The sequence below is a fragment of the Gallinula chloropus genome (assembly GCF_964237585.1).
Source record: "Gallinula chloropus genome assembly, chromosome: 2".
Classification (NCBI taxonomy): Eukaryota; Metazoa; Chordata; class Aves; order Gruiformes; family Rallidae; genus Gallinula; species Gallinula chloropus.
The window spans coordinates 138,833,782-139,122,139 of NC_140086.1; the positions used below are offsets into that span (position 1 = coordinate 138,833,782).

At 38.9% G+C, this 288,358-nt stretch overlaps 2 protein-coding genes across 2 annotated transcripts; one reads left to right on the forward strand and one right to left on the reverse strand.

Moving 5' to 3' along the window:
* The first annotated feature begins 5,594 nt into the window (after positions 1-5,594).
* Positions 5,595-17,530, forward strand: CYP51A1 (cytochrome P450 family 51 subfamily A member 1). The gene is made up of 10 exons (XM_084279903.1): positions 5,595-5,711; positions 6,446-6,544; positions 7,346-7,522; positions 11,944-12,070; positions 13,017-13,191; positions 13,365-13,484; positions 13,906-14,101; positions 14,690-14,785; positions 15,672-15,840; positions 16,454-17,530. The coding sequence occupies exons 3-10, from the start codon at positions 7,370-7,372 to the stop codon at positions 16,630-16,632; spliced, it is 1,215 nt and encodes a 404-aa protein (XP_084136029.1). The 5' UTR covers positions 5,595-5,711; positions 6,446-6,544; positions 7,346-7,369; the 3' UTR covers positions 16,633-17,530.
* Positions 17,531-17,925: 395 nt separating this feature from the next.
* Positions 17,926-127,036, reverse strand: AKAP9 (A-kinase anchoring protein 9). The gene is made up of 51 exons (XM_084260680.1): positions 126,889-127,036; positions 104,290-104,544; positions 95,894-95,938; positions 88,720-88,773; positions 88,138-88,308; positions 85,385-85,540; positions 84,262-84,459; positions 81,012-83,459; positions 79,261-79,474; positions 78,425-78,504; positions 76,687-76,816; positions 76,275-76,396; positions 75,494-75,599; positions 74,875-75,073; positions 73,470-73,563; positions 72,710-72,802; positions 70,813-71,184; positions 70,125-70,349; positions 68,379-68,519; positions 67,727-67,830; positions 66,791-66,996; positions 60,089-60,300; positions 54,833-54,995; positions 49,969-50,181; positions 48,731-48,769; positions 47,253-47,485; positions 45,815-45,934; positions 42,773-42,949; positions 42,543-42,647; positions 41,962-42,114; positions 40,561-40,740; positions 36,154-37,242; positions 34,968-35,102; positions 34,079-34,582; positions 33,596-33,653; positions 32,766-32,884; positions 31,816-32,007; positions 30,747-30,935; positions 29,939-30,083; positions 28,858-29,077; positions 27,985-28,135; positions 26,399-27,067; positions 24,502-24,707; positions 23,796-23,904; positions 22,748-22,933; positions 21,970-22,170; positions 21,463-21,695; positions 20,376-20,461; positions 19,520-19,631; positions 19,036-19,172; positions 17,926-18,464 (listed from the first exon to the last, which is right to left on the reverse strand). Exons 1-51 carry the CDS (start codon positions 126,934-126,936, stop codon positions 18,421-18,423), a joined length of 11,841 nt encoding a protein of 3,946 aa, XP_084116806.1. The 5' UTR covers positions 126,937-127,036; the 3' UTR covers positions 17,926-18,420.
* Between the last annotated feature and the right edge of the window lie 161,322 nt (positions 127,037-288,358).

Genomic DNA, 288,358 nt, shown 5'->3' on the forward strand with positions numbered 1-288,358 from the left:
ATTTGGTTTCTGACAGATGTTACAGCTGGCTTTATTTTTACTCCTGAATTTCTCATTTGTATTCATATTTATTCTAAAATACTGCATGAGGATATCAAAGGGAAATATTTTAAATCATTCAGAAGCCATATTAAATGTTTAGCATGCCTTTTTTTAAATGGATTTGTACTTTTGCTGTGCAATATAAAATGTGCATATGGAAGAGGGGGAGAGGCAGATTTACAAACCAGTCTTACTCAGAGGACTTCAAAAAGTTTAATAATTTTAGCCTGGATTGCAACACATCTGCAGTAACAAAAACTCTGGTATGTAGGAGGTACTATATACCTCCTATATGTACACGCTGTATATAGGAGGTGCTAAGTTATTTCTGTTAAATTAGTTTTTCTCCTCATTGCTTCTGTCAGTTTCTTGAAGCTACAAGCAGTGTGGGATGCAGGAGTGAAGTTTTATAATGCAGATACTGTTTGTAAGCATTCAGCCTGCTCTTTGCAGAATCAGGGATGGGTCACAACAAGTTGGGTCCCAATTGTAAGGTGCAACCCTAGGCAGTCCAAAACATGGCCTTGTATGTTAAAATAGTATCCATAACACAAAACTTTAAAATTTCGGGTTGTATTTCAGGGTTTTAAGTGCACTTGACTATATCTTCCATGTAAACTGCATGCTAAAACAGTGTGCAATATTTTGTAAAAAAGTTTTTTTTTAAAAAAATTTAAATTAGCTCTTGCCTCTCAGTTTTCAAATAAAAGTTAAAATGAATGTTAGGCACTGTGCTGTTGTGTAGTAACTTCACTCATACCTCCCTACTACAAAGTGCAGTTTAAGGAATTGTAGTATGCAGTTAAAGTGAACAGTAGACTCTTGTATTTTGTAATCTTAACAAGCTATACTTTTCTACTTAAACTTCACTCACATAAAAGCATCTCTTCATGGATTTGTATATTTTATTTAAGGTAAATAATGCAAGTCAGGTGTTTCACAGTGCATCCTTGCTATCTCTCGGCACTGGTATCAGATAGACACTTCTTTACATAGCACTTTGTCAGAAAACTAGAGAAAAAATTTAAAATGTGTCAGTTGCATATTTAAGACTAGTATTATTTTACCTTATTGCTTTGTGGTTCTTTCTGCTAAATCCATATTTATTACTACCTAATAAATTGTTTGCAACAAATCATGTTTCATGTTTTCATTACTGCAGTGAGCAGGAAAGTGCCATCAGATGTCTTACCGAGCAGGTGCTCTTTCCAAAGAGCAGGATTTTGTAACAGGCTCATCTCTGCATTGTATGTAGGAATATCATCAAAGAGGATCAGAGGGAGGGTGCCATGGTGACTACAAAATAAAGGTAGTGTACCTTAGAAACCACTCGGGAATTCATCAGGAAAACTGGGAACTGTTAGTCATGACAAACCAGAAGCTGCCAGTGGAGTTTGGTAATGAGAGCCTGGTTTTGCAGTCCTAGCAGGCTTCTGGAACCTGGGTATGTAGAGGTTTCCACTGTGGTGCTGTGACAAGGAAGGAGAGTACAATCCCTTCATCTCCAAGTAGGGAGATGAAAAACTGGAACACAAGAGAAATCCAACACTGTAGAGAGAGACCGCGAGTGGCAACCCTTCTATCTGTGCCAAACAAAAGAACAAAAAAGCAAATGAGCTGTATGAATGGTAAGCCTGAAAACTACACCTTTGTAAGCAAGAGATACTCAGCTTAACTCTAGTAGCTTACTCATGTAGTTTATCTAACAAGCACTTTTTTTAAAAAAGTGAGTAACTGGTACAGCTGATGAAGCATTTGAGCTTAAAGGCAGCAAGGTGAACACTTTACCAGATACTGTAGTTGACGTGAAAAATTTTAAGTTACTCACCATTAATTCTAGTTAAATCTCAATATTGTCAAGGGCTCTCTGCTACCTTCCTCATCTAGTAAAACTCAGCATATGACCGAACTTGATTCAGAGCTTACCAAAGGATATCAGAGTTTAAGAAACTACAAGAATTTTCATTTCTCAACAATAAGATATCTTTGCCTGTGCAGCTTTTCTGTTTGGCAAAAATAAAAGACCTAAGTTGATGATAACAAATTAAGAGTTTCTTTCAACTGTACCATGTTGAAACACCTCACTATATATGATAATCAACCCATCTTCCTGATAATATTCAGACTTAAACATTAAAGGAGTTTTCTTCAAGTAGAAACTGACTGGACTCACTGGATGAACAAATACCATGTTTAGAAGAGCTCTCCAACATACAGTTTTCTGGAACTGCATTTACATACATTCCTGTTGAATTGACAGATAACCAGACCTGGCCTCAGCAATAAGAAGCTCTCAGTTTCCAAATGCATTGTGTGCACTGTTTGATCTCAGACACTTAAATCTTAGTGGCAACTCTTATTTCAGAAATAATACCCAAAATTTCTGACATTAAAGATTTGGGTCGTCTAAAGTTAAACAAACTGCCCTCATTTTCTGCCTGCTTGTGTAGCCTTACGATACCGCTTTACTTGGATGTGAGAATGAAATGAATAGTGTGCCAGCAGTGGTGTCTGAGGTGAAGGCTCTCCAGGTACTGCTTTTACACCACAGTAAGTTTGACTCATTTCCTGAAGAACTGTGTCCTGTAAAGTGTTTAAAAACATTGGAAATGTCAAATAATCAGGTAAAGAGTATTCCTTTACAGATTAGAAATCTGAAAGTGACCTAAATGTATCAAACAACCAGTTTGCATCTTTTCCTTCTGAAATACGTCATCTTTCTTCACTGGAGAGACACTGTGCCAAATGAATGGGTTGAAGGTGTGAGAGCATTTCCTTTAGGTAAGAAAAATTTGTGTTGCAATACTGTTGTGTTGCAAAATTGTAACTAATGGACTTCCTCCTAACAGATGCAAAAGTTCCTGTGTTTGAATACACCTAGAGTAAACGAAGAGCATAAAGACAGTTTCTGAAGAGTCAAATACATGGTTTTTTTAGTATCTAAACGACAAAGATCTACTAGGATGCGCTAGTTACCGAGGTATATCTTGGGCTGGTATGTTGACGCTCTGATTGATCTTAAATAGACCATCTATTTTTTATTTTGCTAGTACTTTTTGGAATGTAGGTATTTTCCATCCCAATGGATAAGACACAAAATGAGTAGCTGGAATTTGGTGGATAGGCCTGCCTCCAAGATCCTTCTTTCTGACATCCTTCCACTCTGTGTCATACTTCTTAAAATTACGTGGTCATTAAACTTTAGTTCAAACATGAAAGCCTATATTGGGCCCTTGATTTCTTATAGCAGAGAAAATGGCTTCACATTTCTAAAAACAGAGGTTTTTTTTAATACTAAGGAACGGGCAAAACAATACCCTGATGAGCCAGGCATTGAAATCTCTCTTAACCACAATTTGCAAAATCAGTATTTCATAGCTGATTTCAGAAAAGGCTCATATTTCCTCATACGGTTTCGAATGTGGGGTTATGATCCTTTCTGAGGGGCTGGCTTTCTTCAGACCCAGGAGCAAAAAGTATGTGATCCTTTCCACAATAATTGGAGAACAGCTGAAATTTGAAGCCAGAAACTTTAGAAAAGACCAAAGTAAGAACAGAACCAAGAAGAATAACAGTATGTTTCATTTCCTTTTGGCTGAAGGAAACAGAAAATTAGAGTGTTCTGAGAGGGTAAAATTTTCATTAATGATAATAACAACCTAAAGAACTTCTCCCAAAGCTCAAGCTACAGAGGTATTATGCTACTGCATGTTTTTTATTGCCTATTATCATGTCTAAGAAGTTTTCTTGCTCAATTTCTGTGCTCAGCATCCGTATTTTTATTGGAAAATACCAAATCAGCTTCCACTGGAATCAAAGGTTAGGAGCTTTTATTGTTGTAATTAAATTACGGAATGTTACTTTGCCTGCGGGAACGTTACCTTTTAAACTTTCTGCAGCAGGAATTGTGTAACAATCAATTAGTAAATTAATTGGCTTATTTCGCTGTAGTTCACTAAAATTCCACAGAAGCTCTCTGAACTGGTGTGCCTCAGGGAACTGGGCATATCTCACAATGTGTTAAAGGAAATTCCAGACAGCACAGGGGAGCTGGAGTATTTGGTCTGTCTCATTGTAAATAATGATATCAGCCAGCTCCCCTGATCTATTACATCACTAAGAAACTTTCAACAACTTGTCCTGAGCCATATCAGGCATTAAATCCATTAGTAAAATGTTAAGTATTGAACTATGCCACTGAAGAGTATAAATACATCGCAGAGTAAGAAAGAGCTTTCCAGTTCTGTTTATTTTACTGCTGTGATCTGCCACAGCTTCTAGCCAGGCATCCTCTCTCAAATTTACTGGTTTGCATACAGGTGTTGTAGGGGCCCGTTCTGTGAAATCCTTTTAGGTGGCATGATTCTTGCAAGTGTGATCATCTGGCAAATAAAGGCCTGACACGTACAAAGCCTCAATGACTACAGCCTGTGCTGGGCACCGGCCTGTTGCTTGCAAGACCGACCTCTTTCTGCTGCAAACAGAATGTCCGAGTGCTCAGTCATCTGAGAAATGTTGCTGGTATAACAGAGCTTGTTGGTTTTGATCCAGCATGGATTGACACAGGTGGGTTGTGCTGGGTGGATTGTCTGGTGTAGGCGTTATTCAGGATGGTTTAGCTCACATGGGTTATCCAGGGTGGGTCATTATGGGATAGGTTGTCTCAGGGGGGTTACCTGGTGTGCATGTTACCCAGCATGGGTCATCCCAGGTGAGTTATCAGGCATTATTATCTGGTGTGGACTATCCTGGGTTGATTCCCTGAGGTGGGTTACCCCAGGCAGGTCCCCCGGTGCACGTCACTCTCGCACGAGCTCCCCTCGTGTTTCTCCATGTACGTGTTCACACCCATGGCTGCCAGTTCACACAAGTTTTTCCCCCAGGAGCTTCTGACCTCAGTCAAGCTCAGGCCCGTGCCAGTTACACCAGCTTCTCCGGTGGCAGCTCACCCCACACATTCCTGCCCATGTGCGCGGTGTTCCGCCCACATGGAGCCCCGTGGGTACATCCCCACACTGCGTCTGCCTATGCGGGCGAACGCCACGCGGGTTTCGTTGCCACGCGTGCTGCTGCTACCCGAGGGCTGCGGCACTGGGAAGCTACTGCTGCCCTGCGGGGCTCAGGAAGGAGGGCGGAGGCCCTCGAGCCTCGGAAAGGCCCCGGGGCAGACGGCAGCCGCGGGAGGCCAGCAGGGTTCCGCTCTCCCCTCAGAGGCGGCGCTGGGCGCACCCGCCGGCAGCACTAGCACAGCCCCGCGGCCGCCGCCCCAGCCTACCGCCAGCCGCCTCCCGGAGCCCCGCCCTCCGCCCGCCCAATGGGGCCTCTCGCAGCCCGGCAGATGCCGTCACCCCGTGGTTCGCAGTCGCCGGTTGGCTTAGACAGCAGGAATCGTCACATGGGCAGAGATCAGCCCAGCGCGCAGGGGCGTGGCGGCTGCAGGCACCGCCCCGCAGCGTGCGGAGAGGGCCGGGGCGCAGGTACCCGCAGCCCGGCGGGTAGCAGCGGGTGTTGGGGTGATGCTGAGCCTGATGGAGGTCGGCGGGTCTCTGCTGGAGCGGGTGGCTGTTGGCAACCCCCTCTCACTGGTGCTGGCCGCCTCCGCCTTCGCGCTGAGCCTCGGCTACCTGCTCCAGCTGGGTTACCGGCGCCACGTCGGGTCCGACGAGAAGGTAAGTGCTGGGGGGACGGGCGGCGCCGCAGGCCGCCTGAGGCGGGGCCGTGGAGCCGGGGCTGTGGAGCCGGAGGTCTCCGCCGCCCTCCCGGCGAGGGGCGATCACTGTGAGGCGAGCGTGGGGGAGAGGGGAAGGGAGGGGAGCGGAGGGGAGTGGCGGGGTGAGCAGCTGGGCAGCCTCCCTTCTGGCGGGGGAGCAGCCCCTGGGGAGCGCGAAGCACTGGGCGGTAAAGTCCCGGCGAGGGAGGAGCCACCCCTGCAGCCTTCCCCGCGACAGCTTCTAACGGCTTTGCCCCTTCGCCCACCTGGCCGGTGCCTCAGGAAGGCTGGCGCTGAGGGCTTGTGGCGGAAAGTGCCGTGCTCGGTGCTGCTTCGTCAGAGCCGTTTCCAAGCGGGCTCCCCGCTGCGCGGAGGCTGGTGCGCTCAGGGGACCGCCTCATAAGCCACCTGCGCTCCCGAACGCCGCCTTGCCAGCTGCCGCGCCGCTTTGCCGTGCCTTGGGAGCCAGGGTAGCAGGGATCGCCATCCTGGCAGGTTTCTTTTAACCGCCGTCGCTTTGAAGTGCGGCTCAGCCCGGCGCTATCGAAGATTGCCCAGATTGTTGGCCTGTTCCCAAAATAGTTTAAACAAAGCTAAAGCCCCCCCCCCCCCCTTTAGTTTCTGTGTGAAAGGGCGTGATTTTATTACTCTCTGAAGAAAGTTCCATTATTTGTTTTTCTCTTTATTCCTCAGAAGTACCCACCTTACATTTCGTCGAGCATCCCTTTCCTGGGGCATGCCGTCGCGTTTGGAAAAAGCCCCATTGAATTTCTGGAAAATGCCTACGACAAGGTACGTTTCCTCCCAGGGCTGACCGAGCACACGTTAAAGTACTTTTGTGTGTCTGTGAAGTTCCCTGTGTGGAGCCTGTTTGAAATCAGTTCGTTCTCATTTACCACCTCTAAAATGGAGTTGAGTGTGCAGGGTAGGCTCTGGTTTCTTCAGATCTCTTGATGTGTGTTGTTTATAGGCACATTAATGAATTTTCTAAGGCCCTCTTGGGCCTTTTTGTGTACACACACTGTAACAGTCTCCCAAAAATGGACTAAGGCAGTAGAGCCTTAATTCCAGTGAAATAAGATTTAGTGATTTGTTTCATGTTGTCTAAAACGTAAGTTTAACTCTTAGCTTGGTTCTCTTGGGGAAAGGCAAATACAGCATGTGAGGGTCTGGTGGAGATGACCTTTAAACTCTTTAAAATCTTATTTGCTTTTAATTCCCTATGCATAACTCCAAATTTAGAATTTGATTTGAGACAGTTTTTGTAGATCACTGGAGGCTGTACTTGCTGTAATCTCCCTGCTAGTTTTTGTATTGTGATTGATCTTTTAGTTACATATTTTAATCTAAGTGGTTTTAAAATGTGCAAGATGATGTGTGTTTGTTACGACATTAGGTATCACTGGTAACTATATAGTGAACAGAATTTACATGTGGCTTAAAATACTCATATCTTTATTAAATTTCTAGACACTCCCTTAGGAGAGTAAATGAGTTGTTGTGGAAGCCTCTACATAAAAAGATACTGATGTAATCATTTGATTTGTTCTTATTTAAAATAAAAGTTGGTTTGTTTTTTTTTTTCTCTCTTAGTATGGACCTGTGTTCAGTTTCACTATGGTTGGCAAGACATTCACATACTTACTGGGTAGTGATGCTGCTGCTCTACTCTTCAATAGTAAAAATGAAGATCTGAATGCAGAGGACGTGTACTCTCGGTTAACTACACCGGTTTTTGGCAAGGGGGTTGCCTATGATGTCCCTAATGCGGTATGTGTTTTAAATACCAGATGAGTAGAACAGTAGTGTGATTTAAATTCTGAGCAGGCAGCCCTGAGCAGGCTCTGTATGATGAGGTTGTGCGTTCAGAAGCCGTTCTGGCATATTGCAGTTGATAAATTGCCTCAGTTGGATAATGAAGACTGAACAGGTTTAGGTTTTAGGCTGTATTTACCACCCAGCTCTTTGTCATTTCGGATGCTGATTTTGTTCTTGGAATCATCTAATCCCACCACAGAGGAAAAACTAGTGAGTCTGTCTCTTCTTGCTTCCATTACAGCGTGTCACTGACTGCAGTTTACATTTCCCTTGCAAGCAACTTTAGGTCTGTCTTCTGAGAGAGCTTTGAGAGTGCTAATTTTGCATTAATATACATAGAGGAGTATTATTTTAACAATTTGCCTCTCAAGGTTTGTCTTTCTCAGACAAAAGTCCATCTGTGTTTTTGCAGAATGCAGCCTGCATGGGTCTGGAAGGGCAGTGTCATGTGGTTTGGTATCTGAGATAAGCACTTGCTGTTCTCTTGGTTGTGGTGTTGTCTGGCATGACAGACTCTTACACTGCAGAAGCCAGCTTTTCTGTGGCCAAACGTGGGCTTCACTGGGACCTTGTATTCAGCATATGATGAACCCAACAGCCTGTTGTACTATAGTGGTCTGGTGGCAGGAACAGCTTTGGGATACGCTTTCTTTTTGGATTCTCAGTTTTGGCTTCATTTTATTTGTATCAATGCCCGTTGTTTAACTGGTGACAGTTTCTGCAGCCATCAAGACTTCTTACCATGCCTCTTAGTTGTTCCCCAAGGTACCCAGAGTGATTGTTGCCCTCTTAATTATGTGGCTGTGGGGGAGTAATCACTAGTCTCCTCCACTAACATTTTGCAGCAATCCACAAAGTATAAGTGTTGTTCTTACCCCAGTCTTTTGGATCTCATACACAACTGACTGCCAACAACTTGCAAAGGAGAACTTAGCTGTTTCCTGCATTGCCAGGAAGTGTTAAATTGTGGGTAGACAGTGTCAGAAGGTTTGCAAGGAGGATCATTTTGTTGGTCTTTTTTTGTACTTGATGGATTTGTGCAGCTCCTCCCATCCCTTTGTGAATGAAACCAGCAGGACTGCAGCCTGGATAACAGAGAGATTGTTTCTCCTGTCTTAGGAGACCTCTTCTACAACTGGGGCTGTTCTAACAGGCTTGTTGGTACTGGTTCTGACAGTCAGAGGTCGTCCTCAAAAAGTCAGAGGTGGAGTCAGGAATCCCTTTTGGAGCTGCTAGAGAGTAGAGGGTACCCGATTCTCTGTAATACATCTTTCACATTCTTCTCCAACACATACTAGTTTCAGAAAGGTGTCTGTGAAGCAGACATAGACTGCTAAGATGGCCAGACTTCCACTGTGTTGTGCTTGTTCTTTAGATTCTGACTTTTGAGGGGGCTCTGCTTGAAACTGAAAGGTGATGGTTTGTCTCTGAATTCCGTGAAAGTTCATCCACTTGTTTCAAATTGTCTTGACTTCTACTTCTATACTCTACAGTTTACAGATGGATTCACTCAAGAGCTGGTTCTTCAACGGGATCTGATCTCATCCTTGAGGAGTTTTATAGAACTTTCTCTAAGCTCCTTGGAAGTGGGCATTTCTACACCTGTGTTCTTCAGGCACATATTCAAGGACAGTCATTGGTCCATGATATACTGTTTTGTGGGGGTTTCCCCTGAAATAAGCTCTTTTTCTAGACTTAGCCTAGGTTTTTCCCTAGAGTGTGTCTGGGTTCTGCTTTATTTTAGAGATTAATCTTCTCCTATTACTCATTAAGCCTTGGGTATCTGCGGATAAGTCTACTTCATTTGTACCCTTGATGCTAGAAGGACTTCTTCCTTTTTATCTCTTGTGGATCCAGGTTCCTTGGAAAATCACCTAGGCTACTTTTTTCCAGAGCCTAGGAGACGCAGGGACTTGGCTGTTGACACACACTGATTATCTCTAGTTGTGTGTTCCCGTGTGTGCAGTTAGGGAGGTAGCGTGTCCGGTCCTGGCCAGAACACATCCTGCTAGAGGTGAGCTGTTTCCTTGTGAGCACTGCCACTGTGATCTCATTTCAGACATAGAATCCTAGAGTAGTTTGTCTCAGAAGAGACCTTTAAAGGAGGACTAGTTAAACCCCTTGCAGTAAGCAGGAAGATCTTCAACTAAATCAGGGTGCTCAGACTCCTGTCCAACCTGACCTTACTACCAGGAATGGGGCATCTGTCACCTCTCTGGGCAACCTGTTCCAGTGTTTCACCACTCTCATCATAAAAAATTTCTCCCTTTACATTGAGGCTAAATCTACCCTCTTTTGGGTTAAAGCCATTACTCCTTGTCTTATCACTATTCATCCTTGTAAACAGGCCCTGCCCAGCTTTCCTGTAGGTACCTTCAGGTACTGGAAGGCTGCTCTAAGGTCTCCCTGGAGCCTTCTCTTCTCCAGGCTGAACAAGCCCAAGTTTGTCAGCTGGCTTTCATAGGAGAGTCCCTCCAGCCCTCTGATCATCTTGTCGCCCTCTGGACCCACTCCAACAGCTCTCTCTCTGTCTTGCTGGATGCAGTAGGCATCAGAGCAGAGTAGAGGGGAAGAATCACCTCTTCAACCTGCTCATCATGCTGGCTTTCTGTTCCACCCAGGACATGGCTGGCTTTCAGGGCTGCCAGTGCATGTCGTCCAGCTTTTCTTCCACTAGTACCCCAAGTCCTTCTCTGCAGGGCTACTCTCAATCCCTTAACCCCCAGCCTGTATTGATACGAGGGGTTGTCCTGATTCAGATGCAGGACCTTGCACTTGGCCTTGTTGAGCCTCATGAGGTTTGCATGGACCCACTTCTTGAGCTTGTCCAGGTCCCTCTGGATGGCATCCCGTTCCCTCAGGCAGGTTAACTGCACCACTCAGCTTGGTCTCATCTGCAGACTTGCTAAGGGTGCAGTTGATATCACTGTCATTGCTGACAGTATTTAACAGTACTGGTCCCAGTACAGACCCTGAGGCAAAACAGTTACCATCGATCTCCATCTGGACGTTGAGCCATTGACCAGTACCCTCTGGATGCGCCCATCCAATGAATTTCTTATCCATTGAAGAGTCCGCCCATCAAATCCATAGCTCTCCAGTTTGGAGATAAAGGTATTGCAGGGGACCATGTCAAAGGCCTTACAGAAGTCTGGATAGATGACATCTCTAGCATCTGCTGGAAAGGCTTTCAGCCAGCCATTCAAACTTTCATTGGTGTACTACTGTTGATGTCATATGTTTTGAAGAACCACCCTTTAGACTTTAAAGGATGAAATTACTTCCTTATCAGTAATTCTGGTAATTGTTAATATGTGTGGTATGTGTATCAACTCATATTCACTCTCTGTCTCCTCCCTCCATGGCTCTTGCAGATAGTTTTGCACTGAGCTGAAATGGGAGAGGATGTGTTTGCCCCTGTGTGCCATTCTTGTCTCCATCAAGCTGGACTAACATGTTGGAAGGGACAATGCGCTTGTCTCTGCTCTGGGGTTTGTACCCTCTGAGGGACTGCTGGAGTTCCCACTGCATTCTGAAAACAGACGTTTCTAGGAAGTCACCTTTAGGCTTGTGCCTTCTGGTCTGTGAATAACTGTGGCGTGTGCAGAGCCCTTGGTGGCAAGACAGTTTTTGGAGTGTTGCTCATGATACACTGCAGATCTGTAGGGCAGATGCTCTAACTCATAGTTACAGCTTAAAATTCATTGAATAGTTCTCTAGTAGATGTCCTGTCAGTCCATTCAGTAGCTCTCATCCAATAACAGGCTTTTTACCAGCAGGTTTGTTAGCTATGAGTAAGAAAAAGAGGTGAGAAGGACATGAAGCTCACCATTTTCCTAGGAAGTAGGTTGCTTCCTGGGCAGGGAACAGAGGGCCTTGTGAAAGAAAGGTGCACCTCTAGTCAGAGGTAAGGTATTACTGCATGAGAGATGACAGATGCTCCAAGAGAATGCAAGGAAGTCATGTAACTAGGAACACTGACTGAATCCAGACTTTGCAAGGACAGGTCTAATGATGTTTGTGATTACCTATCTCAGGTGTGTTCTGTATTTCAGTCTTGAATGCTTCTTGTATCGTCAGGGATAAACTTTAACAGACTTACTAAAATTATTTCCTGTTTTGGTACTGTAAGAGAGAGAATGGCAGCTCCCTTGATCTGGTGTGGTACTTGGATGTTAGTAAGCCCTTGCTCCAAAAACAAGGCAGGTGAAAAATGGAATATTATCTATTTAATTTGAGTATCTGTTGTACCCTTCAATCCTAATCATATTTCCTTTTTACTTCTGTATTTATAGTAGAAATGATTATAAGTCTCAATTACAGTAGCATGTTGAACCTTGTACTGATTGCTTTTTCTGTCTTGGTTGCTCTAGATATTTTTGGAGCAAAAGAAGATGCTCAAAACCGGGCTAAATATTGCCCAGTTCAAACAGCACGTATCTGTGATTGAAGAAGAAACAAAGGAGTATTTCAAAGCCTGGGGAGAGAGTGGACAAAAAAGTAAGCAAGATCAGAGGTAGTTTTTGTCAGGCTGCCTGAGAAGGAATGAAGGCCAATGCAGTATGCTTCTGTACCTGCTGTGCTGCAGCTTTAGAGGAAGGAGAAACAGCACGGGTCAGACTGTATGGAAGGAGCATCAGAAGGAGTGTGCAGAATGCAGATTTTGTTTAATCAAATTTAAGGCCACTGGGGACTTAAGTTTCTCTGAAAGTCACTGACAGAAGCACAGGACTGTTTTACTTTCGCTTTCTTAGTCAGCTCAGAGAGAGCATTTCTGTTGCCTGGCTGAGTCGCTCTCATCCTGTGTGGGCTGAGTGAGTCAGTGTAACCACCTCTTAGACCTCAGGACAAGATACTGCTCTGGCTTCCCAGGGCCCGCCTCAGAGGTCTGAGCTCAGGGATCTTCTCTGAAGAACTGCATCCTTCAGGCTGATAGGGTTAGGTTAGTGATTTGGGTAGAATCCTTCCATCAATTTATGTATTATTATATAGTTTAAGATAAAATGATATATTGTCATCTTAAATATAGAAATATTATTCTTTAAAACTAATTCATTGAGCTGCAAAGCTAATTCCTCCCAGGGACTTGGATGTCAAGGTGAAGTTTTTTTATGACTCCCTAGTAAGGACTGAGCTTGTGCTGTGTGGCTGACTTTGGAAGGATTGCTAGCTCTCCTAGAAAAACTTCTAGAAAAAATACCCTAGAAAAACATTGCTGAAATTGGCAATGTAATTAAAAAGTTGTTTGACAGACCTGATGGACACACAGAGATTTAAAATTAGATGCTTCATTCTAGTAAAGCAATCTAAAACTCTAATTAAAATCACTAATCTATGTCCAGTTCCTTATTTTCCTTTTCTGTGAAATTAAAATAAAGGATAACCTGTAAAGGGTAACATCTCACCTGACAGCATCTTCTGTAACTCTTTTCCAATCTTTCCTCAGACCTGTTTGAGGCCCTTTCAGAACTTATCATTTTGACAGCAAGTCATTGCTTACATGGGAAGGAGATAAGAAGCTTGCTGAACGAGAAGGTGGCTCAGCTCTACGCCGATTTGGATGGGGGTTTCACTCACGCTGCCTGGCTTCTGCCGGGATGGCTCCCTCTGCCTAGCTTCAGGTACCAGAAATAACAGATGAACCAACTTCAGTATTTTGTCTAAATGCCTTCAATGTGGGTTTTCCCCCCCTTTTTCTACTTTGTAAGCTATTCCCTGTGTCTCAGTAAATCCTCATAAGCATTTTGTGTGTTGCTGTGTATGAAGCTCCCAACAGAAGTGCTTTGCGTTGCAGGCGTCGAGATCGAGCGCACAGAGAGATCAAGAATATTTTCTACAAGGTTATCCAGAAACGTCGGCAGTCTGAGGAGAAGGAGGACGACATGCTCCAAACTCTACTTGATGCTTCATACAAGTAAGCCAAGGGTTTGAGGACTTGTTGTGTATAGATGCTTCGCTTTTACCTTTGAGCTCTTCAGTTAAAACTGTCTACCAAAAAGTAAGAAATGCTCTTTCATGTTCTGAGTTGGGTTTGTTGCTAGCAGTCGGTCTCAGCTGTATTATTAAAAAAGACCTTAAAAACTTGTAAATGCTTATTTAGAGTCCTGAGACTTGCCAGTCATCACGAGGTTGCTTCCTTTCTCTCTGCTGGCCGTTTGGTAATGATTTTGCTTTAAGGGTCCCAGAGAGTCTCTCTCCCTCTGCTCTCCCTTTACCTGCTCCATGTAGAATAGGCAGCAAAAGCGAAGGAGGAGAAAGAAGTACCTCAGAAGAGTTTTTAACTACTAGTGTAACCTGCTTGCAAGGAAGTTCTAATGTAACACCCTCCACCCTAGGGACGGCCGTCCGCTGACTGATGATGAAATTGCCGGGATGCTTATCGGGTTGCTGCTGGCAGGGCAGCACACATCCTCCACCACCAGTGCCTGGCTCGGCTTCTTCATAGCCAGAGACAAAGCCATACAGGACCAGTGCTATGCAGAACAGAAAGCAGTTTGTGGGGATGACTTGCCACCATTAACTTATGACCAGGTTTGTATGCTCCTCCCAGATATTTTTATAATTTTAGATGCTTAAGAAAACCCAAAAGCAAAACCAAACCACAAATGTGAAATGTTGTCATGTTCTTCATGCTAAAATCATAATCGGGCACAATTGATCATAATCATAACAGGTCACTTGGCAACACTTTTTGCCAATTTATCATCTCCAACATCTCTTCAAGTAAATTTTCAGCTCGATGCTGCTTTTTAATCAGTGTTGATTATAGTTCCTACAAGTTCTATTTAAGAAATTATAGTTCTGTCGAGGAGGAGGATCCTCACATTCCCACTGAAGGAAAGGGTGCAATGCGACCTTGTTCTTTAAGCATCAGAAGAACACTCGTGAGACAGATTAGGAAGAAGCTAGTCATATTTAATTGCACTGACCAGAGATTTTTTCTTCTTAATGGAATAAAATGGAAAAAAAAATTTAGGGAAGCTAATGAAGTAATGTAAATATCCGCTGCTTACTCCTTATTTTTTTAATTAATTGCTTCAAGATGTTCTGAAACAGCTTTTTGTTTGTGTCGAATAAACTTGGTGGCATTTTCATTTACCAGTTTCTCTCTGTTTTCAGCTCAAAGATCTCAGTTTGCTGGATCGCTGTCTAAAAGAAACTTTAAGGCTTAGACCTCCAATAATGACCATGATGAGAATGGCCAGAACCCCACAGGTGAGCACGCTGCTTGGAGCTAACTTCCCGTCAGTAGACCGGGCCTGGGAAAGGCTGGGTGGGAGGTGTCAGCAGGAAAAACAGGAGTGAGCGCTGTTTGCTGGCAGGGATGAAAGCTGAGGGCAGCCTGGGCTGTACCAGTGGCAACACAGCCTGTGTGGGTTGGGGAAGGCAATTAATAAACCTTGAGCTTGGTAGTTATTATCTTAACTGGGAATGATGTGTGTGTTTTGGACCCTCTGCCCCCAGCCATTGAGATGTTGATGAACTGAAGCAAGCAGAGGGCCACAAAGGTGGTAAGGGGACTTCTCCCATGAGGAGAGACTGGGGGAACAGAGATTGTTCAGGGTGGAGAAGGGAAGGCTCTGAGGGGACACAGCAAGTGGGTACCTGCTGTCTTAGTCAGCAAAACTGTCCTTTGTAGCTGTCACTCTCACATAGCTTAGTTTGGTGCTACCATTTAAAGGCATTTGTATTTGCTGGGGTGGTTAAGAGCTTCCTTGGCAAAAACTGGCATGCATTTAATGCAGTACAACCTAGTGAATTGGAAACTTGGGTCTTTGTAAAAATAAGATATGGAGTCAAAGCAGTCAAAGTGAATATCCCTCCCATGACAAAAGCTTTCAATAACTTTTAAGTTAGTTTATTTACACCCCTTTCCCCCCAACTTCCTGTAGAACTGTCAGCTGCCTTACAGCAGCTGAAAAGTTCCATCAACTACTTGAATGTTGTGTCCTGTACAAGTAACACAATAAAGTATTGGGCTGCATTATTTTTTAAATGAGTTTAACCAAAATCTCTTGAAATTCAACCCTTACAATAGAGCACTTTTGAGTAACACAAATTCTGTGATGTGTGTGGGGGGGTCTTGTCTCTTCTCTTGTAGACTGTTGCTGGATATAACATCCCCCCCGGCCATCAGGTCTGCGTATCTCCCACCGTTAACCACAGGCTCAGGGACTGCTGGAAGGACGCTCTAGACTTCAAGCCTGACCGGTATCTCCGAGATAACCCAGCAGCTGGAGAGAAATTTGCGTACGTCCCATTTGGCGCTGGTGAGTGATAAAGCCCAGCGCCTGCCTGCCTGGTGGCGCACTGGAGTGGCTCACACTGTTCAGCTCGTACAGCACCTCCTGTGCCATAGTGTCTTTTTTCTTTCTGTTGCTGCCTGAAAGTTTTCTTACTGTGAAGGTGCTTTTAAAACAATGAAGTCGCTGGTTTTGCATTAGGAGTAGCTGTGTATCGACTGGAGTAGGAATTGACCCAGATCTTCAGGTTAGCACGTGTGGTGTGAGAGTTGGGTCTTTTCAAGGCAAGGGAGAGCAGAGATCAGCACAGAGCTGTAACCCCCAACACAGAGCGCCACTATCACCACACCAGGGTTCCTTTGGGTGTCTTTGCTCGGTGAGGTGAACGCTGCTTTGGTGAGACAGAAATCGGCGCAGCTGGTGAGGACAGAACAGCACATTCTCACAGTTCTCAGTCTGTTCTATGCAGGGACAGTTTATAAAACAGGACTTTGATGGAGTTACGTAATGGTGTGTGCGCAGCATCAGAGCTACTCCTTCTGAAAGAAGCAGTCACCACCTGCAGCACTTGGTTTGACATCAGCCTAGCTTTAAGGGACTTACGAGCTCTTCTGACTGTGTTTTATGCCTTTCCTTCTAGGTCGTCATCGCTGCATTGGAGAGAACTTTGCTTATGTTCAGATTAAGACTATTTGGTCCACTTTGCTTCGTCTGTATGAGTTCGACCTCGTCAATGACTATTTCCCAACCATAAATTACACTACAATGATACACACCCCTAACAACCCCATTATCAGCTATAAAAGGAGGTCACTGTAAGTTCTGTGGCTAAAACCCTACTTATTTAAATTGTGTAAACTAACAGACTTTTAAATAAAATTGTGACAAAATGAGTGGCAAGTGGAACCTGTTGCATCTCCTGTTAAGAGGAAGGCAACAATAATCTACCACCTGCAAGGTCTTTGAATCCATTTTGTTTGTTTTCCCCCCACCAGTTAATGCTGATGTCTATAATTCCTTGTTCTATGAATTCCTCATTACATTTTTAAAAGAAAAAGTGGGTTATTTTTTTTTTCTATCGGTGTAACACTCTTTAAGATGAAGAAATGAGCAATTTCTATAAACGGAACTCTGCTTCTGAAAAATAACTGAAGATCACTTTTCCCTGGTCCCCAGAGCGATGCCTGCGTGACTTCCCGCTGTACCGGGTGCAGGGAGGAGGCAGGGAGGGGCAGCGTGTGTGCTACTGCCCTACTTTGGGTGCTTGGCGCCCTGTTCTGAGCGAACGAGCTCCGGCCTTGGCCGCTTCTCGGAAGCGCCCACGTACTTAACCGGAATGGAACTGTACAGCAGAGGAGCAGGCAGCCTACAGCAGTCACTGCAAAGGCTTTTCTGAGAATAAACGCCTTCCGTGTCTAACTCGAAGCAGCTCCAGAAGGCTTAGGTTCAGAAAGCAACAAATCACTTCCTAAGAATTTCTGGAAGCGGTGATGTCTGAAAGTTTGCTGTAAGTGTGGAATTAACAACATGCTGCAAACAACATTAATTCTGTAAATAACGTGTTTGTGTGTAAAATGGTCTCAAATGAAGTGAAATAGCTCAACGTTGTCCCTGTTTGTACTGACTCCTGCAGGACTTCAATGGTGTTTAAGAGTGGTGCTGAGAAATGGTGACAAGCTCTGGCTTACAGGAGCTTTGAATTAAATTTATAAACAAACCTCTTGTGGAAGTTTTCTGTGCTCAACTCCCTCAAGGCTGAAAAGCTTTGATAGGAAATTTGTTTAATAAACTTTCTTGCAAGTATGACGGCAGGAGAAGAGCCCCTCCCTTCACCAGTACTCACTGTAGCAAGGGCTTTACCCTGGCCCTGCCTGTTCTCAAACTTAGATATAACATACACCAGGTTTAAATTGGTCTCAGCAACTGAGGGAGCAGTACAGCTTCCCAGCCACCCCAGAAGATGCAGCCAGGGTCTTCAGAAACCCAGCTTGGACCTGTCCTCTCTCCTCACCCGTAGCAGTGGTTTGGGATCTGTAGAATGCAAAGCTGCTGCAGGGGAAGCAGGAGGAGTGTGGCATGAATAAGGGAGCAGTTCCCAAACGCAGCTAAAAGCATGAAGTCATCTTTATTTCAGAGCTTTGACAAAATACCCATAAAATTCAAAACTTCTACCATTACAAAAATAGGTCTCTACAAGGGATATTCTGTCTGCGCTGCCAGTAGCAAATATTACGAGAGTTGTGTAACTTCAGTAGCCTTGCCAGAAAAAGTGCAAGTAAACGGCGCTGGATGTAGTTCGAATTCATGAATACACAAGTTTCATCTTTGCACCCTTTTGATAAATACACACGTCATAAGTTAATCATTTAAATTAGCATTCCACAAATATACATGTAATTTAATGGCAGGGCATTGGTTGGGGTTGGGATCGGTCTCTTTATGTACATAAATCCCAGTCAGGATGTGCTGGGATGGAACCATATGCGATCGCCCAGCTGTGTTCATGTTGGTCCCACGATCTACATGTTATACAACAGCAGAGAAAGAGCAGAGACTGCAGAAGGCCATCCTTACATCATTGCCATCGACAGCGGTGTTGGAAACACATTATCTTCTCATACCAGCATGCAGCTGTGTGTATGAAGTCGAACCTGAAAGAGAAAGACTGTCATCAGGAATACCTGGGACAAGCAGATGAGGATTCACCCATGACATATTACTCGGATGAGTAGGTGTGAAAGTTGTTCCAGGGGAAGCCTTTTAAGAATGAAACTTCATCAATTTACGGGTTTTACGCTGAAGTAAAAGTTTAACACAGTAACTGCAAAGATCAGGTTTGATAAATTACATCTCATTGGTCTGACACTGTTCTCGTCTTCCTTTTACAGCCCAAAAGTGGCCATCATCTATGGGAGAAAAGGGCTGGAACTTCTGTAATCAAAGTGGGAGGAGAAGAAATTCCCTTTGTACTCCCACTCCTCAATCTTTTGGGTACAATTTTCCCCATCTAGCTTAAAATGTCAGTAAGGTGCCAGTGGGATCCTTCCTGCACATTCAGTACAGATCAGGGAAAGGCAAAGTGCTACTGATAAACTCGTATCTCTCATTAAAGCCCCTTGTATGTCTGCCTTCAAAGAATTAAACAGTTTCCTTTTTACTGAGCTTTTTGCTACAGCCCAGGGTGCTACCCAGGAGCCATGGGGAGGAGTGCCTGCGCCCCACCTGACTGCACGCTGCCAAGCCGCCGCTGTAGTGCCTCCAGCCGATGGATGTAATCGGTCAAAGCTCTTTCGGGATCATAGTTCTGCAGCTGAGAACAGGCGAAGGAGACGGGGTTCAAATCATGCGTACCGTGGAACCTGGGGGCACAACACCACGGGGGGCTGTGAAAACCAAAATCTCAAACCAAACAGAAGTATCAGCAAACAGAAAATGCTGTAAGTGGGGACACCTCGCTGACCACATGTCCATCATGCCACCTCCCTCAGAGAAACCACCTTCCCCAGGTGCCTCTTTCTTCTGCTGCACCTGATCTGTTGCTGCATGAGGGAACACATGCTGAAAGTCAGGTGTAATTTGCTATCTATCCTTACACAAGTAAAGATCTTACGGCATTAAAGACAACAAACCTGAGCAATAAGCACTGAAGCATTCATTTAGTTAAACAGTGTCCTGACAGAGGCTAACAATCTAAAATAAAACGTACTTATGTTGAAGGTTTATAGGAGATCCCATGTCTGACCTGGATCTATAGGAATGCCTTTGTTCTCCATAAAGATCCATGCCGCCAGAGAATGAATCAGACCGTAACTCGTTACCTAGGAATAGAAAAAGCAATGTCTTGAGAACTAAAAAAGTACCACCTTTTGCCCTTTACTGGGCCTCTCAAATCCAAGCCCTCTGTCTGTGTATCACAAAACTGGTGTTGAACAAATGTAGCCCACTTTAGGACTGCTCCAGAGAGAGCCAGAGGCAAAATCCTGGCCTTGCAGGAGTGAATGAGAAAACTCTCACAGACTGAGCAGGACAGGGCTTAGTGCAGACTCAGCCAGCCAGGAATTAATACAAAAGCTTCCAACTCTCTGCAGGCTCCAACCAAAAAGCAAACAGAACACCAGATCTCCCAACAAAAGAATGACAGGCTTTTGTTCTGAGGAAAAGGCACGGGAGTGCTGTCAATAGGCTCTGTCACCACTGTGCTCCAATTGCTCTGCCCATCCATGCCCTCAGCACCCTCCCTCAGAGCTGGGGCTGCAGACCTCCTAAGAGACACCCAATGATGCAGCTAAAATTGATTTTACAGACACAATCCATGGGGAAAGTTGCCTCATGTTGTTAAATCCCAGCCATGACGGACCACATGGAGAGAAAGCTAATAGACCAGTGTCTGTGCCAGGCACAGAAACTCCCAGAAACCTGAGAAATGGGTCAATCCAAGGAATTATAGCAAAAGGAAGGGGGAACAGCACTCCATTTTTTCCACATGAAGAAAATGCAAATAAATTAAAGCCCATCTCCACTAAGCAGCTGTGTGACCTGCGAATATCCTTTTCAGTCCTTACCTGTGTTCTGGCTAAAGACATCCCTACTGATACTCAGTATCCCAGAACCTGTAACTCTGTGCCAGCGACGGACCAGGAACTTCATTCTGCATTTCAAATTAAAAAAAGAAATAGTTCAGTATAAACGAGAGAGTCTGCCACAAGTAACCTGCTGCTTGTATTCTACAAGGCTTAAGAATTTCTTGAACATCAAACAAAAGTAATAGATGGGGGTCTAAAACGTGAAGGACAAGTAGAAAACATCCTTATACACATCCCTAAGAGATATCTTTAGCCCAAATCTCTTTTCAGCTTCACCTCTGCAACTCCCATGATTCCAGATGTGTGGCATGAGTCCAAGCAGGCACCAAATGGCTCAAGCACCCATGCAACAGGGCACCAGCATCTTAAAATTTTAATAAATACACTTTTTGCCCTGTCGCATCCCCAAATGTGTAGCTGCAGAGTGCTATGAGGAAGAGACTCACTTACAACTGGGATATGAATAGTTCCTTGATTTTGTACTACACACATGGCTCAGATCAATAGAAAGCAGAAGTGCTTGGGGGTTCAAACCTTTGTGAAGAAGTTTTGCTAGCAACATGATAGTGCTACGCAGTAAAAATCTTCCCTTGGTCTTCTTCATCTACTCCTATTCATCCTCAGGCTGAGACCTAAAGACTTGTGGATTCAAAGAACTACCCAGATGGATACAATTCGCTCCTAAATCTGTACTATACTTACATGCAAGAATTTAAAGGCAATTAAGCTGCAGAAAATGCCTTTGTAAATAAGTGCATGCCCTAGAGCTGGTAGTAATTGTTTTCTTAATATTGTGACTTTATCCAATAGACTCCCTCTTTGCTTGATTATCAAATACAGACCCATCTTCAGCTACCATCAGGCTGCTTATTCCTCCTACAGATTTTACGTATGCTTTGCTCACCTTGTCACCACCCTGCGTAGTATCTGTGGTTTTCACAAGGACCAGAAATGTGTAATTTAAACAGGATGAAACATGAGAAGCTGTGGGTTCCAGGAGAGAGCTAGAACAGTGTATATTAAACTGCACACTCCTATCTGATGGATCCAACTTCCCCCAGTTTACCTTGAAATCGCGATGGACACTCTGACGGCAGAGCGAAATCTCGTAAAGCCCTTTGAGTGATGCATGATGACTTCAAGGTCTGTGTAGGAGGGCTGTCCCCCCATTCGTGCAATGAGGGCCAGTGTGGCTTCTTCACACTCCTGGAATCCACCTAACAGCAGCAGCAAGTATTTCTTTTGATATATGAGAGCTTTCCGAAAGCTCTCTGCTCGTAGGTATTTGCCATAAATTCTCTACAATAAGAAGAAGAAAAATAAAGAAGTCAGTAAGTGCCAAGAAGGATTCCTGTTGTAAGACTCCTGACATCATTATTCCACAGCATTTTTGTGATTTCTTGCTATCATGATGCAGACTGCACTACTGCTCACGTGAGTGCAATGCAGCCTCGTAACCTGAGGATCACCTGAGTGGCAAGAAATACAGCAGGACAGCACAGATGCTTGTATATCATTCTTGAGGAGAAAAACTAAGTTGTGTATCTGAAGACAGGCAACACAGTCTTCCTACCCTTAAAAGAGCATTTTCAGAATCTGATCCCAGTTCTCGAAGGAAAGCTTCACTCCTGAGCTCTGCTCTCAGCTTGGAGACCTCCAACTCAGCTTGCTTCAAAGATTTCTGCAGCGACAACTTTTCTCTGTTCCACATCTCCTTCTCAGAGACAACGACAGTATCAATATTAACTCCAATATCCAATGGGCGTCTAGAAGACTAGAGAGGAAAGAAACTGAATTTATATCACAGAGCATGGAAAAGCCTGAGGTGTGCCATTTTAGTCACTGGTTTGATGGAGAGCTCATAAAATTACTGAGAGGAAACTACCCAACAAATGGATTTGAGGCCACCCTTGAATTCTAACCCCTCAGCAGCAGTGAGCTGAGAAGCCTCACCAATGCCCTAGAAAAACACAGCTTCTCAAAAAAATCAAAACAAAGAAAAAATCCCCACCACTGGATCATAGTAGTTTCATGACCTTGAAGGTATCTGATCTACTTGCTACTCATCAATCAGCCAGGAGATTATCAATCAAAGAGAGCAGCACATGGAATTTAAAGGAAAAGAGTAGTTTACAAAAGGAGGCTGGGAAAAAAAAATCACAAGGTTTACAGGAAACAGAGTCAGTCGAGACATACTGACTGCAGGACAAGAATAACTCACACCCGTCTGCTCTGCAGGGGAAAGCCAAGCCAGACAGACGGCTCGATCGCTCCCACCGAGGTGACTAGGGCAAAGAATGACGCTTTATGCCTAGATACACATCACTGCATCACCAGCACTAAGGACATACGTAGTCTCCAGAAGGTTTTCTGTGGTGATATCTTCTCAGTTCTTCCTCCAGTTTCACAACAGCATTCCTCAAATTGTTCTTTTCTTCACTCAGTCTGCTGACAAAGCCGGTCAGCTCAGCATTTTGTCTCAGCAGCCTCTCTGTCAGTGAGCTGGACGGAGCTCCTGGTGGTAGCACTAGCTTCAGCTGGAAGGAAGAAAGAAAAGCAAATACAACCCATATTAGATCAAAGTTGCCACCTTGAAAATAGTTGGTTTCCAGGGAAAATCTTCTGTGGATTGTGACAATAACTTTGTAATAACTTATATAAAGAAAACAGGAGTGCACATGGGAACTATAGATTAATGTGACTTCATCTTCAATGCTTATCCTGTGCATCACAGCAGAACACTTTCACACAAGCTCAATTGTACTAGCTATAATGATCTGTAAAGCTTTTCTACCATGTATAGATTTATTTAACTCAGAGGAAAAGAAAAGCCTCAAAGAGATTCTCAAGTCACATTGAAAACACTTGCCTAAAATGCAAGTAAGGACTTGGCCAAGCTCAGTTAAAATCATACCTTGCTGAATTCTTTGTAACAGATGACCTCATTTAATTTTTTACTCGGGTGCATATGACTTAATTTTCAGCTGCCTTTCCTTTACAGTTACTTTCCTAAACAAGGCAATTTAAATAAATGTGTTTTATCAACACAATATCATAAATACAAAATGCTGATTTTAATATCATGAAGTACTGAGCGAAGTTTCCTCAGCTACAGAAAAGCTGCTGAAAGGAAAAGATCTTTCTTAAAGAAAAAGCCATGAGATCCAAAAATTTATAATTAAACTGGAAAAGTGTTAATGTGAAAGTTGAAAATTCTCTTTTAAGGTAATTAAAGTTGAAAAAATAAAAGGAAAGGGAGTTTTATACTCCTTCAACTCCAAAGCAGGACTTTCCTCCGTAAAGTACAGACCTGGAGAAGTACAGACTGAACCTTGCTGGTTTCCACTTACATCTCATCATCCAAACTCTCCCCAAAAAGCTACAACATCACACACTCACCTCTTCCAGATAGGACAATCCAGGCAGTTTTTGCAACTCCAAAATAACTTCTTCAATAGCATTCTGTACTGCGATGAAGGCTTGATCATCTGCTGCTTCAAACTGCAATCTGAAATGAGAGAGATGGTTTCAGCACCAGGTACAGTCTGACACTCTGAACCGCGCTGATGGGACCTTCCATTGGTCCATACACACTGGGACTTGAGTAAATCACTTCAGCAGAGTTACTGGAGACACAGCAAAGTTTTCATGACTGCTCAGTGACTCTAAATTAAACTGGCTCCATTTAGAAAGAATTTGCATAGAACAGCTGGCCGAGATTTTGAGAAAAGGATGTTTTATGTGAAGCACTTTTAGAAATGTGGCTCTGGCTCCCAAAAACCTGGTAAATCCATGTGAGCAAAATCTCAGGGCATTTTGAAGATGTCATCCATTGTTTTGCCCACATGTTTCAGCATAAATGCTTAATTTTAAGTCACCATCACAGCAAAACAGACTCAAACCTCCCAGGAACCTGGTACCATGCTGGGGTATATCAGCATATCTCAAGTAATGGCCCTCAAAACTAGAAGAACCCCAAAATCAATTAGACCCACAGTCTGTGATTTATGATTTAAACCCAATGATTTTAAACCCAGATTAAAGACTAAAAACCTAGCTTGCTGGTTGCTATTAACAAAACCAAGGAGCTGAAGCCTGGCCTAACCTGCTAGCAGCTTTCTGAGCCAACTGCTTCAGCTTCGGAGAGGTGTTTTGCAGCTTTTGTCTGACAACTTCCAGAATTTCAGTAGCAGCAGAGAAATCTCCTCCTCCAGTCAGTGTGGGGTAGGTTGATTCATTCACCTCAGCTCCTTCCATTTTTTGCTGGAGAACCCAATTTCTTGTTCTCTCATTGGGTGTATCCCAGGTAGTCTGTAAATAAATAAGTTATTTTAGGGGTTTTTTTAGATATATATAAATATGTATGTATACATATATGTGTGTGTCTGCAGATACATATAAAAATGCACATGGCACGGTGCTTTAAAACAGAAATCTGACTTTGAAACACACTGAGAAACCGAGAACATAACTCTGACAGAGAAAGCAGCATAGTGTGACCAGGCTGTGGCCGCCGCGTACCACTGAGCTGTTATTTGCCAATGGCAGAGCGTGGTGCCTCTCCTGACCAAGGCCCAGCAATCATACAGCTGCACCATGAATCCTTTGAACAAAGTCAGCCAAGAAGCAGCCACCCAGTTTTTCTGTTTCTTCCACCAGCAGCTCCTTTACCAGTTGCACATCGAATTCGGGCAACTGCCCAAGTGTTTTGGTGACCAATTCACAGCCAAAGGAACAGGACTGGAATAGCCCACCACAGCCACAGAGTCAGCCACAGGCATCCCCATACCACTGATGCTGTCATGAGTTAAGCAGTCCCCTCAGCATGGACTCCTTGCCCTCGCTAACAGCCCCCGGCACCGGCCATGGAAGAACCTTCAGGTATCTGACCATAGTGTAATACCCATGAGAAAAAAAAGCAGAGCACTGCAAATGTCACAGGAAGCCCCAGGAGATTCATGATCAGAAACTCCAGGCAGATCCTGGAGAACAGATCATAGTCTCTGCTGCCAAGGAAGGGAAAATGCCCAACAGCCACCGCCAACAAGATCCAAGGGAAGGCTCTTCGTTGACCACAGTGCCAGCAGTTGCCTCTGAGCAGAGATGCACTGACTGAGCGTGGCAGGAAGGCTGACACTATCATGGTTATCAGTACGACCAACATCACGCCTCCAGCTACAGGCAGCTTCCAATGCTGCAGAAGATTTGAAGCAGTAACCAAATTTGGTGAAGAGAAAAATTTCCTTCCTGGCTCCAGAGACAGCTGCCAGAACACATGGACTAATGACAGGATGGGCAAAAACATGATCAGCAAAGAGGTAAGTCTCCTGTCAACCTTCTCTGACACTATTCACAGACCACCCACTCAGCAACACTTATTTCTTAGAGGGAAGTTTCTACAGAGTTTAAAAAATAGTTTAACAATTATTTTAAAACTTTCCAAACCTTTTACGAAGGGAGAAATAATTACAGGGAATGGTGGTTCCAACTTCCAGCTGAAAATTGGACTAAATTCTGAAATAAATTTTTTACCTTTACATCTTCCTTGTATTTTGTTTGCAACAGATACATATTAATGGATGTGCTTGTTTGATTACTGACTCATTTAATTATTGAGGTTGTGGAAGATCACTTTGAAATATTTCAAAACCTACTTGTGGTTTATGAACTGTAAGAGCAGCAGAGCATTCCTGAGTAGGAATAGATCACTCCTGTGCTTGGGTGCAGGGAATATTATATACTGAGACACAAAGTGTGCATATCCATTCAGAAGAATTTCTCCTGCTCATGCTCCTCCCTATACTGCTTTACAGCTTCATTCTCAGAGGAGGTGAGAGCGCAGTTTTAGGTAGGAAAACTGGAATGCTTTCCCTTTCCCTAGTGCCTGTGTTTTGTAATCTGCAGGCTATTTTATAGATTGAGTAAAGGCACAGTGACACACAATGCTAATTAAACAGAAGAATTAAAAAACAAATTGCACATTGCTTTCAGTCCTACTGTACCTCATCTGGGTTGTAGCCTGGTGTCTTCTGGGCTTCCTTTCTTCCTTCATTCTCCTGCTCTTTTTTCTGTAGTTCTTGGATTATTTCCTGCAACTTCTTTGTTTCATTCCCTAATTTATTAACTTCTTGCTTCTTTTCCCCAAGTTGCCACTGAAGGTCTTCTACTTTGGACTCCAGTTCGTGGAGTTTCTTCTGTGCTATTATGTTAGCATCTTGCTCTGCTTGCAGTGCTTTCCTCTGGATCTGCCTTTCTTTTTCCATTTGCTGCCTCACTTGCACAGATTCCAGTTTATACTTCTCCATCTCACTTACTAACTCCACCACACGGTCATGCTTTTCATCCATTTGTTTCTGTAGCTCTTTAAGTAATTCCTCAGATGGATTAGCTGTTCCAGCTTGCCCCTTATCTTCAGCACTTTGAAGCTGAGCACATAGCTCTCTTTCCCTTTCTAGGGCACTGCTTATTTCAAGAGCTCGAACCTTCTCTGATTCAAGAAGCACCTGCAGCTCAGAATTACGCCCTTGTTCATGTGACAGCTGGGCAGCACTGAGTGCTTCTTGGGATTCAATTTTCTGTTGCAGATTAGTTGACAGCTGTTTCTCTTGCTCCAAAAGTTCAGTTAACTGTAAGTTCTTCTGTTTTTCATTTTCGAGTGAAAATTTTAAATCCTTCCATAAGACAACAGAAGAAAAGAATTGATTAAATCCATTTGCATAAACTTCCAATTATCTCCTACAAATTGCCTATATGCTACCTGTACCTTTAACATGCTTTACTGGTCACAATTAACGTGACAATACTCTGAATGCTGTGGTCACATCTGATACAACAATATAGTACAGGTGTCTGTATTCTAAAATCAGGTCATCTCATAAAAGAAGAATATTTGCAACACCCTTTTGCATGGGATTCAAACATCTGTAGTTCTCAAGTTGAAGATAAAGCAGCTCTTAACTTGTAAATCACTATCACAGTTTTAGAAGTTAAGATTTCAAGACGTAAACAAATCTATGCTGTTAAAGTGATTTTATATTTATGGTCTCAGTACTTGCAGCAGGATAGCCACTCTCTGCCTCACTATATCAGGGACTGCAGAGGTACTAAAGATGATGGTTATGCATTTTTCTCCTAAACTAAACTCCCCAGTTTGGCAAAACTGCTGACTTTCACAGTGGAGACAAACAGTAGAACTCCATAAAGAATATTCTTAAATACTATCTCTAATGAGTTTGGATGTGGTGGGCACTAGGTGTCAGTGACCATAACACTGCCATGTCAGCGGTGTCCTGTCCCCTTGAGCATCTGAGGGCTATTATACAAAACAGAATCTTTCCCTCTCAGATCTGACAAGTGCAGTTTTAGAATTCTTATTGATTTAAATGGAATTTGCATCAGGCCTTTTTCTTTTTTTCCCTTTGCCACAGAGCTTCTATACATCTTTCTTTACCTCTATATGATGTCATACTGCAGTTGAATGCAGAACATGGAGCATAAATTGGACAAAAATGTAGGCTGAGATGAAAACTTAACCAAAAGACTGTTTGCATGCTCCCTGATATTCCAGGGCACTGAGATTAAGGAATACCTCAAGCTCTTCTCTTCCTCTTTCCTCACTGCGTTCCATTTTAGCTTTTTCCTTTTCCAAAGCCCACTGTAGATCTCTTGACTTTTTCTGTTCGCTGGCCATTGTATCCTTGAGAATGTCTAGCTCTGCTGCTTTTTCTTTAACTTCATTCCTAAAAAGAGAAACGGGCAACCTTCAGATTAGACAACAGGTCTAATCATATCACAGTAACATCAGTTATTTGGTATTTATTCCCCCCTGTGCACTGAAAACACTGTTCATGCAGGAGTAACAGTGAAAAGCCTATTTAGAAAAACTAGCCTAACTCAAAAATAAATTTTAAAATATCTGCATAGCTCAAAAATGACACAGAGTCCATCCTGATAACCTTGTAGCTGCCATTTTTCATTCATTGGTGGCTCAGAGGCAGCTTGTGTTCAACTTAATACAGTCACTGGCTAAAATCTGAAAGACAATAGCAAGCAGGTAGCTTGCTGCCATATCCATCAAAGGAAAAAACACATCTATCTTGGGGGGGAATAATAATAACTTATAATAATAATAATAAAAAAAATCTATGCCCTGAATTGTCTTTATTTTTTACAAATAATTTTTCCATCAATTTTCAAAAGAATCTTACTCCTGATGGTCTATAAAGGCTATAAGGTAATCTACAAAGTTCTGCCAAGTCATTAAACGATGAATCAGATTTTCTAAATCTGCAGCATTAAATTTTTTGTCAAATAGAACATAAGTTTAGTTCTTCTCAGATATGTTTTATGGAAAAAACTAAGAAGCATTTACTTCCTTATCAAAATTAACATTACGATTTGAGACAACACAGAGAAATCATCTTCACTATCAACACAGAAAGGTTGTCCCTGAAAGCCGCACCTGATGGCTTCTAGGTCCCTGAAGTGCTTGTGCTGTGCTTTAAGAGTTGTTTCAAGCTCTAGTTTGGCTTGTGCAAGTTCATTCTTCAGCTCAGCACCCATCATTCTCTCTGAATTCAGCTGTTCCTGAAGCTCAGCTGCTCTGTCCTTCACACTTCGGAGCTCCACTTGCATCTCCAGTATCTGTGACTGCTTCTGCTGCATATTATATTCCAGCATTTCTGATGAGAGTACCATTAATACAGAGATTACTTGGCAAACAACCAACACTGTCTCCTGGGATAAAGCTTCCCCTAGCACAGAGAATGACCACAAGGCTATCACTAGGGGTGGCACTGTAAAACAATATATTCTTTCAACAATGGCGTGAGAGCAAAACGGTGCCATTTATCCCAGGATACCTCCCAAACCACCACTTCCACTCTTACACTTTAAAGGCTACGTGCGAAACCACATTTAATATGTATCATTTGGATTACAACCAACATAACTGAAGTTAGGTATGAATGTGTATTTATGATCAAATTTTTGGGACAAAACACTGACAATGAGCACTTCCTTAATTTTTAAAGTATACCTGATCTCCAAGCTTTCTGTTGCTCGTTCTAATTGCTTCTTACTTTACTCATTATGACTGACTATCCAACTTAAAGCTGCTACACCTAAACACCGAATCACATAAATAGAAAAAAAGCCTTAAAATACAAGCCCAATTTTTACAGCAACTGAAATAACTTTGTATCACTTTCAGTTTAATACAAGTCACAAGAATCATAGAATCACAGAGGCACCTGGGTTGGAAGAGACGCTTAAGATCATTGCATCCAACCACAGCCTAACCCTGGCTAGTTCACCTCTAGATCATGTCCTTAAGCACTTCACCTACACACCTTTTAAATACAGGGATGGTGACTCCACCACCTCTCAATTTTTTAAAACTTAGTCCAGTAAGATTGAAAAAGAACTCAGAATGTGAGCATTGGAATCAGAGAGCTATGAACGTCAATATTCTTTCACCTACAACATTATGAGCACTGCCATGAAAGCATTCGGAAATAGATGTGTGTTACCACAGAAGTCACCTTGGCTTTTTGAATCAACCTCTTGTTCTCTCTTTGGATTATTCTTCTTACTGTTCATCTGAGCATGTAATACTTGAACCTCCATCAACAAACTTCTTCTGTCTGCATTCTGAAGCCAGTCTATTGCTGCTCTCTGGTTAGTAGCCTATTAACATCCAAAACATATTTAAAAGGATTTTAATTTATATTAAAATATCGATTTTATTAAAATACCTGTGGCATGGATATTACATTTATTTATATATTCATAGTGCATAAAAACATTTTCAATTAAGTAATAACTAAGTTAATATTATAATACTGGGAAGAACTGCTTGTTATTTTTTTCATTTCTGTACTAGGCATCAAAATTACAGATTCAGAAGAGCTCTGTTTTATGGCAAATTGTTATTTTCCTCACTAATCCTCCTAGGTTCCAGAGGAGATACCTGATCTCTCTCTGTCCGACAGCAGCCTTATCACTTCCTCTTCTTACAACTTGTTTCATATATATAAAGCTACCTTTTCTCTTAGACAGTGTAACGTAATTCTAATTAACTTAATGAATTCAAGCTCCGAAAAACTGTGTTTAAATCAAATTGATCTCTAAAGGCTGTGGGGTTTTATAGTTTGTGCACCCCAAAAAAAATCTCTTTCCTGCAACACATCAGTTTTTCTTTTCAAAGGCACCTCTTCTTCCTAGGGGTTCTTCTGTTTTCACCCTCAGACTGTCAAACCTACTATTAATACACATATTTTTAAATGGATTTATACATTCACAATTAAAACCTAATGTAGACAAAACATACTGAAGTATGTTTCACATTACCTGTTCTTGTAGTCTGTGCTCTAACTGACTCATCAATGTCACCGCATCCCTTGTGCCCAGTTCTGCAAGTTCGGTTCGAAACGCAGCAAGAAGAACGTTCTGTTCTCTCACAAAAAGCTGCTGAACCGCACGCAGAAGTTCTCCTCGCCAGTCTGAGACGCCTTCAGCAGATTCAGCACTTGCATAAATCTACAGTGGTAAAAAACAATTTAAACAGCAGAATTCAAGGATTACACCAAGAACGGTGATTATAATGTTATGTAAAGTGTGGGGTTTCAGTGGAATATTGAGCTTTTCTCATTCGGTAGCTACATAACATTCATTCCTACAAATGGGCATATTTATTGTACACGTGATTTCTTCTGCATGTACAAGTGCTAAACTTTTATCTGTGTTTCAGATAGAAGCAGTTTAGCTTTTTGTAACTGAAAACTTAGCCCCATGTAGTTATTATTCACGTTACTGGTTGAATTTTTATGCTATTACATATATATTCCAAGACTCACAGAGCTCTGTGGTAGCGTACAGGTATCCTGTATGAAGAATTTTCTAATGCTTGGAAGTTCAGCCCCACACTTTGCACGCTGAAGGTAACACAGAGGTATCAGAAACTACCTACTTATATCCAAAAGCCTAACTGGGGACTGTTAGACAGGCAAGTCCTAGTAAGTTTTAACAGACCACTGATTAATATTGTGTTATATTTTAAACAATCTTTCTCCCTCTTTTCTCACACTACAGTATCTTTTTGATAGCATTCAAGTTCTATCAGACCAGTAAATAACAACATGTAAAAGAATCTACTTTAATCACTACTGGAAACATGCTTTCAAAATAGAATTATTTCTAAAAGGTGGATCTATACAATCAAACGCTACCAACACACAGAACAGCAAATGCAAGCTGTAATTTAACAAAAAGAAAGTGTGACATGCATTTTTCTTGCATATTTTCAAAGTCTTTGTCTTGCAGCAGTGTATTTAGAGCATTTAAACCCAAATTGCAAATATATCTTATGATATCATGATTTTTTTTAAATTTAGATAGAATCTTCTGGTATTATTTATACCTCAGCTTCTCTGTGAAGTTGCATTTTTGCAATTAGGTCTTTCAGAGATGAAACGGTGTTTAAAAAAGCTTTCCTTTCCTCAAGCCAGGATTCTGGTCCTTGCTTAAGGGGTGGCATCTCTTTTTCACCATATGGAAATTCAGTGAGTGACAGCACCTGTATGCCTTCATGATGGACGGCTCTCAGCAAACCCTAAAATGAATACAAAAAGAAATCCATTATGACAGTGCTGATTCTTCTTATTATTATTGTCATGATAACATTTATAACCTCATTTTATACATATTAGAATACGGGTACTTCTAAATTGATCAGCATAAGAAAACCAGAAGTGTCACCCAGTTCTTTAGAACTCATTACACAGGTGTATTTTTCCTCACTTTCCAATGAAAATTCCCAAAGTTTATCTGTCCAATCAATACTAACATTTTAAAATGATTGCTGGTGGAAGTTGACATTTTAAGTCCTGGGAAGTTTCTGGTGAGGTTTGCCATTCACTTTTTAAACTTACTGTTAAGCTAGGGCTTTGCTGCAAAAGCTTTGCCCTTTCTTTTTTTTTTTTTTTTTTAATGTAATTAAAAGCACAATACTCTTTGTGTTTCTAATAAACACATTTGTTCACTTTCATAATATAGGTATTATTCTACACCTACAGTAAGAAAAGTTGTAGAAGTGTGTAATATGTGATCATTACATCGATGCATGATTACAATAAATTATAATTTGTTTTATTTCTCATATTTATAATTGAGAACAAGCCTACAGTTAGAACACTAATAATTACCCTAATTTAATATGCAAAAAAGCACATAATTTATCAGATATATTTTAAAATGTATTAAAATGCCTGACAATAAAACGGATCTAAATCTCTCTTCATGCAGCAGCTAATCTAAGATTTTGGCAGCATCACTCCTGTTCCATAACAAAAATTATTAGTTCTGTTTTACCTTAATTTTTTTTGGAAGTAAATCTGTTGAAGTTTCACCTTCATCTACTCCTTCAGATATGGTGTCAGATCCCTGGGTTTGAGCAAGATACATTCCTTGACTCCAGTCTGAACTGGAGTCTATAAAATAAAAGGAGAGAAAACATGAAAGCTGGATTACTGTGAAACTTTGAAGAACAGGCATCAAAAAAGTATTTTTGTCTGTTGTTGTAACAGGTGGTTGCAAGTCACCAGAGCTTATTCTAAGCCTGGAGACTACCCGTTTTATAGTTTTGCTCTTTCAGTTTCAAAGCAGTGACAGCAAAACAACACTAAAAACATGTCCAAAATCTCAAACTTAAAAATCTTAGTTCAGTTCTAAAAGAGAAACGACTTTCATGGTTTTGCCAATTGACAGCCCCACTCTTAATGTACTTAGCCTTTGCCTAAGAAAATGATCATATTAATAGTTTTTATTGCTCTTGAAGAAGTCAGTACCAGTCATGATCTCCCCTGCTAGGGAGCTGTATCTTTAATTCTATCAAGAGATGATGAAGCTATGCCCAACGGATAATGTAACATGTAAGAAGAATATTGTGATTCCACTGGGAAAAAAAAAGATAATATCTGATGCCTCGACTCAACTCCTCTCCACTCCAGTAATTTTCCTTCGTAGCAAATTAATAGACATGGCACACTCAGCACCTTTTCTTAATGCAACAGGCTTCTGCTTTGATCTGGGGAGTAGCTGTTCCTGCTTCTTAGCAAACAGACTCTTTAATGGCAATCTTAATATTAAAAAAGCAGATTTAATTTATAAATGTTTGAAATCCATAAAAACGTGTTTCTTACCACTAGAACCTCCATCTCTAGCTTGATACAGTGGAGAACGTGCAGAAACTGGAATTCCCTACATTTAGAAAACAGAACAATCAAATCTTTAATCACCCCGCACCCACTCATAATGAGGGAGCTAATTATAAGGAGCAGGAAACAATATGAGCCTCTGTGTTCAGTTTCCCTTGCAATCAAAGCAATCAAAACAGAGACAACAAAGACTCTGTTGAACAGGCAATCTACGTTTGTCCCCACTTCACAGAGCAGGACAGGTCCAAGGCAGTGGTACAAGGAAGCATCTCTTAGTTGACCATGCTCCCAAACTTTAATTCCCAAACAATGGGGTTCCAAATCTCTCTGGGGAAACAGCAGAACACTTAAAAACTTTACACAGAACACGTGGTGATTGACACTTAACACCCTTTAAATGGGAATTTCTGTAGCAAGAGCAAAAGCTCTTACTGAGGTATCTCAATTAATATAAAATAGGATACACACCTCTTTAGCTCGTAGAGTTTCTATGACTTCCTTTAAAGAATTACATTCTTCAGTCAATACTTGCACTTCCACAAACTTTTCTCTCTTTAATGCTTCAGATTCAGCAATGTGCCTTGTCTCCATGTCCATGATCTCAGCAGCGTGGAGTTCTTGCATTTGGTCGATTTTTTCAGTAAATTCTCTCACAATCTCTGCAATCTCTTCTGAAGAACACCCATTTTGCAAATCAATTTGGATTTCTGCATTTTTAACAAGGACTGGTGAAGTTTGGATACAGCTGTTGATTTCCACAGTCTTCTCTGTTTGCGATGATGAGCTTTTTCTAATTAGAGTAGACCCACTGGTTGATGAATCACACAATATTCCTGTGTCCTTTTTGCTCTCTGGTTTTGTCATTTCCTTGTCCTTTCTCACGTAACTTGCAAGCCTCTCTTCTGCTTGAGCTAGGTTCTCTTTGACTTTGCACAGGTCTTCCTGAAGATGTAACAAACTTGCTTCTTTCACCTGTAAACATGGAGAATCTGAATTGCAGTCCTTCTAAATGCTTAAAAAATAAATAAATGAAACAACCAAAAAACCCAACAAACCCAAACAGCCCCCTATGCCATTAGAGCTCAGTCAATCCTACTTTAAAGCAGTTACGACACATGGTAACAAATATTATCTCCTAAGAAAGACATCTCTGGATCCACAGTAACAACGCTACAGTGGGCTGTAAAATTGATGATTTGGTCTACAGCATGAGCTTTATTCCACCAACAGTAGAAGTGACCATTTTATTAGTGGCATTCTCAGTACAAGATTAAAAAGCTATAGCATGCATAACTGCACAATAAATCCTGTACAATCATTTGTTTTAAATATATTATGGAGCAATTATAGTTCTTACTGCTAGTTCTTGCTGAAGTTTTTCTGCCTTTTCTCTGTAACTGCTTAGCTCTTCCTTAGCTGCAGCTGCCTCTTCTTTAACTTTCTCTAGTTCGAGTTCATTTTCTTTTTGACTTTCTGTAAGTTGTGCTCCTACCTACATTGCAACACAAGATATAGAAAAATCATGAAGAATCTTCTAAAGAATCATGTATTAGCAATACTGATGCCTTTCACAACAATTTATTAAAGCCACAAATGAAAAGAGAATAGGGGAAAACAAACAGATGTTATTTGGATTAACATAGCCTCCAAAAGTTAAGAGTGAAAGACCATTTTCCTAGATTAACTCCCACAAGCTGGATAAGCACAGGAGGAAAGACTGACTTCTTACAATTTACTGAACTGCAAGCAGAAATTTGCTACACCATGTAGAAAGCACAGTGAGAGAGGTCACGACAGAGTAGGAAATTAAGTCTGATACTAATATTGAATTTATAAGACATTTATGACATTAATTCAATGTGCATTTGGGCAAAAAGTCTTCCAGTCCAGCACTGGGTTCCAACACGTCTCTGAACTTCATGGTCTCAGCAATCAAGCCCATTTTGGGGCTACGAAGCACATAGACTGAAGATTTCAAATTCAGATTCAACATAACCAGCGGTGTATGGAAGTGAGGACAGATGTATAATAGTAAAAACTACTGATGGGAAGTATGTTTAGAATTAAAGTGGGAAAGCCAGTTAAAGTAAACCAAAATTGGAGTAGACATAAACAAATATCAACAAAAAAATCCCCCAAACTGCACAGAAAAATTGCTATTGCTCCCTTATTATTCTGAACCCTTTCATAGATAACTTTTATAATTTCAGTTTTTACCCCTCTACCTCCATGCCACACAGAATTTACTCCCTTCTGTATTGGTTCAAAGTAAGAATAAAAAAGTGCATGTTCAAAATTTAAAGTGGCCCTTCATTCATTAAAAGGCAAGATGTTTTAATGCAAAATGAAAACTGATAGTGGAGTTCACCTAAAATAACATCCTTCTCTTCTAGTAACTGCATGGATAATGCAGAAACAAAGATCTACCACACAGCAGAACAGTCCTATCTCTAGTCTCATTAAGAAATGCTTCATTCACTATCGTTTATATATAATAACAGATTTTAATGAAATGAAGCCAAAAGAAATTGGCATGTAATTACCTGATATGCCTGCAGTTCTTGTTGCTTAACGTATTTCTGAATCTCTCCTTTGTGTTTTTCTTGAACCTCTTCTAGTAGCTGCTGGAGTTCCAGGAGTCTCTCTTCTTTCACATTAGCTTCCTTTTGTGCAATTTTTACTTTTTCTTTTTCCAGCTCCAAGTTACGACTCACTGTTGCCAGCTGGTCCTCCAGCACAGTAAGCCTCTGTGTTAAGACTGACAATTCTGATTCCATCTCATTTGCAGTTGTATTACTCAAACGCTCTGACTGGGCATCCTTGCTTGCTTCCTCCACACATTTTGAAGCTTCTTGACTTCCCTGCATGAATTTCTTTTGCTCTTGAACTGCATTTAGCTGAACCTGACTCACAAGAGCAGCAGCAACTTTTTCCACTAGTGTCTTTTCCAGTTCTGCTATCTTATTTTTCAGTGTTTCTCTTTCAGCTTTGCCTTGCTCCTTTAGGTCTTTTATTTCATTGTAGGCCTGGCAGAGTTCTGAATCTTTTTCCTTAATGGACGTCTGGAGTTGCTGCAGTTGTATCTCCATCTTGCTAATGGTGACTCTCGCATTTCCGTCTGAAGACGGAAGCAGGGTTTGATCTGGCAACCCTATCTTCTCACGTGAGTCTTCTTCCACTTTTCCAGTTTTCCCATTGCTCTTCTCTTCTGTTTGTTCCCTATCACCTTCCATCAGTGCACACTTATACTTCTTGGTTATTCTTTCATGCTCTTTTTTTAACGTACTTATTTCTTGCTTTAGTTGTTTCATTTTTGAGTTCATCTCCTCAAGCTCATTCTTTCTTTGAGATGCCTCTACATTCATGTTTTCTACTTGCTTCTCCAAAGCCTCCTTTTCTGCCAGAACTATTTCAAGTGTGTGTTTCAGACTGTCAGTATCTTCTTGAAAAGCAGGGATGTCCGTAGGTACTTTTTGTTCAATATTTGCCAGGTCCTGCTGAAGCTTATCAATTACATCATTCAACTGTTCTACTTCCTCATAATTTTTTTTCTTCATATGTTCTTGATCACTTTTCAGATATTCTACCTGGGCTTCAAGCTCCCGTATGTGCTCATTTTGCTCTTCAATAACCTGGGAAAATAAAACCACAAGAGAACTTCAAAATGGGCAACTATTAAACCCTCGGATAATTTCTCTCTTGGACTTCCCAGGAACAGTTCAGTCACAGAATGAAACATCTTCTAAAAGAAAGTACTTAAATTTCTTTTTGGGATGGGTCTTGGGAAGTTTTGAGAATCAGGGTATCTTCATTCTGACAAAATAGGTGTGAAGTATCAAATGAAGTGAAATTTGTAATATGCAGAGAGACACAAAACACCGAAGTTTAAGTGTTTATAATGCTTTATCCCAGTAGTTCGGTCTAAAGCTCTGTTGTCTTACTAAAAATTAAACTGAAAACAAGTGGAGCTGTCATGTTGTCTGTACTGCTCAATCTTCTTATGCAATCAAGGTTTAATATGTTGTTTTTACTCTATGGAATTCCAAGAAACCAGGATTTTTGAAGCTTAAAACATGCACATAAATTATCCTGCATTACACACAGAAATTCCTTTAAAAAAAAAGGCACTGGATCCTCAAGCTTAGCATACTGCAGGCCAGGTATCTTCAGTTAGATTAGATAAACGCTGTGCTCTTCATGCAAAAGCACCATTCATTCATGTGGTCAAGCAGATTTATACAGGGGACAGCCAATTAAGTTGGACATGCATTTTGAATGCACATAAAACTTCAGTTAAATGTGTTGAAAAAATGCCACTATGACATGTCTTTTAGTCTGACACTACAGAACAGGAATCAGTGACACTTTCTATCACAAACCTAAATATCTGTTTGCCTCTGTGTGTGTGTGTGCAGATGCATATGCAGATGTACCCAAAACCACACAGGGCAAACAGCATCCACAGCACAATTATTCGTTCGTTCTATAGTTTAAATGAAAGTAGAGAGAGACAAAGCTATTGAATTATTGATTTTTTAAATGCATATGACTATCCAAACAAACTTCAAAGAGAGACTGGTGAAGCAGAACATTACTAGAGTGATAGTAAATCATTCTTTGATTTGTTCCAAAGACATTTAAGACAGGCCAAGTGGCTCAAAATTGCAAGAAATTAATAAGATTAATAATGAATCCTTTAACTATTAAGAAATTAATAAAAGTGTTTGTAACTAAGCAAATATGAGCGTGATGACTTTATGACACAGAAAAAATAAAAGCCTTCTATCAACTTCTAATGAGGAATAAAAGAGTAGATACGGAATGACTAGTGTTCATGAACACTAATTTTAAAAGGCTTATCAAAAGTAATAACAATACAACTTATCAAGTTTTATAAAATTAATTTTAAAAAATCTGCTTGCTAAATTGCAGTGGGAGCAGGGTGTCATTTGAGTGGAGCAGAATGCCAAAATATCCTTTACAAAGTCAAAATAAGAGACCAAACTGTAAGCAGTAAGTCTAAGACACAAAAAATAGATACATTTTCTTAAATGGATGTCTGTAGATCTGAAATGAACAGTGCAAATCAAGGAGGCAGAATGAAATCTGTCAAGAGTATCTGCAAAGGGATATTAAAAAATTAAATCAGTTATGGCATCTAAAATAGGTAAGAACTCTAGTAGGACCTTTCAGAATTACGAAGTAGAAGGAAAAAAAAAAAGGAATCATAGGAAGATGGCTAAATTTATTACTAAATTAGCTGTGCTTTTTCCCTTTACTTCTCAACAGTTTGTTAGGTTTAGTTAGTTAAATAGAATAATAAGATGACTTTGTAATAATTATAGTATATGCAACAATAAATGAAAGATGTGACTAACAAAGGGCTAATCACTCAACCAAGAAATTATTTTTAAAAATCCACAGAGGCTAGAGGAAGTTCAAAAACACTAAATAAAATGGGAACAAGTCATTGGTCTCCAGAAGAACAGAACAGTGGTTCTGGCAATGGCTACCACATCAGCAGAACAGATTCTATTCTTCATAACATAATGAAGTAAAGGACCGTGAAAGCAAATATGGCAATTAACAGAAAAGCACTTAGTGAGATGAAGATGTTGATGGGATTAGGAAAGGGATTAATCTAAGAACAACCTATTCATATTTAATACTGATCTTATAATCAAGCAGAGTAATTATTTAATGTGCAGGCAAACACAACTGAGTAAGAGGATAAAATTAAGAAAATGAAACTTCATATGACAGGAGAAGAACCAGTCACTAAAATTAATTATACTTGAATCCAGGGTATTTTTCTCACCAGTAAATAATGTAACCCTATTACTGTGGTTGCTCTATAAAGCACAGCTGTTCTGGATTCTTGAAGGAACCTAAATCCAATTTCCTAAAACCAATTCAAAGTTTGTTCTTATTCACTGAGATTCATTATAACTAAATGTTGCACTTAAAAACTCAGTGAAATTATCCAGTTTGGTCAGACTTCTGTTAGTGTAGATTTAATATGTCCTAGTAGGATGATCCCTTAATGTTCAATCAGTTGCTGATGGGTAATAGAACTTCTAGTCTTATACTAATTAATATCTCTTATGGGGACAAAACTTATGACTAATAAATTCTCATGTTTAAAATATTCAGAATGCAAACTTCATCTACTGAAGAGTTTAAACTTTCTTTCTATAAAAAATGTGATCAGTGGCCTGTTTATTCTACCACTTACATCAATGAAAAATAAGTAGTATTTCTGTTGAAATAGAATGCATTATAAAATGGAACTAAGCCAAAAGAAGATGAAGCTCATTATCATAAATACACGTAATTGAAAAATAACAGAAAGCTAGCGGGGTTAAATCTCAGTAAGAGAAAGAAAAGTCTGCTTCCTTCTTTCTTGCTGTACATTTCAAATACAGCACAGACTTTTGCTTTCACTTTTACCATGCTTCAAACTGGATTAGAGATGCTGCCAACATTGGTATGATGACAAAGTACTTACACAAGCTCATGGAGCACAAAAGTTCAACTGCTAAAAAATCCTATAAAACCCACCATGATCCAGCAGGTGTCACTGAAACTTAATGCTGAAAATAAGTAGGGAAGCAGCAGAACAATTACTGCGATTGAATTCAGCTACTAACGTACAGTGTATTGCTAAAATGTTTTAGACAAATAAGGAATGAAGAATTTAAGACAATAACTCAAGCAGAAGCAAGGCAGAAAAACATAGCATGCAAGAAAAAATATCCTTGTAAAAACAGAGACAGAAGAGCAAAAACAGACTAGGGCTAAACTGTAGCTTGAAACTGAACAGCTGAATTTTGAAATTAAGGCAGCAATAGAAGACAATGTAATCAGTGGGGGAAGAGAGGGTTTTTGGGAGTTTTGTAACAGCTAGTAACACAAAGTGGGACTCTGAAAAAGGTTTCAAAAGTATGTACCTTGTTGTCAGTTGAGACTTCAAGTTGCTGTTGCAGTTTTGCAATTTGTTCATGAAGTTGATCGATTTCCTGCTCCTTTTCTTGCATGATGTGAGCGAGTCTCCCAGCCACTAAATGATGATCCTTTATGGTGGCATCTTCAGATTTCTGGATAGCTAGTCCCAGTATTTCCAATTCATCCTACCAAAAAAAAAAACCCAACCCCAAACCATGTTACGGGGGTCAGTCACGGGACCGGTGCTCTTTAACATCTTTATCAATGACATGGATGATGGAATTGAGTGCACCCTCAGCAAGTCTGCGGATGACACCAAGCTGAGTGGTGTGGTCAACACCCCAGAAGGAAAGGAAGCCATCCAGAGGGATCTTGACAGGCTGGAAAGATGGGCCCGGGGGAACCTAATGAGGTTCAACACTGTGAAGTGTAAGGTATTGCACTTGGGCTGGAAGAATCCCAGACACAGATACAGACTGGGAGAAGAGCTCCTTGAGAGTTGCCCTGCTGAGAAGGACTTGGAGATTCTGGTGGATGAGAAACTTAACATGAGCCAGCAGTGTGCTCTTGCAGCTCGCAAGGCCAATGGTATCCTGGGCTCCATTAGAAGAGGGGTGGCCAGCAGGGACAGGGAGGTGATTGTCCCTCTCTACTCTGCCCTCGTGAGGTCCCATCTGGAGTAGTGTGTCCAGATCTGGGGCCCCCAATACAAGAAAGATGTGGAACTGTTGGAGAGGGTTCAGAGGAGGGCCATGAAGATGATTAGAGGGCTGGAGCACCTGCCCTACAAAGAAATGCTGAGGGAGCTGGGCTTGTTCAGCCTGGAGAAGAGAAGGCTTCAGGGGGACCTCATTGCAGCCTTCCAGTACCTGAAGGGAGCTTATAAGCAGGAGGGGATTCAACTCTTTAAAAGGATAGACAATGGCAGGACAAGGGGGAATGGATTAAAACTAAAGGAAGGAAGATTTAGATTAGATATTAGTGGTAAGTTTTTTACAGAAAGAGTGGTGAGGTGCTGGAACAGGCTGCCCAGAGAAGGAGTGGATGCCCCATCCCTGGAAGTATTCAAGGACAGGTTGGATGGGGCCCTGGGCAATCTTGTGTAGATCCAGGCCTGAGGTTGGTGGCCCTGCCTGTGGCAAGGGGGTTGGAGCTCTATGATCCTTGGGGTCCCTTCCAACCCATGCCATTCTATGATTCTATGATAACGTTTTATGCATGTCTTGAATTGATATTTAAGGCATAGGAATTAAAATAAAGTGATTGCATGGAATGAGAAGTCATTATATGAGCTTTTTAGTTGGCAAGTTGAACCATGCAATGATTGAGAAGGGAAAATGATTTGGTATCTTGGCTTTTTCCAAGACACTATTTCTGAGAATGAGGGATTTCTGTTACACAGTTACCTTAAATAGCTTGTTCTCTTGTTCAAGTTCTTGCAAATGTGTAGTTGACTCTTTTCGTTGAATTTCCAGTTGCATATGCAATTGCTGAACTTCTTCATTTTTATTTTCTAGCTCCTCTCGAAACTGCTCCAGTTGTTCCTCAAGATTTGTGACCTTTATTTCCAAAACAAACGATAGAAAAGGAGTAGACAGCCATACCAAAAATTAAATGTTATAATTTTCAAGTGCAGCGTCTACAGTAAACTGGTTTGGTATGCACGAACAAACAAGTGTGCAATCAGAGACACTCTAAATCCTGAAACTGAATAGAATTTTAAACCCCACTAAAGATCAGCTGAAATCACTATGAGGGGTTTTTGTTTTAATTGGGCTGAATTTTTATTCTGGAAATGCTCTTGTAAGTCATAAGCATAAATACAGACAATAACAGTAATTATCACGGCTCATAATAGAATTTCAAAGGGATTTGGACTGATGAGTTAAAACATTTCACTGGTATAGTTCACAAAACTCAACAGAAAGCAAAAATAAAAAACCTCAGAATTTCAGGGGAAACACAAAACATTTCACAGGTATTTTACCTCCTTTTCCTTTCTGTCCACAGCTTCCCGCTCAGCTTGCAGCTGTACTTCAAGAGGTAACTCCCCCTTTACTATGATGGTGCCAAACTGCTTCCTTTCCTCCACCTTTAAATATACATTATAAATTAGTTATTTTAATTGCTTGATAAGAAGCAAATAAAAAGAATTAGTTTTGTTCTCAAGAAAATAAGGAAGTAATAAATATATGGTAATTTTAGACAAAGCAATACCTTTTGCAAGTTGTCTGCGCTGATGATTAAGGCTTGTTCCAGTTCTCTTATCCTGCATTCTAGTTTCTCAATTTCTTCATTTCGTTCTTGTATATCTCTCTGAAGTTGTTCTTTGGAGAGCAAAAGCTCACTGCATTTGTCAGTTTTTTCTTTTAAATGATTTGTTAACTGTTCAACCTGGTGACAATATTGCAAGAAGAGGAATATATTGTACTAGTTTGGAAGGCTCTGATAGCAATAGCAACAGCACTCGTTTTTGACAGAGAAAAGATATCCCTCTCCTTTTCCCTCTCACAATGAAACTCCTACTCTTTAGGCGAGACACAATGTAAAGTTAGAATATTGTAATGCTACATCCAACAAATACAACCAGCATTTTTTAATGAAGTGGTATTTCCTGTGCTCTGTCACTGACTTTCTGGAACTGAGCTTGCCCTTCTGAAACCTTCAGACTATCTAGTCAGCTCATTAAAAAGATACCTGTAACACCTACAGATGGAATGTCTTGACCCGAAGGTCAAGGTGCTATTTTAATCTTTGAGGAATCTCATAGTTCTAAAAATCTGTGACAAAATTATTCAAAATAAGGAGTTGATAAGTGACATACAGACATAACTTAAAGCTCCCTGGGTCTTTTAACACTGACGAGAGTTGCTATACTTCCATCTCGAGAAACAAGAAGTTTTGCTTTCTTGCTGGGACCAAACAGATGTGATGGATGATACAATTTCATTTTCTACAGGGAAAAAAAGCATCTAAATAAAGCATTCTGAATCTCTGTAGTTCAGCTGTTTGTGGCTCAGAAACAAAATACTAAAAGAGTAACCGAAGCAGCAGAGATAGGAATGATCCCAGTTCTAGTGGTAGCTCAGAAATGATTAATCAAAATTACAGATAAGAAAGATGTGTAACAAATCCATGGTATTAGACCTGATGCACAGAGAGAAGACTTGAGATAAACTAAGCAACTGAGCAAGAGACATGTAGAGTACTGTTTGTCCCACTCAAGAAACTGATTTCAGTATTTACAATTAGGAAGTTACGATGTAGCCAAAAGGTAGAAGACTCAAAGCATTTCAATAGATAGGAGAGAAGAGGACCAGAACATAAAGCTGACAGGATGGTATTATTGACGTTATCCATCCATGAGTAACATCAAAGTCTGAAGTGACCACAGTAAAGTCCTGAGAGAGAAATGGAAAAAGAAAAATCAAGTCTAGAGCAGCCTCTTTATGACAACCCTCCCTGGAATAAGTTGACAGAGTAAGCTGAAACAGCAGTAAAAAAGAAACTAAGTTATTGATAAAAATGCTCAGGGCATTCACACAAAGCAGAAGAGCATTTCAAAACCCATGCAACTATGATAAAATAAAGCAGCTATCTCAGAAAAGCATGAGAAATAATGATAAAATGCATATTTATAAAATATTCCAAGTATATACTTGGAAATACAACATATAGTAAGGCTTTGTGCCTCATTTCATAAATATTAAATGTAATACAATTGAAAATAAATTGAAAATTCGGTCTAAAATAGCTTGCAGACATTATCTTATTTTCTATCTACCTAGATTTAAAAGCATCTAATACAAATCCCAAAGTGTTAATCACCGTTACCGCTGGTTTTCATTTAAAAGCATGCTTTAAATTATCATTGCAGCATATCTGCAAACTTTGAGTACACACATATCTGCATATAAATCAGGACTATTTTTGCATATATATCTATACAGAAAAATAGAGCAACTTTTATTATGCCATCAAAATTGAAATAGTTTTCTGCAGGAGATTTTTAAAAATTATATTATCAACAGACACATAACAAAATTAACTCAAATTGAACATCCTGGATTCAGGAAAACTAATTATCCTTAAAAAGTCCCCCTCATCTGCAGAACGTGTCAACAGAAGAGGAGGGTGCACACACTTTGCAGTAAAAGGAATGAGATGCAGAATTGCTCTGTGTTGGTTAACATACACCCAGTTAATTCCAGAAGATTAATTGTTAAGAGAGGCTGATGACAACCATACTGCATAGTACTAACTGAATACACTTTGACTTTAAGATTTCTTACAAACCTTTGTATTAAAAGATATCTTAAAACCCCATGAAATACACTTCTAAACCTGAGGATTCTATGTAAATAAATCTTTCAATAATTTATATCTCGTAGATCTCAATTTATATCCTATTACTGCCTGTGGCCCTAAACGATATAATATAGAATATTAAACATTACTATTATTTAAGAACTGAATTACAACTGAACTACCTCGTTTGATTTGAAAAATCAGAGTGCAACTTATTGAAAGGCATTTTAATACTGAAAATCAGGCAAGAAAATCATGCAAAATTTCAGCTTTGCTCAAAAAGCAGGACGTAAGAAAACCCGTAGAAGAGGAAAGTGATTTAATTGACTAACATCAAACAAAACATGCAAAAGCTTCATAATATATAGCATTTGCATTGCTGCCACATTTGTGATTTTGCTGGGTCTAACAGTTTCCTATTACTCCCTTGAGCTGCTGTTCCACAGACACTGTATTTGTTTCAGAGGAGACAGACTTTCACTGGGGAAGTTCAAGTGTACAGACAGCGTAACTACATCTCAGGTGCTAAACCTTGGTGACTCAACACTTTCAGTTGCGTACTTCTGCTATAAACAGGATGTCACAAAACAACAGAAGAACATGTGAAATTGCTTAAGTACTCCTGAAGGTTTCCACAGGCTTTTGAAAACAGTGGATTTTCTAAATTAAGTTATATGAAAAAGCCTTTTTGAAAATTATGAAATATCTGGATGTCTGCTACTAAAAAAACAAATGAACAACCAGCCTAAGAGACCTGCAGAATACAGTTTGTTTAACCACTTCCACCCCTGCACTCCCCCCAACACCTTACCCTTCCTCTAAGGGAGTTTATTTTCCTGGCTTAGAAATGGATGCAGGTTAGGTAGATCATACAATATCTTCATTACAATATCTTAAAAACTGTCAAATTGTCATTTATACTCATTTCACACAAGTAATACAATGTGTTACCTCTCTGGTTTGATGTTCATTGACAGGCTGACTCCTTTGTGGAATCTTAAGCTGTTGCTCCAACTTCTGTATCTCTTGCTGGAATACATCTCTCTCATGTTCTCTGTCAATTGCTTGCTCCTGAAAGTTGGGAAATTATGTGGGTAGACCATTTGATTTAAAAGCTATCTAAATTAAGCATATTACTACTTCTTATTTCTGTTAACCTGAGGCTGGTGACAGTATGTCAGTATTTTTAAGGTAGTAGAGCCTCTTGCAACTGCCATTAAAAACTTTTCATCATTTGGGGCAGCAAATTTTACATTTGTTTTATTAAACAATTAGGTCATCATAGATACATCCAGTATTATTAAACAAAAATTACAGTTCTATTTCTGCTACCCCGAGTACACCAGAGAAATGGTAGTAAGTGAATATTTTATGAGTTTTTTCCTAACGTTTGCCTTTGAAATGTGTAGCATAAATAGAAATCAATAATATAAACTGTACATTAATATTGATGAAGAGAAAAAAATTGTTTGCATTCTGCATTTCATGGTGCATTTATAATGATGGGACCTGTGATAGGAATTTTTACCTCTGAACCTTTTTATGAAAGGCTAGTTTCAGTGAGAAAAATAATCTTGTAACTGTAGAAAATGAAATAAAGCAAGTCTGTTTGTGCTAGGAAGTATCTGGAGAGATGTATCCTTTAATACTGCTAAGTAACAGATTATGCAGAGAAGGTGACACAGGGTGATATATTTATTATTATTGTGTACAAAATTGTTCCACCCTACTGCTTTCAGCTAGGGAGTTAACCCATGTTCTCCCAACAGCAGTATAGTACATTTAATAGGAATAGAATGGGAAAAGGAGGAGGTAGGGAATGTGTTCGGTGAAAACAGGGTAGAGTATAAAACAAAACTGCAGAGACAGCCTGAGGTGGGAAGAAGTTGTGTACAATAGAGGCAGCTGCCATTGTGAATGGGGATAAATACACACAACGTTGTAACTGGCTGGAATGTGTAGCTTAATATCTGAAAGCAGATATGGGATACTATGAAGAAAGTCTATAAAAAAAGTTTACTGAGAAATTATGTTTTCAATTTCAAAGTGCAACTAAAGCTGACTACTTAATTCCAGCAGTTTTTATTGAAAAACGTGGACATTTCACAAACTAGTAAAAATGAAGCTTACAAAAAATTTTGATTCCTTATTAACTTTAGAACTTTCCCATTATTTTAAACATTTAAGAAGCCTACTAAGTTGTACTTAGAAATACAAGGAAGTCCTAGCAAGCATCTCAAACAACATTACATTCTTGGGCTGGAACTTACAAAACTGTTAATAGCATGTGTTGCTTTATGTTTGCTCAAAACCTGGAAACAGTAGTATTCCCAAACCTCAGTACAGGTACCCACTCATCTTCATGAAACTAGCCTTTTACCATACTTACATCTAGAAATTTTCTTGTTTTCTCAAGTTGCTTCTCCAAAGCCTGGTTTTGCTGCCTTAAGTCCATTAGTTCTGCATTTTTTTCTTGCTCTAGCTCTATGAAACGATTGACCTGTTCTTCCAAGTCTATTTCCAAGACTTTCACTTGCTTCTGAAGGTCATCATGTTCTTTTTCAGCTTGACGCTGTACTTCAATTTTTTCTTTCATTAGCTTTTCTGTTTCCTCCAGCAATTCTGGTTATAATAAAAGCATCACACACTACTTTTAGATAGGAATAGTTAGTCATGTTATGAAGCAAAACCACTCCCCGAGGTATCCATGCTGTATTCTGCAGAAGGATGCGAACTGGTTTGGGTTTTTACTATTTTTGTTCTGTTTGCTTAGGGTTTTTTTGGGTTTTTTGTTTGTTTGTTTGTTTGTTTTTTAAATATATGTTCTTCTGAGAAATACAAAGGTTACCACTACAGCAAACACATATTACAATTACTGTCCTTCAGTTAGCCTTAGGAGGTCTGTTAGTGAAGTTGTATCAGATCACTTCCCTGTTTAAACGTCATATAAATTATCAGGTCTTTGTATAATTGAAAAGAGAAGAAATGGATTCAAACTACATCTAGAGTCAGCACAGAGGTTAACAACGAAGTAGAGAAAACCCAACCCTCTTCTCATCCCCAGGATCAGCAAAATCAATCCACTCCCAGTCTTCATCATTTAATGGGATACACGAAAATAATTTGAAGGAAATATTGAAAGACTCAGAGAAGTTGTCGGGCAGGTAGAGAGGGAAATTACTGACCTGTAACTGGAGCTTTGTAAAATCAGTGACTGCATGGATGCCCAATTTTGGGTCCTCATGAAAAGGTTGGCAAGCATATATAGTAAAGCCCCAAACCGCTCTATTAAGACTCTTAAGCCACAGCCCACTGAAGTACATATTAATTAACCATACAAATCCCTTGAGGTAAAATCCAAACCGTAAAGTGCAATTGCATCTGGAGAATCTTTAAAACATGATTGATATTTAGACAGAAACAATACAATTTACTTTCACTACAGAAGAAAGATCCTTTAGGCACCATCATCTTACATCGTATTTAACCAATTCTCATTTCTAGGTGACCATGGTATCTCAGCACAATACAGTGTTCAGTTATCACAATGAATGACTCAATGGTATTTGGAAATAAAAAGAAAAAAAAGGCTACAAAAATATCCTTCCAATACCATCTAAATATCTGTAATTCATAGGTGAATAAGATGATGGTTATTCATGAATATGCTCATTATGCTTAGAAATTATTAGAAATGTTGTTAATGAAATGTAAAACTGAGTATGAAATGCAACATCAAAGCTGCAGGCCAGTAAGAATTACAAGTAATGTCAGTAAGCCAAAAGCCCAATAATCCTGATTAACAATGTCAGTACATGTTAAGTCTTCCACCCAGTTACAGATTGGCCATGCAACATACAAACACACCTGCTTGGGAAGCTGCATCGACTGCAGCATCTACTAGGCCTAGGAGAATAGAGAGAGAAAACAAAAAAAGAAGCAAAGTAATTCACATGCCAGCTATAGTTTCTTATGGTGAAACAATGTAAGAGAAAATAAAGCCAAAGATAGATGTGGCATTTAATGACAAAGTTGTTGAGATAACTTAGGGAATGTGGTAAGTTATTTTGGTATGCATGAGGTAAGTACTTACACGTATCTATAGTACTGTTTATCTTTACAGATGTCATATATGAAATAAAATATTTAGAAACCTGAAACATATAACAACTAAACTGAAGTCATAGACAAGGATCATCTTTACTATACAGTAGGAAGCAGCAGGTACTTCTTGAATTTTCATTGCTACACAAAGTGCATGCAGGAAATTGCAAATACACTCTAAGATGTGTAATATATAAAACAGCAACATTATAACTTGCCCTAAACTTTCAGAAACTAAATAAAATGCTAATTTCATCCTACTATTTACAAGGTAAGCACTGCCATCCTTGAAAGATCAGTACTTCTTAAACACAACTGCTCTAATTTTCTTCTCTCAAACATAAAATATTAAGTTATTAGTTTACGGAGAAATTAAAAGACACATTGGCTTCATGAAGGTAATCTCTTTTTTTTTGAGTAAGCAGTTAGTTAGATTACATTGACCTGGTACTTATCTGGAATTTTCACTATCAGTGCTGAAAGCTTCCACTACTGGTAGATAACAAGCTCTCCTTATCATGCAACTTTTGTGCCATTCTTCCCCAAAAGAGCAATTTGTCAAAAAAGTGTATCTCCTGTGTCTAAAATAAGCATAGCCATCATGTGTAGTTCAATTACATTCTGGTAGGTATGCTTGCTAGTCCCTCTAAAATACTGTATATAAAGTCTTTAGAACAGTATTTTTATCCATAGGTTCTAAATTCAAGATGTTCCATCTCTAGTGACAATACAAATAAAAGCAGATTTTCAGAGGTATCAAGGTTTTTCCAGCTTAAGGAGCAGCTGTGACTGGTCAATGCTTCTCAAAATTCAGTCATTTTTTTGTTTAAATATCAGAAAAGCTACCATGCTAACATTAGGCATTGGGTATGAAAACACATTCTGCCCTATCACTTTTTTGTTAACAATTACAAAGAAGGGAAAAAACCCAAACAAACTATCAACAAGATTACATATTATGTACAAGAAAATCTCATAGAAAGGTTGTGAGGAATACATACGCTGCTCTACTGGCCCCGCATCTGCTCTCATGGCGTCCTTCTGCCTGGAGAGTAGCTCCTTTTCTTCCTGGATCTGCTGCTGTTCAGCCTCTAACTCCTGCAATTTGTTACCTGTACACAGTAGTTCTTGCTCAAGATGGTCAATTACATCTATTTTTTCCTGGAGTTGTTTTTCCAGAAATGCTTTTTCATCTGCATAACCATCAATGAGGCCTGTAGAACATTAATCAGGGACAGATTTAATAGACAATAACAAACATGATGGATTTTTTGCATGGTGAAGTCATTGGAGTATTCCCACATGAATGCCCATGCAAGTCACTCAGATACTCAGTACTTCTCCTGTCCTTGATATTCTTACATTATGAAAAAATCATGAGAAGGATACCAAAAGACCAAATATAGCTCTTATTTTTTTCTCAGTGCAAGACCTCTGGAGCAAAGACAAAGAAAAGGAAGTATATAATAAACACAGGAGAAAGAAGAATTTTCAAATAAATTCAGGTCCCAAAGTGTCATTTTAGGTGCCTCAAGATGTTTGTCTGACCTCAAACCACAGTTTCTCTAAGATCACGTGTGTCCTTTAGGTCAGGTATCATATGGATGCCTCCAACATCATAAGGCAGCAAAACTGGACGTAGGTGCCCATGTTTAGGACCTGAATCACTCACAAAAGCCCTGCATCAGCTGACATCTATGAATCAGTTTAATTTCTTTACTCTTTATGTGCAATTTCTGAAGTAATGCTGAACAATCAATGATCTTTTTAAAAGAGAATTTGGGACGCTACCTTGAGAGTATGTCTTGTATGCTTTTAAAAATAGGTTCATAGTGAAGTAGCTTGTCTAGGAATTGGGGGGAACTCTGATTAACTTTTATGAATATTCTGGCTGTAAGAAATGACACCATCTTGAAACGATGCAGAAGTGAACACAAAGTTGGAGACTTGGGAAAAAAACAGTGAATTTACTTGAGGGCTGTACAAACTAAATAAACTGAGATCCCCTAACAATAATGGCTTTGGAAGATTCACATCAGTCCGTTCAGAAACATCTAACCACAGAACACAAAAGACATTTTTCTTGAGTGACAGAAGGTACTAAATAAGTATCCCAGATTTCCACGGTGAGCTGTGTTCTTTCACGACTAATACCGACAGTTCCAAATGACAAATAAGACATCAGTTGTACAATGTCTAAGTTTTCTCAGTTGGACACACAAATTTCTCTCACAATTTTTTTCTCCCTAAACCCATAGAATTCAAGTAGCAATTTTCAACACGGAAGCACTTTATCTGTAAAAATCTAAAGTCTTGAGTTAGTATTAATGTGGATTTTACCCTGGCTTGAGAATAGAAGAAAGCTGAGGATGTTTCCATTTGTTACCAAAGTACATAAAGTAAACGCTCTGTGAACTCTTGGTTCCCTATGAGAGGAAAGCTATCAAGAAAGAAATTAAAGTAATGGTGATCTTTGCACATACAGCCTGAGAAACACAGGTCTGGTCCTCATGCACTGCTGACCAATCTATTTTTGTCTTCCACCAGACTTGAATTCACAGAGAACACAGACACATAGAGGAATTAGCCATTGAAACAAAAAAATACTTAACTAGAAACATTATTAACAGCAGTTAAAAAATTTGAGGCAATATACATTCTAGTAGTTATCCCTACTGGACTAGATGATGTTCACGAGTACTTAATCTGGAAGCTAAAAGCCTATTCTCAGGTTAAATGGAGTGCACACACCCACCAAGAGGTATGAACAATGAAGAAAAAATCTGCTAAGATCACATACTGTGGTGTTTACTCCAGACTTGTCCCTTTTCTTTTTTTTTTTAAGAGACATAATGGAAGTTGTCAGAGTTCAGTGAACAAATTGACATTAGCCTTTCTATCACATTAGATAAGTCGTATCTGACACTGCTAGAACACTAGAGGTTTGAAAATTTCTCAGCCCCAGCAGTTTTTGTGATAAGAAAGAAGTGATCAAAAATGACACATTTTATCTCAAGAGGAGACAGAGTACCTTGAGATGTATAATGAACTACGACATTATTCTGCATACCTACCTAAGGAATTTGATAAGAGAATGTAGTTCGGCTTTGTCAGACTAAGCTCACAGCTCAGTTCAATGAGCAGAAGAAATTAAAGAGTTTTACGGCATTTTTGGTTTGTTGTATCAACACCAAATAAAAGGTGCCCATCATTTATAAGTGCCTTAATTTCAGAAGCTCACAGAAAAAAAAGGATGAAAAAAAAATTAATTAATTCAGGAGTTATACAGCATTAAAGTAATGAGGGCCAAATTAGCTGAATTCCCACAAAAGACTCATGTAAATCTCTACATCCAACATGAATCTGCACCTAACTTAACAGCTCAACTGTGCATTATGTCCATCAGGGGCTAAAACTGTAACTTTTGTCTCTCGTATTGCAGAATGGTTCATGAAGCAAATCAACATAGTCAGTCTGTCAATTCTTATGAAATACTATTGCTTGGATTAAATTCCAGTTAAATTTTTATCTTTCCATGGTTTTTTCTCCCAAATAAAGTATTATCAGATAAAATCATGAGAGTAAAAAACACAGCTTCATAGATCTCACTAGATTTTTGTGTCTGACATACTTTACTGGCAAAAAGTACATACTTGACATCTGCTGTATGTCCAAACCAGATTCTGATATAATATTTTAAGTATTTTAAAAAATTTTACATGTAAATTTTGCCCTCATTTACAGGTGAGCAATCCTTTGATTTAGAAACTGACATCTAGTAAGAGTCTGAAGTTTCATTGCTGCTATTTGTTTGCACTAGCAAACTTTTTAACAGAAATGCACTGCTCAAGAGAAGAATCTAGTTAATTTAGCTTTTTTGCTTCTCTGGTGGCAATAGGGTAAAAATAATACTAAAAATACAAAAATAAAATAAGCAGGTTTTATTCTGTGAGATGTCATCTTCAAATTCAATTATGCATCTACTCTCTGCAATGAAGTCCTGCTCAGATGGAAATGTATTTATTGTAAATGAAAGGGCAAGCTCATGAATCTAAGTGGAGAATCTGACCAAGCAAAAAAATACAGACCCAGAAGGCAAAGCAACAGAGATAAATTAATAATAATAAGTTTTTTAAATAATAAAATTAATAAATGAAATTAGTCTGTAGTATTATTTTAAAATGCTAATAGTAGGAGTAAAGTTATTAAGACAACTCTGATATGACATTCCTACCTTTGAATAAAGCTTAACACTAATTTCTCTGTTTTGACCTAATGTATTCATCTATTTTACTTTATTATTGAAGATTTGTGAATAAAAATTCTATTAAGAAAAAATATTATCCTCCAAGGAAAGCATCAACAGACACATTCTGAAAAAGCCACCTACATTCTGAAATTCATCAATACAAAACAGCTTTGTAACTCCACCTGTGCAAGACTTCTTAGGTCATCTGTTTTTTTGCTGAAAGATTTCATCTTTTTTGTGTGTTAAGATGTATTCCATCCCTAATTTAATATTAAAAGAAAAGGGGGGGGGGGGGGGGAGGAATAATGGCTCTTTCAGATTTGAATCTATTAACTCTGAAATAATTTTTCCTCCTTTTCAGTTTTGCTAAAGCTATTTAAAAGCTGCAGCCGGTACTGGTGCTGATGACACAATGTTTATGCTGTGTGGGATACTAATGTCCCTTGGACCACATTTTAGACACATGGCTTCGACACCTGCACTTCTTTTCAGGCTATGTGTGTCTCAGCTATACATAGCATGTGAACTCATGTTGGATTATCTGTCTACGTAAAAAGAAGAGGAAGGCTGGCAGAGGGGCCTTCTCCAGGAATAATATTTGGCTCTGAAACTAATTCTATATTCCCACTTTGAAAGAGAAGCCTGCTGAGCTTCAGAACTAACCAAAATATCTCTGTGTACTATTACAGAGATCCTACCTACAGAACAGGTAGTTTTCCTATCTTTTCCAGATGCTAATCACAAAGCGATAATGACAGAAATGCTGGGTGGAAACAAAACATTCAGCTATTTAAACAATAAAGCTACTTCTAAAGAGCACATTAAGTGTCTGTCAGATCTAAACACATTTTCCTGATGTCAAAAAAGATTGTTAGATTTCTCCTGCTTTAACACCCTACAATTTTAAACTGCTTCCTTAATGTAGTTGAAAATACACTGAAAAAGGTCACTTCAAACAGAATGCAAATTGAAACATATCACCACCACATCACCAAATTCAGAGTGAAGGTTTTATGTTTCATCCACATTTGTGTGGAACTAAGTCATGGTCAAGAGGTAGGAGGCACAAACTGAAATATGGGAAACTACATTTCAACATCTAAAAAAATTGTTGCTTTTTAAACTTATTTTTATTTCCCCTCCTTGATGGTGGTCAAATCCTGAAACAGGTTGTGGATATTCAAAACTCAACTGGATACAGTCCTGGGCAACTTGTTCTACCTGACCATGTTTTGAGCGGAGGGTTGGAATAGGGGATCATCAGAGGTGCCTTCCAGCCTCAGCCATTCATGATTCCATGGTTCTAAGTTGTTATTTAAGCTTGCCTGCACAGACAGACATGTTGTGATGAAATAAATAGATTTTGAGGATAAAAACACATACCCAATGTATTATTTTTAATAAATCAGATAACAATAAATGAGACAAAGATGGGCAACAAATCACAGAGTAGTTGATGTTGGAAGAGCATAATCTCCCCATAGGTCATCTAGTCCACAACTATCTAAAAGGCTAGTGACTTTCTAAAATTTGTGAAATTTATCTAAATTGACAGTTTTTTATCCAATTAATAGGCAAGCGAGGGCAAAGGCCAACAATTCAAAGAAGCTACTCACCTTCAGCCTTACTAAGCTCCAAAGCCAACTGTTCTCTGGCTTTGATTTCTTCATTAAGACGTTCTTGTAGTTCTTCCTGATACTTGATAAACTCTGTGGCCTCTTGCTCCTTTTTGAAGGACTCTCGCATGAGTTCTGTCTGAGCAATTTTAGCATGTTCAAGCTACCACAAGGAAAAGATTACAGAAATTAGATAAACCCAAGGTTTTCTGTTAAATAACTATTCTATCATTCCTATTTAATTAACAGTTGATTTGCAGCATGATAAAAAGTCTTACATAACTTCACTGGACATGTGATAAGATCTTTACTGAACACACATTTGCAGACTACAATAGGAAGACTGACTCAGTACAAAAGTCTAAGCAAACAGGCTTTGTCAGTATGGTGAAGTCAGTGAGCCACCTGGTTAAATCCGTCTCTTTGTTCCGGTAATTCCTGGTTTATGAGTTTACATTTGATTCACCTTTATTTACATAAGTCTTGCACTAAACATGAAAAAGCTGTCACCCACCATATACTTAGAATGGCCAAAAAAAGTTGCATGAAGTTGGTAGAAATTTTTATATAAATTGACACAAGTAGTTTTTATTCTCATTTTTGACTTAAGAAGATAAATGAGACCACCTGAAAAATGTGATTTTTTGAACACACTGCACTTTTCAACCAATAAGAAAGTAAAGCAATACTTGTTCCAACTGTGTCCACATAAAAGGATTAAGGATTTTTTATTCTCCTCTGCTTGTCTGGTGAGTTAATATTTAATGGCTACAACCACAGATGTAGCACAATCTCAATACATCACTAACCTACACTACTGGAGGAGACTAGTGGAGACCAATGAAGGGTGGCATTCTTCAGGGGTTGGTATCAGGTCAGCACTGTCTAACATTTTTGTCAGTGACATGGACAGTGGGACAACAAGCTTGTCAGCAACACCAAGCAGACGGGCTTGAGAGGTGGGCCTGTGCGAACCTCGTGAAGTTCAACTAGGCCAAGTGCAAGGTCCTGCGCATGGGCTGGGGCAATCCCAAGCACAACAGCAGGCTGGGCAGAGAATGGATGGAGAGCAGTCCTGAGGAGGAGGACTTAGGGGTGTTGTTGGACAAGGAACTTAACATTTTTCAACTGTTAACATATACAGCCTACATTCGCCTCCTGGAGGGACACAATACAAATTATCAGAGCTGAATCTGCCATGAATTGTTAGTGTGGCTTACATTCAAAACAAGGCAACTAACTTTTAATAGCTGCTGAAAATGAAGTAACACATATTTCCCCCTCCTCTGTTTTTTTGTTTAGTTTTGGGGTTTTTTTCATTTTCCTCTTTAATATTTTGGATATTGGTACTATTTGTAAGATAGTAAAACCTCTGGCTTTGGTACAGTTACTATACGCATTCTTTCCCCAAAAACAAAAGCTTTCTCACCATCACCAGCTACATTTTTGAGTTTGAATTAGTTTGTCTTAAAACCTCAGAAAAATGGGTTAGGAACATTTCATAGTACGTTGCACAAAAAATTATCCTCTTATAAATAAAACTGCATTTTGAAAAGAATGAATAATCAATACATTCTCTTCTATAATACACTGAATTGAAATACTTCATTTACTTTCTAGAACACTCCTGTTTAGACGGACATCACTACAGTGAACTATTTATTCTGACAGGACTTAAAGGAAGGTATAAACACCGCTGCCGAATATCTGCACTGGTGTGAGATATTTTTAAAAATCAGAGTATTCTTGCTTTAGTCTTACATTTTGAAGTTTTTAACAAAAGACCCATTTAAGATAAAAGGAAAACATGATAGGTTTAACATACATAGACAACCATAAAAAACACTTACTAAAATGCATCAAAATACACCAAAACTCAGAATAAAAATTGTTCTCCAGCTCTTTTCAGCAGTAACATCTTCAGGTATTATTTGAAAATATCAGAGGGCAAAACCAAAAAGAAGCAGAAACATGAACATGATTTTTCAAGAACAACATTTTTTTCATGGGATCACTGGAATCCATTAGCAAGCTTGTGCTAGTTAATGTTACTAGTCAGTGCATGAAAGCTATAAAGGAACAATTTTAACTGACTGCAGTCCCCCCTCCCCCAACATAAACTATTCACAGAGAGAAAAATGTGATGCAATAAATTACTCTGAAGTGGTTTAAAAAGAGATCACAAATCTCCACAATTCAACGTATCTCTGTGTTTGCTACATTGCTTTTGTTAAAAATAAGAGAACTGTATAATTAAAGCTTTTTCAGTGCCCACGAAAAAAGACTGTCTAGGGAAAAAAGTCTGCCAGCAGTACATAACACCACCAGCCATAGAGGCAAGTTTGTATCATTGCTCACCGCATTTTCTTCTACTAAAGCTGGTTTGAAATACAATTTCTTTTAAAAACTTTTATACTTACTGAATAGGGAGGTGTAGGCAAGGAGATTTTAGAGACAACTTTTAAAATGTGCCCGCTCTTTTTGTGGCTGAAGTGAAAAATTGAAGTATTTACAACTACAGAATTATTCTCATCCAAGTGTTCAGTGAAAGGAAAAGGATATGGTAAAGGCACACGAGATTCAACCTCGTATGTATCTTCTTCTTGGCCTTCAGTCCACAAACCACTAAACAGATTAGATGCCCAGTAGGTGCGGTAAGAATCCATGCCAAAAATATCGCTGTTGCTCTCTTCTCAATCGGCACGTGGGTATCTTGCGCTAGCTAGGCTAGTTTTCAAAATTTCTAACAGGCATTTGTAACAGCACACACACATCTCACAGTCTGAAGACATGCATCGGCTTTGCAGCTGACAAACCCACTCAGTCAGAATCAGCAGGAAGCCTCAGACAACATTCTCAAGCTGAGAAATTCAGGAGTGCATTGATCCAAACCAGAAAGAGATGCAAGAAAACTTCATATGGTCACTCCTAAAAATCCTTCTTAGAGAAGCTGCAGATGAAAAAGCAACAGAAATCTTCTGGCAGCAGCTAGCAGGTAATTTCCAAGGCAAGGAATCACAGTTTTGTTTAACTCACACAGGTCTGCTGCAGCAGCCAAGCTGCCAAACCGAAACTAAAAATTATTTTCTAACTCCACTATGACAAATGAAAGAGAAATACAGGTATGTCATTATTTGCCTTCGTCCCTGTTCTTGGAGTTAACTCAACAGGAAGAACTTTCTCATACTCCGCTCGTTTAAAGGCTTCCTGTTAGTATCTCCCAACCGAAAGAGTTCAGGGGAGTGGCTTGATTTATTTACCTGTACATAACACCAGCAGGTGGAATTTGAATTAATACACCCACTATACGCCTGACCTAAAAAGACTGAAACTGCATTTCAGGGTCTGAAAGTGTGTGTTCAGACAGGTCTCACATAGTTACTTTGAAGATTTTGCCAGGTTTCTCTCACTTTTAAGTTTGTTTTAAGAGATGGGTCCATGTCTGTATGCACAAAACAACTGATTAAGAGGAAAGGTTAAAATCTCTTCTGCTCGTAATTAGGTTAAGATTATAAAATATATACTGCAGAGAAGAAAAAACAAAGTTTGCCATTTCTGAATATTTGAAAATAATTGTCAAGTCACCTACAAGCCCCTGGGACTGTATATAATCCAGTAAGCACACCACAGGCATTGCAAAGCAGCTAAGCTTTAACACATGGATAGTACCTCTACGGAACAGCCAGAAAAGGCGTCAAATTTTCAGCAAAGCCACTTTGTAACTGGGAATACTTTTATAATCACAGCATGAATGATTAATTATTGTAAAATGTTGAAGTTGGTTTTGTCTGACCCATATAATCTGCTCTTTAAATGCAAGATTTCCTATGAATGGCTAACTGTATTTCCTTTAACAACTCCCTATATTGGAGTATCTCTGTATCCTTTTTCATTACTATGTAATGCTAGGCCTTAAGCTGAAAAAAAGCCTCAAAAAACCAAACATCTCATTTCAACTGAACTCATATTTAAGCAGAGGAGAGCTGCTGCAGAATGAGTTTGCAGACAAATGCACCACAGAAACTGATTTACAAGATCCAGCAGATTACTTGCTTCAGTAAGCCAGGGTTGGGGGTGGGTTTCACTGAGCTTGTATTAAAAATAATTTAAACTTTACTAAAGTCAGAAATCTTTCTTTATCTTTTTCTTTTTTGAAAAAGAGGAAGAGATTATTAACTTCATTTCTGAACTATTTTTCAAAAGCAACACTTAAATGCTTAAAACATTAGCTCAATTTTCACATTACTTTCATCATTTTTTTCTCCTTCATTTACAGCCATTACGATTTACACATTTTACACCTAGACAGAAAGCGATGACTTTTTAAGTAATATCATTGGTAGGTTAACTAATAGCTGGGTCTGTAACATAAAACACACTGTATCCTTTGAATTCTAGCCTCAAATGGATTGAAGAGCTAACTCTAAAGACTGAGTTCTTCAAGACAGCTTTAAAAGTTACGGGGAGATACAGAATATTTACTTTGATACCTTCAAACTGAGATGCAGATAATCTAAAATTAAAGCCCCCAATACCAGAAATGAGATTTGAACTGACTGAGCTATGTATATAGCTCCCATTTCAATTAACCAGCAAGTACTCTAGAAAACAACTAACATCCCACCCCACAAAGTACCCTGATAGCAAACCGAAAGGAGTACCCATAGAGAGCCTCTTTTTTGGAGGCTACTCATGAATTACATACCTCACATAAATACTGGAGAGCTGGAGGGCAGACTCCTTTCCTTAGAGCAAGGTGGGTATGTGCTTTACTGGCCACATTTAAATCATAGTTGGAAGAGACAGTAGGAGAGCTCTGCCTTTTTGGCCAGTCAGTTGACTAAAGTGTTTGTCAAGAGAACTGGGGACAGTTCCCCTTAATCCTCCCTCTCATCACAGGGAGCAGCTCAATGTGCCCTGACACCTCCTGTCCCATCTCCTGCATTGCAGAAGAATGCAGATGACCCATATGAGCAATGAAAGGGTGCCCTAGATTGATAAACATGCCCAAATTCAGGCTGCTTCTGCATGCCAAAGCAGATTTCTAAAATGAATCAAAATTCATCAGTAAAGTCATACTGGAACCCGCTTTTTTGGGTATAGGCGCCTTAAGTATTGTTTCAGCTTTCAAAATGAGCCTACAGATTTCAAGCATATGCAAGCACATTCATGTGAAAAAGAAACATTAGGAGAGCAAAAGAAAAACAAAAAATCAAGACACAAAATTCAAAATGCTTCACCGTTAGATCACTGTACCTGATTAGAAGTTTCATTGATAGCTTCCAGAAGCTTTTCAACAGCCGCTTGTAGTCGAGAACTAATATTCAGAATAAGTTCTTCGTTTTCAGGATCTATTTCTACTCCACTTTCTGCAAGATGGTGGCTCAGTAGTCCTTCATCTGCTGCTCCAGACCACAAGTTAATATCGTCATCTCTCATACTATTGCCATGGTATGAGGAACAGGACTCTGGAAAAACAATAGTTACATTTTCACACAGAGTCTTAGCACTCCAAAGCATGAAAAAACTGTACATCTGAGTTACAATTAGAAAGACATATCATAAGGCTATTAAAATAGCTGTATTGGTCACAAAGACAGAAAGGGAAATAGTGCATATAAAACTTACACAAATAAGATACACAATGTGTTAATTAAAAACAAGCAGAAGGGAAAAGGAAAGGAGATACTAACAGAGAATACTTTAAATGTAGTTTCAGTATGCTTTTGGGATCTGAGGCTCATATTCAAACATTTGTTACTATCAGTAACCATTACTACTTTGAATAATTTCAAAGGGGACTTGCAAAATTGTCTTTAAAATACAACCAGTTAACAAAACCAAAACCCCGACTGTCAGCCCCTGTTTCATGGATGCCCAGCTACGTCAGTGTGCACTAACATAAATCCATTCGTTAACAATTCAAAAGTGAGTAAAGGGGAAGCAACACGTGTAATTCAGACAACTTCTTGGGACAAACAGACTACAAAACAGAACATCAAAATTCAGCTTTACTATTAGTGAACTGAAAACTGATTAAAACGGGTAACTGAACAAATCAAGTACAGTGAAGAGGGACTGTAACTGTCCCTGCTGATGGGCCACTTGGCACCCCTCCTACTTCTGAATCTTACTCATGTCCCCTCAGTTTAAGGGCATTATTGATTCTGTCTGAAAAGCAGAAGACACAAAGTATTAAACCGATAGCAATTCACCTACAAAACAGTATGTCTGCCATATTTAGAATTCAGGGCTGTATTTAAGCAAGACAAGTGAAAGCCAGCTCCTGATGTGTTGTAAAATCTCAGTTTCAGTATGAAAGGACAATACAGGAGTACATCACAATGTCAGGTAACTACCACTGATACCATTTTAAAAATGAAAAAGTGTTATGTCATTAGGCTGTTAGATTTGAAAGGTCAGACTTAAATGCTATCATGGAAAGTACATTTCTGAAATGTCTTGAAAATAAAATAAACATTTTGGTGTGTTCTCTTTTTCTTTTTTAAACAATTAGATGCTGGTTTTGCTTAAGGTTTTCTCAAGACCTTATTTTCGGGATGCAGCAGTATTACTTAAGAACAGTCAATGCCTATTTAGCAATAAAGTTACAATACTGGGTTATCTTTGCATTTAAGTTCCTGGTTACTCCATGAATTGTGACTGCTGAACTGGCACAGTTTGTTTAGTTACAGAGAATGAAATGAAATTATAATAGGTCAGTTTTACAAACTGCCTTTGAAAATGTGGTTAGTACTCTCGCTGCATACAATTTCCTTACACTTGCTCTTGCCTTCTAACGAGTCTTGCAAACAACGTTGGAAATGCAACTCTTGTGGATGTTGTTTGAACCCAAAAAGATAATCGGCTTCTAGCTTTCAGGTTTGGTTTGGTTTGGTTTTTGTTGGTTTTGGGCTTTTTTTTTTTAACAAGTTGCATCATGATTAACCACCTCATTTACTTACTGGGCTTTTATACCTGCAAACATTCTAAGAAGATCTACGTATTTATTAGATTGTGGACACAGCTGTATACGTGACCCATATGCAACAAACTAACCTACAACAATTTTCATTTAGAAATAGCTTTTCTTTTGTTTATTTTGCTCTTATTATAACTTTTTTTTTAAACGCAGATGTATTTAGTAAATATTTTTTCCTTCTAGTTATATTGTTACTGTTTCATATCTCCTTTTAGGTACGTGGGAGATAATGTTACAAACTCTCCTCACACCCCAAAGGGAAAAAACAGAGGCATACTATATGCATGAAGGAACGAATAACCAGATGAATAGAATATGCATTCATCTGGCGCTTTTCACCCACACAGGACTTCAAGGCACTTTCTAGTACTGCACTTTGGAACTTCAGTCGCAAACTACCATAGCGCAGTCACCCCAGCAGAGGCAGGCAGTCATCTGCCAGCACACCAAATATTTGCAATGGGTTTGTATAGCATAAAGCTTTTCTCATAATATTCTGATATTCCACCTCCTTGCAGTACAAGGAAGGCTGCAAAATGAACAATTCAACATTTTTTATTGAATAGCATTCTGATCTTTCACCACTCATATTTGGGTTGGCTACATGTCTCGAAACAGCAACAGTGATGCAGAAGCTTTAATATCCTCAGAATAGAATGGACCATCATTTAAGATGGACATGCAGCAGTGTAAGTATTTCCAAATGCTGTGGCAAGTACTGATTCAAGATTGAGTTGAAGGAAAACGTATTCCCTCCTGAACCACTGACACACTTACAGCAGCACCCGATGCTCTTTGGAGGCCAACCAACTGAAGTACAGACCAAAAAAAACCCTGCTTAGCTTCAGAGATCTCACAAAAGAAAAGCCCACAGTACAGCAGCACAACTACAAACAAGACAGAACAACGATAGTTATTGTGTAATCTAATTCTTCCTTGATGCAGTACAAACTATCTGTGCCTTGTTCCTGTTTTCCTTCTCAGGCTAAACCCATTATTCCTATCCCATAACTCTTATAGTTTAGTAAATTATTTGCTGGAGAGGTACATCCGAATTGTGCAATGATGAGTCTGTGTCAAATACAAAAATAAACACTATAAAAAACCCAAACAACTGCAGAAATGTGTGGTTTGTTGCAAAATCATCTGAACTTCTGGCTGTCTGGAAACTTCTGAAGAAAAGCTTAACAACATTAATGCCCTGTTCAGAATGTAATCTTTCAAAAGGAAGGTTTGGAATATGTCTCTTACACTAATTATATCACTAATATTATTCTTTTTGCAGGTGACCAGAACAGTGATTTGACCTCCAAGAACTAATAACAAGATTTTAAACTCCTGCTTTTCTTATGTCAGCTCTTCTGTAATTTACTTCCATCACTTCTGGATAAATACAAAATAAATGAATCTTAAAATGTAATTTTATTATATGAAAAATCTCAGAACAAAACATTATCATTTACCTGCAATATAACTAAAAAAAAGGAGGAAAGAGCAAGCAAGCTGTCACCTGAAACAGAATTTGGCACATGGAAACTTCACTAGTCTCAAATATAGAAAAGGAAAAACAAAGTTTCCAATCCGCACAAGCCCTGTAATGATTCTGTTTATACTGTAGGGTGGGCAACTCAAATAGAAAAATCAATGGAAAGAATAAATGTAATAGCCATATAATAATTTCTAGGAAGCAGCACTTAAAATCAGGAGTTCACCTTAAATGTCTTCCTAACGGCAAAGTGAGAATGTCTGCATTTTTCTCTCCTGAAAACAGCCTTAGTACACAGCAGCTCAGCACTGCATCTTTCTAGAAGATTTTCAGTGGTGGAAGCAAGAAATAGTAATGTTGTCAAGTCTTATCAACCCTGGCAGTTGAATGTCTAACCCTCATTTTACTAATCCTTATTATGCTGTTCAATCTCCAACCCCAACAGAACAGAAATAAAATTCTCTTTCTCCCAATTTTTTTTCCCAGTAAACACAAAATAAAATAGAAAATAAGCAGTCCATGTAAAAATATTCCTTGGGTAAATCCTCTCCTTGTAACAAAAAACCCACAACCAATCCAACCTAAAACCAGTAAGAAAGGTTCATATTGTTTCCTTGCCATGAAGCTTGAAGTTCAGCACGTCAGCTGTCATGGCTCACTAAATCTCAAGAAATGTGCTTTAATTACACAATGCTTACTCAGATGTTTCAGATACAGAAGTTACTTATGAGCTGCCAACCAACAATCATGAAGCAATACAAACTGTTCTGGATTGTGTAGTAGTATCTCAGTTTACTCCTGGGATTCCACTGAGGAATTCAGCTTAGGGGCCACATGTTGAAAACAAATCAGTCTTATGCTGGTTCAGCGTATAGAGCTATTTACTACCTTGTTCCTGGTGTTTGGAAACATGGAGCTCTAAAGTATATAAGAGGGTTTAATGTTCAAGGAATACCACCACCACACATGCCTCTCTAGAGCAACGTGCATTACTGCAGTACCTCCACCAAGGTGCAACACTGAAGGAGAACAGCAAAGCCTGATGGCTCCGACACAATGATTCCTGGTCCAAATTTCTGGATGTAATTAACTCACCAGAGTACTTTGCACAAATGCTGTTCATTTCCAATGACATGTTTCATGACTGAAATTTGAACTTTACTCACTCCATGAGAAATAAAATCCAGTGATAGCTAATAACTTAGCAAGGTCCCAGATAAACCTCTATAAGCTCTATAAATCAGGCTGTGGTTGTAAGTAAGTGACCTTAATGATTCAGCTGTTTAAAACGCTGAAACTCAGCAAAAACAGTAAGCCAAGTCTGGCTTGTCAATAAATATGGATTATGTTCAGGGGAGAGAGAATTCACTTTATTAAACACATTACTTTTTCTATTTTATTGTAGACTACTTGTTTTTATTGGTATAAATTTATTTCTACAAATTTCCTGAGTAATTAAAAAGGAAGATCTGTTTGGCTACATATTGGAAAACACAATAACATGCATAAGTTAAAATAAAAAAGTAGTGTCTAGCTACTTCTTCCAGAAAACAACGTGTGTGTGTATGTGTGTGTGTGTAATTTTTAGAAGCTTTTTTTCTCTCAGGCCATTCAGCAGAAGAATGGGAAATTAGCAACAACAGTCCTGTTGCTGAAAACACTAATAGAATTTGACATCTAGTTGCATTTGAAGATGGATGGATCAAATACTTCAGCTGATGAAACAGTACAACTGCTATTAATGGCTGTCTGACCCCAGCAGCAGGATGTACACAGCAAGGATGCTCTTGTATTATTTTAAAAGAAAAAAAAAAAAAAATAAAAGAAGATAACTGTGAACGCTCCCTCAGAGATATATTACAAAGTATATACATCTACCCACTATCTTTAATACCCTTCTTTAATCCTAACTCTTTTCTTTTGTTTCTCCTCTCATAAGTACTTCTGAATGTAAGGAAACATGCCCAAAAAGAAAAAAAAAAAATCACACCTGTGATCACTGCCCTCAGAACTAGAGCACACTTTTGTTTCTTTGGTCAATGGACATTGTGAAAACCTAAATGCTCTTTACATACCTCTGATTACACAATGAGAACACAAACAATATTAATAAAATTCAAATAAAAATAAATTTAAAATAAAAGTAATTTGTAAATTTCTGGTTTTAATATAGAAAACTGATTTAAAGTGCAGTTTACATAAACTTTAAAGCTACTTCAGGATACTGAAAGAGATGCACTGCTTACCATCTGGCTAAGAATGTGTAGAAACTAGTTGCCAGTGGTTGAAGATACTCTGAACTGCTTCAACATAAGCAAATTCTATTCATTTCTCACCCCAAAGTAAAGTGCAAGAACTCCTTGGGGAGAAAAGGCAAAGCTTCAAAACTTGTACTGTAGCAAAAAATATTTTTCCTCACAATTAAATACAGTGAAATGTGGAGAAAACAAAATGTCGTGAGTTTCTTTATGAAATAGCAGCACTATACAGGCATAAAAGAGAAAAAATCAAGAATCCTTGGGCTGCAGTTGAACACATTTCACCAGAGATAACCTGCTTTGTAGTAGACTCTTAATAACGCAATGTAGTATTTGACTTCCAGTTTTTATTCTCATTCATAGTAGTTAAAATTTCAGCCAAAACCAGATGTATAATGTGTTTTAGGCTGAACTGATCTGTTGCACATTGCTTCCCCATAACACCCAGGATGAACGCACACATCCTTACGCTAGCTTCTGCACCATGGGCACCTAAATGGCAGTATGACAGAGCACCTATTCTTGCCTAAAAGAGAAATGGATGGACATTATCCTAGTACAACCACAGAAAATTAAACAGAGCTTGGAAGAGTTCTTAAGATACTGGTAAGCAACTACCTACAATGTTAAAATGCTTCTTAGGCTTGTGCCAACTAGCACTCCTCCAAACAGCTGATGGGCACAGCTTGGCAGAAAATTCCTGGAACGGTTTTCAAAAGGCTGTTTGCATGCAACCCTCCTCTTTAGGAGCCTGAGAACATCCACAAACATACATACAACCTGTCCTACTCCAGCTGTCCAGAGTGACCAGCCACGTCCCTCCATACAGTTAAGTACAGCCATTTGAGTATGGCCTTTGAATCAGTTCCCATTCCCTATATGTATACAGCCAGGTGTAAAGCTGGTGCAAGATGCCATGGAGCTAGGTTTCATTCTCTTTGCCTCCTTCAACAGGAACATATTTATTTTTGCATTTCTCAATCACTTTCTCACTCTGCTGCAGACTTTACAACAGGACCCCAGGTATGAGTCCCAACTGGTTTGAGGCATGACCCAGACAGACAAATCCTGACATGCTGCTTCTGTCATCTCAAAGATGTCATATACATCCGTATGAAAAATAGTTTTCTTTTCAATGTTTAGTTTTAATTGAAAATTTCAAAACTAAGTTTATTTAAATATAGAAGTATGAAGATGCTACGTTATGAATTAGAAAACCACAGTACCAGTACCTTTTTCATATCCCACACGGATACAGGATTTTACTGACTCCTCTGCCTCTGTGTCCCATCCACCTGGTTTGGAAGGCTGGACTTTACCAGCACGATCCAGTAACCCGAGAACATGGTGACCAATCGTCTCCTCCATGGCCACAGTTGTCTTCACAACTTCTAAAAGAATCTTCATGAGTTTCTCATTAGCCTTCTGAAAAACGTGCCTGCAGGACAGAAACTAATCAGTCCTTTGATTTTCCCCTGCTTTCAAAGTTGTGTACTATCCCTTAAACACCCTTGCAATCAGAAAAGATTTGAAGTTTAAAAAGAAATCTTAATTTCACTGTTTCAAGACTAAAACCCACATAATACAAGCAAACAGGAAAAGCACATTTGTGGTATAAGTCAGTCCTTGTTACAAAATATGTCAAAAGTCAAAGTATTTATCAATATTTGTAATTTTATCCTGGTATTTTATCTAGTGACTTTTAAAACAAGAGTTCTATAGTTGTTTGCCATGTGCTATAAACGTTATAAAATTTTCTCGAAATGACAAAGATTGCTCATCTACCACCAGATTAAAAAAGTTACAGTTACAGAATAGTTAAAAGGTATTTCTCAAATGTAATTACGTTACTATAACTTATTTTATATATGTACATGCAATGGGTATACAAATACACATCTGTATAAATGATGCAGATGACTTTATATGAGTGTAATAGGAATGATACAGTCAAATAGGTTAAGGTTTCTCTCATTCTTTATGCCATTACATTGTTAGGCTTTATGGAAAAAGTAGGATGTTCAATCTAAAGTATGCAAACTTAGAAATATGGTTATTTAGAATACAAAATATTGTTATAAGTAAGAATAAAGCTTATAAATATTACTAATTTAACAAGAACACGATTTTCAACATTTTTAAACAGTTTTCTTAACATTTCTAAGCACCTTTCTTTAGAAAGAAGAGCTGAAGATGTTTCATCAGGCTTTGTTCCTCCATCTTCATCCTCAAAGATCTGCTGTCTCGCATCGTTTTGGTTTTCATTTTCATTCTGAGTAAGTTTTTGCAGAGGGAGGGAAGACAAAAAGAACAGAAATCCTGTCATGCCAGAATCCACATATTACTATACACTGTAGAATATGAAATTTAAAACCTAAATTAGTTGTCCTTTGTCAATAAAACTTCTGCAGCAGATTACAAATCAAGAAATACTCTTCCTACGTGGAAAAACTAACTAAACCATAATAAACACAAAACAGGAAATCCAGGGCAGGGCCTATTAGAAAGAACTTTGTTACGCTGATTAAACAGTCCTTGTATTTTCTGCTGGTGTTGCTATAGTAATAAGAAAATGTGAGTTTACCTGACTAAACAGCTACAGTAATAATCCCCACCTTCAAGCTATTTAACTAGCTTCTGCTTACCTGAACTGAAAAACTATGTCTACCAGTAACACTTCTTGATTCTTCAACCTGCTCTGTTCAAGAAATACCCAACATCTTTTAAGAAAATACGTTACACAACAAGAGTTAGCAGTGAAAAGGAATCTTACTGGTTTTACATGCCACAGCTGCCAAGAAAGTCAAAGTCCATATTTACCTCTGTTTGTGTGCTGTTGTTTCGTAGCTCACGGAACACCCTCTCATTTCCGGGTACAGAACTTTGTTTTAATGATTCCAGTTCTTCTAAAAGCATTCTCTCTCTCTCTGCAACCAGGGTGTCATTCTCCATTGAGACGTGCTAAGAAAGAAGTGTTATAGAGGCACACAGTTTCTAAGCTTCTGAGTATTAGCAAGTCCTGTCACTTCTAATTTTTTATGTATTTTGCACAATGAAATTTCTGTCCATATCTCTAAATGGTTACCAAGACACTGAAAGCTTTCTAGAATAGAATACAGCTAACAAATGCTTTTGGTAACTTACACCTTCTTTAAGATTTTCAGACTTATGTTTTTCATGAAACACAGTGGTCACAATGCAAACTGGAAGGTTAATTTCTAAATATTATAAACTATAGTAGATGTTTTCCATAAGAAAAAAGATGAAAATAAGTTAATTTTATAAAAAGCTCACACATATTTTCTTTTAAAAGAGCTAGAAGTGCTCATAGCTTAAATGCAATGCATTAATTCCTACACAGTTCTTATGGATTAAACATCCTTGGCATTAAAAACTGCAGAAAGGCAGGCAGCATAAGTTCTACTTAATATTTTTCATCAGTTTCAAGAATTTGCAACCCCTGATGAAAGATGCAGTTGCAAACTGATGAAGAGTGAAAAGGAGAAAGAATGTATATATTGAAAAGAAAGATTATCAGGATAAAAGGCACGTACAAAGCTGCTAAAAGAAACAGACAACTGACATTGCTGGAAAAGACATGTAGGATACAAGTAACTGGCTCTCTAGATTCCCCACCTCCTTGAGCCCAAACTTAGACAGAACAGGACCAGGACTGGGCAAGTCTGAAGGAACCTAAAACTCCACAGCGAAATCAAAGAATTTTAGAATTCACAAATTCCTATTTCTGTATTTCTGTAATGTTACATTGTTGAAATTAAATCAGAGCAAGACAAATTCTTCTCGATTCTCTTTTCTTTGTCTTTCAAGGGAAAGACTCCTTGAAGACAAGTCTATAAATTACATGATTTTTGAAGACTTAATTATTAGGATAAACTAATGAGTTTCATTAGCATACCTACGATAGGCATTGAATAGATTAAGAATGTCAGCAGGTTAACTTTAAAAAGGCAAAGAAATGGTGGCGTTTCCCACCAAATCCCACCAATTTTGTTTCGGTCCAACAGTCAGTAATGACTTCATCATCCATGATTTAAAAAAAAAAAAAAACAAAGGCAAAACCCAAAACACACTGTTGTGGGAAGCCACTGACACTGTTCAAGTTTGGATCTCAGGTCGGGATGAGGAAAAATGAAAAATGCTACAGTATTTCAACCCATGGATGTCAACGGATGCTAGCCCACATCCTGCACAGGGCCACATATCTGGAATGTGGCATGGTTTACGCTGCATCTGCACTCACTCACTGTCTCTTCTGGCTGCTGCGCAGCACTGCAGGCTTTCTCCAGGTTTACTGAAGTCTAAATTGATCCATCACTGACTGAGCTTTGATTAAAGAAATATGCCTTTTCTATGTCCCTGCATTTATGTGTTTGTACATATACACAAATATACATACACAAATAGATGTGTGTGCTCACTCATGCATGTAGTAAATACCTGCATGTCACTCAATATACAGATATACAAGTAAAAATAAATACAAATCTAACTGGTGATGTCCCTCTGTAAACCCATGGGAACTCACTGAGTCAAACTCCGTATTACCTCAGCTAACTGCACTTTAAGACTCTCAAGCTCTGCTAAGAGTTGCTCTTGATTTTCTTTTTGACGCTCCATTTGCTGCATGTGCCCTTGTCTCAGTAATTCTGTTGCCTGCTGATGTTCCTGATATTGCCGTACGAGCTCCTGTCGCATGTCTTCCAAACGCTCCTCATATAACATCAGTTGACTTGATGTTTCTTTGTCTGATGCTGTCAACTCGCTGTAGTGCTGGAATATTGGAACTGTTTTAGCATTTTATGTTCAACAACAGTTTCTAGTAACTATTTAAATAAATTTCAGAAAACTCACAAATTTAAGTAGCTATTACAAAAGTCCTATCTTATTGCCAGCTTCTTGGAAGATCCAGGCTTAGAATTATTCTCTGTTAGAGGATTATTATTTTTAACATAACTGTGAACAGCGTTAACTCTTACACTTTTTTAATCCAGTTTCATGTAAGCATACTCCCTTTCCTCCCAGCCTATCACATGCTATGGCAGTCAGGTAGAATACAGGAAATAAAAGGTAGATAATTTAAGTCTTAAGTTGTCACTCCTTTGACAGGGAAATATTTGAATGGCATTTTCATCTTTATTTCTCCATTTGCAGATTTTTCATTGAAATGAACTGTAAATCCATTGGAAAGATTATTCAGATACGGTGTTACACCTTGCCTGGTTTTTACGCTTACCGGTGTTTCTTCCAACGTAAGGCCTTTGACGTGGGAAAAAAGTTCTTCAGAAATCTCCGATTCATGTGTGGTCTGCCCTAATATGCAACCAGGCTTGCTACTAGAATGCAACTGTTCCCCAAGTGAGCTGATCTCACCAGACTCTTCAGTGAGCTCCTTGCAAAGTGATTTCAATTCATCTTCAGGCTTACTGCCTCTGTCTGCTGCTTTTCTAAGAGGGCCGTCAACCTCTTCTTCAGTACATTGCTTTTTAATTTCAAAAAGCATTCCCTGTTGATGTACAGTCTGTGATTGTGCTGCTTCTTCCTCCTGCCTAGAAATTCTTGATAATTCAGTCTGTCTGGCAAATGCTACACTCATTGACACAATTACCTGAATAAATAAGAGAAAAAAAATCTGTATTAGTTTATGCTTCATAGCATCTCCTGTTGCTGTAGAAATCTTATTTGTTATTGATGGTCAGCAATGAAAGTACTAAAATCTCCGAACTATGATTCTATTTTACTTTTTTACAGAAGAAAACAGAAAGGTAAAAGAACATAGACATCCAGTCAATCTAATCAACAGTCAATTCTTAAAATACAGACGTGCTGTATTTAAGGTAGTTTACTAAATTATGATGCCATTTGCAATTAAAATATTTAGCACAGAATTATCTAGTTCTTTTAAAAAAGATTCTATAAGGTGACTTTTAAAAGCCCTGGTATATAGACTAATGTGCAGCTGTGCTACACTTCCTCTGTCTAACCAAGTGTCCTTTGTAAACATTTCGATGACATGGAATTTTGGGCTGTATAAAGACAGGAGTGCTGTGTCCTCAATATTCAGCACAGGAATTTTACTTGACCAGAAAGAAATCTCTACTAGTATTAAATAGCTGCAGTTTCATTTACAGCAGGCTGGCAACTTTTCTATTGCTAACTCTCTCCTAATAAAAACAAACACCTTTTCCAATCATATGAACAGTTCTTTTCTGGAGTTAGAATACAGCCATATATAGACTAAGCTACAAAGAGAGTGAACACAGAAGTGATACACTTGAAAAGAAAACACTTAACTCTTCCATTCCAGAAAATGTGAGTTTGTCTTTTGAATCTGAACAGCCCTTAACACAATGCTAGCCAGACATAAACTCTGTTTCCTCATAAAAGGTTTTCTTGACAACAGATGAGAAATGAAACATTAACTTCAGAAACATGGATTACTTAAACTAATGTCATCATCTTCTTCCTATTGCAAAAAGTTGTAAGAAATATTCCTTTATTCTTCCACTTCTTAATCCATAGCAACTTTTTTTGACTTATGCCATGTAATCACGAAAACAGAGAGAATTTTTAATTCTGCAGAGTGAAAGATTTTTTGGAAGTCAAAAAGTAAGAAAATCCAGAAACAATTTAATATGGTCTACCTATAAAATCTTAATTTTACTTCTCATGTTTCAGAGAAAGTCACCAGATCCAAATGAAAACCATGCATTTCACACAATATATTAAAATGCATAATAAAATATTATCAGAAAAATAGTGTGAAACTGTTCAGTACAAACTCTTTTGAATTGACGAGCTGTTAGGCTTCAAGGAACAAGAAATCCACTCTCTAAGTCTCTGGATTTTCTAAAACAATTCTAGTGTCAAGGATGTTGCATGTGGTCTATTTTCTTTCAGGTACTGAAGCAAAACACCACCACCATCCTCATGTGAGCAGACGTAGGAATAGCAGAGAAAGCAAATAATAAAACCCAAACCCACCTCAAAATGTTTCAGAATTTTTAAAAGACTTTCCCCTTCCAGAATCAGAATGAAACAATTCTTGAAATAAATCAAACCAAGTTAGCAAATACTACCGCATAAATGGGAAATGGAAGTGGCTGCATTTTTTAAAGTAACAAAAATAATACCTTCGCTATTTCTTCTTCTAATCTTTCTTGGTATTGTTTTTCTAGCAATTGAACAGCATCCACATCATTCTGCATTTCAATTTCACTAGCAAGCTGTAAGAAAACCATGAAACCTCAGATCAAGTATTTTTGCTTTTATTTCATTAATTTAAAAAATTTCAACCTGACAGATTTTTTTTTCCCCTCAATGAGGTTATCTTCATTTCATGAAAATCACATAATTTTGTGCCACAACACAAAAGAGCTGGGGAAATGACTGTCTTGTTTCTGCTTCAAAATTAATTTTAAAAGTTGAGTTTGTAACAACTGTTTTTCCTAGCACTATTTGACTTGTCAGATGAAGAGAATACAGGTGAGAAAGGACAGGATCACACTACAAAAGAGTATCACCATGCTTTTCCACAATGTGGAATTGTTGAGCCAGGTTTCCAGCAGTACTAGGGGAGAAGTGTATTGTGGCTTTTCCACTGTCATTTGCTTTCTAAGATCTTTGGGATTACTTTTTCAAAATTTTTTTCTAAACTGCAGTCCATACTTAAAAAGTACTAGGATTTCACTTGAATCACTCTTTGTCTAAGAGCATTACCGCTTATACTTTTCAAAAAATGTTTTTCAGCAAACTTTCCTCTCACAGTCTAATAGTATAGCATAGTACTCACAAGATATTTACATTATTACTACCAAGTATGAGTCCATATTTCATCTTAGAACCCAAAGCATTTAAATTATATTGACCATATGTAAATTAGCTGTATGATACCTCCAGTGCTTTATCTGTTCTTTGTTGATGATGATTTTCAGTGCACTTCACTTCCCTGAAGAATTTTGGCTTCATTTGTGCATCTCTGGATGCACTAAAAAGGTAAAAAAAAAAGCAGAGGGAGGAAATTAAAAAAAAAAACCACAACCAACCAGTATTTCAATATAGCTTATTTTTCCTCTATTCAAATATACATTATAGGAATATGGATATACTTTAGATACATTTAAAGACCAATAACTGCAAATATTTTATTCAGAACATACCTTTTCCCATGCCATTAATTTCATATATTTGAATTTATAATTCACCTGCCTTCCAAGCACTGGCTTTTCCTCCAGTGTAACTTTTCTTAGTATGATTTTTGTCGAGGACCTCACAAACAACTTACTTTTAACCCTACCTGAGAATATTTGTGGTCTATAACTATACACAGTTTTGATTAAGACAATCATAAAGATATGAGAGAAACCAGAGAGGCTATGCGTATGAAGCCATAAAAACACCTAGAAAATGGCTGTATTTATTTTGATTCTCTTATTCTGAAGCTTATCAACAGATGCATTGCTTGCTTTCTTGTGTTACATCGATGATGCATACACACAAAACCAGTAAATCCAACATGACTCATTTCATATTTAAATAACAACATGCTAAAATATATTCAGAGACTGACTTTTGCAACACAACTCCTCTATATTCAGAGTGCCATACATCAGTGAAAACCAAAATCCCTCTCACAGAAGGGAGATTCAAATAAAATAAAAATGCAAAGAAAGTGAGTGGATTTGTAGTATAGTAAATGAAAAAAAATGGAAGTAACACAAGGGTCAAAAAGGAAGAACAAGAAACCAGGGATGACACTGAACAGGACTCTCTTAGATTGGAATGGCCACAATGGTCGAGGCCAGGAGGAGGCTGACGATAGCCCATGAGTTGGTGAAAGCCAGAATGTGGACCTCAATCTGCCCCAAACATTAGTGCTACATATCATTCTAGAAAATCATCAATTTCATGCAACTATGCTACATGAGGTGTTGTCAGAAGTAAAGCACATTGCCTGGAGTTCTGAGGGTTAGAAGTGGTCTGTTCAGCTGGGAGTTTTGAAATTATTGTTAAAAAGCTCATATATGCATATACTACATTTATGCATTATTCCAGTTATCAAATCTTCTTCTATTGACTACAAAATATAATACATTCTAAATGTTGCACTACTTAATTTTCAACTTTTATGTAATTTCTTCATAACTCAACTCTTGAAAGAGCAAAATACAGGCTAATGTGCTCATAAAGAATTCCTCCAATTTTGATGTAAAACTCATAGCTTTACATGACTAATTATATGAAACACTTCTTTTTGTGTGCAGTGCAAAGTGACAAGCATTGAAGACCTGATTACTACCTTGTGTGGTCAGAGGACACCCCAGCACTCTGAAGCTTATCCTGCAGATGGACAATCTCTGCAGTGTACCTCTCTTCACTTTCTTTCAGCTGCTGTTGGAAATAGGACCGAAGGTGTTCCAATTCTTGAGCATGTTGTTCTTCAAGTTGTGTTTTAAGTTTCCTTATCTCCTTTGAACAGTACTCTTGAATCGTAGGATCTGTATGTAGGTTATTTGACAGGGAAGGCGGAGGGAGGGGAATGATATAAATTACATTAGATTAACTCTCTCCCAAGTTATTGATGGACAGAATAATTACTGTAGTTAAATTCTCCTGATATGATATCAATTAGTTTTCCAAAACAATTAATAATTTAATCTGTCATTTTGCAAAACTATATTTATATGGGTAAGAGAACTTTAATCAGAAAACCGAGTAAGACTAAACTGTTTCACAACATGTAATTCTGAAATATTTCAGAGATTTAACAACATCAGAGTATCATACTGCAAAATCTGAAAAAAAATCTCTTCTGCTTCAATTCAAAGTAAGCTATGAATCAGTTAAAATTTAAGGCCATTATCGTCTATCTCTCTCTGAATATACATACAGTAAAAACAGCATATACATCTTTTTACCCATTAGACCTTGTGAAGGGGTCTGCAGGCATTCCTTTCTTGTTTCTAGAAGGCTAAGCTCTTCCTCCTTTCTTTTTTCTGAAGAAGACAGCCATGGTTCTTTGACCTAATAAATAATCAAGTAAATACAAATTACAACAAATCATCTGGAAATTATGAAAAATATCAATGGTAATTATAAACATATAGGAAAGGCTGGCAACCAATGTGTAGGAGAGCGTAACCAGTGTAACAATGTGTTTCATTTCACAGCACAAATGACCCAGTCTACAGGAACTAGCAATGGAACATTTATGGCAGACACATCTGGAGTGCTGGATCCAGTGCTGCACTCCCAGTGTAAGAGAGAAATGGATATACTGGCATGAATCCAGCAGAGGGTCACAAAGAGGATAGGTGCTTGTAGCATTTGTATTACAAGAGAAACAGAGAACTAGGAACGTATAGCCTGAGGAAGATAAGGCTGCCCACTGGGCTTGTGGAGTCTCCATCCTTTGGACATTTTGTTGGACACAGTCCTCAGCAACCTCCTCTATGTGCCTCTGTTTTGTGCAAGTGGTTGGAGTAAAATAACTCCAGAGGTGCCTTCTAACCTCAGCCATTCCACATTTCTGTGACATGGGTAGCAGCTTTCTCCCTTTTGTTAAATCATTTCCTTGCTCTGCTGCTCAACCAAGATACATAAACAGAATTTTGAATACATTCTTTGCTCATCCAGAGCGAATTCATGTAACAGAGAAAATTCAATTATTCAAATGCTTATACACTATGAAAAGTTTACCTGTTTACAATCCTTCACCAGCTTTGTCTGAAGTGCTTTCAGCCTACTGTATTCTTCCATTGTCTTGTGTAGAAGTGCATCCATACGTTCTTGCACAGTTAAATTACACAGATAACCAGGGACTTTAAAACAAAAATGAAATCAAACATTTTACTATAAATTTTAATACAGTGAATTGCTCACAAACTCTCCACTGCAGACTTATCTGATTTTCACTGATTTTGCTATGAAGAAAACAGCACAAGAAAATATGCATAATAAATAACAGTGGTTCAGAATAGTGAAAAAAATCTCTAAAGAAGCTATTTAGCCACATTAACCAGCACCTGAACAACTAATGGCATAATTGTCAGTTTGAAATACTTGAAATCAGTAATTTTTTTTAACCAGCATGAGAGTGCAATACCATTACCGTGAGCTTGACCTCTGTGTGTTGGTGATTCCATGCTCAGTTTTTCTCTCACAGCAGTGGGTCTACGGAAAATATCCGGTTCCCTATCATCAGCATCCAGAGAATGTTCATTCTGATTGTCACACAAAATCTGCACAACAAATGAAACAAAGAAAAAAAATGAAGACAAAGTGAAGAATTGTTTATTAATTTTATCAATCACAATTCACAAAAAAGTAAGAAAAACGGTGGCAGTCAAGTAAAATGATGGCATAGATGTTCTGTTGAGTCATAAGAACATAAGCAATCTTTAATATTCCTGATAAAGAGGTATGGAAAGACTTTTCAGTCAAAATATAAATACACATATTTTGGCACGGGTATTTTATTTGAAACTGCCCAGTATTAAAATCTTGCATAAGAAGGCCTCATTTATTAATGCTGAAGACATATTTATATTTTAAATGCCTCATTCTTGTAAACTGCAATTTTATTTGGAAGAAGGATTCCTTTGGCAAAAATTCATATCCTTTTAGAGATCATAAGTCATCTTGTTCTTAGGGTATTGAACAATAGGATAAAAGAGGATGGCAGAAGAAAACTCACGTAAATCAAAAGGGAATGTCTCATGTTTGCCAGTGGTTTACAGCAGAAAATATGACATATTTACAATATTAGTAGGCAAACAGAAGATTTATCCATGTGATTTCAGAACATAAATGATACCTGAAAAGAATTTGGCCTGCCTAGGGTACAGAGTGAGATTCTCTCTTTAAAGTTTATGGAGTCAACAGATAGCAAATTCAACTTGCAAAAATAAAATCATGATTTTTCCAAAAGCTGAACATAGAATCCTATGGATTGGCAGTGTTCTTCCTAACTCAGAAACAACTAATACCACAGCTGCTACTTTCCACAAGCTTCCATGGAGTCCTGCTTAATCTCTCCTGTGTTGGCTCTCAAGTAAAAAAATTCTGCTATCCACTTCCCCAATAACGTGTTGAAAAAAGTGCATCAAAGAAAGGAAAAAACCCAACTACTCACACACAAAAAAAACCCCAATCATTGGAAGTATTTAAGATCAGAAAACCATGGATTCTTATGAATGATTAAAAAAACCTTAATTTATCCAGAAAGAACTTACTTGATTTCTGGTCACAAGAACCTGTAAGGGCCATTGATTACTAGTAGTCTACAGAATAGATATGGTAAAATAATATTATTGGTGGCTGATACTAGAATACAGGCTAAAAATAAACTTCAATTTTTTTCTACAATATTTAGTTACTGAAAATATAGACAACAATTTTGGTAGATTCTTAGACTCTTTTAAGTCTTTGAAAGATACACTGCAGCTAAGAAAGAACTTGCTATCTTATTGCAGATATGAGACTGATGTCACATGTGACTATATATACATGACATCAAGCTGCTGATAAATCAACCACCTGTAGCCAGAGACATACAGAAAGGAAAAAAAGACTTCTAAACTAGTAGATATAAGCCAAACATTACATAGACGATCAAGATTAGGTAAAAGACAGAAAAATTGTCAGGAGAAGAACATAAAAGGGTTTAGGAAAAAAATATAACACCCCTTGCAATGTTATTTTGGAAGATCAGGTTGGGCAGTCTATTTTGAGATCAATGCAAAGAAAAACTATTAAAAATTATGTAGAAAAATATGATGACTCACTGTATGCATAATTTTCTGTTTTCAAAATTTCCATTTCAAAAAAGGCTTTTTGTTAAGTCTTACCTGAGCAAGCCTAGAACATTCCTCAGTTACAGCTTCATTCAGCTTTTCTATTAGTCTCTGTGTAGATTTGACCTCATCATCTATGAATACAAATATTTCATATTACTTTTAAAAAACACATGCACAACAACTTTTCAAAGGCATAATTTTCTGCCCCAGTGAGGCTGCCTCTACAGCTCTCAGAAAGGCAAAATTTTTTGGTCTCCTCTTTCTTGTTCCACAACACAGACCAATTTGATTATTATGGTAGAACCGCACATTGAAGAGGACTATGTGTTAAGAAATGGCTTTGTGCGTTAGTAAGATCTAGAAAGATCAAACTTTACAGAAACATAGTGGAGGGAAAAGATCTTATGTCAGAAGATTACACAAGGGCAAGCCATAGTATGGCAAAAAAAGCAGGTGTAGAAAAACAGCAAAAAGTAGTAGCAAAGAAGCTTGCTTAACATGGGCAGAGAGCCAGTGAAGGAATTCAAAGAACAGAGAGTGGAAAAAGTCCAAAAACGTTGCTGATACGTTTGCTTATTATTTCAATAAGGAATAAAACCTTGGAAGTCCATCAATAATACATCTCTTTACAACTAATTGACCTAACACACATAGCAAAACATGAGTTGTAATACTTCCTTTTTCTTGTTATTTTTCAATTTTTACTTTAAGTACCCTGAATAATTGGCTATTTATAATGGATCAATAATTTTGCTCAAAAGCACTTAAAAATGTTCTACAACTAATTTATCAGACAGCCACATGAACAAACTCTTGTGCTTGTTTTTTGTTTGAGGGCACTGTTTTTCATATCAAGAGCTTCTTTCCTGTAATTCTGGTCAAGTTACCTGTTTGTTGGATTTTCAAGGTCTGAAGCTCCAGCTGATGTGTTTTTTTAAGATCATCCATCTCTTGAAGATGGCTATGTACAAGCTCCTCTTTAAGCCTGCAAAGTGCACTCTCTTTTTCTGCTTTCAGGTATTCACGAACCTGGTCTACATGAGCTGAATAAACCAGGGACAGGCAAATGCGCTGTGCTTCCATCTGGAGCTGTAAATCAGTCTTTGAATAAAAACACACATTTTATTGGGTGAGAAACAAGAAAACAAAAAACTCCTGTCTTTGTGAAGTCTGAAACTAATAACCTGTAGAATGAAATATTGCATATATGGTATGCATTACATAAGTATAAGTATATAGTTTGAAAAAATGAATTGTAACAAAATAGTATGGAACTTCAACTTTAAGTAAAAATTAAACTAAAATCAACAAAACTCAATATGCTTCAATTCCTACTTTGTAGCAATAAACCCCCAACAAATTCTACCTCAATGAAGTGAGAGCAGTATCTGTAGCAACAGAGTAAGTTAAGAAAATTCACTCCAAATAAGGCAAAACAGTTGTATTAGCAGAACTTAAAAACAGTGATTTCCAAAGCCTGTAGCTTTAGTCAGCTCTTTTAGACATCTCTGGACCATAATAGGTTTTTAGACCTATGGCAGAAAATTGCAAGACCCTTATCATGTCCTCATTATAAATAAATAAATTCATTTAAAAAAATTAAATAAATATTCTATAGCTGTAACTCTTTTCTATAATCTAACAAATCTTTCCAATTGTGGCTTTGCTTGTGATTTTATTTCTTAGGAAATGAATGAACTAAAACACAATGTAAAATTAAGCAGTGGTGGTGTTAGTTCACTGCTAGCTTGACTTTTAGAGCATAAAAAACCAAGCCAATCTAAAAATATGTTAACCAGAAGACTGGTTAGCATCTATTTCTAAAGAAAACTTAGTTGTACATTTATTGCAGCATGCTATTAAACTTCATCACTGTATATAAATTTAAAGTGTGATTTATGATTCCAGCACCTAATTAAATAGCGGTAATTCAATGCTTAGCTATTTTTACTGGCAAATAACAGTCCATTCCATATTACCTGCAATTAATTTACAATACCAAAAAAGTACAAGCAACATGTCTCAAGCAAAACACAGAGGTTGGCTAGAATCACATGAGGTAGAGAACTTCTCTGTCTTCACAGTTTATCTTCTTGTGCTCACATCCAGACACATTTCTTAAGAAGTGATAACCACATATACACAAAAATGTCAATAATGGAAGATTAGTATTCCACTAATTTGATATTAGATAAGTTAGAGGAAAAAATGACTGAAGAAGTCAAGAGTTTTATTATCTGTTTATATTGTTCAAATATGCACCAAGATAAATGAAAAGCTAATCACACATCAAAAAATTATGTCCTGAATAAGTTTCTACCTCAAGTAAGCAAGCTAAATGCTGTATCAAATTGTGAAGTGCTCTAGGCATCTTGTCCTTACCTTCTGTTGTTATTGATTTAATTAAATGCAAGGGGAGAGTATTTATTTCACTGAAAAACAGCATCCTCATACACACTGACTGTGGTTATCACTCTGGTCATTGATGTAACGACTTTCAACCACTGGCCACACACATGGCCACACACCTGTACACTTCAAAGCAGCTAATAGGAAAAATATGATGCAAATTTCCAAGTGCAAGCTCCTACAAATTTTCACAGGGAAACTTTTTTTTGTACTGCTTTACGCAACGTACCTGTTCTGATTTTAAAGCATCCACTTGCTGTTGAAGATTATTATTTTCACTCTGTGTAATGGCTATTAATGATGTTTCATCTGACAGCCTGTCTGTCATGCCATGCAAATGTTCCACAAGAGACTGCTGTTTTGGTTTCGATGTTTGCTGAACCTCCTTCCTTTTTGTTACTTCATGACTGGTATCTTTACCTGAACCCAGATTTCCTCGTACGTTTATTCCTTCATCAACTTTATTCCGTGGACCAGGGTTTTTATTTCTACTTTCAGATGCTGGAGCAGAAGTCCTTAGTGCTTTTCCTTTAGAGCATTTTGTCTTAGGCTTATTGATACTGCCATTTCCTCTCTGAGGATGGCTAATTATGCCTTCTAGTTCTTTACATTTTGCTAGAACTTGTTCTTTTTCATCTTTTAAGGATTTAACTTTTTCATTTAAATGACAAATTTCAGTGTGCTTTGACTTCAACTGTTCAGAGAGATCAGAAAGTCTCAGGGATAATTCCAGTTTCTCACGTTGGGTAACTTCAAGCTTTTCCATAAGTTCTGTTGCATCTTTCTCAACAACTTCTCCAGTCTCAAATGTGCCTGCACTTGACACCTTGATTTCTTTGCTCCTTTCAAAATCAGAAGTTTTAGTTTTAAGTAAAGCTGGTCTATTGCTTTCTAAATGGTGAAGTTTTTCATTCAAAGCTTTGAGCTTGCTTTTATATTCAGCTTCCTGCTTACTCTTGTTCTCTTCTAGCTCGGTTTTTGCCTTCAGAAGACTTGCACATTCTTTCTGCAACTCTTTATAATTAGCTTCTAGTTTTTTCTCAGTAAATGAAAAGGCACTCCTCTGCCTTTCGGTATCATCTTGGAGCTGACTGTTTTGGTTTTTAAGTTGCTCATTTTCAGCAATCAGCTTTTCTATTCTTTTTTGCAAGTCCAAAATTTCTGACTTAGAGCTAACACTGTTGTTCAGAACCACATTTTCTTCAGAGCTTACCAACATGCTTTTCAATTTCTCTTCCAGAGTTTCATTTTCCCCTTTTAGATGGCTATTTTGTGTTTCAAGTTCTGAACATTTTTTCTGTAGGCTCTCTTCTCTCTCTCTCATTTGTTCCTGCATCAACTCAGTTTTGAGCTGCAGCTCTTGAATTTCTTGTTCAAGGGTACCTTTTTCTTTTTCCTCTTGCCTAAGTAATTCTATCTCCTTCTGCAGCTCATGGATTTGAAGTGTCATTTCTTCATATTTAGAACTCACAGTAGACTGCTGTAAATCTTTTAGGTTTGAAATCTCTAGTATCAATTGATTTTGCTTTGTAATTAAGTTGTCCTTTTCATATTGCATGGCTTCTATCTTTTGACTCATTTCATTCTGTACCTCATCTAACTGCTGTTTATGGTGTATATTCAAGTTATCTTTAAGGCTTTCCATGTTCCCCATGTGCTCTTTTTGTAAGTCTTCTTTAAGCCTAGAAAGTTCCTCTTCATGACTAAACAGAAGCTTTGTTCTCAGTCTCTCTAATTCTGCTTCTTGAGATTCTGCCATCCTGTCCAAAACTGCATCCTTCTCCCTTTCTAGCATTTCAAGTTTTATTTTATAATTTGTGACTTCTGCCTCATGTTTTAACTCCAATTCCTTCCTAAATTCAGAGGCAGAAGCCAGCTGAGTTTTTAAATCTTCAATCACAAACTGGTATTTTTCAGCTTCATTTAATCTACATTCCATATCAACTATAGTTTGTTTGGCTCTCTGAACCTGCTCTCTTGAAAAATTCAGTTCTTGGAGAAGATCTTCAATTTTAGTTTGCTGAAGAGACTTCTCTGCTGAAATGACTTCCATCTGCTGTGACAATTCATGCTTTATTTTTTCCCTTTCATTATCAGCATCCTGCAATTTCACATTCAGTTCATTAATTTTAATATTCATTAAATGCATTTGATCTTTATTAACATTCTCATTCAAACTCAGACTTGAAGTTTTCTCCAATTCTACTTTTTGTTGTGAAAGACGCTGTTCTATTTCGATTGCATGTTGCTTCATTAATTCTTGCTTCATTTGTACAATCTGCTGGCCATGCATTTCATCTAATTCAGCCTGAAGTTGTGCCAGTCTCCTTTGTGTTTCTAATTCCATTCTTTGCACAATGTCAGCTTCAGACTGACTGTCTTTATAACATCTTTTCTGCAATTCTTCCACAGTTCCCATTAATTGTTTTATTTCATCAGAACACTGTCTTTCTTTCTGTTTGTAGGTGGTAAGTTCAACTCTCATATTAGTTATCTCCTGGTTCTTCACTGAAATCTGTTCTTTTGATTCTTCAAGTAATTTGCTGACATCTGATAATTTTTCCTTAAGCTGAAATGATTTTTTTTCTTCTTCTCCAAGTTTTACTTCCAGCTTTTCAACTAATGCTTCTTTTTCTTGTAGTTTACTCAAATCTTCTCCTTCATTTTTCTGTTTTTCCTGTAAAAAATGAGCAAAACCATGTGTTTTTTTTTAGTTCAGTCTCTTAGCATAAAAGCATTTCAAGACTTAGCTATTTAAACACAATGGCTTTCTTTAGAAGGCTCATATTCTTTATGAAAACTAAATATAAATTATTTGTTGACCTCATAGGAAGGTTTTTGGGATGCCTGGAATAAGTGACAACCCTTACCCCCCTCATTACACCCACCTCTCCCCACCCAACCCACCTCGCCCAAAAACGAGAGGGGTGGGAATTTCAATTTTTTCCAGTTGTGCTCTCATACTTACAAAAAAAAAAAAAAAAAAAAAAAAAATAATTGGTCCTATCTGCTGAAAGCTTTGCCTTTTATCACTTTTAATTACATGTAAATTTTTAAAGTACTTTGAAGAGGTTTTCCATGAAAAGTAACAATATAATATACACGAAGAAAATAATTTGCTTCTTAAAACAGAATATATTGTTCAAACAAGTTGGGATTTTCTTAATTTAAAAATAATGTAATTTAATGAAGACATTCTAATATACAGTATAGCTTCACTACAGAATACTCATATAGTGAGTATTTCTGCAACTTTTTAAAAGTGATATGGAATACTGATATAAAAAGTTAAGTTTTAAATTATACAAATATTATGTATCAGTTAAGAGAAGCAGTCTTAAAAACTTAAAGTCTTTGCTTGTGTTATATGCAGCACACTCGTAACCTCTGCTTTGTCCCTTAAATTTCAAAGGAACTACAAAATTCTGAAAAGAAAAGAAATTGGGTAGAAGATAGCATCTTTCTAGTAAGAAACATACCATCTCATATGTTGCAATTTTGTCTTGAAGATGTGCAATCTGCACTTCAAATTCTTCATTCTTCTTTTGATAATTTTTCAGCAGACATTCTTGTTCTTCTAGCTGTTGCTGATGTGAAAGTATCTGTTGCTTGGCTTGCAGTAAATCAGCAGCTGTGCAGCTATGGCTGGTGTTCCTCAGGGCTTCACTTGCCTGCAACTTGAACATTAAAAAAAATAAAACCTACAATGTATCGAGTTTTTCAGAAACAGATTGCAATACAGAAAGAGCAATCTTCCACAGCACAAGCCCAAAGACTCTGGCAGAATTTTAGGAGGAACTGATACATCCTTATTCTTTTGGGATGGCCAACCAATAAAAAAAAAAGTATTTAATATTAAATTGTTTTCCGGTAAGCTAGCACAGGACAGCAGTGTCTCAGACATATTTCTAAGCAGTAAAAGGAATTACTTATAATAACTGTCCCTTAAACCCAGATTTTTAATAATAAAAACTCAGGCTTCAGAATATAATGCACCTGAAGCTCAAAAAAGCTATAGATGGTACATAAAAAGCACAAAATACTCCAATAGTCAACTGCAACACCGTAAGCCCTGAAGATTAACAGTATCCATGGCGCCTCAATCACATTTCAGAACAAATGTTTCTCTGAAACTTAGCTGTGTTATTTAAATTACCCGCTAGTAATACCACAAGAGGCAGGTTTTACCAAAAATAAGGAGGACTGGAGCATGAAATGGTGGCCCAACAAAGTTGATGGTTTGATTTCAAAGGGAACAAGCTGTATTTCAGCCCAGCTGAGAAACAATTACACAAGTGTTTTTCCCTAAGGTAACTGCTATCATGCAGCACTTATCAGAAGCTATCAACACATACTAGGAAAGAAAACAGACTAATCTTTATTATTTTATAATGAAGTAGTATAATAAAGAAGGTACTGTAAGGGTAACTGTAGGACTGGTAAAGTGCTGATCTATACTAAGAGACCATTTCTGTTTTAAAAAACATAATAACAAGATTTGATTTTCTGCAGTAAAAATGTCTTTTCTGTAGCCATTTATGGATCCTCCAAAGTGACACCAATATTCAACTTCAAATAAGCATTGGTATCACTGCAACTTACATGCTGAAACTGAATTTGCAATTTTTGACTTTGTTCAGTAAGCTCTAAGAACTCCCTCATAGTTTCATCCTTCTCTTTCCGTGCCTGCTGCAGGTTTGTAGTGAGCTGAGTGATGATGTCATCTCTTTTTTTGATAGCAGCTTCAAATTCTTGCAGCTACAAAAGATAAAATTTAAACTATCAGTGCACATCAAAGCAACAGGCAATAAAACCCATTAAAACTAGCTTATTCTAGTTTAGTAGGAATACACTATCCCTAAAATCTCCATTTAAAACATGCCACACAGAGCATTTGTTTTCACAATCTCTATTTGTAAATATTCCAGAAACTGATTTTTCCCCCTTATTTACCAATATTTGATCTCACCATATAATACATTTATCAAAGAACAAAATCTGAGCCTTTAAGAAAGTTAATTAAGGACATAACTTGTTTTTAAACTAAGAAGAGTAACTACATAAATAAAACATCATAAAGGAAGTCAGAGTATCTACCACTTCAGTAATTTTGTACAACTAATTCACGTCCACACACCTTTCCCACAATAAATGCAAGTTATATCATTCCTCACTGAAATAGCAAGAAATCACATCCATCATACTAAAAGCATATAAGATACCATGCAGTATCCTACATTGTGAACTCACAGGAATTATTATAACTACAGGAGAAAAATCAGCTCAAGCTGATTCAAAACTGATACAGCGTATTTAATAGATGAATCTTTGGAAATGTTTAATGAAGTGATAAATGTACAGAAAAAATCCTTTGCAAATGTTTTGTTTTGGGTTTCTTTTGGCAGGATTACACTCAGTCTGAGAGAAATTCTACATTATTTGGGCCTATTTTCATGTGCAATTATATAAATAGATATGTGATTCACTTCCACGTAATTTTCTCAATTTGAACTCATTCAAGCCTAGTGGAAGCTTCATCTCTATGTACTGCACATTTCTTAAAACAGTTACAGAAGGTGATCAATGGTTTGGTTACAATGGTCCCAAAAGGAAGCTTCTCCAGGTTATATGCTGATTCTTGAAGAAGAATTATAATGCTTCCAGATAAAGTTTACTGATTTAGAGGCTGGGGACATTATTCAGTGGGAGACAAAAAACCAGAAGTCCCTTAAATATGGCAAACTACACAAAGAATTTGAGAAAATACTTGTAAATTTCTTTTCAGAACAGTGACCTCCTCCTTTAAAAGCATAGATCTAACAGAAATATGAGATGTTTATTATAAGAGAGAAAATTAGGAACAGATCAGACACTTAAATGTGTCCTACCTTTCCTTTTGCACCTGTTCAATAAAACTGAAAAACTAAATTTAACTGTTCTAATCCACACTTTGAAGAATGGTCAATGTTTGGTTAGTTAACCATTATTTGGTTAATGGTTGGACTTGACGATCTTAAAGGTCTTTTCCAACCAAAATGATCCTATGATAGTTTTCAACTTTTTTTCATTCCTTTTCTTTAACAGGAATGTTAAATAGGCAGAAGTAAAGCATGCCCCTTCTACACTCCCCTTCTACAATTTTGTTTCTTCTGAAAAATAAACCATATGCATTTCTCAACTGCCAAGTTATGCACTGTATGACTATTGTAAAAATATACTGCAACTATGAAAATATTATTGTGCCACAGCTTGGTCGTCTTCTAATATATTTTTCATTTATTTTAAAATTAGTAATCATAGCCATTTAAAAATGCAATCACTTTAGCTTTAATTTTTTTCCAGAAAAACTAACAGCAGTCACAATTATAAGAAATTAAAACTATGTTTATGTTCTTTACTCTGCTATAAGTATGACTATGTTTAGCACAACAGATACAAGACTAATTTGAAGCTAAGTTTGATTTAAAATGCAACACCAGAGGTTCACCAACAGAAAAAGAATGATAAACCACCTCTAGAGCAACCACTTAAAGGTCAATCTAGTATGGTAGAACATGACATCCATTTTCACAGATAAAATACAAATGAAAGCAGAACAAATAACAACTGTGCAATAATAATGAAGGTGAAAATGACTGAATATTAGTACAATTTTCGTATTTTACAGAATTTGAAAAAACCCTAGTAAAACAGGACAACATGACCTGAATCCAAAAGAGAGGTAATATGTGAAGCATGACAAAGCACTGGCTTCAGTGCATTGCACCACTTGCTTAAACTTCAATAACAAGTTTTTAATATTCCTGAAAACCTAATTTTAAATTCCAATGGTATCTGTAAAGTACGAAATACTTTCCTGTAATCCCAAATTATGATGTGTTTATTAAAATATTCTGACACAGTTGTCTTGTATTTCAAACCGTGAAGTCTGACATACAAGTAGCTTTTTGGTTCAAGGATCAACTTGCACCAATTTTTGGGAGGTAAAGACTGAGGGTCTTTTTGATCTTGGAGAATCAGGATTGTGTTAAGAGAAATGCATCATTGCACAACTAGAGGATTAAGGTGTTTCGTGAAGAAAACCATCTTTCCATTCCTGATTTGAAGAAGGTTACTACAAAAACTACTGAAATTTTAGTCACAAAATACAGAAGGTTCTTTTTTACACACAATGGAAATGTCATTCAAAGAAATAGAGCCAATGGTATGTGATTGAAAGAAATTACATGTAATTATGTATCACACACTGACTGCATTCAGAACAGCTGCCATTAAGTGCGAAATCTTTCAGGTGATGCTCTGCATTTTTGCATGTAACCAAGTAGTAAGTAGAAAGCAACATAAGGTAATTATACCTGTTGCAATCCTTCTGTACCATATGCTGCCCTCATTTCTTCTAGCTCTCTGTTTAGCTCTTCAATCTCTTGTTGTTTTCCAGCCAATTCATTGTCCATCACCTCCAGCTGTGTGTCAGAGTGCTGCATTCCATGCTCAGAAGAAATCTCTCCAGCTCCAAATTCTTCTTCCTAAATTAATCCAAGTTCCTTAACATGCTGGTTTTTATGCTTTATCACACTAAGTAAACTCAAATATAAAATTCTGTACCAAATGCCACCTCAGAACATTAACATACAATACAGCATTGAAGATCTTATTGCCATGGTAACCTCCTTTGTTAGTATAATTCACAACTCAAAAGCACTGACATAAAGTGTTTTTTGAAGTTCTCCTTTATAATCTTAGCCCTAATTGAAGTAGTAAATTGTTTTGCATTTCAAGCTTAATGACACACAATATTAATATAAAGCAAACAATCCAGATGCAGAGCACAGCATGCAAAATAAACTATTAGTCAGCAACAGTTTTTGTTCAAAACAAACTATTTGAGGTTTTTAGTATTCACCATTAGTATTACAATTCAAGTTGCAATACTGTACCCTGATTAAGTCTGCGGGTATAGCTGTTCTTGTCACAAAACTGCAACCATTTACCTGTATAAAAACAATTTCTAAATACATTATTATTTGAAATAAAGCTTGATTTCCATTCATTTGAATCTTATATGATGATTCCTGAAGACCAATGGTAATTTTAATGCTAGAAAAATTTATTTCATGTGAAATACAGGATAGCTTTATACACAGTGAATTGCAAAGTAAGCATAGGTAACAGTTAAAATACCCAAAACTGCAAAAATAGAAATTAAAACCAGAAAACATACTGTGAATCTAAACATCCAGAGAAAACAAAGGGATTCAGATTTAAAGGTAAATGCAAAGCTTTATACTATAAATGACTGAAAGGCACTGCTATTGCATTTTGAATTATATGCTTAATATTGCTCTATGTTACTAAACATAGTTATGTGTTCCAAAACATATTTATTCATACTAAGATTTACTATTTCTGAAAGTCACAGATCTATCAACAGGATCATACACTCTAATCCTTAATTTAAAGAAATTTATTTGGATTGAAAAGGAACAGAAAACATGCATTTCACACAAGACATATTTTAAAAATCCTCTTTCACTCACCTAACACTGCAACCCCTTTCAGCTTCTAAGAGAATTTTGGTTCTACAGACAGTGCTACCCAACAATGACGATCTCCAAAAGGGAAGCACAAGCCAAGTTGCAGTTGTAGGTAAAAAATAATAATCCAAATGAAAAAAATATGTTGTGTACTTGTGAGTAATCATAAAACACACGGCAAGCTTTTAAAACAGCAGATCAATGTTTTACAATGAGAAACCAGGAACAGCTGGATTTCCCCTCAGAGCTGTATTTTACATCAGTGCCTGAAACAAAAATAACGGTACTAGAGATGGAAAGGCACCGCAGCATTTCAGACCCAAATACTGCTCTGTATACTGCCCTGACACCTGTCAGCCTATGAGAGAGCTTGTTTACAAAAGACTATCATGCCCAAGCAAATCAATAAGTTAGCCAACACAGAAATACACTGTTATAAATGGGATCAATATAGTCATCGAGTTTGTATTTAGAGAATGAACTGCATTGGACAAGAATTTGCAGAGCTGACACAGTGCCCTTTCAATTCCTGACTTTCTTAGTAAAAAGAGACACCACAGAGAGATTACTACCTCATATTAGAAAGAATAAAGCAAATTGCTGCAAACAGCACTCCAGACAACTCATAGTGGCACTGCACATCATTTCTGTATTGCTACATGTTTGCTCTACATTCAGACATAAAAGTGTCTACACGGTGCCTGGCACCAATGTCTTTATTCAGATTTTAACTTTTGTCCCAGATTAATAACTAGAAGTTAAACAGAAACTCTATTATTAAATATTTTCCCCTTTTTAACTCCCATTTCATTTAGGCTTAATAAGCACACAGTGTATGATTCTTGTAATCTGCAGCAGTGGACACACTTTTCCTGTGAATCATTTCTGTGTGCAACAAAGACTCTTAGATGCTTTATAAGAAGAGCTACCAGGAAAGACACAAAAGACTCGTCTCATTGGATGTTCCAGACTCGTTAGCAGCTGAAATTTCTACAAAAGACCTTTTACTTACATAAGGAGTTTTGCTATACACATTCAAAACAACTGTCTAGAACTTGAAACTCTACCTCATTTCACAGGAGCCTAGCTCTCAGACATCACAGAAGTGAACCACAGTAACACAGCAGTCCACGCTGTTACTCATCTGATACCTTCTCCTTTCAAATGCCTTCTGACTTCTGGCAAAGTGCAAGCTGAAACCCAGTAAAACAACAAACTACACTGTAATCTAACAAAAAAAGCAGCTAGACCGCCATTGCAGAGTGCTGCATTGATGGGAGCCTTGCAAGCAGTCTGGCAACTTCTGGCATGACAGAATCATATATCATATACAATTTTTTCATGTATCTACACTATATATTTCATATGTCTACAATATATATATTTCCATATATCTAGAATATATGAAAACTGTAGTCCAGATACCAACTTCAGTTAACAGATGTCTCTAGATAAGGCCTAGTGGACTTGCACAAACACTGTGCTTTGCCTGGTAGCCCCACTGGTTTACCACTAGAGAGATCTTCTGCAAGTCCACAAATACTATTGATGGAGAGTCTTAAAATTTCTTCTTTCAAAGCTTTGCAGTTGACCTTTAACACTGAAATCTCCTTAAGTCCATATGTCTTATGATGCACTTCGTTATACACCCCAGCAAACGAACATTTAAAGAAACAATCAAACACATAGCATTTTAAGATAATAACAGAAACAAGGTGTAGCAAGAGCTCTGGATAAAACTACATAAACAAATAACCAGAAAGTAAGAAAAAATTAAATTTTACAGGACATTAGCTACCCAGCAGTAACTGTTTTGGTGTACAACAGACATAAAATCGGTGAATTTTATGTAAGTGCCTCAAAGGACATTCTGTCTGATTTTCATTCCTTGCATTTTCAAACAGTATTTATAAGTAAGATATAATCTGTAGGCTATTGGCTAAAAAGAAAGGTATAATTTATATTGCATCAGTAAATACATATATATTTTAATACATACTTAAGACAAATGAATGGAAACTTCTTCCAGAAAAACACCAGGCAAAGCAACCTCCACCACTGAATTAAAATAGCAATTCATGACAATTGCCACCAGAGGTCAGGATTAAATATATGAAATCATTGTACCCCTTTGATGCTACATACACCTTGGAAGACCTCAGAAGTAGCAGTAATAAGATATAATGTGTACTTAGTTTTAACAATAATGCCACCAGTACAGATATTTCCCTTTACAAATAGGAAATTCATGCTCAGCATAAATCAATACATACTGTTCAGTCACTGAGAAACATAGAAAATATGTTAATGCATGAAAATAACGTAACTTATTACAGACTGACAAGAAGACTTTGATTAAAACTGTGCTTTGATTTGGTAGTAGAAACATACAGAAATATCTGAATTGGATTAGCAATTTTATCTCGTGTTTGCCTATTTTTGCCCTTTTCTTTTAAATTTTGGGCATCTGATTCCTTCACAAAAATTAGTATTTACATCTCCAACACTGCTTGTCAATATTCCTAGCCTCTCTTCAATTTTCTAGTTATATCACAACCAACTATATGAAACAGCTAAAACTAGCAATTAGGGCAACTAGCGAAAAGGAATTTCAGGTGGTGCTTTTTTTATACTCCATAAACCAAAACACATTTTCAGTTTGTGATTATAATAATTACAATCATAATATAAGATTAATAACTTCTGAAGGTTAACAATTAATGGCTTTTTAAAATATCATAACAATTAATGGCTTTTTAAAATATCATATATTTTTCTACATTTTAACGGCACGAAACAGAAGATTTCTTTATGTAGTGGTTAAAGTTGAGGTATAGAATTTCATTAACATTTCAAAAAAAAAAAAAAAAGCCCCAAACAAACCCAGCTTTGTACACTTCACCTTTTCAGAGGTACACTTTGCAAATTAGAGAGTCAATGAGTGGGGAAAAGAAACCAACCAGGCAGAACAGTGTTTCAGTTATACTGTAAAAGTGAGGTATATGGAAAATATATGGGGTACACTCAAAATTTAAAACTGTTGGAAAAAAAGTAGCTTCCCTTAGTTCTGAGTTTAGACTATAACCTAGCTAGTCATAGGTCTCGTTTTTGATCAAAAAGAATAATTCGTTGCAAAAGGCAAAGCTGGTTTTATGAAGGATTTATCAATCTTCAGTTTGGCTATGACCTTGGATAACAGGTATCTAGAGGTGGCAGAACAGAACTGAATAAGAGACTGTATTTACAGTAAAATTCCTTTTTGAAAAGAATACTTATATAAACATTCACTGGTTCCTACAAATTTGCTTGGACATCTATGTTGGCTTGTAATTGTGTGTCTGACAAGTCTCTTGAAGAGGGAAATACTCATCACTGAATTTTATCCAATTCCTCAAGAGAAGGGCTTGAAGAGTTAAAAACATACTACTTATTTTACCAACTTTAATAAAACAAATGCTTTAGGACATATTGCTCTTTAAAGCAGAAAATCCTCAATTTAAATATAATTTCTGACAAAAACCACTGAAAAGAATACATGTTCTAAACAATGGGAGAAAAGATGGATCAACAGGTCAATGTTTCCACACGTGCAGTTTCTAGCATTCTGAAAAGGTGGCCGTGTAATCTGAAAAGAAAGGTAAGCTTGAGAGTCCATACACCTTCCTAATTAAGCTGTGACAGATAAAGTTGAGTTTATTCCCATCTTCTTCAACTGGAAAGACTTCAATTGCTTTATTTACAGGGTGGCCATGAATGTAATAGAACTTTTAATAATAAAAGTACCATAACAACTGACACATTTGTGGGAAGGAAACAAAAGTGCCTAGAAACACATTTCTTGTTGCATTTTTTTAGGAAACCTGCAATTTTGAATAAAACTTCATTTATTTGAAAGGTACATTCAGATGGAAGTCTGACTGTAATGCTGCTAACTTTAGTATCTGAAAAATTGTTTCCTAATATGTTCTGTAGGCACCTAAAAATCTTTGAAGAACGAAGTGGAATAAAGTTAATTGTTTAGATGTGAAAATCCATTTTAAAAAAAGAGCTTTGAATTCAACTGATTCTAACAACAAAACGCTAAAAATGAAAACACATCCACATTACCATGAGGCATTAGGCCTTCTGTTTCTTCGTGCAAAGATGTTTTTTCTTGAGGTCTTGCAATCAGTTTTCAATACTGCTACCTACCTCATTATATATGTAATACCTCACTTTTAAAAATACATGAATATCAATGCCATTGTCAACTGTTTTCAAGGGTTCATTCTTCACATACTGCAGTTCCATTTAATAGTAATCACATACCACGGTGATGAATATTCTAAAAAGGTACAGTAAGGTCACAGCAGTTGTTCAGCAGTGTATTTGCTACACTCTCAATGGCAAACTACGTGCAAATACTGCCCTATCATCTTACCATACATAAAGCAAACTCAGATTCTTTTTGTTCTTTGCTACTTTAATTCCTTGGACAAGACAATTATTTTATCCATGAAAAAGACTAAGTCTTTAGACTCATTATTTCTCCCAGGAAGATTCTGCTTCAACCTCTTCCAAGTATCCCTTCACAAAAATCTTTGTTTCTTTCACTTATGGCACTCCCCAGCAGCTGGACTGGAATCTCCAATTCCAAATGTGCCAGTCTCAGATTTTTTTTTTTAATATGCATCACAAAAAACTTGCTGTAAGAACAATCACAGTTGACCAGACCATATGGTTCAGTATATGAAAGTAGCTAATAATGGAAGTGAGGGAACATTTTTCCTGTACTCCCAAGTGCCTTCTCCCAACCCAGCAGAAGAAAGTGAGGGTGCTTATACACAAAGAGAGCAGGAAGAAGCTAAAGAGAGAGAGTCAAACTGGGGAAGAAAACAGGTATAGAATTAAACTAAAAAGGCTGAGACTATAGGAAACTATAACTAGGATTTTATAGAGACTGGCAAGACAGGCAACTGCTTTTATCTAGGATAACTTGAATTGAATGTTAGAAGTACTCCAACATAAGAAGAGGGAATAAAGGAGATGAGGTTACACTAGGAGAGTAAGAAAAAAAACAAAATAAGAAAGAAGGAAAAACAATGCTGGGGTGAAGTTGGAAAGGCTGGCAAAGAAACTGGCCTTTGGAATGACTGAAAGGAAAAGGAAAAATATAAACAGGCTGCAGAGCCTTTAAGACTGAGCTAGGAAACCAATCAAGGGGAAAAAGAGTATGGACCAGGGAAGATGAAGAAATTGACAGGAGCTATTGTACAGCAGGGGCAAATTTGCAAAAACTAGGTCACAGAAAACAGACACAGAGTTGGTCAAGAGAACAGGCTGGGAGAAGGAGCAAGTGAAGACAGAGAATTTAAGCTGGGAAAGAAAAGTCCTAGTTTTCAGGGCATGTCTAGACTGCCCACTGTGGTAACAACTTCTCTTCTGCACCATGCAGTGACAGACCAGTGACACATTGTCTAGAGTGTATACTGCCTTAGGCTTCACAATGAGCAGCTATAAAACTATTAGGGAACAAACAGTTACTCTAAGGCACAGTCACCTTCTCTTAAAAGGCTAAATCAAGAGAGGAACAAAGTATTCTATGCCAAAATTACTTCAGCAATCCAGTCATCTGATGATTTCAGCCCCTCTTACTTGTTGCCAAGCTTAGGATTCTCGGGTGTATTTTGCAGAAGTGTTTAGTGCAGAGAACTGCAAACCAAACCCCAGATTGTTCCTACAGAAAGCAATGGTTTGAGACATGAAAAAAAAATTTTTTTTCCTTAACTAGAAACAGCATTTATTGTGGCAAGTAGTCTATGGCTATTTCTTGCAAGCACCTTCTTGACCCACAACTTCCAGGAAGTTGTTTACTCATTACAAACATAACAAATAGCTTTATCTGGCAAGACCAAAGTTCCATATAAACTACTACCCTTCAATATGACAGAGGTGAGCAGCAGATGCCAATGTGTGTGTTGAGTTCACCCCACACAGCAACTTAAGCTCCCCCCCAGTCACTCATTCACTCCCCCACCACTGGGATGGAGTTAAAAATCAGATGGGCAAAAGCAAGCAAAACTCACGGGTTGAGCTTAATAAGCAAAACAGAACACACATACATACCTCCCCCCAAAACAACAAGCAATACAAAGACAACCACTCACCACCTCCCACCAGCAGACTGACGCTCAGCCAGTCGCTGAGCAACAGCTACTTTGGAACTCATTAAAACGTAAGCAGCTTGTTAAATAGTTTCCCACAGAAAATGAGTAGAAATTATAGACAGACACAACAATAATGACAACATGAAGCATTAATAGAACCGTAACGATGACATTGTTACAACAGTTCTTGTATCTACTGCATTATTGATTATAGTAGCCAACCCATTACATAGTTGACATAATGCCAGTTTTAACGGTACTTTAAATCATATCAGTAATGACATGCATCAGCTTTGTCTATTATATCACATCTGCTCTTTCCTTCCTTCTCTTTTTGGAAAACAATGCACAGCATTGCAGTAAACATGTTAAAAAAAAAAAAAGATGAAAGAAAGAAAAGTCAGGAAAAGCAAGCATTACTTCAGTCTTACCTCAGAACTGTAATCTTCTACAGTGGTGGAAATTTCACTTTCTGGCTAAAATAAAATATTAAAATATTTATAATGGCAGCACTCGTATATTAAACAAGACATTTTCCATCTGTTTCTGAGAAGGTAGACAGAATTTGAAAATACTAAAATATAATGTAAAAGTATATTCTGAAGACTGTCTTTATTTCCTTGAAATCCCAGCTTCAAAAATAAGTAAAAGTTACTTTGCTGTTCAATTATGAGCACGGAAACATAATTACATGACAAAGTCCTCTAATGAAAATACAACCTACAGGTACAAAAAAATATTTTTGTAATGTAGCTTAGATTTTTTTTTGTTTTTAAATAAATAAGAGGAGACTTCTTTTGATACATAGAATGTGACTCCCATGCAAGACTTTTGATGTTGCCTAGAATTTGAAAACAAACACTCATTTTGCCACCCTTTATCTTCCATGGAAGCCAAGGAAAGGTAAAAGTGATCAGAAAAAACAAGGAGGAAGACAACTTCTGATCTAATGACTTATATCAATTAAAGGAACAAAGCCTTAGCAAACTGAACATAAACAGGCCACAGAAGATGTCTGAGTGTTTTTGTGACAGAGTGTTTTGATGAACCACATACATTATATCAGGTTTCAGAATCAAGATGTTAGTAAGAAATTATGCAAAATATTCAAATTATCTATATATGGTGCACCATTGAGGAATAAGCAATTACCCTTTTGAACTCAAAAAGCTTCATTTTGAGTTATAACTATGGCAGCAAAAAGTATACTCAACAAAGCATTTTTCAAAATTCACTTAAGTCTTTAACCAGCCTTTCAGTAAAATACTCTCAATTTCATATGAAATTCTGTCCAGCTCACTTTTAAAGGAACACAGTTAGTTCTGCATCATAAGTAAAATCTAGAATTGTCACCTATGTTTTAAGAATCTGCCACTCAGACCTCTTGGAGATCTGCAGTTTTCACAATCTCAACATCATGAATTCTACACACTTTAAATTTAATATGTAGATTCATGATGTAATTAACATAAAAAGGGTATTGTTTTATGTACAGAGTGCACAAAACTAAAATAAACTAAACTATGAATGTGGAAGCTAAAAATTCATGTAGTGCATGTGATCTCAAAAATAAGCCACTGACTGAAAGAGAAATCAGAACTATAGGGTGACAAAAGTGTTTCTGCTGTGGAATACACATTTAGTCCTTAAGAATATTAAATTTTAATATAAATATATATTGATATTATATATACATATATTTTTTTCTGTGTGTATCTATATATGCATATATACACACAGAGATTCTCTATACTGTTTTTAATCCATGTCCCTGGTCTAGGACAAAGTCCTCTGGAAGAAATAAAATCAGGGACAAACATATTCTTATTTATTTTCATAAAATGGATAACAAATATATGGCTGTATTTTTCTACAAATGTTCATGGTTTGTTTCAATTCAGAAGACTATACAAAGAAAGATTAGAAATAATCTTATAAATCTACATATGTAATTATCTAACAATTCTTGAAGTTCTTTATACAGGGCATGAAATACAGACACTTGCTTCAATGTGCAAAAAACAAGGACATGTAGTCTGGCCTTTCACATACCTATTTTTTTGTAATGCTTTTGCATGTGTGATTTTGGGCCCCTGACTACAAGACACTGAGGTGCTGGAGCGTGTCCAGAGAAGGGGAACAAAGCTGGTGAAAGGTCTAGAGCACAAATCTTAGAAGGAGTGGCTGAGCCATCAGGTTGGTTAGCCTGGCGCAAAGGAGGCTGAGGTGAGATGTTATGGCTCTCTACAACTCCTTGAAAGGGGGATGTAGCCAGGTGGGTGTCAGTCTCTTCTCTCAAGAAGTGATAGGATGAGTAGGACCAGCCTCAAGTTGTGCCAGGGGAGGTTTAGATTGGATGTTTGGAAAAATTTCTTCACCAAAAGGGTTGTCAAGCATGGGAACAGGCTGCCCAGGGAAGTGGTTGAGTCACCATCCCTGGAGGTATTTTAAAAGACATGTAGATGTGGTGCTTAGGGATATGGTTTAGTTATGGACTTGGCAGTGCTGGGTTTAGTTGGACTCGATCTTAAAGGTATTTTCCAACCTAAATGATTCTATGATTTATATAAACAGACCCTTGTGCATAAGATGATAAATGAATGTTCAGATCCTGGACTAAGCTCAAACCTAGTTGATAAGCATAGTAAAAGGCAAAGAATTTGTAAACTGAAACTTAGGTTAGAGTGAGAGAATAATTCCTTTCTCAAAAGAAATGGATTACTGAAAATAATTTTTCAATTTTTTAATGGTAAGTTGTCCAGATACATTTTAAAAACATTTAAAAAAAAATATATTGCTGATCCTTTCTGAATACTAACTTTGCTAAAAAAAAAAAATCATATAGTGTTCCATCAGTTTAAGCGTGCAATATGCTAGAAGCATAAAGAATCTTTCTAAAATATCTCATCTGATTTTGCATTTAGATAGCTTTTTGACTGTTAAGACCAAATGTTTTTTTTCCACGAGATTTACTGAAGATAAGCACAGAAAAATTACCAAATAAAAGTTACATGGATCTATCTTTTGTGCAGGAGTTCATCCAAACCTTGTTAAAAAGGTCAGTTAAAAAGACTTAAATCCTGTGAGTTCACATATCAGACTAACACTGTAAAACTTAATGTTATTCTTTTGTTGTCAGAGTCAGTAACATTACAAGTAGTCAACATTTCATGGGCGCTCATCTTGCCCTCCACGCAGCTATGCTCTACTCCTAAAACCTGACCAACCTTATTTGAAAATCCAGCTCCTTCCCTTATTAAGCTATCAATTCCACATCCTGAGGTGTTTTTTTGGTCAAAAGAAGTCATTAGGTTTTACACAGCTCATCTGCCTGAACCACAGGGGTCCAGTTTAAAAAGAGATACTTAAAAAAATGCATACACACACACACACAGACACAGAGTGAGTAACACATCTTTTGATAGGGTAATGCCAACAAAGCTATTCATCACTTCTCTCAATACTTCATGGAATTTGAAATAGGTTTCAGTTCTACTCTGACTTCAGGTTGTTGTATTGTACCCCCTTTGCCCCACAGCTTTTTCTTGCTATGGTCATTCTATTCTTGCAAGATGTTAATTCTTTATTTAGTATTTTCTTCACTGACAACATGGCAGATAGTTAAAAGACACTGAACAGACATCTCAAAGACTCTCTATAGGCAACTAACTCCACCTACTCTGCAGGCAGTACCTTTAATGATAACACTTAAGTATTCAGAAAACTAAAAACTAAAACTAAACTCACTTTCATCTGTATACATTCTTCAGAGGAAATACTGTAAGATGATATAAAAAGGAGAGTAAGCCTGTGAAACACAGGAGTTCCACTTCAGCGTAACTTCTTTCTGTGCAGTTGAGCACTGCTCAGAAGTCCCACTCCTGGCTGCTGGACACCCATCATCACAAGATTCAAAAAAGAACTCATATAGAAAATTGAACAGGAGAACTGAAAAGTGATTTCTTTTTCTTTAGAAAACTTCCACAGGTGACAAGAAAACGTTCTGCACGAACAGACATCCAGAAGAAACTACTCCAATTACAGTGGATGAGAGCGTTAAGGGGAGAGAACCAAGACTGATTAATAGAACATATTTCTACATGAAGCAAATCACTGACTTTATGATCTCAGTGTAAACTGTTACAAATATGTAACTACAAAATTCTGTATTCGTTCTTGAAGTGTATCAGACTGCAGCAGAAGTGAAAACTAGTTTATTCTAGCTTGGCCAGTTTAACATGGGTCTAATTAAGAGAACTGCAACTAGGAAGCGAGGCAAAGAGAATGTAAAGTGACAATCCTAATCACGAAACTCTCTCTTTAGGTCATTCTGAACTTTTTGGGGCTTGAATTAATTTGTAGAATATTCTAAATAAGAAATGCTATACTTATATATTGCCTCATCATGCTCTTGGTTCCTAATTTGAAAGCCATTCGATTCATAGCAATGCATTCCCTGGCAATTTACGACCCAAACCAATTGACTACAATCAAATTTAAGTACAACTTAGTGGTAATAAAACACGGTCAAATTGGAATACAATCTGCTCCTTGGTGTATAAATTTGTTGCATCAGAAAACATCAGCAGCAGATAACCTAGGCATTTAATTAGGTTTCTATTCTTTGCTAATGCCGCCTTATACATGTTTAATCAAAAGTGAAATACCTTGTAAATCTGCAAAGACCATTCTTCAATGCAGGTAATCTCTCTGTCAGTAAATCTATTATATATCAGTATTTATAGAGAGAAAGGAAGGCATTATACCAGAGGTTCTCTTACATACCAAAGAAAATCAGCAAGATATGCTGACAATGCCAGATGCTGAATGAAAAGATGATCGGTTTCAGTCAGAACCATATGCTGCGGAGAACCTATTTTCCTCTCTCGTGGCACTTACTTTACTATTGAGCAGACCATTTCCAAACATTTGCTTATCTTCATTCTTCAATTTAAAACATTTTTCACTGGATGTGGGATTATGTGAAGCGACTGGGCTAATTTTTACTACATTGTATTTCTCCATCCTTTTTTTTTTTTTTTCCCAAATCCCTCATCTTATTGTACATCACAGAATATCTCTTCTCTAGTCAAAGCCTTTGGTTGCCCTCTGTTTTCATGCTTCTAGCTTAGGAACACCTTACCCATATTTAGCACCTTCACCTTTTCTCACTGAGTCATCGTCTCTGTTTCTCTATACTGCTTTTGTTTCCACGCTTCTGTCACTTTTCTTCCTTAGATCTTCTCAAGAATCATACCCAGTGTCTCCTTACTCTGCTTCTGTTCCTTGCCTGTCAAATCTCAGGCACTAACGACTGGAGTAAACTATAGAAATGAAGCAAGGACGGTGGAGCTATAAACTTTATCATCTACTGGAGTAAATAGTTAAGCTATACTAAAACTATTATCAAAAAGATTCATCCTGTGAAAAACAAAAGACGAGCTACTAATCCAACCTTAGTCAATTAGCAGGTTTTCTTCATTGCAGAACTTTGAACTTTTCTTTTCTAAGCAGCTTTGTATAATAGCTTTTACTACCCAGGTGACTCAAGGACAATTTTACTGTGCCACAGGTTAACTTCTTTTGCTTTTCTGGCATTAGCATGTTATTGCAAAGCAGTCTGCTCTGATGCATCACGATTTCTCACAAAAGGTCACCTCAAGAATTATTTACCCTGGAAGTGGCTTTTGCTTTATTCCATTTTTAATTGCAGCAAGTAACCTAGAAAGCAATCCTAAACCCGAGAGTTTCATTGACCCAAGGTGTTTCCTGAGGTGCCTCTTCTAGATTATTTTTACTTCTAAATGGAAAAGAGCACTATGGATGTCAAGACTTAAAGATATCGGAATCCACAGAATAAAGACAAAAAACAAAGGCAACTAGAAATTCAACATATTCTTTTTGTGAGACCAAGACAAAAAGCATTTAACATTAAACAAGTTAAGCCCCAGAAACTTTAAGCAAGAAATAACAACTGGTGTTTCTCTAATAAATTTGTAAATTGTTCCTCCTCTGACAGAGGTTGGAAAACTTCACAGAAATTATAAACCCCTCAGACAGAAGGGGAAGTGGAATGAAATACAAAACAATGATTGCTCTTCCATAATTATTCCAATTAGTTTCTGTAACTTGTGGACTTAGAGGGGGATGGCAGAACTCACCCTTAGGAGGAAGCAAGAAAAATACAAGGGGTGACTGCAGAAAATAACTGAACTTTCGAAATAGAATTTTGCTGTCTCTGTAAAGGAACTCCTCTAACTTCTGATGGTGAATAAGCTCCCAGAGAGTACCTGTATTTCATTTTCTGTTATTCATATTATGAAAATTCTTTGTTATTTGTACTTGGACATACTAATTTGACCGGCGACTTTAAATAAAACCACAAAACCAACAAACTAGAAAAAATGTAGAGAACTAAATGCCTGTCCAGCAAACTACTACAAAAGAGCCCAGTCAGGTAATCAGGCAGCATAATCAGGTGTTCTAAATCTGAAAGACAGATTCTAAATATGAATTCCAGCAAAAGATAAAATAAGTGGAATAAAAATTTAGCTAGAAAATCATCCTGCATAATGCCTCCAGTAATCTTGCCTTACTCTCCTGACACAGCAGCCTGTAAAGACTTAAGGTTGGGTGAGAAAGCAAACAGCCCAAAGAAGCTGCCTGTATTTCTGCATTGCAGAGATTAGCCTGAAACTGCCTATCACATTGGCTACCATTTCAACTAAGTAAGGTCTAATCCGATTACTGTAACACAGGCTCTCTGTCCAAATCATTGCACTTCTGAGACTAAAACCAGTGTTATGAGACACACTGAAACTATTTGAGATTTTTTGTCCTTCTTCTACTAATACTGCACAGACAGAGACTTTTGCAATCATCTGCCAATTTCAAAATACCAATTAGTTATTTAATGTGACTAAGCAGACCTTAGACAACATGTAACAAAAAAAATGTCCTCCCAATTGGGAACAGCTTTTTTTTTGGTGGAAGTGAATACTGTTTCAGAAGTCACTAAGACCTGAGTAATTAAGGAGAGACAAATTACGAGTAAACACTAATCACTATGCTTACTATTTTCAAGCTACATTTGAAAAAACCCTACCAAACACAAAACCTCTCAAACAAAAAAATCCTATGCATCTCTATATTTTCCATTTTTAAAATAATCTAAGTCTTGTACAGTTAGCATTCAGAGGCCAACATCAGCTACTAGGACCAACCTTACCTAACTAGACCCACACAGGATTGGACTAGAGGGCCTTGGAAGTCCCTTCCAACCTGAATTATTCTACGATTCTGTACTTTACTCTGTTTCTCCAAGTGTAGTAGAGATATTTATCCTGACTGAGAGCAGGTGCATCAGCAGAGTTAATATGTAATATGCAATAATGATGTACTTTAAAATAAAGTTGGTTAAGGAAGTTTCTTCATACAGTTGTCATATTTATGTAGACTATAACATTGTTAGAACAAGAGTTTAAGTGATTTTATCTAAACAGCTCTCAGCCCTAGCAGTCTTTTCAGCGGCAGGTAACCTGTTCTCTATGAAGTACACCCTTCTCTTTTCTTGGAAGGCTAAAAAAGTCTTTTTCATTTAAGAAAACAGTCATTCTGGTATTAAATCTTTAAAGAAATTTATTCCGTCTTCCAGGAAAAGCTCTTAAGATGAACAAACAGTTTTAGTGACTTCAAACAGTTTTGAACCCCTAACATGAGCTTTCTAAGTATGAAAACCTACATATTAAAGGCAGCTATGTATAAAGTTGAAAACATACAGTGTACTGATATACTGTAGGCTTAAAATTGTGAAATAAATGGATCAATTACTTTACAAATTTTTATTCACATGTATGATTTAGTCATATAGTTAGTCTGCCTCTCCACCAGGGTAACCTCTTTTTTTTCTTTTTTAACAGAAATGCAAAAAAATTTTCAAAAATTGTAATTTCTCTTATTACTTATCAGCTGCTGGAAATGACATCATGGAGCTAAAATAGTTACAAAATGATCTATTCTAGCACAGGACCAACAAGTCAAAACGCAGAGCATTCATCTGCGCAGCAACTCTCAGAAAAGACTACATTAACACGCACAGAGCTGGGAATCTGTGCTGAGCTGTTCGTTCAGAATGTCACTCATCCTTCTGAGCCACTGCTTTTAAGAATGGAATAAGCTACTCTGTAAATAACATCAGCATCTCTTGCCCCTATACACATATCTGGAACGACACATTACGTGACTTCATGTCCACTCAGAACTGAACTGTACTGCCAGTGTACATCACTTGGGACACCTTCCCACACCATGTGCTTTCATCCACTACCAATCAGGATTATATTCCATTAGGTTGTAAAAGTAGCATAGCTTGTTTATCAGTCTCTTAAGCCATCCATTTCTAAGTAGTGTTTTCTAAATTCATTCCTCCTCATTAACCAGAAAGACTGAAATTACATTATGGATACAAGAAAGACACTCAGTTTTACATTTTGCTGTAGCCATAGCTGCAGTGATCAAAAATCCAATGCAATCTGTAAACTTATAATAAAAAAAATTCATAAAATAAAGCAATAAACCAAAACCATTTTTTGGCCATTTAGGGAGTACAGCAGTACCAAGTTTCCATAATATACAGTACATATACTACCCTAGAAAACACGAGCCAGCAGGCAGGGAGAAAGTGCTTTGTCTGGACATGTTAAATACAGACAGAGGAAGCAAGGGAATAATACCCACAATCTCATATAATTCCTTTATTCCCACTCTCAGAATTAATGGGCTACCTTTCCCCCAAAATGTACAATGTTACAGCCTGAGACAAACTTACCTCAATGGTGTAAATCTGATTGTGTTTGATAATTTCTCCACCATGCAATGTCCTGATAATAGCAAAGTCAGCAGCAGCAGCTGCTCCCCTTCGGCTGCTGCCCGTAGATGTTTCATCACCTCGAGAGCGATCACTATCAAGTCCATCTTGTATTGATTCTTCATCTTTGATGTTTGCTGTTCTCTTTTTCTTTTTCTGCTTCTTTGATCCATTCTGACCATCAATTTGTGCCTTCCGCTGCCTAAACTGGGCAAGCTGTATAGAAGACAAAATCTTGTTAAAGGTGAAAGTTTTGTTCATCATTACTAATGACATCCACTATAAAGGCTTCTCAGCTGTTCTACATAAAGCTTCTACTACTGAAAACAAGTTGGAATTTCACGCTTCATATCTGAGACCTACTCATATTATTCTTCCATTTACATAGTACATAGTTTGCTTTAAAATAATTCTTAACTGTAAAATAAAAATCTATTAATTAATTCCTTTTTGGTTTTGTACTAGCATGTTACTGTTCCACAGATCAATGCCTAGAAATCATGACATTCAAAGGTAAAGGTACAAATGTCATTACAAAGGACTAATGCAATGAGATGACCCTCAATCTCACTTTTTCAATTTTGTAGTAATAAATACCTAAAAAATAATTGACAAAAGTACTTTTAATTTTTATACAAGAAACTGATAAAAGCAAAGTATTCTTCCACCATCTATCATATAAAGTCTTATTAAAAAAATGTTAGAACTCAAAGCAGATGAAGTCACATTATAAAAGAAACATGTAAAACATCATAAAAGAAATAACAAAGCACATACTGAGGGAATACTCTAAAAACAAGCAGTGAGCAAAGTACAAGATACACTACCTTGTAGCAAAACATGCTGATGAACAAAAAGTCACAGGTGAGCCAGGCACACAGTTGAAAAACCAATTAGTACGTAAGCTATTCAAATACTGTAAGACATTGCCTTTTGAAGAGCTTACCACTTTTAATCACTTTATAGTGGTTTACACAAGAAAATCCATTTAAAATATTTTTTCTTAATAAGACCAGAATTTCTGTTCGAATAAGGAAAACAAGCACAACAGATTTTGGCAATTTAAATTTAAAATTGAACAGGGATCTTACCAGTAAGATCAAGAAACAAAAATAATCATTTTGTAATTGAAGAGTCCAACATTAAGTGCTACAATATGTTTTCTAAACATTGTAATTATAAAGCATGCAAATAAAGGCCCTGAAGGTTTAAATACTATTTGTATCAGCTAATACCCAAATATCATATTTTTTTTATAAATCTGCTGCAAATTTACTAAAGAGCTACAGAAAAGACAGCATGTTTGCTCATGATATTCACCAGTCGAGAAAGCCAGGATTCCATCCAACCTCTTCAGCAACACCCAGATCAGTCAGGACACACAGATCCCCTTCCTGGCCACTGCTGGGTTACAGTGAGAGCTGTCACTTGAAGTGCTCTCTAGTTCTCATCTGGCCCCAATTTAGCTGAGAATCCCCAATCTAAATAAATGCATCACTGACAGATCAGTTCTGACTTCGGAATAGTTTATGCTTATGCCCTTCTATTTGGATTTCTTTGTGGGTTTCTTCATCCTACAAATGGAGAGAGGAGGCTGACCAACAGCTTGGCATACGGCTCCTGCTCTGTTTACAGGAGGAGGATCTGAAGATTTGCTCAGCCAAATATGTTCACCTACATATTTAATACTTAATTCCTTCCCACTACATCCCTAATTAGTTCAATATAATGAATTTTTTTCTTCTATTTATTAAAAAAGTAAGTTCCATTCTTTCACACACACACACAAAAATCTATTAAACCTTATAAATCACAAAAAGTTTCTTCCTGACATCAATGTTCAAGAAAAAAAGAAAACCCACATAGATTTTGCTTGTCAAAAATAGGAAGGGTGAAAGTTCCAGTTGTTTTCTTTCTGATGTTACTACCTCCTCCTAAAACTATAAATTTATCTCAAAAAATAGTTTTCATTTTATCCCAAAGACAAGCAGAATTTGTCAAAATTCCACAATGACACCAAGCTGATAATCTGAGAGTAATTACTGAGGGATGTCACTTTTTCTTAACTTTTAAAATAATGAACAACATATAGTGCCACTGGCCAAGAGGTTTCTTCCCCAACTTGATTGAAACCTTCTGTAATGGAAAGTTAAGTTGGCTTTTTTAAAGCAGCTTTACAGTCTTTATTTGTCTACAAAATTAGATGTGCAGCTCAAGGACAAGTGAATTACTCCGTGTCTCTTCTCAAGTATTTTGCATATTTAGTTGAGGCATCTGGGTACGCCAGATTTTTCTCCTTTCAAAATTGTCAGCTTCTACTTCTTAAGAATTAACAGATTAAACTCTATCATGGCACTTACAAACAGACCTTACTTTTTGTTTAAGCACTGATGAAGATGGGCACATAAAAATGATAAATACATGTGCAAATTAAACTTATATTTTTGTATTACACGTATTTTCAACTGATAATTTATGATGAACATCCAGTATTTTGGAAATAACTACACTATTAGTGACAGATGCACGCACAAATCATAGGAGGTTTTACTCTGCACATCCATGTATACACAAAACTGTCCAGCTACTAATGCAACACAGCTTCAAATTCACATTTTTATCAAATTTTTAAAAACTAGATATGAGAGAAGCAGAATAATGAAAAAGCTACTGCTGAACAAATCCATTCTGGGATGCTCATATCAGTACTGCAGAGTCTCAGACACCAAATTCCTTCACAAAATGGGTCTCAGGAATTAGTTGAGGATCTATCTAATTTCAATGACAAGCAGGAAAAAAATCCAGCAGCAGTCAGGTAGAAAACAAATTCTTTAGAATTAAAAAACTTTACTTAAAACAGAAAAATATTTCCACATTTTGTATTTTTGGAAGAACTATTTTTCCAGTGTGAACAAAATGTGAAATTAGTTCATGCTGATGCAACTACACATTCCTTTACTCTGTCTTCCAGGCACATCAGCTTGGTAATGCCAAAACTAAGTCTGTGGAGAACTTCACACTGCTTCTAGAAGTTCTGAACCTGCAAGTTTGAACACAATTCAATGTGAAGTCTCCATTGAGTTAAAAAACTTGCAAGCAAGAGCAAAAGATGTAAACACAGCAGTTACTCATAGAGGAAGAAGGATCCAAAAAGAGAACAGTCTCTCTGCATTGATGTCCCTCCAAGGAGCAGTAGACAGTAAGTGCACTACCCAGGGAAGGCATCAGGAACAGAGTGAGCCGTGATGCAACTTCACCATCGGTTTTCAGCTGTGCTAAAACCTATCTAGGGAAAGTCTTCTTTCACTCTTTTTTCTGTCTGCCAGCACATTGCCTCCAGCTTTCCCCATCATGTTGGTAAGACCTTGGATTCTCCAAGCAGTATTAAATCCCGTTAAAAATTTCACCAGTATCTTTCAGCTGATTTTGCTCCTTGTCTTTGACTCTCAGCTTTTGCATCTAAAATAACTAACTAAATGCAATTTCCAGCTCATAGATTTTTCAAGTCTTCCCTCTAGACAAAAAATCAGTTTTCTTGGAAACAGACACATCCACTTCAGAGCAATTAAAAACATTATATAATGTAGTTCATATTTATTGTCCAAATTATTTCTGTAAAATATCCAGTGTACAATTAAATTCTTAATTTTAATGAATAAATAGAAGTTTTATGATAAACTCTGCCAATTAAACTATGTTTCTTTCATTTTAATGCATAAAAACCTCAATTAAAATATTGAGAAAGAAGTGCAAGTTTATTTCCAGAAGTGCTATTTACAAGAGCTGCTCAACTTTCTGTAGTTCGAAAATGGGAAGTGACTGGATGTTAGTACTTTGCATCCAAGTGATAAGAGATAGGATGGGAAAATGGCACGAAGCTGCGCCAGGGCAGGTCCAGATTAGATGTTAGGAAAAAAATTTTCACTGACAGAGTTGTCAGGACATGGAACAGGCTGCCCATGGAGGTGGTTGAGTCACCATCCCTGGATGTGTTTAAAAGACAAGTAGATGAGGTACTGAGGGATATGGTTTAGCATAGGACAGGAACGGTTGGACTTGATTATCTTAAAGGTCTTTTCCAACCTTGTGATTCTGCGATCTGTGGATGCACAAGACATGTTGCCTCTTAGAAAAACGGGTATACTTTTCAAAATAATTTCCAATGGTAAAAGAACAATTGAATAGAACTTAGGTATTTAAAGGATATATTTGTTTAGTTAGTTCTAATTATAACTTCATGCTACTTATGAATCACAAGACAATGCACTAGTATCCATCCCACATCCCAGTCTGCAGCAAAATTACTAGCACCCAACACATCACCTTAGATTTAAAAGCTAATACCCTCCAACTGGCACAAACCAGAAAAGCAAGGAGAATCAACTGCTATTGGGAACTAAATATTCTTGAGACAGAAAGGAACTGCCTTGCAGGCTGGTGAGGATTACCAGTATCAGCTATGTTAGTTAACATACCACTATAATTACAACAGTGGCATTATTTATTTGTTCAGCTATCTTCAGCATATTCAGATCCATGGCAATTACACCAGCAATTTAGATTGCTGGGATACACTGGCCACTGATTAATTTCAAAGCTGGTCTGACTGAACTATTACTAGAGTAGAAGTGTGTTTTAAAATCAAATGTCTCCAGCAGAATACAAAACTTAATCTCCTCTTAAGCATTTAAAACAATACAAAACAGGTGAACAAAAGCCACGACATTTAACCACTGCCCATATACCAGCACAAGAAAATACTACATAAATCCATGAAAATTAAAGCATAGATCGCTCTATTTTTGTTTCCTATGCACAAAATACTTTTTAAAACAGAAACACATTAAGCTTCACTTAAAACTGGATGCTGACTTAGAATTGTTTATTATTCCTTGCATTCTAAGACAATGAATTAGGCCTGATATGTTGCACATGGCAGCAGAAAGCACAGTTTAAGCTTTCATTATCACACTGAAATCCTGCCCAGGAGCAGTCTAAGCACATGGAGGGTAGTGAAATAGTGGAAAAAAAAAAAAAAAGAAATAGCTTTCTTTCTCAGAAACAGCCTCAAACTTGCCTGAAAAGGGGCATTTATAGAGTGAATGCTAACAAGTCTGCTCTAAGCTGCATGTGAATGTGTAACACACATTGCAGCAAACTGCATCGTACAAGTGGTAACTATGATATGCCCTACAATCAGACACTACCTGCAAGTGCAAGATGACACTCAAGTGTACCATGAGACTCATGGAAGATTATAAACAGTCCTGTGACAGGAAGGCTCACGCCTTTCCAGTTATGATGCTCTGAATTCTGATCACCAAATGAAAATAAGGTATATTTTCTGAATGTTTACAGAGAGTGAAAGCAAAACCAAAATATTTAGAGTAAGACTGACTGATGCCTTGTCTTAAAATGTGAAGGATTCATTTCAGATTCACCTGCCCTAGTAATCAGAGGTCACCACTCCCTTTCACCACAGATAAGCAATTATTGCTGCAAAGGCTTTCAGTGAGACAGAAAGCAAAGCCTTGGTGTGACTGGTTTTGATCACCTATAAAGCCCAGCTACATCCTGGTCAGTCTAAAATTAGGTGCCTTGCAAGCCAATAAAGGAAAAACCAAACAGGCCAAACTGAATTTAAATTTTGGACATAATTAAGAAGCTGGAGATCTGCTCTGGTTTAAATCTCAAGTTATCTATTGCACCTTCCCCTGGATAACTGGGAAAAAACCCTGACTCTACTGTAATCTCTCTCACCTGTGAACTGATTTTTATGATTCCGATATAGAGTAACATTTTTATGTCCCATGGCAGCAGATAAGAGGCCTTCAAAAGGGATAAGGAAGAAAGTCTGGGAGACAACACCATTGAGATTAAGGTCACAGAGCCTCACCAAGGCTGTTAAAAACTCATTTGCTGTTATTCCACCAAGCTCTGTGAAAGCTTGACGGTTTGCCCCTTAAGATGGTGTTGAGCTGTATTTAGAGAAGAAAGTGGCACTTTGCCTACCCTTCAGGAGTTAGTGCTTAGGCTATTGAGAATATGACAAAAAGTGACAAAGTGCTGCCTGCATCTTCCAGGTTCCTGATACCTATACCAAGAAAAGTCTAACAGAGCAAGATTAATAGAAAATTATCAAATACAGAGAATAAACTTCTTTCTAGTGAAGGCTATTGACTCCACTCTATTATTCTATTCTGCTAATCAACAAATAGGAAAGTATCATGTATCATCTCTTTCCGAATCCTGAGATTAAAACCTCAGAAATTCAATAACTGAGCAAGCAACCCACAACAAGCAACGTGTGATGTATTATGTCACATAGCTGAAAACCCGAACTGTAAATAAAGAAATTATGTTCTTTGCAAGTTTCAATCTGCTCATCTGCTGAGGCAAACCAGCTTTAGTTTATTTGTTCCATTCAACAGATTTATGCTGAAATGAACAAGAAAATAAGCACCTAGGACAGAGGTTATTTCCAGTCTACTCATTTGTAGGTTGCGCTCATACTCAAATCTTCCCAAATAATACAAGCATGACCTCAGAACGTCTCCTCTCACAGAGGCCTCAGTGGTTGATGAGTATCAGAGGATGCCAAGGGTATGAAAATTTCTGAAGACCAAGTTCTATATTCTCTACCAACAGACAAACTTGTGAGTCTTTCAGCTTCAGAGAAAGCCATTCCTCTGCACTCTGAAGAAAACCAATGGGATCACCACAATTTACAGCTGAAGCACCACAGAGGACAACTCAGGACAGCTAGAGGAACAGCATGCAGGACAATTGTCTTCATCTTTTTAGCAAGAGTACTGTTGTCAGTGCTAATAACCAAGGGCACTGAACTTGAATGAACCCCTCCAGATGGCACTGTGAGCTGGAAAGCCTCAGAATTAGTGTGGTTCTGATCTGGTGTGCTCTTCCATGTCCCAGGAATTTAAATAGGAACAGACCTATGAACAGCTAAGTTCATTACAGCTAGGTTATTTTCTGGACAAGGAATGGAAGTTAAGTGTATGAAAATAATCTCAAATCAGGTTACAATGACAGACACAAGTACATAAACGTATTTCAATGTCGATCTGCTATGACAAAAAGCTAAGTACTAAAAAGAGTGTCTGAAAGGTCTAGCCTACTAACTAGCCTACTTCTACAAACATGATTGATATATTGCTCCTATCTACTTTTTGACTTTATCCTTCTATACTGAATGCTGTATAACTGTCTCTGCTGACAGAGAGTGAAAAAAGCATCTGATCTACACTGGCACCATATATCCCCAAAGTGGAGAGGAAATAAATTGGTTGGGCCAAACTGTCAGTGACAAGAATGAGAGGGCAACAGAAAGCTTGGTTCATGCTGCTCTGTAAGAAATACAGCTTGTAACATTAGTAAGTCTTTCTCACATCAAGGCCAAGGGAGCTGACATAGAACTTCTTTTACTCTGCATTAAGGGAGGGAGATCACCACTTGGGCGCTGTCTCAAATGGCACAGTCTATCCTTTATTTTGCCTTGAGTTCCCAAGGCTCAGTAATAATGGGAAGGCAAAAGCATTACACATTGTCAGCAATGCACTCCTGTCCCTCTAGGTTAACGTGTAACACCAATAATTACAAACTGGATCCTGAAGCTTCCTTCAGCTAGGCTGAAAAAAACATGATGGCACTGAGACAAAAAGCAGTCTTCAATGTCCTACAGCAATTTGAAACAACTTCTGGTGGGGAAACGGAGAAGGAATTATCACAATGTTACTGAATGGATTAACAAATACGTTTAAGAAAATATTTCAGTCCCCAGCACAGAAAGATGTCATCCAGCTTGACAAGTCAGGAAGCTCCAGGTCAGAGCTAAAATTTGGTCAAATAGATTTTAACAAAGGAGACACAAATAATGTGAAAAAATTAAGGGGGGAAATGTTACTACTTACTTTGCTAAACTGGTATTTTTAATGAGTTACACAATTTTCTTCACAAACTTTCTGATCTAGAAGACTTCAGTGCTTTGCCATGCTATCCCTCCCATCTCATGAAAGTGCTTTGATGATCTGCATCCAGCAGACAAATTTGTATATTCATTCATTCTTGAAAATTAATCCTATGATTACAAAGATTTAGATACTCTGAAAGCATTAATTACTTTCCATACAGTTACACTACTGCTCATTAGATTGCACAAACTTGTTATCTCACAGCCTGTTAGAAACAAAAATACTATTATTTATCCTCAGGCACAAACCAACCTTCAGTGTTGTCATAATCTTCGAAAGAATCATAAAATTAAGTCACTAGGCTATAACACTGCAAAGATTTCCTACCTGCCACCATGTTTATGTCTACACACAAATCCCCTAGATTTCAGCAATTTAATAATATGTACTAACTGCTAGTAAGTTACTCCCCCAGTACACCCAGTTCTCTGGGCTGTTTTGGTATCCACATAAAGAACTGGGTAACTTCAGCTCTGATGTCCACGTAAGGGCAGTAAGCTCACTAAAGCTTAGGACCCTAAGCAAAATATAAATGTAGGCAAGATTCTATAACAGCTGCTGTTTTAAAAGTGTACGGGACAGCCTACAATACGATTTAAGTATCACTTTCCTACTGAATGGAAACACGGGATGTGATATGTTTTGCTGACACAACAAAAAGAGACTCTAGGAAGTGAATACACAATTTGATCTTTGGTGATTTAAATCAAGACATAAAATTATTATATCTTAGTAGCACCTAGCAGCTGAACAGTAAGTGGTGGAGTCTATCACAGACAAAAGAAAAAACAAAATTTGTGAGCTCCGAAACATGACACCATCTTTCCTATAATTGCTTTGGATGTATAACAAAACAATACCCCTCATCTTAAAGAAAAGTTGTCACAATTTTTAAGTTGACAGACATTGTCAACTGTTATTACAAATAACTAGTAAAACCCAGCCACTGGTGGCATGTACTAGTCCAAATCAGGTAGGCTACATATGACAAAAACTGATTGGAAATTTGATGGCTGATCCTCTACTGGCCTAAGCAGATACATGCTAATCAAGACAAAGCTTGTGTTCAGTAAATTCAGTCACATGAAGATAAAGGTAAAAAAACCAAACAAGAAAGACCTGGGACTTGCAAAGGGTACCACACCTTAAAGCCACTGGGACAGACTACAGTAATGCCTACAAAATCCATCAGGCAGAAAAATCATTAGACACAAAGCCACTATTAGTGCAGTAGTTCATACAGATGAACTCTTTGGCAAGCTTTGGCACTGACATTTTTGGTAAGGTTGCATAATTACAAAGTTCATTAAGATTTTAAGTATTTTTTCCCCACTCAACTTTTGATTAAATCAGCCTTGTGAAACAAGTTATCTTCTGGAAGTAAAAGACAGGTACAGCCCTCCTGAGAAGGCACAAAAAGAAATATTCCTCATGCAATTTAAGTATTAAAATTATGTACTAGCTTCCAATTTAAATCTGCTCTTTCTTTCAATATTGTGTTTGATTCAACAAAATTATTAAGTCAGGCTTTACAGTCCCTGCAGTTGACTTCTATAAACGCGGTGCAGTCAAGTAAATTACAATGACCAATTTCACTCATTCTCCCCTACAGAACCATACTTCATACAGGTGAATACCACACACCACTAGAAATAAAGACGTAATGGACGTTCACAGATATTAAGCTTCATCTGGGCTTCAAAAGAAAACCTATTTCACAGCACAGTTGCAACTCAGTGGTCAAATATAGGCATTAAATCATTCATCTATTCAGAACCTGAATTTTTGGAAAGCAGCAGTCATCAGACACATGTCATTAAGCATGCTGCCTCCTGTATCACTAAAAAGAATTTCAGCATTGCTTATGTAGTGACTTCACTTTATTTCCTCTTAAAGCAACTGGTTTAACACGTGTTCTTTAACTGGCATATAGTCATATCAGCTATTTAACTATATATAGTTAAATCAACAGCTGGAGACTCAATTAATCCCTTGGAGTTCTTTCAGAATAACAATTTATTTTCAGAAAACAACTGCAGTACAGTAACAGGGTTAAGCATTAAGTATGTTTGTTCCACTATATATAGGTCTTTTAAAGTATTCATGTCAAAAGAAACGTCTTCCAAAATAGTAGTCTAAGCACCAATGAAACCAAGTAATAAAACATTACATATACCCAAAAGTTAATGATTCCCTGTCTTGTTCATTCATTTTCCTCACATGCTGTTGTTCTTCCCCAAAAGATAACCTTAGGAAAATATTCCTAAAACCATGAAGCAGAGAAAAAGTGAGTCTGCCTCTTCCCTGAGACCAAGGTAAAGCTAAACTCTGATCTAAATAACAGATGTAATAAAAGATAAATAATAAAAGAGTAAAGTTTCCTTATGGAAAAAGGAAAAATATTTTAATGTCCAGTATTAAGTATTTTTTCTCCTCAATTACAATTATCTCTCCTCAATAATTGCAATGAGGAGAAATAACACATCATTTCAATTTATTCCCCAGAGAGCTGGTTTCATTTAGCAAAGCAGGAGCTGTATATTTTATGAGACCCTTAAAGTCAAAATATGTTATATACTTAACATTACAGAGAAACAGCACACTGATTTTATATAAATTAGCTAAATAGACCTACACACACAAAAAAATCCTAGAGAGTATCTTCAAGTTCTTATTGTCATTCAATTCTTGTAGCCCCTCTATAAGCTTCTAGTAGACTACTAAGAATAGAAAAGCTATGAATTAACATATGAATTCCTCAAAAACTGAGTTTAGTCCTCACTTTTGCTAGGATTCTCAGGAAAAAAAAAAGTCATACAGTACACTGAACTTTCTCAAATGGACAAAACAAGTCTGATCCTTCAAACGGAAGTTCATAGAGTATAGGGTTTATCTAAAATCCTTTTAAACTACAGGTTAGAGCAATCCCAAATCCTTTCTGAAGTACCAACTTACACAGCCAACTCTGACTTTGTAGTAGAACATTCTTCATTACCAAAACATTCTTCATTATCAGAAATATTTGACACTATTTGATAGAGTCAAATCTGAATAATTTTTTCAGGAATTCTTTTTAAAAGTTGCTACTACCACAAAATAACATTGATTATTTAACAGGAAGTTACTTGAGAACAAAACTTGCAATTATTCACAGCCTAGGCACAAAACCCTTTCATTATTAACAAAATATTAAAACACTTGGTTCCAAAAGTCCTATACTGTAAGTTAACAACTAAAATCAAAACCTGTAGAGAATAGTTAATGTGATACTTGGACAATGCAATTTAAAACATCATCTAAATGTTTCCTCTAATTCAGAAACACAAAAATCATAATCCACGGCCATCTGTGATTGCCAGTTAGGAGCCAACTATAAAAATACGAAAGTATGCAAAAGCAGCAGTTGCCAGTATCTCCACATAGTGCTTGTCGATCAAATTACTGGCAATGTCCAAGTTTATATTTGTAACACAGACACTTTCTTCCGCTTCTTAATTGTCTTATGTGTTTAAAAGTTAAGGTTGACCTTTTGCATTTTGATATTGATCTTTTAACATTAATATTTACTATAAAAGCAGAAAATATAAGGCTTTGAGAAGGAAAGATTCTTATGTTTCTAATAATAAGATACTGAATACAAATTATTTGCACTAGATTTGAGTATTACCAGACTGACTTACATTCTGTTTTAGATGCATTTCTGTGTGAAATAACTATAAACAGAACACTACTATGTTTATGTTTTCCACTGGGGAAAAAAAATACCAGAATAAATTTACTTTCATCAGTTTTTGTGGCATTACGTATGTAAATTTGAGTGGGTTTGTAATAAAATACTTGAAAGCAATTTTCCCCACACAAATAGATGTGTCCACACATGGATGTTATAGCCCAAATCAAGAGTGTTCTTCCACACCTTGATAGATGAAGACAATACCCCGAAATACACTTATTTTAGAGAGTATGGAAAGGTTTGACCACATCAGTCATTATCATCTGGAATAACAGCCATTATGCTACCAAATAATAAAGTTCTGTACTTCAAGTTATTCTTACCTTGCTTCACGTAAAATCCAAGAATATTTCCTACCCAAGCTGACTGCGCTAGAGAAGGACAATCCAGCTAAATTTAAAGAATGCAAGAAAAGCAAAAATATTCCAAAATTGAAATTGCAGGCAGAAGTCAATTTTGCCATGAGGTAGAGCACATGTGTATTATGGCACAGTCTTAATGCCTTTTTTTTCCCCATTGGATTGGCCCTAATCAGTCCCCAGACTGTTCAGAGGTACTTGTCATCCGCACATTACCTTCCCATTCACCGTAAATTGTAAAGTATAGAAAACAAGACAGGGTGCTGCAGGAATATAAACAATGACCTTATATTGAAGAAAGGAGAACACTACATAGAAAAACTGTGATCTTGCCCTATTAATCTTCCTGCCAGTCATCAAAGAGATCATCTAAACTAAAATTCCTATGATGTAACTACAAATTGAAGAACAGACAGCTGAGGAACAAAACCTGGAAGAGGTGGAAGACCCCCAAACAACAGTGCTGACCCCTACTGTGAAACACAGGATCACCTCCTCGCTTCAAGTTAGATCACACAACATCATTATGGGGGTTTTTTGTTGGGTTTTTTTCTTTTTAAATCACTGGAGAAACCTGTAGACCACTGTTTCCATTTCATTACTGGGAGGTAACTCCTTTCTTGCACTGGGAAAGCATGGAAACTTTCCTGTACCATCTTCTTTCATGCTCCTACAGCTTCAGGAATGTTTTGTCAGCTCGATTCTCCGGACTGGCAAGGTCTCTATGAAAAGAAGCCCTATGCTTCAATTCATTAACCACTCTTCCTAACTTGGTACCAACCATGAACACGCTGAAGGCACAGTCCCTCCAATTCTCCAGGTCTTTAATATAAACATGAACCAGTTGCAGCCACAGTTTCAACATCTGACAAACACTTCTGGCCACCAGCTGGACTTTGTATCAACACTCTGAGCATAGCAGTCCAGATAATTTTCTACCCACCTTGTAACCAAGCTGGCCATAGGTGAACTGCAAATAGCCTGTAATAGATCACATCAAATGCTTTCCTAAAATCAAGGTAAACAAGATCCACCCTTCTCTCGCCAATTACTGAGCTGCTCAGCTCATCACAGAGGACAAATAATTTGCCCTTGCTAATTTCCAGTCATGTTCTTGCCCTTCATACACCTCAACAGCAGCAAGATCTGCTCCATAATCTTCCTAGAGACCACAGCCAAGCTGACCTTCCATATAGATCTTCAGATCCTCTTGAAGATGGGTCTGATCTTTAGTTTCCTCTCTGGTCGTTTAAAATCTCCTAATAACAATGACCTTTCTAAGATGAGTGAGGGAATAGACTCTTAATGACAGCAGCTAGTGGATAAATCACACTCAGTCCCATAAATCTGTGTGCATCAAATTTGCTTAAGTGATCCCCAGCTTGACCTTTTGTACTGTGGATAATACTTCGCTCCCTCCAATTCTGACATTAGACTGGGGGACCTGAGAAGCCCAAGGACAGTTCTTACTATTAAAGAGGCAAAGAAAGCCTTGAGTATTGCTTCCATGTCCTTTTGTACCAGATCATTTGTCAAAATAATTTTGAATTCTAAGCCTCTTCATTGTGTTTTCCACCCACTTTAGTTTAGTGCTACCTACATATAACCAACCACTCATTCTTTCCACTGCTAATAATGAAGATATTGAGCAACACAGGTCTCTGAAAGACAACCTACTTTAAGACTAATATATTAAAACAAAAACAATGCTAGGAACAATTTTTTATTCAGCTGTAACCACCAAATGATGACTCTTCCCAGGCAAGGTCTTTAATTTGCTTGTAAGACCACGTCAAACAGTGTCAAAATTCTTAACACCACACTGACTTTTAGTAAGAAGTTTTGTCATTTTGTCTGAGTCAGCCCTGGTTACCTAAAGCAATCTATATTTAAAGTTGTGCCCAAGGAACTCAGCGTTGACAATTCATTTAGACAAGTCCATTTCCTTTAAAGAGCAATCTTTGCCAGTCCTTTGAGACTCCCTAATGAGTGACTGCAGCCTTACTTATGGTGCATTATAAAGCATCAATGTAGCTTCCAGGGGGCAAGAATTGGTCATAATCATCTGTTTCTCAGAAATCCTGAATACTGATTAGAACCCTACAAGAAAAATCCTAACTGCAGTCAGGCAATTGCTGCTTCCTCTGGGATCCTAATCAATACTCCATTCCAGCTCCTATAGACCATTCTTCCACAACTCATTTCAAATATGCAACTGCAGTTTCTCACTAATTAACTTAAGAGACTACCATTTCCAGAGTATAGGGCTTTAAAGATGCTGCAATACTGAGACACATAACGAAACGCATGAAGAGAATTGGTACCTGAGGATGCTTTGTCCAGACTTCTCTATGCAGCTAATGCAAGAAAACTTAAATCACAGAAGCAGTTGCCATTTCTGGTTTGTGTTGATGCTGCAAGAAAGGGGCTGCAAGAAAGAGGCCGAAACCCACTGTATGTTTTTCCTGATCAGCAGGACTCCCACACTACACAACAATGCATATTTTTCTTTCCTCCTGCACTCTAACATTTAGTCTATTCACTAAATGAGGAAGTTTATTACAAGTTGGCTGAAAAGAGCTGAAGAGAACATTTTATGGATGTTAGAAAAAATATCAACTATCAATGTACTGTGTCTGTGTACTGCTTATGTTACTCTGATTCATGTAAATTTAACTTTTTCCTCCTAAGTGAAAAAAAGATAGAATTAATAACAGAAAAAAAACCATTTTATTTGTATCTATATCCGACACTTGGAGATTAAAAAAAAAAAAACAGAAAACCCCCCACACATTAAAAATTAGAAAGACTATATAAAGGAATGGAATAAAGTTCAGTAAGATCTGAATAGTTTTGCTCGTATTTGATTCCTCATTAACTATGAAGTCTGAAAGAAAAAGACAACTTAGAACGAACAGACTATATCAAAATAAGACTTTATTAAGAACCCACACGAGACTAGCAGTTTTTTCAAGTTGATGAATGCTGTTGAATTGGCACAGAATCATGGAATATACTGAATTGGAAGGGACCATAAGGATCAAGTCCAGAATGCTAGAGGTTGTATCTCCGGCAACAAGACAATAAGCTTTGCAGGTACAGATCAAAAAGGTTAAATTGCATGTCCAAAATTGCCAACACCAGCTGTCTCCAAGATGGACCCACCACTGGCCAAGGTCAGGCCCATCAGCCACGGTGGTTGCACCTCCGGCATAACATAGTTAATAAGTGGAAAAAACCTGCAGTGCAAGAGCAGCTGAAGAGAGGAGCGAGAAGATAGGAGGACCAACTCTTCAGGCACCAAGATCAGTGAAGAAAGATGGGGAAGAGGTGCTCCAGGCAGTGGAGCAGTTTCTCCTGCAGCCCATGGAGCACATCATGGGCTGTCCCCCTGCAAGCACATGGAGGATATCAGTGGAGCAGATATCCACTTGCAGCCCATGGTGGACTCGACACTGGAGCAGGTGGATGCCTGAAAGAGGCTGTGACAGGAAGCCTGCACTGCAGCAAGCTCCTGGCAGGACCTGTGGCCCCATGGAGAGAGAAGGAGCAAGATTGCTGGCAGGATTTGCAACCCTGTGGGGGACCCATGCTGGAGCAGTTCATGAAGAACTGCAGCCTGTGGGAAGGACTTTTGTCAGATGACTTCCACCCAGTTGATAAAGGTGTTTTCACAAACGTTGCTGCTGAGATTTTCAAAGCAGCCTAAAGAATTGAGATACCTTTTTAGGATTTTACTTCCGGCCACCTCTGGGCAGAACTGATTAAAACTAAATTTTCAATGCAAAAAATGTGGGTATGTTTTTTGTTAGGTTTTCTTCTTAGTAAGTTGTAAAATATTTTAAACCAAGTCAAACTTGGTTGTACTTCATCATTTTCCCCATCTTGTTTAAATTATTTTTACATGAATTCATACCATGTGGCATGTCTGGCACTGAATGGACAGAGTGAGAATAATGCCCCCAACTCAGCAGGTTTCTGAGAGACAGCTCTGTGAGGAGCTGGGCAGACATAAGGAGAGAACCAACTGCATGAATTTCATGCTCAGTGTGCAAGACTTGACAGGCTTGTATTATTTTGACAGGCTTCTATTATTTTTTACACACTGCTGAATCATGATAGAAAAGTGAGCTCACACAGACATATTGCTCCAAAATTCCAGATATGTCTGTTAATGAGGGGTGAGGTGGGGGGGAAGCAGTAGCAAACAACCCAAAATTTAGTTCCTGGAATATTATCCCAATAACGAAAGAAATCTGGAAAGCACACCACCTTTTGAGTAGTCTTGTATCTGTAAACACAGCGATCCGTGCCAGCTAGTGCAACGTACTACTGAACATACCAAGACAGGGTTCTCTCATCATTGTTACAGAGCATTACCTGTAATAGCAAGCTATGTCTTCTAGATACTTTCTTAACTGAAAGTACGTATTCTCTGTGTGTGGTGCTAATGTTAAATTAGCTACTTCACTTAGACAATATAAAGGTATTTAGGAACACTGAAATATTTTTCCCTTGTTCTGTGGTTGGGCACTGGGGGTTTCTTCACAGAGAAATGAGTTTAAGGACAAGAAAAAGCTTCGGAGAACAAGACCAGTATTAAAGGATAACTACATTGTTAAATCACAGCTTAGCAATGATGGCAGATTTGAGTAAACTCTTATGCAACTTGTTCTGTTTATTCTCTACACCACCTATTTTATCAATATTTGCACAGAAACCTACTCAGTCCCAGAATCTTATCTACTCTGCCTCTTCAACTCCACTAGTCTTTTTTACTCTTCAGCAGGATAGTTTTTATCAAATCTACGCTTTCCCATGGGAATGCCACCAAAACAGTATATATTCTCTATAAAATTACTACCTTGAATTGCAGAGTCTTAAAATTTCTACATGTTTTGAGATTTAGAAGCATGGTCAAAGAGACAGCCTCTTCTTTGCTTGGTGATGATGCTACAACTTAGGGTTGTTACAGCTGTGACTTGATCACTCCCCCACCTTCCTAAGCTTAGTCTTTGGTTTCCAGAGTCTCATGTCCTTTTGCCCAACTGAGTTTACGTATCACCCCTGTAGCAATCGATTATATAGATAAAATAGTTTTATCTCTCAAATGCATATAATTTTTTTTCTAAAATAAAATGCAGATATTTACTGTTTTGAACAAAAAGAAAAGCATGCATAATGAGGTGAACACCTCAGGATTTGGGGGGTTTTAACCTCTATTCAATTTCTGCCCTATCTGCTTTTACTCAAAGAGTTTAATCCCACACATTCTCTCTCCAGGGTAAAATTCAGTCCTTGTATCTGTGATTTTCTCTTCAGACATCTTAAATTTACTCATATTCATAATCAAATAAACATAGGCAATTCAACATACCTCCTACTATTTGCATTTAAAATTGACAGAGATGCAAAGGAGAGTAGATTGAAGCCAGTAAAAGAGGAGGAGGATCCAAAGAACACAAATTCAGAAGGACCTGAGAGAAGATATAGCTCAGCAATACATGGTGAATGCCTACGAATCAGGTACAGGCTTGTAAGGATCTTCATGTGCAAGAAAAAGGGTTCTCAAACTGTCTGAAAGCAGAGCTCCTCGTTGTAGCTTTTTTTCATAGTTCCACTGCACACTCCTGTTGCCCTCTCACTTCCTCTGTTTTCCATCAATACACGCACAGCACCTCCAGAGAGAGATGGAGCCCAGCACCACCCTCATTCTGTTAACTTTTAGCCTATAAAGCTGCTCTCCTCCAGACTTTATGAAGAGTGACAGCAATGACTACAGCTTATGATGAAATTAGCACTTTGTGATATGGCCAAATACAACTTATTTTTAGAGAAAAGCAGAGTAAGAAAATGCAGACTGAAGAGGAAATTCTTGCTTCCAAGATTCTGTTTACTTTTGTTTGAGTTATTTGAGGCAGACAGGGGATAAACAAAATAAACAGTCTACACCTGAAAGCAAAAGATGTGTTAGCAGATCAGCTCTTTTAATGTATTTAATTTGTCTTCTGTGATGAAAACCCCTCAATAACCACTGAAATACTGCTTTTTCTTCCTCTTCAGGTAAATTACAGGGATTTTAAAAGGACTGTTCTTTACAAACACAATTGTTATGTTAAATTTTTCTCGGGGGTTTACATTAGAGCTTTAATCACTGTGGCAGAAAACTAATCCATGCTTCCCTTGAGTCTTCTATTTTTTTAAAAAAATTATCAACAGCTTTCCTTAAAGAAATCCAGAATTGCTCAGTCTGAAGTGGCCAGAGACGAGGAAGGGAAATCTTTTCTCCTCTCAAAGGAGTAAGACATGTGAACACAAAAAGCAAACAAACATTCTCAGACTCTTAGACAAAGTTATTTTAATAATACACATCACTTACATCTCCAGCCACATGGGATATTTGCATGCATCACCAGAAAGCAAAATAAACAATTATTTCTTTTTACTATTCAATTTGTGAAGATAACTTGTCAAATTAGTCATATAACCTGTAATACTTGTCCACTGAGTGCCACTAGAGCTTCCCAAAGCAACTTCAGTGTCCATCTGCTCAACAATTCTCTGGTACAGGTCAAAAGCTGTAACACTACTTATACTGTGCTCAGCTGCTTAACTAAGCCAGGCAGTTCACTAATTACTTAAGGTTCTTCAACAATTCCATGGTTTCTTCAAAAACCACTAAAAGCATACTTTTGAAAAGTGGGGCGTTAAATTATGTGTTTCTGATGTTAGACCCGAAATCCTAAATCAGCCTGTGATAATTTACAAAGTAAATTAGTCTCTTTCCCTTGCCCACTACTCCCACCCTCCCAGAATAGCTTACATTCACAGAGCGTGCCCTTTCTTCAATAGAAAGTTGAACACTTCTCAAATAAAGAAAAGGCAGCTACTGAACTGCTAAATAAATACATAAAAATAAAATAGCCAACTACCATAAATAGTACTTCAGTGTTAGATGAGATTTCCAAGCAAACTGATGCATACATAGTATGCATACACAGAAATGCCACACAGAGATCTTCAACCATCATCCTCTGTAGACTTTTGTAAGACCAGGTGTATCTACCTAGCACAGGCCATCAACAATATTCTAGAATTTTTTAAGCAAGGCACAAAACACATCTGATTGATTTCAAAGTTCACAATGTCTTGGGTCATTGATCAACTTAACAGCATGTTTCTGTTGCTGGCACACATCATCTCCCTCCCACTTTCTATCACAGCCAACCCTGTTCCCCTTAACTAGCTTTTCGGACAAACACTTTTCTTGCTCCACCATAATCAGATCAGAATCTCAGAAGAAACTGGTCATCTGGGGAGAAGAGAGTTCTATAAAGGCTCAGAGAAACCATTCAAATGGGTAAGGGAGACAGACATTTATAGAGGCTGGGTTAATATATAGCACATTTACCTTCTGGCAAAGGAAAATTAGTAACTGTAGGGCCGGAAAAAGGAGCACATAATTTACTGGGTTTAACTTTGTGCCTCCCTTGCCTATGTGGGTTTGTAACAGACACAACAGCAACATATGGTGCAACCACTTCATAATAAGGACTTGGCACAGTCTCCAAAAGTCAGCAGGTACACATGAATGTTAGTGAGCCTCTGTCAAGAGCTTTTTATTCCATTTTTCAAATGAGATACTGGTAAAGGCTGTGTGGTCGCACAGAGACCCCTTCTGCCCAGCTTGAGGACATTGAATGAAAGATGCCAAGTGTAAAATTCGCAATGCAGCTTCTCATTTACAGTAATGATAAGGGGGGACTCAAAAGAAATACGCTTCTCCATAAGAGATCTATGTGGAGAGACAGAGTATTAAGAAGGCAACAAGAATTAAAAAACATGAAGGTTACATTGCAGATAAATTCAGACAAAACCAACTCCACAGCTTGCCTAATCAACATTATGATCAGAAACCACCAAATGATTGCTTTACAACAAGTTCACATTGTTTAAAATTCACCTACTGAGCTTGGCAGTAGTTAGCTACCTACTTTTCAAGAAAACCAGAAACCACACCCAAACAAGAATCCAAGTCCCAGTTTCAAATAACAACTCCACTGTTAGCAATGTACCAGCCATCTCCATGGCACCAACTACACTCTTTTACTGGTCTCCCAACTACCTGCATTCACCCTGCAGTTTACCTAACATTTTTCTTATATTAAAAATTTATGATTTCAGGTGGATGAATCAAGGTACCTGTGGTATTGCGATACCTGTGCTTTCAGCACAGTAACAACACGTACTTTAATATATTTTTCCAACAATTTTATTTAAACAACATTCAGTACTTAGGCTGAAAAGTTTTTTGTATGCTTGGTGCTGTGGTTTAAGGAAAATATTGACTACAGCCACGCAATTTTAGGAGACATACTAGTCATGCTACTATGACTGAGTTTCTATCCTTGCAAATGAGAGAAACAGCTGTGGGAGAAACTCCTGCTTCCATTCTCTGGTAACAAAATTTCTGCTTCTCCACCTTTATCAGTGACACTTGTTACTGGAAGACCATGACCTAATCTCCCCAGTACAACACATTTCATTACAACATGTAAAAAAAAAGGGGGGGGGAGTGGCGCCCAAAAAAGATAACACAGAACACCACTGGAACATCTGAAAAACCTAACACTGCTTTTACAGTCCCTTCCCATGTAAATCACACATAGCTTTAAAGAGTTATAAAGACTTAAGCCACAAGGGATGGTCAAAAGCATAGAATATGAAAGTCTTCAGATGAATACTTACAACAACATCATTAGGTTTTTAGTCAGGAAAGACTAGGAGAAGGGTGGGAGTTATGACAGTGCTAAAATGCAAAATAAATTAGTAAAGTGTGTAAATGTCTTTTCTCAAAGTAAGAAGGAAGCCATTGAGGTCCTGCTGGAGTCCTGGCTTTTGGCTCCCTTTTCAGTAATTGTAATTAACTTACTACATTAATCCTAGGACAACGTGGACAGAAGAACATAAATTCTCTTTATAAATTCATTATGGGTTACAATTCTGGCAATTTAACTTCAACCATTTTCTTTACAAAATGCTTTCCTAATTTTCTGCTAAGGAATTAACCAACCTGGGTATGACAGAATGTGCTGCCAGTACTTAATCCATCCCAGTGCCTTTTAATATGTTGTGTAAACACTATTCTTGCTCTAAGCATTTAAGAACAGGTTTTCCTATATAAACATACAGCTCCATGTAAGAGTTTCCCAGTGTACGTTTTGAATGCTTTCAAAAGAAACAGAAATTCTTCAAGTTACAAAGTTTTTGCCTAATGCAGCCAAATACCTATCCAATACTCAGCTGAGTATTCAATAGATCACATAAACAAGACAATGATGATGCTTCATGGTTTCATCTTCAGCTTGTCTTCACGCTGTCCATACTCTTAGTTCCTGCCAAGTTACATGCCAACCTTTAGCATGCACTTACAAACTTCTAAACTCTTAGCATTTAGCAATGACTGCTGGAAGGAAGCACAGGATACCTAATGCAAAACACTAATTTTACCTTAGTTTCTTACAAATATCATTAATTATCTCGATGAGCACACCAAGGTTTTCTTTGAAGGAAAAAAAACCCACAAAAGAATCTCCCAGAGTGTGGTAACTCCGGTCTGCTGCCCAGAAGGCGAAGTGCTTTACAGCCGGTGCGCGCTGAGCCATGCTTAAAGAGTAGAATGATAAGCTCCCCGATTAACACTTGGGTAAGCGCTCAGGGCACCGTCTGAGCCTCCTGACAGCCCACGAGGCGGTGACGGCTGAACGCGGGTGTGCGGGCGCCGAGGGCTGCCAGCGGCCAAGGCGCAGAGCCAGGTCCTACAGGTAACTCACGCACTACCGGCGCGCTCGGATAATCGGCTGAAACGCCCCTCACCGCATCACTGCGGGCATCTCCAACGCTCGGCCTCCTAAGGCTCTCTCGCCGTATTAGTGCGGCACTGAGGAACAGCTGTCGGCTTTGTAAACTTCCTTAAAGGTTTACAGGGAGTTTCCCAGGCTTAAGAGGCACACGGAATTCGCGCCCCGGGTGCGAAGCGGTAAGGAGGTTAACTCTCCTCCTCGGCTCTTCCTCCACTCAGCGCCGCCAGCCGAGCGGGCCCCGGGGTGGGGGGGGCTGAGAGGGGGTGTGACGGGGCTAGGGGCGGCCCGGGCTGTCACCGCCCGGCCCTGCGACAGGCACCTGTGGCGCTCGCCACGCCGGGCGCCCCTCGGGTCTCGCTGTCACCGGCCCCTCGGACCCACACCCGGCCGAAGAACGGCCCGCGCCTCCCCGAGGCCAGCGGGGGGAGCCCGGGGCGGGCAGGGAGAGAAGCACAAAGCGCCTCCCTCTCTGCCCGCGGCTTTGTTCGCGGCGGGGCCCCGAACCGAGCCCCCTGGTGCAGCCGCGCTCCGCCGCCGCCCGGGCCGGCCCCGCTGACTATCGTACCCCTGCTCCGCCGCGCTCCCCTTAGCCTCCCCGCCACGCCGCCGCCTCTCACCTTGGCTTTCCCAGCCTCCAGCTTCTTCAGCCGCTCCTCGTCCTCCATGGCGTCAGTGCGGGAGAGCAGAGCGTTACCGGCGGAGGGAGGCGGTCCCCACTCCGTCCCCTCCCCGCAGCCGGAGCGCGCACGACCGCTGCCCGCCGCGTTCCGTCCCCCCTCACAGCAACGACAGCTGCCGCGGCTGTGCAACCGGCGCCGCCATCTTCATCTCCACGTAAACACGCGGCCGGGGAAAGTGACGTCGGGGCCGCCCGCTCCTCCTGCTGCCGGCAGCTCCACCTCCCCACCGAGCGCCGGGCGCTTCTGGCCACCGCCCGCCCGACTAGCGACCGGTCCCGCCACACCGGCCCTGGAGGAGCGGGTGTGCACCCCTCCAGGCTGAGAGGAGGAACCGAGGGGCAGCCAGCTCCCGGCACAGCCGCCGCGGAGGAAGGGGGACGGTGTCACCGGCGGGCACACCTCCCTCCACACCCCTCCCCGCTCCTGCAGGCGGCTGGGCGGGGGGCTTTCTCTTCCCACAAAAGAGCTGCTGCGCAAAAAGACGCCTGGAATCTGTTGTTGCTTTGATACAAAGGTCTGAGCAGACAATGGCTGAGTTTTTGCAAGACCGCCGCCTTCCTCTGTCTGGCAAATCCAGCCTCTCTGGCTACGATGCTAATTTTGACAGCTTTCAGTTCCTCGGTGTTCGCTTGCTCCTACGTCCGGCTCACAAATTGCAGGCGTCCTGTCGCTTGGATCCTAAAGCTTGGAAATACACGACCAAGCTTTTGAGCCTGTGCCGCAGGCTATGTAGGGATGACAACAAAGGATGTGTAGCCTCCCTCCCCCCCGTTTAAATTACTTAATAAGCACTCGTCGGAGGAGTTGAAATGGGTGTGTGAACATCACAATGGGGAATATGGCAAGTGGCAATTAAATGCTAATGCAATTTCTATACCTCGGCATTCGATACAAAGCAATATTCGTGAATTACTCAATACTGTCTGGTAAGCATGAGCCTTGCGAATTTCAATTGCGTGCTCATGATGTGCTTTTTCTTTTAGTTACCCCTGAAGTCGGGTCCGTTTCTGGCGGTGCGACGGATGGCACATTCCTGGCAAGGCTTTTCTTACTCGTCTGCAACAGCTGCGTGTGAACAAACGGGTTCCTTATTCTGCATTTGGAATCATTCTGCTTAATTAAATGCAAAATATACCTGAATAAACTTAGATCTCAGCCTTGCTGATCTTTTAAACGCAATTCACTTAGTATTCATTCTTTCCTTGCTTGAGTTTACCAGGAAAGGCCAGATATGCCCCAAACAAAAAAAAAGGACAAAATATTATTTGCACAGTGTTACTGACCAAGACCAAGACAAAAAATTCCAAGCATCCTAGCAGCAGACTTCCACACCCATGTTACTGCCAAAGTAAACTAAACCTACAGTCTGAAATGTTTTAAGAATTTCTACTCCTCCTAAAAGATAGAACACTTCTCAGAAAAGTCTGAACTCGTTTGTTGATCAATAATGTGCATCCCTGTATTTACAAAAGTCATCTACCTTCAGTCAAAAAAGAAAATTTTGTCAAAAGAAGAAAATACCATCCATCTAGGGTAGGGAATGACAAGTGTCTGCATGATACTTTGTTCCCTATTTGAAGCGAGCATGTGTTTCAGTTAAAGTTCTCAGACTTTGCTATTGCACTAGAGGAAAAACAAGTTATGGAGAAAAACAGCAAATGAAAACAAAATTAAGAATTAAGGAGGAAATATTTTATATGACTATTTATGTATTTTATACAAATTTGAATCTATTCCTTAAAAATTCCTTCTCAAATTCATAAATGAAAGGGGTTTACACAAAGTCTAAGACATTTGAAGTTTTTACCGGTAAACACTAAGTCCTGGAGGCCCCTCAGGGAAAAATAAATCACCTTTTCTGTGCCCATGATGTTTCTCTTGGCCTATGGAAGTCACTGTCACACAACCAGCTGTTAGGTGTCAGTAAAATTTCACACACACATGACACCATGATAGTAATTTCTTATTCAGTAACTATCCCATTTAAAAGATAATTACAAACTTCCCAAATCCCATAATTAAATGAGTTCTTGAGTTAATGCTACAAATTAATGGGCCTAAACACCCTCTCAGTTACAGACTTATATCCATGTAATTCTAATGGATTTTAGTTAAACACCTAATTTGTGACAATGAAAATCATGAAAATCAGACTGACAAACTGTAACAGAGTACTGTGGAAATCGCTACAAGATAAAATATCCCAGGGAATAATATTTCCATATTCTTTCAACATTAGAAGAACTGAACTTTCTCTCCTAGGAAAAAAACTAAAACCCCATAGAGTATGATTTCCTACTTAAGCTATTGAAATCCTTATTTTACCATTTATGCAGGGCAATCTGACTGGAATTTGCAACTTGGTTAGTCAATTAAACTTTCAGTTACAGAAAGGCATTAATGCTTTCTTAATTCTCAGAACTAAGCAATAATGGTCGCTTGCCTAAGAATGCAGGAATGCCCAAGAGTCAGGCTAACAACTGCTTAAAAAAATTAACTTTGTAACACACTGAATTCACATTAAGTGAAGCATGTGTAAACTGCTTTCAACAGTAGCATCTGTGAAGTGAAACAGATTAACACAGTAAAAAATACAGATCAGACATTCTCCAAAATAGCAAATGTTTTGTCCCAGGCTTATTTTCATATGCAAATGTATTGGTTACTGGAAATGCTCATAAAGACCTGCACTGAACCGTATTCAATTATCAGACCTAATTTTTAGTTGTATTTGTCTATAAACAAGTACAAAGGCCTCTTCACTTACAGCATTTTCTCTAACACTGAAACTCCACCTTCCTCCTACACTTTCTGTTCCCTTCATTCACTGTTTGGGGAAGATATGCCTGAGGACTCCCATTGTGGTGCTTTAGTGGACTGTGAAGCTAATAGGCAAAGTCGAAGGACCACTTTGTGATAAGGTCACAAAGTTCTAGTTAGGAAATTCAAATTCTGTCATAGTCCACTGAAGCCAGAATCAGTGGGCTGTCAGATCATAACATGCTGCTGGTAAATCATGTGTGTAAATAAGATGCAAAATGACAAAATATCACAGGCCTAAAGAGACGATGCAACCTCTTCCAACAGCCGAGGGGCTCAGATATTGCATGTTCTCTGGTGTCGTGGTTATCAGCAATACCACTTAATAATGAGACTATCAACCCTAATTTCCTTCAACAAAAGAATGCTTATTGGAATGGAAGACTCCTACATGAACCGCAGAGGATTCCCTGAATAAGCTTGTAAAAACAGTGTTACCTGACTGATGTCTTCCTAGCACCAATACAATGACCATGCTACTTTGTATTTCTCAAGGAAGTGACAAATGTGTTTAACTGTAAATGTCTATATTTGGTCAAAGTTATGTGGAAAAGGAGTAGTCCTGCAAATGGATATGCAACCTCTGATATGTATGTCCAACAGATCTCCTGGACAAACCCCACCTCGCAGGATAACGCATTCAATTATAATGAACATTAAATGGATCTAGTTTGAAAATAAGAAGCACTTCCATCTGAAAGATGGCCAAGCCAAAGGTTTTATTTGATCAGGATGTGGACCTGCTTTCATTGAACCTAGTGGAAGTTTTGTGACTGATTCTAAGGCAGGGCCCTAGTGTTTCCCTGTCATAGTCTTATAAACCAGAATGATTTGCCTCCACCTCAGTGTGAGGTTGCACAAAGAGTATGATGTTAACTTAATGGCTAGCTTACCTGTGCCTTTGCCACAGTATGCTGTGCCAGCTCTGTTCCCTGCCATCTGCTCTGAGCTGCACTGAGCATTGGTTAGACACAGTGCTGCTCTGTTGGCATGGTTGCAGTGGGCAGGTGATTTGGGTAAAATGTGTAAAGTTCATAATTTTAGAGACCTGTTGTACCTATTGCTGAGGGAGGATTACAAAATCACACTAATTTGCTCTTAGCAAATGCAAGTCAACTCAGATTTCAGGTGGAACATGGTCTACTGTATTTAAGTAGTCTCACCACATGTTAAAAAAACATTTTTTAAGACCTCAGTCACTTTCACCTCAGAGATTTCTGGGGTCTGTTATCTATGTTAGAACTACTTTGAACTGTGTTTTAGAAACAGCCAAGTGTTCTCTCCTTTGAAGTTGGGAACAACAAATACCATTACAGAAAAAATAGTGTGGCTTGGTGGTTAATAAGCAGGTGAGGTAGAGATGTAAGGAAAACATGATTTACAGCATTTGGGTTTTGGTTTGGTTTTGTTTGGGTTTTTGTTGTTGTTGTTTTTTCTTCTGAGAATCACTGGAGAAGCATGTTTGTATGAAAATTATTAAATGCAGTGACTGGCAAGTTTATATAAATCAAGGTTCCATCTAAGAGCTCAAATTTGTAGTCTCTTGTATGTATTTTTTTTTTTTTTTTAGTGAAAAAAGATATCAAATCCTGTGAAACAGCATGGGCACTGAGAAAGAACATAAAATGTTCCAAGAAGAAACAGTTACAAAAAAAAAAAAAAAAAAAAAAAAGCACAGCAGCTGCTGTGAAGTTATACAAATTTATATTAACCACTGCAACCCATGTCCTACCAAAGGTCTGTTTCCTGTCACCACTTAGTATGAAATTTTTTTTTCCCTAGGTTAAAGTAAGTTTTATTGAGTTTTGTTACAAGAAGTGACAAAAGAAATCAGATGCTAATACCTTCTATACACATATGTGATCCAGGCATTCACTTAATGCATACATAAAAGTGGGCTTGCTAACATGCTTCAGTCACACATAGTCATCTCCAACACAAAAAAATTGTTTTCTTGGTTCCAAACATGAACAATTTTCTTCTGTGAAGAGAGTGAAATAACTGATACAAAAACTTGTGAAGTACTGAGCCCTTGAGATATTACAGTAACACTACCTCCTGGAGATGTGTGCCTTTGTTTTCTGAATCCCGGAGTTCTACAATTTATAGTCTGACAAATTGTAAGCTCCACATATCTATTTTTAGGCATATTTGAGTCTATTCTTTATAATTTAATTTAATTAAGACAAATACTATGATACTTGATTGCTGCTTTGGTGTAAATACTGTAGCTAGGAAGAGACAAGGCTCTGCAGCTACAAAGTTTTATGAGATGAATAATTTATTCTGCAGGCATAATATATCAAGGTAGGTAATTTAAGTAAGCTTGCAATGTATACAACTAACTAATTAAATGTCTCAGAAGCATCAAATTGGCATCTGAAATTTGAGGTCTGCATAGGAGATTAATTTCTACTGATCATATATAGAGAGCTATTATAGTATACATTTCTTTGTATTTGTAATTGGTCACAGTTGTCCAGGTTTAGATAAAGGTTCAGAATATGATTCTTTTATGTGCATTCCATATAAAGGTATAAAAATTATTTTCCTACTGTTATGGTATTTTATATGGTCAAGTGTTATTCATGAAACTCCATTTGGAACCTGGAAGAATTTACAAATTTAACAGGATGTCCACAAGTTTCAGCATTCCCAGTGGGATGGGTTTTTTTTAGAAATTCCAGAATTTCCAGTGCTATCTGAGATGAAGTGCTCAAGGCACCAGACCTGGCAGCACAATTGCAAAGTCTGAATAAACTCTGGCTTCCTAAAATTCTATTTTAATATATTTGGGTGCTAAAGTAGAGAGGACTCATTTTATTCATATTTTAGCAAGGCTCAAAATACATTAAAAATTTAATTACTTTCATATCCTAAATCATTGTATCATGCTGGGGGCCATGCCTTTTTAAGCATTATTTATGGGGGGAAAAAAGAGCTGGCATGCTGGGTAATCCCATAAGAATGGGCAAGTACAACGAATTTCCTGAGGCTTAGCTTCAATACTTATAGGGAAATCTTGTTCTGCCAGCTCAAATACGGAGTGCCTCAGGCACAGCAGAGCTGTGAGAAGTGTGGACTTCCAAAAATGGGGTATCTCACTAACACCCTTGCAAAAGGGTTTATTACTAGACAGCTACAAAACATGCTGGGTGCACTGCAAATGCCCACAGACCTAATCCATCAAGCCTTATGTCAGGAGGAGAGAAAGAAGGCAGTATGGCCACCTTCCCACTAAGCCACTTGTTCTTTCTGCTTTACCCACAAAAACGGTCTGTGTCAATGCCTGATCTGACAACGTGGCTGTAACTGTGGGAGCTTTACAGCAGATATGATTGTTTGTTGAAAGAGGGTTTTTTTTTTTTCCTTATTTGCACTTTTGTGATGGCAGGACGTCTGCTGCCAGGCCAAGCACTGGCTGGCCTGTGGTCCGTGCTAGCTCTCCCTCAGTGTGACTGCAGCTTTTGTTGTTACCACACTCAAACATGCTCTTTAAACTAATTGTTTTCTACCTGCTGCTGCAAACTTAGCCGTCTAAGACCTAAGTACACGGGGTTTGTAGCCCATCCCTTCTGTAATCGACATCTTGGTGCTAAAGGCTCCCCCAGGAGGCCCGTATTGCCGCCCTGGGGACACCCCTTTGCTGGTTACAGCTGTGAGGAAAATCCAGGGATATTTTTATGTTATGCTGCCATCTGCTGTCAGGTAGCTCAATTACAAACAAAATGGTGAGTCAGGCAGCTCTGCGAGGCGGCAGCACTGGGACAAACCCGTACTCGTGTAATGGCGGTTTGTGCCTGTGGCGCTGGGCGCGGCCCGTGGGTGAGGGCAGGTTTCCCCGGCCGGAGGGTCGCTCCGGACAGCCACATTTTATTTGGAATTTAAAAGCTGGAAAGAGCACGGTGAAAACCCAGCCCCCGTGATTTCTGGTCAGCTCGTGTGACCTATAGGTGAAAATAGGTCCTCGGTGAGCTTTGACACAGGCTCATGTAAAGGTGTGGACTGCTTCTGCAGGACAGTTCAATGTATCAAAGTGATTGCACACGGTTCCCATCTCACGTATTGGCACAAAGGAAAAGGAGAAACTGGAGAATTCTTTATTGTTGTCGCAGTAACAAGGACGTCAGGTAGCCTGAGTGCCTTCCCACTGCCTGCATGCAGCTGCAGCTTGGCAGTGAGGTGTTATGAAAATTATTAGTATTCATTATGCTTAAGTAAAAGTAAAGGACAACCCAGACTTGGAAGTAAGGGCTTTGCTTTTAGGAAGTTTAGAGCTGTCCATGAAGGATAAAGGATACTCCTGAACAATTAAGGTAAGGCCAGCATCCTAGCCCCTTTGACATGTCTTTGAAATCCTCCCGGCATCATCTGGCATCATACATATGTAATTACACCAAGTCTGACTTCAGGGTCAGCTGGATCAATAGACAAGCAGCAAGAATGCCGCAAAATTATAGTTGCTTTGCAAAGTTTTATTGTGATTAGTAATCAATAGTGTGGGTATTGGTGATCATTCATGTTGAAGGGTGTAAAAATGTATAAAACCACATGTGGGGTGCCTCAATTTGGCAGGAACACCTCATGCACAGGAATAAATTTACTCTGCTAATTCCATACATAGTGTCCTAGCTTCTCTCCTTGGTTGACGTGGGTAATATTTTGTGTCAGAGGTGAAGGTGTCAGAGGTGAAGGTGACTGCAATCTGGCTGCTGTGCCTCTTTGTGTCAGAGTAGTGGTGAAAATGGCCAGTCTGTGATCATCCAGGGCCAATCTGTACAATTTTTTTCCCTGTGTGTGGGGTATAGCTCAGTGCCAAGCAATGTAAAGCACTTACCAGGCCAATGACACAGATAAGGTCAAAGCCGGGGAAGCTTGCTTTATGGGAGGAAAAAGGCAGCTAGTTCAGGACACTGCTTCTTTCACTTCTTTCATAGTGAAAGAACTGTGAGAGCTTTTGCTCTCATTTTATTTGATGTTTGAAGGCATAAGATGCAACAGTTTTGTAGAAGGAAGGAGAATGTTTAGCTGGGTTGTTATGAAGAGAGATTGTACTTCTGACACATAGATAGAAAGGTTCCTGATATAGATAGCTAAGCAATATTGGTTAGCTAGTAAACTTAAATGAAGGACTTTAGGGGTAAAGGGAGAGAAGAAAACAGTGCCAGAACTTGAATTGTGTTTGCTTAAGGAGTAGCCTCAGTCATATTGATCCAGGATATTACATGACCTTGTGTTCTTTGTTGTATATTTCAGGAAATGGCAACAATGTCTACAGTCTGATGTGGTCCCCACAGGCTCCTCAGTTGTTGTGAAGATGCAGATGGTGTGTGATACTTTGTGTTCATGCAACATTGCAAGTTTAGGTCTGTAAAGACTGACATTAAATTGCTGAGGAACTTCATTGAAACACGCCGCACTTACAAACATGAATAGACCTGACATTGCACTCCTTTAACAAAAATTGTGGTGACTTTCACCAGCAATCTATGTAATGTGCTCTGGGTGTTGTGAATTAATTGCTATTATCTTTAGTAGTGGATAGATAAGGATCAATGTATGTGTGAGCTTGTTACTTGCATTCAAGGGGTTATCTCTGGGCTGTTAAGAGTTTTAGTGTGAATTCACTTACCTGGTTTAACAATGTGAAGATTCAATGTAATGAGTTTTGTTTATAGCTGTTTGAATTAAACCTGGCTACCATTTGGAAAGAAAAGACTTGTGGGAGAAATGAAAGAAGTTTTAATTTTTTTTTCTTTACAATCTTGGGTATTGCTTTGGTGAGAGCATAGCTTCTGGCCTCTCCTCATCTTATGCTACCTGTTACTTTCAACAGAGACTGGAGACTGAATCAGCTTACCCTAAAGTGTATGCTTACTGGATAGTCACCTAAATAGGACCCTAATTTTCATATCCATTAAATATAATTATAGTGAATATCGCTACATGTAGATTACTGTACTGGGGTGCGTTTATCTTGAGCTATTCTCCTAAATTGTTGGTATGACACTTGTGGAAAGGAGTGACCTCCCAGTGTTTCTGTTGGTGTTACTTCCTGGAGTGCCTATTTTGCTGCTCAGAATCTGCATGTTTGCTGTTAATTATTGGGTTTTTTAAAAGGGATATTTAAAATGGTGTTTTTTACAAAAGTAAAGATAAGCTGCTTTTAGAAACACAGGAATATTGTAATCTTGAGAGATCTGAATCTCATTCTCCTATTCAAAAACCTATTTTATCACTTTTGAGTTTTTTTATCTTTTGAAGCTTACCTTGTGAGCATATCCAGCAGCTAGATTTTGTACAGTTCTTTTAAAAAGCATGAAAAATCCCAGTTTCAGTGAATAGGACAAAGGTTTTATTCACTTCAGCAGACTGCTTGTGTCACTGGCTGAGAGAGTGTGCTGAGATTTAGGACTTTCAACATGGGTTTTGGCACTAGGAGAGTGACATCATTTCCTGAGTTCTGTGACTATGCTGGAAAATTTTTTTAAAATGGGATTTTTAAACAACCAACTTTATTTAAAAGCCCATGAAACGACACATTATGCTGAAACTCAAATAGTAAATTCTACATTAAAAAAAATACTTCAAACCAGTGAAGAGGAACCCTGAAAAGGTGTGTCTCATACAGCTCAGGAAATTTTTTATGTATTGCCATAATAAGATTTTGTAAAATAGTTAATATTTATAAAATATATTATTTCTTTGTAACTGTGAAATAAAGGTGTTGCAAACCAGAATCAGATGTTTGGATTGGATATTAGAATGGATATTAGAAATGGATATTAGAAAAAAATTTTTTACTGAAAGAGTTGTCCGGGCCTGGAACAGGCTGCCCAGGGAGGTGGTTGAGTCACCTTCCCTGGATGTGTTCAAAAAAAGGGTTGATGAGGTACTTAGGGATATGGTTTAGTGTAGGATGGGAATGGTTGGACTTGATGATCTTCAAAGGTCTCTTCTAACCTTGTGATTCTGTGATTCTGCGATTCTGTTGTGATACCCAGGTTTTACCAGCAGAAATTCCTTTGGAATGATATTTCTGCAGAAAAACAGCTAGATACTGTTCTTCCAGGACTCCTTCCTGAACTCTTATTTAGAAAGCATATATAAGGCATAGCTGTGGAGTGTTGGAGCAAAAATTTATGCAACATTCTGGACAGAATTTTAGTTGCCATAGTTTTTACTGGTTCTCAGGACTGTCTGCATGAAGCTGAGTACCCTGAGACTCTAAGTTCATCCAGAATTGGAAAAGTTTAGCTCAGGATTCAAGTCACTTTAGCTATTCCTTCTTTGAAGGTTGGCAATTCTGTTTTACATTTCTTATAAATTATGCTCTGAAACTTTAATGTAACTTAATTTGGCTCCATGACAAGATCAAATATCCATATATTGTACTTTTGAAGCACAAATTAACAGTTTGATTTACTACTAGCTTCTAGGATGATTTTGAACCAAAAGTTTAGATAATTGCTTGACTTTTCTTATTTTGGTTTGAGGTTTGGTTTTGGTTTTTTTTTTTGGTTTACAGTCTGTTGCTAATGTGAAGAAACAAAGAAGAGCCTCAGTACATTATTTGATTTTTGTTCGACGTGGTTGTCTTGTGTGTATTTTCTCTTTCCTCACCTCCAAATGAAGAACCATGCAAGAGTAGCACGAGGGTATGTAGAGCTTCTGATGTCTGTGGCAGTTAGATGATTGATACACATGAAGAACATGTTTCTCTAACACAAATGATTTCTAGCTATTGGATTTTCAGTGGGGGCTGTATTCAGACTGGTGCCTTCTTTGGCTTCAGAAAGAATAAAATGAGTTACTGGTGATGCAGAACCACATTAAGAGCAATGTGACGTGTTAAAGTAGATGGCAAAATAGGAAGACATGAACCATCAGGTATTAGGAGATTTGACTAAAAGAAGGGCCTGAAGCAATTACTGGAGACTAAAGGAGCTAGCAAGCTGCTCATTACCATCAGCATGTAGCATTAGGCATGGGTCTTCCTGTGAATTTATTGAAAAACTTTGGGAAAAATATTATCATGGGTGATATGAAAAAAAGATTCTAGAGAGTTTCCTAGAGTCCTTTCTTCATTCTTGTAATAGACAGCAATGTGCAGAAAGAATAATAGTGGGTTTTGCTTTGTTGGGTTGATATCTAAAAACCTTTGTGACAAGTTGTAGACAACACCACAAATATTTTCAAGCAGAGTCAAACAGGTAGATGACATACCTGCTTCATGAGGTCAGCTCTACACTGTGAAAATCAAATGGGTTTTTTTGAAGAAGATAATTTTTAGTAATGGCTTATTCATTCTTTGGAGCTGAAAGTGACAGCTAGCACTGATTTTCTCTAGACACCCTTCAAAGAGAACAACTGAACTGTTATCCTTGGTTGTGTGGCTGATATTTTAAACTTACCTAATAAGCACATTGAAAGAAATCTTTACAGGTGTCATGGAGAAACTGCATTCTCTTGATTGTGTTTTTCAGATGTATTTTTTTCCTACTGCTGAATTGCAAGACATTCAAATACATACATACATGCACCTGTTTGCTGATCACACAATTGATCTTGCTGAGTCTTGGTAAGTTTCTATTGCTTTGTTTCCTCCTCCTTTTTAGGCTATAGTGTATAGTCTAAAATCGCCTGTCTTTGGTGAGAAGCCTAGGCAAAATCTAATCCACTAACTTGTATGTACATAGTTTTTTCAGTTTACTTTTGCTATTGAATATTTAGACTTTCTAGATCCAATTTTAATATCTAGGTAACAAGAATGATATTGTTCTTCCTTAGTTGCCTTCCATAGTTGTGTTTGTCTTACTATTTCCTCTTGTTAGGAAGGCCTGGAGCAGGGAGCCTGCCAGGAACGTTTGATCCTGGCTCCTGTAGGGTGAAATGTTGAGGCAGGTTGTATTTGTGTTTTAGCAAGAACCTTAGTTTTATTTTTTGTCTTAGCTTTGTTTCAAAAGCTGGTGTAATTAGAAGGTTGACTGTTCTTTACAGTAGGAAACCAGAGTGCAAAAAAAGGATTTTTTTTATTATCTAGCTATTAGTATTTAAAGGGACAGGTCATATAAGAGAAAATGGATGCACATTCCTCAGGAATGAATAGAATTACCTGGTTTTAAATCTAAGGTAATCTGTATTTGCAGTTGGTACATAAATAAGTTAAGAAAGCCTAGTAGTTTAGAGAGGCTGGATTGATTTCTCTTAGCATTATTTTCCAGTAACTAAAAATGTGGAGATATGCCTAGATATTACAGTAACTGTGTGAAGACTTTTTGTCCATTTCAACAATAATTTTTAGGCAATGCTTTACTTTTTTTCTTCCTCCCCCTTTATAGTGAATGCATAAAAGTTACCAAGAAAAGTTAACATGGCATTTCTAAGACAGTGTAAAATAGAATGACCAAAGGTCTAATAACTACTGCAGATCAGTGCTTGAAAACAAATACTTCAGAATGTCAAGCTGCATATGTATTCCTTGGCTCTGAGAGAAACTGCAGTAAATGCTGCTTTTATAGAGAATTTCTCTGACTGCCAGTGGATGAAATGTAGCACATTTATAGGGAGTGAAAATTGGAATGAAACATGCCAGAGTAGAACAGCAATTACTTCTCTTTTACCAATGGGAAAGAATGACTATAATAGATCATTAGGACAATAATTGGAGATATGTTTGAAAGATGACTTAGTTGTTAGAAGTTATAATTTAATTAAATTATAAATTAGAACTAGTGACAAGTTTGCATATAATTCATTCCAGCAAAATTTTTCCCTTAAGGTATATGCATTTTCTTATTATCTAAGTAAAAAGGGGATAAAACAAAAATCCTAACTTTTTTTTATTAGTGTGTATGTTTAAGCAGAAATTTTATGAAGGCAAAATACAGCCCTAATAGCTCTTAAATGGAAAAAAATGGCTGACCACTGGTTACTAGAAAGGGTAAAGCTCATTCTGTTTGAAGCGTAGCAGTAGGCCAGAGTGTGGAATCCTTTGGGAAATATTTAATGTGATATTATATTCCAACTAATTATGTATGAAATAAGATGCTCACGGTATGTTTCAAATTAGCCATGGCCTTTCTTGGTAGGAAAAGATCACCGATTAGATACTTATGGTTATAAAGTCAAAATATGTATCTCACTAGATGCTCATATATCCTGCCTCATTTTGTCATCTGAATGCTGTTCAAGTCATCCTGGTATATATGACTTCCAAACAAAGTTATTCTTTGATTGTAGTGGTTTTTAATTGAATTTTGCAAGATACAGAAAAATGTGTGTCCTGTCAGTGTGACCATCAATGTTAGCTTAAAAATGAATGTAAAAAACTTTGCAATTATATGTGAAAGGTGCATAAGAAACATTTTGTCATTGCACAGTTTGTTGGATTTAAAAAAACCCCTAACTTTCTGGATAAGCTATATTTCCTAAATTATCTTCAGAAAAGCAGAATTATGTTTTCAGTGTTCTCATTCTTTAGTTTTATCTTTCCTTACAAAATTGATAGGAATCCTACTAGTAAAGCTCTTTCTAGTAAAGTTTTCTTAACTTCTGCCAGAGGTAGTAAATAGCAGATGCTAGCTTCCAGATGGTTTCTCTTTTTCTACTACAGTTTATCACTGTAGAACTTTCTCAGTGGGAAAAAGCCCACCTTCCCTAAAGAATAAAAATTACTCCGAAAAGCAAACACTTTTCCTTACTCTCCCAATGTGACTACTGACAGTGCAGATGTTAACTCTTAGATATTACAAGGATGACAGCTATTTTAAGGACTGGAACAAGGAATGACAGCATGTTGCTGGAACACCTGAGGAAAAAAATGTTGTGATATGAGGGAAGGTGGTGACAGAGTAGGAATTTTATCTTTGTTAAAGAAGCCACAACTTAAATCATGAGAAGGATCTATGTAGTCCTATCTTGTTATACCCACTTTGTCTCAGAATCATGAAGAAGGACTAAAAAGCAATAAAAAACTTTAATTACAGAATATTTTGCCTATATTACAGCCAAGAAGGACAAAACCAACCAGCCACAGCTGGTAAGTGGCAGTGTTGCTTTTCTACTGAGAATAAATTTCAGGAGGGAAGTGATTTCCTATCATAGTTTCTGAAGCAAAGGCCTTTGAAGAAAACATCTGGACTCTGAGATAATTCAGAACAAAAGCCAATGTGATGGGAAGTGCCATCCTTCATCTATGCATTATACTTTTAAAAATTATTTCCTTCTTATAGAAAACAGCTTGGAAAAGAGTTGGATATAGCACTGTTTTTTCTCCTAGACTTGCAGAGGAAGTTCATCGGCCAAATTTCTGTCAGCCTCACATACTGTTTGACAAGAGATGTTTCTTACCGTGAAAAATAAGCAATCAAATATTCTCTAGGGCTTGAAAGCCATAAATTCTTACTGGATGGTAAGAGTTGCCAAATGGCTTGATATGTTCTAGACCTTTATGACAAAAGATGTTGGAGGTCTGAGGGTTGTTCTGTATAAAATATATCTAGAAGTTGTCAATAGAAATAGAGTTCTCCCCAGTCCATTGAGCCAAAAGCTGAAAAATCCAGGAGATGCCTTTTTACAACTGTGCTTGCCTGAGTACCACTGAGGAAGTTCTGTGAACTTGCATAAGTATCTTCATTCTTCTTGTGCCCATATGCCACTTCTAAATAAAGAAAACCACATTGTTAGTTATTGGAAAAAGATTGTGTTGCAGAAAACATATTTCCAGGTCTTAGAGAACAGATGAGATAAAGCAAATAATCCAAGCCATACAGAATATAAGTTGCTTAGTGGATGGGTTTTTCAAGAATTATCTACAGAATATGAGTATGTGGAAATATGAACTACATAGTTCCTGGAAAAAGACCTTACTTAGGAGATACCCATTTTGTCTAGATCAGTGTGTCTTTCACTGAATAAGAGTTGGCACAGAGCTCCCAAAGTGGTAATTGCATTAGAATTTGTAGTCAGTGTGAACATTTAGAAGTTTCCTTACAAAGAAATTTCTCTCAATGGAAATTACAATTTTGCTTTTTCTTCTGTGGTAGGATATAGAAATTATAAACATGTCAGTAAATTTAGAGGTGAGGGTGACCTCAATATCCTACCAGGGGTTTATGGATTTTGTGGCAGGCTGATGAAGACAGAAATACTTGTTATAGTTTGGCAGGTGTCCTAGCTTTTGGTGTACTTTAGATATTGACCTGGGCCCATCTTGGGACTTATTCCTATTTGCAGGTGTTTCAGTATTTGCTAAGCTTCCTCCATTCCTGGTGCTCTGGGAGCCCAGTAACAGAGGTAATTAAAAATCCAATTTATCTTATGACAATGTCAACAACTTGGCTTCATACACTGCATAGTAGGAGGTCATGTTTGAGCTGATCACGGATAGGTACTGTATTATTGTTTTAAGGCTGCAGAGATGCCCTCTTTAGAGTATGTTCTTCACAGTAAGTCATTTTCTGAATAGATGATGCAAATAAATTATGCTACAGGCATTGTCCACAGGTGAATATGGGTAGTAAAACTGTCCAAGATCAGACAAACCTGGTAATTGAAAGTGTGCTCTTCATCAACATAGAGACAAAATACTGACCAGACCCTATTCTAGCCAGTGCTGTACTGACATTTTTGACAGACTGAAACAAGAAGTTTGATGAAAGAGTGATTCAGTCCCTGTGTCCGTTCTGGCCTTCAGCATTGTGTTCACATGCAGGAAGTGTGCAAAAATGAGCTATAGGAGTATAAATCCGCTCTCCTACCAGAAGGTCATGGATATAGGTTTAGCTATTCAGAAAGATCCAATTTGCTGTAGAGAGAGGCATCAGTGACACTTCAGTGATTCCTGGAAAAGGAAAATCATAATTTAATTTATTTTTTCTTCCCTCTCTCCACATTAGGAAGAGTAATAATAAGATAAATAAAAAATTATGTGGTAATTTGTCAGGAAATAACACATGTCCATTTCACAAAATAATAGATTTGCTGAGCACATAGCCATTGCTGTAAGAGGTTGAGAGTAGAATCCTTGTAAAAAATAATGTCTTGGATTTTCAGAGAAATAAATACACAATCAGATTCTCCCTAACACAGTTTGAAATCAGAAAAGGAAAATTTAAGAAGAACCTCAAATACAGTATACCAAATGATAACTTACTACTTGCAAATAATTTTTAGAAAATAATAAAAGCCTTGTTTAAGGTAAGATGGAACTTCCTTATCTGGGAAAGGTCCTTGAAAAAGCAGTTGCAACAGCAGGAGAGAACCATCTCACTTCCCTTAAGAAGTGACTTGCCTGTAAACTGCTGTCCAAAGGTATCTGTTGAAAAGGGTCTAGATGAGCTGGGTACTGGCATCCAGGGCACAACAAGCAAAAAGCTATATTCGCTGGCTCCTGCCACAGATGACTAACAGTCTGAGGGCAAAAGGAATTCCAAATGTTTCATTAATAGAGCTAAAACATTGGCACATAAATCCTACGTTTATGGTATGTTTTTAAGGAATTTTAATTATTAATGTTAGTTTTCTGAGATGAAGGCGGACAGAGAAACTGCTGCTAAAAGCCTCACAATGGTCCTTTTGTATGGAAAGCCAAAAAGAAATTCTCAAACTTTCTTTGGCAGTCAAAATAAAAATTGCTTTAGGCTTTTGATGCCCTAGACATTTATTTTGTATATACCATATGTTTCCTTACAATTATTTGTTTTAAAAATACTGTTTCACTTGGAAGAAACCTGGAACAGGAGGAGAATTGCCACCAGCTGGAATTCTATTATATCTGTACCAGAAGCTGCAAACTATTATTTTACCTTCTTGGAGCTCACTGCTTACAAATTGAATCAAGTTGTGTAAGTCTGCATGACATCCCAGGGAGGGATGGCACCTTTAGCTGAGAGAATCGGGTATGCACTTTGTTAGATAGACCCATGCTGATTCTAATTTTCAATATAGTTTCCTAAAACAGGGCAGATAGTCCACAAAAATGGGACCACTGTCCCAAAGAATTTACAACCTGAGTTGGCTTGCTATGTCTCAGTATGTTACAGAACTAAGCAACAGCGAGAGAATGGGATGAGGAACTAGTGCAGTTATTAATAATGATAAAAGATGTCTCCTGTTGAGCTTCATTTTGCTGTCAAGCTCCTGAAATCCACATTAAAACCAGAAAATACAGGGTACACTCTTGATTTGTCTAGCACAAAGCCTATAGAAGAAGGCATTTACAGGACTGACGTAGAGAATCACCGTAACTGGGACAGTAGAGTCTGGTGAGATTTTCACATACAAGGGGCAATGAGGCAGTTACAGACCCTGCCTCGTTAGCAACACTACAGACTCTCTTCTGATACAGGTTGGAGCAACTCAGCTGACTTTGATGGCACAGTATGTGTAAGTAAGGTGATGTATCTCAATATGACAACTACCATTATTAACAAGGAAACTAATTGCAGGTTTGCTTTCTTTTTTTTTAAAACAATAATGAATAATAAAATTATACTTTCTTTAACCTCCTTATGGGAAAAAATTTCCTGAATAATAGCTGTGGGTGTTTTATTCACACTCTAGGCTCTGTGTGGAACTCATTGCAGGTTGCTGCTTTATAGTCTTAATCTTTTGCCCTGATTTCCTCCTTCTCTGCTCTCCCTCCACTTGTGCAGATCACCAGACTACACGCACTATCACATTTAAGGGAATTTCTTAAGGTGTGGTTTCTGCAGTTTGTCTCTGCTTTTTCTCACTGTCAGCAAGCTCTTTTTCTGCCATTGTGTCTCTGAATGGGTTCCCTAAACTCAGCTTCCTGATTGGTTGTTTTCTTGAAAATACGACAGCATGGTAGTTCCTGGTTAACCTCTGGGTCCATTTTAAATGTAGGCCTCTCTTTAATTTACAAGAAAATGTTTTTAAAAAATCTTCAGTGGTTTCCAATCACAACAGCCCATTAAATTACCTCTGTTCTTTCACAAAGGGAAACTTTTAAGTAAAAAACCCCCCAAACTTTTATTATTATTGATTGTTATTTAATAAATTGTTATTCGTGATTTGCCCTTGCCTTGCCTTGCTTGCCCTTCCCCTTCCCTTCCCTTCCCCTTTCCCTTCCCCTTTCCATTCCCCTTTCCCTTTCCTTTCTCCCATTTCTTTTCAATGCCATGCAAAGTGTTGTAATGGAAATAATTCTGTAGAAGCCACATCTTTGGAATTTCTTCTGCCAATTTGAATGATACTGATGTAACAAGTTAGTGACACGCTAGCTGCTTTTTTCTGAGTTGTCACAGACTGAGGAATAAAGAGTGAGAGAGTGACTTCAGCATTGTAGTACTTTCAAAGGTTATTGAAGCAGATTCCTTGGACTTGTGTATTGTAAGGAAGCTTTCCACTGTCATAAAAGATAGCTTGAAAAGATGAAGGAATGAAAAAGCACCTTTTACTCCTTACTATATTTTAATTTCAGTATCTTGTGATATGCTTGAGAAGCTTGTGATATCTTGAGAAGCTCTGGGTTCTGGTTCCAGTATGTAACTGTGCAATGGAACTTGGATTTCAATCAAATTGAAGAGCATAGGTTTTTCTGCTATAGAGTCAGCCCACATCCTGTCTGTGACAGTAACTTGTACCATCAAAGCTGTTTGCAAACTTTGCCATTTGCTCATTAGATGATCAAATTACTATTGTTTGACTTCTGCTCTTTGTGGCTAGCTGGGATAATTTCTAAAATATTAGTTCTGTCTGGTGTTACTGGTATGTCTCATTTTTCCTTCACAATTTTGAAATGAACAAGAGAACATCTCTGGTAGAGAAATGTCAGCACACTTGTATGGGTCTTTTTTTTTTTTTCCCTAGTGCTTTGTTTCATTTTGTCTGGTTTATTCTTTAGACCATCTACAAATAACCAATAATGTGCTACAAATGCACAGCAGACTATTTATAACCTTTTACTAGGCAGAAGGAAATATATAAGCAGTTTGTACAAATACAGGGTTTTTTTACCCCATCTTACTGCCAGCATGCCCATTACTCCTGAGCCCATTGTATGTGTCAAGACCTTTTCCTGCAGGCATCCTAACCATGCTGCTTCTTGAGTCTTGTGCTGTACTCTCTGTTCCTTTCTGCCCTGCTCTGTATTAATTCATTCCCTTTGCATGGCAGAGAGAACAAACGGAAGAAGGGAAAGGAAAGGGCAGCTCTGTTGAATTCTTTCTTATCAAGAAGCATTTTCTGGAAAAAAAAAATAAGAAGGTCTTACTAAAATAGGCAGAGGAATCCTACTCTGTGTGCTAGGGGCAAGGACTATGTGGTTCTCAAGGAGACTGAGATAGACAGAGGACATGGGGCGTGCTGCTGTGTAAGCAGATGAGAATCGAGATGAGCAGGTTGTTGATCTGTATTTAGTTTGGCTTTCCATAGGGGAAGGTAGCATATGATTGTACTGATAAAAGTTTGAAACATCGTGTGTGCATACTAAAGGGCTGAATTGTATTCCCTAAAGAATTTTAGTTTCTACATTTCTCAACTTGTCTGTTTGACTGTGCATCTTTAAGAACTCTTTTCTGACACAGATCTTTCTGTGAAGTGCAAATCTGCCACAACTGTATTCATGAAATACAGTAGAATATACTCTCAGTGGGTTATTAATCAATATCGATAAGATCACAACTCGAAATTATCACAACTCAAAATTTATTTCTGTAAAAAATAAAATTCTGTTGTTTTTTTTTTTTCTGATTTGCACTCTTGTACATGTAGTTTAGTCTTTGTCTAGCTGGCCTTTCTGCTGTTTGCAGCTAGATGGGGTGAGTGCAACACTAAAATTCACTCTGAACGCCCAGCACTGAATTACAAATGTAAGCACAGTGAGTAAGTACAATGAGTTGCTAATTTTGAAGTGCAACAGTGTATTTGGTCTATGGCTACACAGAAATGCTGTTTTGGTAAAACATGCTGTACTATAATTTCTGGCAATTTGGTAAACAAGATGCAAATTAAATTCTGGTTTTATGACTATTAAATGATTTTCTAAATTCACTGCAGTCTTTGTATTCATCATGGCTCATACCTAAACTATCAGACTGTTTCCTTGGCATTGTCTGTACCTATGTAATTGTTTTGGAGAATTATATATGCAATTTGAAGGGGATGGGAAGAAGGGAGCATTGTTATTTCATATGGCAAATGAACCAGTTGAAGGAAAAGAGAATTTTCTTTTGTTTTTTCTTAAATACTTATCCTTTAAGACCACTTCATGAAAGTAACCACTAGATAATCATTCATCTTGCTGTTTTTCTGTCCAATTGTTAAGAAGTTTTTAACAGCATTTTTCTCTTTTCTTAAAGAAAGAGCCCTCATTTATCTCCTCTGTCATTTAGTTCATAAAAACATGGCAACAAAAGCGTGGCAAGACTTTGAGAATGAAATGTTTTATAATCAGAAAACATTGGCACCTAAGGGAAAGAAAGAGTTGGCTGCTTAAAAATGTTAAACAGATCCATCTGAAATGTTTAACTTTGCAAAATTGAACAGATTGGATATTTATCTCTAGAAAATACAGAGCCACAGATGTAATATCAGTTATTCCTTGGTAATCATATAGAATCTACAATACTTACTGTACAATTTTATCCATTAATTCCTTTTTTATTCCCAGCAAATTTGCTGCTGAGCTACCTACATATGGGGAGCTGAGAAGTGGACAAAGCACTTGACTAGCTCAAGGTCCTAAGGAATCTGTGGTAGAGCTGGGAACTGAATCCAGATCTTCTGAATCGCAGGCCAATATTGTACAAAACAATACATTTTCTCCAGTTAGCACAATAAAGCCCTGTCTTTTGTCTGTGAACATTCTAACTGCATGAAAAACATAGTCAAATCGTGGTAAACATCCACACTAGGCACTAGGGTCCAACTCAGATAAGGTGTGGAGTCGCAGAGCACCACAGAACTGGCTCATGTTGTCTATACTGAGCTTGGCTGAGCTTTAAAGACTCCTATGGTACTGCCTCTGTGGAGTATGCCTGTATCAGTTTTACTCCATGGTTTGTTACCGCTATATAAGCAACCATTAACATTTTTCTGCTTTCTTATATAGTACCTTAGATTTTCACAGTGTACTATGAATGTTCAGACATCATACCAGCACTTCAGTTACAAAAATGTAATGGATAAAAGAGTATTAGAGCATAATGCTACTTCTGGTGAGAATGAAGCATGAAAAGGTTAAGTAATCTGATTGTAGGAACAGTGGCCTAGTGACTTACCTATGGATCTGGGTTTCAAGATACCTGTATTTCAGTTGGACCTTGCTCTGTCTCATTATGTGATATTAATAAGTAATCACTTACCTTGTGGTTTTTTATCCTTAGGAGAAGTAGTGTGTGTGATGGTGCACAGCGCTTTGTCCTGTGATCAATCCAATAGACCACACTTCTAAATACCTTGGAAGTAGGTTATATTTAAACAAAAGCTACTCTGATTTCTCAGGCAAGGTAAGAAGGTTGCTATACTGAATGCTACACATACTGGTTTATGTATACTATGTGTACCTAGAAGATGAGCCACTTACAGACCTCTGAATTTCTGAAAGACTGCGTCCTGGCTTTGGTTCTCCTGTCACAAATAAGAGCTGACAGGCTGCCTTAGGCTGTCATAAACACAGTGCTTGAGAGAACGCCTGGCAGAGCTCAGTGACAGCCCTCTGCCCACCTGTGTTATGCAAGCTACTCTACCTTGGTCATAAAGCTATAATAAACACTACTTATATCCTTTTTCATCATTAAAGGTGTTTTCCCACCTCCCAGAGATCTGAACAGTGCAAGATTAATCGAAACTCCAATCAACAAGAAGTAGTGAAGGTTTAACTACTTTTATTTGAAAAAAAAAAGAGCCTAAATCTGGCACCTACCATACCTTATTTGCCTCTAAGTAGTCTGGGCAATTGGCTTCCTACATTTCAAGAGGAGTTTTTGCAGAGATGGAGAATTTCTCATGCCAGTAGCTCTCTGGTGAAAAATGGAGAGCAATGATTGTCTTCAAAAGTCTACGAAGGTTCAGTTAAGGTAAAAAATGAGACATATGATCAAAGGGCTAAAAAGTATACAAATCCCAAATGAAGGTCTGATTCCATGACAAATACTCTGTTCAGTCTTTACCAAGAGACATAAGGGCACCAGAGAAACCATCCTGGATGATTGAGGATACCCATCCCATAGTTCACTTTAGGAGGATTAAGAGTACATCTGCTTCCTTTTGTCAAGGCACATATTTCCCACGCTGTTGATGGATTAGGTTAGCATCAGTAAGACACAGACTGCATGACATGTATCTTTTCATCATCATGAAGCTTTTTTTTTTTCTTTAAGATTGGGAAGAACCCTGAAATGAAAAAAGTTGAACAAAATATTATCCCCCAAAAAGTTGGGTTTTTTTTTCACTGGGAAAATTCAAGAAAGGCTCACTATGGTTTACCTTAAAACTGTTCTTTTCAATCTGTTTTACAGTATTGATAGTGAACTGGAAATTTGGTCGTTGTTGAATTTTAGTGATTTTTTTCTCCTAATTTGTAGCCCAGGAACATATACCCTTATTTGATATTCACAGTAGAGCTTTTAGTTTAAATAAAGCTCTGAGATATCTCTATGTCTGGGTGAAGAATAAGGGGTTTCAGACAGAACTAGGAGCCAGGAAATCTTGAGAATTCTCTGGTTTTAATTCTGTATATTTTTCATTAAGTCCCATGTGCTTCCATGTAGGAAAAAAATGAGGCTATTTTCTATCCTTCTCTCAACCATTTGTTTTAGGACAGCCACAGGGCTTCTCTAAACTTAACTGCTTCCTAATTATCCTTAAAAGAGAATTTCACTTGTGTTGATGAAGATAATGAATGAAAGGGGGGAAGATAAAAGAGTATCAAAAGTTCACTGTGCTTTGACCCCCTACCCTGTCTCCCAGCCCCCACTCTTTCCAGGCCTGGCAAAATGGAGGCAGAATCTGGCTCTTAACCTTTCTGTAGCCTGCAGCAAGACAAATCCTTAATCTCTTGGACTTTTTTTTTCCCCATTTGCAGTAAGAAGTCTATCTCTGCAAATGAATATGAAAAGTATGACTGTAACTAGAGACTACTATTATTATTAGCTAATTTGGTTTAGCAGTAAAGCAATATTTTGTTTAGTAATTTAATCAACAATGGGAAGTTCGCTAATCAGGTAGATATTACAAAAAACTTTTCAGAAAACAACCATCATTTTTAATGCATCATTATCAGAAGTACTGAAAAAGTTGTTATAATTGTTTATGTAACGCGCTGGGATTCCTCTTCTGAGAACTTTTTGATTTTTATTTGCCTCTCATTTTTTGGCCTGGGTGCAACTGCTAGCCTACAGGAAGAATGTGCATTAACTGTTTAGCAGTGTCCTGTGTTTAGTTTTCTTTTCTTTTTAGGAGGAAAATATATTTCACAGACTACTGAATTTATAGTGCATTGCCATGGTGATTGCCATGGAAAACTCAACAGTTATGAACTGTCATGTTCCACAAAATGTTAAGAAAATGAAAAATTTCTCACTATGGAGCGATCACACCTGTCAGCCTGTGGTTCTGTTTAGGAAATGCTTCTCTGTAATGTGAATCACTGAAGTAATTTCCTTTGAATATTTTTATCATTGAGGTTAAGAGCTCAGATTTGCCCTTCAGGACTGCTCTGCTTTTAGAGGGAAAGTGGGGCCTGGGACCACGTGGGGAAAAGGCGGTGGTGTGAGGCTGCAGCTGGGGAGCTGCTGCATACCTGCAGTGCTCACAGGGAGGGATCTCCCACCACAGCAAACCGGCATAGTGTGCTCCACTCTCCCTCCCCATCCAGCACCCCATCTGCCAGACACAATTTGTCGGCAGCATAAACCCATGTGTCTGATGTTTGATCCTAGAGCTGGAGGGAAGCTGAGGACCTGTTGTGTGGTCTCCTGAAACTGAAACACCACACTGAGGAGAACAAGATGGAGCCAGATGAATGTCTTGTGCATGAAGTATGAGGCTTGACAAGTCTGGTGTTATGCACTCCGATACTGCTCTTGGCTGAGTTAGCTTTTGATCTGAGGTACTCCATGATAAATCTATGTAACTCTACTGAAGTTTACTTAACAAAATTAAGTATCAGGGTTTATTTTAGTGGACTTACTTGTGTTTTACTAGATCCAATGAAGATCAAAGTCCTGAGTTATATTGTTTTTAACTTTGAACAATTGAAATGTAAACAATTAATTCAGCAAACTTATAGAATAATGAAAGGCCAAATTCTCTATTGAAAATGAGTGCTTAGTATTTGACACTGGTTCCATCGAGGCAGAGTGTGACCCTGGTATTTTAAACAGAACACAAACTGTGGTTGGGTGAGGCTCACCTCAAATGAAAGCTTAACAAAATCTTTTCCTCCCTTATAGTAACTACTTTCCTCCTATTGCTGTCCACTTTTTCCATATTAATGATTAATTGCTTATGTTCCTGCTTTCTTACTAAAATGCTGAGTCTTCCACCTACTGTTTCCTTCAGTTTTATGCCTTTATAGTTGTTCCAGCTAAGCACCATCTATATGTAAAGCATCTAACTGTTTATATGAAACATGTGGTTCTTATTTTGCACTGCTCTAGACATGACGTGTTTGTGCTTAGGAAGGAAGATGAAGTAGTTAACAGTCTTAACAGAATGCAAGATTTTTTAGAAGAAAACTGCTTGCTTAAGTGAACTAAAAAAAATAAATTATAATCATTCCAATTAAAATATTCTTAAATCAAGGGAAAAAAAAGAGATTCTGGATTACTACTCCAAAAGGAAATATCTTTACCATTGCACATTGTTGCTTTACAGTCTGAAACTACAGCAAGATTTCCAAAATCTGGTTTAAATAAGCAGGATTCTTAAGGAGTGCAAAATGTAAAGCTTAAAATATGGGGTTTCTGTCTTTTTTTCTTTTCCTTTCTTTTTTATTTCTTTTTTTAATCTTGCTTTTTCTATTTTATTCCTTTTCTCCTTCTCTCCTTTTCCTTTTCTTTCTTTTCTTCCTTCTCCTTCTTGTTCTCTTTCTCTTTTTCTTTATTCATAGACAACTTTCCAGGTATATTTTTTTTAAATCACCCTTCAAAACAAGGAAGGTTTTGTTTCATTTTCCATATATCCAGGAAATATTAGGGCTTTAAATCTTATTTAACAAGAAATTAACCTATGGATACTTTAGTCTTTTTTAAGCTGACTTTGGAAAACCTTTTTCAGCAATCTATAAAGAATCATCAGCAGAGTATTCTTAGCTTGGATTGACTTTGGTTTACAGTGAGGATTCAGATGCTGGAAGCCTTGATATTTGTGATTTTCCATAGATGTTGTGCACCTAGAAACTGACTTCTCTGCAAATAGTTGTGTTTCTGGGCTCCCTTGAGACATACAGGTTATAATTCACCCTGTGTGTCATAAGAAATATCATTTAAAGAGAAAGAAGAGCTCTGTGTGTGCATGAAAGTTTAATGCTTGCACTGAGATGAGTAACTAGTTTTTGAGGAGAATGAAGAGAGGAATGGAGCTTGGGATGTACTACTGTAATTCACAGCTGGGACAGTCAACTCAGTCTCTGGGTTGGAGTGGTGTGTCCATCATCGTTATCTGCAGATTTCTCAGGCAGTAGGACTCTGTGAATACTCACAGGCCTCTCTGGGTTTGCTTCAATAGCAGAAAGCCTTTGTGTTGCAATGTATGTGGTTTAGGGCAGGGGCCTGGATTCCATCTATTATTACAGATATTGTCATTCTTTTCCGAACAGATGTACACGGTTTATGGATTCCATGATGCAGAGAACTGTGTCATGGGGTGCAAATTCAATCTACAGTGCATATCAATTGCAACATCAGGGTTACTTTGCATCTCTCTGAATATGTTGCAGGTAATGGAGAGCAGAAGTTACCCAATATTTGAAATAGATCTGCTGATTTTATTCTCTATCTAGTGAACAAATACCCTCTCACTGTTCTGGTATCTCTGTGTCCTTCTGTCTGGCAAAGTATGTCTGTTCCATTTTTGGCCTAACTAAATCCTTTGGGACAGGAACTTTACTCTGTGTTTGTACAGTATCTAGCACAGGGGGTTCTGACCCTTAGCGGAGGCTGTGATGAGTACCTTGAAAATGCAGGCAACATTAACAATACAAAAATGTCTGTACCACATAAAACCGGACCTCACTAGCACAGACTTGAGGAGTCTTCTGATGGTGGACAAGAGTAGAAAGATGTTTATTCTGATTTACCTTCCTGGACTCTGGCACTCTGTAGTATAGGGATTTGTATAGCCAGAGGATGTATCTAGATGATTATATGCAAGACACTAATGGACCTACCCTACCCCCTGCCTCCAATTCTTCCTTTAAACCAAACTGTAAAGTAAAACTAGGTAAATACCACAGATGATAGAAATATTAATGTGGGTGAAAGTTAATACTATAGAGAGTGGAATAATGCAGACTAGCTGCTAATGCTCTTAGAGATTCTAGGGAGTGGTATAGCACAGCTCAGAAACCATTAGCTAACTTCTTCCAAACACATTTTTATTCCATGAGCAGGTTGGGGAACCACACCTAAGTTCTACTGTTAAAAAAATCATAATGATTTTATCCTTTTAAACGTTAGTTGCTTTGAGCATAGGATTATTTCAAAGAAAAATATGTTAAAAAGATCTTTATTATCTTTCTTTTCCTTTAGCAAGCCCAGCATATATGTCACATCTCATTTTTCCTGTGAATAAGAAATGCAGTTTTAGTCCAGGAAGAATACAGAATTAACATTCTTGTGTCACATTCCTCACTGGTCACTCATTTTATATTTCCAGAAGAGTACATGAGGCAGTGAAGTTATAAAACTAATGGCTGTACATGCATCAATGCAGTTTCCTATTAATAACGATAATGGGGTTTCACATAGATGTGGAAAGTCCTCTTCTGACTAGTTGCTAGACCAAGATCTTATATAGCTTAGAAACTAGTATAGCTTGTAACTATCTCTTTCTTTACAGCTTTTCTGTCACAAAAAATTATCATTTTTGTCACAGGGAACTGCACAGATGGTACCTCTGATATTTTAAAGCCAAATAGTTTCTGCCTAACCTATTCCAAAGATATCTTAACAGACCTTCAGCTAAATAAATATTCTTACACTATTTTAGGTCTTGTTTATCTAAAGGAATAGCTGGATGTTTTTCAAACATGAAGAGTATAAAAGGAGACACAGGTGGCAATAGAAATAAAGGCAAAATGTTTCAGGTAATAGCTGAGGGAAGTGCTGAAAACCGGGGCTCAGGAAGAAAATTTTCTTCACTGTAGAGTAACTGAAGCAAACCTATAGTACTCTTCAGTGCTCTCCACCCAGGAGTGGGCAGCCTAAAATAAAGTTAAATTTTCACCTATAGCCCTAGATGATAAGAAAGTAATTCCAGGAATTACGATTGCTCCTGAAGTCCTTCCTCAAATGGCCATTTGTCTGAAAAAGGAAGGCAGGGCATGGGTCTTCAAGAAGGTCTTGTGTATGATGTAAGAATAAGAGGGAGTGAAGATTGCCTTCCATGAGGACCTTACATGATGAGAAAAATAAAATAAAAAATAATCCACACAGTCAAGAACACTTACACACTCTTTTTTCAAGCAGAAATTCAGTCTCAAGATAGTTTACAGAAAGTTGTGTTTTCAAATTTTGAATTGTGGCACTTGCACATCAACTGGCTAGAAACAAATGTTTATTTTCTGTCTGAAAAATGCGTGTTTTTCAGCTTAATTGCCTAACAGCTCTTTATTTATGTTGGATGTAAATTTATAAATATCTTTTCAGGAATAAACTTGCCTGCACATGGCCACTCTATGTTTCTGGAAAAAAGAAAACCTGTTTGAACTGCCTTTTGTGTAAATCTCATAAATAAATACAGGTTTCATCTAATTCTTGCAAATATTCTGGAAAGAAAGCCATGTCAGGCCAATAGCATGGAGCTGTGCTATCATAGATTATGTTCTCACTGAAACTTTTTTGCTGCAAATACTGGATGTGGCCTTTGATTTTGCGTATGAATGGGCAATAGCATGTATGCTTTTTCATCCCCTACTTCACTATTTCCGGTAACATAAATAGTTCTTGAGTTAGTATTTTTTCAAAGCATTCCTTGCAAAAAGATCTTTGAACTTTGGTTGGTTTCACTTGGAAGTGTTAGTTTACATCATGTATTAAGCAATTCTCTCCATTACTTCAAAGTTTTTGAGTACAGCTGTCCCCACTTTCATAGCTGTAAAATCAGAAGTCTAATATACTATGTTGAAGCAAAAAGAGACCTAATTAATTGGTCTTAATTTTCTCAGGGCTAGGAGAAGGACCTAAATCTCTACAGCCAAATTAAAATTCACCCCTAGTGCACAGTCCCACAGTTCACAGACACATCTTGATTTTCAGATCAGATGGATCAGGTCACTTCAGATCCAGAAGCACAAGCATGTTCTATTTGAATTACAAATTACTTCTTAGGTGGTTGACTATGTGTCCTTTACACAACCTTTCCTATGACCTTCTCAACCCTTTGAATTCACACCTCATTTCTTAGATAATTTTTACTAAGAAGTCTCTGCTCATCATCTGGCATGTGGATCCTTGGAGGGGAGATGGCTGTATTTGCTGTTTGCAGTTTCTCAAGTATAGAAGACATCTTGGGTCTTGAGAAGTACTATTTTAGACAGCACACTCAATCATTAAGCACAGATTTTAATTGCAATTCATAACTTTTTCTTAGACAACTGCAGGAGAGCTGTCTGCTCTGCTAGAAAAGCAAAGAATTCACAATATACACTGTTAGGCCCATATAAGGGAGAGTAGTGACTTAAGGCCAACTTTACTACCCATTGCTCAAGTGCCAGCTTTGAGGCACTTAATACACTGATAGATGTGGTTAGGTGAGCAGAATACAGTCTATTCTGTGACACCACCCGATCCATATGCAGTTCATTGTTAATATATAGCTAAACCAGGAAACTTCTACAATCAGATAAAGAAAACTCTCCAGTATGCGATTATGGCTTGCTCAGATGTGAGCCTCTGTATGAAAAATAATACCTCAGGTTGAATAACAAAGAACAGCTTGTATTTGAACTTGGCTGTGGTGAATTAAAACGAATTCCCCAAGTCCCATTGCTCATGGTAGCTTTCAATTTTGTAGCATTTTTCAACCTTTTTGCTCCTTCAGGGTCACAAGTGATTAATTTTATTGACTTAATCTCAACCTGATATTTTTACTGCAAGTCCTTCCAATGTTCAGGGTATAATTATAGTTTAATGATTAAAATTTGTAGATTCTCTTCTCCAGAAATAAAAGGCTATATTTCACTTTTGCATTTTTACAGCTATTTTTCTGTTTCTTTTACAAAATGAACAAGTAACACATAAGGAAATTGGGAAAGTTTGTTTGATAGTGACATATTAATCACTACAGGTCTCCATCATTGATTATTTTTCTTTTTGCCCTCAATGTATAATTTTATAATGAAGTCAGCAAGTGATTTAGTCTTATCCTTGAGGAGGGTGGGTAGCAAAAGGATCAATAAAAGAGATGAAGTTTAATAGAGGAAGCAAAATTGTGTTTCATGAGCTGCAGTGTAGATCTGTATTGTGCATTCTATGCATCAAACCAGTATTGATATTAATGAAATTTCACTGTGTGTAATCAGGGGGGGATATTCACTGGAGATTTCCAGCACAGCTGAAGGATCCACAGCATTGACTTTGCCCTGGATGTAGAATTCTGAAGGATAAAAATATCTAAACTACTAGAGACATTTAACATTATATATAACTAGTTACTATGAAACAATTACAACACTATTCAGATGGCATAAGAAAATATTGCAAATATAGTGAAGGTCAAATTTTCAGAGACCTAGTGTGATCTCCATTCATATATGCCTAAGTCACTCACATGAGCTCTTTTGTCAGGTGCCCTTTGTGTAAATGAACTTTGAAAGCCAGAACACCTGTGCTCTTGTTATGCCTGCATTTTATTCTTTTTTTAAAAAATATATATATATATACACATATATACATAAACTGATTAATGTTAATGCTGCTTCTATCACTTTTACTCTCAACTCTCAACTACTAACATGAAAACAGGCAAGAGCAAGAGATTTTGCTTCACATAACTAGACTAGTTCACTAGTTGAGGCACATTTCGAAAATCTGGACTATAAGAGGTGTTATATTGCATAGGCAGTATAAAGATTGTTTGACATAATATCAAAGGGTAATCAAGATGACTAAAATAAATATTCTTTTAGTGGCATTGTCCATAATGAAATATGAAGCTGAGAAAACACGTCAAGGAACTAAAAGGGTTCCTCCCCCCCCTCTTGTTTTTACCAGGTTAATTACTTTTAAAAAATCATGCTACCTCCTCAGCAAGTTAATTCAAAGGAGTCTAGGATGATGAGTATCCAAACTGCTTGTAAGTTTTCCAGGTACTACTGTTCTACTTGAGTAATACTGCTACTTGAATTTGCTTAATTCAAAATTGCATATGAATTTTATTTCCTTTTGTAGAATACTGCTTCTGCCCCTGAATTTACATTTTGTAGTACATGTGTCTGGGGACATGCTCTGTAGCAGACCAATCAGTTGAAATTTTGATAAGAGGCTAAAAGCAGCCAAACCTGGCCCTTCTCTGAAGACAGAAAACTGTCCCCATTCTTCATTGCAGCATTGTTAGATACTTGAAAAATACTTGGCTTATTTTCCTTTCTAGAGGAATCCTTCCTCTGCTATTCTTCAGGATCCTAGGAAACGAAAATGTTTTTGCTGGTATAATTTGTGTAATGGAGTTACAGTTAATATTGGCAGATGTTTGCTTTTTATGGTATTCCTTGGGGAGATGCCCTAAATTAAAGAAGTAGAGCTGGTAGAGGTGGTTTTGATTGTAGAACTCCCACATTGGGACATTCTGCTGATAAAAAAATGGGGCATAGTCCCACTCCTAAGTGAATACTATTTCTAATATGTAAACTTATAACATATTTTTTGTAACCATCAAAGCATGCACATGACTTCTTTGTGGAAGTCTTACTTACTTACTGGAAGGCCAAAGCCAGCTCTTCCCAGTCAGCTATACACAGTCACTTTGGAAACAGATTTAATGTAGCTATTTCTACTTAATTCACTATCCTTTCCCCAAATCAGTACAGCAACATTTGTCATGCTTTCTTTTACCAGAGAGTCATAATCACAATGAAAAAGAAAGCAGGAGCAACATCTGTGATTCCTGGATTGCACAGACAGTACACGAGACAGAATATGGACTCTGGCTTCTCATCACTTTCCAAGTTCCATGCTTAAGTTAGCTTTCGGAAAGTGAGAGTCAGACCTAAAAATTCTTATCACACAGAAAATTCCCTGATCCAAACTCAAGTCCTTCAGCTGGGTAAAATGAATCACAAGACTTGAGGATTTGCAGGTCATATCAAAATGATTGCCATAGTCCTGTGTTCCATGTGGCCACAGCAAGTGTTTTGAAGATTAATAAAGAAACAATTAGTTCATAAATATCTACCTGTCTTTTTGTCTTTAGGAAGAACTTGTTAGGTTTCAGAAAGCATTTCTGGGCTAACTTGTAAGGTCTTGCCCTGAATTCACTGCATTTTTCCAAGCAGAATTGATGCTTCGATGCACTGGGGATGCAGAGAGCCCCTGGATAGGCCTCTCCGCAGGCCTGCTGGCTTTAAATCTGCACGAGCTGTAACCTGTAGATCATTCATTTGTGGTGGTGTTCATTCATAATTACTGAGGAAGGGCCAAACTTCTCAAGTTAGTTTGACCTATAGATCAAGGGTAAGAAGATCAAGAGCAAGAAAGCTGATATTGAAACAAGAAGAAATAGAAATAAAAAAGAGTAAGTTTCAAGCTCCTCATTAATAAGTGAGCCCTTCTTTCACTTTTGGTTTTTGGAAGAAGGATCAGTCCTGGAATAACAGGGTAGTGCAAACTTCTACTTGGAAAACTGCAGCAATTTCTTCTAAGTCCAAAATGTGTTTGTCCTTCTGAAAATTAAACCCTGTATCAGGCTTACGATTTTAAATTTAGTAAAACCTAACATTTGTTCACAGTGAACACAATTTTGAACAGTTTCAGTACTTGATATATATATGTTCATGGAATGCCCAACTCCATGCTTTTCACTTGCTTTATATCACTACAGAGCTGCATAATAATAATTCTTGGAAATTCTCAGAGATACTCATAATCAAAGAAACAAAATCAGCTCCCCATTAAGCTACAGAGGAATTCTTATCTATTTTATGAGCTTTTTTTTAAGAACCACTGCCTCCCACATGCATATTTAGGGGTTCTGGTCAGCAAACATTTAACAGATTCTATCTTTGGCAGCTATGCTTTAAAACCATATTCCAGTCCTTGTGTATCCCCTTACACACCTTGAATATGGATTTATTTTTTCTTCCAAAACTGTGCCCTTATACAAACACTTGGGCTTGATAAGAGTGCTAATTTCTCAATTTCCACATATAATTGCTGTCCTATGCTTGCAAAATTGAACAGCCAAATACTTGAAAACTAGAGCTGGATGATGAATTGAAAGTGTTTCAACCTTTAACCCCACATGTCTTTAAGTCCTGTCTACTTGCATAAAACTGACAAAACCACATTTTTATGGTTTGTTTTCTGTGCAGCAGATCTAAGCCAGCTTTTTAGAGAAAAGGAAAGCAGATCATATTCTGCTTCAATCAGTATCAAAGTAATGAGGGAATTTTTAAATTACAGAAGCTTTGTGTGTTACTGAAGGAAGTACAAGAAAGAGAAAACGCCTAGTTTCTTTCTGCAAACCCGAGCTGGGCAAAGAAGGCTGGCATCTTTGGAAAAATAATATCCTCCTTTCCTATAGTTGCAGGGCCCCGCATAAATTGGTTAGGAGGTCACTGAGCGTAGGAAGTGCCACTCGATATATTGTGCTCGCAACTTCCCAGCTTCAACTGAGGGATTAATCACATACACAAATGAATCCAGCCATCTCTGATAAAAGTGTAGGGCTTTTTTTAATCTTAAATTTCACATGAAATCTTTGATACAAGACCATTTCTGGATGCCTTTTTTTACCAGCCATCTTGGCCCTTTATTGGGCTAGCTAGATTGACATTTGAACTTCATAAGTAAAGACAGAGTAGCAAGGCTGTCTTGATGCATATTAGATAGAGAGATAACTTCTAGCAGGAGTGTACACAATTTACAATAACCCACAGCCCAGGCTGTCATCTGTGATCTGTTCCTTTTCACGTTTGTCTTTACTGCTTCTTGTACTGTCAGCAATTCCGCTCATCTTTGATAAAAAGAGCTAACTAAATTTGGGAAAAAACTTAATGCAGGAGAAATACTGCATATACTGAACTAAAGCCACCTTCAAAGAAAGTTGAGATACCTCTTTGAAATTAATGTTGCAAGCAATGTTTTGTAACTATATATTACAAAGAGGTTAAACTGCACTAGGGAGAACGTGGCAACAGAAGGAAAACTGTAACAGGAAGAAATAATTATTCTTATGAAAATAAAGACGACTAGATGTGTATAAATTACTTTTTGTGCCAGAGCTAAACAGGCCCCTTAGGAAGATGATAAAGGCCTCTTGAATCTCAAAGGCTTCTTGCTGCTTTCATATGTAGCTTCTCCTATAATACCTGTTTTGTTCAAATTAAAACTCGCGCTCCTGTTGCTAATATAGAAATCTTTTCAAGCACATGGAAGGCATAGCTCTTGGGATCAGAAGTGGGGTAAGACATTCTGAAGAAATACATTTTCCAAAGTGAATCTGTCATTTCTTTAACCTCATCCCACGAACACAAACCATAGCAAGAATTTTGATAAACATGTTTATCTTCAGAACAATGTAAGATCTCAGTGAAATGTTTCTTGCTTTATTGCTCAGAATGAATGGACTTGTAGTGTAATTGCAAATTATAGAGAATATTTGTGCTGCAATGCATTATCTTATTTAACAGATATGAATAGACTATAATATAAAACATGTCTGCTCTGGAAGATCTTTTTGAATAGAGATGAAATTTGTGAATTTAACATAGCCAGACTGAACAAATGAGTCCAACAACAAATCCTGCATCAGGATAGCAGAGCAGTGTAAATGGAGACCAACTTTTTAAACATTTGAGCGCCAGCTGATGCATTTTTGATTTAGGAATAGGTCTCAGATTTCATTAATTTTTTCCATAGTACTATTAATTTTAAAATCTCTATCAGGCTATGTGATAATAATGGAAAGGCATCTTTTACTTTTTAAGGGCCCTTATGAAAATGAATAGGATACCTTCTCTAGGAGACTGTCATGATCCAATGAGAGAAATGAAAGCCTGAACAATGTGTCTGAAAACTTCAGCACTACAGGATCATGTCTGGAGGAAGAAAACAAGGTATCAAAACACTGATAAACCTGGTGTTGACATGAACATGTCCTGTGATGTCACACCTTTTGTCCAGATTGAAGTGCTTTCTGGTACTCAATTTATGGTAAAGGACATTGTCTATGATAAATATTTTGTATTTGTTTTACTATAAATGAGAAGTAAGGAGAAAACAGTAGAACTGAACATTATTCTAAACAATGGAGACTGTGATTTGGGGAGAACGAGAAACTATGGTGTTTGTAAGATGATTCTCAAAAGTGTCAGTAAAAGTGAGGATTTATCTGGAAGTGGTAGGAAGGGTGAAGAACTGAAGAGATGATCCTACATTCCAGAAGTGTGCATAATTCCACCATGGTGCAATCTGACAGTACAAATATGTGGTGGTGAAATACTTTGGGTAAAGATAAAAGGAATAGAAACCAAAATGAGAAATAATAACCACCATCTGTTACACATCAGAAGATCTGGAAAAGAGTGGGGAAAATAATTCCTGGAGCCGTTCTTTATGCTGTGGGACGCTCTGCTCCCGAGGAATCTTTACAACTCATATATTTGCTGGTTAGCAAGCCCAACATGCCTGCATCATTGAAAAGGTCTATAAAGTGTGGAGAAAACAAATTTTTGAATCAGTGCTTAATTGTGCCTGTAAAGAAAAAGCCCGCTGTGAGGCACTGATGAAGAATCATTCCCTTTAGCAAAACCCCACATGTTTTAGATATAGTCACTATTCTGAATTCCACCCATTAGGATTCCTACTCATTTTTGATGACATGGCAGTCAATTTAGGAGGGAAGTGTGGTATGAAGAGATAAACATTTATCAAGTCTTTGTTCTTACCAAGGCAGGCCTTAACTGAACTGTTCTTTGAAAAGCCCAAACCACCTGAGCCTGTGAGAGTTTATAAATTGATAAAGTTCAATGCGAGTTTGGGCTTTGTTGTGTCACTGTGGATGTTTGACTGCCCTGAAATGGTACACACAAGTCAGGACACTGCACAGCTGGAAAGATGAACTGTAAATAGAACCAAAGAGTGCTGATTTTCCAAATATACCCTTGAAAGCACTATTTTGCTTGAGTTCCAGAAAATGCTGATACAGAGGTTTGAATTCTGGGGTTTTTTGCAAAATAGAGATTACTATTGATTACTTTCTATTAATTTCGGAGTTATTAGAAATCTGAATGCAAGAGGTAAATTTGTCTGTCTCTGCAGACAAGCTGGAATGACTCCTCAAGTTGATTTATGTGATGACAAGCCGGCATCAGGTGAGAAGTATTCACTGACAGAAAGAGTAACACCCTGTTATTTCTAAGAGAAGTTAAGGTCAGAGCACAGACATATTCCTTTTTATGTTTGTTTTTAGAAAACCCCAAGCTAATCTGGTCAAGTTCTTCAGCCATACCAGGGTGTCCATTTCCTTCCCAGAGAAAATTTAGCCCCACAAGGTATATGCTTCTTTCCTGACCTAGATTGGAATCTTTTCTCTATGGACTTTGGTCAGAAATACAGAAAACTGTGTGCTTTGCTAAGGACAGTAGTAGCACCTTCATGATACACTTAGAATTTGGTTTTAAGGAATTTTTAAGCCTTGATTTAACAAAAATAAAAAATCTAGTTAGTTAAAAAAGAATCCTGGAGAAGAATCTTGATCAATCCTTCTTCAGTGCTAACCATACTGTAGTCCTGGTTGAAGAATCTGCTATAACACAATGATTTACAGTAAGAAACAGCTTTGTAAAGAAATATGCTTGACTGCCATGACAATTGTTATGGTCATAAAATTAATAATCAAAATGAAACTAACCTGGAACAGTAATGAAAAAGAAATAATGGTATATAAGAAAAATATGAAATGACATTTTTTTCCTCTTATAGTTTGAGGAACATGTGGACAGTGCAACTGTTCCCAGGATTTTCTGAAATACAAAATTAAGTAAACCAAGGGTATTTTTCTAAACTAAATTAATACAGTGTGGAAACTATCGTTTTCCCAGTTACTTCATATTTCTCTCAAAATTAAAGCATACTCTTTTAGAAGACAGCATGTTCAAGGAGGAATTAATTCTTAAACATACTTGAGGTGTCCTCAAGGTTATTTATGTGAGAAGAAAGCTCACAGTAGCAGAGTTAGGCTGTAACAACAGCTACAAATACTTTTCAGGAAAAGAAGAGGATAGGAACTTTGCTGTTCAATACTGCACACAGAACACTCATAAACTTGATGGTAAGGAAGCAGCAAATGGGAGGTTGTTCCTATTACAGTTTGTTTAAAATTCTCCCATAAATTACACTAAGCAGAAATATTGGCTTGGATCACAAATCCCTCTCAGCCACTGTCTTATCTATGATTCCTCAAAAACACTAACCTACGTGACCTCTGTGTGAGTCTCAGATGACTCCAATTATTCTGCTGTGAGCTCTGATTCTTTTACACAGCCTGCCCTTAACTTTTAAAAATTGAAGAGGGAGGAGATCTGGGGGGAATTAAAGCTGTATTACATGGCCTGACCACACTTTGTACCCTATGAGACAGACCATCGAATCTTGTAGAGGTACAGGGAGGGAATTTATCTCCCAAATCTGTAGATATCAAGAGGAACTGAGTTCCACCACACTGGGGTCATCTGTGCAAAAAGCACCGTATTTTGATACAGTCTACTTGAAAAGTGATGGAGGAGCAGAGATAAATGAGAAACAGAAAGTAGGTTACGAAAGGGAACAAAAATGTGGACCAGGTTATGCAAGAACAGAGGGGTCAAGGCTTGAAGAACCTTGAAAGTTATCAGTAAAATCCTGACCTCAAATCTCAATTTCAGAGGGAAATGATGTCATGGTGTGAACAAGGGGGCAGCATGGTAACAGTAGGGGCAGCAGCAGTGGGATGAAGGTGAGATAGGATACTGTGATAAAAAATGTGTCGCTGATACAAACCCTCAAACCAGTGCTACTTCTGTGTAGAAGTTTGAGGTCAAGACTAGGTTTTGCTGAACCTTCTAGAAAAATTTACATCCAGTTCAACAGTGTCAGGTTTTGGCTCCTAAATTTAAAGATATATACCAGATTGCTGTCAATACACAACACCACACACTTCAGTGTGTATCACCTCAACACTTGGCTTCAAGATTCTTCTTTAAGGGTTTCTACCCCTCAAAATGCTGCAGGTAGAAAAAATGTTCTCTGCTCTACACCCTGTGTTGGTCTGTGGCCAAAGATGCCACAGGTCAATGGACAATCCTGAACTGGATTTGGGAAGAGAATCAATTTGCCTGTTCTGTGAGAATTTCCACTATTTCAAAGAGTCTCCCTGTCTAAACATAGAACAGAAAATCAAAATGTATTTTTAAAGAGGAAAAGGTAATTCAGTGGGTAGTCAGACTGCACTAGCTAAAATCTTGCAATATGTTTACCATGTTTTCTTTCAATTCTGACCTTATAGGTTTTATGGTTTGGGTTTTTTTTCTTTTTAATACTTTAGTTATAAATAAACTACAATTTTGAAATTGAAAAATATGTTGAAAAAATTACCCAAAATATTTTGACATCTTCAAAATATTTTTCTAAGGTTTTCTTTAAAAGTGAAAATTAACAGAACTTACTATTCTATGGATATATCAGCATTTACTGTTGAAAGATTTTATGCTAAAAATATTTTCACTTACTCTTGACTTTTAGCCAAAACTTAGACCTTATAATAAATGACTTATTTGGGTTTGGCTTTGACCCACAATGGAAAACGCCTTCCTTCACCGTTGAGCTGTTATCCTCTTAGAGAAGAGCCACTCATTTGTGTGTGAGTGGAAAGTAAGTTGCACAGCCACGTGTGCCACATGTTGATAACTACCTTTTTCCTACACGAGTGTATGTTAGTCTTGCTTTTGATGGGAGGTATTAGTCATTTCTATGGCTATGCTACATAGAAGCTACAGCTGTCAGACATAATGCCACTACTCATCACTGCCTGGCCTCTATATGGGAAATGGACTTTTACCACCTTAGATTCACTCTCCAAAAGGTTTAGATTAGGAAATGTATCATTTTAGCTCACACAGCCAGGTTTCTTTCCTGTGAAAACCTCAGTGAAGATGGAAATGCCTTTGGCTCCGAATGGTGAGAAGCACTCTTGTCTAAGGATATATGTGTAGACATCACATATTTGAATCTCTCTTTTGTTATTCCTTTTTGCTTTGTTTATCAACCCCTGCTTCAAATAAAGGATTCTGATTTCACTAATGTTTAACTTAAATATGGCAACTTCAAAGTTAAGTTCAGCAGTATCTAATCTAAACTTTTACCCCATTTTAAATCATAAACTGAGCTTGCCTGAGACAGGGAATGTTTATACTGACTTGTCATATTTTGTAAATAAAACAAATGGGGCCAGATTGTGGTTCAGAGTTCACGGATGCCTTGGGGAAGGTGAAAAAGATAAAAAAGAAGAGTTTTGCCTGACCAGCAAAGACACGCCATTGTCAGTAATCCTTTCTTCCCCAAAGAAGGAAGAAAGGAAGGGTAGTGAGGAGAATGTGCTGTGCACTCCACAAATCCTGCCTGGATATTCTCTTGCAGGTTGGCCTGTCTTTGTGCTCTCTGTGGTGGCTATATATAAATAGCTGTGATGTGATGAAAATAAATGTTGTGAGGTCAAGATTATCATAATCACAATCATCAGTAGACATTAAGGAATAATTATTTTTAGTAGTATCTTATACAGGCTTTTTTCCCCCTGTTTTAATTTAAAACAGTAACACAGATGGGACAGTGCCATAGCTGAGTTGGTTAATAAGGTGACCATCTTTGTGCTTTTTGCTGAAGAGTTTTAAAATGCTTTAACAAACGGGAGACAGTGTGCAAGAAACAATAGATGATCCAGTTATAAAAGCAGAAAAAAAGGTATTTATTTATTTATTTAAAGCTGTATTCACTGTGGGAGGCAAGGTGGATCCTTTCTTCAGGGTATGTTTTAATGGGACATCTCTGACTATCTGTTATTAACCCAAGTGTTGGTAAAAATGAAGTTTTCAAAGAAAATGGGGAACAATAATTACAAATACTTTAGCTTTTAAACTAGAAATAGTAACAGATCATCCAGAGCATGAGATGCTTACAGGAAGTTAGCTATGAAATTAATATACTATTAATTGTGGTGTACAGTCTTATAAAATTTCCCCCTTGCATATGAAAAGAAAATGACATTGGAAAAAAAAAAAGGCTTAATGGGAGAGTTGAGGATATATAAATCTGAGTAAACCTGACATCTAAATTTAACAAACTGGTAGTAATTATAATAAAGAAGAGAACCCAATGAACATATATAATATGATTGTTATAATAAAGAACTGAACCAGTGAACATACTTACACAAGATTTACTGAGTAGGACAAAAGCATGTGTTTATATAGGAAATGATTCTTAAAATACACTTTTCTTTGAAGGAATCAATCAACATTGGATGAGAAAATCCTGTTGATACATTCTACTGGGTTTTCCAGAAGGATTTTGAGGACATTCTCATCAAATGTTTTTCAGGAAATTTCGTGCCACAAGAAAGGGTCCTAGTATGTTTAAATGTTAAGTATGGAGGTGGAAAAGAAGCCTGAAAGGTAATTGGTTGGCTTTCCTGATTGATGCAGCAGTGGAAACCCACAGAGATTGTTGCTGAGCTCTGTGATTTCAAACTCACACAGATCTGGTTAAGGGAGTCAACAAAATCAGGTATCATAACTTTTTTAAACAGAACTAGCAATTCAGCTAGTCAGGGTGACAGGGTGCCCAAAGTTATGAAATATCTCAGAGGAGGATTGACTACATAAACCTGGTGTCCTGAGTAGGAAAAGAGATATCTGAGGGAGGAGGGAATAGGTATCTATACATTGTGAGTAGTGTAAAGGAGGTAGCACAAATGAGGGGCATGCAGTAGAAGTTTGATGAACAAAATCAAGATCTTTTTGCAGAAATGGTAGTTAAATTGTTGATGGTAGTAGCACAGGATTCTGAGGATGCCAGGAGTTTACATGGCTTCAAAAAGGACTAGATAAATGCACATAAGAAGAATCCATTGCATGCTGTAAAACACAAAGATGCCATTTATGGCTTGGAAAATCTTGAAGCTCATGGAGTGTGAAAAGCTGGGGGAACGTTACTGCATGTTTGCCTTCATTTGCATCTTTCCCCAGTGTCCTGGTTTTGGCTAGGACACCCAGCCTCTCTTGGCTGCTTCAGGATGCTGAACCAAATGGTCTTTTGGTTTTATAATCCTTATAATCCTGATAATCCTTTTGCGTCTATGCCCACTTTCTTTCTGCCATAGCTTGGAAACTCCTGATAGCTGCTGCTGAGGTGCCTGGAGCAGTTGGTGGTGTTGGGAACAGGGAGATGTCTATTCCCTGCAGCAGTCTTTCCCGGTTTTCTCCACTCTATTAGCATCCGTAAGGGCTGACTTCTCATCAGACAGCCTCTGGTAGGTGTAGCCAAGCTTTGAATCCTGAAATTTAGGGTGGCAAATTTCTGTTTTGCCTGTATTATAAAAAGTCTGGATGAACTTCTCTTTTGTTTAGGGCCTTTCAGAGCCAGTAGACCTGACCATAGAGTCGTTCTCACCTGCTGAGAGATTTTAGCACTCAGTGTGAAACTGTCAAAAGGCATTCAGGAGTTTCCAGCCAAACACATAAGTCACTCCAGGATCTACTGGAATTTGGCCTGGTTTTACTCAACCAAGAAAAGTCAAGCCAAACCAAGCAAATAAACAGTCGTTTTCAAAATATGTCCTGAGTGTTCAGGTGCAAAATGAACTCCAAACCAACAGGAAGGAGCTCCTGGTTTTTACTGAAATTATGTGAAATGTTTTGGGTTAATAGCACAAAACAGATTTTTGAGGCAACTGAAACTGTTTGCAAATATGAATCATCAGCAGATAAATTCATCTGAATAGACAGCTGAACAGAAATTACATAAAAAGAAGCATTTGATTCCTGAATTTTCTGAAGGAAAAAAATGCCTTTCACTGTAAAAATGCTAGGATGTTTACTTTTGAAATTTGCAAAATAAATTTCTTTTCAATGTTTAAAAACGATTCACTGTAAAAATAAAAGGTTTCAAAATTAAAATAAAAAATTGTTATAGATTAGTTTGAGACTAAAAAATAATAATAGAAAATTAATCCCAAGTTTTCCCAAAGCCATAAAATATATCTTTTGATTCAAACTTAACTGATTACATTTTGTTTTCCTTTTTCTTTAGTGACTGGACCAAAAGAACCTACTTGTTTCTGTAACTCTGCTTTGGGTTATATTATGAAAGTTTTACAAAGTGGTGCACACTAAATTGAATGCATTCATGACAAGTTATAGCTGTATTTTCCAGCAAGAGTAAATACTGGTTTTTATCTTTCTTTGCAAATAATGTTTACTGCTTCATGAATATCAATGAGAAAGAATAGAAAGGAGAAGTTCAAAAATTTAAATTTGCCATTATTGAAGCTTCTTGTTTTAAGTGCTTAATGCTGATTAATGCAGATGCCACATTTTGCCTTTCTTCTTCATGATCGTTTTGATGTCATCATCTTAAGGAAAACATTTAGAAGAAAGCAATTTCCCTTTTTTCCCCTTCTTTTTTCTTCTTTTTTTTTTTTTGACTCGCTATGGCTTCCCTAATTCTTCTCTTTCTTTGAGTCCTTCAGTGCTGATAAATTCTTTTAAAGTAAAATTTAATGACTTTTTTTTCATGGAAAATTTGCTCCGTTGATTCCTTTTCAAAAAAGGCAGTTTATTTTAACAGAAGAATAACTGACTTTTTTGTCTAATCATTCACTTCACTGGGCGCTTGCAAAAAGGGCCGCACAAACGAAATGCTGTCTCTAATCTCACTTGGCCATGCAGAGGAGTGAGCTCCCCACATGCTTATTTGAAATTTGATTTCAGGGAGAGCTGCAAGGGAAGGCAGATTCCCTGTGAGAAAATGAATCCCTACAAGCCAGAGCTGTCATCCCTTTTCTCCTAGCTACATACCTCAGAGGTACATGAGGTGGCATAAGCCTGGGGAACTTCAGTCCCCACAGACATTATTAGCAAGGACTTTCTCCCCCCCCATGCAGAGCATGGTACTTCTGGCTGAGCCCAGTCTTCTTTTTGCACCTTCCTTTGGAGCAGCAGATGTCAGTTACTGCGGTAGGCTGGATACTGCACTGGTTTATTGCTCGTATGTTGTTTTCACTCCCAGAATATCCCTTGGCTAGTACATAAAATAGGCCCAAATCTTTCACCCCAAGACCAACTAGCATAGCAAACATTGCACCCACTCTCTTCTGATGCAAAACATGGTGGCTTCACTCCTTCTGTCCTGTCTTCAGCCCCTGTCCCTTGGGTCACGCCCAGGCCACGTGTGTGTTTTGCACCCTCTCTGCAGTTAAGGCAGTGCTTCATCCCATCACCTGCCTGTTCTCAGGCATGAGTGCAATCATTGTGATTAGAGCTACAGAGAGTGGTGGTCCCTTGAGTTCTGCTATGCCATGCCTGGAATGTAGCAACATGTATTTTCCTTGTAGTAAAAATCGGAGGTATTTTCCTAAGCTACCAATAACTAAAAACACTTCTATTACTGATTGTGTCAGCAGAGTGACAGCTACCTCCCAAAGGAAAGCAGGCACAATCTATATCTGTCCTAAACAACTTATAATTAAAAGATCTCTAACCTGTGCTGCTTTCTGTGATGTGTGTAGTCTGTATTTGCATTAGGTCTGCACCCAGATTCATCTTTAGAGATTATCAGTCTTTGTCAGGGTGCTGAGCCTCCCTGCAAAGACAGGACAGCTTCTAGAGAGAGATTTGGAGAGCTTGGATTCATGTAAAGCTTCTGAACCACCACTGTAGTTTACAGCAGAAAGTTTACTCTTAGTTTTAGATTTATTCGTAACTGCTCCAAAATGCATATTGCCATATTTAATCATTGTCTACTTTGACACTTCTTGCTTTTCATAGTTCTTTCATTTTTAATAGCTTTACTGTTCGTCATAGTGATTTCCCTTTCAACCCTTAGCAAAGTTCAGAATTTTCTTTTTTTCTTCAATTCTTTTGAGTTCACTCCAACCAAACACCCACACCCATTTTAGTTTCTGATGCTTCCTTGATACGCTTGTTAAAAGGTATGGCCTGTTGCTAGTGTGGAGAAATATTGCAGGTTTTATTCCCTTGAGTTGTTTTTAACGGGTTATGCAGTTCCTACGAGTGGCACTGACCGAATGAGGAAGGGCCATTCGCATGAAATGTCTGTGTGATCAAGACCTTAGTTACTGTAACTGAGAGACATTAAAGTTTGCAGGATGAAAGATATTTTCCTTTCACAACACAATCCCAAGTCCAAAGTGGCAGATTGTAATTTTCCGTTGCTGAGCTATATTAGTTTCTGGTATAATCTTATAAAATGTTGTAGAATTACAGCAAGAAGGAATTTAGAGCCCCAACTTGAAATTTCAGTTCTGCTTCATGGAGCCATAAATTGCAGTGGTCTGGCATAAGCATCTATGGAAACACTAATTGCTTAAAACTAAATGTATATTGTTGTGTTCAAGGAGGTCACACAGTTCTACTTTTTTTTTTTTTATGATTATTTATCTTAAATATCCAAGCAGAAAAAGTAGACCATGCCAAATACATGGAAATACTTAAATGACCACAGTAATGAATGATTTACTGCAGATTACCTGAAAGATTTTTTCAGATTTTGCACTTTAAACACTGCCATGTTGTTTGAATATTCTGGGACATGTCCATGAACAACTCCAGAACAGCCCGTGTCAGAAGCACAAGAAAGTAATGACAATCTAGAATAACAAAGTCTAATTTTCAGTTTGTGAAGGATGATTTCTGTGCATTATGGGTTATTATGCTATTATGTATAGTATAGTTAAGCTTAGAGGCTTCAATGAATTTGGCACTTCCTTAAACAAGGCATAGTTGAAGCACATATTGAGAAACAATCTTTTCTGAAAACATTGCTGATAATCTGCAAAACAGGAGTTGAAGAGAAGCATGGAAAAATGAAGCCTGTCAAAATCATGGTGTAGATCAGTGGCAGAGTCAAGAATACAAGCTGAGTTTCCAAAGTCTTAACTGATCCTCTTCTTATTCAGTTTCCACTGCCATAGGAATGAGATTAAATCTTAGCATTGGGAACCAAAAGATTAATTTTTCTGTAATCATAACAATCAATAACATGTGGTGGCCACAACTGAAAAGAAATTAATTCAACTCTGGAAATTTCTGCATTAAAATGATGGATTTTGCCACTGTTAATCCCACCATAAGCATTCCCTGTGCATTACACACAATATTGCTGCCAGCTACATGGAGACCACTGGGAAACTTATACATGGAAAGCCAAAGGAATTCCCACAACCGTTGTGCCATGGGACTGGCATTGTCATTTTCCTCTGGGTTCAGTGGCACACTGAGGGACTCAGCCACAACATAAAGTAATTGAAAACATACCCAGGATATCTGATAAAAAGTGGTCATGCTCACATCTCACTAAAATATCATTCCCCTGCAAGGAGTTGTGCAGTAAAAGCAGTGTCACATTACTTTAACAGAAGCATTTAACATTTTTACTGACAGAATCTAAAGCATGTGGTTATGGAGTGTGAAATCCTCATTAAAATTCCTTGAGGAAAATCAGTTGAATAAATATCCAGTAATTGTCACAGTGCCCTCATTGCTGTAGTTTTACAATACAATAATTCTCTCCATTGATCAGCTTTATTCTCATATCATATAAAGGGCTCAGATTCTTGTTCTGGAATTTACTACCCATCAGGGACAATTCTGATATTTATAAGTCTAAAGCTGTAGAATTATGTTGCAATAACCACGGGCTGGCTCATAGTGGTGCATTCATGGAGTTCCCTGTGCTGCTTCTCTGGAGCAGTGGCAGTTGCCTCTTCCTGCACGCCTCTCTCCTCCTCATATGGTGCACACAGAGAATATGGAAAAGTCAAATGGGATTCGAAATGAGCTGGAAAATCAGAAGTGGGACACCATCAACCTTACTCATCATGCTCAAGTCCTCTTTGGATTTCTCACCTTTCTTGCCTCCATAGAGAGGATTTCTGGAGGCCATCATGTGCTATGGGACCATGCAGCCTGGGATGGGACATTACTGATACATAAGGGAGGGGTGGCCTTCTTATGATCCAAGCAGCTGAAGGTTTTAGGGAAACTTCAGCATTTTGAAGTTAGTCCTAGAGTTTCCTCAAAAGTGGAAGGGAATAGCTAAACCTGGCCTTGAATTGAAAGATATCAGAGAGATTTGGAATTTGAAAATTTATGTGTGTCCAGGGTCTTTTCTAACTCTTAACTTTAACAAGCAGCAGCACTATCTGTACCTTGACACTGTCATATTTTAAAACGCTCAGCAATTCAAAAGCACCAGAGAAGGGAGGTATTGAATGCATCCTCAGAGAGCTGCTGACTTCCCCAGTGGCAAATGATTCTTATTTTGGTTAAACTGGAAAATATTTAAATCTTATCTCCAAGCTGTTATAAATATGTCACTGCATGTTGCAGAGTTAAGAGTTTGTAGCTATATGATTCCAATAACACATGAGGCTCTCAGGAGAAAATTCACAAAGGCCTAATTTTAAAACATTTTTTGCGGCAAAAGGGATTGAATCTTTGAACAAGGAAACATTATTTACAAATCAGATAGTCTACGAAAAGTAATAGTGTTAAAATTGGAGGCCAAACCCCATTGCTAGCATATGAACTGGGGAGATTCCTGTCTTAAGATGTAAACCTGCACAGAGTCCAGGCTGGACTGCTCCAGAGAGTAGAGTGGTGGACATACTGTGATCTGGCAAAGAAACCGGTCCAAGCAATCCACAATGGTTATTGTGAAGCATACACAAAGTCATCCGGTTAAGCACATGTGTACTGATAGGCCAAGAGGCAATGGCTTCAAGCTGAAAGAGGGTAGGTTTGGATTAGATATTAGGAAGAAATTCTTTACTATGAGGGTGGTGAGGCTCTGGCACAGGTTGCCCAGAGAAGCTATGGCTGCCTTCTCCCTGGCAGTGTTCAAGGCCAGGTTGGATAGGGCTTTGGGCAACCTGGTCTAGTGGAGGGTGCTCCTGCCCATGGCAGGGGGTTGGAACTAGGTGGTCTTTGAGGTCACTCCGAACCCAAAGCATTCTATGATTCTATGAGAGAACAGTTAAAAATGTCTGGCGGGAGATCTCATCGTGATCTATGGCTTCCTGATGAGGGGGAGTGAAGGAGCAGGTGCCAATCTCTTCTCTTTGGGGACCAGTGACAGAACCCAAGAGAACAGCATGAAGCTGCAATGGGGGAGATTTAGGTTGGATATTAGGAAGAGGTTCTTTACTGGGAGGGTTCTTTACGTGAACAGGGTCCCCAGGGAAGTGGTCACAGCACCGAGCTTGGTTGAGTTCAAGAAGCATCTAGACAATGAACTCAGTCCCATGCTTTGACTTGGCTGGCCCTGTGAGGAGCCAGGAATTGGACTTGATGATCCTAATGGGTCTCTTCCAACTCAGCATATGCTGTGATTCTATGGAGTCTACGTCTACGTTCAGTACAAAGCTGGTATATTTTTCTTCACATTTTAACCAGAAGGTGGCAATGTATCATGTGTTTTGCTGGCGAGCCATCTTTTTTTCTTTTTTCTTTTTTCTTTGTAAGAACATCAGGGGTGTTTCAGGTGGGGTTTATTGCTGGGTTTGGTGGGATTTTTTTCGTTTTATTGGTTTGATGAATCATCATTCATTCATATTTCGTCCTCACAGAAAAAGTGTTCTTTTCTGGCAATCTGATACAATACTCATATTATTGTATTATTATCCAGAAATATTTCTGGTGAAAACAATCTGAAGAACTTTATCTAGAAAACTACTTGTATACAGTCTGTTATGAAATGTCATTTCAGTTCACAGCTATGTCTGAAATAACTTATAATGACACCAAGAGAAACAAGGCCTTCTTAACACCCAGGAAGCAAAGCAGGGAGTTGAAATGGTCTGAATGAGTGGGAGATATTTGCATTTTACAAACCGCATAAGCAGAATCCTCAGAGGTTTGAGAAGGTATCTGAAGTCAGGAAGGAATGTCAGCTGTTGTAAAAAAATCCAAAAATTGCTTGTGTGTGTGTATGATTTTTGAAAGGCACAGGATTGGCTGATACTCTCAGTCACATGTCAGGCTCCTATAGGCTATGCACTCATGTAGATTGTTGGAAGAGAGCTCTAAAGGGGCTAACAGTCTCAAATACAGGGTTGGTCTCTTGAGACACCTATCATGTGGACTCCGCAGTGGCTTCTCCTCTGGGTCTGAGCCAATTTTAGCTGTATCCTGTGCAGTATGGGCAACTGTCCATTGGAAACCATACACATACCAGCAATCAACCATAAGAGGGTGACAGCTGCTTATTATCTGAACTAATCCAGCATCCTAAATACTGAAGATCTATTTTACCTATCTTTAATCAGTCTCTTAAGCAGTTTTGCACAGGAGCTATGAATACTGAGCCAACGAACACATTCTGCTGGGCTACAAACCTATCCCATACAGGAAGAAAGTGTCCATCTCAAAACACTGAATTTCAATAATAGCTTTTCTGGTACTTTGCTTGAATATTTTCACATCAAATTGGAAATAGAGCTGTAACTGAAAGTGAAATATATTTAACTTCTCTGCTTTTTACATTGTGAAAGGTATACATTTCTGTGCTATAATTCCTTATGTATATATGGGGTCAGGGTCAGTTCACAATAGTATTCATGAAAACTTCTAAATCCAGTCAAAAGCAAGGACGTGTTGGTGTCAAAATCAGAAATGCTAGTGCACTAACCTTGCAAAGGGCCTATGGTCAATATGGCTGCTTAAGGTTTTAGACTTTTAGAAACAGCAGCTTGACTCACCGCAAGGGACTCATATAAATGCTTTTAGAAACAGGCATTATAATCATCTCCTTAACCACTGGTTACTGGATCGGGTTGGCTGTTTCACATTGAAATGTCCCTACAGCAGCAAGTAACAAAGGCTGTATCATACAATTGACAGGTTTGATGTGTTCCCGTGCTGTACATGGTTGCAAACCATGTGCGTCCTCTACAGTGTGCAATCCAATCCAAGATGTCTCACTAAAACAGTTAAGATACTACTAATACTATATTGCATCAGCCTGAAAGTGATGACATGGTCTATATTTCCTGTTTTGAGGAGCAAATACTGGCACTAACATATCCTAGAATCTGTGGACCCTATCTTCATTGTATCTCAGCACTGAACCAAACCTGCTATCTGTATTCTGGAGGGTACTGCAAGCGTGCAGTAAGACCTTTCCATTTCTAATTATATATGATGGAAAAGGTCATGAGACAGATGAGAAACCATATTCAATCAATACAGGACTGATTTTTCTCCCCACTGATTTTGGAAAGGGTTTCCATGGTTAGTAACACTCTGGGGTGCACAGAGAAAGAACAGCTAGCTGACGTGTCTGTAAACATATTTATTTGGCATTTTGCTTCACTGAGCATAGAAGTCATCTGGCCAATCTTAATTTTTTTCTAGGGGACCATCACAAAAAGACCCCGTAACACAAAGGAAAAACAATCTGCAAATGTTCCCTTGAAATGTGGCCTTTCTTGCCTAGTTACAGAATGAAATCGATACACAGCTGCAGACTTGTTGACCTGCACGTGAGATTGAAACTATAATATGAAAAAAATGGGATTCTTTCCTGATGATAGATTTTTCTCTATTTAGATACCACTAGTGGGAACAATATAATGACTGGAAGGATCTGCAGACCTCTGTATAATGTTAGAGAATGTCATGTTGAGAAAGGGCATATGTTCTCTACATCACTGCTCCTTAATCTTCTCAGATTTTCACAAAGAAATCATATTAATCAAATCTGCTTTCAGCTATATGAAAAGTGCAGTTTGAATGCTTCACAGCTTAGGAAGAAATTGAATGTGGAAGAAAACCTTGGATAGAAATAAGCCCAGAACTTAAAATAACTTGCTGTTGTCACTATCTCACTTTATGATTCTGAATAGCTGTGACAATTATGCACCAGAAAGCTCTGAAACTGCCCCATACTGTGGCTATGGAGTGGTCCATGAAGGCAATACAGGAGCAGAGGAATTGCCAGATGAAATCAGACTGGTGAGCCATCTGCTACTGGCTTGAATAATAAAAAGTCATACCCAACAAAAAATCCTACCTAGAAATAGATCAGCAAGGGGCAAAATTCATCTTGGCACTGAACAGATACACTGCTCTCCCAGATCATTTGAAAATCTGCTCAGGAGTTTGTGGAAGATTGGGCTGTATATGTATGAGGTGCAGGCTTTGTTCCAGTCTTGCTCCCTTTCCATTGTCCCACTGGGAAAAAAGTGAGGGGGCAGAGAGCAGGGCCATCCCTTCAGTTCCATGTAGCAGGGGGATGCGTATGAAGGGGAAAGCGGTTGGCACTCTCTAAGGACCAGGAGAAGCCATTGTAGCCCTCTGTATACAGGGCTGTCTAAGAGTCATCATGCTTTCCTAAAGCATGGTAAGCTTCCAGTGCTCCCTCTGACATGGAGTTGCCTCCTCGTTTTGGGTTGTTTTGGAGACAGCCTTAAGTCTGTGGAAATATATTGTTTTATTAAATATACCAAATAAAAGCCAGGACAGTGTGTTGTTTCCTCATTGCTATTAGTGTTTAATGGTTACTTGGCATAACTATTGTTTTTGGCACCATTCAGACTATAGAGTAAGACCTGTCCCGCTGTCTCCAAAAGCTGATGTTCCGATGACCCAGTCTTGTATTGAAATCACAGGGATCCTTGCTGCTGTCTTTAGATATGAAGAATAAGGGGGACATGAAGGTGCACTCCTTTTGTCTCTGTTAAATTTAAATATCAGACTTGCAGGTGGATGTAAACATTTGAGACATGACAGACAGCTCTCTTTCTGGCAGTAGGATCTAAAGGGCACTTCTGTGTCACTTAAAACAAAGGTAACAACATTTCTTGCAAAGGCAAAATATATAAAAAAGAAGCACCAATCTAATGAGAATTGCATCTTAAATCTGTGCCAGGAAAACAGGATATTCCTGAGGTCTTTCTGAACACATCTACTTCTGTCTGGACTCTGGAGAAAATCTACTAATAGCAAAGGCATGACATTAGATTACAACCACAAAATTGCAGTCTTAAGACTGTAATGAAAATGGGTTAAGTCTATACCATTTCTTATTCGCACTATAATCCCTCCATAAGAATAGTCTTTCCTGGAATTATTGAAAAGGAAATTCTCCCTTGCTTGTGAATGTCATTTCTTTTTTACTCTAACTATATTTGTAAAGATATCTGAAATTGTTTAACTTACCATTTTTCAGAATGCTATCCAAATCTGAGGGTGGTTACTTACTATAAAAGGAATCTAGTATGGGCTAACAATTATTACACTATGGTATTTGAAATCAGAAGTGTTTAATTATGTACAGACACACGGTAAAGTCAAAGTTATAAGGAGAAATGAGATCTGTAGTCTATGGGGCTTGCAGGTGTTCTGGATCGAGGTGTAATATCTCTGTCTCCTCTGGTTGCTATTGTCATTGCCTACTATGTGTATCTCACTCCATTCCTAGCTCATGATGGGAAGATAACCTTCACTTTTGCAGGCCTTTTGCTAGGTGGAATATGATGGTCTCACTAGGGTGGGGGAATACATCTGTGTTCAAAAAGCAAATTCTACAAGAACATGATCTTTTTTTTCTTTCAGTAAGTCCCAATTCTCATGTTGGTGAGAGTGGAGATACTTATTCTAGTTAAGGCAAAAGGTGTCCAATACCCAGTGTGTAAATCAGTGTTAAGTCACCTGGCTGGGGAGCAGAAGAGGTTGTGGTCCTCAGAAATGTAGTGGTGGGGACCAGTGTGCCAGTGTTGTTCATTGGGTCCATATTGATTCACAGTTTCTGTGGAAGTTCTTTCACAATGACATCAGTTGTGGCAAAGTGAAATGCTCCACACATGGCAGGTAGAAGACTCATATTGTGTGTGGCCAACTTAGATGATAGGGGTATGTGTCATTAATATGATTCTTTTTAGACAGGCAGGCTTTGCTTGCTGTGTGTGCTTCATGCATGTGCCTGCAGAAGAGTTAAGTCCTGTGGCCTGTCTTTGCGGGGAGCCTGGGCACCACTCACTCACAGCACTGTTTGGCTTTGAAACAATCACTCAGACATAAATGGCTCCCTATGAGGTGTTGGAAGTCATGCTGGTTGGTGTAGCATTCAGCGGTCTGACAGCCTCAAGCTCAGTGCAGAGAAAAAAAAAAAAGAAGACAAAATTTTCACTGGAGGGGTAAAAAAGTATAGAGCAGAGCATGCTGCTTGGATTGCCTTTTTAACACTATCTAGAAACTGCAGTAGACAATCTGAGGTGAGCTATAATGCTTTAAAAACACTGATTTAAGGAGGCGATGAAGCTTGCTTGTATAGAGTCAGGCTTGCTGGCATGTGAAAATTGTGACTGATAATATGGAAAAAACCACCTGATTTAGGAGGAAAAGTATGGGCTTAGAATTATTACCATTTTTATCAGATTATTCTCTCTATTTTTGCTAGATCTTGTATCATTGAGTTTGAATGGCCAGCTAACATGTGAAGGTCATTGATGTCCTGCAGCAGACTAGCAGTAGAGGTGACTTGGCAGGAAACCAAGATTAATGTGAAACTTGTGATTCAGTTAGTTACTTGAATCTTCACTTTTCACCCAGAGAAGTGGTTCTGACTTGAAGCTGATTCTTTTTAGAGTTGTACTAGGCACAACACATTCTCTGCTGGCAGCAGTGGAGGGAGGCTGAATTGCCATATATATATATATCGAAGCACTTTGTTTGTGAGGGTGGTGGTGAAGCGTGAAGGGTCTGGGACGTTCTTATTCCAGGCATACCATAGCGTAGTGTAGTGTGTATATATAGATTCACTGGTTCCCCCAGGAAAAGTATAATCATAAGAGATTGTTATCTCTCTGCATGCTCCCATTCTGGACTCACTTTAGCTATTTCTATAGCAGGAATGACTTGTTAAAAAGATAAAACTATGTGTTCATTTCCTTCTTTGACGCAGCACTTGTCTCTTCATAGCTCAGCACGAACTTCCAGTCACTTGGCCATTTTTTCTGTCACGTAGGGACAGAAGAGGGAGTTGGCTAATGTGAGTATGCTTCAGAAGATTTTGAGCTCACTTAGTTGGAGAAGCGAGAGAGACGTAAATCCAGAAGAGGAGAAGGTATCATGGCCAGACTTACTACTAAGGTAGTAAGACTACCTTACTTGAAGGTAACTTGGCCACGCTTCTTATGTCTTTAGGCACAGAAAGCGTCTCAAGCCTGCCCCTTCTTATGGTGGGAGTGCTCTGGAAGTCTCCATCTGAGTTGTGATTTTTGGAATCTGATCCTTATGGTAAGATAGACTAAAAAGTTGATATTCATAAAGCATAGAGAAAATAGTCTATTTAACAAGGGAATCAGATACAGATCCATTCATCACCGCTAACTTTCCTCTGTCTAAGGCAGGCCTTCCTCCCAAGCAACTATTTGCAGGAAGTACATAGTAGTTAGAGGTCACTTTGTACCTGTTGTCTTTTTTGTTCTTTTTTTTTTTCCCCTCTCCTCTAATGAAGAGGTATTAATCCCTGTCAGATGCAGGATACAGTGCTGACAGAATCTTTGCTCCGATTCAGTGGTGTTATGAAATTATACTCTTAGGTATCTCAGTTTCCATACCAACTGCTTGACGTTGCAAACTCTTGGGAAATGTTTTGTAGCAACTGAAACGTGAGGATAACTTACATAAACTTTGTAGATCTTCCATTGTATAAATCTCTGCCCGTCTCCTCATGCTAGTCTTCTGCCTACATTGCATCCTCCAAAATGGCAGGTGTCTTGCTCCTTATCCAGATGTTGATTATGTTTTCTTGCCTCTACATTCCTCTCTCAATAAAGAATTCACTTGTATCACCTGATGCAGTGGGCCACCTACCTTGTCAAATGCTACATTAGGTTGTTGTCCCTGGTATTGTTGCACTTCACCAGAACTAGGATTAGAACTGGTTCTTTCGTGTACCCACTAAACCACAGTACAGTTAGACATGTTTTTTTCTGTATTCAGCATATAAAACGTGCAGCACATTACTCTAAATGCTAAAACCTTCTGTATTTTGAATGGCCAGTTACACTTCCTCTTTGTCACAGGTGGCCAGGTTTGTAAAAGGAGAGGAAAAAGAATTGTAAACCAGCTAAAATTATGGAGCTTTGAAAAGAACAACTAGTATAAGCCCTGTCTGTCACAGAATAGTTGCGTGTCTAGAAAGATTACAGCATTTCTTATGTAATTAATGAAAGTTGAAAATAGAAAGAAATCATGCAGCCCTGGCAAGAGGTTTGTAACAAGAGTCAAAGTAACAGGATGGGACTAGTGCTGCCTGGAAAATACCAACTTTTGGATGAAAGGGGAAAACAAAAGTTTTGACCTTAAACACAGAAAGTGTCTGAAAATGACAACTCAAATATGCAGTTAAGAACTTGATAGAATTTCTATTTCGGTTTCTTGTTTTATTGCTCTGTGTATTTATTCCCTCATGTGCCATCTCTTGCTGAGCCATCAAGTAGGACATGTAGTCCACTGTGAAAAACAGGTTTAAGAAGACTATTGGGGAACAAAGGTGGGAAGTTTAAAGTTTTTGTTGAGAACTAAATATTTAAAATTCATTTATTTGAAAAACCTCAGGAAAAGAAATGTATATGGCTATATATAAGCCCTAATTGAGACCAGCCTTCTATAATCCTAATAGATACTCTGATTTTTGTTTTCTTCAGACACTTTATAGCATGCTAAAGCAAATTACTGGAGGAAGTATACATAAGGGGCAAGAAAAATGTTTTGGTTATGATGCCATCTAACTGACTGCTGAGGCAGTGGAAATAGAAATTAATATAATACAGTTTCTGTAATCTTCTTAAATCTCAAATTAAATTAGCATCAGGATTGCCACATTTAGCCTGAGTTGATGGCTATGATTATGGCTCCTCTTGCCTTCTCTAGTTTCATTTATTGTTAGTTGCTATTATATGTTCATTAAAAAGTAATTTAATAAATCATGGGATTTCCTGTCTGCAAAACAATTATCAGAATGAAGAGTGATGGCAGTGGTTGGGGAATATGCTGAAATTTGGCACCCTTTGTGAAGGCAAAGCAGGACACAGAAAACTATTTAATTACTATTTAATTAAAACCTATTTCATATAACAGGGCTTTCCTCTACACTCCGTAAGTAGGTGAAGTAGGATATGAGGCATCTTCTGGGCTTTAACTTCATCTCTGCCATAGGTGAGTGTGCAAAGGTCACTTGTGTCAATATTTTTGGGAACCAGAGCTGATTAATCTGTTGGTTATTTGGATAGAAGGGTGACTGGACAATATTATGACACTGGGGACATAAATTCACAATTCTTTTGCACAGGTGAGTACTGCAGTGAAATAAATTTCAAGGAATTGCTGAACGATGAATTTTAAATTTTTAGAGGCTTCTGGGTATCCAAATAGAGACTCTGAACTTTATTGGCATGGACATATGTGAGGCCATTCAGGACCAGGTGCTTTTAGTGGCTTTTCTGTACTGTTTGAATACCGCTATTCAACTCGCTTAAAAGGTCCTCAATCACATAGTAAGAGTGAGGAATGGTGGAGGAAGCAATGAAAGTTTGGTGAGGGGGAGTGGGGGAGCCTGAGAGAAAAAGAGAGAGATTGTTCAGACAGGCAGAGAGCATATGAGCAATAACTGAGACTGTGTTTATACTGTCATGTTAGCTTAGGATTCAAGGTCACACTCAATGGTTTCCTCATTGCTTACTCATTAACGTTCACCCTGGCCTTACTGGCTGTCAGGCAGAGCTCAGAGCTGACCATGAACACAGCTGCATACACACTCTGCAAAATCTTAATGATTTTGAGGTCCAGGGAAGAGTCAAAGTTTATGTGGAGAGAGCTGAAAGAGGCAGGCTGATGAGGGATGAAGTGAGATAAATACTGGAGTGCTAGAGAAGGAAGGGTTAAGCTCAGGGGGTTCAAGAGAAAGCAGGATGGTAGCCAGGCCAGCCTGGGGGACAGAAGAGGCAGTTGTCTTCTGCAAATGGAAACTGTGTCGAAAGGTTTTCCATAACTTCACTGAGGTGCAGATTACCAGCAACCACTCTCCTCATACAGTAAACTGGTGTGAAGCACGAAGAGAGCTACTGACAGCAGTCATCTTCTCTGACAGCTCCTCTGGTCAGCACATGGCCTGGGGTGGTAGCTTCCCAAGGAGACTTGTGTTTCCCACCAGTGGTGTAGAGAAATTCTCAGCATAAAGATGCATCAGCAGTAACAGTTTTCTTTCCTGGGGATTAAAATAAATAATACAAGTTCATACACTGTCTCTTTAAAACAGACAAATATTTCTTAGTAATAGCTGTAGTACAAGGAATTAGAATAACTCTGAGCACTCTTCAAGGACAGTGCAGCCTTCAGACCCGGAGAACACACCTACACTAAACATGATGTGTGCTTGTATGACTCAAAGATAGTATTTACAGCTGTGGTGGTTCAGTTCTTCAGAGCCTGCCATGAGGCTTCCTTTCACACTATATTATCCTAGGCTGCATTGTTCTGTAAAGGAGACACTGAGTCTGGCTCGCTTCGGAGGATGCCAGGAAGCCAGAGAATGTGCCTACTACTCTTACCGGATCACTCACATTCATCTCAGAGGTGGAAGGCTCATTGCAGCTAATAATTCCTCTTTCAAAACCTGGATCCTCACCATCTTCATAAACCCTGAAGCAAATATGACAGTATACCCTCAGGCCCTCAAGAATGCTTGAACAGCAGGAATTTGGCATCTTCCAAATGTGATTCATAGGCCTATTCATTGTGTTGTGCCCCTCAAAAATATCAAGAGGAGTCCAGGTATGCTGCATACATGAGCTCATTCGCGTTTGATGAGGAAATGTGTTTTCCTGTCCTGGAGGACTTCACATTTCTGATAAAGTTGGAATTGAAAGAGATGGTAAAGGAGTTGAGTACACATGGGGAAAAACAATTAGGAATAGTCAAAGTTTATATGAGACAGGTCGACCAACCGGACTGATGGAATAACAACTAAAATGCCTCTAAATTATGGAATGAATGCCTTTAAATTATGGAATGAAATTGAATTAATTCCATAATAACTGTGGAATATATAATAAGAATCTATATATTCAGGAGTAAGAAAGTGAGAAAGGAACAGCAATCAGACAGCCTTTGCGGTCAGGGGCAGCTACCATGGCTGCCTGTTGAAGTTACATGTCAGAAGGAGAGAAAAGATCCCGTGGGCAGTCAGCACTGTGTGGCCGCAGTTATCCTGTCTAAGCTGCGTGTGTCAGCTGACTTCTCAAACTTACAGTGGCTGAACAAAGATCTAAGTCAGAGTATCCATTTTTTTTGCCTATCAGGTGCAGAGGGCAAATTCTCAAAACTCGTACAGACTGTTCTCATGTTGTAATATTTTCCAAGCCTAGTACTTACTTAGTTTATATTATTTTATGAAATGTATTACAGACATTACTACAAGCCTGAATAATGAGTCGGGATGTACTAGATAAAATAAAAATAGATAGTTTTATCTTCAGGAGAATCAAAATATGAGGCAAGAGACTGCAGAAGGAAACAAACACAAGAAACAATGAGATACATGATTAATAAGACAGACATGTACAACCTGTGATTCTAATTACCAACCTTTACGTTGTAGGTTTAGTCACTTACAGATACAGGACATATTATCTAAGACACCATTTTTATTCTTCCACCATTCTTCATCTTTTTCAATGGAAGGTATTAATTGGTTTAGAAGAGGCATCTTCAAAGAAAAGTGCCAGTATAAAAAGGTATCTTTCCTTCCTGGAAATTGAAACATCCACACAAAGACAAGCCATTAGTTAGCATTCAATGGTTCCTACTTTATTCAAATACTGCCTTTCTGCCTTACCCACCTGAAGGGGGCTGCACAATGCACGGGAGGAGTTGTTTAAAAAGGCTTCAGATGAGAAAAGAAGAACAAGAAATAGGTATAATGGTAAAATTCCTTAGCAGAATTTAGTGCTGGACAATGGTTCATGGTGAAAAAAAAAGAAAGAATCATAAAAGGAAAGGTAGTCTTGGAAGGGAGACCTGAAAGACTATACTAAAGAAGATAGGAAGCTTTGGAGGTCATTTGGGGTAAAGAGAAATTACATGATCTTTATAGCAGAGAGAATTTTATATCCAGCAAATAAAGTTCACAGTCTTTTTAAGGACCTGCATAATAATTTGCTGAGGAGAGAGAAACATTTCTTCTCATTATGTGGTCATTCAAACCATGCTAACATACTGGCACCCTGTGCATGTTATGGGATTGCTTCTTGGTGAATACTGAATAATTACTCTTACCACTGGAGAGATTAATAGCATAAAAATTAAGCTTCTCTAAATGCAATCTTGATTATTAGGAGTCTGAGTGTGTTGCTGGGAATGCATTGCTCAAGTGTTCAAAAAAGTGCACAGTATGTACTGTGTTATCAGTATTTTAAAAGTTAAGAGTTTGACAGGAATTTCAGCATTAAACATAATCCCATATGAAACACTCTCCAGGAGCTAATCTATTGCCATTTCCTGTCTATATAACTAGATCAACCATAATGAATTAATAAAAATACATAGTAGCTCTTGATGCACTTAGCTAAAGCATACACCACTGACACATCTTTGAAATGTCTATACAAAATATTTCTTTTGCCCACTGACTAGACATTTGAAAGTGGTGTCTCATTTTGGCACTTAGGCACAGAGAGCTACATGGAGGAGGATGTACCTCTCTCATGGCCAGATTGGTTTTTGAGACAGTAATGTTGCTTCTATACCCAGCACAGATGACTTTTCATCCTGGTAGCTCTGGGGTGCCTTTGTGCAGAATCAAGCTGCTGGAAACAATGAGCAGACATGCAGCCATTTGCTACCTTCTTCCTCAGTGTCAGACCTTCTGAATGTCATGCTGGCCATTACTGACCTGCTTCCACACCTCTTCACAATATCCTCTATATTGTGGCTTCCTACACAGCACTGAGGACACAGTGCCAGCACAGATCAAGTGGTGTACCACAGCTCCTCTTGGAGCAGGGACCACATTACATATTCTGCAAGACTCTCAGACTTCCAGTCCTTAAGAGATTTCCATGCTTTACCTTCTCAGCACATGTTTTTCTATTGCTGGTGTGATGCTTCCTGACAACTATTTCTCCATCGAAACCTGCAGGTAACTGAAGGATCTGCTCCCAGCAAGACATAATGCAGGGACATTTTTGACATGGGCTGTATGAGCTCTCAACTTCCTCAAGACAAGCTTATGAGCTCTGTGTCAGCACTGTCCCAGTTACACTTATGCTGGATCTATGGTTAACTAGCACTAATGAGTCCTGGATTCTTCCAATACCTGTATGCCATGGTTCAAGCTGCCAGGCTACATGGTTGTTTGTTTACTCCTGCTCCCCACAGTGGGATGGAGAGAATTAAAAAGCAAAAGGTAAAGCTTGTGGGTTGGGATAGTTTAACAGGGCAGAAAAGGCTGGCCATTATAATAGTAATGGTAAAAGAATATACAAAATAAGGGATGCACAGCACAACTGCTCACAACCCAGAACTGATGCTCAGCTGGTTCTTGACCCATGGCGCCTCCCAGCCAACTCCCCCAGTTATATACTGAGAATGATGTCACATGGTATGGAATTTGAGGTGCGGCCTCACCACAGTACAGGGGGATGATCACCTCCCTGGTCCTGCTGGCTACACTATTCCTGACACAAGCCAGGATACTGTCGGCCTTCTTGACCACCTGGGCACACCCATGTTCAGGCGAATGTCAACCAACACCCCCAGATCCTTTTCCTCTTTGCAGCTTTTAATTTCATTCCAGAAAGAAGATAAGGATTTTAAAGTTCAGAAACATGTTAGATTTTATTTAAAGTAGCCACTGTTACAAAATAAGAAGTTGTAACCAGAAATCCGTATGCATTAACACAAACTTACTTTCAATTTTACTACCATTTTTTAAAACAGCAAATGTTAACACACAAATTGGGGTGGGTACAGCTTGAGAAGTCTTTGGACAGACAGGAAGAAGGTATAGCTGAGCAAGTATGAAAGCAAGGTACTCTCAAAGCTTGTAGTTTCATGAACACACATTTTATTTTACTTTTCAAAAATATATTGGTTGAGGAAATGTCCAGGTTCTGGCCAGGCCAGAGTTAACCTCTCCAAGCAGCCAGCTCTGGGGAGCTGAGTTAGCCCAGGCTGTTTTCCAGACCACCTGACATCACTCCTCCCTAAAAGTGGCTGGTTGGGGAGGGGTGTTCCTGGCTGCTGCCAGGGCAGTCTGAGTGTGGCTAGGGTGTTGGGTTGGTCCTTGTGTGGTGCAGCGCTCTCTGTCATGGTTGGGTTGATAGGGTACTCTGGGTTATCACTGGTGTAAGTGAAATTTGCCGTGGGCTGTTATTGTTCCCCTTTCACAGTGATTTTTGTCAGTAAACTGTCCTTATCCCAACCCACGGAGGTTCTGTCTGTTTCTCCTTTAGGAGTGAGCAAGTGGTTTGTGATGCTTGGTCACTGTTTGGGGCTGAACCACCACAGGAAGAAATTTACCAACTGGTTGTTTTCTGATGGTTCATGAGACTGTTGCAAAATGCAACTTGCTTCCTTTAACTTTTTAAAAAAATCAGATTAAAGCCAACACTACGGATAAGAAAGTTCAGTTATTCCTGGTATACCACTCCACTTGCTATTCCCATCTGTCATTGCAATTCTTTGGAGCGATAGAGCTGAAAGTAGATTAGGGCATCTTTCAGAGCTGTTCCCAAAACCAGCAGAGGTAAAACCTCTAGATATATGTAGTTCTTCAAATGTCATTTCAAATGGCTCACAGGGATGCCGAGCTTTCTGCCTGCAGCTCATTCAAGCTGTAGAACACCTCTGCACAATGGGGATTTTTTTTCCCTGCCAGCTCAGTGTATGACTCTAAGTGTTTCCCAGATTATAGTGCTCATCAGAGTGCTGCGGGAATCAACAGCCAATCTGTCCTTAGGGAAAGGGAAAATGTGGTCATCAAGTTTATAAACAGTCTTGAACAATCACATGAGATGGTGTGGGAATGGAAAATGGTTACACTGTGGTAAACGGCCACTAACACAGAAGGTTCAACTAGTGATGCCCTGCATACTTACCCATACTTTTCTTTTCATTGTATGAAATTTGATTGAAATTTCCAGGTAAGCTGAAGTTCTGACTCCACTGTACAATCTCTTCATAACACAGGTTATGCACATGGCCTGTCTGAAGCCTACAGCAAACTGAATAAGCATGAGAGAGAAACTTTGCTTTTTGGATAACTGGGGTTTACAATCCTCCAGTTCCTGATCTGGGACTACCACACTGGAAACCTGTGCTCCTTAGATTGTCCTTAATCATAATATAGACAGAAGGCAGGTAGTAGAGAAGGTAGCAATTGGAAGACTGTAATAATGGTCACAGGAAATACGGGAAAAAATCACATATAACACATAATTTTCCTTGAAAGCAGTGTCTGGCTATGAGAACATAAAAGGCTGGGGTTTTTTACCCCAACAAGTATTAGCAGATCTTTGTTCTGTTTTTTCTGTTCCTTATCTGTCATGATTCTTGCTTCCTCCTGACTAGTTTTTTTTAAATCCTGTGATGGTTTGAATGTCACCCTGGTTCTTATGACTGTATTTATTATGATCAGCCTCAATATTTTTAGATAACATATTATTACAACTCAGTTATTTCTGCATTTGGCTGCTTTTTCTGTCTCAATAATTTTGTTTTGTTCCTTACAGTGACTCTTTTCCAATTCTCTGAACATCGCTGCATTTGGTAGCACTCCATTTAGATAACTGCATAATCATTCCATATCTCACTGTGATGGCAAGTCTCTGGAAACACTGAGTTAGGACTGCCTCTGGGATTAATGCATGTAAAAGCTGTTAGGCTCATTGTGAAACAGGAAAACATCTACCAGCCATCTTCTGACAGTTGTCCAGCACCTTGTCCTTTTTGGGGATATAAATCCCGAGTAAGATTCTTTATTGGTTTTCACCAATGTACTTCTACCAGACGTGATTCATTTCCATTACTATCACTACTAATTACGCAGTGAGATATGATGATCCAGGTTGTATTTTTAAGTTAAGGGCTATTACATGGCAGAATGGGGTGAAGTGGCCAGGACATAATTAAGAATAATTCCCCGACTGCCAAAGAACTCACTGGAGCCTGGTGCTGGGAGATGGTGTAACAGTCTCTTACAGTATTATCCATGCTGTTTGTTGTGCTCCAAAAATCAGTGATATTTTTTCCTCAAAGAAATAGGAAAAAAAATTCAAACATTGCTCAATACTGTATCAATTTGGAAGTATATATGTAATGTGAATTATCTCTAGTAATTGCTGACAATTCTGAAATGTTTATGTCAGTATATTGACCATCAGTAAATGAAAAGTGACAGTAAATACATGGTTGGCTGCTCCACATATTTCTGAACAAGATTGCTACAGTTAAAACTGGAAAATGGAAGACAAAAGGGCAAACACTTTTTGTGGGAAAACATCTCTAGAATTTTATTTATTCTTTAAATTGTCTTTTGATTAACTTTGTAGATCACTGTGTTCCTAGTGTAGGTTAGTCATTATTTAATTAGAAGATAGAGACAAAGAAGAGTCCTGTTTATTACTCTTAATCTACTTAAGTTATTATCTAACCAGAAGTCCTGAGAGAATATTCAACATATTGAACTGATTTGTGCATGCCTCATTAACTCTTTATATCTTAACTGTACATAATCATTCCCAGCTCTGTCATGGTTATCATGGTGGAATTTCCACTGAAGTCAATGAACTCTGAGTGTAAATTGACTGCAAAACAGTGACTGGGACAAATTCTCTTTTTATCTGAAACCTTTGAAATGCCACTGGCTTGAGTGGAATTGCTGGAGACATGACCGAATTTCATTTAATTTTCTGGTATTTATTCGAGTTAGTGCCTTGAAGACCTGGAGTTCTCTCATTTAATTTTAATATTTTGAGCTGAACTTGACAAATACTGATAAAAATAATGCCTTTAGGGTTTCATTGAAAAGTGTTTTTGTGCCAACCTGAAAGATTTCTGTTAGCATCAGCAAGCCCTTTACTGAGCTTTTAGTGGTCATAGAGGAAAGGTAATTGAAAACATCAGTCGACTAATAGGGTGCTTGAAAAATGGCAATTTTAAAATGGATTTTTAGAAATACAGCTAAAAGTTGATTGCATTCAGATTTGTGCAAAATACAGCCATTTAAAGTGTATATGGAATGAAGTAATATAATTTTGTTTCATTCCAGGTTCAGGCCACATTTTCTGACCTTTTTTCTCTAAAATAAAAGCAAAAATAAGAGGAAAAAGGGGCAGAAGGAGATATTTAGAGCAGTTAAGACTTCTGTTCACCCTGAAAAAGGGGAAATACTTGAAATGAAACCATTCCACCAGCCTCTTTCTTATTAACTTATCTACTTTTCTTTTTCTTTCTTTTCTCCTTCTTTCAATCCTTTACTCTTTCCTTCCTATAAAGGGATAGGTTTAAGAAAAATAAAGGTTGAAAGGAAAATCTTTAGTAACTGACTGCTATAGGCATAGAGTTTGCAATTAGAGCACTTTCCTTGACAATGGGGCATACTATATAGTCAACAGAGAAGAGCAATTACAGTGTCTGGAACAACCACCTAGCATGGGACCTAATTTTAGCTACATAAATTTTAGATTTCTAGTCAATGTAGTGCTTTAGGGTCCTTTATAATCAAGGTAGGGATTTAAGCGCTTTCAGAGGAAAACTCTTCCAATTTATGTTGATATCTGTCCTACAAAGAATTGAGCTGTTCTTGGGATGTTCTTTCTAGCTGATCAGCTTAGACCTATTAGTTGTTGTTTGCAGATGGTTAATGGCAGCCAAGTGAATGGTACCCAAGTTTAATATAGCCATATGTGCTTCCATCTGAGATATCAGAAGACCCATTAATTTTCCCCTAAAGGAAGTTCAGCAGGTATGAAAGAGGGACTGTGGATCACATTGTGCTATGCAGGATTTTTCAGATGATTCTGGTGAGGAACCAATCTTCATTTTTTTAACTATCACTGTAAAAATATTAGAGAACAATTTATGCAATTTTATGAAAGTGTATTTTGCAGCTTGCTTGTGTATGCCCTCTTGACCCTGTTCCTCAGTTTTCATGAACAGAAGGATCTGTGCTTTTTAACTTCCACGGATCTTCACTGTGGGGTTAATTTAAACTCCACTTTGATTTTACATCTTATGTACACAAACATAATTACAGCTCACCTGACTTTGGTGATGCTGTAATTTCAGGATTATTGACTCAGCCAGGAATAGTAATAAGAGGATGCCATGTCCATTCAGTTCACTGTCTTCCAAGCAAGATGCTGGCTGGATCACTTGCGTAATAATATTCTTAAGTAAAAGTCAAAGACACACACCTGGCTTTCATATTTTCATCATGTTTGCATGCTATGTCACATGAGGAATTTATAACAACACTTGCTGTCCCATATCCATGCTGGGTATTCTCATGACACATTTTCATCACACTCAGGGTTGAAGTACTGGCAGCTCCACTCTGCTCTGCTCTACCAAATAACATGTTGCATTCTGAGGTTCCCTTCCCTTTACTGCTCTGAATCAAAACTGAGAAGAGAAAATCATGCCTCTAGACGAGTTGTTTTTTAGCAGGTGCTAGTATTTGAAACAAGTAAGGCACATAAAGTATTTAATTTAACTGAATTCATATAAGTGAACCGTCACTGTTGCTTTACACCTACAGGCATAGGATTTGAAATGTGAACTGGGTACCAGGCACAGTGAAGAAGAGGAACACATTGACACCAGTAGTACCTCATTCAAGACTGGGCACTGCTGGCACAGTTCACAGCAGAAAGGATCCTTAAATTTACTGTTAAATCCATGGTGTCTCTCAAGTGTCAGAGGAGCTCTTTTCCCTTTGCATCAGACAGTTCTGTCCCACTGAGGGCAGCTTCTTTTCACGTACCTGGAGAGTCTTTATTGACTCAAGGTCACATGGAGATGTGATGTGCTGGACCTAAAATTTCAAACCTAACTCTTTGTCTGCACTTCCCAGCAGGGTCCAAATTATAAATGTCAGTATGTATGCTCTAATTAGCTGAACCTATTACCTCAGGTCAGGCCTGGTTATAGTCTTGGAGGAATAGACACAGCTTTTGCCAACATTAATGCTGTCTCCTTGACCCAGATGTTTCTCTGTCATCCTTTCCCTTCCCTCCTCCTGGCACCTGAGGGTATCAGGCATCTTACCTGCTCAGGGCAGCCAGGGTACTTGTGCTATTCCAGTTTCAGCTCTGGTAAAGTTAAATACTTGTTTAGACTTGGAAATTAGATGAGATTAACCGAATGGTGTGAAATGGGTGTGCAATAACTGCTTCAAGAATAAATCCATGTGTGTGTGAGCCCCATGGGCTGCCCTAATCTTTTCCAGCTGGCTGCAACATCCAGAGGGACATCCCTAGGCAGCTGAAGTAACAAGCTGTCTTGCCATGTCCCCTCTGTTCCACCTCTCTGGAGCAGATTCACAATGCTCCCCGCTGATCAACTTTCACCGACCTGAAATTTTCCTACTCATTCCTCCCATTTGTTTTCTTTCTCCTAGCCAATTTCTTATCTATAAGCATACTTTGCCTTTTACTGCATGATCTCTTAGTTTCCTCTACTGTCTCTTGGGAGGGACTTTGTCAAAGGCTGTTTGAAAATTAAAATACTTACATCATCCCCCTGCCTTATCTGCTCTTACTTTGACATACTCTACTGGATTGGGATGGGGGCTAGGATAATGAAATGGAATTGGCAGTACTACTGAACCCCTCCAGAGGAATACTGCTAATGTGCTTATTTAATGCCAGATTTTGTGTTTGCTTAATTAGTGATAGAGGAATCTTTTATACCTTTCCCAGCTTTACATCCCAGTGGCAATCTTGGTTTTATATTTTCCTTGAATGGGTCAAAAATCAGTTGAATGGCGTGACTGTTAGAATGAAAAAAAGGATAGCTTTTTAAAGGTAAACATCAATAGCATTTCTATTTTTTCCCAGCAAAATTTAATGACACATTTACAGCCAATTACACATTTTCCCATTCCATTGAATTTTCTGTTTTCTCTTTTTTTCTCTTAATGTCCTTTTCTTTTTCTGCATTGAAACACGGGGCCCATAAATGGGGAAAAGATAATGGGTTACAATCAATGCTCATGGACCAGACAGCTAATCTGAACTTAACTAAAAAGTCAATATTTAGCTGTACCTTATCAGTGGAGAAATGTCAAGCACAGAGGTAGACAAGAACAAATTTCCAACTGATTTCTCTTTCTTATGCCTCAGCATTCAAAGCTTCATGGAAGAGTTTCAACATCAGATAAGACAAAACTGTCTTTGAAAAAAAACACATAACAAATGACAAACTTGCAGCTGCAGAGACTAGAGTTTATGAAATGAAAACACACGTCAAAAATTCATTCTAATCTCTCCTCACACATTCCATTGGTCACCTTCCAGTCTGTGTGATGCTAGCAGTTGATAGTTAAACACTGCAGGCAGTCTTTAAGAGATAGCAGCAGGAAATGTTTTCTCGCTGAGTGAAGTCATAATTTGTTGCCACCCAAAACAAAATTGACATAAATCATGTTGAATTCTAAAATTGCTGAGGATTTTTTATATGCTTGTGAGGTACTGGCTGGGAATTGAAGTGGTGTGCAAGAACAACCCTCACTGCAAACAATTTTTGTAATTAAATATGTGTTTGTTAACTTATCAGCTCACAGTGAACATCACTTTTATTAAGTCTGCAATTTGTTTAACTGTCTTGATTTTTGTAAAGGAACAACTACTGGAGTTACACCAGTAAAGACTTTAACCCTTGGCTAGAAATGGGAACTGCTTAGTTTATTCCCATTTCATGGGAATCACCACTTCATGGGTGATCTCTTAGTTTTAAGATATGATGATTCTCATTTCTCAAGCTTTCCTGACTAGAGGGTAAAACAGTGTTTTTAAGAATTGTCATAACACATGGAAGCCACTAGCTTTCTCTTTCAGTAGTTTCAATATATATCTATACTGCTCTCTGTGGGTGGGAGGGAGGGGATGGGTGAGAGGTGGGCTGTGGTGTGTGCAAAGCTATGGTTCCAGTGCTTTTTGTTCCTTTTCAGTAAAATCTTAGGGAAAAAAAGACATGTTGGACTACAAAACGTTACATAATATTGGTAGGTATAAACCCCACAGGGAGTAAATAGAACTGAATGACTAGCACTTACTAAAGCTTAAATATAAGAGGAAAAAGACTACCAGGGACTCATCAAGACTGAAATGATAATGGGATAAATCAGAAATTAATAGCTGTATTTGAATCCTCAGAAGTGGTCTTCATTCATACACCAAATATTCACATTTTGTTTAGGATTACACCACCAGTCTGTACACTTTTGAAAGTGTAACGATATCACCAGACTGTCCATGGTCCCCAGGTATTTATAACTTGTTTTAAATTTTGAACAAATCCCTTCCAAAATTAAAACTGTAACTTTTATATTGCAAATAATTTATTTGTCTTTATCCCTTCTCTCTTCTTTTATTCAATGAACAGTACACATTTAGGATGGGATTAATATGGGGAAAAAAGACTCCAAAGAATCTGCGTAAAGCTTTTAGCAATGGTTTTGGAAATACTTCACTAATGAGTCCATTTCTTCTGTGAAAATATTTGAGATTGGCAGTGTCTGTGTGTGCGCTTTATCAAAGAAACATCTTGGAAATGCAGACACTTTATACATTGCAACTTCTTTACTCTATCTCCAAAGGTATAACCAAAGGTATAATCCTTCGGTGCCTACACACAGCAGAGCCAGAAAATGAATTACTTTGTTGAACATACATGGATTTGATTATAATTAAATAATATTAATGCAAATGAACACCAAATTTTTCCTCAGAATGGAATAAAGATCACAGAATCATAGAATCATAGAATCACAGAATCATAGGGGTTGGAAGGGACCTCGAGAGATCATCCTGTCCACCCCCCCTGCCAAAGCAGCTCCCTAGCTCACATTGCACAGATAGGCATCCAGATGGGTCTTGAATATCTCCAGAGAAGGAGACTCCACCACCTCCCTGGGCAGCCTGTCCCAGGGCTCTGTCACCCTCACTGTGAAAAAGTTCTTCCGCATGTTGGTGCGGAACTTCCTGTGCTCCAACTTGCAGCCATTGCCCCTTGTCCTGTCCCCACAGACCACTGAAAAGGGGCTGGCCATTTCCCCCTGCATTCCATGCTTAAGATACTTATAGACATTAATTAGATCCCCTCTTAATCTTCTCTTCTCAAGACTGAACAGTCCCAGCTCACTCAGCCTTTCCTCATAGGGGAGATGCTCCAGGCCCTTAATCATCTTCGTAGCCCTTCTCTGGACTCTCTCCAGGAGATCCCTGTCTTATACCAGGGAGCCCAGAACTGGACACAATACTTCAGTTGGGGCCTGACCAAGGCAGAGTAGAGGGGGAGGATCACCTCCTTCGACCTGCAAAGATAAATATGCTATTATTTTATAAGAATATCGAATTGTTTTCTCAGCCTGATCACTAATATAACAGGGCTATATGTGCACCCTTTGCTGCTTGGGATCACTATTTTATGTTCTGTTCCTAAGGAGCCTGCAGAAAATCAGATACACAGTGTGCACTTGAATAACTCTGCTGTTACTCTACTTTTGTTTGCATGTGATTTCAAGATAAACAAAAAGCCTTTATGGTTCTGGAGTGTATCTTCTACTTAGGAAAAAAATACCTGTAATTGATGCCAATGTTTATTATCACACCTCCATTCCATGGCAACTTTTGGAAAGTTTGGAGTCCTATGACTGGGGTGTGGATAGCAAGGTGTCACTGTCATGGATGAGTGCAGGATATTTGGAAAGGGTAGGCAGGGAAGAGGAGGGAAATATTTTGCTACATATAAAGGAGCTCTTTTTCTGCACAGAGCTCCAGTGTGAGAGCAGAGAAGTGTCAGAACACATTCTTTGCGTCAAGTTCAGAGGGGAACGTAATGCTGCTAATGCTGTGGAGGGGCCTGTTATGAGCAGCCTGACCATGTCCAGTATCCCCATGCTATTCACTTTACTAACAACCTACACCATCCTGTACACTTCGCAGTCAAATGACCATGAGAAGGTAAACAAAATTCAGGAACTACCAGTTTTTCCCAGCTGCCTCAGAAATGGTGGCATGTTTACACCTAGTGAGTGAAATGCATGGTTGAGCTTTTTCTGCTGACCCTGAATGTCTCCTAGTGACTTATTTTGGAGAAGTTTGCTATTACATTCATTGCAGTATTACAAGCTACATCAAAGAGAGGAAAAAGTTGCTCAATCAAAAAAGTGAAGAGCCTCCAGCCCTCCATCTGGACTGGCTTTAGCTCCTTTAGGGGAAAGACAGCCAGAGTGGAAGACATTACCAGTTAGGTCTGCCTGATATATCTGTAGAGATTTTTTGTCTACACAGATGTCAATTATGGGGGTTTGGAATTACAAATTATATATGAGACAACTTGTTACCACTTTTTGCTAAGCTGAAAATTTGGTCATTTGATGTGAGTCGAAGATATAGGATATTTGCTTTTGATAACTAGTTGCAATCCTGGTATAGAAACAGGTTTGACAGGTAAATTTAACATGCTGTTCCAGTTCTTTACTGGCTCTTTCTATGAGGTCTTTAAACCTGATCATGACTTTTTTTTGAAGTTAAAGTGTGAATAGAGGAATTGAAAAATATTCTTCGTGGAATGTTTCCTGTTGAGAACTGCACAAAGTAAGGCCCATTTATATTATATACATTTATATTTTGAAAGACTGTATAATTAAAATGCAGAATTTGACCCATTTAGACCTTCTGTAAGTATCTGTCTACATGGGTTTATTTTATAGGAAGGCTTTCCTTTTTGATTTTCAGACACCAAGAAATGTAAAATCCTTCATTTTTCTTGGCAACCTTTTTTTCAAGGAGTAATCACCCATAGCTATTAAAATATGTTTCCTCTTCCTAGTTCTGATTCAACTGTTGGTCTTTGATCCATTTTTCTTTGGTGGGCTAAGGAGCACATTATTAACATCTGGTAAGTACGTACAGAATAATATCAGGTACTTCCTTCATCTTCCTTTTGACAATCCAAAGAGATGGACTTCTTTAAAACATTCTCAGTAAGTTTAAAGTCTCAAGTTATTCTTGTGGATTCTCTTTGTAACATCTCCAAGTTTTGACACCGTTTTTCTAATGTAGATAGCAGAAATGAACTCGATATTCCAGAACTGATCTTGCCAGAGCTGCCCATAAAGGCAGGATGATTTCCCCACTCCCAGCTCTTTTTTCTTTATCCAGGGCTCAAAGAGCCCTTTGGATGCAGCATAGTACAGCTAACTCATGTTTAGCCTGTAATCAGTCATAACTTACAAATATTTAGCTGCAGATTCCCAAAGGTATCATCCCCTCCAAGTATTTCCTGTATTCTTTGTTCCCAACTCTGTAACACCATGACTGCTCAGAAAAAGTCTTTGAGACACAAAATACCTGGAAGACGAAGAAGTGTTCTGGGGAAGTGTCACCAGTGCTCATTACATGGTCGTGCCAGGGCACCATTCAGATGAGGGGCTGCCACGGATGGGGAGCTCATTGGTGCCCAGTGCTAGGCACAGCAGGGCTGTGGGGAGCTGGAGACTAGCCCTACTATGGCATCACTGAGGCGGGACTGATGGCCCTTGAGGACTGGTATGGTGTGCTGGGCTGTGGAAGGGGGAAGGGCCTGGAGCAGTGTAAGTCAGGTATGTTGGTGCCCTGAGGACATGGACAGTTTGTCTGGCTCTTAGCATCTCTCCAGATGTTGTAAGGTGTCTGGAGGTAGGACATCATAGTGGGTAGCCTTCAGGTCTGGCCAGACACAGACCCTCTTGTCTTGCTGACTTGAACTGGGCCAACACTGATGTGCCTTCCGGACACCTCTAATGACAACCTTGGTGCTTGTGCTTGCAAGCTTTCCCTCCTCCCTGGCAATACTGAAACACAGAAAGTTAGCTTTAACACCATTGACTGACACTACCTACTCCAAACTGCTCCACAGAATCAAGATATTTATGGTTTAGTCCAGAATAACCTGTGTTTTTTTAATTTCCCCTTGAAGAGCTTCCAGAGAGCAGATGTTGCCACCTTCCTGTTTTTTCTCTTGCAACGGTTGCCTGCTTTTGTGATTTATAAAGTTTTCCATTGCATCTGACTTTTATCTTCTTTACAGCAAAATAAACTCATTTGCTCTGGTCCTGCCCCTTCTGCACTCAGAGAGCACATGTCTTCTTGGAAGACTGTTCTCGTGCATCTTAGTCACCTAGTTCTTAGACTAACAAGGCAAAATTCTTTAAATCATTCCATAAAAATAATTCTTTCTAAATATCTTGGTTTTATTATTTCTTTGGCTCTTATATTTTTTATAACATACAGTGACCCAGTATGTACCTATAGCATAGTTGTGATTTTCAGCTCTGGCTGAAGTAAGTACCACCTAAGTCTAATAACTAAACAGCATTTAAGGATCAATTGCCTTAAATATATATATATAGGTAATATATGAATATAAAGCTATATAGTTACACACTGAAGATGAGTGCATTTTATACTATTTGTTCACTTAGAAAACTCAGTTTAGGACACTTTGTGTTACATTAGTTGAGAACAGTGCAGCAAATTAAGGAATGGGAACCTACATCTTAAACATTTTTGTCTTTCATCATTTTTGTCTTAGTGTAGCTTTTTCTATACAAATGCATGTGTAGCCTCCATTGTCTGCTTTGCATCATTCAGCTGTCTGGCTTGGTATGCTCTAGGTCAGGTCACATATATATCATTTCTGAGCAAGGAAATTCTTTATTTTGGATCAAGTAAAATAACCTTGACTTATCACTAAAAAGAATAATTGCCTGGAATGTCTGCTTTTAAGTCTATTATTACGTGCAGCAAATAAATTATTGTGTGAGTGGTACAATAACCAGGGATATTTCTGAGTGACAAAACAAGCAATGCAAGCTGTAAGTAGTGTGAAATTTTGTGTCAACTCATCACGCTTATCATTAGTCACATAAGCAATAACAAGCAATAAATCATTGACATGGGATAACTGCAAATGGTATTCTAAAACATTTCTTGAAAATAGATCATATTTCATGATGCTGGCTCCCAGCTTTTCTTTGTGCATGTTTTGGATTATTTGTTGAATAAGAGCCAGCTATAAAATATAGTAAAAAGCATGATAGATTTGACTTTGACAGATGATGTCTTTTCCTCTGTGCAAATATCATCAGTCAGGACTAACATGGGGTTTCATCATTACCACACTGTGCTCAGTGAATAAATGCACACACTTTATGGAAAATGTGGGTTTTTCTCTAAAAAATGCTCCAACTAAATATATATATATATTTATCTCTTATGGATATTTATACCCACTAAATGACCTTTCTTATCCTCTTTGGGATTTTTCTATGAAAATGCTTTTCCCCAGTGAGAAGACATTTTGACCATAATATTCATTTTAAAAAAGCACTGATGTGATGCCAAATATGAGATGAAATCTAAAGAAGAAATGGAGGTATTTGTCTTGTTGCAAAATCCCTCTGGCTTCTTCTATTAAGCAGTAAAGCTAAGTGAAAGAAGTGGACAGTAATATTTGACCATATATTTAAACATGACCGTGTTTCTTAAGTGGTGTACTTGTGCTTGGAAGTCAAGGATTATATATGTAGGGAATGGAAAAAAGTGTTCAAGGAATGCAATTTGAGGTTCATAATTGAAAAACATTAACAAAATGCTGCTAGTTTGGGATGAAACAGTCATCTGAAGCAGAGTTAGAAACCATTTCATTATTAAGTTAGGTCTTCTCTTAAAATACTCCCAATTGTAATTGCTGAATGGTTGCAATTAGGAAACATATTCCTGTCTGAAACAATCTAAATAAACTGTCTGTGGAGGAAAAAGAAATAGTAACTTTTGCAAACAAATCTATTATGATGAGTTGTTTGCTGACAGACATTACTCTCAAAAAAAATAATCTTATGAAACTGCTGAGTTTGATAAACCCTCTGTATAGGAAACCCTTTTGCCCAGACATTTCAGATCATATCCTATATGAAACCCCTAAATTTAGGACAAATTCCATTCTGCACGTGGATTTTGTAATCTTGGTCTGTCTCCAGCTATTTATAAATGTGATGTTTTACTGCTACATGAATATATCATTGTACCTATGTAGTTTCCATAGACAGACCCAGCATCTTTTGCTACACCAACAGCCATTCAGATTTGAAAAAAAGGAGAAATCTTGAAGTGAATCAGATTATGATTACATACAAGACAAAGAAGATGTAAGAATAATTATGAAAATGAAATCTTCACAAGAGGTTTAAGAAATGGATTTATTTTTATCTGTTCTGTAGGTTTCCTGAGACCAAAAGTAGTGGCTTTTTCTGTTGTGTGGAGATTAATTTCCTTTCATCTGAAGGTTCAGTCCACAGTAAATATGCTGTAGCAACTCATACGTGTCACATACCACCCAACACTGAGCACCCTGGCAAACACCACAGCCTTGATTTTCTGGGAACTCTAAGAAAGTTATGATAATGATTCAGCTTCCAGAATGAAGAATGGAGGGAGAAGTGATGCAACTGCATGTTCTTGCTTGTGTCTTTCCAGTGGCTTACCCTGGCAATTGGTAGAAGAGTCATCCTTTTCCTGGGACAAGGGTTTGTTTCCCTTTACAGTCAGAGGTGCATCAGGAAAAGGAAGCGTGAGGAACAATTCTGAGCTAGAATGGTGAGGGGAATGATTGCATCTGGGTCAAGGTGACATAGTTCTGGTTCCTTACAGTAAATGGGTATAAATGGTAGCAATGACTGTCTTAGATTGTATGAAGAATCAACGTGGCATGATAGACAGAGAGAGGCAAAAAGACTGTACAGCTGTTCAAGGAAAGTGGATATATTCTTAAAAACTGAGCCCTAGAGACAGAAGGAGCTGTAATCATAAAGGAAAAAAAAAACCCACCCCCAAATTGGAATGGAACGTTATGACATTTTGCAGCATTGGATTGGGAATTGGGGCTTGCTGTAAGATGTGTATGTTCCTGCACAAAACCAAAACTAAACTAAAAGGACGTGAACATGTGCTATGTATGTGTCAGGCTGCTTTTGAAAAGTAGCTTGGGGGAGTAAAGGCAAAATAATAAATTATTTACATTTTTCTGTAATGAAAAGTGGGTAAGTGCAAGTTTCCAGAACAGGTGTTAAATGTTCTAAGCAGAATATGCCAGAGAAGCAGAAGTCATATTTATCCCTAAACAGAGAAGAAAGCAAGAGGAAGAAACCTGACCCCCTCCATGATTAAATAGCAGTGCTGGTTTTCAGGTGGCTTCAGAAGGTGGGGCATCTGTCCAAAGAAAGGGACCTAAGTGGTGAGAGTACAGTATGTTCTGGAAAACAAGAAAGATGTAAACAAGTTTGACAGGAGAAAACATGTAATGGGAAATAATTTTTTTATTAAAGGCAGGAAATCTGTGAGCTTTCATCAAAGCAGCCAAATCACTCCTGCTCCCTTTCTTATCAGCAAAAACCAATGTGGGAACCACCATCTTCCCAGGCATTTAAGAAATGTTGATTTTGTGAAGCCAGACGAGTGAAAAAACCCCACAAATTACTATAGCTGCCATAGCACTGAAATTAAAAATTAATTAAAATTAAAAAGAGCCCAACTTCAGTTAGGACTGAAAAAATAATTTAATCTCAGTTAAAAGGGACTTCTGGTCCAAGAGTTCAGAAAACAACTCTGAAATTACAAGAGGTTTTTCCGGGCCACGTTCACTTGGGTTTTGAACGTCTCCAACAAGGGAGAACCCACAGCATCTCCAGACATTGTCGGCTCACTGTGATCTTATTCCCCTGCTTGTACTCCATGCTCCTGACCCCTGGTGCAGCATTGTTGCCAGCATATGGTAACTAACACCTGTAATGGACCAGGGAAGCGTAACAGCACATGAGATATTATGGATGCCAAAATCCATGATCTCCCAGTAGTCTGGGATGCCTTCTGCGACTGTTTACTCAACTCTTACTCAGATTTTGGTGAATGCACAGCTCATGCTGAGGCCTGATGTATGCTGGGAGCAACACCATTAGGTCAAAGTGAGAGCAGCAAGTAGTCAGGAGACAATGGAGATGAGGGGATAAGCAGCCATTACCACTTACAGTTTGCTGTGTCCTCATGCTGAAATTCCTGCATATTGATTATCTGGGAGCCTCTTCAGAATCCACTAACTTATTGAAATGGTAAACCCCAAACTTCTGAACTGTGAGGCATAAATACATCAGCCTTTCCAAAAAGTTTTTAAGCTGATCTGACAGCAGCTTCCTGGTGTGATACAGGGGATACCCAAACCATGATGGAGGTTTCAGGGTGAGCACCTTCACCATCAGCTAGGGTACTCTGACACCATGTCCATCGTTTTCCTCCAAGAGCTGAGTGACTTGTACTTTTTAAAGACAGAGCCTAGATTGTGATTATTGTGTTGTATGCTAATTATTAACCTGTCCTGAAGAGGCTTCAGACAACTGAAAAGTCTATGTGACTGAAAATCTAGATAACTGAAATTGTAGATAATAGAAAAGCCATGTAATTGCTAGAAATTCTGTGTAATGATAAACTATGATTATAAGTAAAATCTTGATATAATAATAAAGCTCTAAATATAACACAACCCTGTGGCCAGCTCTCATTCTAGCAAGGATCATTAAAAGAACCTGCCTGTCCCCAGTGTCAGATAGCATCAGGTGATACCTCATAGTTAATGAGAATTTCCTTTGCTGCAGATTTTGTTCATTCACCTTATCCTTTCACTGGGAACATGGCCCTGTCTTCTCTATGTACTCTATACCCTCTTTATCCTCCCACTATGTAGCTGAAGACAGCAGTAAGAGCTCCTTTAGCCACCTCTTTTTAACGAAGAACAAATCCTTGTGCTCTCAGGGTGTCTTGTTGTGCCTTGAACTCGAGATCTCCAGCCATCTGGGTGGCCATCTGCTAGACTCACTCCAGTTTGTCAATATCTTTCTTGTAGCAGGGAGCCCATAACTGGGCACAGCATTCCAGATGTGGCCTCATCAGTGCTAAACACCAGCCAGTAATCACTTCCCTTGACCTAATTACTCATATCCTTCTCATACAACCCAGTATGTGGTTTAGTATTTGCTGCAACAGTGCTTGGTGGGTCATATTCAATGTGGTGTCTACCAGGACGCCCAGTAGATCCTTTTCTGCAAAGATGCTTTCCAGGCCCCAGTCTGTATGATCACATGGGGTTGTCCTTCCTCAGGTGCATGGAGGAGTTTGCATTTTTGTTGGTTTCAACAACAATTTTATGATTGGTGAAATCAGCAAATTTATTGCAGGAGGCCCATATAATTACCAAATAAATTGGAGGGCATAGTTGTAAATCACTATGAAGACATGAAAATATATGAATTTTCAGCATAAGTATGGCAAGGTCAGTCCTGCTTTCTGTGTGCAGTTATGTGTTACTGCTCCTTGAGTAGGAGAAAACAAAACTGGTGTATGAATGTTACCTGGATTTTCCCAGTCTTTTGATAAGATCACTCAGAATTTGCTAGAAAAATAAAATTAATCATAAAATGAGAAGCATAGTTTTGTAACTAGCTAAAATGATAGTTTGGAAACATGGTCCACTGTCGAGGATATGAACAGCTAACAGTGCATTAATGCACAGTTAAAGGGCATTTTGCCTTCAATGAGATTGCCTCGGATAAAGCCATTTTCTATCATTTGGAAAAGAGTATGGAAACCTGGGACACTTTTTGTATGGCACAAAATGGCTTAATTTGGCAGGATTATGGCAGGATGAGAGACTCATAACATAACTAAATTGGCAATACTATGACAGACACTTCCATATAGCCAACAGTCAGATTGCACAGACTGAAAAGAATATTTTTAGTTTCTTGTGCATATAGCTGGGCTTTAAATTAATTTTACTCTCATCTCGCAAAAGAACTCTTGGAGTCTCCACTAAGAGATAATTAAAAGCTTCTGTAATTTGAAAAATGTCCTCCCGTGGCAAGTTCTACTTGTTTCTGATCAGAAAACAAAAGGTAGGCCAGATGAAATGGTTTTATATGTAGAGAAAAAGAGTTATTAGAAACATAGGAGGTCCCACATCAGTCCAGTGGAGTGAAAAAGATTGAAATTATTTAGGAAGAAACAATTAAACTGACTGTAGAAAACAGAATAACTCTATATAAAAATACTCTAAACCAAATGAGAATGGAATTTATATTTAGTACGAAAAGTACAAGAGCTGGCAGCTGAGCACCACTCAGCCACTCACTCCTCACCTCCAGCAGGATGGGGAGGAGAATCAGAAGAAAAAGGTAAAACTCATGGGTTGGGATAAGGACAGTTTACTAGGACAGCAAAGGAAGAGGAAAATAACATCAACAATACTAATAAAATAATAAACAAAGCGGGTGATACACAATGCAATTTGCTCATTGTCTGGGACCAATGCCCATCCCATCCCTGTGCAGTGATCCCTCCTCCCTAGCCAGTCCCTTTTATATACTGACACCATATGGTATGGAATACCTCTTCACCCAGTTTGGGGCAGCTGTCCTGGCTGTGCTCTCCCAGCTTCTTGTGAAAAATAACTCTATCCCAGCTGGAAACCAGGACAATTGGAACTATAGGAAACATAAAAACTTTAAGGGAAGTATTTTGCATTAATAAGCAAATGACCAACAGAAATATGTGCTGCTGGTGTAGCTGATGCTAAGAAAACAGAGAAATACTAAAAGGGAAAACATTTACCGGAATAAAAAGAAAAATCACAACCGTAGAGGACTGAAATGATGAACTTCTTATAAACCTCGTGTTTAAATGCATTCATCAGCCATTGAATTCATCTGAGCCTGAGAAGTCATAAGCCTTGTGTCCAAAGATTTCAACCAGCTGTTTTGTATGGACTTTAAATCCGAGATAAAGTGCATTACAAATCTCCCTTGTTTGAACCTTTATTTGAAGCTCTTGTCATTGTCAGCACTGGAAGCGTGACTTGGGGTTAGGAAGGGTCTTGGTCTGATTGAGTAGTATCTATGTTCTTACGCGATTGCCAAGAGAAGGGGTTGAAAACATTTAGAGGCTGACATAGAGACTGCTGCGCCCTTGAGGCCATCTCTGAATGGAAGTGTGCTAATTTAAGGCTAGGAATATCTCATCAGGAAGGAATAAAGATGGTGAGTTTATACAAACATTAGGTACAAATGTCTCCAGCATCTGCAAAGCATGAATTCTCTGGTTCACCTTGTCCTAATGCAAAGAACAAAACAAGAGCCGAGTGACAGTCCTGCAATGGCTGGATGGACAAACTAACTATATAGATTTTTTTCCTTTCAATTTTGATGGTAATGGGAGGGGAGCTCATGGAGAAAACTGAAATACCATCCATAACTTGCCTTTGGTGTCTTGGCACTGCTGCAGGTTTTTGTGCTGTGAGACCTCTGCAGTGCAGAGGCACCACAGCCTGAGCTAAGCACATGCTGTCAGCTCTCACTGCAGATTCAGTTTGGACTGTCACATTTTTTAAATGCATTTTTATGTTTCCATCCCTTACAGTTTTTTTCTTTTTTTTCAAATAACCAATAAAAAGAGGAAATGTCGAATAAAAAGAAGAAACTTTTCACACATAAAACCATTTGGAAATTGATTCACTTTCAGAGCAGGATAAAACCCAGTTTATTAGAGGCAATCCATCTTCTACACGATTTGCATGTTTTAAAAGGCACCTACTAAAGGCCCAGTTTAATTTTTCATCAACATCCATCCACCTTGCATTAAGAAAAGAAACTCTGATTCATCCAGATTTTATATCAATCCAAGTTATGTTCCAGAGCACCAGAGAAAAGGAACTATATATATAGCTTAGTGTTGGATCCTTGTTTATTAACTCTTATATTCCTGGTAAAAGATGCCCTGAGGAATGTTTTTGTACTGATTTGTCTTTTGATCTGGTGGAGCTTCACTGAAATGTTGCTCCAGTATTGCAGCATTAGTGCTGTAATGCAACATTACTGTGAAGTTGAGGCAAGAAAAGGTAATAATAATCTTAAAATATAGATATGACTTGCCCAGAATGGAATGGAAGAGAGGTGATGGCATGTTTTGGATGCAAGGTCTCCCACTGGATTCCCTGCAGACACACCTTTTTGTGAAGGAAAGGGCCAGATACCTGCAGAATAGGGAACCTTTCATCTTTATCTCTTCCTTTTGAGCCCATTGAGACCTCCCCGTGTGAAATTTGTACATCTGGGCGGCCGGAGGTCTTTAGAGGGAAATGTGTCTGGCAAGGCAAATGGAGAGGAGGAAGTTATTTGCTAAGAATTGATGAGTTGGCATCAGTCCCCTGGCATTGGGAAGTGTTGTGGGAAACTGGTTTTTAGCTGAATTGTGCTTCTGGAAGAAAAGAGGAATGTGAAAAGCAGCATGTATTGCAGAAGGAAAAAAGTAAGTATGTGTATTTTCCAACTTTCTCACACAGAAAGTTGTCAGGGTCTATGGCACCAGATCACCCTGCTGCATCTGCAAAAACAAAAGGTAACAAATACCTTTGCTCCCCAGGGGGAGAGTGCTATAGGAATGAATCAGATCCAAGCTGCAGGGTCTAAGGGATGGTTCTACCATATTTGTGGAGCAGCAGAAGCAGAAAGGGAAGTTGCTTCCCAGCTAAAGTGGGAAGCTGGGAAGCAAGCCAAGCAGGCTTTGTTCCTCTCCAGGATGAGGGTAGGGTGTCTCACAGACAACATGCTAAAAGACTGAATGTCTGAGACTAACTGCACTGGGTGCTTTGTGGCTAAAAGTGAAAATTTAAGGCTCCTGAGCTAAGTGCTTCCCTGCTGAGCTATAGCTAAGGTGAATTTTCACAGGAACTGGTTAGTTACCATGTAATGTAACGATATTGAAGGGCGGTAGTGATGGCCCCACCACTGGGTACCACAACGGAGCCGCTATGCTTGTTGCCGAAGACACTGTCTTATGGTTCATGTTGGAGACTTTGCATGAAAATCAGCTTTGGTTCTCCACTGGGTCACAACCAATACAATAAGATTCATATACGCAGTTGCAGGTCTACAGCTCTCTTCAGACATGCAAGAAGAGCTCTCATTCCTGGCATGACATAACACATCAGAAACCCCGGTCTGCTTGCTGATTTCTGATGATGGTTTTGATTCACAGCTAAACTGTAATTACACAGGAAATCCAAATGTAAAGGTATGTAGCAGGGAGAGGTGCTTTTTTCTTGTTCAAAAGCATCTCACAATTCTGTGGGTGGTCGCATAATTCGGCGAACGCCCACAAATGGCGGAAGGGTGTAACAGCTGGCTCTGCGCAGCCCAGCGCCGGTGTGCAGTGCTGTGGCACACTTCACGTAAACACTCCAGGGCACTCCTTCTTTGCTAGAAGGTAAAACAGACACTGGAAACAAAATTTCAAAAAGAATATCACGTTTGGAAAAAAAAAAATGTTAAAGAGAACAAATAGCAAGTAAATCAGGATTATACTGCTTTTACCAGGAGGAGTTTTTAATCCTCACTTCCTCAATGAAGTACGAATGTGGAGAGTCACGAAGGCCTCTGATAGAAGGCAGTGGTTTAGGGTTTTTGCAACTATGTATAAGTGTCTGGGAAGGAATAGTCAGAAGTTCTCCATAAGCCACTTTGAAAGCCCAAGTCTGCCTGTCAAGACTCACTGAGTCCCTGCTATCCATTTTCTGGACCACACAGTTTATTCCTATCTCTAAATTGAAAACTCACGTTGAAAATAAAATGTTCTTTATCTAAAACTTTGATTATATGTTGTCTCCTGAGACATTTAGATAATCAAATTGTGACAATGCATGGAGAAATTGAACTGTGGCTGAAAATAGCTATGTAAAAATTGTACTTTCCTTCTCAGTAATATAATCCTGTCACACATCTGAGGCTGATCTGGCTGCTTTGCTGACAAAAATATGAATTTGGTCTGGAAAACAAAGCAAGGGCTCCAAAGTTGTAGCACACTAGCTGAATTCTGACTCCAGTGCTGCCAGTCAGACTGTCAATTAAGTTGTGATTACGGGATATTTATTATCTAACAGAAAGCTGCCTGTGCTGGGGTTTTGTTTTCCTCTTGTCCCTGTCACCAGCACGCCTTTGCTTTCACTGCTTATGATCCAGAATGGATTAAGGCTTCCCAGACTTACCAAAATTACCGGATGCTCCAACATGCTCCTTTTGCTGTCTCTCCCACCCAGTATGCCCAATGGATCCCTTCTTCCTCCCTCTCCCCACAGAATGCCATCTTGTCTTCCCCTGCTCCTCAGCCCTTGATGTATCAGCCAAGGGAGGCAGCTGAACCCCCCGGGAGGCCAGCTGGCACCCCTCCCGGTGCTTCTGCCACCCTCCGTGCTCAGCCCTGGCTCCTGCCTGCGCCCTGGCTGCTGCTGACCACAGATCCGGGGCCCCTGGAGGGCGGTTTAATCCCCTCCTGCTGATGCTGGGGATGCAGGAGGCAGAACCACAGCTTCTTTTTTTCTGAGGCAAGGGGGTTTGCAGCAGGAGAATCTATAACACTAATATTTGGGCTCGTAAAGAAAACTCATTATATTTAGAAGGTGCGGAAGGGATCTATCATACTCCCATTAAATGTCAGGACTACAAAATAATTTATATCTGCACTTCACACAAAGGCAAAACCTAGTGATGATTAAAAAATCAAGTCTGTGTTGTTATTTTGCTGCAACATCATAATAGCAGCGGTATAAAATGCAGGGAAGAACACACTGAAAGTCTTTATTTTCAAACACAGTCATTAAAAAATAAAGTGCTCAAGGGCATGAAGACTGTCAGACCAAAGAGGTATTTTTTTATCCATTTGAAAGTCTAACAACCTTGTAGCTGGCCATTTATAACAGTGACATGCTGGGAGCCTACTGCTCCCAGGTCAAAATTATTTCAGTCCTGCTAGCTTTTATGCATAGTCTTTCCTCCTTGTTCCTTTCGATACGTAGGACAGAGAGACACTGTCTGAAGTTGTGGATGGGAGATTGCACAGGTGCTACCTGAAGTCATCTGTGGGCTCCCGCAGCCGTCAGGTCCCCCAGTGGAACTGCACAGCCCAGAATGATGCCCATCCAGTCCAGTTCCCTGGATGATTCGTGATAAACTGGTAACTATTTCTTGAGGCTAAGGAGGTATCACAGTTGAACAGCAGCTATAGGAACTCATTACCTTCTTTTTCAATGTCAGCCCACCAACAGTACCCATGTATGTGTGCCTGTGTACAGGATTGTTGACGCATTCACACATGCACACACACAGATGCGCGCATGCACACACACACACAGACGCATCTCCCGACAATATCAGTGACCATTTCTCTTTTGATCCCATTTCTCTTTTGATCTCAGTGAAAGGTCACCTAAACTGGTTTATGATTTTATTGATACCAATGTCTAGAACTCCAATCAGCTTAAGAAATCAGGACTTACGTGTTGTCTATTGCCATAAATAATTGCTCTGAAAAATTGTTGCCTGTAGCCTTTAAGTACAACCAGAGTATGAATTATGGAAACTTCCAAAGAGTAAATAGCAAGTAGCTGGTGAACAAAAGGAGGAAAAGCTACGATACACAAATGTCAGGATTTTAAATCAAGTTTATTATTTAATGATCTGTTAGTCAGAAGCTGTTTGACTGATCTTCTTTAGCTTTTCAAATATACTCTTTCCTGCATTAAGTCTTTTAAATATTAGACAGCCATTCTATCTGAACTAGCTTAGGGATTGTAGATTCAGTTTTGGAAAAGAGTTATGGACTGGGGAATCTCCTGAGTCTTCTCTATTGCTGTTTATATAATTCTGTGTCTTTTGGGGCAGATCAGAATACTATACTGACATTAATCAGAGTGAAAATTACAGTTTTAATGTCACCTTACCTAAGGAGTGGCTGAACATTTTCTATGATAAGAGAAGGAACAGTTCTGTCTCCGTAGCTCTGCCACATAACCTGTATTTTGCAGCTCTGCTCTCGCTCACACACTGATCTGCACATTCTTGATAATTTTACTGTACATACAATCTCAGTCCTGCCAGGTAGCTCTAACACTGACTACTGTGTTTCACACAGTGAGCTGAATGGGGATGTTACTCTTGGCATCAGGCTGTGGCACACATTTTAGGATAAAGAAGCTCAAAGGCTGGTCAGACAGCCAAGAGAGAGGCTGAAACAAACAAATGGAGCAGACCACAGTTGGTTTGCTGGCATATTATTTATTTTGTTAATCAACGCTGATAGCAAAATCCTTTCCAAGGAGTCATTCAAGTTTGATATTATTTCTTTTTAAAGCTGTGATTCATTAAAGCCTATTTTCTTATTAGCATTAAGGTTCTCCACATATAAAGGCTCAGGCTCCTGGCTCCAGGTCAGGCACAAGCAGTTTAATAAGATTCAGATGGTATACAAGCTATCAGAGAGGTATAAAATTCTTTAGACTTGCAATAACAGCTCCTGTTCCTGGCAGACCATAATATCAGCAAACTCCAGTTCCGCTTTCTGTTTACTGTAGATGGTTCTGATTCACAGCGAAATTGAAATTACACAGGAAATCAAAATATTCAAACTTAAAGGTATGCGACAGAGAGGCTCTTTTATCCTTCCCAGACTATTTTATAATTCTGGGGAAGGAGGGCATTTTGCAGTGTTTAGCTCACTAAAAATCTCACAGGAAGAAAAATATGCAATAGGAAAAAAGGCAACATAGAAAGATACTAAAGCTGACTCCAAAAATTGCAGTGTGCATAGGCTAAAGAAGTGTGACTGTAGAGACTTACATTTCCTATTGTTTAAAGCATCGCTCCTGCTGTTTAACATGAAAAAGCATGATGCTGGAAGAGTAGTGTAGAGTAGAAACATCTGCAAATGTATCCAGCTCATCAATAACTCCTTACTTAAAGTCTGATTGGAATTTTCACATAGAAATTAGGATAAATCCCTAAGCAGTTGCTAACCCCCCACTTAAAGTTGTAAATTTTCATGCTGAGCAGTATTCATGTGGATGAAGAGGGTGAGTCTTTGTACATGTGTTTGCATGTATGTACATACATATATACACAAGACACCAGTGTGTTTTAATTGCAGAATGTGGAATTAAAATAAAAAAAGGATCAATAGAAATATTAATCCTTCTCTATTTTGCTGTTCGCAGAAGTCTTGATGCTTTTGGCTAGAAGATCTGCCACTCTGACAATGAATTTACAGCCTGGACGTGAGACAACTTCACCATCTACTTATCTCCTATTTAGTTTGCTAGCATTATTGGCAAACTGCCCTGCCATACCGCCATCCCTTTCATTCTGAGGGAAATGGAAAAACTTAAAAGATGTTCCATATTTTTTGTGTGAAATGTAGATACCAGTGAGGGTGATAAAAGCTTCAGCAACAAGGAGAAAAGAATGAAAGCTGGCAGAAATTATGTGTTCTTTCATGCTCTTTCAACTGTATTTTTGGACCAGTGTGATTACAAGGGAATTATATTCCGATGCATGTGTGTATATATATACACGCACACACACACACATATATGTTCAGGAACATCCAGATAGGCCACACTTTAACAAAGCACATTGTCTCTGGACATGGTAAGAGAGATGTGTTCTCATTTTGGAGCTGTTCTCAAACTCACTAATTAATTCTACAACTCATATTCATAATTACCGTTATCATCTTTTTTTTTAATAATGAGTTTAAATTCCACAGAAACCTGGCTGCTTTTCCTTCCTCTCTCTCCACACAGAAAAGCTGTTGAATAAGCACAATCTATTTCTTATCTTTCCAGAACTCAGGCTGGTTCACAGCATAAGCAGCTAAGCTGAAAGATTTAATTCATCTTGTTCATTAAAATTCAAATAATTATGAAGTCAGAGATGTTAACTTTTCAGTTATTACAATACTGCTGGCAAACAGAGACTGTTGCACCAACTGGGAGACTTAAAACCTCATCTTTGGTGGCCAGGTAATTTTATTTAACAGTTTAGCAGGAATTTAAATCAATACTTCTGAGATATCTGCTTTATGAAATTATTATTATGAGTAATTGATTTAAATGTGCTTTTCAAAATCTCATGATATTTCACATGACATACATGTAAGTGCCCGTGGGTGTGTTTCTTGCTATGTTTAAGTACCTGATAGATTTCAGTGTAGAGAAGAATAACCCATGACCCCTTTAAGTCCTGATTTTGCAATTTTAATGTGCAATTGCACTTAATTATACAATGTGGGTGGGACTGCTTGAAATATTTGTGCTCAGGAGACAGGGTAAATCTGGGTTTATAACCTCTGCTGCGTCATTTTTATTCCTAACTTTTCTCTCTCTGGAAGCCCCCTTGAAACATTTTTCTTCACTAGTTACATTTGCCTTCTCAGCTCAAAATGTATGATACTTCCAAGAATAATCCCCAGGAAAGTCAAGTATACTATTAGCTACAATGCTTTGGCATTACCACACTTGGAGATGAAATATTTCCACCATTTACTCTATGGTTTGTTTACACGTGGTTGTGCTACTGGTCAGAAATATTCTGAATAGATACTGCTTTACTAGTGATAAAATTAAGGTCTGTCCTTTGGGAAATTCCTGTGAACTTCAGGAGCACTGGTGGTCCTTTATTGCTTAATTAGATTTTTTCCTCAGTTATCTGCCAGAAAATGGACTTGGCTCCCATGAGACACTAAGAATGGTGGGAATGAGTGAGGCAAAGGGAAGGTATTCCATATTTCCACTTTGAAAAAAAGAACTAAAATTCTGACCAGCCAACACATGTCACCATTATGCTATATTGATGAAACCCATTGCAGCACATGTGTGGGTAGATGCAGTTGTTTGGATGATGAGGATAAGGAGCCTGTTTGACCAAAGAGTGGATATTATCAGGTGATCTGATGCTTTTCTGTGTGATCAGAGACACTAGCAGTGCTTCTAGGGCAAAAGGGCATTCTCTGAATCCGACCTTCAGAGATGTGAAAAAGCTGCTGTGTTATTGGGCAGCGGAAGGTACCTATACTTGACGCAAGAGGTAACTCCTATCAGTGTGTGCAAGGACAGTAAGAGAAGAACCTGTGGGCAGGTTCCTCACAACATCTTTGCACCCCTTCTAAATGAATAGCTCTCTCCCACCTTTTGTACTAAGTGATTAGAAAGAGTTAAATGAGCATGATTGCCATGGAAATTTCTTAGGCATTAATGTTTTCTACTTCTGTGTTGAATGCCCTTGTGATAGAAGAGAAAGAACAAACATCAAAAGTACCTTTTAACTTCACAATTCTTTCTAAATTTCTTTAAACTTATAGGCTATACTGCTGGCTTTCAAACTTCAAAGCATGCAGGAAGATCAGGGTCACACAGAAAATTATTTCTTACAGTTTAATAAAATATGCATGTGAATTGTATGATCTGCCAGAGAAATTATTTATGTGTTAATGTAATGTTATAACATTAATTACACACTTTAATTTCTTCCTTAGTGGCTTCTTTACCAGTAACAACAATATCGGTTCTAAATTGGGTTTGAAACATATGTTGTGTCACCAAAACCTAAATTACTTCCAGATTGAATTGCTGGGGGTTTTTTTTGCTTCCACAAGATAACAATCTCTGGGGTTTTTTCTTTTTTTTTTTTTTTTTTTAGTATTTGGGAAAAAGAAAGCAACTGAAATATTTTCCTTTTAACTCAAGAGAATTCATGATGGATCATTTTCAGCCTCACTCTTCCACAGTGCTGTAGTCTGTACATACTGTATTTATTGATAGTTGCAGAAATGTCTATTAACTTTTTTTTTTTTGTGAGCCACACAGCTTTTATTTATGGCCACTATTATAAAGTACTTAATCCTATAGTTTTGGTCCCTGTGGATGTCCTTCCTTAGGGGGTTTCCTACCTCTTTTTCTATGGTATCTATATGATTAAAATCATGTACATGCTAGCACAAGGACATACACCGAGTCTTACCTTCTTATTTATTATTCATATAAAATTCTTAATAGGTACAGAAAAGTTCTATGTCACTTATTTTAACAACATCCTGTTGTGGCTACATAGTTTCAGTCTAAATTTTCTGAAGGCAACGAAAATAAAGAAAACAGATTCTCCGCTCCACTACAGTATGAAACCTCTGTATGGTCTTTGCAAATCACCTACTTGTAATTTAGTCTTCTCAAATATGTAACCATGGCCTATCTTCATTTAAGTGGTTGAAATCATTCAAAGAAATGTGCTATAGATGTGCACAATATTCTTATTAAAAGTATTCTCACTGTTTTACTGTTACACATTTCCTTAGTTACTTACTTGTCTTGTACTATGGCACAAGGTAAGTTAAAAAGAAGACTAAATAAGAGAGCCCATTTGGCATTGCTGGTATCATTCATTATGTTTTATCTATCTATCTATCTATCTTACTTTTCTTGTCTCTTTAATCTTCTAACATGTCTACCTACTTAGTATTTCAAAGATTTTTAGTGACAGTGATGTTTGGGTTATAATTTTGTATAAAATACTGTTTTCTTTTTTTGTATCAATGTCAAATGGTTCACTGTTGTACTTCTTATACTGCCACAGTATAAACCCAAAACCATAGATCACTAATATATTTTTTCTAGCTAACATGCCACCCTTCCTGTATTTTATTCTGGCATCAATGATATCTCATGGAAGTTTTCCACTTGCTCCACATTCATCCAGTCCTCACCCAGTCTTGATGGGATTTGATGACATCAAGTCAAGAATGTGAAGAACTTGGAGCCCAAATTGATTTCATAAGCCTCCTAATAAACATGTGACATAACTAATTTTGAGGCTGTGCTGGATTTCACTTTGTATCCTCCACATTCAAAATTGTTTAGTTTCTATTACCAGACTTTTGAGGCATACAGAACTTTGAAGTTGTTAGGCTTGAGACATGGATAGGGACCTGATGGCCATCACCAAGTCACCACCTACGTAAGAAAGGTAACTTTGTTCTGTACTGTATTTTGAGAAAATTAATTAAGAAAACACAATGTGCTTATCCAAACAGTGCAGGACACCAATGCCAGAAGTTCATCGGGTACAAAGTGCATTGGGATTGTTACAGAAGTGGTAAGTAGAGATAAACAACACATTTCATGGAAAATACCATTTAACTTGAGCTTTTCCCTGAAGCGCAAATGAGCCAAATACAAAACTTTTTTGAGGTTAGGAATAGTGTTTAATTTTACATTTTCTCACATGTTGACACTTCTTGGATTCTGTGGGCGAAAAAGTGGAATTACCATAATACCACAGGCATTTTTTGGGTACTGCTGGTCTAAAGGATGTCAAGAAATACTGGAAATCACAGAAAGGCACCACTTTTTCTTGACATTTCCTACCATTAGTATTCTGGGATGCTTTAGATAAATTTCCAGAAGGTTTGTATGGTTGTCCAGGTTTTGTAGTTCTCCTTCAAAATGTACTGAACAGCTGAACATTTTTGCAATTCATTTGCAGCTGCCACAATGTTTCCATTCATTATCAACGATACTATGACATCTTTGTTCCTTCACTTATTCATGCCCTTTATCTATTGTTCATAGATAAAGATTCAGATTATTTATATTACAGCTATTGAGTAACTGGTAGAATGTTTTCTTCTGTCCAAAAGATTTTTGGTTGTTTGGGTTTAGGATTAGCACAGTGGAGCCATAAACTCTAAACCTAAAGAACCTAATGAAGAACCCAGAGAGATGGGAGATGAGTGTCAGGGATTGAGAGAAGAAAAGAGGATTCTGGCTATCTGGTTTTTTTTAACATATTGATTTTTCTAATTAAAAAATTGCTCATCCAGGAAAGACCCAACTGTCTTCAGGAGTCTGCAACACACAGTCAGACAGCTGCTCTCCTCTCCATACTCTATATTTGCTGGCTCTGCCATCGTCCCCTCCCTATAGTCCCATTGCTACCCCAGAACTGCATGTTGATCATGTATCTTCACAACTCTTCTGCCAAGTGGTTGCCTGCCCCATCCTTCTGCCACTATGACTGCTCTCAATGGTTCATTTGTTAGCTTGGCGCACACTGACATCATGTCTGCAGTACAGATTTTTCAAAAAGGAATGAATTCTGCTCTTTTCACAGGTCAGGGTTGCTCCCTTTGCCCTCCTGTCCTGGTATGGCTTTGCTAGAAGAGGACTGCTAAGTGTGTCCTGGTGCTGGGATGGACATGGTGGAAGATATGAGAAGCAGCAACCCCTGAGTGGCATGCTTGAATGATATGCAGCATCCACAGAACATCACTCATGCCCCAGATTAAGCTTCATTCGTTTTTGAGTTCCTCCACAGATCATGTTCTCTAGTTCATGTCACAGATAATTCTCTTCAGCAGCACTTCACTGTATATTATGGATGATTGGCAAACCAGGGCAGCCTCACACTTTCTCCTAGTTAACTCACAGTTCCTCTCATCAGCCCCTCTGCTATTCAGGCTGTCTCAAGACTTCAAGTTTTCTTGTCATTTGCTAGTTTGCTTTAAGTTTGTTTGTCTGTTTGTTTGCCTGTTTAAGATAACACTGATTCTCACACATGCCATAAGCTTGCTCTAAATTTTCATGTGTGCTATTGTTATACATCCACAACCCAGCCCACAGCATGACAAACCTATCCACATGGCCAAATATATGCACAACAAATTTGGCCCGAGCAGTTGTATCTTTCCTGCATATCTACTCTGTTTTCCACTGGGAATCAAAAGCAAATCAGTACCTGCTGTTCTGCTCCATCAGCTTTCCTGATCAAATCAGTCCATTTATTGAGAGGACTGGCTATATTTACATACAACACATTTCTTTCCTATTCCTCGTTATACATATGTAATTACTTTTACATTGCACTCGCAGAGGTGAGTGACATACAGATCCCAGAGATGCTACTCTGCCTCCAGCGAATGCTCTGAGAAGTGTATGATATTAGTAAGGAACTCTGTTTCCTTGGTTACATTTAGCAAATTTGCATGCCAGCATGGTGCTATTCATCATCAGAGGCGTTGTAGACCTGTCCATGGAGAGAGGGTTTTGGAAGTGAATAACCTTTGCATTCTTAGCTTCTGCTTTGAAAATATGGATAAGGAAAAAAGTAGTTGTCAACATATGCATAGCAGAAGATAGACCGCCTGAGAAACTGAGTCCTGGAAGCCTTTGGGAATGAAATCAAGTCTTTTTAAAGACTCAGCTAAGTATCTGTAGTTACAGCAGTGGTTCATGTGTTTGGGTCTAGTGCTGCTTATGAATGACCATGAGATAATCAGATGCTCTTGCTCAGGAGTTGTGTCCTGGCTGCTCTCTCTGGCTACGCACTGTGCTGGTTGTTGCATGCCCATCCAGTATTTCCTGCAACATCAGGTGCAGAGGAGGTTTTTTCCTAGGTGTGTAAAAGCAATGGATGAAGAGTGAGTAAACCTGGCCACAGAGGCCAAACTAGTGAAGGCAGACTAGTAGAGACTGTCCTGGGAATTAAAGCTTATGTCCATCTACGGACTGACAGCCAACGAGCCTGCCACTCACTGAATAAAAGCTGTTACCTTTCAGACTGGACAAGGACAAAGGGGGTATTGCAGTGACTCGGGAATGTATGAGGAGTCAGGGGTTCTGGGTTGCTCTGCCTGCCATCAGCTGCACACTTGTGGGTAACTCTACCTTGTTTCTCCTCTCTGTAGATTTCTGCCTTACAAAGTGCTTTGAAATCTAGAAAGAAAAAGTACTGAGTGATAATATGTATGTAGCTCCATTTCCAAACCAGGAGAAATGTTTCCCATAACACATTAGAAATGGATCAAGCAGTAAGCCTTTGATCCAGACATATAGGCAAATGAAGACAACATAAACTGCGAGTTTATTAAATTGATGAATCAGCTATTTTCCAAGTTGCTCCAGGACATGAGTTCACTGAATTCCCACCAGCATGGCAATGCAGACAGGACTATGTGCAGGGCCTATCTTAATCTCCAGATCTCATGGTGGTGTATTGAACTCCCCAGCATTCGCTACTGTGTCTCCTCAGCCAGCAATGGCAAGTGTGTGAAGCCAATTGTCTCTGTTAAGTGCTTTAGGGGGAGTGTTACAGTTTGAAATCTATTGCCCTAACCGTGCCTTTGGGGCACTAAGGAAGACAGGATGAGTTGAGAGTCTATGTATGCCCAGCTGGAAATATTCCTTCCTGATCCCCCAAAGAACCATCCTCCAGTCAGAGCTATCCATGAAGGAGGAAAGAGAGAACTTCCAGACACCTGAATGTAAATGCTTAAATTACCAGAGGAAGGGGAAAAGCCAGACAACTCCCCTCTACTTCAAACTGTGGGAAAAACTAATGGGAAGTATGAATTTTTACCTATCTTCTCGGTGAAGGGCTTTCCTGCCCCTTGGTCTCCACCTAACTCAGCCTGATTAAATCTTGGCACTTAATGGAATGGGGAGTCGGGTTTTGAGACAAGCTCTTTCAGAAAGTAGTTAATGGTTTAAGTCTACAAAGAATAGTGAATACATTTGTGGGTTTTGGTGATTTTTTTTTTCAAAGGAGATTCTTTTCAGTGTATAAACTAACTACCCTTCTTAAAGTTTTGATATTTTGTCTCATATTGCAAATTAAGACTTGGGAGACCTACTGCCAATGTACAAAGCACCAGTGCTGTCTGGCCAGGGTGTGCTTTTTTTGAGGTGCCCTTCAAGCTATCACTAAGGACATAAAATGTGGCTGATACAACCAATTTAAATTGCAGAGAAAATAATTTTAAGGAATAGAAACATTTTCAAATTTGGCATTTGGCTGATCGATGGGTCTGCATTGGCAGATGGCTTGAATGAGCACTGCTTCAAGCAGCACTAGCTGTGTGCATCAGGGCATCCAGCTGTGAAAACAGATCTGTGTGGCACAGTAATGATAACTGGTACTCAGGGAAGTCTCTTTATCTTGAAGAATCCCAAAGTGATTTATGGCTGGCGAGGACCACAGCCAGGTGTACTGGAACCAAGATAGTGATACTGTTTCTGTCTCTGCTGGGCATTCACCTGTCAGATCCAGATTACTCTTTTCAGCTCTGCCTCTCCTTGGGTGCTAGATGTCTTGCTTCCCAAGCAGTACTTTCTTCCTTGTTATGTGTCTTTTATTTCCTAGATTAGTCAAACCAGGAGCCAAGATCCTAAATCCCAGTTCTGTACAAATTTGCAGGGGTCAGAGCCAGCCCCAGAGCTAAGCCTTAACTGCTTGCAATAATCACCAGCCAGGAATCGTAAGGGATGCCTTCAGACTCCGGTGAGACAGACTTCAAAATCAATTTTAAAAAATGTGGTCTTTTTTATTTGATGCTTATATTTTGTTCCTGCTTTCAAGATCTTTGTGAGCTTGGGAGCTTTTTTCATTATAAATGAAAGTGGAAATTGTCATGTAATCTCCAGATGCCAGAAGAGAATGTTGTGTCCGCTACAGGGAGATTCTTGATAATATCATGAGAGTGGGCAGCTGGATACACGGGCCTATGAAATTATTTTAATAGTAGCAGAGTTTAAAGGCTCCTGGCAGAGACCCCCTGTGTTAGGCCCTGTAATCCGTAAACAATTTGCAGGCATATATATTCTGCTTTAGAGTATCTCTGTTCTTTCTGTGCTTGATAAACAAAAATTATCATTTCTGCATAGGTGTATGGTCCCGGCCAAAGAAACAGAGCAAGCTTGGTCTTGTTTCTCAGGGGTGAGCAATGCTAGTGGGTCTTGCTCTTTTGAAAGATCACATCAGAGCTGAATGCTCCCAGCTGTCTTCCTGGGGGTGAGGGCCAGGGCTGCACCCTGTGAAGTCAAGTCCTGGGCTTCCTGGGACAAAGCTAGAAAAGGAAAAGAAAAAATTGAGGGATTCCAGCAAATGTCCTGAAATTACATGTTTGTTCACAGGTTTGTTGTTCAAAATTCTACATCAATACATACATTAATGTTCTCAGCATCTGGACTAAAGAGCTGTTTAAAGCCCTTGGCTTAACACAAATATTCAAAATCAAATACAAAGTGCACAGCTTCACACCTTTTGGCCTTTTTGTTTCTGGTCAAACGTGAGTCTTTAGTTCCTGACTGATAGCCCTGGTGTGAAGCCATCTGCTCAGCTGAGTACGGGCTTCTTGAGGCTGCACATCTGCTCGTACGTAATACATGCTCTGGGTTCTCTCGCCTCCGTATGTGACCTCTGTGGTGTCGTGTGTTAATGATGGAATCTGTCCCCTCAGAGTTGCATGGAAGAGAAAGAGAGAAGGAGAGAAGAATATGTCTAAAGATGGTGGAGTAAGGCATATGTGGGGTGGTAATACGGTTACTCATGTGCTTCTGAACTATATTTGGTATGAGCTATCTTTGGTAATGAATGTTCTGACAGCCGACAGGAGGTATTCAAATTAGAAAGAGGAAAATCATTTGATTAAAATGATGTCTTTGAATGAAGAGCTCCAGAGGCAGAAACCAAAATACAAGGTACTTTGAGTCCATGAACAAGTCCAGAACACACAATTCGAAGAAATTCATTTTAACCTATAAAGTAACCGGGGTCTAATATTTTTGCTAACATGGGCAGTCTCAAGACCCAGATTGGGTTAAGGTTAATGACCCTGGAAATCAGTTTTTCACCCTGATCATTTCAACTTCAAAGCAGTAAAACTTAATAGTGACAATGTTATGGAACATTGTCAGTGGTATTTCTTTCCCACTTGCCTACAGCTGCTTGGGTGCATGGGAGCACAGCTTTGGGTTGCTATGAAGGGAACAGAGTGCATACTGGACATGCTTTTGGAGTTTTGATACCCTTTTAAGAAATACATACTCATGTACCACCTTGTATCATGTACCTTTAAAATCATAACAGACAGCATAGGTACACTGGAGTGAATTTAGTTTGCATAAATAAGTATGCTCAGGGTGGCTTTTCTCCTTCCTTCCACAGAGGCAGCAGAGAGCTATTATATTTATTATTTTTTTTTGTCTTTGCAAGTCATCCAACTCTGGAATATACAGACTGTAAAACAAATCAAATGACTGCAAGTCTCCTATGCACATGTATCTGTATTTCCTAAATTATTCTGACTTCTCTGAGTCACAGAGCATCAGAAACTGAGAACGTATAATAGGGAAGTAATAGCTCTGTGATGTCCTTGTATTTTATATTAAGCATCTGCTTTTGGCTACAGTTACAGTGGATAATGAGTTACTTGACCTCTGATATGACCTGGTGTGGCCATTCCTGGATTATATTAAGATACATATAAAATGCCTCAAGAAAATACTGTATACCAAAGTAAGAAATCATAATATATCCAGCTCATCCAGTACACACATAAAACAGGCTTGGAACTGAGTAGCCTGTACCAGCAATGGTAAGTGGAGCGCCTGTTAGAACCAAGCTCTTCATATAGGCCTCAACCATAAATTAAGCAAATTAATAAAAATTACTACTTTGAGATAACAAGCAGCCACGTACTATGGTAAATCTCTAACAGCTTCATTTTGGCTTCTGTTTACTGAGGATGGATCATGCCCCAGAGCACTAAAATATGACTGAGTGGTGGATTACTGGCAAACAACTAGGTGCTCTGGGCTGAGGGTAGAGCTCTGCTGTTACCAAACAGCTTGATTTAAACTTCAGATTAAGTAGAAAAAGGTGAAGGAAAGTGCCTTTTTGTGTGCAGGCAATGGGGGGGGGGGGGGGGCGGGGGGGGTGGGCAGTGGCAAAGTAGACTGTTAATTGCATGCAATCCAGCTGGAGTGATATATATATATATATCCACTACAAATTTCTTTTTCTGGGTAGCAGTCTGAGCACTTAAACCAGGAAGACACATTTTTCTTGTTAAATTCTCAAAATTCAACACCTCTATTTTACTCCCAGGAACACAAGTATTTATGTTTCCCATTAAAAAATAAGCTGTTTGTGCTCCAATACATTTGAGACAATGCTTTTTCCTCGGTTTCCAGTAATTAAGTTGATGAAATAGACTCCTGTTCTCTGAACCAGTGTTTTACCTGCTTTCAGGCAGGCACTATAACAGCTTCCAAAGGCAAAGATAAATCATGTTTATAATCAGTTCTCTGAGATAACCCATTCGTTTGCTTGGTTTGTGATTAGGCTGAGGTGCTCATTTAAGAACCTGATTCACTTTGTTGGATGAAATTTTGCAAGGTGCTTGTGTTTCTAACAGGCTTTGAATAAAGTCTATGAGAAACAGGAGGCGGTCAAGTCTCAGCATGATGGTGATGAGAAGAAATGTCCAGAATCAGCATGGCAGGTGTCAAATTCAAGAGTATTTAGAGGGAATATGGAGCAAATATAATTAAAACATTAAAAAGATGTAGGATTTTTTTTTCCTTTCTGTTAGATTCACTGCATTTCCTTTGGGATATTTTCTTTGGGATATTTTCTTCAGGATATTTTTTGTGTGTGAGCAACAGAATTTGAGGGACAGCTGAGAAGTTTTTATATCATCATGCCAAATAACCTGAAAATTTCCAAATTCAATGGCAGGGAAAGTATTGTAATGGAAACTAGTAACAATGAAAGATCTGTCTAACAATATTGTAGAACATCCAAATGTTTGGGTCTAAAAACAGAAAGGAAAATATTGTGGTTTTGCTTCAAGATAAATATTTCTGCCTTATGCATGCTATAAAAATGTATCCCCTTCTGGACAAATTAACCAGTTCTAAAAAAACTGGCTTTTTTTACACTCCCTAAATCTTTCTTTTTTTAATGACCTCTGTGCCACAATTTTTGCCTCCAAGCAGTAATTAACCACTCTGCAAGTCACCACAAGTAAACCAGAAATGAACTGCACTTTAAAAAAACCCCAAACCTCTGTAGCATTAATATAGTTTAAACCAAAGTAATCAAACTTGTATGACTACCCTCTTGTGTTTTTCAAGTACAAATGTTATGAAATTTTCAATAGCTTTCAGTGTCCTGCATAACAATTGTGGTTGAAAAAACTGCAAAGCCTGAACCACCAAAGGAAGTCTGAAATGAGCAGAGCTGTCCTTGAACACACCTTAAAACACTCTACATTTATTACCCGGGAAAAATGATACTTGCTTTATGTGACTTTTTTCCGGCATCTTGCATAAAATGATGGGAAAATATGGAAATAAGATTAAGCATCTTGCATTGCATTTGATCATATCTTGCAACATCTTAGGGGTGGAGAAAATATGAGGAATGCCGTCATCCAATTTTCCCTCAGGTTTTTAGTTAACCAGCAGAATGTCTACATACAGAGCTTGATTCTTTCACTTAGGCTGGTACCAGTTGGGAGTAAATCTATTCGAGCCAACAAAACCTCCCTCAGGCATACAATGCTTAGAGAATTGAGAGCTACACATCCTATCAGTTTACAGCTACAAATCTTTCAGTAAGTTTGTTGTAAATCTGTGCTTCTGAGATATGACCTGCTTTGTTTAAGGAATACATAGCAATATCTTTACTATGTTTGCTTTACATCGGCTTATGTATCAGCAGTTTTTATCAGGAGCTTTTCTCTGACTTTACCTTTGCCAAATGACTTGGATTTGCATGGCCAGTATTTTCAAATTAAAATAAAGTGCACAACTTTACAATTTTTCATCCATTTTCTGATCAATTTACACCAAAGTGTGGCATATCTCATTATGTAAATCTCTGGTAAGTCTGCTGGAGTAAGACTCATTTGACACGAATGCTGATATACAACTGTTCCCTTTTTACATCAAGGACAAATAGTTTTCTTATGAGGAATTTTGGAGCAGTGTGATTGATGTGATTAAATGAGATTCCCCTGCAGCCTGTGGAGAAGACCACAGTGAAGCAGCCCATGGAAGATGATAGGGAGTAGAGATCCCACCTGCAGCCTGTGGAAGACCCCACAATGAAGCAGGTGGAGATGTGGAGAACTCTGTGACTCGCATTGGAGCAAGATCCTGGCAGGACCTGCAGCCTGTGGAGAAAGAGAGACCCACTCTAGAGCAGATTTGCTGGGGGGGACTTGTGACTCTGTGGGTGACCCACACTGGTAGCAGTCTGTTCCTGAAGGTCTGCACCCCATGGAAAAGACCCATCCACACTGGAGCAGTTTGTGAAGAACTGCAGCCTCTGAGAAGGTGTCACATTGAAGAAGTTCATGGAAGACTCTCCAGTAAGAGGGACTCCACGCTGGAGCAGGGGAAGAGTGTGAGGAGTCCTCCCCCTGAGGAGGAAGGACCAGCAGAGACAACTTGTGTTGGATTGACTGAAACCCCCATTCTCCACACCCTTGTGTCACTCAGGGGAAGGAGGGAGAGAAATAGGGAATAAATTTGAGACAGGAAACAAGGGAGGGGTGGGGGGAAGTGTTCTAAGGTTTGTTTTTATTTCTCATTATTCTACCCTCTTTTCACTGGTTAATAAATTAGATTAATTCTTTTTCCTGGTTGAGTCTGTTTTGCCCATGATGGTAATCACTGAATGATCTCTTCCTGTCCTTATCTTGACCCATAAGTCTTTCATTATATCTTCTCTCCCCTGTCCAGCTGAGAAAGGGGTGACATAGTGGCTTTGATGGGTATCTGGCCTCCAGCCAGGGTCAGCCCACCACACTCTATTTAGTTTGAACTTTCTCAGGGTGTATTTTGAATTTTCTGTTGTCTGGGTTAGCAGGACAACCCCAGTGTTTGTTATCTGCATAAAGTATCTCTGAAAAAACGACAAAGTATTACATCTATGCACAGCAAAGGGTTAACACAGTTGTGTGTTTCTATCATACAATCATGGAATGGTTTGGGTTGAAAGGGAGCTAAAAGATCATCTAGTTTGAACCTTCCACTATACCAGGTTGCCCAAAGCCCCATCTAACTTTACCTATCTCCTCCTCATTGCTCCCACTTCTGCTTATAGGAAGCAGTGTTCTCTTTTTTGCTGGGTACCTCTGTGCATACGCTGAAAATGCATGTTCCCAGTCCCTGCATATCTCCAACCATTTCAGTTTTCCTTTTGTTTTTGGGATCTGTCTGGGAAAGGTAAATCTTATTTGCTGGATTTCCATCAGGCAGATGTGGTCTCTGGTTATTGGTTGCTCATATAGTTCCCTCCAAACTTTCCTTTATAACCTTATCTTTGGCATTGTTTCATTTCCTGCTTGTTTTCCACTAGGACTTGCCTTTGATTTAGCAGGTGAACTTAGGGGCAGATCATGTTTAAAAAATACATATGGGTGCCTTCCCCACTGAAGTCTCGGGAGGGCTGTTCATACACCTCCCTGTACTGCTCAGAGGGGTTTTTCAAACTAATTGCAGCTCCTTCTTGGCTAGCTTGGCTGCCCTCCTGCCTGCAGCTGTCTTCCAGCTCGGAAAGTCAAGGACAACCAAGAGAAAAACAAACAAAGGGAATGTTTTGTTGGCTTGTAGTTTAAAATAATTGCTTCGGTTAGACCTTGTAACAATCTCCATCATTAACTTTTGGGAAGGGGTTGTTTCCTTAAATCCAAACACGTGCTCACACTCTCGGGGAAATTTGTGACTTAACCCAGTGAGATGGCATGACCTTCTGCTGGGATCAATGATTTTTGAACAGAAATTCCAGTGGCACTTAGAGAGCTGTGCTGCTGAGAGGGTCACGTGAGCATTACTCGTGACAATAACAGCATCCGAAATCTTATTATTACATTTTTGTATTCATAAATATTTCAACAATAATTTGTGGCATTTTGCACTCAATTTTTCACATATGTGGAATCAAAGATTACTAGCAACAAATAAGTGAAGCAAAGGACAGTGAAGCTGCCATTCTCCATCTGGTGTATGTATTTCTTGGTTTTGCATTCCCTGTGTATCCAAAAAAAAGGGGCTATTTTAATTTATTTGTTAAGGGCCCTGTGAGGCGGGGCTGAAGTGAGCTCCTCTGTAGACAAAGATCTGCCACATAGCTGCCAGAAACGACTCTAAAATACACATCTTCTGTCTATTCTGCAGCATAATTATGACCTGCCTAAGAGCAGGATTGATGAGATAGCAGCTAAAAACATTTCAGAAATGAGCTTTTCACTTTCTGCTGGTGAAAGGAGAAAGCAATACATCAAGAACAAGAGCATGCAAATGTAGAGGAACAGCAAGTGAGAAAATGTTATCCTGTCTGAGGTCATCTGGTGACCTTTGTGTGCTAGCTGTACTTTTAATTTGTCAAGCAAGTTTAAGCTTTTCTGCTTTCTCCTACCAAGAAAGTTGCTTGCCTAAAAACAAATGACTTTTTTTCTCATCTGTAGTCATCCTTCTTTTTGCATTCATCTTCACTGCAAATACTCATGAGTGTTGAGGGGGCATATAACTTGGCAGTAAATTTAATTCTTGCATCGCCTACTTGAGACCTATTGACCTGTTGCATGACACTGTTTCAAATGTCACGTAGGTCCAGAGATCTCACAGTTTTACTGATAAGGAAAAAACCCAAATAGATGAGATACACGTGCAGTAAGGAGCTATAGTAGCATGCAACCACTTTGTTGCTGCTGTTGTTCTTGGTACCTACCCATAACTTGGTTTTACTTTATCACAGTATTTAAGTGATGGCTTTTCGGGAGAAGTTTAGATGACATCTTTCACAGGTTTTTACTGGAAGCTTTCTCTTACAGGCCTACTATGAAAATCAGGAGTAGCTTTACTCTGTACCTCAAAACTGAGAGATGTGAATATTTATACCAGTGATTTACCTATATGAAAAGGAGAGTAGAATGTAATAGATCTAATGCATCCAACTAAAACCAGTCAACAGAGCTCAGCTTCCATTTTGTTGGCAGATCCAGCAAATTACTTGCAAAAGATCTGCAGACTACTTGTATGGATTGCTTGTGGAACAGTTTTGGGCAGACAGGAAACTGAAGTAGGGGGAAGTGTCCGTCTGCTGGAGGGTAGGAAGGCCCTCTAGAGGAACCTCGACAGGTTGGATTGATGGGCAGAGGCCAATGGGATGAAATTCAACACAGCAAAGTGCCGGGTCTTGAGCTTTGGTCATAACAACCCCAGGAAACACAACAGGCTTGGGACAGGGTGGCTGCAAAGCTGCACAGAGGAAAAGGATCTGGGGGTGTTGGTTGACACTCACCTGAACATGAGCCAGCAGAGTGCCCAGGTAGCCAAGGCCAACAGGATCATGGCTTGTATCAGAAGTAGCGTGGCCAACAGGTCCAGGGAAGTGATCGTGTCGCTGTACTGAGCTGTGGTGAGGCTGCACCTCAAATACAGTGTTCCGTTTTGGGCCCCTCACTACAAGAAAGACATCGAGGTCCTGGAGCATGTCCAGAGAAGGGCAAGAAAGCTAGTAAAGGGTCTGGAATACAAGACTTACAAGGAGTGGCTGAGAGAACTGGGAATGTTTAGTCTGGAGAAGAGGAGGCTCAGGGGACACCAGGGGAGACCTTATTCCTCTCAGTAACTACCTGAAAGTAGGTTGTGGTGAGCTGGGGATCAGCCTCTTCTTGGAGATAACTAGCAACGGGAGAAAAGGGAATAGCTGCAAGTTGCACCATGGAGGTTCAGGATAGAAATTAGGAGAAATTCCTTCTCAGAGGAGTTGTTAGGCATTGGAATGGATTGCCAAGGGAGGTGATGGAGTCACCGTCCCTCAGTCTGTTCAAGGAAAGGTTGGATGAGGTACTTAGGGACATGGTTTAGTTAGTAATATAGGTGGTAAGGGGATGGTTGGACTAGATGATAGAATCATATAATGCTCTGGGTTGGAAGGGATCTCAAAGATCATCTAGTTCCAAACCCCCTGCCATAGGCAGGGACACTTTCTTTGAGGTCTTTTCCAACCTTAATGATTCTATGATTCTATGAATATGACTTCAGAGAATGTTAACAAAACCAAATCCAAAGCCTAAGAGTACTGAATGCACAATTTACTAGCAAGTATTTGCTTTTTTATGTTTAAATTTTCTGCTGACAAATATTCCACAGTTGCGGTTCGTCACATACTTCTTGGGTGACTGCTCAAGCACACATTTAGCTCTGATTGATTGAGGTTTTAATCTTGCTGGATTCCAATGGAGCAGCCATTAAAACTTCTACCTGCTTATTAGCAATAAAGGTATGGATTAAGTAAATGTGATGATGTTTCAATTTTATAGCAGAGAAATGAAACGCAGGGAAGGATGGTAGCAGGGACTAGAATCGTGATTATGAGTCCCATAGACTCTGCCGTGGGTCTCAGAATAGGTCTTGATTGACACTATAAAACTCTGTAAGAGGCACACTATTTCTTAGAGTTTTCCATATCTACAACCATGATAGCTGCTTTAATCTCTGATTAAAAAATGGGGTCTACAGAGCATCCTACTCTACCAGTTGCAAAGTAAGCATATCATACGATGACAGAAAAGCATCAGCAGCATTTGGGTCAACTTCACACTATGACTTATTAAGCCTTTTATAAAATAAAGCTCAAAGACCTTATTAATATCAACAAGGTGTGTTATAGTCACTCTTAATGGCAGGGATTAACCTTGTCATGGTTTGCTGCTTTCGTTACAGTGCTAACAGCGAGCTGGGCTTATCATTCTGTTCACTATGCTCTATCTTTACTGAGTGCAACGAATAGCTGATTTGGTCTTATTCACAGCAGTGAAATGATATTTCAGGACTTCAACTTTCAGGATATTATGAATTTCTGCTGCAAAGCATGGACCTAAGCCTTGAGATACTGTGGCTAATCAATTCTATTAATTTCTTATTGAAGCAGTGAAATAAATTTTCTGACCTCTTATGTATTTCTCTAGTTGCGAACATTCTGGGAGAACTGTAGGGACATAACAGACCTTCTGGTTAAAAAAAGAAAACAAAACTGGAATATTGAGATAATGTTGAGCTGTAAATTTAGGGGTAAATTCTAATCTCAGCTGAGGAAGGTGCTGGAGATTTACTTCCATACTCCTGGAATTCCAGTATTCAGTAACATTTTAAAGCACGGACAGTACACTTAAACAGCAACTTCCCATAAAACAAGCACGTTCTCTTAAATTTAAAAGATTAAAATACTTTTGTATACTTTATTATTTCAGGCATTTCACCTAAATGAATGAGAGAAAAACCTGTCACAGCAGCAGATCTTGATGACTGTAATGAGCATTCTGTTGGAAACTAGGACAATTAACAGTTTAACATAAGGACAGAACATGCAGAATGGTCTCGTGGATGGCTCTGTAGATTAATTTCTAAGTCAGGCAGAATCCACATCTGGGCAGAGCTAATGCCTTTGTCTGCAGCTTCCCTGAAGTGAGTGTTTAAACAAATTTTTTCTTCTGTTACAGCTGGGGAAAAAACTCAAGGGACTTGCTGTGTTTGAACCAAACCTCAAGGTGATCTGTTTCAATGCAGCTAGTAACGGCTGCTGTAAATACGAGGAGGAGATCAATGTGTCTTTTTATAAAGGGGGCAGGGGAGGTAAAGAAGTATTCCCACTGCAGGAGTGCCTCTCTTGAGGCTGCCAGGACACCCCAAGTGTGTGAGTGCCCGAACTCACACAAAAAGCGACCCCCTGTCTTGTGGGTTCATGCTCTCAGTCCCTCTTCTGTCAGGCCTGGAGGATGGGATGGGCACTTCTGCGTTATGATCAATTTGGCATTAAAATTTATTTTAGCCTCATGTTTTACATCAATCTATTTCTGCCAGTCATTTATGAATTATTTGGGAACAGGGAGGCCTGAAGTATCAAAGGCAGATCTATGATCCTATGTGTCACATAAAATCCTAAGACCAAGTACAAATATGAGGTGTGTGTAGATACAGATTACCAGATGGCATTCCCCCCATTAATATGCCAAGTAACACGCACACATCAGAACTGTGCACATGAATGCGGTGGATGTGCAGCTGAACCTTCACAGGAGCTCCAGCTAGCTGTCTTCAGATAATTGCGGTCTGAGAGTGCTCCCATGGCTGGGTGAATGAATATCTCCACTCCTGGCAGAGGAGGTGAAAGAGCTGAGGCCCAGACATGGTTGGTTGTAATAGTTATACTGGTTTGTCAGGAGAATCAGGGCCACAGGTATCCATTTCTCCGCATGTCCTAAGAAGCATTTAGAGCTTCCAGTGAATTGATTTAATCCAAAGTTACCCACTACTTTTCTGTACTTTGTTTTGATTATCCTGATAGTTGTTTATCTTTGCAGGCTATGGTTGGATGGGATTTTAAATATTTTTTTTTTGCTTTGGTTATTTTTTTTTGCCTGCTCCATTCTAGTTTGAACCCTCAATGTTCAGTGGAGTAAAGGTGGAAAAACATCCAGGGAACATAGGGTGTCTTGCAGTTGTTGTGCTTTCAGCTGCAGCTATACCTTGCTAACACCCAAACAGTTTTCATCTATGCTGGGACTAGTGCCAACAGTCATAGTTGGCCCAAATACAAGGAAACTGCAAATGAACTGCCCCCTCAGGTCTCTGGTCCACAGGCTAAGGGTATCAGCAGATCTGCTGCTATTTTCTCATCTGTGGACATCCCTTTACTCAGATTCATCCCGTTTGGACACTGGAGACAGGAAGAAAGCCTAATGTGCCTTTGAAATCTAACACACTGCACTTAAAGAGGGATCTGGAGGAATGACTTCTGTCCCTTGCAGAGACAAAGATATTTTAAATCAAAGTTAATGGGGAGAAAGTGCAAACTGGCTCTGCTGTAACTTTGGGGCCAAGGTGTTGAGACAGAGTGTGACACCAAGTAGGTAGCTTACAGTAAGCCACAGCCATGGTGAGCCCTGTGTCTCCTTTGGAGAAACAGCTGGGGTTACAGGATCATTTACTTTAGAAGACAACTGAAGTCCCAGGTCTGAATACTCTCTGAAGATTCAGATTTTGAGTTTGAACTGCTTTTTCCTCTCAAGACAAATTAGGAACAAAACGAAAAGTGAGTAATCAGAGATGTCCCCAGTGGAACGGAGTTATTTTAATGTAGTCCAGAAGACTGAAAAAAAATGAAAGAGAATATGAGCTGCGTGATGAGTACGTCAAGAGAAATTCTAGAACTTTCTGTTGTGTTGGGACATAACTGATCCAAGTTAAGGAGACTAATGGAGTGGAGGCACTAGGAAACCTTGAGTGGTTGTACAGTCTTTCTGCAATTCTTTTGCATTGGCTTTCCCAGGGGATTGCTCCTGTGGGCTGCTTTTCTGCAGTATTTCTCTTGAACAGACTTCTACATATTCTCCTCTGAAGAATCCAGGGAATGCTCTACTATAAGGCACCAGGAGAGCTTTGGCTTCAATGGCCTTTTGGCAAGGCACGACCCTTGTGTCACTAGCAGGAAAACCAGAGTCACCGCTGCAACAGCCTTCTCCTCAGTCCTGCTACCAAGCTGCCCCAAGAGCAGAGCCCAGGGTCTGCCTGAGAAAACCAGGGCACCAACCTGTGTAATCAGCTGGGACCATTGAGGGTAAAAGGAAGCCACCATAAATAGCGTGTAGGTTTAGAAAGTATCCTACAGTAAAGTAGAAAGTATCTACATCAGAGCTACCATCTCTGGAGGGCTGGAGAGAGAGGGTCAGACAAGACCTTCTCTCTGTGAGTAGATTAGTTGTGTTCACCAGTTAGAGGGTGAGTGATGGTGCAAACTTGTGTAGAGGGCCCAAAATCTGTCTCCTCAGCATCTGCTTGCTGGGAAACCCAGTAGGCTGAGTCAACCCCACTTCCACTGAAGCACTCACTATCAGGCAGATCTGCATCTTTTAGGTTTTTGAAGCCAAAAGCTTGGCATCATGGCAAAATTAAGAGGCCTGAAGCTGAAGCCCCGGTTCATGTTTAGCTTACTCTGCAAATATGCAATTTCTCAGGTTTCAGTTATTAGAGTGATGATCCCACTCAGCCCTCCTGATGCAGCTAGGTGTTGCTTCTGTGACCAGTCTCATGATGTGGTAATATTGTTTGTCATCATGCATACTCACATTTTCTCTGTGTTCCCTCCTATTTTTAATGTGGTTAAATGTTACTTCATGGAAGGAAGCTATTTCAACATAATAATTACTAAGTTTTTCCTGTTTAGGAGGAAACATTTGCCTTGTTTAAAGTTTTGAGGAAATCTCTTCTACGTCATATTTTACCAGGGATGCAGTAAATCCTGTTTGATTTCCTTTTTCTTCCAAGTAATTAACATTATGATTTATCTTCTATGCATATATATCCAGACTTATATCCAGTCCCACTTTTTACTTTTAGTTGTGGAAAATTACTCTGAATTAACCAAGTATGTGTCCCTGCAACGTTACAATGACTGCATCATCAGCTCTGCCTGTGAAGCTGAGGAACACCTCAGTGCTGCTTCCCAGAAAGAGAAGCTGAGGCATGGGGAGGGCAAGTGGCTTGCAAAGTCCGGCAGAGCCAGGCATGGATCTTGGATCTAGTGAGACCCAGTTAAATGCCTTGACTGCAAATAGTCCTTCTTTTATGGACATTATAGCTGTGATTTGCAAAGAGGCTTACAGAATCTACTTATGCCAACCCATGAGATTTGAGCACCTAACTCCTTTAGTACCTTTGAAAATCCATTTGAAAATATTTTCTCATCCTTTTTTTGGTAGAAAATACTGTCTTCTCTATTCCCCATCTAGGATTATACCTGTTCATATAGGCATACCTAAAGCTTAAAAATAGCTGTGTTTTTTTCTGACTCAGAAAAAAGCATTTAAGACCCAACATTTGACTATTTAGTAGACTGTGTTCAACTGCCTTTTGCTGCCATCACAATGTGCAATAATAACTTTTGTTGAGTCCCGTATCTGGTCTCAGAATGAATATGTTTTTTGCATAAACAGCAGTCACCTCCCAAATACTGTGTTCAAAACTTTGTTGTGTGAGTATTTAAAGAAAGGAGCTGAATTGCTAATAAATATTTTTATTATTTACCCATCCAGTGTTCCAGCAGAGAGTTGCTGAAAATAACTGTTTTGCTATGCAGCTAAAGAAAAACGGAGGGAGCAAATCATCTGGCAAGTCCGGATTTTGCATAAATCAAATGAGCATCAACTGGCTTGTATTTTCATTTTTTGATTGAGATTGAATTATTTTCTGGGTTGCAGTAGATGGAAGAGAAATTACTGGGGACAGACAGAGGACAGCCTGTAAAAAGCATGCATTTTGTGGAAAACTGCCAGGCCCCGAACCCTTCTCCCCCTCTATACACAACATGAGCTAGTTTAGTGGGACTTCAGCAAATGTCACAGCCTTTCCTGTTAGCTTTGCACTGCTAATATATTTGTGCATTGCAGAACCTTGCATCTTGAAAATATCCTTCGGGGAGGGGAGTGGGAAATCCATATTCCTCTGTTTGGCAGAATCTCTTTGACGTCTCCTCTCCTGTCATGCTTCTGTCTGCGTGAGGATAAATGCACTGCAACTGGAAAAGTGAGATAAATAGTGTAAGGAGAAATCATTATAAACCTCAGTGCTTGAGAGGTGCGTTCTCGGAAATGTGCCAGTCATAAAATCTGACCAGGACTGAAAAATAAAAATCCCTCAAATAATAATATGGGATCCCCATGGACCATTTTCTTATGCCTCTTCCACAAGCATGGAGCATTAAAAGATTGAAAACTCCTTTTCACTTCGTTCCATGCAGCCTGGAAAACCATATGACACACTGCACATGCGTTTATAATAATAAACTGCGGAATGAAAACATTTTCCTTTTTAGGACTGCACACAAAATGAACCTTGTCCCTGCAAAATTAAATACAAATAAAAGGGAAAGGTGACAACCGTTCTATAAGACTAAGTATTCCTCCCACTCCTCTTCTGAACGATAAGCTGGAAGAATGTTGAAAGCAGATGTTTTCTCCTGTCTTCTGTGGGGTGGTGAAGAAGTATATAGAATTCTTGCCTATGTGCAATTGAAGTGCATAGCATATAATTTATACAGAGAGGAAGCCTCTTACCGGCAGGGCCTAAAGACTTCCTTTCTTTTCTGAGAAAATTTCAAGTACATAATGAATGTGAAAACAATGTAAGAAACCTTTGGCCACCCAAGATGTCACGGGCATTGTTCTGCTGCGCCTCTGGCCTCGTTCAGGCTGACACGCAATGTAATGAGTAACAGGACTCCTCCCCGCGGGTGCTCTTGTAGGCAAGTTACACGACTTGTGTGTGAATCATTCTTCCTCCCTGTTATTAACAGCGACTGGGATAATGATTTTCTGACCATAGTTATCTCTTTGAGGAAACATTGCTGATGCAGTGTTACACTCATTACACTTTGCAGGTTGACTTCATCAAACTTCACCTTCTGCTTTGATGGGTGATTCTTGTGCATGAGAGGGGTGTGGTTTTGTGTTTTTTTTCCAGAGATTATTTATGGGTCATTACAGAAACAACATTTTAAAAACGGGGATTGCCTTAGCAGAAAAAGACAATTAGCACAAAGGTTCCACACATCCCCTTGCCAGTTGTGTTTAAAATAATACTGAATGATAAGCTAGAAAGATTCACTATGAACAGCCTGGACTGGCACTTGGCCCCTCACTTACACTCTGTTGCCTGGCTGAGCTTCCTGGTGCTCAGGACACGAGGTATGCAAGGCAGAAAGTGAGGCTTGCTCTGACCTGCACCATTCTGAATGGCTCATACGAAAGAAGAGGCTGGTTGATATCTCTCCTTTGCACAGCCTCCCTCCTACCTCCCCAGAGGCAGGTTGCCCAGAGAAGTAGTGGAGGCCCCATCCCTGAAGAAATCCAAGATCAGGATTGATGAAGCTCTGAGCAACCTAATCTAGTTAAAGGTGTCCCAGTTTACTGCTGGGGTCTTGGAGTAGATGATCTTTAAATGTCCCTTCCAACCTAACACATGCTATGATTCTATGATTTTCACCTGCGTGCTTGAGCTGGTTTTAAATGACCGGTTAAGTAAAAGCATTATATTCTTATAATAGATTGACATATGACTTCTAAGAGAGGAAATGTAAAACAGTGAGGCTTTTTCTTGCAAAGTTTTTATCAATATCATAGAATCAGTAAAGTTGGAAAAGATTTCCAAGATAGTGCAACCATCCCCCTACCACCTATATTACTAACTAAACCATGTCCCTAAGTACCTCATCCAACCTTTCCTTGAACAGACTGAGGGACGGTGACTCCATCACCTCCCTTGGTAATCCATTCCAATGCCTAACAACTCCTCTGAGAAGAAATATCTCCTAATTTCTAACCTGAATGTCCCTGGTGCAACTTGCAGCTATTCCCTTTTCTCCTGTTGCTAGTTATCTCCAAGAAGAGGCTGACCCCCAGCTCACCACAACCTACTTTCAGGTAGTTGTTGAGACAAATAAGGTCTCTCCTGAGCCTCCTCTTCTCCAAACCAAACATTCCCGGTTCTATCAACCACTCCTTGTAAGACTTGTGTTCTAGACCCTTCACCAGCTTTCTTGCCCTTCTCTGGACATGCTCCAGGGCCTTGATGTCTTTCTTGTAGTGAGGGGCCCAAAATTAAAAACAGTATTCAAGGTGCAGCCTCACCACAGCTCAGTACAGCGACACGATCACTTCCCTGGACCTGTTGGCCACGCTACTTCTGATACAAGCCATGATCCTGTTGGCCTTGGCTACCTGGGCACTCTGCTGGCTCATGTTCAGGTGAGTGTCAACCAACACCCCCAGATCCTTTTCCTCTGTGCAGCTTTGCAGCCACCCTGTCCCAAGCCTGTTGTGTTTCCTGGGGTTGTTATGACCAAAGCGCAGGACTCAGCACTTTGCTATAATGAACTTCATCCCATTGGCCTCTGCCCATTGATCCAACCTGTCGAGGTTCCTCTGGGGGTCTTCCTACCTTCCAGCAGATGGACACTTCTCCCCAAGTTGGTGTCATCTGCAAACTTAGGGTGCACACAATTCCCTCATCCAAATCATCAATAAAGATATTAAAGAGGATGGGCCCCAAAACCAACCCCGGGGAATCCTTACAGATAAGGATTAATTACTCTCTAACCATGTTTGCCCAAATTTGTTCCAATTTCCTCCTTCAGCCAAGCACTTTTCAGATCACACATTTATGGATTTGCTACTCATGACACGACCAGCTTGGCATTTTTATTATCCTTCAACTTTATCTCTCCTCCTGAATCAAGGTGTCTATCGTTAATAGTATTTTTACTGCCACTGTTAACTTCAGTTCAGGATTAAGACTGCATTTTTCTCCACTTGATATAAACACCTAAGAAAACGAAGTCTCTGTGCTGGGAAGATTATCTGTTAAAGTGACCTTTCCGGGTCTTTTGGAAACAGTTTCAATTGAGCATTAATTTATGGTTTTCTGCCCACATTTGAATCTCTGAATCTGTGTTATTCTTTTTCCGCATCCTCCTGCTTCACTGCTGACTCTGAATGTATTGATACAACACATCTTGCTCCATCACCCAAGTACCAAGCTGTAGTGTCACTAGCAATTGTTCAGCTTTCAGACACTTCACCTGCACTGAGCAATGCTGCTACCCCAGCCACTGTGATTTTATGCTTCAGGTAGGGCTCTGCAAGGTACAGTGCATCTCAGTCAAATTCTCAGTATCTCTGCTATGTTTTTCCTATGTTCTTTTCTCTCTTTCCTTAAAATCATAAAGTCATATTGCAGTGAATATCACTTTATATATGCAAGCACAGATGTGTCTCATTTCATCACATGTTTTTGATCTTCTCTCTTAGCTCTTGCCAGCTTCACAGGCCACAGTAGGTGGCTAATAATTTATTTCCATTGTTGTGGAAGCTCCTTTTTCTCTCCCTTCTCAGTTACCCATCTCTGCTGATCACACACTATTGGACTTACTCAGGTTTCCTTTGAGACACCCAAAGACTTTTTCAAATCAATGATTCACAAGTAAAGTAAGTTTTCTTTTTAACTTTTTTCCAGGTAGAGTGCACTGTTTGTGAAAGGACTGCCAGAAGATCCTCTTAAACTGTTAGTGAAGATGGTCATATATCGATTTGTTCATTGATTCCTGCTCTGTCATCAAATTTCTTTCGGAGAGAAGAGAGAAATTATTCTTTTTCACTCAACAAGGAAGATAAAATTACCTTTTGGCACAGGTGCAATTATTTGGCATTTGATATGTTTCCCGTTAAATGATATAATAAAGAATATGAGAGTAGTGCTTGTTTTTCCCTGACCATGAATCAAATCTGAACATGAAATACTTCAAAATGTCACTCCAAGGGATTTTTTTCCTCCTGCTCTAAAAAAAAATCTACTGATTTTCTCTGTTCATCCTGCCTCTGCAAATATTGTAGGCTGAAGTTAAAAGGTCTGTTTCTAAACTAGACTATAAAAAACCTTACACAGCTCTGGGATACAGAGAATGTCACCAAACACTTGTTTTTCCTTTGTCAAACTCAGCTTTTTAATATCTATTTTGTATTAAAAGATATAGCTAATTAAAAAAAAAAAAGATTCCCTGCATGGAACTCATTCTGAAGGAGTCGTGGATTATCACTGAGGTAAAAATCTAAGAAACCAACTTAAGTGAAGAAATTCTACTAAGGTAGAGTTAGGAGTCAATGTTAATTACTTTATGCTGTGTAGCACAATGTCCTGCAGTGTCAACAGAGTTCTTTCAGCAGCTTGTGGGGCCATTTTGGAAACTCAGATTTAAAAGGCCAGAGTAAAACTGTCATCAAATAGGGAAGCGATGCTTATAGTAGTAGAAGGGTTGAGAGGACTAATATGAAGACTACAGAAGAAAGCATAGGAAGCTGTGGAGTTAAGGGTCAAGCCAAGAGAAGAAAAGAGAGAAAACTGGCTTTCTGCTTGAGCTGGGAAGAGGAGTACAATTTTGAAGGAACTTCTTAGTGCATAACAACTTCCATAATGACTATATAGTGCATGATTGCATAATGACTAAATGATGATGGAGAGTTGACCCAGTAGGGCTAATAGGTGACCATGGAAGATACTGTTTCTCTCCAATAACTAGATTAACTGAGATGAGATCCACTTTGTCTGTCTCTGAAGCATGTTCCCCATCTTCTCTGGTTTTGTAGGGACTTTATTTCCTTTGATACAGCAGAGAACAAACGTGCATTTCAGGTCCTAGAACAATACAGTTCCCATTTCCTGTGGGGCTGAAATCCAAGTAATACACTGATGGACCGCAGCTTTCTCCAAATGGAGGCTGCTTAGATATGTCATCACCTATAAAGCAACTCATTCACAAGCCAGAAAATCTGCCCATGAATAATGGAAAGTGAAAAACACACAGTTATGTGCATGCCTGCAGCATACAGTCCCTTGGCACAGGAATCAGCTTTCTGACTATGACATGGATGTTTAATGTCAATATGTGCACTGTGTATCTAAGCTCTCACAAAAGCTGATGGAGAGCAAGTCAAGACAGTCAGTGCAGCCTAAAGAATGATTCAGTTCATCCTAAAATAGACAGCACCCGAAGTATGAGGAATTCACTTGGCCAGAGGTGTTGTGTCATAAAAGGTGTCCCAAAATAAAGATGTCTGGGCCTCAGCCTTTGATGCAGCAGCATGATGTGGTGTGTAATGTTTGCTACCCCAACACAGGTGTCCTGGGTAACCCCGGACATCCCAGCTGCAACCCTTCATCTACGCTTTGGTATAGATTCCTGCTGCAAAGGCTTATTAACTGTTCTTGAGATGCAATTGTGATGCCCTGAACAGATGTCCACTGAACGTAGTGAGACCTTAACTCTAGCTGATACATAGACAGCTACCTGCAGACATCTGATTGGCTTTTTTTGGACTCAAGCTGTGAACTAATTCCCACCCGTGGTATCCACATGGCGCTTTGTAAAGCATAGCAGTATTCTCTCCTTCAGCATCCATCTCATCTCTCCCTGGGCTAGGGAGAATGATTGAGCAGCCTTATGACAATAAACATGACTTCGCTTGATTTTTATTTTTGTTGCAAAGAACAAACTTTCAGGAACTATTTGAAGGTAACTTTGTCTCTCTCATGCAAACGAAGTCCATGATCCTAATTCCACACATCTATGAATATCCCTGTAAACTGATTTCTTCTGTCATGGAAGGTGACACTCGTTCTGACCATGGGAATGAAAGTTACCATCAATTAAATCATTATCTGTAAGCATCATAATACAAATCTCAATGATTTTTTACTTATAATTAGAGATATTTTGGCTTGAAGATGAACACTCAGATCTGACAGTGAGCTGAGGCAATGTATCAACATTTATGCACCCTTAAGGTTGCACGAAGAACATGACTTCACTAAAACTAACCTTCCTTTTGGGAACAATGTGAAACAGTGGTTGGTGTAAATAAGAAAGACCCTGGTAGACTGTAGATTTAAGCTCATCTTAGAAAGGATGAACTTATTCTATCTGACACATCCAGCTGTGCGAACAGCAGCATGGAGTGAGCTGTGTTAACTTTACTAATACATGAGGATTAGAACAGATCCTGTGGTACATATAAATGATTCCTCTGCTTATAAAGCACTTGAGTGCTACAGAAGGAAGAAAAGAAATACAGGGTTGGAACACAAGCTATTTCTCCAGCTCTCATGAAATAGGATCGAAAACTGCAAATCTCAGAACTTAATTCTTATGCATACCAATGTCGTTTGCCTTTCCGGGGCAGAATTTACACAATATGAAAATTTCCATGATATATCAGCTGCTAGGAACAGAAAATTATAACCATGCCAGGACTATTTCTTTGCTTTTGTAGCACAGAGTTCCTAGTAGTCTGGTGCTGTTGGCCTGCTTGAGTAATGGATGACTCCAGCTAGATCCTCAGTAAAAGCAAAGGGAACGGAAGCTGTTATCTCTTCTTTTGAAACTGAGTATGCAATAAATTGTAGTCAGACATTGGAGGACAGGATGTCCTATACTCACCAGTGCTTTAAGGAGAGCTGGAATCCTATTTTCCTGGAGTTTTATTCACCTAGTCACTGTGATACAGGTCTGTATATTGGTGTTGCTTGCCAGCTTGCCAGAGTTTACTAAGTCACAGAGGGGGAAAAAAAATATCTGTATCAGTAGCCATATACAATGCTGGATATTATCAGTGTTACAAAAATACCAGTGTCTCTTACAAGGAACCTGTCTAACCAAGGTTTCAAATGATGGACATGGAGCATGCTGCTTCCACTAGAATTTCCCCTTTTCTACATAGCTAAACCACTGTCGACATCTCGTTAATTCACCCAACTGTGACTACACTTTACCAACGTGTATAGCTAACCTTTGTGTTCAAGCAGTTCTCTTTGTGAAAACATTTTCTTGTGCTCAGTGTCAGGCTCTTTCTTGCTGCTTTTTTTTCCATTACAACCCTTCCCCCCCCTGCCTCAGCCAGAGATGTGGGAGACCATTTCCCTTTGGAGCGTATGCCAGTGTTGAGCTGTTGAAGCAGCAGGGGATGTTATAAATCTGGACAGGGAGCTGCTCTTCATTCTTAGCAGCTGAATGCTTTGTGGCCGTAGCAGGCGATGCTTCCCCTAACCTCTGTGACCCTGCCTGGTCTCAGACACAGATCTTTCTCTGGGGTAGAAACTAGCATCGTGCTAACACACTTCCAAATCTGCTCTTACTCAGTCACATTTTCAGACAAATGTCAAATACTAATATTAATTTGTGGTTTTTAATTTGTGGGAGTGTGTCCTCATGACCTTTTTGGACTACTTCATCTCTATAAAGGTAGAAATAAAAAAGTAAAGACAGAAAGCATCCCTGAATACAATAAGTTGCAAGGATTTATTAAAAAATTTCTAACACTAAAGCAGCTTGAGCCCTGATTAAAAAATACCCTCTTGCAATTCTTACTTTGCCACACATATATATCCACTGTCCCCCAAAAAACATTGCCACTGAAAGCAAAACAGGTGAAAACCTTACCTTTACAGTACCTAAAAGTGTTTTATATGTAACTTCTGGGTTTTTTCACAGTAGGAAATAGATAATTTATATTTTTAGAATGGGACACAACTTTCAGAGATCATTCTGGAAGAACCTGAAGTGTGGGACCCCAAAGTTTTGACAGTTCAAAAGTTTTGAGAAGTTCCTTCTGTAGCCTTGATAGTAAATGTTTCATAACAGACAAGAGTTCTCATTAACTTGTTCAGATTTCTCTGAAATAGGTGAAAGATAAGTGATTTCTCCCTTTTCTGCTGCTTTTGTAACAGATACAGAATATAAAATGAAATATCTGATATAGGAGCAGCAAATAATTTTTGTCTAAGTGGGTTTTTTTCCTTTGGAAAAAAAGATTTAAAATTAAAAGTCTCAATGAAGCTTTCATTTTATACCAAAACAAAAGAACATCATGGACTTGGTTTCTCATTTGCAACATCCTTGAATCTTGGTACAAAGGAGCTGTCTCCTGCTTAAAGCTTCACAAAACCTTGTTTGATATTTTTTGTGTTTTGATGGGAAGGGCGGAGTGATCATGGTGGGGTAATTTCAAGATGCACTCTTGAATTTTCCAGGAAAGAACAGGGAATTCACGGAATTTAGATATATTTCTTCTATAGTCTGAAAAATTAAAACTATTATACTCCATATAGAATACATAAAGATACTCCATATAGAGTATTTCTATTCTATGTTTTGTAGTGGTCTTTGGTTACAAAACTAAAAGCTGTTCCATGAAAAGGGATTAACTTCTTCACTGTGCTGAAATCTCATCAGCATCAGTCAGGGTACATGGTAGTCCCTCTGCTTCTGGTCTTGCAAGTACTGCAATCCTGTCTGCCAGTGGCTCTGCTTTAGGAGGTGGCATGGAGTATCCAAATTCTCAGAGCCTGGCAATGAGGAAAATATTTTTGGACAAAGAAATGTTGACTCAGTGAGGCTGAGAACAGTTTATCCGACATTTGCTGTGTACATAAGCGTTCTAAACAAGTAGGAGGTGAAAGGCAGACCCTAACAAATTAGAGGTTTTTTCTTCCTCAGTACTAATGAAGAAGTCTACTGAAACTCTGTTTCATTATCTCTGAATAGAGCAGAGAGAGGTAATAAGTCTTCTGTATTTCCTACATGAAGTAAAATTCTAAATTAATGGGACTGGGTCAGTGTCTGGAGGCTCTTTGATTCTCTTACATTCAATGGAAAGAGGGAAGTGCCTGACCTAATCTAACAGGGTATTCACAGAGAAAATTGTCATTACTGTCACCTCTGTGGGGAGTGCATGTAATCAGACAGAGTGACTCATTAGATACCTAAATTTCATTAAGTTAGAGATCCAAATGTGTAAACTGGGAAGTTTGAGTTCTCTAAACATTTATCTTCTCTGTGGGCCACAGGCACTTAACAGCTCAAACCCAAATTGAGTCAGTGAAGAGCTGAAGCTATGGACATGATGGTGAAGATAAGAACCTCAGGAATTACTCAAATGTGTCTTGTGGCACAGCTGTTTCATATTTGCTTTTTGGTTTATCAAATGTCTTCTAATTTACATCCATCTCCTGCACCATGGGATTGGCTATTGCAGCTACTGTAAACAAACCCATATCCAAGCATAATTTTGATTCAACGGAGCTGAAAGTATCCTTATTTCCTATCTTCTTTTCTTCCTCTCAGAATTACTTTTTTCCAGCTGAGATTGTTTTTCCATCAGTGTTACCACAGTGATTTTCAGATTTTTGTTATAATCCTTAGATAACTTTGCAATTAAGTTCTCACTCTTTCTTCTGGTTTTTGTTGTTAGGTTGTTCTTTTTTTCCTTTCTTTTTTCCCTCAGTTCTTTAAGTAGAATGTTTTTTTGGGGGGTTGCAGGTTTTTTGTGTGTTTTCAGTTTTGTTTTTTTTTTCCCAGGAAGACTTTGTTGGAGGTTTACAGTAAGTATCACTGTGGGGACACTCCTATTGTGGGATTTGGTGTGTCACATCAGATGGCTAAGGATGTGAGTTTTAATATTTTGGTGTTAGGATGATCCCTATGGTATCTCAAAACTTTTGCTGATGATTGTCTCACTCAATTGAATCCATCCAGAAGTATACCAAACTTGCTTAATACTATTGCAAGATTATTTCATTAAATGCACTGAATTCCCATGGACAATTATCACACCAGACATATTTCTGTATTGGAAAGATAAATGCTGGTTTTGCAAGAAAATGGCAAATGTCAGTATAAATAAGTAGCATATTTTACTATATAATAATTCGAAATCACCATATGGTCTGCATCTTTCCATGTATATATTTCATTGGATATGCAATTATCTAGTGGATATCTTGATGTTTGTTCTAAATGACTGATGATGATGTTATGTACGACAGAAATCATGCAAAATTTTTGGTTGTTGTTCTGGCATGAAAGTACCATCAAAAGCTTTTACAATGCAGTGTTGTATAGTGTTCTTTTCCTTCAGTATGATGAACTCATCATGCAGTAGGACAAACTATACCCTTCCTTCCAGTTTCAGATTAAAATAATCTTTGTTGGCATTTGCTGTTTCTTCAGTAGCGTGCTGTATGTGTGTGTAGAAAACTGAAGCAGCTTGAGTATAAAATGCTACCAGAAACAGAAATCCACATTAAAAGTGGTTTCACATGAAACATTGTCAAAGGATAAGTATTCAATTTATTTCTCAGCATTGCAACAGTCACGCGTCTTCCATGAGTCATTGAGAATTATTAATGAATCTAGTCCTGATATTTCTGACAGCTGCATTGCTGCTCCTTTTCAGTTCAAAATGCTCCACAGCAAAGCTTGTTACCTGGTGGAATTTCACAGCCATTCTCAGATCAGCTTTGTTCTTACAGAGTCCTAAGTTTTCAAAGTAGCCAAATCTACAGACTTGAGGTTCCAAACTTTTAGTTCAGCTGCCTAAACTATGAACACTTAAAATTTTGAACTATTCCCATACATGTGACGGTAGGTTTCCCACACAATTGCAAGTGTCTGGAAGTCTCCTTCGCAGAGAATTAGAGAGCTAAATAATTAAATGTTTCTCAAATGCGACGTTCAAAAGAGTGTCTGTTAAACCTTACCCAGCAATGATGCTGCCTTCCACAGACCAGGGAGTTATGTCTCTTTTGCCTTTATGGTTCTTGAGAATAATAATTTAGCTCTGGATGTGTTCGGTCTGAAAGAAGTTAATGTGCAAATAGAATACTTGTATGACATTCAAAATCTGCTGGAAACCTTGTTAGAAATAAAAAATTGGAGCCCCCTTCTAAGCACAGTAGGGCAGTAAGATTCCTAGCTGCTAAATCATGGAAAAGAAGAAGAAATGAGAAACTCTTTGGAGGATAAACCTGTTTAAGAAGGATTAAAATACATAAACTGATTCATTCAATTGGGCATATCTTCTAGCACCGCATGTGCTCATTCTGTGTCTGTTAACTATTTCTAGCTGTAAGAGATGCATGTGCTGTGCATAGGCAGTGTTATTGGTAGCTCTGCATTTTGCATACCATATTCTCTTCTCCCAGGGACTACATCTTCATGGAACCTGTGACTCTATAGGCTGTACCTGTGCTGCACCTGGCTGGTCCTGGGCATAATCTGAATCTTAGCGGAATCTCCCAAACCTCACTCTGGTCTGCTCTCATTGCCCTTTTATTTAGCCTGTAAGTTGATGCTCGTAAATCTTGTTTTATCTGTGATAGGTGAGAACAATTTTTATTTGGGGCCCTTAGCCGATGTTATGAAGTAGTATTGTTTGATGGCAATTGAGGAGCTGGCCCCAAGAGTTCAGTCCATCCATACTGCGAGTTAATGTGTGAATATTAATGGTGAATATTCAGCTTGTTTGTTCTGAAGCAAAACCCAAATCCTGAAGATTAACAGCTGAGAATGTGAATTTCACTTTGTTACTATGCAACTGCACTTTAAATGCATGAAATGTGCCTGAAATCCTTTTTATGTCATACACTAAATTCATCTATGAAGGTTGAAGGTAGAAGGGCACTGAAACTCTGGAGTACATATCCCAAATCACAGACCAAGAAAACATGCCTGTCAACTGGTCTAGGATTTCAGGTCTTACACAGTAAGGTCAGATGCTGTTTCATGGGTGTAGGCTTGATCTACAGCACCACAGGAGTCTGCAGTTTATCAATGGCCATAGATCTGATAGAAGGACCGTTACTGGAATAGAAGATAAAATTTAGTGTTGGAGGAAACACAGATGACTCTCAACTGACCTCGTGTCCCAGAGTGTCATGGAGACCAGGTGGATGTCATAATTCTACAAGAAAAAAGCAAGACCACCTGTCTGGGTTTTTTGGTTTTGGTTTTTTTTTTTTCTTTTTCCCAGAAACTGGGAAAATCCAAACAATTCAGGACATACAAGAAGATTTCTTGTACCTCATTGAAAGCATGTATTAAGAAGCTGTTGAGATGAGTTCTGCCTGGGGTTTATAGATCACATACTTGTGGAAAGGAACCGGACCTTATCAGTATTTTAAGTATTGTGTGCTATTTAAGTATAAAGGCCCTCTGCATTATTGAGGGAGAGGAGCACAGTAACCAGAGGAGAGGAGGACAGGGAAGGTGGTCTTCATGTGTCTCCTTTCATATGCACAATGGCCAACATTGAGATCTGACTATTGAGATATCCATGGAGGACACATTACATCCATGTCCTGCTCATGGCACTCATAACTGTCTACACAACCTGGTGCCCCTGCTCAGCCCCCTTCTACCCACCTCATTACAGTGGTCTGGAGGCAATTCGTGCAGTCAGGCAAAGACGAGTCACCTCACCCTGATCCTAATCTTATGCCGGTGCTCCACTACCAGCTCAGACTTGCAGTTTCCTTGCACCAGGTGTCTTCTGTGGCTGACAAAAGTGAATGCAAAGTTTATTTAAACTCTGTTATTCTCCAATGGTAATGTTTGACACCCATTTTTCTAGATGGCTGTATCAGATACGCGGCAAAGATGAACAAAGCTCTTTAATCTAAATGGATTCCTCCTGATTTGTATCAAGGAAGTTGAGAGAAGAATCAAATCCTAGATCATTATTTTTTGAACCAGTACAGAGACAGAAACCTTAGGCAGTGAGGCCCTGAATCAGGAAAGAATTAAGCACCTGCTTAACTTTGAGCGCTGGCTTCAATGTATTTAAAGTTAATCAAGTGCTTAAGCTTTTTCCTCTATAGGGATTCTCTTCTGCATAAGGGCCTAAGAGAAAATAGATAACTATAAAGAGCAACTGTAATGAGCCTGCATATGGGCCAAAGAGAAGGGGATTATTAATGCTTTCAGGTTCAGTGAGGACTAGGGTTTAAATATCAACCTCCTACAGCGAGACATGAAAGACTCTCATAAATGTGTTAAATCGCATCAGGTCCATTTAATATCATTATGTTTAATAAAAGTATCTTTGCACTATAATAATCAGTGAGGACAGTAGGTGGACCAGTCAGGCTGTTCTGGAAGCAGAATATATTCCTTCTGCTAGGGTTATCCTTCTTTCTGCTACACTCTGTAGTGTAGGTCTCCAAAAAACAATAAGCTTCTAAGTACTTCCATCTCTGGGAAAATCTTGAAATTGCCTCCAGGGTGGTGAAAACACAGCTCCATGACACAACTGAGCTACGAAATTAAGAATGAGGTTCTCTGAACCAGAATGGTAGAAATGAGTGTGGGAAAAGTTCTTGTGCAACTTCTGCTTTGTTGGCAATGCCTCTAATAATTGGTAAGAAAGACCACAGAACTGCAAATCAGAATGAAACTTGGTGTAAAACTGAAACTAGAGCTTTTACCAACAGGCCTTTCACCAGTCTTTATTGTTGGTCCCTCTCTCTTTCTAAACCTCTTGCTGTGGACAGAGAAAAAGACACATCTCCTTTTAGTTGTTTATGACCCCAGAGGAAAAATCCGAGTTGTTCATTTATTTGGAGCATTTAATTTTAAACATAGTTTATGATATGTAAGTGTTGGAAAGATCATTTGTCAAAAAAAAGAACATTGGGGAACCTTGACCCCAAACCTCAACATCTTTTATTATAATCACTTTTGATGCCTAAATATCTCAGCAGCCAGTCTTTGATACAGTGTGGCAAGATTTTGTGTGAAGTTTGGAGGCAGCCAATGGCAGATATTATGTTTGAAAGTTTATATGGGAAAATTTTATGTTACAGAATCAAAATCTAATTGATGAACCAAATTGCAAAAGCAATTTGTACTTTCCTGTCTTGCAGAAAATTTAACATAAACAGAATCTGGCTATATAGTACCAAGACCTTCCAGACTTTGATACTTCAAATGAGATTGCATTTTTATAAGAAAGAAAATGTGCTTTGGCTAAATAGAACAAGAAAGCACAAGCATTTTTGAGACATTTCTATTTCTTTTGTCTTTATAATGGTATTTTTGTTATCTTTTACATTAGGCAATAAAGGCCTCTGATTAAAATAAAATCAATTACATTAATATATAATATGACACATTGTCAAGCAAAAAATTAATCTTTCTTTACCTCTGCTGTAGCCATGGCCTTTGATTCCGGAAATTTTCATGCCCTGATCATTGTACCTGATCTATAGTTAACCCACAGAACTCATTATTGCAGAGTACCAGCATACTGATGTGTTCAGGAAAGCAAGGAGTCAAACAAATGAAAGGAAAAAATCCATCATGAGGAACATGTGGATATCACCTCTGGCTGAGAAATTCCCTGCACTGCACATTGCCAGAAGGACACACTTAAAAAAGGATCCCTGTACATTTGGTCCATTTTTCTACTCCTTCCATAGTATCTGCATCTTTGACTATAGTCGAAGAGTGGTTCAAGGAGGTGCTAGATAATCTCAGAAAGGTGGTAGTTACCCCATCTCTGGAAACATTCAACGTGATGTTGGACAGGACTCTGATCAACCTGATCTAGTTGAAGATGTCTCCGTTTATTACACGGGGGTTGGCCTAAGCAACCTCTGAAGGTCTCTTCCAACTCAAAGTATTCTTTGACTCTCTATATAGGCCATGGATCTGCCAGTAAGGCACAGGTTGTGTTCAGAGTCCTTTGCCACTGCATTCACCTTTCTTCATGTTTCATTTGCAGGTGATGTAATTTAAGTATCTCTCATTTAACTAACAGGCATCATGGAGCTTGTTGCAGAGAAAAAATGTGTATGGTAACCTTCTATCCCATTAGCACCTTCCCTATGCTTTAGATGATATGTACCTGAGCACTTTCAAAACTCTGGTCTTCTATCCCAAAAAGATGTAGAACTTAACCCTGTCCCGGAATCAAAGACAACAGAGAGTTTTTAATCTTCAAGGTGCAAGTCCCTCTTTCACACAGGGCTCCCTATGCTGTGCCCTGAGCTGGCCATCAATTGTCAGGGAAACAGTTAATCCCTTCCAGAGCAGCCACAAAGTCTGGAGCTAATGTTGTAACCCTGGCAGTGATCACATCTCCCCAGGCAAGAAACTCCAATGACTCAAAACCCCCTAATTAACCAGACTCAGTCATTATCTAAAGGTGGTTCACCTGTTATACATAGAATGGTTTGGACTCCAAAGTCTTTTCCACTTGGGGACAAAGTATGAGAAGAGGCTGTCTGATGAACCAGGTCTGTTTTCTCCTTTTTACTGCAGAAAAAGTGTTGGTTCATTCCAATCATAAATTGAGCCTATGGAGGAACACCTTTGCATTATGTAAATACTCTGCAAAAGACAAAGAATTTTGTTGCAGAGTGGAAAATGTGTCATCCATGAGATCAAACTCAGTCCAAGCTTCTCCCTTACCATCCCTAGGTTAATGTTGACTTGAATAGGTAATTACAGTTTTTGTAAACAGTAGTAGGGAACAATAAGCAAGTCCAATCAGAAGTCTTTGTTCCTTCCTAGAACAGTCTCTAGGCAGGTAATATAAAAGGTTATTAAAATTCATAGACTTTTCATAAAAGTTTTATCCAAGACCAAAAAAAGATACAAAGCATTTGTCTAATGCTGCCTCACTGTTTAACAGTCATGGTTTGTAACAAATGTTGAAAAGTGTAATTCTACTAGGTAAAAAATAATTAGTAGAAAACTAGAGGCTGCTGAACACTTGGATCCCTCATACAGGTCTGAAAGCACACATTTACTGATGAATCATAATGGAGAAATGAGTGATGTACAAACCACAATGCAGACTGCTCTTTTATGCACAACACAAACTGCTTGCATGTTCTGCATACTCAACCCTTTAAAGACCTGATAGAGTTCAGTTCAGAACAAATATCATGAGCTCATCAATTAAGTAGGGACATGGTACCTTGTGGCAGGTAGGCTTCCAGATTCTGCCAAAGAGAAATGCACAAAGGAATAAGAAGTGAGTTCAGATAGGAAAAGCACCTTTGCAGAAAGATTGTCTAGGTCATGAACTGCATTTTTGTAATTTAGTTTATTATTCTTTTATAAAGGTTTGTTGTTTTGGTTTTGTTTTTTTTTTAAACTAACAAAGCATTCTTCTTAGATTGCATTATGAACAGTGTTAAACATGGTAGGGTGTCAATCTACAATCAAGGACAAGAGGCCTTACTAAAAACTAGGTCAACCTCAAGGGCTATAAAAGGTAATAGCCCCTGGCTAAGTTGCCCTTCAAGACTTTACAGTTAAATGCTAATTTTCCTCCTTTTTTTTTTTAATTTCATGAACATGAGAGCAGTAGGGAACAGATATCCTCTCCTTGTAGCAGAACCACTTTTCCAGTCTGCTCTGCATGTGTTCCAGGGAGAATGGCTTCAGAAACACAGGAAAACTCAGAGGACAATGGCTGTCTGGAAACAATACAATGGAACTTATTTTAATTTTTTACTTTTTAGAGTCTGTGCTGCAAATATTCCCTCTTCCTTGCAGTATGAAAAAGCAGACAATCAAAACAACACTGTCTGAAAGTGAATATTTTGTAATACTTTTAAATAACAAAATAAACTCCATTCATATTTAATGACTCCTTTCCCAACACAGTTAGCCAATGAAAATAAACTGGGGAGTTGCTTATCCTAAAGGAATCCAAATAATTTAAAAAGTAATAAATTAGGCATATTCCCCCAGGATGCGGGTATATTATCAGTCAATAAGCAGGATTAATTTAGATTTCAATATGTTATGCTCTCCATAATCTTTGCTTCTGGTGCACATTAGAGTATTTTGCCCCACAAGATTAGTCCAGAATAAGTAGGCTTTATCAGTGTTTATCTAGCCTTTGAGAATGATTTCATTTTCTCAATACACTAATAATGAAATTATTTTTTAATCTGTTTTTAAATCTAAAAGGTGATTGATCCTTCCATTTTGTGTAGATGATTATGTTCCTAGTTTTAAAATTGAATTTAGAATAGGATGAATCACTTTAAGATATTTCACCATGATGGTGCTTCTCAGCATGTGTGTCTGAGTAGAGAACAAATATTTCCTTCAGTTGATTGTCAAAAGGATTTCAGATCAGGTTTTTCTAAGTGTCCTAGGATCTTTCCCATAAAAATGTCATTTCTCACCTGACTCTTTTAGTCTTACCAAACCAGAGATTCTTGTTTGAACAAATAACGATTTATTCATTTCTATCACTTTCCTCTCATTCTACCGTATTAAGGTGACGGTATATTTTATTTCCATTTTATGGTTTCATAAGGGCAAAGAAACTTATCCAGGATGTTGTGTGAAGCCGAAGTCAGAAAAAGTGCTGGAGTTGGGGCAAAGAGAAATAACATCTGTAGCCTTTTCTCAGTAAATACAGTGTTTCCATTCCTTGCAACAGACATGGTTTTGCATTAGATTACCAATGCAGGACTCAGGGGTTCTTCTGATTTGCACTGGCCCGCCTGGAGATTTGCTTCAGCATGTAACAGCAGTTACATATTGACTGGGGAGCCATTACTTGCTTGCTTGGAGCTTTTGCTTAGCTTGCAGCAACTCTGAGGTGTAGTATGTGTCATTAGATAAAGTTTTCTCACTAATCAATAGTGAACACAAGAAACGTACACTTGACCCTAGACTAAAATGCACCAGAGGGGGTAGAAGGCATAGAATGAGGGCAGAGGCTTTGGAAGTGCAGGCAGAGGCAAATACAGGAGACTGCAGGGCTATAAATTGGGGTCAGTTACGGGTCAGCAAAAAAATGCAACCTTGGAAACTCTGTAAACCAGTCTCAGGGGTATCCTGAGACTGGTATCAAGAAGTATCCAACATATGTAAAACACACAGTACATAGAATACATGGAGATAAAACATGGACCTGCATACCAAGAATGAGATCAAAGTGCAGGGCATGTCAGCAAACATAAAAACACCCGCTAGTAAATGCCAGGTAAAGAGGAAGAAACATTCAACACCAACATCATATTCCTCCTACCAAAGGGTTAGAGATACTTAAGACTCACAGTAACCCTCCCTGTGCCCAGTGCCCCACACAGACACCATCAGCCTTAGGACACCAAGGGGCAGTGGGAGGGTAAGCCATAGCCAGAGAAAGGGGTAGGCACCACAAAGTTGGTGTTAACTGCAATCTGCAATTTGAACTGTGTAGGATCACTGAAACTGCACTTAGAATAATTCTGTGACAAGCCTGTAAATACTAATTAGATCAGTAAGTTACTGGCTTTGCATATATGGTGTGTTGCTCATATATTTAGAAATTAACATTGGCACTAACCAAAAATCCCAGCAAACACCAGCATGCATTCTGGCTAACTGGTGACTGACTATCTATGAATTTCCCATCCTGAAGTAAAACCTCTTTCCCGTTTTGAATCCACAAGCTACAGCTGTGCTTCAATAACAGGTCCTTAATGCCACAGATGGCTTCGTGTGGAAAAAAGTTTGTACACAAGACAAAAATACAAGGAAGGCACAGCAAGATTATAATATTTGCCACACTGGAAGATATGATCTAGTCTCAAGACACAGCAAAGTGGTTACATGTACACTAGTGCAGGACTTCACTTGCAGGGCAATTTTTAACTAGCAATTCTTTGTAAATATATTCAGACCATGTAGGAAATTCTGGCCCTGCTACGTTGATCTGCAACTGTCTCCTCTTGCTTTTTATAAATCTCTTTCCCTGTCTGCTTTCAAAATGTTATCTTAACTAGGATTATATAAAGATACACTGGGGAGCTTCTTATCTCTTATAAGAATTATGTTTATAATAATAATAGTAAAAAAGCTTTAATCTTGGAGAGCAATGGAGGGGGAGGGAAGCTAGAAAGAAGAAATGTATGTGTAGGAGAATAGGTGATAAGAGGCAAGACAAGGGCATTGGAGGTCATGAATGGGCCCACACCAAAACCTGAGATCCAAATACTCCTGAACTTTGAGAACATCTGAAGACAGATCAAAAAGTTTTGATCTGGACCCCTACCTTTCTCTCTGAATTAGGGATGGATAAACTAGTTCTGATAAAAGAAGATCCATCCTGAGACTTTTTGAAATTCAAAAGAGCTCAGTTTACCTTTTAAATTAAGTTCTGAGCAGCTTTCCTACTTCTTGTGTTCAGCCAGAAGATGATGTAGAAATATCAAAACACAGCATGAAAGACATGCCTACCCAGCCTGAATGAGGGCGTACAGAAAATCTCCTCAGGGAGACTGATCCTCTGAGATTTCCAGGGCAAAGAAGCCTGGATGTGCTTCAGAAAAATAGCTAAAGTTTTAGGCAATTGACTGAATGAAACCCCAACATCAAACAAATTGAGGTTCACCATGGCTTGCTGCTTAACTGGAATATAATAACATTTGGTTTAGGTATAGGGGATTCTCCTATTTGTAAGCAAAGGCCTGCAGAGGTCACAGACTCCCATGCTGAAGACATTGATGACTAAATCTGTACTAGGAAGTTAAGTGCATCCTGGCTCTCTTCTGGCCAACTGGACTGAATAGGACTGAACACTCCTGTCCTCCAAACCTGTCACCTGCATCCAAATTGCCTATGAGGAATGGTCCTGAGTTCTTATTCACCCATGAACCATGCCCAGGACTTGCTGGGGGGATGGACTAGCAGGCATGTTCAAAACTGCCAATTATTGTGCTTATATTTAGTGGTGTGTACAATTACAGGATAGCAGTGGCCCCCTGCCCTGGCACTTTTTATTTCAGTAATAAAGACTGAGCCAGCTTGATGCTAGCTATCAACTGCAGTGACTGTGGTCTCCCTTCCTGGTAAAGTGTAAGGAGACTACCACTGTGGCCGGCTCTGAGTATCATCAGACTTACCTGCAACTCCTCTTGCTAAGCTTCCATACAAATGAACTTTTGTGTCTCTAGTCAGACTGGATGTCCTTGTTTAACCCACTTGATTTTAGTCCTGTTCATCATTAAATATTCAGTAACAGATTAACTTTTTGTTGAGGTGTATATATCTACATCAAAGCTCTGTTGTTGTTCTGAGAAGCTAGGATTGGAAATTGCAACTAATTTATTTGGCAGTGGTGCATCTCTGAAGCAATGAGTGCATATAAAAGGCAGTTAGCATCATAGTCTCATTAACTCAATATTGTCCTTTAAAACCGGGGAAACTAACCTCTGCTGGTGAACTATTATACCCAGCTCTTGAGTCCAGTGTGTATAATGGATACCACTTGAGTCTTTTGGAAAGAGATGTGGATGGACAGAACTACGTCTTGTCTCCCACTGCATACCCACTTTCTCACTGGAAACAAGTCTAAACTTATAGAACAAAGGTACCTTGCAGACATCTCCAATATAGATAACTAGGACTGTAAAATAGGCCATGAAGTCTAGGTACAACGTTATGTTTATTCCTGCAATATAAGTATTTCAGTTTGTAGGATTGACACAACCTCATGGCCCTGGGTAGGGTATCAGTACAAAATTTGCTTTTTATAAAGTTTTATAATTGCTTTAGCATCGTTAATTTTGAAGCTTGGTGAAAGATCAGTTTTTCTATATATGCATTACTTAAGGAGGACAATAAAAAGACGTAATACTGAAAAGCGGATAAGCCCTCAGTTGTATCTCTTGTTTTGACATCTCTTCAAAACAGCCTTATCAGAAATATCCTTTGCTTTGTCAGGATTTTAAATTAAGATAATGTTCAATGAACTTTGTTGGGTGAAGTTACATGCTTAAAATTAAATCTCTGCTTATATTATTAGTATTATATTTAGGAGTTATTTAGTAGATTTTAAATAAATTTTTCCATTTTCAGAAAACTACAGAATGAGTTAGAAAATCAAACCCACATTTGTGCCAGTTTTCTGCCCACCACTTATGAAGATCATACTATTCTAGTTTCTAACTAATTCCCAAATCATTAGCCAGTAACACTCAAAAGTACACTACTCTCAGTTTGCTGAATAAATAACCAGCTTGCTTTGTGTTCTGGCTGACTGGGGTGTTTGAATGGAAATGGAGGCAAAGAGACAGCAGGTTCTGGGTGGTTAAGTGGAGAAGTGTTAGATTAATTGCAGAAGTGATAGATTAAAGGAATCAATTGTGTTCATAGTTCTGAGTGCACTGAGGCCTGCAGCAATTAATTTCTGCTTCAAGAGGGATGTGTCCAACTGTATGTAAGATCCATATCCTGTATGGATGTTTCCAATGCCTTCCTCCAAACATCAATCCCTTAAGTTCTTCAGGAGTCTCGGAACCACTGTGGTCTACAAATGGGATCTGGACACCACCTACTACAACTGAACACCGTGGTAAGAGAGGACCCAATATGGGCTGTCAGGGCAGAATAAATGCTGTGTCTCTCTGATGACTTGCCTGCCATGTTCTGCGAGAGCTGAATTTTCAAAACAAAGGATGAAGATTTGTTGCTGGGTATAACGAGCTTGAAGGTGATTAATGCAGTCCTTTGCTGGAGCTGAGGATGTTCGGGCAGAGCATGGCTTCCCAGTTAGGGGTTTCCTTTCTGACAACATGAATTGTGCTGATGTGCATGTATTTTTTGTGTGGATAGATGGTTGTTTGGGCATCTGTGTCTGTGTGGAGGAGCTGGAGCACCAGAAAAAACCCAAGAACACAAATGAGAAAAACCTGTTCTTTTATGAAGAAAATGGGTCCATTTGCTGTTGGTCGCATTACTTACATAGTTGTTAGTTTAGTCTCTATAATATATTTTTTTTTGGATTTTTGTTTCTGTTTTGTTTTGTTTTTAATGTGTGGCAAACTAAGTAACTGGAACATAGGTAGAAATAATATATTTGGGTTACAGGAAAAAAAACTGGCATAACTTTAAAGGCACACATTTCATAACACCACATGTGCAAAGCATTATAATAATTGTACTGTGCACATCTGTAATAGACAGAATGAACAATGAATATTAAAAACACATTCTCAAAGCTGGCCCAGAAGCTTGGCAGTGGTGTCATATATGGGAGACCTGTACTGGAGTCCAAATGCTGGGTCTTCTGCAACCAGATTTGGTGGGCTTTCATTGAGGCTGAAGTGATGGGCTCAGGTGCAGGTGAGAGTGGTGGGGAGGAACCTGGCAAGGCTTCTCCATTTGCTGGTGCTTCATTCCCTGGCTTCCTACCCCAAAGAAGGTATTTTGCTGAGAAAATCTGGCCAGAGCCCTCAGTGGCTGCTGTTCAAAAACTGCTGTAGTGCCAGAATGAGAAGAAAAAGCATGGATGGAGAAGCAAAAAAGTGGTGAGCAAATGGTCTGACGACCAGGCTGGGAACACCTGGCCTCTCTTCCCAGCAAGAATAGAGACACACTCAGGTTTCCTGAGGTATGTACTCCTGGGCAAGATGGGCAAGATAAGTACTCACACTGAAGTTGTGTGGTTCCTGCTAATCGGTGACGCATGCCATTTAATTAGTGGGCAATGCAGCATATTAAAGGCATTTTATGTGGAAGAACAGTGGAATATCATTCAATCAAAACATTTCTCACAGACACTGAAGAATGCAGTAGCCACCTCTCAAGGAACGGTTCATCTTTCCAGTAAAGAACCAGTTCCAGAATGGTTTGAAAATTCTGATATAGGTTCATGAAGCAAAAAGCAGGATATCATGTTTTTCATTTTATAACAGCAGGACACAGGTCATGTAAAGCCCTAGAACTCAGATGCCTTCCACAAGCACAGGAGAGTGAACTTCCTGCCAGGCCCTAAAAATGGGACAGATGTCAAGATGTCCCAGTCCTGCATCCAGTGGCTTTTCCATAAGATTGCATCTGTGAAAGTAATGCTCAAGATTTTATGTCCTGTGAAGGAGCAACATGGAACACTTCATCTACAGGCCCAAATGGTAATTATTTAGCAGAGAAATGCTCTTCTTTTTCTCGTTAATGACATTGAGTCCATTCATACATCCAAGTTATTTTTGTTATTAGGACCATTTTCTTACCTTCCTTTTCCTTACGGAAGAACTTTTCACTTGGATACCCATAAAAATTAACAATTGTGATGTTGTTGCTGTGTTGTGCCTACCACACTCAGCATCACTATTTCACTGTTGCCTTTTACTTCTGCATTAACAAATATGTGTCATAGATTGATATAAGGGCTTTTAGAGGAAAGACCATCCTTACATTCTCCATTCATAAGTCAACCTGATCCATGATCAATGTTCAACCGTGCTATGGTAATACTCCTATTATTACCACTGCTAATCCATCTGTGGTAAAATCTTTAGCAAGTACCGCTTAAGATAATGTAAACTATTGGAAGACTGTTTTGGACCTCAAGAAAAATTACATCTTCATTGTCATGACAGACTTAAAAATCATACTGTTAAAAATAATAAATAATAAGACTTTTCCCGAGGCGATGCAAAATAGATTGCTTTCTTTTTTGCTGGAAAGTGGGGGGTTGCCAGCAATTCTGTAACACTAAAAGCAGGAGCTTAGAGGAAAAACAAACATTAGGAGATTAGTAATAAAGTCATAAGAATTGAGAACATTGTTGAATTGAAATTGAAAATATTCATAAGCAAATAGTCACCAAAATCATAGATGCAATGAATTTCAATAGTAAACATGTCAGTCATCTAAAATAATAATCATAATCCCATTTTTTCTTTTCTACTTTGACACATTTCTCCAGTTAAATGAACTTGGCTAAATTGTAGATTGCTCAGCCCAAACATGTAACAACTTCAAAGATAATTAACAACATTCAGAAAAGCTCTTTGATGTGAAATTAGAGGAAATTAATGTATTTAAAAATATGTATTTGGATTTCTATTAAGCAACACAATAACGAGCCATTCTGAGATGGAGAGGTAGAATTCATATTACTTAAAAAGGAGAGGTATGGTTTGTCTAAGCCTGAGCAATGTTTGCTGTGTGTTGCAGTTAAATTCAAGGAGGTTATATAGAAAAAGTACTTAAATGTCATGCCAGTCACCTTCCTCATTAATATGTCATGAGTGGCCTTTATCAAAAACTCAGTGACCTAGATATTATGCAATTTAGTGTGAAATATTGAAAATTAATAGTTCTGATATTACATGATTCAAAAAAATACTGTTGCTATCTTGAATTGTGGCAAAGAGCAAGAAAGCCAGTGGGGCTGATGGAATGTGCTAATTAAGGAATGCTCTTGGAATGTAAACTCAGGTAGGTTTCCAAAAGGCTGTGGGGAGAAGGAATCTGATCCTAGCTAGCAGGGATGAGGGAGTCATACTTCATGTGAATCTTAAACCTTCATTTCCAAGAGGCAGAGATAAAGATAAAGCAAAAGATAGGAAGGAGAAGTGGGAAGGGATTCATCTTGGATAGAGAATGAAACTTGAAATATCTCACTGATGTTGGCAGCCCTGGAGTGGTGGTGGGGTTTTGGATGTTTGCCTTTCCTTCCTTCCCTCCTGTCTTCTATTAGTGCTATAAATCAGCTATGTAACATGGCATTAAAGAGACAAAGAGCTACTAAACTGTTGTGTTGGTTATTGAGGCTGACTACAGCCTCAGAGAGTATGGTCTGAAATAAAGCACCCTCAGGGAGAGGTTAGCCAGGATCTGTTGACACCTGTCATAGCTAAGAAATATCTCAGAGAAGTGATGAACAGCAGTCTGAAGAAGAGACTGCTCACAGAGGTATTTCACGCTGTTGGATGCATTGCTTTTACAAGATCCACCAAGCTCAAGAACAGTCCAACCCAGTGAGCAGGAAATCAAGCAAAGATGTCAGGAAGCTCGCTTGGATGAACAAAACTCCAAAATAAAGTGTACAAGTGATGGAACCAGACTTTGATTTCCAAGGACAAATATAGAGACGCTGTCCAAGTGTGTTGGTATGGGGCTAGGAAAACTAAAGCTTGCCTGGAATTGGTTCTGGAAAAGAAAGGGAAAGGCAACAAGAAATATTTTACAAGCATAGCAGCAGCAAAAGGTAGGTAAGGGGAAAACACGGGCTTGTAGTTGAATTGTACATTGGACCAGGTGGACATGGAAGGTACCTCTTTCACCTCTTCATTGGAAAGGCAGATCTCTGAGCCTAGTGGCAAAGTGTAGACCAAGGAAGACTTACCATTGGTGGACAAGGTTCAGTTTAGGGAATGATCAAATGCATAGGACATTAACATCTCTATGAGACCTGATGGTATACATCCACAAGCGTTGAGGGAGCTAGCCAATATCTTTGCAGGACCATTCTTGATAATCCTTGAGAGTTCATGGAGAAAGAAATGTTACGACTGTGTCTAAGAAGGGCAAGAAGGAAGAAACAGAACTACAGATCATTCAGCTTTTTCTCGATCACTGGGAAACTGAATCAGCAAATAATTCGGGAAACCATTTCCAAAATCACTTAAGACAAAAAGGTGCTTGAGAACAGTCATCATGGATTTACAAACAGGAAATAATACTTGGCCAGCCTGATAACCTTCTATGATGATCTACTGGCTTGGTGGATGGGAGAGATAGCAGTGGATATTTGTCTTGACTTAAAGCAATTGAAGCTTTCAACACTGTCTCCCATAGCAACCTAATAGACTAATTGATGACATACAGGGTAGATAAAGGGACAGTGAGGTGGATTTAAAACTGCCTGAACTGTTGGGCTCAGAACAGTGGCATGAAGACCAGTTGGAAGCTAGTCAGTAGCAGTACACCCAAGGGGAGGGATACACACCCCCCCCACCCCGCCCACATTCCACTAACACACACACCCCACACCCCATACACACACACACACACACTCTGTGAGGCAAATACCTCTTCATTGATAGATTCATATAACCATAGAATGATTTGTGTTGCAGAGGACCTTAGAGACCATCTAGTTCCAAGCCCCGCCCATGGGCAAGGGCATCCTCTACTAGACCAAGTTGCTCAAAGCCCCATCCAATCTGGCCTTGAACATTGCCAGGGACAGGCCATCCACAACTTCTCCTGCAATGGGCACAAAGTGAAACAGAGGAAATTCCATTTGAGTGTAAGTAAAAACTTTTTTATTGTGAGGGTGATCAAACACTGGCACAGGTTGTCCAGAAAGGTTGTGGAGTCTCCATCCTTGAACATTTCCAAATCCCAACTGGGCATAATACTGGACAACTTGCTCTAGCTGACCATACTTTGAGTAGAGTGGTGTAACAAGGTCATCTCCAGACATCCCTTCCAGACCCAATGATTTTCTGATTCTGTCATTGAGCTTTTATCAGTTATTTTCTTTTTAGATGATGCAATCAATAGTTTAACTGTTTTGCTACTGTAATACTAATTGATTTGACTTTAAACTTCCCTGATGCCTAGTGAAAATTCAGGTTAATCTAACAGGTAACACATACACATAAATACAGGTGTCCATGGCTCTAGACAAATTTGGATTTTGGGGTGTGTCCCATTAAGGTGTCAATATGAATTTTGGTACCACCACATACCAAGTGAAACAGGACAGGCTAGCCTGAGCTGACTTTTGCAGGGATCAGCCAGCAGTGGTAAAGAGAACTTCAGTTATAGCCAACCTTTATGTCCTCATAACACGCAAAATGTTTGTCTTCTGTACATGTTTTGGAGAAGTAGGCAGGGTGGACAACATACAAGGTAGAAAAGGTCTCCTATTTGCCACCACGTGTTTTCATGGATCTGAAACATCACGGCCCTGTTGTTCTGAAAGTCTAGGTGGGAGGAACATGGAGCTATAAAGCTTCTCCCAGAAGCTTCTGTTGCTACTGCAAGAGAGCATTGGGGAGGTAGTAAAGCTTGACATGGGGATAATGGAATTTCTCCCCAGTACAGGTTTGCGGGAGCCAGGAAAAAATTGGAGAAGCTCTGGGCAGAGACTTTAAAGCACAATGGCTACTCATCTTCTTAACCTAGTTTTCCCACATATCCTGTGCAGAGTTTTGCAAGGAGGATCTCCAGTACAATCTTATTGTAAATCTGAAGCTGTAAAAGCCTTGGGAAACATATTATCCTGCACTAATAGATAGCTATGTTGATGCAGTCATAATGCATTAAAATAATTAATGCATTTAAATAAAGTGTGACAATTCTGAAGATGCTGTATAAAATCTCTTCAGCTGTACCAAGTAGTTTTCTTTTAAGGAAAGAGAGCAAACACATTTATGTAGCCTTGGGGAACAGTTTGCTAATGGTGATGTCACAAGGTTCATACAGCAGGTATCTAGGATTCACTTACCAGTAAATGACAGCTTGCTGGCAAGTCTGTCTTCATTTGCATTCATAAAGTCAGGAAAAAAATTAAATGGTACAATTTTTCAGCTATATTCAGTTTGAAAACAGTCTTAGATGTTGTAGCAATGTAGTTATGTGAAAAAAGAGCTTGACAATAGAATTTAAAAATATGTTGCTATCCTTTTTAGCATAGCTGATTTCTTTAGAAGGTCAGATAATGAAATCTAGCTCTCTTCAATTGATGGATAACCTTGAAACCACATTTATGATATGAAGGATGCATGCTAACAGTATCTAATCTCTCTGATTACAATTCTACACAAGTTATTTTAGTCTTAAGGCATCAGCCTTTTCCTTCTCCAAAAGACAAATTTAGAGTTATTAAATTCTGTAGAGAATAGGTGAATAACACAATATATAAATTGCTTACTTATCTACATTAAAATGTTCCATTATATAAAATCATGTCAAGTATGCATCATCTATATCTTCACCTCTGCACTTTGAGATACAGGGCTAGATTAAGATCTTACTGTGGTTTTATTTTGGGAATGAAACACCATTCATTTCAGGAGAGTTACTCCAGGCTTACCTCCAGATTGAAAACATATGCAATTTCAAAACGTAATGAACATATGTATTTATTGACAATATTTGTGAGTTTAATGGTTTGGCTGCTTGGATTGGGTTTTTGGGGGTCTTTGGGGTTTGGTTTTTTTTGCTGACAACTTCTTTAAGAGAATAACAAGAACTAGTTGCAGGATTGATTAAATAGATGTCCTACCATCAGTAAATGTAATTTGTTTGAAAGGTGTATAGAAAACCCTTGTCATTGCACTGACATTTACAACATGTTCTAACAGGAGTGAATAGAACAGAAAAATTAAACCCAAACCAAAATAAACCCCAGAATTGCTAGGAAAGAAGTCACCTGTGGCTCAATTCATGCACCTTACTATATAGTGTGAAGATTCTTGCCTTGGAACTTCTGAAAGCAAAAATGTGGATTTTCCAAAATTATTATATTCTTGGGAAAAGATTAGAATTAAAATGGGAGTGTTTAGACATGTGACAAAATCCCTACTTTTATGTAAATACAAAAGTAAGAACTAATTTGGGCTATCAACAATTCTGGATGGCAAATAGAATTCCTCACTTTATTCTAATCCTGAGTGACAGGAACTGGTGAAATGAATAAATGGGCTGGTACAACACAGGGCATAGTTTGACACAGTTATTAAACATGCAGCCCTGATGCATGTGTTATAAAATAGTGCTAGTAACTGAGGAGATGTGCAAAATAACTAGAAAATAACTTTAATTTCACAAAAAAAAAGTGGGGTTTCAAGATAGAAAATTTCCACTAGTAAACTCAGAGGTTTTATCGTTCTGCAGGGAATAATACTTCATTCTGACTGTGAGGTTTTCTGAATAAGGGCAAAGCTTTCCTCTCAACAAATTACTTTTTATAAAATGAAAATTTTGCATCTTTTATGGCTTTACATTGTATTATTCACCTGTTAGTGAACCCTATCATATCAGAGAAATGATGGAGGGCACAGATAATGAAAAAAACCCTCTCATCCTGGGAATCATTCCTTTCCTTCTTTAATATTTATATTCCAGTAGTGCTGAAAGACTTTGTTGTATATGAGCTACAAACACGGTGATACAAATAGACTCTTTTCAATGTGCTTGCAATCAAAGAATAAAAAAAAAATTAAATAAATAGTGAGAATTAAAGAAAGAATATTGTAAAAAGGATAATAGCTTGCAGAGCTTGTAAGAAGGCAGCTTTTCACTCTCAGTTCTGACTTTAGATTTTAAGGGTTCTCTTCAGCAGATGGACGAGGTGTCTTCGGCATCCTAAGCAAGGGTAAGACTATAAGGGATTGGAGAATTAAGTCTGATCTGGAAAGAATTGAGGCCACATAGTACATAATCTGGATTCCTAATAGTGATTATTATTCCAAGTTAACTGTCAATTTAACAGGCAAGAAATTTGGTTGGTCAACAGATGGAATGCTTCCCACATGGAAAAAGATTTCTTTTCAGATTAGACAACAAGCTGATCAGATAATGCCACCCTGTAAGCCCAGGGGAAAAAAATCCTGAGTGATTACCAAATAATTTACAGATAGTTTTGCACAGTTGTCTAAGAGAAAAAATGGCTAGGGAGAAGGGAAGGAAGCAAACCAAATATCTGCTGACATAAAAATGTGAGAACTAAAAAGCAAAAGAAATTAGGTTAACCTTCAAATGACTGCGCAAGGTAAAAAAAGTCTGTACAGCTGCATTCATTTTGGTAAGTAGCGAAACTGGGAGAGGATGTTTTTAAGGTAAACTACTGGATTTTGCAACAGGGGGACTAGATGGAGTGCGAAAGAGGCTTTTTTCAGTGATGGTCTCGGTCTGGGGTCTGCAGAGAACTTTGAAATTGTTTGCAAAAGGTGACTGTGGAAACCAGGCTCATAAATATTCTGTAGCAATCCACATGTGTTAATTTTCACTGGGGTTTCCACTTCTCCAAGTGAATTAGTAAGGGGTCCACAAATCAAGAAAGTTGAAAACCACTGGGCTGTGGGCTAACCTCTGTCCTTGGATATGCACCCAGTTCTCATCACAGGCCCTGGGAATGGCTCTCGTGGCTGAAGAATTGGCCCTATTCATCCAACAGTCATTAAGAAAGAAAAGTCGTCCCTGGGTGAATACTGAGCAGGCGTAGGTATATGTCAGATAATGGACAGCCCCAGAATACACAGAGGCTGTAATTCACCCGTGGGGTCCCAGCGAGTGCATGTGCTTTAGCGGCACCGCAGTTTGAATTCAGCCTTGTGTTTGCACCACGGCCATCTGGTGCTATTTAAAATATATACTTTTCAACTTTGACCTTTTAATCTTTCTGGTTTGAAAACATACACCAGTTCAAAGGTTACCTCTCTTAACCTTGAGCAATTCCCTTTCAGAAACAGCACTGAAGGGTTATTATTATCATCACTTTTACTGGTGTTAATGAAGGGGTAATTCTCTATTGTGGTTTGTACACACATTCTGAAATAAACCAAAACACAATCGTTATACATTTAAAACCACATTTTCCATAAGTGCTATGATTTTTAGGTGCCTCTGTTCTGGGAAATTCAAAATTAACAGCTTTCTCAGGGGCCTAATTATCAGATGGGCTGAGCACTTATAACCTCTCCACTGCCCCCAAAATACCAGAATCTGAGGCGCCTGGGAGTGAAACTTTGGCCATACATGGCCATGCAGATGCACACAAATCATTCTGTGAGACTATGCTCTGTTCTGTCTGTGGCAACAGAAAAACATAAAGAAATCACCCCAAACATACTTTCCACCCCCAGGACTGAGAGGCACAACATTTTGGTCCTTTTCCTTCCCACAGTCAACAGTGAGTTTCCTTATCTTTCCCATAGGGAAAAAACCTTTACCCAGCCAGTATCAAGAACGCCTGGAGGTAAGAGCAGTGCAGTGGTATCAGGCTTTTTCAGTGTCCAAGAAATATCCTTGACAACCAGTTTTGTCTCTTCTTTTTAGCTGACAACTTATACTCAATGTCATCCAGATAATTTAAAGCTGCATAAAGCTTTGCATCAGGCAGACTGAAGCAGTCACACTGGGGACCCTTCTCTCTGGACCTGTTCTGTGCGGAATTTGAACTTTTAATTTTAAATAATGCAAATTTGTAATATTAATTGAAAGGAAACTATTTCCTGAACCAATCTAAGTACAGAGCAACAGAGAGGTAACTGACTCTGTAGGTACCACCTGAAAGAGCTCAGACCTAGTCCTCCACTGTTATCCTGAGATTTAGGTTTGGATTTCCACAACTGCAATACCTGTTACTGATTATTTTAACAGGGCTCCAGATCCCCTAGGACTGAGGGTGAAGAATGAGATGCATACCTCTCATTTGTCCCCAATTTTAAGCTTAGGATTTGAGTTTTTCTATCAAGTTAGATTGGTTCCTGTTTCTCCTCAACTTGATTTACAAACACATAGTCATTTGAATGTCAGCTTAAAATGGTATTGAACTGCTTGGGATGTGGGCTGTAGTTTTATCATTGCACAGCATATTTTAAGTATTGTACAGAGAATATGAGAGGAACTGGTTCTCTCCCTTGCATTTAAAAAAAAAATATTGGAGCTCCTAAAAAGGATTTACACATATTGCTTCAGGCTGCTAGCCACTCGCCTACAGGTGGGTGGTGCTTGTTTAATAGCTGAAATACTTTTTGACTTGACTTTTTGTTTTTCTTGCTTCCCAGGTGATTGGTTCTGGTGTTTTTAGAACTGTCTACTGCATCCTGAACATTTTCCATGCATCAGTAACTGGGAACATTTTAAGCTGGTGTCAAAGATAGCGTCTGTGGGGAGGTCTGCACACAAATAATACTTCTTCATTGTTCTTGCTCAGCAGTGATCATTCCTTTTGCAAGCTGCTTCACCCATTGCAGCAAGAGAGTAAACTGAAAATAATCAATCCGATCATTTTTTCCCTAAGCAATCCATATTCTCATTTTTGGAGGCAATGTACCACTGGATGACAGAAAGAGAAAGTACTTAACGCCATTAGCACCAGCCATCCAGTAGAGCCCAACTTGGCAGGCGTGTGATACCAGCCATGTAAGGAAGCATAGGAGAGGCCACACAGGAAGATTATATAAATGAGAACCACAGTTGTAGGCAAGTAGCAAAATACAATGAAATGGACTAAAGGATACTGGGTGTCCTTTGGCATAAGGAAACAATCAAATTTCTATAAGCCTTTATTCAGGAAAAAAGTGTTGACATCAGCATATATAAAATGCATTCTGCAGGAGTGGCATAAAAAATAACCTTAAATCTCAAAGCATTCTCCAAGCAGAGACACATATGAAACAAGGGTCACCTTTAAAAGTGAAGTAACTGATAGCTCCCATTGGCATCAGGTGCAGTGACTCATAGCTCCCATTGGAGTAACATCTTAAGCACCTTATTTTACTATATTTAGCTGTGAAGTAGGAGGGGAAGGTGAACAGTAGGGTGTTGTACACTGTGTTTGAGCTTACAGATTTGGTCAGGGTCATTAAAATTGTGAAAGGTGTCTTCATAGGCCAGAAGGGAAACAAGCAGAGTGTGATAATCTGTCTCTGAAAAGGCAGTGGAAGCTGCATTTGCCATGACTCTCTGAGCAACCTAGACCTGTATGCATCCCGTCAAACTGGAGCTGGAGGCATTGCAACAACTGTGGGAACTACCTTGGCTACTCATACATGCTCTGCTGTGCGGTATCTCCCAGCAGCTCCAGGCATGGCCCCAGGCTATAAAGAGCTGTGCAAGGCAAGGAACAAAATTGTAATTTTTCTCAGTGACTTTGTCCTGCTGCATTTGGTCTGTGTAAGAAACGGTAGGAAAGGAAAGCAGAAAGCTGACAATGCATGATTACAGCCCAGAAAGCAAATCATATCCTGGGCTGCATCAAAAGAAGCATGTCCAGCAGGTAGAGGAAGGTGATTCTCTCCCTCTATTCCACTCTCATGAGACCCTGTCTAAAGTACTGCATGCGGCTCTGGGGCTCCCAGCCCAAGAAACACAAGGACCTGTTGAAGTGTGTCCAGAGGAGGACCACAAAGATGACCGGAGGGCTGGAGCACCTCTCTTATGAAGACAGGCTGAGGCAGTTGGTCTTGTTCAGCCTGTAGAAGGCAAGCCTCCAGGGAGACCTCAGAGCTGCCTTCCAGTACCTGAAGGTCTGGGAAAGTCCTTTTTCCTACAGAAAGGCTGGAGATGGCCTGTTTACAAGGGCATGGAGTGACAGGACAAGGAGTAATGGGTTTAAAAAAAAGAAGGTAGATTTAGATTGGGTATTAGGAAGAAATTCTTCCATGTGAGAGTGGTGAGGCACTGGCACAGGCTGCCCAGAGAATCTGTGGCTGCCCCTGCCTTGGCAGTCTTCGAGGCCATGTTGGATGGGGTTTTGGACAGCCTGGTCTAGTAAAGGATGTCCCTGACCATGGCAGGGGGATTAGACTAGGTGGTTGTTGAGGTCCCTTCCAGCCCAAACCAGTCTGTGGTTCTATGATTCTACAAAGCAAAGTAATAGGGAAAGACACTGAGAGTCCAGGTACTCTTGACCTTGCCTATATAGAAGCTAGAAGGAAAACAGTCACCTAGAACTGGTGCAAAAGAGGGAATTTACTCATGAAGAAAATTTAAGGGAAGAGACTAGAAGTCCAGAGGGAACATGATGTTTAGAGAAAAAAACCCTCTAGGAATTAGTTCCCTTGGGAAATAGTTAATTACTGCATTCAGAAGACTTTGGCTATCTCTAGGAGCAATCATAGTTGCTATGTCTTGGACCACAAATCGGTAAATTCCACTTACAGGCTGTGTAGGAAATCTGAGGTGTCAAAAACAAGAAATTCACATACCAACCAGGTTTTGAACAGGAAAAGAGTGTAAGTCCCCACAAAAAGCTCATTGTGGGATTTTTTTATGGAGAAGGAGAGTGCAACTTTCAGGCCTTCAAGCAAAGGCCAGGGAATTTCAGCAATGTTACATCTGGATCCTGGAGGCCTGAAGCCAGCAGAAGTGCACAAAAAGTGCTCTCTATCCCAGTAAATGTGAATACAATTCTAAATTAGGTTTCATAATTTTTGAAAATAGCTTCTCTGATGAAAGGAAGGTTCTGTGTGGAGTGTCCTGTATGTCTTCTATACATTTTTTTCCTGAAAGAGTCTCTACTGCTTGTATTTCTATACTTCGGACACAAGATACTTCTGCTTGTCCTCACGTTTGAATTCTGAGCTGGAAATCCTGTTTACTAAGTTCTCACTTGCCTGTGTAAAGAATTTCTCTGCTAGCTCTTTACTCCTGAGACACACAGAGCTCTAAGGAAAGAGAATAATTTGCAACACATAATTTATTTGGCAAAGTTAGCCTTTTGCTCTTTCTTCCATGAGTGCAGCAGCAGCATGGTTTCTTGAATGTACTCATTATTCAAATATATTCTCTGAATAAACAGCCGAACACTCTGTACTGTCAGATTTTGCCATGACATGTTGACTGGTGATGCATCTCTCTGAAGGCTTGGCTGATCACTCTGAGGTTGAGAACATTTATGTGGAGAAAATATCCTGCTGTGGTTTGTAATTTGCCTCTAAGCCCCTCTCTCTCTGTTCTGAAAGGCTGATCTGTGTGATTATAAAGGCTAAACGTTGATGCAGGTGATGGGAGAGGGCATCAAAGAAGAGCCTACTATTCTGTAGTTCCATAGTGTCTGATAGGACAAGAAGCACTCTCATATCAAGGGTGTTTTTCTCTATTGCATTATTCAGAAGGAATTTCTGCAGAGAGCTGGAAAGTGAGGAAAAGCAACTGAATTTTGTCTATCCTAGAATTGCTCTAGTAGTTATGTTTTCTATCTAGACATGACTTCCTTTTCTGTCTGCATCTCAAGTCAAGTTGCTGTGGCACCAGTCCAGGGCTGGAAGAATCTGCCGACAATCTCTTCAAGCAGTGCAGGCAGAGATGGAAGACCTGGAGCGTGTGGGAGGAGTTGGCAGGGTGCGAGGGAATGAGGTAGGTATCCCCATCTGCACAAGGCACAGGAAGCAATTGGTGGGACAGAGGGACTAACTTGAGGCCTGTTCTTTCTTATAGAAAAGGTGAGAAAATACATGTGTTCCTTAGATAGCCATGCAAGCATAGGAGAATGTGCGTGATACTGCTAAGGTGGAAACACACTGGCAGCCTCAGTGTCCATAATACCTCTGCTTGGTCACTTTGACTTAAAACTTGAACAAAGCAAAACCATCAGATACATGTGGGACATTCTACAGTTGGAAGATGTCACCTGCCTGAACATATGAAGCAAAATCAACAGTAAGATAGAAGTTTGAACACAAGATGATTTTAGCTGACAGTTCTTCACTGTTCTGAAGATAAATACACATTCTGCATCACAAATGTAACTTGGAAAAAAATGCAGATAGCTTATTTGTACACATGAGCTACAGTATTTTCTCCTTTTATGAGCTTTATAATAATGTATCACTTCCCTTGGTAGCTAATGCAGTTATAATTAAAGGCAGGTCATAACTCTGGTGAAAGTTAAAGAGATTACCAGAGCTCAAATTAAACCTGGCACATCGATTGTTATCACCTCAAATCATCAAAAGATGGTTATCAGTGTTCACTCGGGGTCTGGATCTGAAAAGCACCAAGTAGCTGCAACTTAGACGGGCTTCCCACAGTGTAGTTGCAATTTTTCTCATCTCTCACAACTGCATCCTGTCACAAGAGGAAGCCTGGGAAGGAAGGGAAGGGTTGGTTATACCAGTACCTGTTTCCATTCTTTAAGCGAAACTCCTGCATAATATAAACGGCTCTCTGTATCGACCACAAGGATTGCAGAGGGTGCAGATTGAAAAAAAACTTTATCCCGAGACATCTTGATTGCAGATGTTATTAAATGATTCTCTGGTGCTGGAAATACTCATCCTGGCTACATGTTGATCATAGAATACATTCCGTTCTCATGGTTTTCTGACTCAAAGAATGGAAGAAATGCCTCAGAATGTAACAAGGGGAAAAAATACTTCTATATGTGGTGATAGTTCTCCCTATCTTTCTGTCTGGGAGTCAGGTTCCTGCCTGAGGGGGCCTGTATGAGGGACAGTGAAAGTAATTATCCTGTCAGCTTAAATATGACTTTCTTCCATGTGTCTGTTTCTCGTGATGTCAGTTGATTAACCTGTCAGTCATCCTTGCATGGCATGTGGCCACATGATGTCATGTGCTGAAGTACGTGGTTTATTGTGCTAATATAACATAAAGTTGAAAAAGACTCCAATTTAAGCCTTACTTCTTCATCTACATTTTGTATTTTTATTTTGCTTCCATCTTACACATTCCTTCTTTTCTTGACTCCTCATCTTACCCAACTTCTTTTTTCTCTTCCCTGACTGTTTTTTTCTCCTTTAATTTGCTATCTTGATTCATCTCACTTTTTCTCTACCACGCTGCAGTTCTGCTCCACCCTTCTCACATCCCTCCAACTCATGTCCTCATTGTTTCCACATCAGGGCAGACCACAAAGACTGTTTTCTTTTACTACACAGTGCTCCTCTCAGTCCTTCTATGCTGGATGTGAGCCATTCTGAAAAAGGTAAAAAAAGAAATTTAAAGCCACGTATCTTTACCCTAACTGCCCTGGTTGTCTCAGAAAAACTGGGGGCAATCTATACAGTGCAATAGGTTACATCTAAACCCTCCCTGTACTGGTGAGTTTTATTCTTTTCTCATTGGTACCAGGATTTAATCTTAAAGGATTTCACTTGAATATCCCCAAATGGCAGTAAGGTCTGCTATAAAGTCTTACCTCGTACTTCTCCCTGGTTTGGTATTACAGCATTCAATCTCAAACAGGCATCATGACCATATTATTTGGAGAAGAACATCTTAGCTAGAGCCCAGCTAGCTGGGAGAAGGATTAAAGATAAACGTTTAGCATGAGAAAGGTTGAAAATTGCTAGGGCAGCCATCATATTCCTCTAACTGAAGCCAAAATATGTATCATTTGTATTTGTTAACTTGGGGTGCAAAGAGTGTAAAAGTGACAAAATATTTCATCCATATCTGCTTTGAGGCCCATGCCAAGCACTTGGCCATGTGAGAAACTTGGACATACAATGTTTCTGTGTCAGAAATTAAAGAATCGGGTGCAGTAGGTACTGAGACTAGCAAGCTAGGGATGGGACTGTGGGAAAACATTTCTCACACAAACTAAACCTGTTCTTCAAATTTCACATGGGCAATGTGCTTTGCCATCCAGGTAGAGGACAGTTCTGTATGAATTCTGCTCTCAGTGACCAGGAGTGGAGACATAAAAAGAACTATTCAGTGTCTCTGGTTAGAGAGATAAGTGAAAGAGTCATTGGCAATAACTCTGTAGTAATAGCAGCAGTAAGTACTGGGCATGATTTGAATCTCTTGATAGTGATACCAGGATACCAGAATATTTATCAAGCCATTAGGAGAGGCTGTGCCTAGCTGATAAGATGACTACAACTGATGAAGTCCACCTGAAGACTCTGATGATGCTGGGACAGATTTGCAGCCAACAATGGAAAATAGCAGGGAGCGCTGCCCTTAACAGTGGCATTCGTCAGCAAAATTATACAATCTCCTGCCTGGGGCAAGCTTGTGGAATCTTTAATAAACAGAGTTAAGAAACATCCTGATGCAGACGCTCCTCATGGCTGGGGAGCCAGGAACAGCCTGCCCTGCTTAGAAACAGTTTCACTGAGATGGTGGCAGAGAGGAGGGAGCTGGGAGAGGTTGGGAGAAAATCTGTTCTGAGAGTGATTTATTCAGGACCTCCTTTTAAACCATCCCTATATCAAACTGCCAAACTTGTGATGGTTCTGTCTTTGGAATATGAAATTGCCCAATTTATATCACTTAATGCCTCTTAGTGTCATCAAATCAAAAGAACGTTCCATCATTTTGACTGGGACTAGATTGGGAACAGATTTTTTTGCTATAATCATCTGTAAGCAACATGAATGAAGAAGGATTTCTCTCTGCTTTTCTGATGTTTAATCAGCACATGTGCTGTATCATGGATAAGATCAGGTGCCAGCACTTGAATTTAAGTTGAAAAGTATATTTTCTTTGAGTGGCTTTTGTTAGTCAAGGCTTTAATAACTGTAGAAAGATTTTATTACCTACTTTGCCTCAATTGCTTATCATCTGTCCAGGCAAAGTATTGAAGTTAATGCTGGAATTTGGTTTTCCTTCTTGCTTTACTGTGGAATCTCCTCTCTGCTGATGATCAGAGTCTTCTGGAACATGGAAGCTGGTGTGGCCATCAAGTTGTGCATTTTCTGTATTTCTGTGTCTCTGTGTGTAGAGGTGTAGGCAGAGAGCTCAACATAAACAGGTACTTTTTTCCTTACAAAAATTTTAAAAATTATAACCATAAAGAATTTATAAATGAAAAGGCTTTGTGTTGTTTACTTCCAGTAAACAGAAAACAGTAGAGAGGAGGAATGGCGAACCAACTTGTTTTGTTGTTCACAGTGAATTAATTGGATAAATCCTTAACAATGAATAAACACTATTGACAGAGAAAAAGTAAATACATCTTAATTTTTTTCTGGCTTTTAAAACAAAGAATATCAATAGCAAAATTGTGTTTTGAAATGTGTTTTGAATTTGACAGTATTTCTTTGACATTTATAAAGTACAGCGATGAGTATGTAATTAAAGTTCTTTGCTTATTTTTCAATATTGCATTCTCAGTCCTCCACATTTCCTTTGAGCTAGAGAGTGCCTGAACAAAGGAAGCAGGCTTGCCAGCGAGTGGCCCGTTCCCATGCACGCCATGCTGTGCACCAGCAATGCGCTCGCCTTTGAACCCAATGCTGAGCCAGCCCATGTGCATCGCTGAGGAGCATCCATTCTCAATATACTTGGGGTTTTGTTTCAATTACCACAAAAGAGCTAACTGAGGAATAGAATGTTTTTTTCTAAAATTATTTGCCTTTTCTTTTGTCTAAATAAGAAGTATCAGACATTTCATGGCAAAGAGAGATGTTTTCTTGGGAGCTCATACATCTGGTGTGGCTGCAGATAAAATACTGAACAGCATGTATAACCCTGGAACATTAGCACTGAATCCACAGGTAATGAATTTTGCTGTAGGCTGGTTTTCAATTGTTGTTTTCACTCCTCGCTCTCAGAGCATGCTTTTCAGTAGTAAGCATCCTGCTCAGGATTACAGCACCACTGCTCCAGCCTGGGAGGGTTGGAGCGGGCTTACCTGTGTCAGTAACACAAGCACTTGAGCCAACAAATTCTGTCAGCAGCACACAAAAAACCCACAGCACTGGAGCTTTCTAGATACCTGCACTGTTTCCATAAGAGAATTCTCATTTGGTTGGGACCATAGGTAAAGATACATCTTTATCTCAAATTGTTCATAAAATGCAAATTGCTACCATAAAGCTGGACACTGCATTAAATAACCATAGGTCAAGGTACATAGACAGGCTGCAGGTCAGGGACATGGAATTTGGGTGTCCTACTATGAGGAGAAGCTGAGTAAGCTGGGGCTGTTCAGTCTTGAGAAGAGAAGACTAAGGGGGGATCTAATTAATGTCTATAAGTATCTTAAGCATGGAATGCAGAGGGAAATGGCCAGCCCCTTTTCAGTGGTCTGTGGGGACAGGACAAGGGGCAATGGCTGCAAGTTGGAGCACAGGAAGTTCTGCACCAACATGCGGAAGAACTTTTTCACAGTGAGGGTGACAGAGCCCTGGGACAGGCTGCCCAGGGAGGTGGTGGAGTCTCCATCTCTGGAGATATTCAAGACCCGTCTGGACGCCCATCTGTGCAATATGAGCTAGGGAGCTGCTTTGGCAGTGGGGTTGGACCGGATGATCTCTCGAGGTCCCTTCCAACCCCTACAATTCTGTGATTCTATGATTCTGTGATTCTGTCTGCTTTGCTCCAGATTGATGTTCGCTCTTGTATCCTCTGCCCACCAGACTGTGGCAGGAGCTGCTGCTCAGGTGCTATTTTGAATAAGGGCTGGTGTCCCCATACTCTCTGGACTCCAGTTTTGCAGATGCATGCTAGCTATGCCCTGAGCCCATCTGTGGGTTTGATTCCTCCCAATGCCTGATGGCAGACAGCTGTCATACAGGCATCAAATTACATGGCAGTAGCAGAGAAAGGTGGTTCATGGCATGTCCACACACAGCTTTAACAACTGTGATTTTGCTGGTATGTAACATTTTACATGAGATATCTTAATCTTTTTGTGAACTAGTTCTTGGGATCATAGCATCATAGGATGGTTTGGGTTGGAAGGGACCTCAAAGATCATTTGGTTCCAACCCCCCTGCCATGGACAGGGACACCCTCCACTAGACCATGTATATTTTGCTATAAATTCCTGTTATTGTTATTTATCCCTCCCTTTGCTCTCCCAATAAACTATCCTTATCCCAACCCACAAGGTTGGCCTTTGTCTTCCCCTTCTTTCTTCTTGACCCCTTTTCCCCACTGTGGGGGTGAGTGGTTATGTGGTGCTCAGCTGCTGGCTGGGGCTAAGCCATAACAACAATGAAGATTTTTTCCTTTCAGCTAATCTAAATCTACCTTCTTTTAGTTTAAACCCATTTCACCTTGTCCTGTCACTCCATGCCCCTGTAAACAGGCCCTCTCCAGCCTTTCTGTAAGAAAAAGGACTTTCCCAGACCTTCAGGTACTGGAAGGCAGCTCTGAGGTCTCCCTGGAGGCTTGCCCTCCACAGGCTGAACAAGACCAACTGCCTCAGCCTGTCTTCATAGAAAAGGTGCTCCAGCCCTCTGATCATCTTGGTGACCCTCCTCTAGACTCACTCCAACAGGTCCATGTGTTTCTTGTGCTGGTGATCCCAGAACTGGATGCAGTACTCCGGGTAGGTTCTCACAAGACCAGCATAGAGGGGGAGAACCACCTTTCTTGACACAAGGTGCTGGTCTTCCTAGGTGAGATGCTAAATTTACTAGTAGGTGATGGGATTGAACATGAGTTTCCAGAGGCCCAGTCCAGTACCTTATGGATACCTTTTTCTGAAGGCACCAGAGGTTAGATACCTAAAATGCATGCATTCAGAATTATTTAAATCTTCAGACATTAAAAGATAAAGTAATTTATTTTCAAGCAGAAGGCTAATCCATGACTGGATGCTGAATGACTGTTGCAGGAAAAGGCAGACAAGATTGCTAAGGGCAGTTGCTTCAGGAAAAGTAGCTGAAAGTTCCCATAGGGAACTTGTAGGAGTTCCTGGAGAGGGTGGGTTTATAGCAAAACAGCAGCCAAGCATGGAACAGCCTTAGCAAGGTGGATAGAAAACACTTGTGGATAGATGTATGAGGTCTCTGTATCACGTGAATGTCACATCAGTCCTATCTCAGGAGGAAAGCGGAGCACGGGTCCTGTATCCTTTCTGTCTTGTATGCAGTTGGTTTACCCTCAGCAAATATTGTTATAACAGAGCCAGCTGTCAGATTTGCATCTGTTGAACAGATAGGAAACACTGATCTCAGTGGGAGGCAGGTACCTATTCTGCATAAGTACTTTTGCAAATCCCGAAAGGCATTTCTCCATCTTCAGGCACTTCAACATCTTTGAAAATCTTGCCCTTTGTGCCTAGCTTTACCTCTCTACAAAATAGAGAGAAATCTGCCTCCCTAGGAAGTGAAACAGAGTTAAATTTATTAATATTTGCTTTAGGCTTTGGAACCATAGAGAAGATGTATGACACAAAGCTGTACTTGTTGTTCAGCATATTATACAATGGAACACCCGTGTGTTCAGTTTTTGTCCATACTGTCATTGGCATCATTTTGAAAGGTATATCCATGAATCAAAGGAAGGCAAGGTGCCATATTAATGAATGATAGCTATAGAAAGATCACAGTGTATAAGCTACACTGTTTTGTGATGGCACAGCAGTTCTTTTATGAAGGACACAGGCAATAGGATCTGCTTCGGTATCCTCCTGTGCTTGAATGTCTTAGAGAAAAGAGGTAGAAAGCTACTACAGCTGCTTGTTATGGTCATTGTGCAGAATGTTTGGTGAGATAAAGACAGCAAAGATGGCTATATGTCCATATTTTCGATTTTGATGTCTAAAAGAGCTGTCTGTATTCCAAAAAGAGTCCCATGTTCCATGTGCTGTGGTCCTCCTGCAGTGAACAATACAGCAGCTTCACTAAGGTTTCCTGGTTTTAGAGGTCTTCTGGCCCTTGCATCAGAGTTTGTTCCTCTGTATCTTGCCTTGACTGTGAATTTCCCAGAGTTTCAGAATCTTTTCCTGCACTGTTTTGATAACCTGAACAAAAACAACGGTAGCATTTGCGCCCTGCAAAGTCCTTTTGCCAGAGTTTCTCCATGGGCTGCCTGTGGTGGAAGTTACCATCTGACTTGCTTGCCCTACCCTGAAATACATGAGTTCATTTCTGCTGCCTGGTTACTGCTGATCTCATCTTTACATTTTAGCTCCTTTTCTGCTGCTGGGGCAGGAGCTGTCTTGGGCTTCCTAGGACACTCCACCTTGAAGCCCGACTGTAACTTCAACCTCTGTCTCAGTTTCATGGGTAATGGCCTGTCCGCTATATGTAGGTAGAGTCCCCCTTTCCCAGAAGAATTTCAGAGAATGAAGTCTCTTGCTTTCTGCTTTCTCTTGTTTGCTTGTCTGTTCAACAATACTGTGTGTGTGATGGGTTTTCTTAATTATCATCTACTTTGGCCATTTAAGTTTAGGGGTTATTTTGGTTTCTTTAGCTGGGAAGGTTCTCTACCTTTCCCAGTGTCCAGTGCTGTAGAAAGCAGTATGAGTACTTTACCAATTTCTTAAGCAGCAGGGCAACATGTCTTAGCTTTCAATAGCTGAAAGCTTTGATAGCTGAGAGGCAATCGGGAGACAATTAAGTGACATGATTTGAAGCCAGAGTTCTTTGTTTTAGTGCCTGGCCAGCCCAGGCATTCTAGTGCTCTGCTTGTAACTTTTCCATTTACTGCTATGAAGACAGAAATATGATCAAAGAAAATAAAAAAAGAAGGATCTGCACAAAAGTTGTTCAAGCATTACTGAAACATTCTATGTTAGCAGCGCCAAAGGCTGCAAACTCTCTTAGTGTGTTAAAGCCTTTTAATAATTTGAGATCACATTATAATCCCCTTGTCCGGAATCCTTATAATTTATACATGGTTTAATGCTTGGAATAAAGTTAGAGTATTAGACTCTCTCTTTTTTTCTTTTTTTTTTTTTATTTTATTACTCTCATGCCACTGTCAAGGATAATTTAAAAGACTGAAATGTTTAAAAAACATCAATTGCACTAGTTTAAGTATTTTATACTGAGTTAAAATCACTCAAAACTTTAATATGACAGATAAGACATAGAGCAGTAATTCTCCCTGTGACTCAGAACAGGAAACAAATCCTGACTTTGATCTGAATAACTCTTCTCTCCCTGACCGACAAGGTTGCTTTCATGCCGTACTGAGTTTTAACATCGGGAGCAACAAAAATGCTGCTGGCTCCAAGGGCAGGGGAGGCAGCTGGCAGCTGATGGGTGCTGAAGCTCACCCCAGGCTCAGCCCTGCATCTTGACCATGTGTTTGGGAGAGGAGAGCATGTCCCACATCATTGCCAACACCCTGGAGCAGATAGGAGCTGCCTGCCCCAGTGCTCTTAAATCTGTTTCAAGGCAGTCATGGAAATTAGCTTAGACTTCTTCTGACATTAAAAAGAAGTGTTACGTCTCAGTATACCCAGAAGTGTAAAGCTGGAGTGTTTTAGGCAGTTGGAGAGTGGTTAAACAAATAAAAGCAACAGACAGGAGACAGCAGAAACCTTGGGGAGAGAAGGGGCAACCAAAGCAAAGATGTAGGGGACAAGCATGGGGTGACAGTGGGTTGTGTCTCCCTCCCAAGGAAGAGGGTATGTTTCCGCAGCTTCGGTTCAGCTCCAAGCCCCAGCGGGGAACAGTAGGATTTGGCTTAGCATGTACTCCCACAGCGATTCAGGGTATGAAATGTGCATGCTAGCAGGAAAACACCAAATGAGCCTGGGGTTGGGAATTTAATCATGTAGCTCTGCTGCTGAACCCTTGTATTAGTTCACCTCAGGCCTGTTAATCACCTTTGGGCATATAGTGAAGCTATTCAGGGATGGATTTCTAAAAGGATGAAGGGCAAGCTGCCACATTAGTCCCACTTGAAGACACCTAGGGACTGATTTAAGTACCTGAATATCTATGTCCAGCACAATTTGGATGCCCTATGGTATCTTGCCTTGTTGCAGAAGGCCATGTTCCCACATACCTGTCACACCACATGGTTATTTTGAGAACCAAAAATCATGTGAAAAATCACCTATGTTTAGGCATCTGAATACCCCTAATCTCCCTAATGCCACATTGTTCCTTGCAGTTATTCTAGCTTGTAACAGAAAGAGAGAAAATTTGCTCAGTTCTCCAAGCTTATTTCAGTAGGTCACTTCCACCTATTTTACAAAACCACAGTGAGCTGGTGGTCTTGCAGTTCACACAGATTTTCCTAATTTTTTACTGTTTTGATTGGGAAGAAGTCAGACTTCAAAATTCTTTGCCTAAAGTTAATCTAGCATTATTAGGTTTCAGAATTAACTCCCATTTGAAGGAACCTAACTTCTTTACCTCACAGTCCACCATCCACACTGTGCCAAATATTTTGAATGAGCGTTGGTCTTGGCAATGTCTTTGGAAAGTTACAGGAATCCAGTTAAACAGCATCACAGAGGAAATTTTTTAGTTCTGTGAATTTCACAGAAGATGTGCTACCAGAAGCCCTATTTTCACCCTGAACTTGTCTAGTGATATGAAAGAATGGATAGACTTGATGAACCTGGTTTTCAAAATCTGAAGGTTTTATGGCTCTGGTCAAAAACAACCAACAATGGAAGTACTACGACTCTTGAAAAGCAACCTTGTTACATCCCAGTACAGTAGTACTCACTCCTGAGGCTTTTCCTCCTTACCTGTGTCTGTTGCATGTCCAAAAGCCTGAATGTCTTCCTAGGGCTTCCCAGCATGAGCAACCCAAAGCTGTCTGGCTGTGGCTCCACCAGTACAGTCTCTCTGATGTGCCCCTTCATCTCAGTGCTCTCTGCCTCTGAGCGTAGGAAAACTCCTCTTGTTACTTCTCTGCCTGAGCTGATTAATGCCCCACTTGGGCAAGCATTTCTTTCACTTGCCTAGTTTCAGTCCTCCCCAATGCAAACCATTTAATTTCCCACCCCAAAGAGAGCATCTGCCATTCCAGGAAACTTCTACCAAACTAGAAGCAACCTCTGTTTCTTCTGAAGTCTTCCCATCTCCTCTCTATATTCATTAGTTCGGGGGCCACTTACAGCACCCACTCAGCTGTCTCAGATTGGAAATAATGGCAGTAGGACACTCTTATTTGATTTAAATACTAAATGACTTGCACAGTATAGAGGTTTTGGACAACAGGAGTTTAATGTGACAATGAACTGTGAGGCCCAGCCATGGGTCATCTCTGTTCCTTGGGTAGAAGCTGCTTAGGGTGACTGGCAAGCCTGCAACACTCATATACACAAATCATGCAAGGAGTTAATTGCCAGATGATATCATCAGAGGCAAAAGCTCATAAAATGTGCTAAAGCCTATGCTGTGAGGATCTCAGATTCTGAGTGTCCAACTTGATTTTCCTTAAAAGGCTTCAATTTTCCAAAAAGTAGCTGACATCTAATTCCTGAAAGTCAGAATCACTAGCCATTTAGGGAAATCAAGACCTAAAAACTGGAGCTACAATAATGTATATTCATTATGTATATATTCTATTTCTGAACGAAGGTATATAAACCCTCAAGTTTCAGTCCATTATGTCAGAAATTACCAGAGGTCATGAATAAATTTCATCAATGAACAGGTTTAAATTTCAGTGACTGCTTAAGGAAAAATTGTATTTTTGCTTTGCTTTAATTGTCACAGACTATGGTTTCAGGGGAAGGAATGACTGGCTAACCAGTCAGCAAAAAAATGACACCATTAGCACATGATATATTGTGCTATTTTCTGTGCCATGGATTCTCTTCCATATTGCTCCATCTTGCCCAGCTCTCACAACAAACTCCAATCTGTCTGTCTGCAGCCTGACTTATTCCTGCTAAGATCAATGCCTCCTGGTTGGTTGTAGTTATTTAATTGTCCCCAGGCGCATAATGTACAGACTGGAGCCTTACTGCACATATAACACCGAGGATAAAGGGTCTGTGACCAAACCTTTCTCTGAGCAAAAGTCACTTAACACATTTTTGCATTACAAAATATCCCACAGTGAGATCTCACTGGAACCAGATGTTCATAGCAGAAAGCATATGGCAAGAGGCTGTAGATCCATTTTTCTTAAATCCTCTTGTAAAGTCATTGTATCATAGCCCAAATTCTGCTCAAATTCAAGCTTATAATCCCAAAAGCTTTTTCCCAGTAAAAAACCCAAAACAAACCAAATAAAAGCACATGTCTCTCTTCATTGTTTTCATTGCTTGTGAATCATTTCCACATCCATTGATTTCCAATGGTTTGCAAAGAAAGCAGCTGAGAAGAGAATTTGACCCACAGTGTACAAGGTGTGCATGAAGCTTGAATGAATAGAACATGTGTGAAGAATTACTAAATGAGAGTTTGTCCTGGAGAAACAGACAAAGGCCAAATAAATGTCCGTCTTTGTGAGATCCATAAATATTTAATCTCGACCTGAAGAGATAGAAATTTCCAAACAGTCTGTATGCTGTTTATCATATGTCATCTCATATTATACACTGCCTGTTGGTGCATGACAGCTGCCTAATCTGTTTATGTAGTTGGGCTTAATCAGGTGAGTTTGTTCTTATTGCATGGATTAGGGTGTCTGACAACAGACCTCTCTTTAAATTGAAAGTGTCTGCCAATATAGACAAGAGCAGGGACTTAAAAAACACTGTAATCCAATGCCCTGGGCTAATGCTGCTGAACCAGTACTTCAATTGGTCGTTTAACCCCCTCAAGTCCACAGATACTCCATTTGCCAAAGGGATTAATCACTATACCCTGCTGGTACAAACTGCATGGAGTGAAAGCCCGGTTGCATGGCCAGATGTATGTCCTTTGTGTTCACAAGGTGATCCAGTGCCAAGAGGAGCATTTTGAAGTGTGTAGCTTGCAGGCATCCAGTGTCCAGGACCGGGAGTGATGTCTGCTTCTTCTCCCAATTGCTCTCTTGATCAGCTGATGAGTATAACAAGTATGAAGCCGAGGGGTCGCTTCCTTGGCAGACCAATCTCCAGGCTGAGGTTAAACCACACCACCTGCACTCAGGAAAATAAAATACTGATTTGGATGTAAGCTTTAAATGAATAAATTGTATATTAGTTCCTATTTGTCTAGGTTTTATTTAAAGAGATATATGTTGTCTTACTGAATTTTCATGTTCATAAAAAGCTTGTACTTGCTATATGTAGATAAAATAACAAGGAACTTTGAAATACATGAAGAGTTGGTCCACTAAGACAAGAAAATCTGTAAAATCTTGAGGGGAAGTATGAATGTTCTTTATAACTTTTTAAACTGAGAAATATGTGTCTGAAAGGTATTACATGGATTTACATTTGATTTTTACAAATTAGTAAAGCACTATTTTGAAATACTCAAAGCAGTTGCATTTTGTTTGCAAGGCAGAACCACTTTTTATTCAGTCTTTTTATAAATCCATAAATCCTTGGAAGAGATTATATAACATTGTAATTCTTTATGCAATTGGACTTTCTCTGCTATGATCTGAAAGCAGTTCTCTTTCATTGATTACTGAATTCTCACCATACCCTTTTTAGAGGCATTCTTTGCTGTTTTGGAGATGAGTGATGGAAATACAGGTTGTACCTAGGCTGGGGATAGGAGTTCCTGTAGATGTGGTGAATGAAGGAACACTTACTTAGTCTGTTGGATTGCTTTGTTCTGGCATAATAAAATTATTTTATCCTTCAAATGAAACAAGCTGTAGTCGTAAAAACACAATTTTCCTACTATGACTGCATCCTAAATGTTTCTGGGCAGGTCTTCTTTATCTAAATGAAAATCCTTTCAGAGAAGATTTTTAGAATTTTCTACCTTTGTCTGGACTTTATGGGTGGATGCTTGCATCCCCCAGGCAGCAGCTCTGGCCCTGATGCTTCAGAGTCAGACACGTGGGAGATACCAATGTGAGCTGCAGAACTCAGCTCAGACTGTGCTGGAAGTGCAGTGTGATGCTGGCACTGCTGCTGTGGACCCACGCAGAAGTGCCAGCACTGCCAGGTTGTCTAAGCTATGAGTGCAAATCAGCAAAAAAAGACAGCAGAAGAAGACGTTTATGCCATTAAAAGCCAGTCCATGCAATGAAAGGTGTCCCCACTGAGTTCCCTCAGCAATAATAACTAGGGCAGCTGTGTCCCTACATGGTATTTCTGGGACAGCAGCACGTTTCTGTGTATTGTGTGGTACATACATTGAGTTTGAGGCTTTCAAGGCTGGGAAAACTCTCTATATATGTATCGACTGTAAACCAGGTTCACATAATTGCTGATACTTCTCATAGTGTCAGGTGGATATAATTCATGAACAAGTCAGTGATTTACATACAACCTGCTTAGTAATATCTGACTTGAAAGGTTCATGATAACTGGAAACTCCAAGCAAATACAGGAAAATCCTTAGAACTTCTAGACAGAAAGAGAGGAGGCACAAACACACAGTAGCAGTAGTCATCAGTAATATGAAAATACAGTAGATGAAGTCTGAAACAACTTTTCTAGCCTACATCCTATTTTCCCCTTTTTTTTCCATTGTATTGGTACTGGTGAAAATGTATCTATTGGTTTTTAACCTTAGTTTCTGTAGCAAAACTTTTTGTAATTGAACATATAATTATGAAATAAAGATCATCCTTAAATGGAAAAAAATTACTTCTAATAGAAAAAGTGAGCCTCTTCTTTACCTTGTGAAAGACCAGGAATAAATCACATAAAAACCAGTATAATTACTATATATTTAAAGATGAGGAGCCAAACATTATGCATCCTGTTTAATTGAGCTTTTGCAGGATTAAATCACTGCAACTGTGGGAGAATCCCACTACAAGGAATGGGTTTATCATGTTGTTTTCAGATTCGCAAGTTTGATTTAGAAGAGCATAAAATCACTGAGACCTGTCAGGCCAATCTGCATGTGAACCATTATCTGTTCTGGTTTATGCTTTTCCTCTCATCTACAAGTGCACAGTGGGTCAGGAATCCCTGTCCTCTTGCAGTGTGGTATTGGGTGTTTTATACAGAAGGTCAAGGGAATGCTCCCACGAAAAGGACTGCACCAGCCAGATGAGCACGTGCCTTTGGTTGGGATTCACCATCCCCATAACCCCCCGCTTGAGGACTGTGCTGCTCAAGACAAAACCCCCTTCTTGCCAAAAAGAAGAATGTCCTCCTAAAACAAGCACTGTCACATTCCTCTGAACCTTTAAACAAATGTTCCAAAAGATAAATTCAAAACAGAGTATTCCTGAGGTGGATTTACAGTTACCAATACATTCCTCACTGACTTGGAACAGCTTTTGTAAGATAGAAGAAGTATTTTTTGTGGTTATGGCCCAGAAGCAGTATGGCTGAGGTGTTTTATGGGACTGCTGTAGCCTCATTACATGGACAGGCAACTGTCTCAGGAAAATGCTTTAAAATGTGGATGCATAAAGTTACTTGACCATATTTTGGGGAGTAAGTTTGAAAACAGGATCTTAAGTTTCTTTGTACTGCAATTTGCTCAGCTACACAGAGGTCTGTTGAGAAGCTTAATTAATGTCTGTTTGGTCCTTCAAGAATGATACTACAGAAATGCAGAATTTTATCACCTCTAATTCCCTCTGTCCCAGAAGAATAATCAGCACACAGGTTCAGGTGATAATGGCTGAGCACATGTTTTGCCAGATACGTGCTGTGCCTTTAGGATTATCTCTGTATCAAATGTGGTGTTCAGCGTGCAAACCTCGATAGGAATATTCTTGAAGGATGTATTCTGCATGTCCCCATCTAACAAGGGGGAAGAATAATAGTTTTCTTCCTCCCTTCTCTCCATAAGGAGCTGCTCAGAGAGCAGTCGCGCTGGAACCTCTGAGGGACAAGGACGCATTTTGTCTCCTCTGTATGCACACCCAAAGATAATACCCTTACTCATCTCTGAGGTCAGTGAAAAATCAGCTTCCTGTGAGTCCAATATACCATTTGTATTTTGGAAGTACCCATGGTGTGGAACCTATGCTCAAGTGGGGAAGTGGGCCTAAAGAGCATGGAGAACTAATTATCTAATGCTTGATTTTCTCTGAAACAGAAACATGGGAGTTTCTGTTGCTTAATTTGTTTTGGTATCAAGGTAACTAACACACAATAATTACCTTATTGCAGGTAACTTCTCTGCTTGTGGTCATCTTCTTCGAATTACCTCTCAGTAAAATTACAGTCCTTCCCTGAGGCCTTTCCCAGGTGGAAAGCTCTGGAGTAAGAACCAGAGAAAAAAGCTGGTTGTTGAGTGACAGAACACACTTATCCCCTTAACAGGGCTGAGTTATGGAAGCACAAGACAGTCCCTTCAGCAAACAGCACTGTCTGCAGTGACTGTAAGAGCCTTTCCTCAATAATTTCTGACGGCAAAGCAGAGATTCAGCCTCAGGATATTAGTGTCTTTTCTTCACCGTGGTTTGATATTAGACAACTAATATTTGCTTTACATTCCATTTTTGTCAGTGAAGACTTGGTATAAAGAAGTCCATTGGCACCATCCCATCGTTGCTCCTACAGGAGATAGGAGCTCCTCCTGCAACTGATAGGGTGTTATTTGGCTGGGATAGAGTTAGTTTTCTTCACAGTAGCTGGTATGAGGCTCTGTTTTGGATTGGTGCTGAAATGCTGCTAATAACACAGAGTTGTTTTTGCTATTGCTGAGCAGTGCTTACACAGAGCCAAGGGCTTTTCCACTTCTCACATCGCTCCACCAGTGAGTGGGTTGGAGGTGCACAAGGAGTTGGGAGTGAACACAGCCAGGACAGCTGACCTGAACTGACCATATCCTATCCCATACCCTATGACATCATGCTCTGCATATAAAGCTGGAGGAAGAAGGAGGAAGGGAGGGACATTCAGAGTGAGGGTGTTTATCTTCCCAAGTCACTTCTACACATAATGGAGCCCTGCTTTCCTGGGTATGGCTGAATTAATTCCTTGGTTTGCTTTGCTTCTGTGCACAGCTTTTGCTTTACCTGTTAAACTGTCTTTAACTCAACCCACGATTTTTCTCACTTTTGTCTTCTGATTCTCTCCCCCATCCTGCTGCTGAAGGAGTGAGAGAGTGGCTGTATTGGGCTTAGCTGCCAGCTGGAGTTCAACCACACCATATGGGAAGCTGACAAAGTAAGGTACTGAAAGAGAGGGATGCAGCTGAGAGAAATGCTACAAGTAAATAAATACCACCAGGATAATTTATTTCTCTTTCTTTTGGCTTAAAGGAGTTACTGGTTTGCAATCTGGCCCAAAGAGATTGAACTCCCCTTGGTATCCTGCAAAAAGCCTTCTAATGTCACTGGATATTTATTGCTCTGCTATTTAGCTGGTGGTACCCCCTCTTTATCTTCATATTTTTAAATTGGTTTACATTCTGGAGATTTTAAAATAAACATGGCTTTGTGATTTTTGGAATAAGAAAGCAGAGGCCAAGGGCTATTGTGGAAAATTGTACGTGATTAGAAACTGTATTTTTGACATGATTCATAGCTAGGCAGAAGTCACAAAAGGTGATTAAAAAAAGTATTTTAGGCATAACAGCAGTCCTTCTGTAGTGACCTTGCTCACTGACCTCAGGAGGAGACTTGGGCATTTGGGGAATTCAGACCTCAACTTTCAGGATCAGATGGAGGTCCCTGATACATACATAGACATGTTCAGTGAGGCTAAAACACCAGGTACCTCAGATAACCTGGGCTCCAGGTACCTCTAAAAATTACATTAAGTGTTTTAAATACGCCCAAAATAAAGCCGACATGTAACCACATGCCTGTGTTTTATTTTTATGTATATGTATCTTAGTTACCCAGTCTTTTATAATTACTACCAGAAAATAGGCACTTTTAGACACAAGTAATTTCAGTTGAAAGTAGTTGTCTAAGGAACAGTTGTTATAAAAGTGTGTGTTTTCACCACTGATTGTGGTGGGAACTCCGGACCATGAACTCAGGTACAGATGTATATGCTGCAAACAAGTTGAGTTGGATGAGATGAACCCTATGCTTGAAGACTTCTTATCATTTCTTGTCATGGTTTCCTGTGTTTATTTGTCACTTGAAGTTTGATTTTGGGTAGCAGAGGATATATGGCACACCTGTGTTCTGGTAGAAGACAATGATTTGGCAAAGCCTCTGGACACCACTGTGGTATTACCACTAATGACAGTTGACTGCACAGCTCAAAAGGGAAGACCGCATCACTGTCTTTATTCTGTGCCAGGGGATGCCTCCCTACCCTGCCTGTACAAGGACAAATTTTTTCGCTCCATCTGTCTCTGATTTTGAGGATTGATGCTTTAGATTTCCATGTGTTTTCTGACCATTAGCTTCTCCTTTGTGAGCTGGAGACTATGACTAGCACGTGATTTCACTTGAACCCAGGGCAGCAAGCACCTTATGTCTGTCTGTGTTGGGAGTTTAGTAGAGAATGGGTTTGAACTGGGGACTTTTCTGAGAAGGGAGATCCAGCCACTCTCTCATACTTAAAAATTGTTTCTTCTTTTTTAGCTGACTCCAAATATTTCTGCACTTCAAAGCACCTCTTTATGCACCTGAGCATTTCATATGTCAGTGTGCTATCATTGCAACACTCAATTGAATAATTCATTATGATCATATGCCAGTCCATATATACCATACAGACAAATTTGTTAGTGCTTCTTTGGCTCATGGTAATTTTAACAGTCTTCTAGTACGTTAGGTTATTTGAAGAACAAATATTCCCTGTGTGTGTGAAAGAGAAAAAGGAGAGAGAGCATGCAAAAACTCCTACAGGCATACAAGTCAAAACACACTGTTATACATATTGTCCCCACAGGATAATGGTGAGACATCCACAGTATGTGGCCTACTTTTCTCACAGACACAAGATTAATGTCTTGAGAACTCAGAAATGCACTAAACGTTTTCTTTGTATTCCCTTATCACACTTAAATGAAGATCCTGATGTGATAGATACAGACCTTCCTTTCTCTAGCAGCCCACAGGATCACGACCTGTATGGGAATGCTCTAATCTTGTTTTTAAATGAAGTCTAAATGAGACTTTATATGTGTATATATAAACATATATATGTATATATTCCAATGGCTATTGGATAAGTGAAGGGTGAAAAAACTCATCTGAATCCCCAAAACTTTCTACAGGACATTTGGGAATAAGTCTTAAAATAGTAATATTTTTCTTTTCAGTAGAAGTTCAGATGGATGTCTTGGTCAAATTCCAGTTTGAATAACTGCATTTTGCTTATTTGCAGTGACCCCCTATTTCTGTAGTATAATGCATCCCATACCAGTATGGGTCTGGAAGATGCCTGGATGCATTTTTTCCTGTCCATACATATTTTAAATTAAATCTGATTTCATGTTGCCTGCAGCATTGATGTTCAGTGAACTTTAAAGTGAGACTGACTTTGTCTGCACAAATATTTGGGGAATATAATTTCTCCAAATAATTTGAGTAGTCTGAGGCAGCCTAATTTTATGCCTTCTGTTATCGTGATAGCTGGATGCTGAATGTTGATTTGCTTAGATTCTGATCTCATGTGAGGCTTTGCACACTCCTGCCATGTATTTGAAAACATAATAAGGTAAAAAATCCCTCAAAGCAGTGGTTTCCCAGACACTGTTGCTAGGTGACCTTCCAAAGATGAATTCTTAAACTCCTTGGGCTTCAGGGACCCACCTTATAATCAGTAACCACACGTTCAAGTGAAAAGGGCAGCATCACTGCCTGTCTGGTGGCTTCCTAGTTTTGCATCCTTACACAGTCTGAGATGGGCAGCAACTGCCCTGGTTTAAGCTGCTTCTTTCACCACTGGGCAAGGCGTTTACAAATACTGTAGAGGTTATAAATATGATCGAGGTTAGCTGGTACTCATGAACTAGAAAAACTGAAAGCTTATGTTGGTAGAAATGCAACAAAATAATTTCTGTTTTAAAACAGCATATGTAAGTACAGAGTCTCCTACAACTCAGTCAATTTAATCAGAATTTAGCTCAGAATTGGTTACTTATGTCCTTTATTGCATAATATTATTCTAGGACATCTTTCACATAAAACTGAAGGTTTTTGGGTGGGGTTTTTTTTTTGTCTTTGTTGACTATGTCTGTTTTTTCACAGGGCTTGAGCCAGCACAGAGTGACTCTGCAGCACATGGCCAGATAACATTGTATGTTATCCCTTGCAAACAGAGTTGGGAATAAGCATGCAAGAATACTTTGTATGAATGTGATCTAGTGGGATGAAAAGCATCTATAGCCAGTAAATCTAGATCTTTGTGGCTTTGTCTTGGCTTCCTGGATGCTGAGGCTACCAGGGTATTGTAATCCTATTACTTCATTAACACTGCCAAAATTCCTCTGGAAAAGAGGAAAGTTTTGTATTGTTATCAAGCTTCCTTGTCTCCTGATAAGCTGAAAATCTTCCTCTTGTCTCCCTTGAGACTCCTTACCTTAATCAGAATATTCTTTCATGTACAAAATACAGCTCCCTGTCTTTCTCTAAACCAAACTCCATACCTCTGCTGTGACGAATACTTCCAGTGGTGGCAGATGGCAAGTGCAGCCTTTCTGAAGGTCCCTCCTGTTCTCCTGCCCCTGGGAGAGGCAGACCATGACCTCCCAGCTTTGCGAGAAAAACACCAAACTTAATTTCTCATATCAGACCAGCAAATTCTCTGCAGTGCTGCAGGGAGATGATTACCTCACCACAAAGTAGTCCCTGATTGGGCAATTAAATGCTATCACAATGTACACACACCAAAGAAACCAGATAAAGCTTGCAGCAGCGGATATAGTATTCACACTGAATTACTGACATTTTGGTCTTAGTAACAGTCCTTTAACTTTGATTCCTTGTATGATTTCATAAGCTCTGTAAAAACCAAATTTGAAGAAAATAAGACTGAATCATCCTGTTATCCGAGATCTTCATTACACCTGTATGAATTACAGTGCAACTAATGGTGAGAAAAGATTCAAAAGAAACTTATTTGATACAGATGTTTCTTTTATGCAGTTTTCACATAGGGCACATGCATGGATCTGTCTGAAGGTCGCACTCCAGCTAGGTTGAGGATCTGCTTTCATTAGCCCATTCCTTGTTTGTTCCTCAAAGCCCATTAAGTGAGCTAATGCCATGTTGTGACCCTAAGTGGGGAGACATTCCCCCATAGGCCCAGTTTCCTGCCCTCCTGGTAACGTGCGGCAGAATGAGACTATCCCAAATAAAAGTTTGACCAAATAGTTTTTCACATAAGTAAGAATAATCTCACTCTTTTAAATGGGTCAGGAAGAGTGATGAAGATTTGTAGAACCTCTTGAGGCTAATATAATACATGGCAAGACAAATTTTGGCTCAACCAGCTCAAGTCT

Bases quoted from the DNA above. Each gene is read 5' to 3' on its own strand.
- AKAP9 (XM_084260680.1), bottom strand. From the start codon at position 126,936: ATGGAGGACGAGGAGCGGCTGAAGAAGCTGGAGGCTGGGAAAGCCAAG. The intron at 70,350-70,812 runs GTAAGCGTAAAA...CCAATATTCCAG, and splicing joins TTACGTTGGAAGAAACACCG to CACTACAGCGAGTTGACAGC. The intron at 27,068-27,984 runs GTATTCCTTAAT...GTCTTATGGAAG, and splicing joins GAGGAAGAGAAGAGCTTGAG to GATTTAAAATTTTCACTCGA.
- CYP51A1 (XM_084279903.1), top strand. From the start codon at position 7,370: ATGGTTGGCAAGACATTCACATACTTACTGGGTAGTGATGCTGCTGCT. The intron at 7,523-11,943 runs GTATGTGTTTTA...TGGTTGCTCTAG, and splicing joins CCTATGATGTCCCTAATGCG to ATATTTTTGGAGCAAAAGAA. The intron at 15,841-16,453 runs GTGAGTGATAAA...CTTTCCTTCTAG, and splicing joins GTACGTCCCATTTGGCGCTG to GTCGTCATCGCTGCATTGGA.